This window comes from Tamandua tetradactyla, chromosome 1 (genome assembly GCF_023851605.1).
Source record: "Tamandua tetradactyla isolate mTamTet1 chromosome 1, mTamTet1.pri, whole genome shotgun sequence".
Taxonomy (NCBI): Eukaryota; Metazoa; Chordata; class Mammalia; order Pilosa; family Myrmecophagidae; genus Tamandua; species Tamandua tetradactyla.
Window position 1 is genome coordinate 201,043,811 of NC_135327.1, and position 288,358 is coordinate 201,332,168.

The window sequence follows — 288,358 nt, forward strand, 5'->3', positions numbered from 1 at the left end:
AGGGATTCTTTGAGATGTTTTTAATTTATAATTAAAAATATCTCCATGCTTACATGGAAGTATTAAGTGTTCAAGGAGCATGAAGTATATAACCTACTCTCAAATGTTCAGAAAATAGAGATGGATGGATGGGAGGGAGGAAGGAAGGGAGAGAGGAGGAAAGATAAAAAGAGAACGAGAGAGAGAAAAAGAAGAAAGGGAAAAAGAGAGAGAAAGAAAAGAGCCAGCAAATGTGGCAAAATGTTAAAAGTTGGTGGATCTGAGTGTCTGGGTGGGAATATTTGGATTTCTCTACATGGATTTTGTATTATTTTTGCAACAGTCCACTGAGTTTGAAATTATTTAAAAATAAAGTTTACTTTTTTTTTTTTAAATCTATTTTACCCTCATGCCTGACTGATCATTTGACTGGATATGGGATTCCAGGTGTGAAGAAATTTTCTCTCAGAATTCCCAATTCTACCTCCTTGTTTGTTCCAGTTTGTTCTTGAAAAATTATGGATCATGAGAATGTACCTCCCACATCTCCAAGGGTCCCAGCTGCTTCACTCTGAATCTGTCACCACACATGAGACCATCTTCCCCAGGCAGGATTGAGCATAAGGGGGATTATAAGGCAGGACTGTTCTTGGAAACAGAGAACTCATCGGTGACCCTGGTGAAACTTCCCTAGCCTGCACGAAAGACTGGGATGCTTTCACCAAACTTTACTTTTTTTCTTCACTCCATCACTTGGAGTTAGACAAGCATTGAAGTCTGGCGGCTTCTCCAGTATTTTCTGACTCCTTTCCATTTTGTCTTACTTGGGTGAATCCTTTATTATAATCCCTGCATTTGGGGGGGGGATGGGAGGGGGATGCATGGTCCAGGAATCGAACCCGGGTCTCCCATATGGAAGGCGAGCATTCTATCACTGAGTCATCCGTGCACCCAATCCCTACATTTTTAATCCTGTCTTCTCATCTGCTCCTCAGAGGAACCAGACTGATACAAAATCCAATAATATTTTAATTTCTATCCATTTATTTGATCTTGTTTTTTCTCTGGAAGCCTTTGGTATCTTCTCTTTATCACTAGCATCCTAAATTTTCATGTCAATATGCTTTGATGTTTTTTCTTGTTTATTGATCTGGGCATTCAAAGGGTTCTTTCCATTTGGGTCCTTCCATTTTGGGGAATATTCTTTAATTATTCATTTGATAATTCTCTCCTCATTCTCACTCCCCATCTGTCTTAGTTTGTCATGCTGCTATGACAAATGTTGTGTTGGTTTGGAGCTGTTAGTTACTCCATAAAAGGCCGTGTTGTTTTAACCCATCCCTGTGAGGGCAGACCTATCGTCAATGGGACCTTTTGGTTCAATTGACATGTGTCCCAGCCCATTCAGGGTGGGTCTTAATTCCTTTATTGGGGTCCTTTATGAGGATAAGAGAAAGAATCCCGACCCAGGATATATTAAGAAAGTACCCACAGAAGCTGAGAGAGAAAGCCACTGAAACCAGAAGTCAGGATAAAAGGACCAGCAGATGTCGCCACGTGCCTTCCCAGGTGACTGAGGAACCCTGGATGTCAGCAGCTTTTCCTCAGGGAAGGCATCTTCCTCTTGATGCCTGAATTTGGACATTTTCATGCCCTTAGCACTATAAATTTGTAAACTAATAAATCCCTATTTAAAAAGACAACCCATGGGCGGGCCATGGTGGCTCAGCAGGCAAGAAGGCTCACCTGCCATGCCAGAGGACCCGGGTTCGATTCCCGGTGCCTGCCCATGTTAAAAAAACAAACAAACAAAACAACCCATTTCTAGTACATTGCATCCTGGCAGCTTTAGCAAACCAAAACAAATACCACTAACTGGTTGGTTTAAACAACAGAATTGTATTGTCTTACAATTTTGAAAGCTACAAGCCCACTGTCAAGATATTGTGAGTCTGTGCTTTCTCCCAGAGTCTGTGCCTTTTGGTGGTGTCTTTCAGGCAATCCTCGAGACTCCTTGGGTTTTGATGTATCTTTCTTTTTTAAGTGGCAATCTCTCTCTCTCCTCAGCCTTCATCTAACTGACTGCATCTGAATTTCCTATGATTCTAGGGATTTCAACCATATTAAATTCAGTCCTACCCTGATTCAATTTGGTGTCACCAAAAAAATAGTTTTTGAAGGTCCTAATTATAAATGAGTTCATACCCACAGGACCAGGGGGTTAGGACTTGAATGCCTTTTGTGGAGGACATGATCCCACAGCTCTGAGTGCAAGCTGTTTAGTTTGTAAATGCTGCCAGAAATGCAATATACCAAAAATGGGTTGACTTTCATAAAGTTCTCAATTCTTTCTCTCCAGAACTCCCGTTAGTGGGAAGTTGGATTGCTAGAATGATCTTCTAGTTTTCTCTTATTTTTTCCACTTATTTCTAATGTGCTTTTACTTATATTTTCCAGAGAATATCTGCATCTTTATCTTCTAAACTGTTGACATTTTAAAAAATTCTGTTTCCATTATTTGTATAGCATCCTGTTCTTACTTCATGGTATAATATCTTCTGCTTCTTGTGTTAGCTCTGTTTCCTTTTCCCTCTGTTTGTTGTTATTTTGCATTGTATTATTTTCTTTTGATATTTACCTTCTGTGGAAGGACAGCCCTCAAACTTTAGGTGAACTTTGGCCATCTGTTCCTATTTAATACTGGGTCATCAAAGAGCAAACAAAAAGTTCTGAGTGCCTGGGTGGGGCTTTATTGACAAATGGCTTTACTGTAAACTATTAAGACAAACAAGCGTTTACTTGGAAGTACCACAAAATGTCAGAAGACTTTTTCATGGGCCCCACAGTTCTGCAGACTATAATTCTACAGTCTGCAGTCTGGGGTACATAAGCCTTTTTTTTTCTTCCTTTGAGATTTATTTATCGAACTTCAAATAAATGCAGTTTATTGTATTTGATGCTGAGGACTCAACAGTGGCTAGGATTTAATTCCTACATTTCAGGACCTCATGGTCCAGTGGAAGGAGCCCTTCCCTCCTTCCCTTCTGTGCTGGGGTACATAATGTAGTCTTGCTGCCAGTGTTGTAGAATATATTGGAAGGGTATTTTGGATATGGGAAGGGGAAATCTCATGGCTTAGTGTACAGTTTTTCACTTAACCATATGGTGTTCATACTGTATTTCATCACACCTACAGTGGGTCTGGTGTCCCTACATCTAGATCTATACTGGTTCAACATCTGCAGAAAGAAAATCTCTTGTCTTCTGTGGGGTAGAGGAGTGAATGGGGTCCAGGTGGGGTGGGGTTGGCGACCTCAGTTTCCTCGGGCGGTTATAACAAAGATCTACAAACTAAAATAAATTTCCAACAGAAATCGATTCTTTCACAGTTCTGGAAGCTAGAATCTAAAATTTATTATGCTGCCAGTAGGGCCATACTTCCTCTGAGGTCTGTAGGAAAAATCTGTTCCTGCTTCTGGCCATGGCCAGTGATCCTTAGTGTTCCTTGGTGTTTCTGGGCTTGTTATATAATTCAGTCTCTGCCTGTTTTTAATATGGTTGTCTTCTCTCTCTCTGTGTGTGTCTGTCTGAGTCACTTCTCCTGGTCTTACAAGGGCACCAGTCACATTGGATTCAGGGTCCTCCCTACTCTAGTCTCACCTCACCTTAACCAATTATATCTGCAATAACTAAGATCCAGATAAGGTCACATTCTAAGGTACTAGGGATTAAGTCTTCAGCATACCTTTTGGAAAGACACAATGCAACCGATAAAAAGACCCATGAGCCCATAACTCTCAATGCAAACTGTTTTAGTTTGTTAATGCTGCCAGAAATGCAATATACCAGCAATAGTTGGCTTTTATAAATGGAACTTATTCAATTTCAAGTTTATTGTTGTAAGCTATAAAATGTCCAAACTACAGCATTCAGAGAAAGATACCTTGACTTAGGAAAGGGCTGATGATGTTCAGGGTTTCTCTTTTGCTACGAAGCACATGGTGACATCTGCTAACTTTCTCACCTGGCTTCTTTCCTCAAACAGCTTCTTGGGGGGCATTTTCTTTCTGGAGCTCCAAAGGTCTCTCTCTGTGTCCCCTCTGAAGCTTTTGCCAAAATGGTTCCCTCTTAAAGGACTCCTGTAAGCGACCCCACCTTGAATGGGTGGAGACACATCTCCATGGAAACCAACTGATCAAAAGATCCCACCCACAATGGTGGGTCACATCTCCATGGTAACTATTTAATAAAAAAGATCCTACCCAACAATATTGAATCAGAATTAAAGAACATGGCCTTTGTGGGGTACACAACAGTTTCAAGCAGGCACACAAACTTTCAGTCGGTTCTTTTGATTCCAGCACCATTTATTATCCTTTCAGACTATCTGATGCCATTTCCCAGTTTGTGCTGCAAATTTACATCTCCCTCCATGTGGCTTGCCACTCTGCCATTCACTTTCAACCTGCCATCATTTTGTGGCCATCTCTCCACTCCTCTCCTCTCTTTCCTTATTTCTTTATCTTTATATGTTTATATCTCTAAAAAAAATTTTTCTGTGCAATTGTTTTTATGGAATTTTGACTAGGAGCGGAGATAAACCCTGTGTTCAACCCCCTGCATTTACCCAGAAGTTCTACACCTCTTTATCAGAATTAGGTTGATCCCCCAAGAATAGAATTGGTTTAATGTGGGGGAGAACAAAGTTCCTCAGCCAAAAAGAATACAGAAAGAGGAAGGGATACAAGATTAGAACGAACTAATTAGAAGGATGCTTTACAGTTTATCAAGATAGGAGTAGTAGCACTTCATTTTTGAAACACTGAATACAACACTCCAAATACCAAAAACACCTACTGTTTTAACATTTCTTAGTGGGCTACCTGCCATTATTGATAAGTTAGTAATATTTTAAAAATAAAAAGCATTTTGCAGTCATTTCCCAGATTCTACCTGGTAGAGTCTAATTCCGGTTACTGAGGGAAGCACCGCTTTTGACGTTCTGAATGCGTAAAGCCGAAATCACAGGGTTAGCAGGTGGTAAAACCAACCCCACCTGAAGTTCTATTCGGCCATCACCTCCATTGAAATTGAAATGTGCTTTAAAAACAAAGCAGCTCTCCATTAACTCCTTACTGGTCCTCAACCCTACTGAGATGCAATAACCAGTTATTTGTGTCAGAAGGCCCCAAAGTGAAGGGGCATTCAACAGAAAAATGTTAATGGGGTTGGGGAAAGACAAAGGACTGAAAAACATAAGATGCTCTAGAAAGAGGATGGGTCCCTGTGGGGAGGCAGTGAGAATCTCTGAAAAGCCTGGATCCTAATGCCTAGGGATGAAAAGGAAAGAGGGTATCCAAAGGAGAAATGGAAATGAAAAGATAAATATTGTCAAGTCACTGCTCCATTTTGAACTAGTTTTCACTATTGCAAAGAAGATGCATGTAGTTAGCACATACACATGAAATTTTCACCTAGTTTTTTTTTTTTTTTGCCAACACATAATGATGTCTGTAATAAAATAAGGTATCCTCATTCAAAGAGAAAACTGCACGTGTCATCAAAAGCTTAGGCACAGCCCTGAAGTTCTTTCTGTTTCAGGGCAATTAGCTCAGGGACAGTTATCTTTCAACTCCTACTGCGTTTATAATCTTCGCATAGGCACTTAATTAGTCCTCAATTATTTCAAATTTGGTAGTTTTGTCTACTTTGAATATTTTTCTCTATGAAGAGGAAATCTGCTACTTTCAACTACAGAAGCCCCATGTTGTCTAGCACTGGCAAACTAGCTAGGGGTGAAGTGGGTGACCAGTAGCTCCTTTCATTGTCAAGGAGCAGAGCCCAGCCTCTTCATTCTCCAGTGTGGTGGGAGGGCCAGCCACTTAAGCATCACCCAGGAGTTTGCTAGAAAGACAGAATCTCAGTCCCCTGCACCCTCCCCACTCCCTCCCCCCACATCCACTGAGTGAGAATCTGCACTGAAAGGACCCGCAGGAGATTCGGATGCATTTTTAGGTTTGGAATGTCCTGGTTTAGCCTAACTGGACTTGGAGTCAGACTGCTGCAAATAGATCTGAACTGCAGGAAAATCACCTCCCATGGATGGTTTTTGGCTTCCTTAAGTGGGAGAAGTGAAGGGCTTGGAATAGATGCTCTCTGAACTCACTTCCAGCTCTAATAGCCTCTAATTTGTGGAAGGAAACTCCCAATAAAACAAGGAGGGCCTGTCTATGTTTGTGCCTTTGCAGGCGCCCAGGCATTTAATAAGGTTGTAAGCCTTCCAATTTTCTTCTTTGATGGAATTTTAGGATAGGCAAAATAGTTCAGAGATCATGTGCTCCATATACTTTGATGTTTATCTATGAAAAAAAGGGAGACCCAAAGAAATCCTGTAGCTTCTGAGAGATCAGAGAAGTAGCCAGCACTAATATAAGACTTAGATTCCAAGACTCCTGGTTCTTGTCCCCAAGCTTTCCCACAGTACCACTGTTGCCCGAAAGCAAACATGAATGGTTTTCCCCCAAATAAATTAAGGCCACTGTTTTAGTTTGCTAAAGCTGCTGGACTGAAATATACTAGAAATGGAAGAGCTTATTTTTTCCTTTTTGCATGGGCAGGCACCAGGAATATGAACCTGGGTTTCCAGCATGGCAAGCGAGAACTCTGCCTGCTGAGCCACCATGGCCTACCCAGAAGAGCTTTTAAAAAGGGAATTTATTAAGTTGCAAGTTTACAGTTCTAAGGCCATAGAAATGTCCAAACTAGGCATCCAGAGAAAAATACCTTGACTGCAAAGGAAGGGCCAATGACATTTGGGGTTTCTCTCTCAGCTGGGAAGGCACATGGTGACATCTGCTAGCTTTCTGTACCGGCTTTTCCTTCAAAGGCCACCCCCAGGGGTGTTTTCCTACTGCATTTCCAAAGGTCTCTGTCTGTGTGGGCTCTGCTGACACTGAAGCTTTTCCCAAAATGTTTCCCTCTTAAAGGGTTCCAGTAAGCAACTCCACCTTGAATGGGTGGAGTCACATCTCCATGGAAACTACCTAATCAACAGGTACCACCACAATTAGGTGGATTACATCTCCATGGAAACAATCAAAAAGGTCCCACCCCACAATACTGAATGAGGATTAGAGAATATAGCTTTTCTGGGGTACACAACAGTTTCAAACTGGCACAGCCACTGTATGTCAGCTATAGTGAAGTTAAATAATGAAGGTTACTGGGAACCAACTTGAGATTTATACTAGTTTTCCTTTGGGAATGCCCATTTGAAACCAACTTACAACTAAACTTCATGAAACACCTTTTCATAACATGAACATTGATTGCATATTCATAGTCACCCACATTTACCTTTGAGATCACATCTCTTACATGTTTAACCACATATTTTTCTTTGTAGTTCTCCTTTAAAATTGACAGAGTCCTATTCTCTTTCCACCTTCCATGATCATTTAGTGATTAGTCAATTCCCTCGTGGAGGCTCAGATGTCTAAAGTTTATTTTTGTGTCATGATTGCATGTCCTCAGATGTGAGCAAGCTTTAATTTGTCAGGGAGGCCTTACCTCATTTGAATATTTTTTGTCTCTGTGCACACTGACAATTGAAAACACAGTTGACACTGAGATTGATTTAGAAAGCTGATACATTATTTTATACTAAAATTTCACTAAATTTACAATATATTCCACTGAAAAAGTTTGTTTGAAAATAATATTATTTATATAATCCTAATCCCAAACTCCTCCTAAAATATATATATTTCATGAACAACCTCAGAGGGGAAAAAGTACAAAATCCTAACATCTAGTGAAAAGAAGTGTTAATATTTCAAGACACAAATTATCCCAGAATGGTGGGAGACAATTCCCATAATTTGAAGGATTTGCAGCTTTATTGTTAATGCTAGATAAGACTGAAATATGAGAAGTTAAAAGCATGGCTACTCATTTTTATTTTGTCCGATTTTCTGCCCCCAACAAATTATCTTTTCTAGTTCAACCGCATATGTACTGACTTTATAATGGGGACTAGTGGAAATGTGTGCTTTCAGCCTACCTATGATTCTAAGCAATTAATTTCCCCTTTATGAGCCTTGGTTTTCTAGACTGATGATTGTGGCATGTGCCTTCTTTACCACATTATTAGAAGAGCTAATTAATAAAAACGTTTGCAGGCAGCTTTGTAAATTCAAAGAACGACATCACTAGTTCTCAAGGTGGGGTCTGGGAAGGAGTATTTGATCAGTTGTGGAGTCTGCAAAATACAGAAGCTTGGGCCTCCTTTCCCCTCCTAAAGGGAGGGCAGGCACAGGCTCTTCTGAGTAGAGAGGTCTTCTAAAATATTCAAACCCATTTCACATCAGGAAGTGTGGTCTTACAGATTGTTTCTCTGCTTTCAAATTACTGAATCCAATCCCATGGCATGCCCCCTGAATATGAAGTTACCTTTAAAAATACTAAATTGGTGGCATCAGGTTAAAATGACCATCTGAGATGCCCTCAAAAGGGAAAAATGATGACACACCCATGGTGACTAGCCTGATTTGCCTGGCTGGCAGGAGAGGTTGGTTAGGAATCTGTCATTTGTTTATACTAGCTTCCGGCTTCCTTTACCACACAAACAAGCCACACCCCTGAGAACTCTGCCCTCCCCACTTTAACTCATTCTTGCCTTGGGAGAAACAGTGAAGTAGGAAACTGCTGAGGCATTTGCAGCGATTAGCTCTGTTGAGTGTTTGGACCCCACAAGAGAAGATTCAAATCAGGATATCACATAATTCAATTACCCAGTTCTTCCCCCCATGCCCTGACTTCAAGAGAATAAAAACGACATCCCAAGGCTCGGTTCCTGAACCTCTCAGGTATGGTCACTGCTCTGCCTTGTTCTGGAGGCTGCTCTGCACCAAGCCCCAGTGCCGAGCTGAGGCTTCCCTCTGCCAGGCCAAAGGCACAGCTCCCAGCTTAGGAATCATTGCTTTCCCAGAAGCTTCCTCCAGCCCCCAAAACTGGACTCAGTGCTTTCCTGTGTGCTCCACATATGGCCCTGTGTACCCCATTGTTACTGTCAGAAAACGTGGTTTGGAATAGTCAGGCCCCCCTGGTCCCATGTCAAACAGAGAAACAAGCTTCATTATCTGGTGAGAAGGTGAGTTTATTGAAGATGCATCAATAAGGAACTGGAAGAAAAGCTCTCCAAGACTAGTTTGGAGTGGGAGGGGTAATTTGGACTTTTATAACCCCAAACAGACAAAGAAAAGGCAAAGGTCTAGAAGAAACAAGGGGAAAAAATTTTTAAAACTAAGTAAAAGTCACAGCATTCATTAAAATTGAGTAATGGTTGCTTACTTCATTTTGGTTGGTCAGCAAATCCTGTTCTCTGGTATCTTTCTTTGTTGACCAGTCAGGCCTTTGATCTTGTTCTTCAAGAGAAGCCAAGTGCTGATATTAGTTCATGGGATGCTTCATTCCTGCAAGCAGAGCAAGGGAGCGTTTCTGGGAACAGAGAGTAAGCTTTCTTTTTATTGAGATTAGACCAACAGCAAACTATTTCAACAAGGGCTTCATATACTTAAAACAACTCAAGGCTGCTTGAGTGAAGTGATTCTACCAAACAGGGTTTTCTGTTTGTTTGTTTTGCTGTTGAAGACTAATCCAGCTAAAGGATTCTATTGAGTATTTTTTATTTATCCAGCTATCACCAACACTGCAGTCACCACATGAGGATGTAATTGTCTGTTTCCTTGGCTCTGTCCTCCACTATACTAGCTCATGTCTCTTTACCTCTTGTCCTCAATGCTAAATCCAATACCCAGCACAGAATGAGGGACCAAATATATATTTATTGATGGGGGTCTCTCGAAACAATGCTGCATGGACCTAAGATTTTTAGAGAATATCTGGTGATTCAGTTTCCATTTAGAGGTCCTGCAATCCCCTGCCCTGCACAGGACCCACACATGAGTCCAATAGGGGCACAAGAGTCAATCCAAGTGACAGATGCCACTCTGCCTTCTCGACCACCCTTCTCTCCCAACACTCAGGCAGGGGCTGGCAACTTGGGCTGTACATCAGAATCACCTGCAAAGCCTAAAAAAACCCTTGAATCTCAGCAGGCAGAGTTCTCCCCTGCCATGCCGGAGACCCGGGTTCGATTCCTGGTGCCTGCCCATGTACAAAAAAATAAAAAGACACAAAAAAACCCAACCCTTGAATCTCAGGTTACACCCCAGACCAGCTCCATGACAGTAACTGGGCCTGGGCCCAGGCAGGAGATTTTTCAAAGCACCATGACCAGCCCCCACTCCGCCCCGGTGAATCCACTGTGCAGTCAGTTAAGAGACCCCCCTGCACCAAGCCTTCATCCCTGCGCCAGGTTCGTTATAGTCCCATTGCCATGGCTTCCTACTCCCAGGAACTGTCCTTGCCTTCAATCTTATGCAAATACCTGCTGGCAGGCCCACGCTTCGACTTTGCCACACAGACCCTAACATATCCTTCCTTTATGTTACACCATGAGACCCTTCCCCCAATACAAAGAATTATATCCCAATACAGAGATGGAAAAGAACCTATTCAAAAACAGAATGTAGCTTAATTTCAAGATGTCATAAGAGCAGGTTCCATAAAACAGTTTTTTGTTTTTCCTTGTACAGCTACAAGGAGACAAGGCATCATTCTGGTCTTCAGGGAAGTGTCTTAAAGGCAAAGGGCAGCAATAATGTCTCTGATTGCTGGCGTCTATGTGTGAGCCACGGTATGTGCACGTGGGAGCCAGGGTATGTGCACGTGGGAGCCAGGGTATGTGCACGTGGGAGCCAGGGTATGTGCCCAGGGGCCATGGTGGTGTTTCTCACCCCATGTATCTTTTCCTCTGTTTTTCTTTCCTTCCCTCTTAGGATTTTGAGTCTTTATGTTTGTTTCTGACTTGGCTCATTCTTCTTTTTTGTTTTGTTTTTTATTTTTTTCATTCTTCTTTGAGTCTCTCCTTTCTATATCTTTCTCTAAATTTCTGTTTGTCTCTTTCCCACTCCCTCTGCATTTTTTCCTTCATTTGTGCCCAAATATAATTGTACCTCTTTAATTATCCATACTCTCTCACTTAGACTGTCGGACAGCTTTGAATTTTGGGGTGAAACTTTATATTCTCTATTCTTAGTTTTAAAAGCATATGAGTTGAATGTATAACATATATTTAATGATTAAAAAAGCATATGTGGGAGATATTTCAGAGCCCATGCCCCACTCCACACCGCCCCACAGAAGTTTTGAACAATCAGCAGAAACATCTTTTTCAAAGTTCCAAAAAAAACAGTTAGAGGGGGACAGGCACTGAATCTTGAAAAAGTCTATGTAAAAAACAATAGGATCTCATGGCATGCTACTTGCCAGACCTCCCTCCCAGCCTCTACCGCCCCTCCCCCCTCCCCACCCCCAGCTAAGAACAGAGCTGGCCAGCACTCCCAGTATCCCTGGTACCCGAGGGAACAGGGTAATCCTTGTGCAAATACCAGCTTGTATGCCTGGCCCAGTCTGTCTGGTGGTGGCCTGAGGGGTTTACCATCCTAGAACTTGTCCCGCATGTAGAAGGCAGCTCACAGAGCTCTCCTGTTGTAGGAGAGGAGTCAAGTTGTGCCTGGGGCAAGCCATTGCTAGCTATAGGGTACAAAGTGAAGTGCCCGGAGTGTGAGAAAGCTCTTTCCTAGGAAAGAGAAGACATTTGTATCCACGTAAACTGGGGAATTCCTAGGATTGCACGTGCATGCTCACAAAGAATCAGGAAGACCACTATCCTTTGGCTTGGAGTTATTTTCTAAATTTATTGTATGGAGAGCACTCATAGATCAATCTACAAAGACTGAGAAAGGTATTTTCTTTCCTTCATTCTTCCTTCTTTCTCTATTTCTTCTTCTTTTTTGTTAGCTCCTGCCATTCCAGGAAAGATCCGTGAAAATAGTAACTGGATATAAGCTTAAGGAACAGATGCCTCAGAATCTAAATTTCAGCCGTAACACATTAAAATGTCCAGGTTTCAACAAAAGATTGCAAAACATGCAAAAACAGGAAATGATGGTTCAGGCAAAGGAGAAGACTAAAGAATTAGAAACCATCAATATGGAGGACTGGACCTGGGGCATTCCAAGCAAAGACTAAAAAAACCTGATCCTAAATATGTTCAAACAACTAAAGGAAAACTTAACAAAAACTTAAAGAAAATCAGGAAAATGATAGGGGGACACAAACAGAATATCAATAGAGGATTGGAAATGATAAGGAAACAAACAGAGCTGAAGACCACTGTAAAAGAAGTTAAAAATTTCCTAGAGGTGTTCAAGAGCAGATTGGAGCCGGCAGAAAAAAGAATCAGAGAACTCAAAGATAAGACTATTGAAATCAACCTAGTCTGAGAAGCAAAAAGAAGAAAGAATGAAGAAAAACGAACAGAGCTTGAGGAACCTGTGGGACATCATCAAGTGTACAAATATACATATTGTGGGAACACCAGAAAAAAAGAAGAGAGAAAGGGTCAGAGAGAACATTTAAAGAAATAATGGTTTAAAACTTCCTAACCTTAACAAAAGACATGAATATGCACATCTAAGACACTCAATAAACTCCGAACAAAATCAACTCACACTCTTTGAATCAATCAGATGCCAAAGATAATTCTGAAAGCCACAAGAGAGAAGCAATGTGTCATGTACAAGGAAGCCTCAATAAGATTAAATGCTGATTTATTATCGGAAACCAGAGAGGCAAGAAGGCAGTGGGATGACATATTTAAAGTGCTGAATGCAAAAATAGAAAAAAAAATTGCCAACCGAGAGTTCTATAACTGGCAAAACTGTCTTTCAAAAATGAGGGAGAGAAAGATATTCCCAAATAAAAGCTGAGGGAGTTTCTCCCCCCTCGATCAGCCCTATAGGAAATGCTAAAAGAAGTTCTGCAGGTTGAAAGGAAAGGACAATGGATAGTAGATGGAAGCCACATGAGAAGTAAAGATCTCCTGTAAAGGTAGTAACAGTGGTAAATATAAATGTGAGCACTATGGTATTTTGATTTGTAGCTCCACTTTTTACTTCCTACAAAATCTAAAAGGCAAATGCATAAAACATAATGATGAATCAGTGGTTTGGGAATCATAATGTATAAACATGTAATTTGTGACAAAACTACCTAAAGGTGGGGCGGGGGACGGAAGGGTATAGGAACATAGTGTGTACACGGTTGAAGTTGAGTTAGTACCAAAGTAAACAAGATCATTATAGATTTATGAGGTTAAATGGAAGCCACATGGTAGCTACAAAGAAAATACTGGAGAATATGCAAGCTCGTGGAAGCAGAAATTAGAATGCGGGTTGCTAGGAATGGGGGCTGGGATTGGGGAGTTAATGCACAATAGTTATAGGGATCCTGTTTGGAATGATAGGAAAATTTTGGTAATGGAAGGTGGTGAGGGGATGGTGTATTGTGAATATGAGTAATACGGTGGAGCGGTGTACTTGGGAGTGCTTGAGTTCGGAAAGTTTACATTGTATATATGTTTCCACAGTTAAAAAAAGAAGTAGAAGAAGAGAAACTAAAGAGACAATGACAATTAAATGTAATACATGATCCTGGATGGGATTTAACAAGGAAGGAGAAAAACTCAAAGGGACATTATTGGGGCATGTGAAAAACTTGGAATATACTGTAAGCTTTAGATCAATATGTTACATTTCTTGAACTTGATAACTTCACTTAAGATGGTTGTATAAGTAAATATCTTTGTTCGTAGGAAACGTAAATGACAGCAATAACTGTTTGAGGAACACAATGTATATAGCCTACACTTAAGTGTTCAGGAAATAGATTGATAAAAAGATAGATAAATGGATAGATTGAGTGATATAGCAAACATGCCAATATGTTAAAATTGGTGAATCCAGGTATATGGGGGACTAGAGGTATGTTGGAGTTCTCTGTAGAGGGTTTGAATTATTTTTGTAAATGCCCTATAAGTTTATTTTATGGCCTATAAGTTTGAAAATATGTTAAACTAAAAAGTAAAAAAAAAAAAAATACATGGAAAATGTTTTGTGTTTTGCTTTTTAAAATCAAATTGCATCCGGGATGAGGAGGGATTGGTAGAAGGGACAACAAAGGGGCTTGAGAAAACTCTCAGGGGAGATGGATATGTTCATTATATAGATTGTAGTGATAGATTCAGGGAAGTATACATATGTCAACCGTCATCAGACTGTACACTTTAAATATGTACGGTTTGCTGTATGCCCGTTAAGCTGTAGAAACAAACCAAATGGTGTTTTGTGGGAGCTTCTCAGACACACTGTAGAGGATAGAGCTTTGGTAAAATGTTCAGACTCATTTCACATCAGGAAGTGTGGACACACTCAGGGTTGTTTCACAACCTTCAAAACACTGACTCCAAGCACGTGGTGTGTTCTCTGAACAAGTCTTCTTAAAGCAAACAGAGTGACGTCAAGTTAAAATTACCATCAGGGATGGCCTCAAAAGGGAAACGAACTAACACAACCAGCAGGAACGGGACAGATCACAGTGCCCCAGTCTGATCTGCCTGACTGGTAAGAAACACCCGTGGTGTCCGCTTCAGATGTCCTTTACTGCAGGTCCACGCCACACCCTTCTCAGCTGGGTACACGTCCCTCTCTCCCCTCTCTTCCCCCTGGCCCCACACTCTTCCCTAGTCACTGACACAATCAAAGCCTACTTTCTTGATCATAAGGAAGGAGGAATCCCTGGATCAAACTGTACTTGGACTCAAAAGAGCTTATGATCTAGGAGAGACAGTAAATTACCACACATAAATGGAATACATTAAAATGATGTTTACAAAAGTCAGTGAACAAAAAGGTAAGCAAGAATTCAGGTTTGGAAGAAAAAAATGAATTCAGGCTTGGAGATTTGAAAACCAGTTTTCAGATTCTAAAACATTCATTCAATGAACTGAGGAACACCAGGAAAATCCCTAGAAGGTTTTTCTCATGGGTTTCCCACATCCAGTATCACCGTGAAACTAACAGTTCCTTTGTTTTGCTATGTTTTCATCCAATTTTGAAAATAGTTTATAGCTGCATGATGAAAGGAATACTTGCCAGAGTAATTTTTTCATAATTCTGCTCTTTTGTGTAACTAGATCAATAAACTAACTGGTTTGCTAGTAAAATGTCTGCATTTTGTGTCTGAGAAAGCCTCAAAATACAATGTAGACACAAAACTGTTCTAAAATTATTCAAATGCATTTTACATCTAGAAATATGTGTGTATTCATTTACCTTCTAATGCCCGAAATGAAGACCCCTGAAGTGATCACAGCTTCTCTTTTTGTATAAGATGTCAGCGTCTCCTCTCCAGAAGGTGGGAAAATTTTTCTTGCTGCACAAAGCTGCCAAGATTTCTGAGATCTAAACTCTTAGGATCTCTCCTTAATTGCAAAACCATCCCTTAAAGCCTACCTGCATTCATCTTAGTCTCTCAATCCCCACCCAGCTAGATTTTATCGTGCAACTATCATGCCACGCTCACAGAAACAGAGTATCTAACTTGTGGGCTTCTTCAGAACTTCGACTGTGAACCTATTGATGATCATCAGCCTTGAGCTGTTATAACTTTGTGTCAGTGCTGAACTTGACTGAGGGTCAGGGCCTCATGAGGACTCTTCCTGTATTGACACACAAACATTACAACCCTGAGGTTGATGAAGTAATAGTATTGATTCTGTGGTTCCCAAATATCATTTGTGTTTTGTTTTATTTTATCTTAAACACCCATTTTATGGACTGAGAGCTCATAATGAGAACAGTAGCCTTAGCCTAAATAAACTATTAAGTTGAGAACTTGGGTGTCCAAATAGGCATATCTTTCTAAATTGCAAATCATTAGCTGGTTCACCGACTTTAGCTGTGACAAGCATATTGCATTGTCTAAATGGCCTAGATGGGTTTGTTCGGCTCCCCTAGACCAGCCCTAATACTCTCACAGCAGGAAATTTATTAGAAGAAAAAACAATCATTCTTACTGGAGAGGAAAAGAAATATGCGCATCTTTCACCAAATAGCAAAAGTGACATCTTACAAGTCACCTTTCAGTTAGAAATTGACTTGCAGTGTCTTCTTTTACTCTACTTTCTAAGCTTTTAACCCACATGAAGCTTTTGTGTGAGAACATATCTTCTAATATTTCAAGCTAGTTTTAACATACTGGTGGTTGAGTACTGGAAAACATGAATGATATTAGGAAAAATATCAACTTACTTATTTTAGATGAGTAAAAGAACTGATTTTTTTTTATTAATTAAAGAAAAAAAGAAATTAACCCAACATTTAGAAATCATTCCATTCTACATATGCAATCAGTAATTCTTAACATCATCACATAGATGCATGATCATCATTTCTTAGTACATTTGCATCGATTTAGGAAAAGAACTAGCAAAACAACAGAAAAAGATATAGAATGTTAATATAGAAAAAAATAAAAATAATAATAATAGTAAAAAAAAGGAAAAAGAAAAAAAAGACACAAACAAACAGACAAACAAACAAAAAAAACCTATAGCTCAGATGCAGCTTCATTCAGTGTTTTAACATGATTACTTTACAATTAGGTATTATTGTGCTGTCCATTTTTGAGTTTTTGTATCTAGTTCTGTTGCACAGTCTGTAACCCTTCAGCTTCAATTACCCATTGTCTTACCCTGTTTCTAACTCCTGCTGGTCTCTGTTACCAATGACATATTCCAAGTTTATTCTCGAATGTCGGTTCACATCAGTGGGACCATACAGTATTTGTCAGAACTGATATTTTAAAGAAACATAAAAGCACATTTTCCAAAACTGAAAAAATTATTTAAAATGCAATCAGTAGAGTTTTAATTTTAAATTATCCACCATATAAATTTGGAGTTTTGAAAATCTTGTTTTCCTAAAGCTCAATGTGGCTACGCAAGGTTCCGATCTCCACCTACTCTCCCACCCTTGTTTTCCTTTTGAATAAATGAAGACAAAGAGAAATAGTAACAACATTAAATGCGGTTGTCTTTCTTAGAGTTCAATTTACTGTTTCTAAAGCACTTACTATTGCTATTCAAGACCCTTCTATGTAACATCAGTAAGATCTCTAGATCCTTCTGATGATGAGAAAGATTGTTGCAATGTTTAGAAACAAGATTAGAGAATCAAATTGTGGATCTGGCTTGTTTGGGAGCATTTATTTAATTGCTAATCCAATTTTAAAAACATCTAACAGCTTATATTTATAAGTTGCATTGTATATTATCCAGAAATATGAAAAAGGCTTACATCCTCAAACATAATTTCAGCCTATATTAAAAAATGTGTCCTTTCTCACTGAGCAGTTCAAATGTAGTTCTGAGGACCACCAGCAGGTGTCATCACCAAGGTAGAAATAGAACAATCACCAAGCGAGAAATCAAACTGGTTTTTAGGTGCACGCGGTGATATTTGTCTGGGCACCTAAGAAAGGAAAATTATGTTCTCTCTTCATTGCTTTCTTTGTAAACATATTTGACAATGCATCTTTTATTAACATGTTTACATTCTCTGAGACAATTCTTCTGTGCACCCTCAACCTACTTCAGCATCAATCATGGATAAAAAAAGATAAGATCCTATGAAAAGAATATTTACGTCTTAATATTTATGTCTTAATTGTCTTGAAAACTTGGCACAGTAATTGAAGAATTCAAAGGTCAAAAAATTTACTTTTTTATTCTTCGAGAAATCAAGATGCAAACAACGCAAAGATTGATAGAAATACATTTTCCTTGTCTCTTCCACACAACATGCCAAATAGGTAAAGATGTCAAGCTGACAGAGCTTTGTGATGTCTTCTCTCTAAAGGTGAGTATGCTTTAGTATATTCACTAATGAAGATACTGCCTTATAGGTAAAAGGATAGCAAACATTAGGGAAAAATTTCCAACTTAAGTAGTAAACAAGTATAAATAAAAACCTAAACTGAGATGTCACAGTTCACCAAATTATGACAAATTAGTCCAAACTTTCTGGATGGGAATTTAGACTGTGATGCAGGAGTTTCAAAAATATTTGTTGTCTTTTGACTCACTAGTAAGTCCCTAGGGAATCTAATCCCCGAAGTTTCACTCCTGGATATTTATCCAAGAAAAATGAAAGCTTATATTCTCACAAAATAACCTGTATGCAAATGTTTATAGTGCTTTATTCTTTTTTTATTGGACTTTTTAAATTGTGAAATATATATACAAAAAAAGCAATAAATTTCCAGGTACATTTTAACAAGTAGTTATAGAACAGATTTTAAAATTTGGAATGGGTTACAGTTCCACGATTTTAAGTTTTTATTTCTAGCTGCTCTGAGGTAGTGGAGGCTAAAAGAAATATCAGTATAATGATTTAGCACTCATGCTTATTTGTTAGACCCGACCTTCTCTGTTTAACTTCACTATCACCTTTGAGCTTTCTCCCACTCTTTAGTGGTATTGGGCTATGCCCATTCTAACTTTTTCATGTTGGAAGAGGCTGTTGATAATATGGGATAGTGGGGTGGAACTAGTTGATGTTCTAAAAAGACTGGCCCCTCTGCATTTCAGGACTTACTTGGTCCAGGGACCCAACTGGAGGTTGTAGGTTTTAGAAAGTTACCCTAGTGCACGGAACCTTTGTAGAATTGTATATAGTGCCCCAAGTTTTCTTTAGGATTGGCAGGAATGGTTTTGATTGGGGTTAGGCAAGTTATGATAAGTGGCATTGACTATAGTGCTTTATTCTTTACCATCACAAACTGGAAACGACCCAAATGACTATCAGCTGGTGAATGGATAAACAAACTATGGTTCATCCTCACAGTGGGAAACTGTTCAGCAACAGAAAGGAACAAACTACTGACACGCTCTCAGCAACATGGATGAGTTTCAAATGCATTATGTTAAGTCAAAGAAGCTAGGCTTTAAAGACTACGTGTAGTGTGATCCCATTTATATGAATCATCTAGGGAAAGGCTAAATATAGGGACATTAAACAGAGCTGTGGTTCTCAAGGGCTGGGGTTAGGAGAGAGATTAACAACAAAGAAACAGACAAGAATTGTGGGGAGTTTGAGAACCATTCTATATCTTGAATGAGGTAGTAGCTACACAGCTCTATGCATTTATCAGAACTCAGAGAACTGTATGCTAAGATGGATGAATTTTACTATGCAATTTAATTAATAAAATTTCATAATTGCTCATCTTTAATTTTTAAATACGAATATTTTATTTTACATTTGTATCTAGTGGTTGCTCTTTAAAGCACTGTTGCATCTGTTAAATCCTCTGATCTTTACACTGTTCCAATGAAATAGACTGGACAGCCTCATGATTCTCCTTTGAAATGTTAAAAAAACTAGTGATGTGACATGGCTGAAGTCACATAACTTAATACCACCTTTCTTCTCCTTATTATTGGCACCAATCTGGCTATTTCACCTCCAGAAAAGATAAGTTGCCTGTTCCACTTTCTTTACTGACAGACAGCAGAGCTGTGCCTGAAGCAATGTGTGAATTTTTGGAAACAAGATCAAGGCCACTAATTAATTTCATTCAATAGGCTCTGCAGAGGATTCGAGTCAAGGTTTTGGTTTGCTAAAGCTGCTGGAATGCAATATATCCGAAAAGAAATGGCGTTTATAAAGAGAATTTATTAAGTTACAAGTTCACAGTTGTAAGACCATGAAATTTTCCAAACTAAGGCATCCAGGGAAAGATACTTGACTCAAGAGGGGGCCGATGTCTGTCACATGGGAAGGCTCGTGGCTGGCAGCTGCTGGTCTTTTTTCCTGGTTCCATCGCTTCCACCTTCTGATGCCAGGAGTTTCCTCTCTAAGCATCTGCGGGCCTTAACTTAGTTCCTTTGGGACACAGTGCTGGGCTCTGGCCTGCTTAGCATCTCGTGGGAAGGTGCATGGTGATGTCTGCTGGGCTCTGCATCTCCAGACGTTCATGTCTAGGTGTCAGCACTCCAAGCATTTTCCAAATGTCTGCATCTCTGTTGACTCTGAGCTTTCTCCAAAGTATTTCCTCTTTTAAAGGACTCCAAAAACTAATCCAGACCCACCCTAAATGGGCAGAGTCACATCTCCTAATCAAAAGGCCACACCCACAATTGAGTGGGGGGGGCAATTTCTATGGAAACAATCTAATGAAAGGTTTCACCTCACAATATTAAATCAGGATTAAAGGACATGGCTTTTCTCAGGTACACACCACTTTCAAATCAGCACAAGTCATTAAGTTTCAAAACCCCATTTTTTAAATATTCATCACCATGATCATTTTTCAGAACATTTGCATCACTCCAGAAAAAGAAATAAAAAGAAAGAAGAAAAACTCATATATACCATACCCCTTTCCCCTCCCTCTCATTGACCACTAGTATTTCCATCTACCCAATTTATTTTAACCTTTGATACCCTATTTTTTTCTATACCCCTTACCATTGCCTTTCATTGATCAGTAGTATTTTAATCTACTCAATTTGTTCCCCTATTATTTATTTATTTATTTTATTTATTTATTTTGGGGTACATGGTCTGGGAATTGAACCTGGCTCTCCCACATGGAAGGCAGGCATTCTAACCACTAAACTACCCGTACACCCTATTTATTTATTTTTAATCCATACTTTTTACTCATCTGTCCATACCGTAGATAAAAGTAGCATCAGACACAAGGTTATCACAATCACACAGTCACATTGAGAAAGTTATATCATTATGCAATCATCTTCAAGAAACATGGCTACTGGAACACAGTTCTACAGTTTCAGGCACTTCCCTCTAGCTACTCTAATACACCATAAACTAAAAAGGGGTTATCTATATAATGCTTAAGAATAACCTCCAGGATAACCTGTTGACTCTGTTTTGAAATCTCTCAGCCACTGACACTTATTTTTGTCTCATTTCTCTGTTCCCCCTTTTGGTCAAGAAAGTTTTCTCAATCCCTTCAGGCTGAGTCCCAGCTCTATTCTAGGATTTCTGTCCCACCTTGCCAGGGAGGTTTACGCCCCTGGGAGTCATGTCCCATGTAGAGGGGGGAGGGCAGTAAGTTTGCTTGCCATGTTGGCTTAGAAAGAGAGGCCACATCTGAGTAACAAAATAGGTTCTCTGGGGGTGACTCTTAAACCTAATTTTAATTAGACTTAGCTCATCCTTTGCAGTGATAAGAAAACCCAATTTTTTCTTACTTTTTTTAATTGCTAAAATAACATACAATATATGTTATGTTATACAATTAAAACGTTAAAACAACAACATACAAATGCAACCATTTTTAACATACAAACATTTCATACATGCTGTACTATCAATGGCTCACAATATTATCACGTAGTTGTGTATTAATCACCATGACTATCTTTAAGAACATTTGTGTCACTCCAGAAGAAGAAATAAAAAAAAGAAAAAACTCATATGTACTATACCCCTTACCCCATCTATCCAATTTATTTTAACCTTTGCTCCCTTATTATTTGTTTATTTTTTAATATTTGTATTATAAACAACAGACATACCAACATTCTTGACATGCAAATATTCTTGACATACAACATTCTTGACATGTTACAATCAATGGCTCACAATATCATCACGTAGTTTATTCATCACCATGAAAATTTTTTTTTAACATTTGCATCTCTCCAGCAAAAGAAAGAAAAAATTCATACATGCCATATCCCCCAACACTCCCTTTCATTGACCACTAGTATTTCAATCTACTCAATTTATTTTAACCTTTGTTCCCCCTATTATTTGTTTATTTTTTGTCCATATTTTTTACTCATCTCTCAATAAGGTAGATAAAAGGAGCATCAGACACAAAGTTTTCACAATCACACAGTCACACTGCGAAAGCTATATCATTATACAATCATCTTCAAGAAACATGGCTACTGGAACACAGCTGTACATTTTCAGGAACTCCCCTATACCCACTCTAAAAGGGGATATCTTTATAATGCGTAAGAATAATGTTCTGGATAACCTCTCAACTCTGCTTGAAATCTCTCAGCCACTGACACTTTATTTTGTCTCATTTCTCTCTTCTCCCTTTTGGTTGAGAAGGTTTTCTCAATCTCTTCATGCTGAGTCCCAGCTCATTCTAGGATTTCTGTCCCACATTGCCAGGGAGGTTTACACCTCTGGGAGTCATGTCCCACGTAGAGATGGGGAGGGCAGTGAGTTTTCTTGCTGTGTTAGCTAAGAGAGAGAGATAGGCCACATTTGAGCAACAGAACAGGTTCTCTGGGGGTGACTGTTAGGCCTAATTTTTTTTTTAACTTTGTAATAAATAAACATTTTTTGGTTTAGTCTCACACATAAGGTGATATTTTAAAATATTAATTACCATCTATTTTCAGCACACAGCAGTAATGACATTCTTTTGTTCTTCCTCATGCAAAAACATTTTTAAAATTTGTACATTTAGTCACTATCATTATACACTCTAGGCATTCCTAGATTATACCATCTCAATCTTTAACGTCTATCTTTCTTTCTGATTTCATTTCTGTCCCCAGCCCTCCTCCCTCTATCATTCTCACATGCAGCTTCATTCAGTGTTTTAACATAATTGTATTACAGTTAGGTAGTATTGTGCTGTCCATTTCTGAGTTTTTGTATTCAGTCCTGTTGCACAGTCTGTATCCCTTCAGCTCCAATTACCCAATATCTTACCCTATTTCTACCTCCTGATGGCCTCTGTTACCAATGAAATATTCCAAAGTTTATTCACTAATGTCAGTTCATATCAGTGAGACCATACAGTATTTGTCCTTTTGTTTTTGGCTAGTCTCACTCAGCATAATGTTCTTGAGGTCCATCCATGTTGTTACATACTTCATAAGTTTATTCTACCTTAAAGCTGCATAATATTCCATCGTATGTATATACCACAGTTTGTTTAGCCACTCGTCTGTTGATGGACATTTTGGTTGTTTCCATCTCTTTGCACTTGTAAATAATGCTGCTATAAACATTGGTGTGCAAATGTCCGTTTGTGTCTTTGCCCTTAAGTCCTCTGAGTAGATACCTAGCAATGGTATTGCTGGGTCAAATGGCAATTCTATATTCAGCTTTTTGAGGAACCTCCAAACTGCCTTCCATAGCGGTTGCACCATCTGACATTTCCAACAACAGTGAATAAGTGTGCCTCTTTCTCCACACCCTCTCCAGCACTTGTCATTTTCTGTTTTGTTGATAATGGCCATTCTGATGGGTGTGAGATGATATCTCATTGTGGTTTTGATTTGCATTTCTTTAATGGCCAGGGACATTGAGCATCTCTTCATGTGCCTTTTGGCCATTTGTTCTGAGAAGTGTCTGTTCAAGTCTTTTTCCCATTTTGTAATTGGATTGACTGTCTTTTTGCTGTTGAGTTGAACAATCTCTTTATAAATTCTGTATACTAGACCTTTATCTGATATGTCATTTCCAAATATTGTCTCCCATTGTGTAGGCTGTCTTTTTACTTTCTTGAAAAAGTTCTTTGATCACAAAAGTGTTTAATTTTGAGGAGTTCCCATTTCTTTCTTTCTTTCTTCAGTGCTCTTGCTTTGGGTGTAAGGTCTATAAAACCACCACCAATGATAAGATTTATAAGATATTTTCCTACATTTTCCTCTAACTGTTTTATGGTCTTAGACCTAATGTTTAGATCTTTGATCTGTTTTAAGTTAACCTTGGGGTGTGAGATTTGGGTCCTCTTTCATTCTTTTGCATATGGATATCCAGTTCTCTAGGCACCATTTATTGAAGAGACTGTTCTGTCCCAGGTGAGTTGGCTTGACTGCCTTATCAAAGATCAAATGTCCATAGATGAGAGGGTCTATATCTGAACATGCTATTAGATCCCATTGGTCAATATATCTATCTCTATGCCAGTACCATGCTGTTTTGACCACTGTGGCTTCATAATATGCCTTAGGGTCAGGCAGCGTGAGGCCTCCAGCTTCGTTTTTTTTTTCTCAAGATACTTTTAGCAATTCGGGGCACCCTGCCCTTCCAGATAAATTTGCTTATTCGTTTTTCTATTTCTGAAAAGTAGGTTGTTGGGATTTTGATTGGTATTGCGTTGAATCTGTAAATCAATTTAGGTAGAATTGACATCTTAACTATATTTAGTCTTCCAATCCATGAACACGGGTATGTCCTTCCATCTATTTAGGTCTTCTGTGATTCCTTTTAACAGTTTCTTGTAGTTTTCTTTGTATAGGTCTTTTGTCTCTTTAGTTAAATTTATTCCTAAGTATTTTATTCTTTTAGTTGCAATTGTAAATGGAATTTGTTTCTTGATTTCCCCCTCAGATTGTTCATTACTAGTGTATAGAAACACTACAGATTTTTGAATGTTGATCTTGTAACCTGCCACTTCGCTGTACTCGTTTATTAGTTCTAGTAGTTTTGCTGTGGATTTTTCAGGGTTTTCGACATATAATATCACATCATCTGCAAACAGTGAGAGTTTTACTTCTTCCTTTCCAATTTTGATGCCTTACATTTCTTTTTCTTGCCTAATTGCGCTGGCTAGAACTTCCAACACAATGTTGAATAACAGTGGTGATAGTGGACATCCTTGTCTTGTTTGTGATCTTAGGGGGAAAGTTTTTAGTTTTTCCCCATTGAGGATGATATTAGCTGTGGGTTTTTCATATATTCCCTCTATCATTTTAAGGAAGTTCCCTTGTATTCCTATCCTTTGAAGTGTTTTCAACAGGAAAGGATGTTGAATCTTGTCAAATGCCTTCTCTGCATCAATTGAGATGATCATGTGATTTTTCTGCTTTGATTTGTTGATATGGTGTATTACATTAATTGATTTTCTTAGGTTGGACCATCCTTGCATACCTGGGATGAATCCTACTTGGTCATGATGTATAATTCTTTTAATGTGTTGCTGGATTTGATAGAATTTTGTTGAGGATTTTTGCATCTATATTCATTCAAGAGATTGGTCTGTGGTTTTCTGTTTTTGTAATATCTTTGTCTGGTTTTGGTATGAGGGTGATGTTGGCTTCATAGAATGAATTAGGTAGCTTTCCCTCCTCTTCAATTTTTTTGAAGAATTTGAGCAGGATTTGTACTAATTCTTTCTGGAATGTTTGGTAGAATTCACATGTGAAGCCATCTGGTCCTGGACTTTTCTGGGGGGGGGGGAAGCTTTTTAATGACTGATTCAATTTCTTTACTTGTGATTGGTTTATTGAGGTCATCTATTTCTTCTGGAGTCAAAGTTGGTTGTTCACGCCTTTCTAGGAAGTTGTCCATTTCATCTACATTGTGTATTTATTAGCATAAAATTGTTCATAGTATCCTGTTATTATCTCCTTTTCTTCTGTGGTGTCAGTGGTTATGTCTCCTCTTCTATTTCTGATCTTATTTATTTATTTGCATCCTCTCTCTTCCTCTTTTTGTCAATCTTGCTAAGGGCCCATCAATCTTATTGATTTTCTCATAGAACCAGCTTCTGGTTTTATTGATTTTCTTGATTGTTTTCATGTTCTCAATTTCATTTATTTATGCTCTAATCTTTGTTATTTCTTTCCTTTTGCTTGCTTTGGGGTTAGTTTGCTGTTCTTTCTCCAGTTCTTCCAAGTGGACAGTTAATTCCTGAATTTTTGCCCTTTCTTTTTTTTTTGATATAGGCATTTAGGGCAATAAATTTCCCTCTTAGCACTGCCTTTGCTGTGTCCCATAAGTTTTGATATGTTGTGTTTTCATTTTCATTTGACTCGAGATATTTACTGATTTCTCTTGTAATTTCTTCCTTGACCCACTGGTTGTTTAAGAGTGTGTTTTTGAGACTCCACATATTTGTGAATTTTCTGGCACTCTGCCTGTTATTGATTTCCAACTTCATTCCTTTATGATATGAGAAAGTGTTTTGTATGATTTCAATCTTTTTAAATTTGTTAAGACTTGCTTTGTGACCCAGCATATGGTCTATCTTTGAGAATGATCCATGAGCACTTGAGAAAAAGGTGTACCCTGCTGTTGTGGGATTTAATGTCCTATAAATGTCTGTTAAGTCTAGCTCCTTTATAGTAATATTCAGATTCTGTATTTCTTTATTGATCCTCTGTCTAGATGTTCTGTCCATTGATGAGAGTGGAGAATTGAAGTCTCCAACTATTATGGTATTTGTGTCCATTTCCCTTTTCAGTGTTTGCAGTGTATTCCTCACGTATTTTGGGGCATTCTGGTTTGGTGCGTAAATATTTATGATTGTTATGTCTTCTTGTTTAATTGTTCCTTTTATTAGTATATAGTGTCCTTCTTTGTCTTTTTTAACTGTTTGACATTTGAAGTCTAACTTGTTGGATATTAGTATAGCCACTCCTGCTATTTTCTGGTTGTTATTTGCATGAAATATCTTTTCCCAACCTTTCACTTTCAACCTATGTTTATCCTTGGGTCAAAGATGCTTTTCCTGTAGACAGCATATAGATGTGTCCTGTTTTTTAGTCCATTCTGCCAGTCTATGTCTTTTGCTTAGGGAGTTTAATCCATTAACATTTAGTGTTATTACTGTCTGTGCAGTACTTTCTTCTACCATTTTGCCTTTTGGATTTTTTTTTTAATTTTAAAATATTAATTACCATTTATTTTCAGCACCTTGCAGTAATGACATTCCTTTGTTCTTCCTCATGCAAAAATATTTTTTTAATTTGTACACTTAGTCACTATCATTATACATTCTAGGCATTCCTAGATTATACCCTCTCAATCTTTATCATCTATCTTTCTTTGTGATTTCATTTATGCCCCCAGCCCTCCTCCCTCTATCATTCTCACATTCAGCTTCATTCAGTGTTTTAACATAATTGTATTACAGTTAGGTAGCATTGTGCTGTCCATTTCTGGGTTTTTATATTCAGTCCTGTTGTACAGTCTGTATTCCTTCAGCTCCAATTACCCAATATCTTACCCTATTTAAATCTCTTGATGGTCTCTGTTACCAACAAAATATTCCAAGTTTATTCACTAATGTCAGTTCATATCAGTGAGACCATACAGTATTTGGCCTTTTGTTTATGGCTAATCTCACTCAGCATAATGTCCTTAAGGTCCATCCATGTTGTTACATACTTCATAACTTTATTCTGTCTCACAACTGCATAATATTCCATCGTATGTATATGCCACAGTTTGTTTAACCACTCATCTGTTGATGGACATTTTGGCCGTTTCCATCTCTTGGTAATTGTAAGTAATGCTGCTATAAACATTGGTGTGCAAATGTCTGTTTGTGTCCTTGCTCTCATGTCCTTTGAGCAGAGACAGCATATAGATGGGTCCTGTTTTTAATCCATTCCGCCAGTCTATGTCTTTTGATTGGGGAGTTTAATCCATTAACATTTAGTGTTATTACTGCAGATATGTCCAATTTAATTTTCCTTCTGTTTACCTTTACTGATAGTCTTCATTTCTATACTCTTCTCCATACCTCTCTCTCCTGTCTTTTTGTATTAGTCTCTAGTGCTCCCGTTAGTATTTCTTACAGAGCTGGTCTCTTGGTCACAAATTCTCCTAATTATTTTTTTTCTGAAAATATTTTAATTTCTCCCTCATTTTTGAACAACAGTTTGGCTGGATATAGAATTCTCGGTTGGCAGTTTTTCTCTTTTAGTAATTTAAATATATCATCCCACTGTCTTCTCACCTTCATGGTTTCTGCTGAAAAATCTACACACAGTCTTATTGGGCTTCCCTTGTATGTGATGGATTACTTTTCTCTTGCTGCTTTCAAGAGTCTCTCTTTCTCTTTGACATCTGACATTCTGATTGGTAAGTGTTTTGGAGTATGTCTGTTTGGATCTATTCTGTTTGGGGTATGCTGCACTTCTTGGATCTGTAATTTTAAGTCTTTCCTAAGAGTTGGGAAATCTTCAGTGATAATTTTCTCCATTAGTTTTTCTCCTCCTTTTCCCTTCTCTTCTCCTTCTGGAACACCCACAACATGTATATTCATGTACTTCATGTTGTCATTCAATTTCCCTGAGTCCCTTCTCATATTTTTCCATTTTTCCCCTATATTTTCTTTTTTTTTTTTACTATTATTATTACTTTTATTTCTTTTCTCTATATTAACATTCTATATCTTTTTCTGTTGTGTTGCTAGTTCTTCTAAACCGATGCAAATGTACTAAGAAACGATGATCATGCATCTATGTGATGATGTTAAGAATTACTATATTTTCTTTTGCTTGTTGGATTTCAGATGCTCCATCTTCCAGTTCACTAACCCTTTCTTCTGCCTCTTGAAATCTGACATTGTAGGTTTCCACTGTTTGTTTGTTTTTTTCATCTCTTCTACTGTGTCTTTCATTCCCATAAGTTTGTGGTTTGTTTTTTCAGACTTTCTTTTTCTTCTTTTTGTTCATCCCTTGCTTTCTTTATATCCTCCCTTGATTCACTGATTTGATTTTTGATGAGGTTTTCCATGTCTGTTCAAACATTCTGAATTAAGTGTTTCAACTCCTGCATCTCATTTGAATTGTTGGTTTGTTCCTTTGACTGGGCCATATCTTCAATTTTCCTGTATGATTCGTTATTTTTTTGCTGGTATCTAAGCATTTAATTACCTTAATTAGTTTATTGTGGAGATTGTTTTCACTTTTTTAACCTAAGATTTTCTTGCTGGATGGCTTTGTTCTCTATCTATTCTTTGACATTCAGTTCAGCTTATCCTGGACCTCTAGCTTAGGTTTTGTTTAACAGAGCAGAATTTTTCAGTTCTTGTTTTCTTGTTTCTTGCCCTGCCTGCATGGTGCCCCCCACCCTGCCCTGCCTTAGGAGGGTCTACTTAGGTATTATAGACCCCAGCCAGATTTTCCCAGCCCAAACTGGCCTTCTATCAGGAGGAAAGAGTCACCTGCATCAGGTTTCCCTGAGGGTGAGACACAGTATATTGAAAAGCTTTCCTATGAAGCCTCTGGGCTCTCTGTTTTTCCTATCCTGCCTAGTATGTGGTACTTGTCTGCCTGCAGGTCCCACCAGCATAAGGTGATGCGGTACCTTTAACTTCAGCAGACTGTCCCTGCTGGGGGCATGGTGGAAACAGAGGGGAGATTGTAGTGTGGTTTTAATTGTGTCACTTTTCCAGACCCTGGGGTTTGAACTACTTGAGGGAGGGATTCCACCTGAACTGCCTCCCACCCCTCTCCCAGGGAAGGTAAAGGCTCCAGACAAACACTCAAACAAGCTTAATTCTGCCTATGCCTGGGGCAGTTGGAGCAAGAGAAGCCTTGCAGCATGAGAAGCCTTGTAGCTGTATCCAAAGTGCAGTCAAGCCATAGAAACGCAGCCACCAAAACGAAAGAGAAAAATCCTTTTCAGAGCAGGACCTCCATTTCTCGAGTTTGCCAATCAAGAGCTTAAGTCGGTACATTGCTCTGTGTATCTCCAGGTCCTAAGTGCCCCCTCCTTTCCTTCATGGCCCAGACCTTTTCAAATCCAAAGAAACCTCTGTGTTTTTTTTTCTTTTTCCATTAGCCCTGCCTCCTCTGTGCCAGGGCAAAAACCAGTGACCTCTGCTTTTACTCGAGGTTCAGCTGAGCTGCGGACCTATTTTCAGTAGTCAGAATTTGTGAGTTAATTCCATAATTGAGTTTGTTGTGCTCAGCCCCTGCTGCTGATAAAGTCCCTTTCCTTTCCCCTCTGGGAAGCAGCCTGTGGGGGAGCAGTGCTGGCCACCATGGCTTGGGGAATTCATGGTTCTGGGTGGGCTCACAGCCAGTCCAGCTGGTCCAGACTGGGGTACGCTGTGTGTTCGGTTGCTCACATGGCCCCAGCAGTTGTTCTTTACTGTTCCTAGCTATTTATTAGTTGCTCTGGAGGATGAACTAAATCCCACACCTTGCTCAGCTGCCATCTTGGCCCTCTCTCTAGCATAGATTTTGTTTAACAGATCAGAATTTTTCAGTTCTTGTTTTCTTATTTCTTGCCCTGCCTATATGGAGCCTATTATTTTCTCAGGAGGGTCTACTTATATATTATGGAACCCTTAATATACCCTTCCCAGACTGGACTGACCTCATCTCAGGAGGAAAGAGTCACCTGTATTAATTTTCCCTGAAGGTGAGACCCAGCAGGTTGACAGATTTTCCTATGAAGCCTATAGACTCTGTGCTTTTCCTGTCCCGCCCAGTATGTGACACTTGTCTACCTGCTGTTCCCCACCAGTACAACATGATGTGGTGCCTTTAATTTCAGCAGATTCTCCCTGCTGGGGTGTGGTTGAGACAGAGGAGAGGTTGTAGGTTGGCTTTAATTGCTTCAGTTTTCCAGTCCCTGGGGTCAGAATTCCTTGAGGGAGGGATTCCACCTGAGCTGGGCCTCACCCCTCTTCTGGGACAGCACAGCCTCCAGGGAATTAATTCCTTTCGCCTGACCAGCCTCTTTGTCTCTCAGACAAACTCGACACCTTTCTGAGAATACCCTTTTGTACAGTTGTGAGTAGAACCAAGTTAATGTTTCATATGCTTAAATAAATGAATAAAATAAGTGTGGGAGAATAACCCAAATGGAATACAAACAGAAAAAAAAAAAAAAAAGAACCTAATAAGATAACCACATTGAAGAGGATTGGCAAGAAAATAACTAATCTAAGTTACTCTGGAATCCATGAGTCCACACTGACATACATACATAGAAAATGGGAAATCAATTCAATTCCGCTGTTCACTATATTTATCTTTATACCAGTACCATGCTGACTTAACCACTTCAGCTTTGTATTATGCTTTCAAGTTGGAAAGCGTGAATCCTCCAACGTCATTCTTCTTTTTCAAGATGTTTTGGTTATTGGGGGCCCCTTACTTATGATCAGAGAAAGTGCCCTGTATAATTTCAACCTTTTGAAATTTATTGAGACCTATTTTGGGACCTAACAAGTGTTCTCTCTTGGGGAATGGTCCATGAGCTCTTAAGATAATATATGTTGTGCTGTTTGGGAGTATGATGTTCTCTATATTTCTGTTGGGTCTAGTTTATGAATCATATTATTCAGGTTCTCTGTTTCATTATTATGATTATTATTAATGAGACGTCTATTTCTCCTTCCAGCTTTGCCAATTTTGCCTCATGTATTTTGGGGCACTCTGGCTAGGTGCGTAGAAATTTATGATTGTTATTTCTTCCTGGTAGATTTCCCCTTTTATTAATATATAATATCCTCCTTTGTCTTGCAAAAGTTTTTCATTTAAAGCTTATTTTGGGAGGCATTAATACACTATCTTAGCTTTTTTGTTACTGTATACATGGAGTATCTTTTTCCAACATTCCACTTTCAAAATGTTTGTGTCCTTGGTTTTAACATGAGTGTCTTGTAGATAGCATATAGATGGATCATACTTTTTTATCCATTTTACTTTTTATTGGGGGATGTTCTAGTTTGCTAGCTGCCAAATGCAACACACCGGAGACTGATTGGCTTTCAATAAAAGGGGATTTATTTAGCTAATGTATGGTTCTTCAGAGTAAAGGCAGCTAACTTTCAACTGAGGTTCTTTCTTATGTGGGAAGGCACAGGGCAATCTCTGCTGGCCTTCTCTCCAGGCCTCTGGTTCCAACGACTTTCCTGGGGTGATTGCTTTCTTCATCTCCAAGGGCCTGGACTGAGCTGCAAGTGCTGAGATGAGATATGCTGAGCTGCTTGGGCTGTGCTACATTGAACACTCTCATTTATGCACCAGCCAATTAAATCAAACATCATTGATTGCAGCAGGCACTTCTCTTAGCTGACTGCAGATGTAACCAGGAACAGGCGAGGTACACATGCCATTGGCTCATGTCCACAGAAATAGAACTAGACACATTCACCTAGCCATATTGACACCTGAACCTAACTACCATAGGGGATTTAATAATTTATATTCAATGATATCACCGTATAGGCAATACTTCGGCTATTTTATCCTTTGGTTTTTGTGTCATATCTTATTTTTCTTATTGTTTCTCTTTTTACCCTTTTTAGTAGTTACCCTTTTTGATAGTCTTCATTTCTACACTCTCCTGCAAACTTCTCTCTCCTGCCTTTTCCTTGTAGCCTGCTGAACTCCCTTTGGTATTTCTTGTATGTCAGATCTCTTGTTGATGAGATTCAGTTTTTGTTTATCCATGAATATTTTAAGCTCTCCCTCATTTTTGAAGGCCAGTTTTTCCAGATAAAGAATTCTTGACTGGCAGATTTTCTCTTTCAGGATCTTAAATATGTCATACCACTGCCTTCGCACCTTCGTGGTTTCTGATGAGAAATCAGCATTTCATTTTATTGAGTTTCCTTTGTATGTGACAAATTTCATTTCTCTTGCTCCTTTCAGGATTCTCTCCTCATTGTGTTTGACATTCTGATTAATATGTATCTCAGAATGGATTTAATAGGATTTATTCTGTTTGGAGTATGTTGCAATTCTGAACATGCATATTTATGTTCTTCATAAGAGTTGGGAAACTTTCAGCCATTATTTGCTCAAATGTTCTTTCCGCCTTTTTTTTTCCCTTCTCTTTTCCTTCTGGGCACACCCATGACACATATGTTTGTGTACTTTGTGCTGTCATTCAAATCTGTGAGACCATGCTCAATTTTTCCTGTTCTTTTCTTTATCTTTTCTTCTTTCTGAAAGATTTCAATTGTCCTGTTTTCTAGCTTACTTATTTTTTTTCTGCCTGTTCCAATCTGCTACTGTATGCCTCTAGTATGTTTTAATCTCTTCTATTTTGTCTTTCTTTCCCCTCATTTCCTATGTTTGTTTTAATATTTTCCAATTCTTCTTTGTGCTCACACAGTGTCTTCTTAATATTCTTTCTCTCTATAGCCATATTTTCCTTCATCTCCTTGAATTGATTTAGGAGATTTGTTTGAACATCTTTGATTAGATCTTACAAATTCTGTGTCTCCTATGAAAAGTTTAAATTTGTTCCTTTGACTGGGCCATATCTTCTTATATCTTAATTCGGTTAGTAATTTTTTTGCTTGTGTTCAGGCATCTCATTACCTTGATGAATTCAGTTTGGAGGTCAGTTTCTCTCCCTTGCCTCGGGTTTTCTTGTAGATTGGCTTTGTGTTAAGGCTCTTCTTTGACACTTGGTTCAATTTTTTCTAGACCTGTAAAATAGCTCATGTTTAATTGATCATATGTTTTTTTCAGCTCTTATTCATCTGATTATTGCCCTGGATATACAGTACAGTTTTGGGTATTATACTATTTGTGCAACTATTTTACCCCCAGGAGAAATCTTTCTTTCCGCTGTTCCTTCTCTGGGAGTATTGTTCTATTCTTTATAGGTTTTTTTTTTTTTTAACACTCCTTTCATTGTTTCTAGCTGCTTTTTGCTGGGAGGGTAAATTCTGGGAGGAGAGTCACCCCAGAGAGGACCATCTCAAGTCAGTATTTCCCGGTCAAAACAGGGCCATGGTCCATGAATGGGGTGTAGATTGGTTCCAAAATGTCCTGGGGAGAAGACCCAGAAGGATGCCAGACTTCTCTTAGACAGCTCCTTAAATCTGTGCTTTTTGGGCCTGCCCAGTAGATCATGCTCTTCAGCAAACTCTTCCCCACAGTCCTTTCTTGGTACTGTGTCTTTAATTCTCAACAGACACTGTCCCTGTCAGTGGCATGGTTGAGACAGAGGCTATCAGCTTCTTTTGTCTCAGGCAGGGGTGGGTTGAAACTGTAGCTGAGAGCCAGGGTCGAGAGATCCGAATTCAGTAATCAAAAACCACAATTGGTGCTTGGCAGTGCCTCCCACCCCACCCTCCATCCCACCCTCCATTCTTGGGGAAGAGCTGCTCTTCAGCAAACTGTTCCCCACAGACCCAAGAAGGCACTGTGTCTTTAAATCATCCCCACTTCCACCCCTATTGGGTGGAACAGATGCTGCTGGCTGCTTTTGTTCTGGGCTGGTTGAAACTGTAGCTACCCTCAGAGCCAGGATCTAGGGATCTGAGTTCATTACATAAAACCTGCAACCAACAGTTGGCTCTTGGGAAAGAATATTTTATGTCCAGCCGGGGCCAAGGTCGCCTATAGGGAGAGTGGCGGATGGGTACCAGCCTCTGCAGCATGGAGAGTTCTACTCACTCATAGATCTTCACCACAGTTTATCAGTGTTCTGCTCTTCCCTGGATAGGGTAGTAGTCTTCTGGTCTCTGGAACCCCCAAATAGTTGTTTCAGACAGTTTCTGGCTGTTTAGACGCTGCTATGGAGCTGCCTGGATCTCCCTATTCTGCCATCTAACCCCTTTATAATCCCATGTGATTCTTAAGCATCTTAAATTGAGAACTATATGGTTATTTATGATAATTTCATCATTCAAATAATCAAGCAAGTATATACAGTACCTAAACATGGAGAAAAGTGCTGAGAAGGAAAGGCATAAGAAAATATGAAAGCAAAGCATACAAAATAGATATTGCATCAGATTTAGGGAAGGGAAGGCTTGGGGAAAGTTTCCCTGAGGAAGTAATATTTGAAATGGGATCTGAAGAGTAAGCTGTTAACTAGATGCTGGCAGGGGCAAGAGTGTCTCAAGCAGGGGGAATCATTTGTGCAAAATTTGTAAAGCGGAAGAGAATATGGAGGTTTCAAGGAACTGATGTAGACTGAATTTACCAAGATTGCAACACAGCCCTGACTGCTCGATTTCTGACCTCCAGGGATTTAAACTAAGAACCTGGTATGTTCATCAGGCCTGGCCACCTCTGGCAGGTTTTGAACTCTTAGCTTTGTCTTTTCATCACTGTGAAAGTGTAGAAATTCCATTACGGTATCAGAGATTTTTAGTGTAGGTTTTGGCCTCCTATCCTGCATAACTTCAAAATTCAGCAAATGCATTTTAGCTTGCGTTTTTATTAGGAATAGTTGCATGAATTTATCAATGTCTATTAAGTATACTATAAGAGGGAATATATGGCCTCTCAATATATTGGCCACACACTTGAGATGCTCTAAGTCTTTAATTTTGTCATTCCAGTTCCATGAGACTGTCAAAAGCTCTAATAGTTGCTCTGTCCCTGCTAGGATTAGCCCTTTTCAAATACAAGCCCAGATTCTCAACTACTTGCCCAAGCCCAGAATCAGCAAATGCTCCCAAGGTAAAAGCAATTCACATTTACAGCTCACTCTTTGCAGTTCTCCTCTCTCTGAAATTTTAGCCTCTCCAATCCTTATTATTTCTGCAGCTTTCTGAAGCTTTTAAAGAGAATTTTCAACTGAATTGTATGCACTCATTAAAATTGTCTCATGAGGAGGGTTTAAAAATAATACAGGGAATACTATAATGTTAAATGAAAAATACACAAAATAACTTTTATTCTTAAATGCAGTTAATTAAAAATCAATAGCAGTAAAAATTCTCCCCCCCCACAAAAAAGTCCTCTTTTAATTCCATATCATTCTTCTTTCTTTATAGTGAAACATAAAAAAACAAAAAAACAAACAAAAAAACCGAACTGGAACTTGCTACTTCCCACCACTCCTCAACTCCCTACAATCTGGTCAGCATTGGCTTCATCTCCCTATAAGGAGCAAAAAAGTAGGAGGTAGAGCAGGGCATCTCTCATGCTAGCTTGGGAGTTTGCAGAGACTGAATACAGAGTGCTGAGAAGTCTAGGGATCAAGCCCAAGAATGATCAAAAGACCCTCAGGTGGCTAAATCTGAAGCGGGTCAGCCAAATACAGATGGCATTGAGTTCAAAACCCATATAAACGAAATCGAGGGGCAAAGCCAAATATGAGGCAGGAGTGAGTCTGTAACTAAGTAGTTACCAAATGAAGACTGCAAGAGAGGCAGTTACAAAACATAAACTGGGATTAATACTGGAAGTAATATGTGGACAACCAAAACTATTTTTCTTTAGTCACTAAGGTTGTGCGTAAGGGCATGGCCCAAATTCTTCATCAACATTCCATGTGAACTATTATTGCAGAGGACACAAATCATACGCTAGTAGCCAAATCTACAGAACACTTTCCAGTGGGTGCTTTTACTTCTCTGCAATTGTAAATACTTTGGATCATTTCTTCCTTCTTAAACCTCTCATCTCCCTTGGTTTTTCCAATGCCACCCTCCCCTGCCTTTTTTTTTTTCCTAATGCCCGGTCACCTTTATCCATTCTCTCCAACTTTGGAGTCCCTTGGGCTTCCATCTGCAGCTCTCTACTCTTCTCACACTGTACACTCACAAGATGACCCCATTCAAATCCACAGCCTCCATTGCCTAACACAAGGTCCTGAAGATATTCTCCTTAAGTTTCTTCTAAGAGTTTTATAGTTTTAGTTCTTCTGTTTAGATCATTGGTCCATTTTGAAATAAGTTTTATATGTGATATGAGGTAGGGGTTCACTTTCATTCTTCTGCATGTGGCTATCCAGTTGAAGAGACTATTTATTGAAAAGACTATTCTTTCCCCGTTGAGTGGACCTAGCATCCTTGTCAAAAATCAATTGATCACTCACACCCCTCCACCACCACCATGTGAGACATAACTCCCAGAGGTGTCAATCTCCCTGGCAACATGGGACAGAACTCCTAGGATGACCCGGTACCTGGCATCATGGGACTGAGAAAGCCTTCTTGACCAAAAGGGGAAAGAGAGGATGAGACAAAATACAGTTTCATTGGTTGAGTGACTTCAAACAGAGTCAAGGGGTTATCTTGGAGGTTATTCTTATGCATTATATAGATATCTCTTTTTAGTGTATGGTATATTAGAGTGGCTGGACGGAAGTACCTGAAACTGTTAAACTGTGTTCCACTTGCTTTGATTCTTGAAGAAGACTGTTTAACTATACAGCTTTTACAATGTGACTTTGTGATTGTGAAAACCTTTGTCTGACGCTCCTTTTATCCAGGGTATGGACAGATGAGTGAAAGACACGGATAAAAAAATAAATAAATAATAGAGGGGGATAAAGGGCAAAAAATTGGATAGCTTGAAATACTGGTGGTCAAAGAGAGGGAGAGGTATGGGGTATGGGATGTAGTTTTTTCTCTTTCCTTTTTTAGTTCTTTTTCTAGAGTGATGCAAATGTTCTAAAAATGATTATGGTGATGAATACACATCTACATCATCATATTGTGAGCCACTGATTGTACACTATGCATGGACTGTATGTTTGTGAAGATTTCTCAATAAAAATATTTTTTATAACTCAGAAATGGACAGCAGAATACTACCTAACTGTAATACAATTATGTTAAAACACTGAATGAAGTTGCATGTAGGAATGATAGAGGGAGGAGGGCTGGGGATATAAATGAAATCAGAAAGAAAGATAGATGTTAAAGATTGAGATGGTATAATCTAGGAATGCCTAGAGTGTATAATAGTGAAATGTACAAGGTACAATTTTAAAAATGTTTTTGCATGAGGAAGAACAAAGGAATGTCATTATTGCAGGGTGCTGAAAACAGATGGTAATTAATATTTTAAAATGTCACCTTATGTGTGAGACTAAAGCAAAAAATGTTTATTTGGTACAAAATTTATATTTTGACTAGTGCATTTCCTAATATAACTTATGTAGATAGTTTGATTGAACTCCATAAGCACTTGGAATCTCAGGTAGGACATGAGATTTTGCTGGTTTATCCAGAGTGATGCCCTGATGAGTCCCAGAGCTATTTGATCAGTGAGTGGAAAAGTATCTGCAAAACCCCCTTCGGGGAATGGTGAGAATGGGGAGAAATTCAACTTCCCCAAGTTGAATTCTTGATATTCTCACAAGCAGGGTAGACAACCAAAGCTATAGGCTGAGCCCCCAGTCTTGGGGTTTGCTCATATGAAACTTAACCCCACAAAGGATAGGTCAAGTCTACTTAAAATTTAGGCCTAAGAGTCACCCCCAAGACAGCCTCTTTTGTTGCTCAGATGTGGCCTCTCTCTCCAGCCAACACAATGAGCAGTCTCACCAACCTACCCCTCTCTACATGGGACATGACTCCCAGGGATGTGGGCCTTCCTGGCAATGTGGGACAGAGATCTTGGAATGAGCTGAGACTCAGCATCAAGGAATTGAGAAAAACCCTAGAATGAGCTGAGATTTAGCATCAAAGGATTGAGAAAACCTTCTCAACCAAAAGGGGGAAGAGGGAAATGAGACAAAGTGTCAATGGCTGAGAGATTCCAAACAGAGTCGAGAGGTTATCCTGGAGGTTATTCTTATGCATCAAGTAGATATCATCTTGTTATTCAAGTTGTAATGGAGAGGCTGGAGGGAACTGCCTGAAAATGTAGAGCTGTATTCCAGTAGCCGTGTTTCTTGAGGATGATTGAATAATGATACAGCTGTCACAGTATGACAGTGTGATTGTGAAAACCTTGTGTCTGATGCTCCTTTTATCTACCTTGTCAACAAAGGAGTAGAACATATGGAATAAAAATAAATAATAGGGGGAACAAATGCTAAAATAAATTTAGTTTGAAATGCTAGTGATCAATGAAAGCAAGGGGTAAGGGATATGGTAGGTATAATCTTTTTTTTTTTTCTTTCTTGTGTTTGTTTCATTTCTTTTTTTATTGTCTTTATTTCTTTTTCTGAATTAATGCAAATGTTCTAAGAAATGATGAATCTGCAACTAAGTGATGATATTGTGAATTACTGATTATGTATGTTGATGTTTTATTTTGTTTCCTAATTTTTTAATTAATAAATAAATTTAAAAAATATTTTTTATAAAAAGAATAATACTTTGAACACCACTTTATTAATAAAACACTAAAAATATCCTATGTGCACCCCTTCTTGGGCACATTTACTTTATAAACTTCCGTTGTTCAAAATTTGGTGACTTTGTGCATTTATTTGTACATTTGCTTGTATATATTTTTCCTAATGTAGTACAATCTAATGTATTTAAATATTTAAAAACTTTATAAATCGTGTCAATACAGTATATATGAACATATAGCTTGCTTGTTAGATTCATTATCATGTTTGTGACTTCATCTATGGTAATATATGTGTGTTCACTTCCTTTCACTGCTGTTCAGCACTATTGTATGTAGATACCACGTTTGTGAATCTATTCTACTCTTGATGGGCATTTAGTCTGTTCCTTGTTTTATCCTTTTGTAAATAATGCTGTTATGAATAATCTAGTGCATTTGTGAGCTTCTCTAGAATATACAACTAGATGTGAGAAAAAAATCAATTGACCATAAATGCGTGGATTTATTTCTGAACTCTCAATCCTTTTCTATTGGTCTATAGATCTGTCCTGTGCCAGTACTACACTGATTTGACTACTGTAGCTTTGTGATAAGTTTTGAAATTGGGAAGTGTGAGTCTTCCAACTTTGTTCTTTTTCAAGATGGTCTTGGCTACTTAGGGCCCCATTTCCTTCCTTATGAATTTGAAATTAGCTTTTCTATTTCTGCAATGAAGGCTGTGAGAACTTTGTTTGGGATTGTGTCGTATCTATAAACCACTTTTGGCAGTGATGACACCTTAACAATATTAAGTCCTCCAATCCATGAACATTGAATGTGTTTCCATTTATATAGATCTTCTTTAATTTATTTCAGCAATGCTTTGTAGTTTTCCATGTCTAAATCCTTTACATCATTGGCTAAATTTATTCCTAGATATTTTATGCTTTTAGTTGCTATTGAAATAGCTTTATTTTTACTAAACTCAAGACTAGGATATACAATAGCTTGTGAGACATATGGACATAACCATTTGGCAATTTACAGGAATTGAATTTATCCTCTTCCCTCACCATCATTGCTTTCCCTTTTGTATTTCCTCTCTGACTCAAACTCCTTTTTCTCACTTACCTATGACATCCTACTTTCTTGGTTACTATGCTATGTTGATTCTCTCCCAAATCTTCCTCCTTTTACTTGTTACTGCTGCCAAATACCTTTGTTTACTGGATAACTACATAGCTTCAGAACCATTTCGTTTTTATTTGTAGCAAGCAACAGAATGCCCTACTTTCCAATTACTTTTTATTTAGAAGGAGGTTTCATAGAGTTTTAGTTTAAAAAGTAAGGTGAGACAAGTGTACAATCTTCCTGCAAACTTAAACCAATCTAAAAATTTTTCTTAGCCAGTATTAATTCAATAAAATATCTCTTTTAATTAGCTACATCTCAAATTAGCTAAAAATAATCAGTACCCTGCTGATAAATCAAGAGTGTGATGAGTTATCTCCAATCTGTTCTCATATTTAACTAAAAAATAACTTCTAATGTTGTTCTTTGATTTTCAGTTGTTAAAATTTCGGACTAATAAATCTGAAGCTTTTTAATATTTACAATGACAAATGTTTTAAACTAAAACTACTCAATAGAAAATAAAATACGGTGACAAGAAGAAATTTACTGATTCCAGAGGATTTTACTACTATACAGATATACAACAAGAGCCTGACTTGTTTTATTATTATGTAATCTTTCAGCTATACAATAAATTTTAGAGACTAATATAACAATATGAGCACATGTCTTTATATTATTCTTTACCTGAAAGTTAACTTTTATACATGCTTTTAATCTTTATTTAAATGGTATCGTTTTGCAAGTATCCTTTTTCAACTCATTTTGTTGTTCAAGGCCATTTTTGAGATTTCCCATGCTGATATGCACAGTTCTAGTTCATCATTTTCACTTTGTGAGATCACAATCTATTTATCCATTTTTATGGACATTTAGATATTTTGTGGTTTTTAAAAAATTTTGTTTCTATTTGGGTTTTTTAAATTTGTTTTTTTGCATAACAATGATATACTGGTTCACACCTCTTTGCACAAGTGAAAATATTTCACTAGAGTATGTACCTAGGAGTGAAATTGTTCAGTAGAAGAGAATATTCCTATTCAACTTCATTAGATATTGACAAAGTACTCTCCAAAATGGTTGTTCTAATTTATGTTTCCATCGGTATCTACATCCTCACCAGCATTTGGTATTATCCAACTTTTAAATGTCTGCCAACCCCGTGGATGTGAAATGGTATTTCTTTGTTTTAATTTGTATGTTCCTTATTGAAGGTGAGGTTTAGCAGCTTCTCATATTATCGTTAGCCATTGAGGCAGGATAGAATAGGGCATTAAGGCTGTGGTCCCTGGTTCCTATTCAGCTCTGAAGGAGGTAATTCACAGCTGCAAACTTCAGGATACAAAAATTTCCCCCAAAGGCCTGGAACCTCCCAACATCATAATGACAAATGCATGAGGCCATAAAGATTGTTAAACAACTGCCCCCCCCCCCACAAAATTTTGACTATGTGATGGAGCTCTGTAAGCACTGCCACAAAGAAGAAACCTGTGTGCAAAGGTCAAGATGGAGAATTTCTGCTGCAAAACCTCCCTATAAAACAGGCTAACCCGCTCCACTCCAGGCATGGCTCTATCTTGAGCACGTCTGTGTTAATTTCTTTAATGTGTACTATCTCTCTCTCTTTTATAAATTTCACTGCTTACTACTACTGCTATCTCATCCCTGAATTCTTTCTGATGACAAGACCCCAAACCTGGAACCGGCTCAGCTGATTCTCGTGTCAGTAGGGTTCTGGTTACACCACTTCCTCATCTGTAATTCGCATGTTTGTATCCTTTCCTCCAGTTTTCAATCGAATTGAATTTTTGTTGGTTTCTTTGTTTCTTTTTGGGGGGAAGCGCATAGACTGGGAATTGAACCCGGGTCTCCCGCATGGCAGGCAAGAATTCTACCACTGAACTACCCTTGTACCCCCTGAAAAACAGATAGCCTTTTATCTGCCACATAAATTTCTTCTAAGAGTTTGCCTTTCACATTCCAGTTTGTTCATTTTTCTGTATGAGGTGGAGTATGAGTCCAATTTAAATTTTGTCCACACAGATAATCAGTTCTGCAGCACAATGTATTGAATGATCCACCAATAAGCAATGCCTGATCAATCAAATTAAATTATTAAGTTGATCCAAAAATGTGACTTCAACTGGAATTGCATTGAAACTATAGATCACTTTGGGAAAAAACTGAAATCTTTATAATATTTTCCTATCCATTTATTTTGATCTTGTTAAGGACTGTTATCTGTTTTGTTTCACTTCAATAAATTTTTAAAATATTCTTTGTTTTACTCTTTTTTGGTTTTGTTTTGTTCTTTTGTTCCTAACTTTTAAAAATGGCTGCTTAGCTTATTATTTTGCAGTCTTCTTCTTTTCTAATACAAATATTTGAGGCTGTACATTACCCTTTAAGTGTTGCTTTTGGTGCATCAGGCATATTTTGATATTTAGTATTTTTGAAATTGTCTAATTGTATATTATATAATTTTCATTATGATTTGTTTCTTAGACATGGCTTATTAGAGATGTTTATTTCCAAATATATGAATGCATTTCAATGTTTTTTTTTCCCCCATCAATTTCCAATTTAAGGGCACTATAGCCAGGGAATATATTCTAAAGGATACTAATACTTTGAAACTTTGTTTATGGCCCAGCATCTGATTAATTTTGAAAATCTATGTGTTTGAAAAGAATGCATAGTCTGCAGCTGTTGGGTACACCATCATATACATTAGTTAGATAAATCTTATCGGTGTCATTCAAATCTATGATAACCTCATTGATTTTTTTTGTCTGCTTGATCTAAAAATCACTTGAGTGATTATTAAAATCTGCCTCTATTTTATGGCGAATTTGTGAATTTGTCCTTGTTCATCAAAGTTAAAGTAATATCTTTAATAAACTAATTTTAAGGAGAATGCTTTTATGTCTCTAGTTAAAAATATTTAAGGATTAGATTTCCCAAACAAGTTCTTGTATGTTCCAAATTTGCTAACAATTATTAACAATTTCTGAGTTGAATTTTAGAGATTTTTAAAAATATTTTTTACAGTTTTCATAAGGCTTTAATACTTTATCCAATTAATGTGCAGAATCACATTTATAGATTTTCTAATGTTAAACCACCTTTACATTCCTGGAAAAAATCCAATTCATCATGATGTATTATTGTATATTATGTAATCTATGTTGTACATTATATATGTTTATATATTGCTTAATATTTTGTTTAGAATTTTTGCATCTAAGTTTATGAGTGATATTTGCTTCTAATATCTCTTTCTTCTTCAAGACTCTTGAAAGTGTGTAAAATTGAATCTTTTTACTGGATATTTAGTATTATTCACTTGTAAAGCTTTTTAGGACTGGTGCTTTCTTAGTGGAAATATTTCTAAATATTGATTTAAAGTCATTAAGTTTTTAAGATTTATTTAAACTTTCTATTTTTTTCTTGAGGCAGTTTAAGTTGTATTTTTCTAGGAATTTCTATCTCTCCAATTTTCAAATTCATTGGCCTAACTTTTTGTATTCACTTTTTCCTTTAAGTTCGTGCTGTATCTGTGGTTAAAGTACTGCAGCTAAAATACCTTTTTCACCACTAATTTTTTTTTTGTATACTGTATGGTGGGGTCACATTTCATTCTTTCCATGTGAATATCCCATTATTGTAGCATCATTTGTTGAAATTTTTTGTTTTGTTTTTGTTGGTTTCTTTGTTTGTTTGGGAAGTGCATGGGCTGGGAATCGAACCTGGGTCTTCTGCATGCGAGATAATTCTACTACTGAACTACCCTCGCACCCCCTATTTTCAGTACTAATTTTGCATGTATATTCTTCTTTTCTCTTGATGAATCTCAGCAGTCTATTATTAGTCTTTCAAAGAACGAGCTTAGACCTTTGTTGATTCTCCCTATTGTTCTGCTTTTTTTCCCATTAATTTTTCTTTTATCCTTATTAATTTCCAAATATATGGGGATTTATTTTATCCTTTGCTGTTGCTTTTAATTTTATTTCATTATGAGTAAAGAATCTGGTCTTCATCATACATATTCTTTGAAATACAATACTTTATGTCTTGATATATGGTAAATTTTTCAGATGTGCTTGTAAATAATGAGTATTCTCTAATTGTTGGGTGATGTCTCTCTATATATCCAATAAATCTAATTTTAATACATTATTCAAATCTTCCATCTTTACTCTTTTTTATTTTTGCCGGGCCTATCAATTACAAAGAGAGGTGATTTGAAGTTTCTCACTATGGTGGAAATTTGTTAGTTTCTCTGTGTAATTCTATCAATTTTTACATTATAAATTTCCAAGACTATTTATTTAGGTGAAAAAATAGGAATTATTACAACTTCTGCTGACCTGTATTTTTTAATCATAGTATTCCAATTTACTTCAGCTATATTTTGGTTGCTGTTTGCCTTATGTTGCAGTTTAGGGTCCATGAGAGGCAGACATTGAGACAGAAATTAGCAAATAGGGAGTTTATCTGGGAGTGTCTCCAGGATCAATAACTGGGGAGAAGGAAAAGGAATTGCAGAGCAAGTTGCTATAAAGTATATCTCAAACACAACAGGGACTTTCAGCAAATGACCACTTTTATTATTTTCAAAGCACAAAGGGTCCAAAAGAGCAGGGGAAGAGAGCCCATCATTGTTGGTCCCCCAAGGAGGACAACTTCTTGGTCAGGGTCAGCAGCTCCACACACCACACTTTGCGTCAGAGATGTGGGATACTTGTGCTACCTGAGTCATTGGAACTTTATACTCCCCAGAGGGGAGGGGATCACTGCCAATGAGCAAAATGCATTCACCCAGCACCCCTGTGCCCTGGCAAGCAGCTGTAGCTGGTAAAGATTTAACATCTCCCCCAGGGTGACCCTTGAGAATTAGAAACATACCCAAACCTACACATAAACAGCCAAGAGGGGGAAAGGAGCGGGATAGGCATGGCCTAGGAGATGACCAATGAGTGTTGCTTTGACTTTCCAGCAGAAATATTATCAGGAGAGAGGGATGAGTTTGGTTGCAATGAAGTCTCAACAAAGACCTCAGATGATCCTATACAGAGCTCTTAAGCTGAGATGGCCTTTCAGAGATGTACCAAGTTGGAGCAAGGAGAGCAGATTGTTATACTCTCACAATGACTAGTCATTGAATGCAGGTTGCCCAGAAAGAGAGAATGACTTAAAGGGAAGTGGTTATCTTCAGCTGAAGCCAATACCCAGAGAGAACTGACAGCTGAACGTTGTCAGGGCAGCAATCTCAGCACTGGCAGAAAAAGTCCTTCAAGTCTGAAGGAGCATCTGGACAATGTGTTAAGGCTTTTGCTATAACATGTATAGCATTTTTTTTCCTTTGCTTCCACTCATCTGAGTCCTTATGCTTTAGATGAGTCCATTATAAATAGCATGTAAATGGAGTTTTGAAAAATCCAATCTGACAAACTCTGTCTTTTTACTGGAAGTAAAAGTTTGTGGTTTTTCTATTCTGTTTAAAAAATTATTTTCCAATTCAAGTGTTTCACTGTTTTTTTCCCTTGTATTTTCTTTCAGATTGTTACGGTATACATTTTAACATGTAGTGTATGATACATTTCAGGCTGATTTTTGTGTATGGTATGAGGTAAAGGCAGTGGTTTATTTTTTCCAAATGGATATCCAGTTGTTCCATACCATCTATAGAAAGACTTTTCCTTCTCCATTGATTAACCATTACACCTTTGTTAAAAATTGATTGGACATCTATATGTAAGTTTATTCATGGAATTCATACTTTTTACCACTGATGTATATGTCTGTCCTTGTCATTTCCAATTGTGTTGATTACATAACTTTATAATCATTGTTGAAATCTGTTGTATAAGTTCCCCAACTTTGTTCTTCTTTCTAAAAATTGTTTCGGTTATTTCAAGTTCTTTGCATTTCCAGAAATTTTAGAATCAGCCAGTTAATTTCTTCACAAAAGCCTGCTGAGAGCTTAATTGGGACCCCATTGACTAATGTTTATTGATAATTGATTATTTATTAATGGAGAGAAATGACACTGTTTGGGGTTGGTAAAGATGCTGGAATGCAATATACTAGAAATAGGTTGGCTTTTTCAAAAGGGATGTATTAGGTTACAAATCTACAGTTCTAAGGCTATAAAAATGTCCAAACTAAGACCCCAACAAGAGGATAACTTCACTGAAGAAAGGCCAATAGCATCCGGGGTTCCTCTGTCACATGGGAAACCACATGGCAACATCTGTCGGTCCTTCTCTCCTGGCTTGATTTCAAAATGGCTCTCTCAGCTCCTATAGGTCCTTCTGGCTTCTCCTGGTGTGTTTTCTTTCTGTCTTGGCTTGTCTCAGTTCTCTCTCATAAAGGGCTCTAGGTAGGGATTAAGATCCACCTTGAATTGGCTGGGTAACATCTTCAAGGAAACAATCTAATCAAAAGGTCCCATCCACTACAGGTCTGCTCCCACATGGTTGAATGAAAAGAACATGGCTTCCTCAGGGGTACATAATGGTTTCAAACCAGCACAGGTACAACTGAATGTTCCATTGACTCTCTCCATTTCATTAGTTCTCTTTTAATTTTCTGGAAGAAATTGAGATTTATGGTAAATGAGCCTTGAATATATTTTATTAAATTTATCTTTAAGTATTTCATGTTTTTAGATATATTCTAAATAACATTTTAAAATTTTGTTTTTCTATTTTTTTGCTAGTAGATAGTTATACAATTGATTTTTGAAAATAACCTTTTATCCAATGAACCTTGATAAATTCACTTCATTAGTTCTCATAGATTTCTCTATCGAAGATTCCTTAGGATTTTCTGCATACACAATATTGTTATATGTGAACACAAACATCTTTACTTATTACTTTCTTCACTGCATGTTTTCTCTTTCTTTTTCTTGCCTTATGGTGTTGGCTGAAACCTCAAACAGAATGGTGAATAAAAGCGGTGAGAGCAATATCCTTGTTTTTTTGCCTTTCTTCAGTGGAATGTATTCTGTTTCCACAATTAAGTCTGAAATTGACTGTAAGTTTTTATTAGGTTGAAGAAGTTTCCTTCCATTCCTGGCTTTCTGAGAGGTTTTTTTTTTAACATGATTACAGGCATACCTCAGAGATACTGAGGATTTGGTCCCTGACTACTGCAATAAAGCAAAATATCACAATAAAGGGAGTCACATGAATTTCTTGCTTTCCCAGTGCATATAAAAGATATGTTTACACTATTTTGTAGTCTATTGTTTTAGTTTGTTAAAGCTGCCAGAATGCCATATACCAGACACAGAATGGGTTGTAAAAAGTTGCAAGTTTACAGTTTAAGGCCATGAAAGTGTCTAAACTAAGGCATCCATGGATTTTAAGTCTTTGCTCCAAAATCCTAAGGGTCTGCATTGTGATTCTCCTATAGGGGCCTGCCAAAGGCTCCAGACAGAAACCCTGTTTGCCACTGATACTTCCAGCACCACTGAATTTGTTGGATCTTTTGGCTTAAGTGGCAGAGCGGCTTGCATAGCAACCTGGATATGTTACAGAACCTCCTCTTGTTCTGGTCTCCACTAATAACTAGCAGCTTTTCTGGTCACATGGTAAATGGGCCAGAGTAGCACACCCAAATGAGGAATATGCAGTTTCCAAAATCCAAAGTATGGTGCTTCTTTTTTGGTTATAGGAGGGGCCAGATGCAACAACTTATCCTTCACCTTAGAAGGGATATCTCAACAAGCCCACACCACTGGACATGTAAAAATTTTACTGAGGTAGAAAGCCCCTGTATTTTTGTTGGATTCATCTCCCATGCCCTGACATGCAAATGCCTTACATGTCTAGCATTGTTGCTGCTTTTTGCTTACTAGGTCCAACCAGCAGGATATCATCAATGTAATGGACCAGTGTGACGTCTTGTGGGAGATAGAAATGATCAAGGTCCCTGAGGACAAGATTGTGACATAGGGCTGGAGAGTTGATATACCCCTGAGGCAAGACAGGAAGGTCTTGCCAGCTGAATGTCAACTGTTTCTGGTGGTTCTTAAGACAACTGTTGAGAAAAAAAACATTTGCCTGCTCAATAGCTACATACCAGGTACCAGGTGATGTGTTGATTTGCTCAAGCAGTAATACTACATCTGGAAGAGCAGCTACAGTTGGAGTCACCACCTGGTTAAGTTTATGATAATCCATTGTTATCATCCCAGTCCCATCTGTTTTCTGCATAGGCCAAATAGGAGAGTTGAATGGGGATGTGGTGGGAATCACCACCCCTGCATCCTTCAAGTCCTTAAGAGTGGCACTAATATCTGCAATCCCTCCAGGAATAGCGTTTTGCTTCTGAGACACTGTTTTGTTATGTAGGGGCAGTTCTAGTGGCTTCTACTTGGCCTTTTCTACCATAACAGCCATCACTCCATGGGTCAGAGAACCAGTGTGGGGATTCTGCCAGTTGCTGAGTACGTTGATTTCAATTATGCATTCTGGAACTGGGGAAATGACCACAGAATGGGCTTGGGGACCCACTATACCCACTGTGAGACAGACCTGAGCTAAAACTCCATCGATTACCTGACTTCCATAAGCTCCTACTCTGACTAGTGGACCAGAGTGACATTTTGGGTCTCCTGGAATTGTGTTACTTTCTAAGTCAGCGTCCAATAATCCCTGAAATATCTGATCATTTCCTTTTCCCCAGTGCACAGTCACTCTGGTAAAAGGCCATAGGTCTCCTTGGGTAAGGCAAGGAGGAAAGTTAACAGTGCAAATTTTGGGCAGTGTTAAAAGGGTCCTTCTCTAAGGGTATCTGGCTCTCACCTCATTCAAGGGGATCTGGGTGTATAAACTGTCTCATGTCTGGAAATTGATTAAGGAACCGTGACTCTCTGTTTTTCTAATTCGAGTTAGACTTCTGTTCACTTGACCTAGAATTCCTCTGTTTATACATAAATTCAAACAAGAATTTAGTAGACTGCCCATCTATTTTACTTCTAGTGACTCCGTGATCTAGTAGGCACTGCCACAAGTCTCTGCAAGTCAGATTATTTTGACTACTGCTTTGAGTCAGCTGTCCATTATGGTGGCCATGCCCACCTTGTCTCTGGTGATTAACTGTCACCACATGGCTTCTGCCAACTCGGGATCCAGTCGTCCCCATTGTGTTTAAGGATTCCAGCTCAGTGACAGCAGTTCCCACAGTAATATCTGACCTACAAAGCAGGGTAACTACAGAGCTCTTTAGGGATGATAGAGCTAGTCTCCTGAATTTATTTCTCAAAGTTCTGTTGAAAGATGTGTCCTCTGGACCTTTCTGTGGTGTGTGAGCAGGTCTTCCATGATGTATCCATTCTAACATTACAATCTCTCCAAGCCTAACGTAGATGGATCCCCTCATCCACATTATACCAAGGCAGTTCTGGCATTTCAACCTCAGATAATGTCAGACACTTTTTGGTCCCATCCAAACAAACTGTTAATGCTCTTTCTAAGCACTTTAACTAAAATATTGAATGTAGAATCTCTGCTTAGTGGACCCATGTCAATAAATTCAGCTTGATTCAACATTATATTCCTTCCACCATTATCCCATACCCTTAGTACCCATTCTCACACATATTCCCCTAATTTCTGCCTATATAGATTGGAAAACTCATGCAGTTCTTTTGGAGGATAGTATACCTCATCATAAATCACACATTGTATCTCCCCTTTTGGAACCTGTTGGGACTTTAGTCTAGTTATGTATCTTGAAGGAAAAGGGTGGTGTGGGTCATGAAAAGAAACAGAAGTGCCTTTCAAGCCAATTACCTCAGGGCATTCCATTGCAGTTTCATCTGCTAAAACAGATTAGTCTCTCCAAACAGAGGAGTGAGGGCTGTTTCCCCAGGGGGAAAAGGCAGGACTTACAGGGTTAGAAGGCAGTGGCAGTGAAGGGTTAATCTCATTAGGTGGAGGTTGGATGGCAGACTCCTCTGGGAAGACAGGAGACCAGGAAGCTGTTTCCTTGAGGCAGGCTAGAGATCAAGAAGCTCTTTACTCAGGGTAGACCATTACAAGTCTATCTAGCAAAGGCTCAGCAGATTCCAGGGTTTCCGTCTCCCCATTGCTGTCGTTATCAAGCATATATCACCATCCCACATTTCACAATCCTATTCTTTTCCAATCAAAGCTCTTACTTTAACAGCAGACACCCTGCGAGGTTGAGATTTTAGTTTACCTTGTAAATCTGCTACTTGCACAATTAGGCTCTGTGTCTGGCTTTCAGAGATCTCAAGTCTGCAACACAGGAAATTAGATTTTCTTTCAGGACACACACGGAAATGTTTACATTACTCATATGGCACTTATGGTGCAAATTTGAAGTCTTCAGCTCATCCCTTTCTCTCACCACTGTTTCCAGCACATCTGACAACATTAGCTAACGTTGTTATACTTAATTCCACAAAACCCCATAAAGGTGTCAAAAACACTCTCACCCAAAACTTTGCCTCATATAATCATACAGTTAGCAGAATCTAACGGTGATAGTTTACTTATTTATTTTTTGCATGGTGAGGCACCAGGAATCAAACCCAGGTCTCAGGCATGGCAGGTGAGAACTCTGCCTGCTGAGCCACCATGGCCCACCTTAATGGTGATATTCTGAGTATCTCTCTTGCCAAGTCACCCCATGGACTGTCAGTGCAGTCTTGATAATTGGAAACAGAGTCATTAAGTCTAGTCAGAGTAGAAACCAATTGTAAAAACCCATTTTAAGATTTCTTTAGGGTTAACAGGAATGATTTTGTTTGGGGTTTGGCAAACTGTGGCAATCAACAATATCTACCTGAAGTTTCCATAAGGCTAGCCTCCACAACAACCTTGTGACAGTATTTAAACTCTCTTAGCCATTGATACCTTAATTTGCTATGTTCTTTTCCCCTTTTGGTCAAGGAGTCATTCTTTTTTTTTTCTAATTAAAATTTTTTTTTAAACATAACATACAAACATGAACATTTTTACCATATGATAATTCCTTTCTTGGTATATAATCAATAACTCACAATATCATCACATAGTTGCATACTCATCACCACGATCACCTCTCAGAACATCTACATCAGTCCAGAAAAAGAAATAAAAAGAAAAAAGAAAAAAATTTGTACATACCATACCTCCTCCCCCCCTCACCGATCACTAGCATTTCAATCTCCTAATTTTATTTGAACATTTGTTCCCCTATTACTTATTTATTTTTAATCCATATATTTTACTCATCTGTCAATAAGGTAGATAAAAAGAGTATCAGACACAGGGTTTTCACAATCACACAGTCACACTGAAAGCTATATCATCACACAATCATCTAAAGAAACATGACTACTGGAACACAGCTCTACATTTTCAGGCAGTTCCCTTCAGCCTCTCTACTGCACCTTAACTAAAAAGGTGATATCTATATAATGCATAATAACAACCTCCAGTATAACCTCTCGACTCTGTTTGGAATCTCTCAGCCATTGACACTTTATTTTGTCTCATTTCACTCTTCCCCCTTTTGTTTGAGAAGGTTTTCTCAGTCCCTTGATGCTGAGTCCCAGCTCATTCTAGGATTTCTGTCCCACGTTGCCAGGAAGGTCCACATCCTTGGAAATCATGTCCCACATAGATTGGGGGATGGCAGTGAGTTTGTTTGTCATGTTGGCTGGGAGAAAGAGGCCACATCTGAGCCACAAAAGAGGTTCTCTGGACGTGACTCTTAGGCCTAATTTTAAGTAGGCTTGCCTATCCTTTGCAGGGTTACGTTTCAAATGAACAAACCCCAAGATTGAGGGCTCGGCCTATTGCTTTGGTTGTCCCCACTGCTTGTGAGAATATCAGGAATTCTACACTTGGGGAAGTTGAATTTCCCCCATTCTCCCAAGGGTACTTTGCAAATACTTTGTTATTCACTGTTCAAATCACTCTGGGATTTATTGGGGCATCACTCTGGAGAAACCTACAAAATCTCACGCCCTACTCAAGGTTCCATGTATTTATGGTGTTTTATTAAGCTTTCCACATAAGTTATATTAGGAAATTCACTAGTCAAAATATAAATTTTGTACCAAATAAACATTTTTTGCTTTCGTCTCACACATAAGTTAGTTTTACAATATTAATTACCATCTATTTTCAACACCCTGCAGTATTGACATTCCTTTGTTCTTCCTCACACAAAAACATTTTTAAATTTGTACACTTAGTCACTATTATATACTCTAGGCATTCCTAGATTATACCATCTCAGTCTTTATCATCTATCTATCTTTCTGATTTCATTTGTGCCCCCAGCCCTCCTCCCTCTATTATTCTCACATTCAGTGTTCTAACATTGTATTACAGTTAGGTAGTATTGTGCTATTCATTTCTGAATTTTTACAATCAGTTCTGTTGCACAATCTGTAACCCTTCAGCTCCAATTACCCAATATCTACTCTACTTCTATCTTCTGATGGTGTCTGTTCTTAACTGAAATTCTCCAACTTCAGTTACTGATGTTAGTTCACATCAGTGAGAACATACAGTATTTGTCCTTTTGTTTCTGGCTAATCTCACTCAGCATAATGTCCTTAAGGTCTATCCATGTTGTTACATACTTCACAACTTCACAGGTGTCTTAGAGCTGCATAATATTCCATCGTATGTGTATACCACAGCTTGTTTAGCCACTCTTCTGTTGATGGACATTTTGGCTGTTTCCATCTCTTGGCAATTGTAAATAATGCTGCTATAAACATTGGTGTACAAATGTCCATTTGTGTCTTTGCCCTCATGTCTTCTGAACAGATACCTAGCAATGGTATTGTTGGGTCATATGGCAATTCTATACTTAGTTCCTGAGGAACTGCCAAACTGCCTTCCACAGCGGTTGTACCATTTGACATTACCACCAACAGTGGATAAGTGTGCCTCTTTCTCCACATCCTCTCCAGCACTTGTCGTTTTCTGTTTTATTGATAATGGCCATCCTGGTTCTCACCTATCATTAATTTTCAAATTCTCTCAACTGTGTCTAACCTGCTGTTTAATTTTTCCTTTGAGTTTTTTTTTTTTTACTTTTTAATTGTATAACATATATAAAAAGCAATGAAAGAAAAAAGCAAGTTTTCAAAGCACTCTTCAACAAGTAATTATAGGACAGATCTCACAGGTTGTCATGGGCTATCATACCATCATCTCAGAGTTTTCCTTCTAGCTGCTCCAGAACATTGGAGGCTAGTACGTGCAAATATTTTTTTATCATCACAATCGACTCCCCCCCCCTTTTTATGGAGCAGAACAACAAATATACAAAAAAGCAATACATTTCCAAGCACGGTCTAACAACTAGTTGTAGAACAGATTTCAGAATTTGGTAAGGGTTACAATTGCACAGCTTTAGGTTTTTACTTCTAGCTTTTTTTTTTTTTACGTCTAGGTTTTTACTTCTAAGATATTGGAGACTAAAAGAAATATCAATATAACGATTCAGCAATCATACTCATTTGTTAAGCCCTACCTTCTCTGTCTAACTCCACCATCACCTTTGATCTTTCTATCTTATTCTTTAGGGGTATTTTGGCTATGGCCATTCTAACTTTTTCATATTAGAAGGGGCTGTTAATAATATGGGGTAGGGAGGTGAAACTAGCTGATGTTCTGGAGAGGCTGATTTCTCTAGGTCTCAGGACTTAATCTGGTCTGGAGACCCATCTGGAAGTTGTAGGCTTCTGGAAAGTTACCCTAGTGCATGGACTCTTTGTAGTATCTTACTTATTGTGCTAGGTGTTCTTTAGCAGGTATGGTTTTGGTTGGGGTTTGGCAAGTTATGATAGGTAGCAATGTCCAACTGAAGCTTGCATAATTCCTTTGAGTTTTTTTTTCAACAATTACATTTTAAAACAATGTTCCATTTGTCTTTTTTCTTGTCTTTACTAAGTTAAAAAATGAAACAACAAAAAATTGTCAAAAAGTTTAAAAGAAGAGTTTTTTTAAAAAACACTTCCTGAATCATTTGAGTGTAAGTTGCTGACCTGATGCCCCATCATCCCCAAATACTTTAGTGTGCTTTTCCTACAAACAAGGTGTGACATTTAGGGCCTGGTGTTAACTTGGTCAAGTGATTATGCCCAATTGTCTGGTCAGGCACTGGCCTGACCATTGCTGAAAGAATATTTCGTGGCTGGAAGGCTGGTGTATTAAATCATCAATCAATTGATTGCATCTGTGGCTCATTATATCTGCGATCAACTAAAGCATGCTTCCTACAATGAGATATCCCAATCAGCTGAAGGCTTTTAAGGAAGAAGAGAGACTCTGTCATTGCTTCTTCAGCCAATGATCCTCTCCTGTGGAGTTCGTCCAGACCCTTCATTGGAGCAGCCAGCTTCACAGACTGCTCTACAGATTTTGGACATTTCCATTCCCCCAGTTGCGTGACATGCCTTTATAAATCTCATATTTACATATCTGTCCTGTTGGTTCTATTTCTCTAGAGAACCCTAACACACAAGGATGTTCTTTAACATCTTCCTAATCACAAAAATGAAACTAACCTTGATTCATTAATCTCACCTAATCTTCAGACCTCTACACATTTCACCAATCGTCCCAATAATATTCTTTACTGCAAAAGGATCCAGTTCAGAAACATGCATGGCCTTTAGTAGTCATGACTCTTTTTCAGTCTGAAACACTTCCTTGGTCTTACCTTCACTTGCATAACGTTGAAATTTTTTAACATTACAGGACAATTATTTTGTAATGTGCCCCTTAGTTTACTTGTCCTATTTTCTTCATGATTAGATTCATATTAGGCAAGTTTGACATGAAGATGCTATAGATTCCTACTGCATCCTATCAGGGTGGCATATAATTTTGATTCGTTCCATTACTGAAAATGTTTACTATGGTCACTTAAGTTGGAGTCTTCTACACTTTTTCACTGTAAATTATGCTTTCCCACTTTGTAATTAATAAGTATTTTATGGGAGGTACTTTTAAGCTATTTTGATATCTTCTTTTCATAAAAATTTCACTTTATTAATTTATTAACATTAGTATATTTTCATGGTTTCCTCTTTTATTCAATGAGCTATAATTCATTACTATTGTTATTTAGTTTAATGCTCACCTAGACTCTGATTTGACCACTAGAAGCCCATGACATTTGGCTTGTGTCCTTTTGACATAATTCATCATAACAGCAGTTCTTTGCTTTTTACAGAACAAGTTGTTCCAGGCTCATCTTGTATTTTCCATGCTTCAGACCTGTAATTGGCTATTTTCATAAGGAATGCTGGTTCCTTTTGGCAAATGGTTTTTAGAAACCTGGTTCTAGGTGCTGAGTGTGCTCAGCACTATTGGCTTGTTGGTCTTCCAGACCCATTCAGTGGACAGTGCGAACGAAAAGGTGCACGCACACACATACACACACACACACATACACAAATGTAGATATATACACATACAGGTATGCACATGTATATATTTGCACCTACACTTAGTTTTATAGTATATTTACTAAAAATGATAAGATCACTCTGATTATTCTATTGTGATAAAATACCACAGGGTTCATTCTAGTTTTATTTTGTCTTTTTTTCCTTCATGGATATAATTTTCTTCTCTGACAGTAAGAAACTTAGCTCCCAATATTCTTTTTTTAAATTAAAAAAAAATTTTTAAACATAACAATATACAAACACGAACATTCTTACCATATGATCATTTCATCCTTAGTATATACTCACAATATCATCACATAGTTGCATATTCATCGCCACGACCACCTCTCAGAACATCTGCATCAATCCAGAAAAAGAAATAAAAAGAAAAAAGAAAAAAATTTGTACATACCATAACTCCTCCTCCTCCCCCTCACCGATCACCAGCATTTCAATTTCCTAACTTTATTTGAACACTTGTTCCCCCTATTATTTATTTATTTATTTATTTATTTTTTTTTAAAGGAAGGAAAGACAGAGAAGGAAGGAAGGATGGAAGGAAGAAAGGGAAACATTTTTAAACATTTTCTTGTTTTATTATATTTTGTTTGTTTGTTTTTTACATGGGCTGGGGCCGGGAATCGAACCGGGGTCCTCCGGCACGGCAGGCAAGCACTCTTGCCCGCTGAGCCACCGCGGCCCGCCCTATTTATTTATTTTTAATCCATATGTTTTACTCATCTGTCCATACTGTAGATAAAAGGAGTATCAGACACAGGGTTTTCACAATCACACAGTCACATTGCAAAAGCTATATCATTATACAATCATCTTCAAGAAACATGGCTACTGGAACACAGCTCTACATTTTCAGGCAGTTCCCTCCAGCCTCTCCACTACACCTTAACTAAAAAGGTGATACTTATATAATGTGTAAGAATAACCTCCAGGATAACCTCTTGGCTCTGCTTGGAATCTCTCAGCCATTGACACTTTATTTTGTCTCATTTCCTTCTCTCCCCTTTAGGTTGAGAAGGTTTTCTCAATCCTTTGATGCTGAGTCCCAGCTCATTCTAGGATTTCGGTCCCACGTTGCCAAGAAGGTCCACACCCCTGGGAGTCATGTCCCAAGTAGAGAGGGGGAAGGGAGTGAGTTTGCTTGTCATGTTGCCAGAGAGAGAGAAGCCACATCTGAGCAGCAAAAGAGATTCTCTGGGGGTGACCATTAGGCCTCATATTAAGTAGGCTTAGCCTAACCTTTGTGACTCCCAATATTCTTAATACATTTATGTTTTTGATCAATTTCCCTGTTCATATCAAATATCCTTTCTCTGCTGCCACTCCTTCTTTCATGCAGACGCCCTTATTACCCTGTGTGAGCTCTGAGTTCCCATGCTCTGCCTCCCACCTATGCAGAAATCCATTCACACTGCTTGAGCTCTGACATCCTAGACCACCCATCCACAGCTTCTCCCATTTCAACCACTAGAGCTCTGAATCCCCAGGTTGGGCCCACGGCTTAGGTTGATGTTTTAGCAACAGGATCACAAGTTCTAGTATTAGTCACAGGTTGTTACAGGTTACTGTTCTAGTAATAGTCACAGGTTGTGACGCTCCATGTTGAGCTGCTCCCATGTGTAGATGCCTTCCTTACTCAGTCTAGGCTTCAACTCCCCACCTGAGCCTGCCAGTCCGCTTATTCTTCATCCAGTTGAGCTCAGACATCTCATGTTGGACAGCCATATTATAGGGCTCAGACTGTTAAGATATTTGGGCTCTGATTTGGTTTATCATAGCTCTTTTGACCACCTCTACCCACCATTTGTTCTAAATTAAGAAGGAAAGGGTAAGAGGAAAAGAGAAAAGGAAGAACTGCTCAGTCACTATGGATAGTCTCTTCTTGATTTCTCATTTTCTTCTTTTATTTCCTCAAATATTTCATTTTTTTCCTGATGATTCTAGCATACAGGTTTTTTCTTTGGGTGGGGTATCAAGGTATTGCTTGTATTTTTATGACCCTTACTTATGGTGATTTCTCTCCTTGAGTGTTTTATGGTCTGTGATTGCTAATTCATATTTGTCACTTTGCCAGTTTGAATCTGTGATGGACCCCAGAAAAGCCATATCCTTTAATCCTCATTCAATATTGCTGGCTGGGAGCATTTTGACTGTTCCCATGGAGATGTGACCCACTCAATTGTGGTGGTAACTTTTGATCAGATAGCTTCCATGGAGTTGTGATTCTGTCCATTAATCCTTCAGAAGGGGAGACATGTTGGAGAGAGTCCCTTTTTAGAGCCACGAGAAAGCCACAGCAGAACACTGCAGAACCACAAAGCAGAGTGTACACCAGCCAGTGACTTTTGGAGATGAAGAAGGAAAACACCTCCTGGGGAGCTTCATGAAGCAAGAGACCTTGAGTATACCACGTGTGTTCCACTAGAGAGACCCTGAACTTCGTCGGCCATCTTGAATCAAGGTATCTTTCTCTGGATGCCTTAGATTGGACATTTCTGTGGATTTGCTTTAATTGGGACATTTTCATGGCCTTAGAACTGTAAACTTGTAACTTATTAAATTCCCCTTTTTAAAAAAGCCATTCCATATCTGATGTATTGCATTCTGGCAGCTAGCAAACTAGAAGTCACCTTAAACTGAAAAACTTGTAAGCATAATTTGAGGAAAGTCCTTCTAGGTTTTCTGGCATAATTTAAGACTCATTTCAGAGTGTCTCAAGCTTCAATACAGGTCCAAGGATTTGTTTCCTAATATCAGGGTTAACATGAGTACCTTCCCTCACGGACACACTGCCTTTCTTGCATGCTATTATTACTCAGTGCTCAGGTATTGGCTTAGGTTTTTTTTCCTTGACTCTTTGGAGATTTCTTTTAATTCCTAAAACCCAGCAATACAATAAAACGAATGTTTCCTGTAGAATCTGGTTTGTACTTGGAGGATCCCTAGAATTTCCAGTCTATTATATTGCCAGAAGAGGAAGTCTTCAATATTCATTTTAATCTAAAAATAGAATTTAATCTTTTAAGATTTTAAGAAAGATATATACGCAATGTGGTGCTCACTAGGAGGTGTCCTTAGGTTTAACTAGACATATACACTTACATATTAGCATACTTGGCAGGAGGTTTGCCTAAAGGATACAGGAGAGGAAACACACAGTGCTAACAGGGCAGCATCAGGTGTTCCCAACAACAGTCTGTACAGGCAAGCAAGAGTTATGCTCTTCGGCCCCCTAAACGCAACTCAGTTGCAAGAATATGTGGGTGTGGAAGCATCCTTGGATTAGAAACTCTGACCCTTGGGTTTCAATATTTGTTACGACCGTTTCATAAGTACATCTTTTGGGTCTCCACAAGTAACACATTCAGTTAAAAGAGTCACCACACTTAAGGAACCCTAAAGGTATGGCTTCCAGGTGTTTAAAGATAATTTGGTCCTTTGAAGCCAGAAGCAAAGTACCAACCCAAGATCATTTTTACCCAAATAGTGTTGCTTTGTAACACAGTCAACTTACCATTTTTATCAGGATTCTAAGGCATCAATTAATAAAGTTAATCCAAAATAAAATTTGTCTTGGGAGAAGCAACAGGGGTTTGCTTAACCTTATTATAATTTATCAACAAATGTTCAAATACTGGGTAACCATGCTCAAAAGTTTTTCCTATGGGTGTTTGATTAAAAAGAAAGTGTAGAGGCTCTGGTCTTACAGATGTTCATTTTGGGGGACTAATATCACAGAATTGGTTGGCTTTAAACAAAATCAGAATTTGTTGTCTCAGTTTTGGAGGCAAGAATTCAGAAATCAAGCTATTGGCAGGATCAGCTCTCTGTGGAGTCTGTGCTGTTCTCAATCTCTGCCTCCATCAGATGGCAATCTGTCTTTTGTTTTCTCATCTGGCTTCTACTTACTAACTGCATCCATATTTCTTCTTCTTACAAAGACTTCAGTCACATTCGATTTAGGTCCAAATGGATTCAATTCAGTTTCTTCCAACAGTATCTTCGAAGATCCTATTTACATATGAGTCCACTCCTACAGGACTGGGGATTAGGAGTCTATGGGGGCATAATCCAATCAATGATAGATAGTTTAGGACTGTCTTTCCTCATGTATAATATGGCCACAAATAATCTAATTATGTAAGATTGTTTCACTTTTGTGAATTTCTTTATTTTTAAATTATCCTTCACCACAGAAACCATCTTGAAAAACATCCTCTGAGATAGGCATTCCATTCAAATTTTCTCCATTTCAAAAAAATTAATAAAGAAATTAGGGGTTGAAGTTATTTAAATTTGGCTGTGTTAATGTGCTTTCTGATGGAGAGTTATTCAATGAGGTTCAATAACAAAAGATTGCTTTCAAGGTTCTTTGCAGTCATTTCCCATGGATGAATCAAAAGAAATTTTTGTTTTTTAATCACTTCTCGTTTTTATTATTTTCTTTAGATGAGTGTATTATTAATCCTGCAAGTGCATTTTTTAACCATTTTATTAAGAAAAATTTGGAACATTTAACAGTTGAAAGAATTTTACAGTAAACATTCTTTTGGCCACCAAGATTCTACCATCAATGTTTTATTATGCTTGTTTCATCTCATCTCAATCCCTTTAAACATCTACTAATCCCTCTCCTGCATGAACTATTGCAACTGCCTACTGTATTCATACCTTCAGTTTCATACCTCTTCATGATCATCCTCTACAGGTTGTTAGAATCATCTTTCTAAAACATAAATTACATTCAATGCTACCTCTAGCTTCAGAAAAGTGTTCAACAGTTCTTAATGCATTCTCCTTGCATACCTTTCCAGCTTTATAGCTTATGGAGCACTTTTCTCATCTTAAACTCTAATGGCCACATACACTGCTTGCAGTTCTCAAATCTTATCAAGACATTTGATAACTCTGAGTCTTTGCTCAGGCCTCTTCCTAAAACGACCCTTTCCTTTCTCCATAATCCTCAGTTATTGTATTAAAAAACTCAGTCTGTGTCTTGTGTGTATTAAAAGCCTAATTATAGTTACACACACAGAGATCAACAGCTGACAACTCAAGAGAAGTTCTTTGGGACACCATCTCCAAAACAGTCATTTCCATCACTTTGTCTTATCATCAGTACCCTTTCCTTTGCTTCAACTATTAATTCCTCCTTTTCTAACCTTTCCTTCTCCTCAAAAACAAAAAATGAAGGCAGACTCGTCTGTCTTGTTCACATTTTATCCCCAGTAACTAAAAAGCGCAGGAACAGTCAATGCTCATTAAATGTACTGTAGAATTAACTAAGGAACTCGTTTAATATATAGGCTTCCGACTGATACCTACTAAATCTCTGTGGAACGGTAAGGTATTCTGCAGTATTAATATGTCTTAACTACGATGTGAATCATTCACCCATCCCAGTTTGAGGAAACAGGTCCTTAAGAACTATTAGCTCCCTTCCCTCCTTTTCATTACACCTATTCGACGTCCACGACCATAGTTATTTCCACATCAACCTTCCCATCCTACAATTCAAAGGCAGAAACTATATGTGACGTAGTCCACTGCAAACCCCAAGGTCTACACGACCCCACTTTCAAGGGAAGAAAGGCCAGCCGTAAAGCGCAGCACCAACTGCTGCAAAGCGGCTTACGACACAACCTGTGAATGAGACTACGGCCAGCAACCGTCCCCCTCTGCCTTTCTTTAAACATTTGATTTTTCAGGTGCTGAGCGAAAGGGGGCCGATAATGAACACCAATTTTTTCGCCTATATTTTTCTTTCCACGTTCATCCTTCCTCACTTGGAAGAGGACTCAAGAGCCTGCGGCCTTGGGTGGGGTGTAAAAGACCATCACAAAGATCACAAGCCTTGGATCTCACCGGTTTCCCCGCCCCTTGTGGCCGCGTATCACATTTTAGCGCGCGCGCTCCCCACCAGCCTCCAGACCTCCATAATCCCAGGGTGCATTGCGGCGGGGGCGGGAGCCAAATCAGCGGCCATGTTGAGATAGTTTGTTGTTTTTTTTCCTGCGGAGGAGAAGGGGTCGGTGTGGACAACGGGCCGCCCGGCCTCTCCCCTCTCCTCCCCCTCTCCCCACCCAGCCCTCGCCCACAATCCCCTTCCTTCCTCTGTTCTCTTCCACCCTTCTCTGGTCTCTCGACCAGGCCCGTCTGCCCTCCAGCTGGTTTGGTGGGGCGAGGTTGAAGGCCAACCCCAGCAAGAGCCATGGCGGCTGCCCTGGGTGCAGGCGGAGGAACTGGAGCTGGAGGTACGTGAAATCGCCCCGGCCGGGAAAGAAAGGCCAGGAATTGCCGAGGGGCAGGGGTGCTGGAGGAGGGCCTTTCCGACTCAAAGAAGGAGGCCTCTGTCCCCGACAAAGGTTCATTGTACCTCGCTCATTCAATTCTCTTTCCCCACGTCCACTCTATTGTCACTCTTCTCGCTTTTCCTCCTCTCTGGTGCGCAAATTGTAGTCGTGAACTTCTGTGTTTTCTCTCCTTTCGAGTCTGCATAAGGTGTTAGGGCCATTTAAAGTGTTGGCGGGCATTAAGAGATGTAACTGGCCCTATATTTTAGGAAGATGAGAGCGCCCCCACTCTTAAAGTGTCATTTAAGGATAGCGGGGATAATCGCTACAGATTGGGTGATTAAGATTGTTGGGTCAGCGTGACAGTTTCAGACTGATTTCAGCCCCAGTACAAAACACAATTAAAAGGTTTACCCTTGTGAAGGAATTTATAACAGTATGGCATTCTGGGAAGAAAGAAGTCTTAAAAAAATAAGTCGGCTAATTCGTCTATTTGTATAACTCACTGTCTAATAAAAATCTGCCAGTGTTTCCTTGTCAGTATTTAACAAAAGAGAGAAGAAGGTTTAGATACAGAGCCAGTTACTTTGGGTAGTTTCTCTTGTTTTGCAGGCATAAATGATTTTGATACAGCGTATATCTCAAACATTTCAGGTAAAATCACTTTCTGATAAAATACAATTTTGTTGACTGAGTTTTTTTTTTAATATGGAAAAACAGTTGATACTCGAAAGTGACATTTTCATAACTGTTCTGAAAACTTTGATAAAGGAGACCTTTAGATAGTAAAGTATGCGCAACGAAAGCATTTGAGGATATTAGTTTAAGTTTTGAAACATTTAAAAATTATTCTAGTGTGTACTCCAGTTGTATTTTTTAGTAATGCTTGTACATACGGGTATGTTGCAATAATCCTAATTAGGAATTTTGGTTCAAATATCGAAACGTTTGTATGGCAAAATGAAAAATAAAACTACGGAGAATAAATGAAGGAGTGGTGCTTTTGGCAGTATGATTTGGATTATGCCATTTTTCTTCCTTTTTAGTTGAAACATGATTTTCTGCATGTTTGGTATGAGATTTTGAAAATATATGGTTTAACTTACTTGAATACTTTCTGGGCATTAAAATGATGTGTTTTAGAGCACTGGTTCTCAAAGTTTATCTTGGGACCCTTGGTTCAAAACTATTTTCATTGGTGATACTCAGATATTTTTTGCATTTTCACCTTCCTTTAGTAGTGTACTGTGGAGTTTTCCAGAGTTATACATGTGAAAACATCACTGCACTGATGGCTAATAGAATGTGTGCTGTGTACTTTAAAAAATAAAACTTATTTTTATAACATGGTAAATATCAATAAATATAATCTGTATCAACAAAAACTTTTTTGGGGCCAAAAGTTTGAGAATTGCTGTTTAGAAAACTAGGTAGGCTTTATCTTTGAAGTGTTGGAGTTTTCCCTTCAATTTTGTCAGTGGTTTCCCATGGCTCTTGGACTAAAACCAAACTCCCTTCCAGTGAGTTCTGTATCACTTGTTCTTACCTGTGTCATCAACATGTGTGTTCTCCTTGCTGCTCTACATGGACAGCTCCTTCACTCTAGCCAGGACTGACTCCTCATCTGTCAGATCTTAGGCTTCTCAGGGAGATCTTTTTTGAGTATTCATTCTATCTGAAATACGTCCATCTTCTACTTAATTTGCACCCCTCTGTTTTAATCTCTAGCACACTTGTTTTCTGCAAAGTATTTCCCTGATTTAAAAACTTTTTTCTTATTATTCACTTGTTTTTCCCCTGCCTGCCCAGTACCCTGTAAGCCCCATATAGACAAGAATGTGGCATGCCTGTTTTACCATGTATTCCCTATGACTGGCACATAGTATGTACTCAAGAAATGTTTGATGAATAAATAAATTGAAGAATGAAATGTTTTCTTTAGGAATCTGAAAGAAAATCTAGAATTGCATCTGAAACTGTTATAGTGTAATATGGCTTTTATATTTACTTACGTAGTTGTCTTTAATGGTGTTCTTCGTTTTTTCATATGTCTTTGAGTTACTGTCTAGTTTTCTTTCATTTCAGCATGAAGGACTCCCTTTAGCATTTCTTGTAGGACAACTCTGCTAGCGATAAACTCCTTTAGTGACAAAGCCTCTCAGGTTTTGTTTACCTAGAAATATCATATTTAGAAAGTAGCTAGGTATGATATATAGTAGCTATATCTAAATAGCTAGATATAGAATTCTTGTTTGACAGTTTATTTCTTTCAGCACTTGAAATATGTCATCCCTTTGCTTCTGGTCGTCATGGTTTCTAATGAGAAATTAGTTATTAATCTTATTGAGGATCCCTTATACATTAGAAGTCATTTCTCTCTTGGTTGTTTCAAACTTCTCTTTATGTTTCAACAATTTGATTATAATGTTTCTTTAAAAAAATATTTTTATTGAGAAATATCCACACACATAAGTCCAGCCATATTATACAATCAGTGGTTCACAGTATCTTCGCATAGTTGTGTGTTCTTCACTATGATCATTGTTAGAATATTTGTATCGCTCCAGGAAAAGAAATAAAAAGAAGAGAAAAAGAAAACTCTTACATTCCGTACCTGTTAATCCCTCCCTTTCATTGACCACCAGTATTTCAGTCTACCCAATTTTTACCCTTTATCTCCCCCTATTATTCATTTTTTATCCATATATATATTTTTTACTCATCTGTTTGTACACAGTCACACTGTAAAAGCTATATAGTTTTACAGTCATCTTCAAGAATCAAGGCTGCTTTAACACAGTTCAACAGTTTCAGGTACTTCCCTCTAGCCACTCCAATACACCATAAACTTAAAAGGGATATCTGTATAATGTGTAAGAATAACCTGCAGGATAACCTTTCAACTCTGATACCTCTCAACCACTGAAACTTTATTTTGTCTCATTTCTCTCTTCCCTCTTTTGGTCAAGTAGGCTTTCTCAATCTCTTGATGCTGGGTCCTGGCTTATCCTGGGCTTTCTGTCCCACTTTGCCAGGGAGATTTACACCCCTGGGAGTTATGTCCCAGGTAGAAGGGATGGCAGTGAGTTCACCTGCTAAGAGAGAGGCCACATCTGAGCAACAAAAGAGATACTCTGGGAGTAACTCTTAGGCCTAATTTTAAATAGGCTTAGCTTATCCTTTGCAGGAAAAAATTTCTTAGGGGCAAATCTCAAAGTCGAGGGCTCAGCCTATTGATTTGGTTGTCCCCACTGCTTGCAAGGATAACAGATACTCTCCAAATAGAGAAGCTGAATATTTCCTTCTTTCTCCCCATTCCCCCAAGGGGACTTTACAAATACTTCTTTATTCACTGCCCAAATCACTCTGGGATTTATCAGGGCATCATACTAACCTGGACAGACAAACAAATCTCATGCCCTATTCAAGATTCCATGTACTTACGGTGTTCAGTTAAACTGATCATACAAGTTAAATTAGGAAATGCACTACCAAAAATATAAATTTTGCACCAAATAAACATCTCTCCCTTTAGTCTCACACAGAAGTTGAATGAGCTGGAGCTTTTAAAAAGATCTTTCTGTATTCTGAAGGCGAACAGAAGGGACATGATTGCATAGAATGAATGTAAGAATAGAAACAGGCTTACACAAAAGCAGTGTCTTAGCTTGTGTTTTGGGGATGTTCACGTTCCATATTTCAGGGGGAAAGAGTACTGTTTTGCTGTTTTTGCTTCATTAGCTTGTGTCTTCTGCTTAATGTACCTTTTTTTGCTTCATTAGCTTGTGTCTTCTGCTTAATAATGTACCTTTGTCCAAACACAGGGTTACAGCCATTCTTATTTTCTTTTAGGAATTGCTGGCTATTTTCTACTTCCATTTGCTACTATAGCTATATATAACTTTATTACTTTAAAATCATTTTCCTGTTTTCTTGGTGTCAGGAGATTAGGTGGTTTAAATTACAGAAAACTGGCCTCAGCTTCTTGCCTTTATAGCAACAAACTTAACCTTCTTTCCCGCTTATCTTCATTTTTTGCACCTAAACTCAGAGTTCCAGTTCTCTTTGCCTTTTAAGGGACCTCATTCTCAATAGTTATTCCCACTTTCCTTCACCCTCATGTTTGATTAGCCTTTTAACACATACATGTACAGATGATCAGCTTGCTCCCAAGTTAAGAAATTCCCTTTCTAGCGTATTATTGTCTTTCAAGCAGCCATTTTCTATCTCCATACATTCATTGCCAAAGCTTCTTGACAGAGTAGTCTATACCTGTAAGTTGTAATACGCTCCTCTCACTTTTATTCATCTTTTTTCAGGGAAGAATAATTTGATAAAATAAATTATAAAGAAAAAACACATGTACCTCGTAACTGAGCTAGCACTTGTTAATATTTTTTTTTCACATTTGTATCAGATTTTGTTTTTGGAAATGAGGGCACAGATAAAGTCCCTACTGTATTTTGCCCCAGTCTAATACCCCTCTTTCCTTCTCCACAGTCACACAGTACAGAAATTTGATGTATGTCTAATCCATGTTTCTCTTACATATTAATGTAACATGATATTAAATTGATAAATATACCTCCATGTATATATTCATAGCTAATAAATAGTATTTGTCTTTAAAAAATTTTTTTTTCTTTATTAGAGAAGTTGAAGGTTTACAGAGCAGTCATGCATAAAATACAGGATTCCCATATACCACCCCGTCAACCAACACCTTGCATGGTGTGGAACATTTGATGATAGCACATTTTTTAAATTATAATATTATTATAGTCCATGGTTTAACTTAGGGTTAATTGTGTAGTGTAGTTCCATGGATTTTTTTGGGGGGTATGATATATACATTTCACTCTTTTTCCATGTGATTATCCCGTTATTGCGGTACCATTTCTTGAATTTTTTTTTTGGCAGGAGGCAGGGGGTGGGGGTTGGGAAGTGCTTGGGTCTGGAATCGAACCCGGGTAGTTCATATTTTTGTATTTGTCTTTTGTACAGCAGACTTGAGCCTATGCATACGTTATTTTCTGGGTTTAGCAGTATATTTTTGGCTTAGATTTCTGGAAATGAGGCTAAGCGCACATGTATTTTATCATGCATTTTTTTAAATGAATCTTTTTTACTAACATTCTATATCCACCAAGCAAAATCTCCCTTTCCCCCAGTTCCCCCAAGTAGAACTGCTGATCTACTTTTTGTAGATGAGATTTGCTATTCCTAGGTATCTCATATAGGTTACATTATAAAATATTTATCTTTATGTGATTTACTTATTACAACCCAGTGTAAGGTTTTGAAGGTTCATCCATGTTGCAGCATTTCTCAGAACTATATTCCTTCTTATGGCTGAATAATTGTCCATTATGTGTATATGCTACATTTTGTTCGTTCACTTGTTGATAAACACTTGGGTTGTACCCACCTTTTGTCTTATGTGAATAATTCTGTGAACATTGGTGTACAAGTATCTGTTTGTTAGAGACCTTGTTTTGCCTTTTTTTTTGTTATATACCTAGGTGTTGAATTGCTAGGTCATGTGGTAATTGTATATTCAACTTTTTGAGGAATGACTGTATTGCTTTCCACAGTGGCTGCACTATTTCCATTCCCACTGACAAGGTACTTGTCATTTCATTAAAAGAAGACAACCAGATGTTTGTGTCTTGGTGGAAGAGTTCTATTTGTCTGCATCCCATTCAACATTTATTTTACATTTTAAAATAGTAGCCAGACTAGTAGGTCTTTCATTTTGATTGGCATTTCCCTATTGGCTAATGATGCTGAGCATCCTTTTATATGCTTATTGGGCCTTTGTATATCTTCTTTGGAAAAATGTTCTTTGTCCATTTTTAATTGGCTTATCTTTTTGTTGCTTTGAAAGAGTTCTTCATATACACTGGCTATTAAGCCCTTGACAAATATTCTGTACGCTTTTTAAAATTTTCTTAATACACTCCTTTGTTATGTGAAAATTTCAAATTTTGATGAAATCTAACTTATCTTATTTCTTTTGTTCATGTTGCTTCTGATGTCTTACCTATGAATCCACTATCAAATTCCAGGTCATGGAGATTTGGCCTTATGTTATCTTATAAGAGTTTTAGGATAGTAGCTTATATATAAGTATTTGAGTTAATTTTTGCATGTGATTTGAGGTGGGGGTCCAACTTCATTCTTTTGTATGGTGATGTCCAATTGTTCCAGAATGTTAAGAGAAGGGACTACTCTTTCCCTATTGAATGGTTTTCATACCTCTGCTGAAAATCAGTTGACCACAAGTGTATGGATTATTTCTAAATTTTTCAGTTCTAGTCCATTGGTCTATTTGTCTGTCCTTACGCCGGTACCACACAGTTTTGATTATTGTAGCTTTTGAAATCAAGACACATAAGTCTTTGTTCTTTTTCAAAATTGTTTTGTTTATTTCAGGCTTCTTGCAGTTCCATGTGGATTTGAGGATCAGCTGTTCCATTTGCACCATAAATCTTCTTGTAGGGCCTATTGCATCATAAATCTTTTTGTAGGGTTTGTATCATTTTGCACTCTCCTCGCTAGTATATGAGAGTGGTTATCTCTTACACTCTTGTCAACAAAGAATACTGCCAGTATTTTTGATCTTTGTCAAAAGTGAGAAATGGAATAATAGTATCTGTTTAAACATTTTTTATCATGGAAAGATTTTCGACTTACACAAAAGTAGACAAAGTTGCATAATTAATGCATATATGTATCCATGAACCTGCTATAGTAAGTAATAATCACGGCCAATCTTTTTTTTTTTTTTAACTTTTTTTTATTAATAAATTAACAAACAAAACATTTAGATAGATATCATTCCATTCTACATATACAATCAGTAATTCTTAATATCACATAGTTGCATATTCATCATTTCTTAGTACATTTGCATCGATTTAGAAAAAGAAATAAAAAGACAGCAGAAAAAGAAATAAAACAATAATAGAGAAAAAAAGACTATGTATACCATACCCCTTACCCCTCGCTTTCATTTACCACTAGCATTTCAAACTGAATTTATTTTAACATTTGTTCCCCCTATTATTTATTTTTATTCCGTATGTTCTACTCTTCTGTTGATAAAGTAGCTAAAAGGAGCATCAGACATAAGGTTTTCACATTCACAGAGTCTCATTGTGAAAGCTATATCATTGTTCAGTCATCATCAAGAAACATGGCTACTGGAACACAGCACTACATTTTCAGGCAATTCCCTCCAGCCTCTCCACTACATCTTGAACAAGGTGATATCTACTTGATGCATAAGAATAACCTCCAGGATAACCTCTGGACTCTGTTTGAAATCTCTCAGCCATTGACACTTTGTCTCATTTTACTCTTCCCTCTTTTGGTTGAGAAGTTTTTCTCAGTCCCTTAATGCTGAGTCTCAGCTCATTCCAGGATCTTTGTCCCATGTTGCCAGGAAGGTCCACACCCCTGGGGGTCATGTCCCACGCAGAGAGGGGGAGGGTGGTGAGACTGCTCGTCATGTTGGCTGGAGAGAGGGGCCACATCTGAGCAACAAAAGAGGCTCTCTTGGGGGAATCACGGCCAATCTTATTTCATCTATCCTCCACCTTCAGGAAGATCTCAGGCTTATAATTTTATTTGTAAATATTTTAAAATAAGTCCTCTCTAAATGATGAGGATTTAAAAATCATAATGCACTTATTACATTTAAGTGAGTTCCCATTAGGCTTGTGTCATAAAAATCTTAAAATACACTTTATTTGAATTTGAATCCAAATAAGAACTGCACATAGTTAATGATTAGGTATGTTTTTCAAGTTTCTTTTAATCTATAGTTTCCTTCTCCATCTGTTTCTCTCTTTTTCTTTGTAATTTTGTTTATTGTTTGTCCTGTAGAGTTTCTGATAGTCTACATTTGGCTAATTGCAATCACTCTGTATGAAATATATCTTCTGTTTTTACTGTAAATTGTCAGATGGATCTAGAGACTTGATCAGATTTTGGTTTTCACTTTTGTTAAAATTTTTTTCTTCATTAGCTATTTTAGGTGATATATTCTCCCATCAAGACATGAATGTCTGGTTGCCTTTTTTTAGTGAAGTTAGCAGCCATTGATGATTAATGGGATGCTTGTAGTTTTTGATGATCAAAATCTGAAACATCATTAGGATTTGTAAATAGTGATGTTTTAATTTATCATTCTTCAGTTAATGGCTGGAATATTTCTGTTAGAATAATTTTTTCTATTATATGGTTAACTATTTGTACAGTCTGTATAGGAAAGACATAAAAATTGCTTGATTCTTTTCCCACTTTCCCAGTTTTTAAAATAATGAGTTGGTTCCTTTGAATATGTCATCTCACCACTTTTCTGCCCTCCATTGTTTCTGATAGTATGTCAGTTAATTATATTGTTCCTTTGTAGGTGATCAGTTGTTTTTCTCTTGGTGCTTGCAAGATGTTTTGCTTTGGTGTTGCTTTTTTTAAATACAGTTTTATTGAGATATATTCACGCACCATACAATCCAAGTTCACAGTATCATCACTTAGTTGTGCATTCATTACCGGGATCATTTTTAGCTTTGGTTTATTTTTTTATTTATTTTTATTGATATATATTATATATTCGCATACCATGTAATCATCCACAGTGTACAGTCAGTGGTTCACAATATCATCATATAGCTGTACATTTGTCATCACAATCGACTTTTTATCTTTTCTGTGAAAAATAGCATGGGTACAAAAAAGGCAGTATATTTCAAAGCACTGCTCAACAATTTGTTGTAGACAAGAGTTCCAAGTTTGGTATGGGCTACAATTCCACAATCTTAGGTTTTTACTTCTATCTGCTCTAAGATACTGGAAACTAAAAGAAATATCAATATAATGATCCAGCAATCATACTCATTTGTTAAACCGTACCTTCTCTGTATAACTCCACCATCACCTTTGATCTTTCTCTCTCACTTTTTAGGGGTATTTGGGCTATGCCTGTTATAATTTTTCTTGTTGGAAGGGGCTGTTGGTAATATGGGACAGGGTGATGAAACTGGTTGATGTTCTGGAGAGGCTGGCTTCTCTGCATTTCAGGATTTATCTGGTCTGGAGACCCATCTGGAGGTTGTAGGTTCTGGAAAGTTACCCTAGTGCATGGAACCTTTGTACAGTCTATATAATAACACCCTCATGTTCTTTAGGATTGGCAGGTGTGCTGGTTTGAAAGGATTGTGTACCCTAGAAAAGCATGTTTTTAATTCTGATCCAGTCTTGTGGGAGCAATCTTTATTTTAATCCCTACTCGGCAGTGTAGCTGGGAATTTATCTCCAGGATGATGGGTGTTAACCTTTGGTTAGATGGTGATGTGACTCCATCCCTTCCAGGTAGGTCTTGATTAGTTTATGGGAATCTTTAAGAAGAGGAAACATTTTTTGGAAAGAACAGTTTAGAGCCACGACAGTGCCACGAGAGCCCATGCATCCTGAGACCTTTGGAGATGAAGAATGAAAACGTCCCTGGGGGAGCTTCATGAAACAAGAAGTCTGAAAAGAAAGCTAGCAGATGTTGCCATGTTCACCACGTGCCTTTCCAGTCCCTGAACTTCATTGACCTTTTTTGAATGAAGGTAACCTCTTATTGGTGCCTTAATTTGGACATTATAAAATATTTGCTTTAATTGGGACATTTTCTTGGCCTTAGGACTGTAAATTTGCAGCTTAATAAATTCCCCCTTTTAAAAAGTCATTCCATATCTGGTATATTGCATTCTGGCAGCTAGCCCAGCAGCTGAAATAGTTTTGATTGGGGTTTGGTAACCTATGATGGGTAGCAGTATCTATTTGAAGCTTGCATTAGGTGACCTCCGGAGTAAAGATGGTATTTTTGGGTGGGGTGAGGGTGGGGTGCATGGTCTGGGAATCGAACCCAGGTCTCTCACATGGCAGGTGAGCATTCTCCCACTGAACCACCCATGCACCCTTTTGCTTTGGTTTTTTGATTGATGTCACAAAGTGTGAATCTGTTTTTTTTGTTATATGGAGTTTTTTTTTTTTTTTTCAAATTTTGGAAGTTTTTGGCCTCTATTCCTTCAAATATTTTTTCTATTACCTTCTGTCCGTCTTCCGAGACTCTCATATGCATATGTTGTTTTGCCTTGTGGTATATGACAGGTCTCTCAGGACCTTTTTTCTTTGTTCTTTTTTTTCCCCTTATTCTTTAGATTGGATTATTTCTGATGGTTTTTCTTGAGGGTTGCTGATTGTTTCTCTTGTCATCTCAAATGTGCTGTTGAGTTCCTATGTGAATATTTTTAGTTTTTATTATACTTTTTGGTTTTAAAAAAATGGTTGCTTTATTGATGTTACCTATTTGATGAGTTGTTATACTTCCCTTTAATCCTTTCTTCTTTTTTACCTTTTTTATTATATCGTATACATATATACAAAGCAAAGAAATAAAAGAGCAATAGTTTTCAGAACATTCTTCAAGAAGTGGTTACAGGACAGATCCAAGAGTTTTTCATGGGTTACCATATGATCCTCTCTTATTTTCCTTCTAGCTGCTCCAGAATATAGGAGGCTAGAGGGCTTATATATTTTCTTATTGCAATAGACTTTTTCCTTTCTTTTTTTGTCAAAATAACATATACACAAAAGTATAAATTTCAAAGCACAACACCACAATTAGTTGTAGAAGATATTTCAGAGTTTTGACATTGGTTACAATTTCACAATTTTAGATTTTTACTTCTAGCTGCTCTAGGATACTGGAGCCTTAAAAGAGATACCAATTTAATGATTTAGCGTTCATGTTCATTTGTTAAATCCTGTCTTCTCTGTATAACTCCACCATCACCTTTGATCTTTCCATACCTCTCTTTAAGGTTGTTTGGGCTATGACAATTCTAAATTTTTGATACTGCAAGGGTCTGTCACTAATATGGGGTAGGGAGATGGAACTATCTGATGTTCTGGAGAGGCTGGGCTAGGTTTCAGGACCTTTTATTTCTTTAATTGGTTGGTTGGACATATTTATAATAGTTGCTTTGAAGTCTTTATTAAATGTGACATCTGGGTCTTCAGAGGTAGTTTCTATTGACTGCTTGTTTTCCTTATATATGTTTCTCAGTTTTCTGTGTCATTGCATATCTTGTATTTTTTGTGAAAAATATAGACATATTGTTGCAACTCTGGATTGTTATGCAGACTCTTGATGGCAGTTCTACTGTTTTTTATTTGTTTAGTGACTTATCTGGACTGATTCTGTATAGTCTGTCTTCACAGTGTGTAATTGCTTATCAGTTTTTTAAAAAGTTAAAATTTTTTTTTATTTAAAAAAAATTTTACGCCTGACTTCTTATGGGTAAGCTTACTCCAGTATGTCAGCATGGTTTAGTGGGCATTGATTGCTCAGAGATTGTATTTACGTGCTTTTAGCCAATAAGGATTTCACTTTTTGCCCGTGAAGTTGTGTGTAGTAGGTTGGGGAATACATTCACGTGTCAGGCAGTTTACATGTCTACCTCAGCTTTTACTTTCTGGTAGGACTTCTGTGTCTCGGTCTCTTCCACATGTGTGAAAGGCCACATGTTCAGTTGGAAACGTGTGGATAGCTGCAACCTTCTCCAATCTCCTGAGAGTGCACAGAGATTTCCAGACTGTTAGAAATATATAGGAGTATATCAAAGTCTACGGTGACTGTCTCTTTTCCCAGATTTCCCTGTTAAATCATTAGTTTGACGTTCTGTTACTGATCCCAACAAGGTTCATAACCTCATGGCCTCAGGTTTGATGTGACTTTGTCTTTTGGTTTGCCATCAAGGTTACTACCGATTCCTGCAGTGTCATGGCATATGTATTTTTCATGTTTTGCTTCAAATCATGTTAGTTCCTTTTTTTTTAATTAAAAAATTTTTTTTAAATACCAAAAAACAACGAACGCAAGCATTCCTAACTTTTGATCATTCTGTTCTACATATATTATCAATAATTCACAGTATCATCACATAGTTGCATATTGATCATCATGATCATTTCTTGAAACATTTGCATCTATTCAGAAAAAGAAACGAAAACAGAAAAAAATTCATATATACTATACCCCCCTACACTTCCCCCTCATCGATCACCAGCATTTCAGTGTAAATTTATTTTAACATTTGTTCCCCCTATTATTCATCTTTATTCCATGTGTTTTACTTGTCTGTTGATAAGGTAGATAAAAGGAGCATCAGACACAAGATTTTCACAATCACGCAGTCACATTGTGAAAGCTCTATCATTATACAATCATCTTCAAGAAACATGGCTACTGGAGCACAGCTCTCCATTTTCAGGCAGTTCCCTCCAACCTCTCCACTACATCTTGACTGACAAGGTGATGTCTATTTAATGCGTAAGAATAACCTCCAAGATAACCTCTCAACTCTGTTTGGAATCTCTCAGCCATTAACACTTTATTTTGTCTCATTTCACTCTTCCCCCTTTTGGTCGAGAAGTTTTTCTCAATTCCCTGATGCTGAGTCTCAGCTCATTCTAGGGGTTTTCTCAGTCCCTTGATGCTTAGTCTCAGCTCATTCCAGGATTTCTGTCCAACATTGCCAGGAAGGTCCATACCCCTGGGAGTCATGTCCCACACAGACAGGAGGAAGGTTGTGAGTTTGCTTGTTGTGTTGGCTGGAGAGAGGCCACTTCTGAGCAACAAAAGAGATTCTCCTGGGGGTGACTCTTAGGCCTAATTTTAAGTAAGCTTGACCTATCTTTTGTGGGGTTAAGTTTCATGTGAACAAACCCCAAGATTGGGGGTTCAGCCTATAGCTTTGGTTGTCCACACTGCTGGTAAGAATATCAGGAATTCAGCTTGGGCAAGTTGAATTTTCCCCTTTTCTCACCTTTCCCTGAAGGGTACTTTGCAAATACTTTTTTATTCACTGTTCAAATAACTCTAGGATTTATTAGGGCATCACTCTGGACAAACCAACAAAATCTCATGTCCTACTCAAGGTTCCATGTATTTATGGTGTTCAATTAAGCTGTTTACATAGGTTATATTATGAAATGCACTAGTCAAAATATGAATTTTGTACCAAGTAAACGTTTTTAGTTTTAGTCTCACACATAAGGTAAAATTTTAAAATATTAATTACCATCTATTTTCAGCACCCTGCAGTAATGACGTTCCTTTGTTCTTCCTCATGCAAAAACGTTTTTTAAATTTGTACCTTTAGTCACTATCATTATACACTCTAGGCATTCCTGGATTATACCATCTCAGTCTTTATCATCTATCTTTCTTTCTGATTTCATTTGTGTCCCCAGCCCTCCTCCCTCTGTCATTCAGGTTAGCTCCTTTAGGTAACCCCCCCCCCCACACACACACACATACACACCCATGTAACCACTGTTTCAAAGGAGCCTACTTAGGCTAGGAGTAGCTTCAACTAAAAGTGCCATAGACTCTTTTATTACCTGTTTTTAGAAGGGTTTTGAATGTGTCTCAGTTTCTTTCATCTTTGTTTGATTTTCTGTAGTCCTTAAATGGTTGTTTTTGACAACTCTTTTCAGTTGTGTTATTGATTTTTGAGGAGGGAATTTGCTGAGCCCTGAACTCTGACATTCCCTTTTTGGCTATTTTTGTTTTTGTGTGTGTGTGAACTTTTACATCAACTCCTAACGTCATCGAAAAGCTCGTTGATATTTTTATTGGACTTGCTTTAAAGTTATACATTTACTTATGGAAAACTGATGTCTTTAAAAACAGAGAATGTCTTCCCATTTGTTCACGTCTAATCTTGTGTCTTTCAGAAGATTTTTAATGCTTGCCTCATATAGGTATTATACGTTCTTACATTTATTCATAGGTAAAATTTTTGTCACTGTAAGTGGGCCTATCTTTATCTTTTTATTGTTTATGCATAAGATGGCCATTAATTTTATATATTCATTTTATACCCTAGACATCCTACTGAATTCTTTTATAGTTTGAGATTCTTTAGGTTGATTTTCTAGGATTTTTCAGGGTATCATCTATAACTAGAATTGTTTTTCTTTGCCAGTTCTTAGGCCTGTAATTAATTTCTCTGGTCTAATTGAATTGGTCCATACTTTTAGTAAAATGGAATACAGCAGTGGGTATCTTTGCCTTTTATTTTAATCTTTGTGGAAATGTCTCTGTCATCAGTGGAAATAATTATGATTTTTTTCTTTAGATCTAGTAATATGGTCTTATGATACTAATGGATTTTCTAATTTTGAGCCATTCTTGCATTTTTGGATAAATCACACTTGGTCATAGTATATTATTTTTTAATAGTTTAGTGTCTGACAGCATTTGGTAATTTGCCTAGACATTCAGAAAGGATATATGTCTGTATTTTTTGAACTGTCTTTATTAGGTTTGGAAATTGACATTAAGCTTGCTTCATGAAAATAATTAGACATTTTCATTAATGTTCAGTTTTCTGGAACAACTTACATAGCCTTGGCAATATCTGGTTTTTGAAAGTTTCGGGAAATTCCCTTGTGAATTTACTAGGCTTGGTACTTTTATGTGGAGTAATTCTATAACAATATTCTCTGCAACTTCTATTGAAATTGGTTGTTTTAGGTTTTCTGTCTCTAATGCTGTCAGTTCAGGTCTGTATGAAAAAGTTTGCTGACGCCTGTCGTAGAGCCATGGACTTTCATTTTAAGGCAGTTTTCTGTGCATTTTTAAAACTTGCAAGTAATTTACTTTTGTTTTCTTGGTAGGTATATTGGTTTCCTAGGGCTGCAGTAACAAATCACTTCAAATTTGATGGCTTAAAACAATCAAAATTTATTCTCACACAGTTCAGGATGCCAGAAGTCAGAAACCAGTGTGTTGGCAGGGTTGGTTCCTTCTGGAGGCTCTGACAGAGAATCCTTTCCAATCCACTTTCCTCATTTCTAATGATGACCCCTAATCCTTGGTGTTACTTGGTTTATAGCTGTATTACTCCAGTCTCTGCCTTTGGTCACATGGCCTTCATACCTTATGTGTCTGTTTCTGTCTCCTCTTAGATGCTAATTCTAAACTAGTAAAAATTCATCTCAGCTAATTATATCTGCAAAGATCCTGTTTCCAATAAAGCCACATTCTGAGGTTCTGAGTAGACTTGAATTTTGCGGGGACTCTAACCAAGTCAGACTTCATTTTAATATCGCAAAGATGCGATTTAAAACCAAAACCATTAACGTCTGCTTATCCCCCTAAACAAACCCAAGCATCAGTGTCCTCCTAATACTGATTTTCTTTTTTCTTCCTTGTTATGTTTACCTAGTTGATGTGTCTAGAGCTTTTAACGTAATAGTTTTTGGTTAATCCACTGTCTTTATTCTCCCTTCCAGTTTACTATGATGTTAATCGGGCTTCCCCCCCTCCCATTGCTTCATCTGTAGCTATTTTTTTTTGCTCTTATCATTGTTTGTCTTTGATCAGTTCAGTTATAGCTTCTTGTTGCTGCTAGATTAATCTTTCTAAGCTGTAATGTTTCATATTAAGTTTAGTGTAGATTTCCAGTGTTGATTCTTCTGTACTGACCCCAGATTTACCTTTCAGGCTTTTTCTTTCTCATTACTCTTCTCTGTGAATGCTGTTTCAACTAAATTATTTGTTGGGAGGCCATAGTACTTTTCAGCCTCTGGGCTTTACTTTCTCTGTAATATCTATCTATCTGCTTGTCAAAAATTTAGCCATTGCTTAAAGTGTATCTCAGTTATAACCTATTCTGTAAAACTGAACCTGGATACTCCAACCCTTTATCATCTTATATTTTTTTGCTTTGAAATTACCTTCAAAATATCTCCTGATTTGAAATCATATGAATTTGTTATTTCATTAATGTCACCTTAGTTGCTTTTTCTGTGGATAAAATCACATAATAAGGAACTTAATGCTTCTTTAGAAACATCATGTACTGTTTTGTGTTAATAGTTTTGCACAAATGTGTGCATACATAAAGATTGGGAATGATGTTCGCCTAAATGCAATTTCTGAGCAGAGAAATTGGGGATGATTTTAGTATTTTCTTTGTACTTTTTGGTATTGGAAATATATTTTATAATGTATGTATATATTAGTTTAGTAAGGACAGTACAGTTATTCTATTAAAGGAAATAGATTTTATTAGAAAAATAAGAAATAGAAGAGTACAATGAGGGTGGGCCATGATGGCTCAGCAGGCAGAGTTGTCGCCTACGTTGCTGGAGACCTGGGTTCGATTCCCGGTGCCTGCCCATATAAAAAAAAAAACCCAAAAGACAATGAGTACATAATTAGTCACATACCTAAAGATAACCACTGTTATGGGTTGGATTGTATCCCTCAAAAAGATATGTTGAAATCTTGATTTTGGTTCCTGAGAATGTGGTCTCTTTTGGAAATAGGTTTATTGTGGGTGGAATTGGTTAAATGAACATGAGGTTGTACTGTAATAGCGTGGACCCTTAATCCTGTATAACTGGTGTCTTTACAAGAAGAGAAGATTCGTAGATATAGGAGGGGGACGGCGGAGGCAGAAATTGAAGTGCTGTAACTGCAAGCCAAGGAATGCCAAGGATTGCTTGGAAACTATTGGAAGCTTGGAAGAGGGAAAGAAGGATTCTTCTGTCTTACATATTTCAGAGGGTGCATGGCCCTACAGATACCTTGATTTTGGACTTTTAGCTTCCAGAACTGTGAGATGATACAATTCTTTAGTTTTATGCAACTCAGTGTGTGGTACTTTTTTTTTTTGATGTGGGCAGACAGCGGCAATTGAACCCGGGTCTCATGCAAGGCGAGTGAGAATTCTCCCACTGAGGCACTGTCCCACCACCTTCTGGTACTTTTTTAGAGCAGCTTTAGGAAACTGACAATCACCAGTAGTAATTTGGCTTATATCCTTCCAGACACATGTGTACATGTATACTTTACATATAAAATGATCATATATTGCATGCTGTTGTGAAATTTTTTCTTTCACATTTTGTTTTTCTAGACATTTTTTCCATCTTAAGTGTTTATACTTAAGTACGTTAAAATTTTTATTACTGCTTAGTATATAATTGTGAAAATGTACTGGAATTTTCCCTCCCTATTCTATCTTCCTTTATTGTAAGTTTAATTTTTGCTTTTCCTTATTAAGAAAATATTACTTGATGAACAGCATCTTTGTACATATTATCTTTGTTCTCTGAATGATGGACAGTAGTTCTTAAAGTTTTGGGAGTCCTCATACTATTTCAGAGGGTCTGTGAGGTCCAAATTGTTTTTATAATAAACCAAGACTTTTATTTGATTTTTTGGTAAGGGTGTGTATATCATCTTGTGTTTTAGTATGAATCAAGGTAGTGATCACAAACTGTTAGAAGTCAGGCCAGGCAGTAAAATAATGCTAATTTTGTTTAGGAATGTCCTTGTTTAAGCAAAAGAAATGATTAAGTTTATGAAATTTTGATTCTGGAATTGAGGTGTTTTAATATTCTTTGTGACAAAATGACATGTATTGAATAGGACATTTGTTTCTTACTCAAGTACAGCAGTTGTTTTGAGGTAAAGCACTTGTCATTGAGTTGTGAGGTGAATTAGTTGCTTTTTGTTCACGTACCATTCTTACTCAGGACAACTGATAAACTGGTTGTTCAGAGTTTACTGCTTGGCAAATATTTTCTTGAAGTGAGCTTGTTACTTTAAGGAAAATAACTGACAGTATTTGTTGTAAATGATAAAATTCAAGCTTTCAAGCAAAAAACAGAATTTTGGAAAACTTGTATTTGCTGCTATAGCTTGACAACTTCCTGATACTTGGGAAGACTTTTCTGATAAGAGTAGTGTTAATATTAGCAAATATAATTTTTTTTGGTATTGAATGATGAACTGGGTTAACATTTGGATAGATGTACATAACTCAGTGAACTCTATTTTCAAAATGACCAGTGAGTGATGTTTGAAAATCACACATGGTGAGATCATTAACAGTGTAAGACACATCAGTCGGTTTTAACATTAAGTATGAAATGTTGATAAGGTTTCAGATTGTGCATTGCAACTAACTTTTAAGAAACTGCCACCTGTTTATTGGTGTCATATCAAAGAATATCTAAAATTGTCTCATAAGGCTCTTAAAGTACTCCTTCCTTTTCCAACTACATGTCTGTGTGAAGCTGAATTTCCTTTATAGTCTTCAGTCAAAACAGTATTTTTTATGCAGAGATAGGAAGCATAGTAGATATTAGAAGAGATGGGGAAGTATTTGTAAAAATAAAAATGAGTAAAATAAAATATTTTAAACAAAACCCAATGTATTGCAAGGGATAAATGCAAAAGCAGATGCAAGAGCCTGTCTGTCGGTTGGGCCATGGTGGCTCAGCAGGCAAGAATGCTTGCCTGCCATGCCAGAGGACCCGGGTTCAATTCCCAGTGCCTGCCCATGTAAAAGAAAAAAAAAAAAAAAAAAGAGCCTGTCTGTTTTATACAAAGTCATACATTAAAGAGTTTTGCAAAACTTAAAATGGTGGTGTGTTAGTTTGCAAGGTGCCGGAATGTGATAATACTAGAATTGGAATGGCTTTTAAAAAAGGGAATTTTTAAAAACTTTTTAAATTGTGAAATATAGCATATATACAAAACCCAATAAATTTCAAAGTACATTGTGATAAATAGTTATAGGACAGAGTTTAGTTTGGTGTGGGTTCCTGTTCCCCAGTTTTATGTTTTTCCTTCTACCTGCTCAAAGACCCTGGAGACTAAAAGAAATATCAATAAATGATTCAGCACTTATACTCATTTGTTGAATTCTATCTTCTTCTCCTTCTCCCAATCTTTAGGGTTATTTGGCTCTGCCCATTCTAACTTTGTGTGTGTGTGAAAAATAACATATATACAAAAAAAGCAATAAATTTTTTTTTGTGTGTGTGTGTGAAAATAACATATATACAAAAAAGCAATATGTTTCAAAGCACATTGCCAACAGTTAGATATAGAACAGATTTCCGAGTTTGGTATGGGTTACAATTCCACAATTTTAGGTTTTTACTTCTAGCTGCTCTAAGATACTAAAGACTAAAGGAAATATTGGTGTAATGATTTAGCAATCCTACTCATTTGTTAAACCCTTCCTTCTCTACAAACTCCACCATCACCTTTGATATTTCTGTCATTCTCTAAGGGCATTTGGGCTATGCCCTTTTAAATTTTTTCATGTTGGAAGTGGCTGTTGATAATATGGGATGGGAAATGGAACTAGTTGATGTTCTCAGAGGCTGGCCCCTCTGCATTTCAGTACTTATATGGTCCCAGGACCCATCTGGAGATTGTAGGTTTCTGGAAAGTTACCCTAGCACATGGAACCTTTGTAAATTTTGTATGATGCCCTGAGTATTCTTTAGGGTTGTCAGGAATGGTTTTGATTGGAGTTTGGCAAGTTATGATAGTAGCAATGTCTAACTAATGTATGAAGCTTGCATACGAGTGACCTCCAGAGTAGCTTCTTGACTCTATTTGAGCTCTCTGAGCCACTGATACCTTATTTGTTACACTTCTTCCCCCTCCTTTTTGTCAGGATGGTATTGTTGATCCCAGGGTGCCAGAGCCTTCACTTCTGGATGTCATCACCTACATAGGTGGGGAGGCCATGGTTTCATTTGCAAAATTGGGCTTAGAGAGAGAGGCCACATCTGAGCAACAAATAGAAAGGGGAATTTAATAAGTTAGAAGTTTACAGTTCTAAGGAAGTGAGTGTTCTAAGTAAGGCATCAGCAAGAAAGGCCGATGGGTCAGGAACACCTGTGTCAGCTGGGAAGTCACATGGCTGACATCTGCTGGTCCCTTGCTCCTGGGCTTCCTTGCTTTCAGCCTTTGTTCCTGTGGGGGTTCGTTGCTTTGCTTCTCCAGAGCTGGCTTTCATCTCTTGGGTTCTCTTGGCTCTCACAGGTTCTGGCTTACTTAACATCTCATGACAGCATCTGTTGGGCTCCAAGCATCTCCAAACATCCACGTCTCTGTTCTCTGTCTGTCAGCTCTGTTGTGAAGTTTCTGTCTGTTCTGTCCTTTCTGGCTCTTTCCAAAATGTTTTCTCTTTTAAAACGATTCCAGTAAACCGGGCCACGGTGGCTCAGCAGGCAGGAATGCTTGCCTGCGATGCCAGAGGACCCGGGTTTGATTCCCGGTGCCTGCCCATGTAAAAAAAAAAACAGATTCCAGTAAACTATCAAGATGCACCTGGAATGGGTGGGGCCACATCAAAGGGTTACACCCACGGTTAGGTGTGCCACCATCTCCATGGAGATAATCAAGTCAGAAGTTCCACACTGCAGTGTTGTATCCAGATTAAGAGAAAGGGCTGCCCTCACAAGATTGGATTAGGTTTAGAACATGGTTTTTCTGGGGTACATAATCTTTTCAAATCAGCACAGGTAGTTTTCTTTGGAAAATATAGTTTTTTTTTCCATTAAAAAATGTTACATTACAAAGTGATGGGCTTATTATTAGCTTGTTTTATGTGAATTAATGAATAAAATATTTTTAATTGTGTTGGTCTTAATTTCTACTATGGTAACTATAGTAAATATTGACAGATTAACCTATGTTAATTTAATAACATGAGTTTTATCTTGACCATCCTCTTTAAAATTTTAACTGATTGGAAATAGTACCACCTTCCTTTTCCCATCTTTTTACCCTTCTATCTCTCTCTCTTTTTTTCTGGTAATGACCTTAAGTTATTTTTTGTGGTTATTGTTTTCCTCTTCCTGTTGGAATGTGAACTGTACTAGAGTAGAGGTTTTTGTTATTTTGTACTCTAATATATGCCAAATGTCTGAAACATTGCCTGGCACATATTAGGTGTTCAAGAAATAATTGTCAAATGAATAAGTGAATGAATACAGGATACCACTTACATGACCTCAGTTCTTTTCATGATTTCTGTTTAACTTGGACTCCATAACTTTGGAATGATTTTATAGCCAGTTTCTTTGGTTGTTTTTACGGTGGAGAACTATTTATTATTTTTACGTAATCCTGGACTCTTTTTGGCTTTTATAGATTACCTCAGGAATATGAAGGAAGTGCTTTGTCACAAGGCACATAGGACAGTTAGGTTTTCTTCTGGAGTATCTGACCTGATTGATAGTAATAGACTGTAGCAGGGATATCAAACCTAGGTTTTCAATGGAATTGTTAGGGATATTTCAAAGACAAAAAACAGAGCCCACTGAAACAGAATCAGGTTAGGGCCAAGGCATGTACAATTTTACACACGTTTCCTAGGTTGATTGCTGTTAGCTAGCCAGGCATAAGGATTTTCTGGCCTCCACAGTATTAGCAGTATCTCATTGATTAGTAGCAGTATCTGCCAGAGGTGATCATTTCACTATGAACTGATGTGAAAAAAGCCATGAGCAAAACTTTTTGCTTTTAAGTATTTGCATTATGTTCAAGTTTTGTTAGGGAATGCTTCCTCCTCTCATGAAATACATAATCCAGGTGGGGAAGAAAAACAACACAAAAACCGTTTTTAAAAAAGGTGTGAATTATGTGGTACTGACTAAAAAATTCAGTAGAAGAAGAAAGAACAGTGTTAAATAGCTGAATTCTTTTTTTTTTAAAATCAGATCATAATCTGACTGCTTGTAAAAATAGTCTACATCTTTTGTTTGACCTACAGATTTGCTTTTTAAACATGAAAAAACTTATACTTAAAAATTAGAAAAAAAAAAATAGAAGTGGCAGAAACGGTTATCCTTACCGTGTTCCTGATGGGGAAAAGCATTCAGGATTTCACCTTTAAGTGTGATGTCAGGTGTAGAATTTTGTAGATGGCCTTTAACATAGCTAATGAAATTCCCTTCTATTCTTTGTTAAGAGTTTTAATGAGGAATGAATATTGGATTTTATCCAGGGCTTTTCTATTTTATGGAAATGGCATACAGGTTGAATTACATTGATTGTTTTAAAAACATTGATTGATTTTTGAATATTAAACCAACTGTGTCTTTCTTTACCCATGTGGTCATGGTGTATTTTACCTGAATATACTCTTGGATTCTAGTTAGGAATTTTTACACCTGTGTTCATAACTGATACTGACCTAGTTTTTCTTCCTTGTAGTATCTCTGTCTGGGTTATACTGATCTCATAGGATGAGTTTGAAAGCTTTCCCTCCTCTTCTGTTTTCTGAAATGTATTATAAAGTTGGTGTTATGTTTTTCCTTAACATAATTCAGTAGAATTCACCACTGAAGCCATCTGGGTCTGGAGTTTTCTTTATAGAAAGGTTTGTAGTTATAATTTCAGTTTCTTTAGAAGATATTGGGTTTTTCAAGGTATTTATTCCTACTTGAGTGCACTTTATAGTTTGTGTCCTTCAAAGACTGTCCATTTTCATCTAAGTTGTTCATGTTATTACTGTTACCTTTCAATATCTGTGTAATATGTAGTGATGTCAAATCTCTCATTCCTAACATAGGTAATATGTTTCTTTTCTCTTTATTCCCTTGCAATATGGTTAGATATTTTATCTGCTGAGTCAACCAGCTTTTTGGTTTGATTTTTCTTTGTTTTTTGTCTCATTATTGAGCACTTGGATGTTTATTATTTTTGTTCTTTTACTTACTTTGAATGTAATTTGAGTTTCTCTTTCTCATTTCTTAAAGTAGAAGCTGAAGTTACTGATTTGAGACCTTTCTTCTAATATAAACTTTTAGTGTTAAAAGTTTCTCCCCAAATGCTGCCTTAATAGAATCTCATAAATTCTGTTTTGTGTATTTTCAGTTTCATTTAATTCAAAATACCTTCTAGGTACCTTTTGATTTCCCCTTTGATCTATGTGGGTTATTTATAAGTGTGTTATTTAGTTTCCAAATATTTGGTGGGTATTTTCTAGAGATTCTTCTTTTATGCCTTATTTAATTCCATTGTCATCAGAGAACATACTTTGTATGGCTTGATTCCTTTAAATTTATTGAGACTTGTTTTATAGCCCAGTATATGGTCTGTCTTGTTAAATGTTCTTTGTAGACTTCAGAAGGATATGTATCATGCTGTTGTTGGGTAGTGTTTTATAGTTATCCCTCAGGTCAAGTTATTGTTATTGTTGTTCAGGTGGCCGTGGTAAGCGGAATGCTGGCTCCTTACAGTTGTGTATATCATAATTTCCAGAACCTTTGTCTGTGTTATGTTACATGGCAAAGAGAATTTAAAGTCATAAATCTGAAATTTACGTTATTAATCCACTGATTTTAAAATAGGTAGATTATCCTGGAGTACTTGGTGGGCCTAGCGTAATCACAGTGGTCCTTGAAAATGGAAGGGAGAGGCTTAAGGGGAGGACAGAGTGGTGTGATATGAGAAGAAGTCAGCTCGCTATAGCTGACTTTAAAGATGGAACAAGGGTCAGTGAGCCAAGGAAGCCAATGTCCTCTAGAAGCTAGAAAAGGCCAGGACATAGATAGTCCTCTAGAGCTGCCAGAAGGGAACCTAGCGCTGTTGACACCTTGGTTATAGCCCAACGAGACCTGTGTAAGTCTCCCAATATGCAGAACTACAAAGGAATACATTCTTGCTGTTTTAAGCTGCTTAATTTGTGATAATGTGTTACTTCAACAAAAGGAAAGTAATGCAGTATCTTAAATTTTTATTGATTTTTGATGTACTTTTTCTACCAGCTATTGAGAAAGTGTTACCGAAATCTCCTGTGAATTTGGTTGTCTGTCATACTTCTCCTTGCAGTTTATAAGGTTTGCTTTATGTATTTTGAAGTTCTCATTAAGATATTTAAATTTTAGGATGCTGTTTTTTTTATTAATTGACTTCTTTATCATCAGAAACTGAGCTTTGTTGCTGATATTTTTTGGCTCTGAAACCTACTTTGATATCAGCATAATTTTTTTTCCTTTAAAGTTTTTTTATTAGGAAATATAACATGTAAGAAAAAGGAGAAAAAAGCAATAATTTTCAAAGCACACTTCAACAGGTATTACAGAACAGAGTCACAGTTTGTTATGGGTTCCTATTCCACTACTTCAGATTTTCCCTTCTAGCTACTCCAAAGCGCTGGAGGCTAGAAGGAATCTTAATATAGTGATGCATCAGTCATACTCATTTGTTAAGTCCTACTTTCTCTGTTACAATTCCTCCTTTTGCTCTGATCCCTCTCCCAATCTATAGGAGTCTTTAGGTCATGTCTGTTCTGACTTTTCATGTTGAGAAGGTGCTGTCGACATTAAAAGATAGAGGGGCGTAATAATTGATAATCATGGACAACCTGCTCCCTCTGTGTTTCAGGATTTATCTGGACTAGGAGCCCTCTGGAATTATAGGTTCCAGGAAAGCAAACTTATAAAACTTTTTATAGAGTCTCAGTTCAAGCCATAGGCATTCTATTTGTAGGAGTTAACAAGAGTGATGATGGTTGGGGTTTAGCAAACCATGGCAATTAACACTATCTAACTGAAGCTTGCATAAGAGTAGCCTCCAAATAGTTTCTAGACTATTTGGTCTCTCTTTGCCACTGATGCCTTATTTCATTACACTTCTTTTTCCCTTTTAGGTTAGGAATGTGTGTCAGCTCTACAGTGCTAGGGTCAAACTCATCCCTGGTAGCCATGCCCCACTTTGCCAGGGAGACCTTCACCCTGAACGTCATATCCCACGTAGGGGAGAGCATAGTGATTTTCCTTGCAGAGTTGGGCTTAGAGAGAGGCCGTGTTTGAACAACAAAAGAAAAGATTTCCTGGAAGCAACTGTTAGGCGTTGTTGTAGGTAGTTGTTCTAGTTTGCTAGCTGCCGGAATGCAATATACCATAAACAGAATGACTTAAAAATAGGAATTTAATGAGTTGCTTCTTAATAGTTCTAAGGCCGAGAAAATGTCCCAGTTAAAACAAGTCTGTAGAAACGTCCAATTTAAGGCATCCGGGGAAAGATACCTTGATTCAAGAAGGCCGACGATGTTCAACGTTTCTCTCTCAGCTGGTAGGGCACATGGCGAACATGGCGGCTTCTGCTGGCTTTCTCGTGGCTCCTCAAAAAGGTACTCTCTCCAAAATGTTTCCTCTTTTAAAGGATTCCAGCAGGCAACTCCGCTTTCAGTGGGTGGTGACATCTCCATGGGAATCATCTAATCAAAAGTTATCACCCACAGTTGGGTGGGTCTCATCTTCATGGAAACAATCAAAATGTTCCCATGTAGCAATACTGAATGAGGATCAAAGGGCGTGGCTTTTCTGGGGTCCACCACAGATTCAGACCAGCTACTCCACTACAGAAGTAAGTTTCATATGAGCAAGCCTCATGATCAGGGGCTTGATCTGTTTTCTTGGGAGTTCCCAATGGTTGAGAAGGGTACCCAGGGTTTCCCAGATGGGAAAGTTTTATAGTTCCTGACTGTGTTCACCATGTGCCCTTCCACTTGAGAGAGAAACCCTGAACTTCATTGGCCTTCTTGAACCAAGGTGTCTTTCCCTGAATGCCTTCAATTGGACATTTCTGTAGGTTTGTTTTAATTGGGACATTTTCTCAGCCTCAGAACTGTTAAACTAGCAATTTATTAAATTTGCCTTTTTCTTTTTCAAACATGGGCAGGTGCCAGGAATCGAACCCGGGACGTCTGGCGTGGCAGGCGAGAACTCTGCCTGCTGAGCCACGGTGGCCCACCCAGGTGGTAAATTTACTTTTTAAAAGCCATTCTGTTTCTGGTATGTTGCTTCTGGCAGCTAGCAAACTAGAACAGTTCCATATATATATTTTTCCCTTTGGACCCTCAGGGAAGGGTCAATTTGCAAGTATTTTGTTGATAATCTTTTCCTCTGTTTCATTAGTGAGATTGGTCAATAGTTTTCTTTTTTCGTAGCATCTTTATACAATTTTGGTTTTAGAGTGATGTTAGCCTCATAAAATGAGTTAGGTGACTTTCCTTTTTCCTCAGTTTTTTGGGAAGAGTTTGAGTAGAATTAATGTTAGTTTTTTTTTTTTGGGGGGGGGATGTTTGAAAAATTTCCCTTGTGTAGCCATCTGTCCCTAGGCTTTTCTTTGTTGGAAGATTTTTGGTGACTGACTGAATCTCCTTACTTGTAATTGGTTTGTTGAGATATTCTGTTTCTTCTCAAGTCAGTCTAGGTAGTTCGTGTGTTTCTAAGAATTTGTCCATTTAACCTAAGGTGTCTAGTTTTTTGGTATATAGTTGTTTATAATATTCTCTCATGACTTTAAAAATTTCTTCAGGATTCATGGTAATGACCCCCTCTCTCATTTATCATTTTGTTTATTTTTGTCCTCTTTTTTTCCTTGTCAGTCTGGCTAGGGGTCCATCAATTTTATTGATTTTATCAAAGAACTAACTTTTGGTTTTGTTGATTCTTTCTCTTTTTTTTTATTTGTGCTTTAATCTTTATTATCTCTCTTTTATTTGTTTTGGGGTTAGTTTGCTGTTCTTTCTCTAATTCATCCATGTGAGTAGTTAATGCTTGATTTTTTTTCTCTTTCTTGTTTTTGAATATAGGCTTTTAGGGCAGTAAAATCCCCTCTCAGTACTGCCTTTGCCATGTCCTGATATGTTGTATTCTCATTATCATTTGTCTCCAGATATTTGCCTATTTCTCTAGCAATTTCATCTTTGACCCTTTGATTATTTAAGAGTGTGTTGTTTAATCTCCATATATTTGTTCAAGCTGTGGTTCTTTGATGATTATTAATTTCCAACTCCATTTTGTTATGGTCAGAGAAAGTGCTTTGGATATTTTTAATCTTATTAAATTTATAAAGATTGTTTTGTGTACCAGCATATGATCTCTCCTGGGGAACATTCCATGTGCACTAGAGAAGAATGTGTATTCTGGTGTTTGGGGTATAATGATCTATATGTGTCTGTTAGGTCTAATTCATTTGTCACATTGTTTAAGTTCTCTTTTTCCTTGTTGATCTCTGGTATTCTTTCAGGGTGTTCTAGTTTAATTTGTTCTGTCTTGTAGCTTACTTATGCTTCTCCTTCTATGAATCTGCTGTTGGGTATCTCTAGTATATTTCCAATTTGATCTACTCTATCTTTCATCTCTGTGAGATCTGCCATTTTTCTATTTGATCTTTCAAATTCTTTATGCTTTTCTGGTATCTTCATGATATCCTTTATTTCTTTGTAAATATCCTTGTGTAGTTGTTGTATATTTTGTGTCTCCTCCGGTGTTTTGATTTGGTCAGGGCTGGGCCATTTCTGTCTAGATCTTCATGTACTTTGTGATTTTCTCTTGTGTTTGAGGCATTTGATTATCATACTAACATTATTTTCCAAGTTGACTTCCTTCAGTTGTCTAAAGTTTTTTGTTTACTTGGCTTTATGTTGAAGATTCCCTTATGCCCTTTGTCAGTAAACCAAACCAAAGCCAGGATCTCATGTAGGGGGTACAATTTTACTTGAGGGTATATTAAAAGCTAGGCAGGGGTGAATGGGTAGTTCAATGACACAGTGCCCCCCCTGCCATGCAGGAGACCCAGGCTTAATTCCTGGCCCATGTACCCCAAAATAATAATAAAATAAATATGAGAAAAAACACGCTTCAACAATAGTAGTCCCCAAAGTCTGAAGGAGATACCCCAAGACACAGTTGGAACAAACTCAGACTGGTGCCCACAGGAGGGTGGAGAAATAAAAAAATAAGGAAATAAAAAAGTCAAATTTTAAAAATCAGTGATATATAAATATATAAATTCTATACAAGTGAAAACGAAAAATAAAATGCTACTCCTCCTACTAAGATACATTGAAAAATATATTTTAAAAATATCCTTAGGCCGGTAGGGAGTTTGCCAGACTGCACTTAACCGTTTATTTCCAGCATGTGGTCCTCCTGCGGTACCTCTTCCCCTCAGGCCAGCCCCTCCCTGACTGCAGCTGGCTGGGAAGGTGGCATACATGGCAGGGGAGCTGTTCCCACCCTATGGCAGCAGGACGGCAGCAGTCCTGGCATGTGGAGTGGAGGAGCTAACCACAGGGCCTGGGTGAGCATCCTGTTTACAGTACCCGGTGGATTTGCTGCTCACCATGCCTGACCGTACAGCTACCTGCAGTGTCTGGCCAGGCAACTGCTTCCAGCATCCAGGGCTGTGGCTGTTTGTGACGGACAGCCAGGCACCCCTCTGAGCTCCTCATGGGTGCTGCTGGCCATTGAGCCGCTTGAGGAGGTTTCCCCATGCAGCAGCTGGGGCCGGCTGGATCAGAGGTTTGGTCAGTTCCCTTCGATCTGTACTTAGCTATGTGCCATCTGCTCCAGGTGGAGGTCACAGCCTATAGACATACCTTGCCTTCCTTGTCCTGATTCCCCCACCTCTCTCCTCTCCAAGAAACAATGAAGACCATTTTCAATCACTCACCCCCACACCAATCCTGGTCATTCCCTCCCATTCCCTCTCTTGTCCTACAGAGCTGGGGAGAATTCAGTCCACCCCACTCTGCCATCTTCCCAGATGTCCTATTGTAGCTTTCTTTTGGGTAGTGTTATGACAGTATATATTTTTTGCCATATTTCTACTCTTAACTTACTTGTCTTTGTATTTAAAGTGCATTTCTTGCAGGCAGCATATAGTTGTCTTCCCCCCCCCCCAATATTTTCTTACATTTTGCCCTTTTTTGGAGGTGATAGTGGTGGTGGTTCATGGTCCAGGAATAGAACCTGGGTCTCCCATGTGGAAGGTGAACATTCTACCTCTGAATCACATTGTACCCTCAATTTTGTCTTTGAAATGGCATGTTTATATCATTTACAATAATGTGTTCTTTGATGTAGATATGTCTGAGTCTATCATGTTATTTGTTTTCTTTTTGTGCTTTGTTCTCTTTTTTCCCTTTGCCTTTTTGTTGTTGTTGTTGTTTTGGTATTAATTGAACATTACAATTTTTTAAAAATTTTATATCCCTTGTTGGCTGATTTTGTTCTTTTCTTATTTGGTTATTTTATGGCTTACAGTGTATCTATTTTACCTTATCAAGAACCAGGTTATAGTAGAGTTCATTTCTCTCCTCATGGCTTTTATGTTGGATGCCACACATTTTACTTTTTTATGTTATAAACCTGACAGTACATTTGCATTACTTTTGTTCATACAGTTATATCTTAAAGATATTTAAATAATAAAATGTTTCATATTTTTACCCATGTAGTCACCCTTTTTTGTGTTTTTTGTTCTTTTGTGTAGGTTCAGATTTCTTTATGGTACCATTTTCTTTCTGCTTAAAGGATTTCCTTGAACATTTCTTATTGTGCAGGTCTGTTGCTAATGAATTCTTTCAGCTTTTATATGTCTGAAAATATCTTTATTTTACCTTTGATTTTGAAAGGTAGTTTTGCTGAGTTTAATTTTCTGGGTTGTTTTCTTTCAGCATTTTAAAGTTGTACTCCAGTATCTTCTTGTTTGCATTCATCTCAGTGAGTAATCTGATGTTATCTTTATCTTTGTTCTTCTATATGTTAAGTGGGTTTTTTCCCTGGCTGTTTTTGTGATTTTATCTGTATCACTGGTTTTGAGCAATATGATATCAGGTGTCTTGGTGAAATTTTCTTCATGTGTATTTTGCTTGGGATATGTTGATTTCTTGGTGAGTTTATAGTTTTCATCATGTTTGGAAACCTTTTCACTATTATTTCTCCAAATATTTGTTCTCAGTCTTGCCCCCTTCAGGGGTCTCCAGTTACCTGTGTGTTGGAGTGGTTGAAATTGTCTGAGCTTACTGATGCTCTTTTCATCTCTTTGGATTCATTTTTCTCCATTTTTTTTTTTGGATGGTTTATTAGTTTCCTGAGACTGTTAAATGACAAAAAAAAAAAAGGTGGTTTAATAAAATAGACATTTATTCTCTTAGAGTTCTGGAAACTAGAAATCTAAACTCAATGTTGCTGGGCAGAAATCGAGATATTGGGAGGGCCACACTCCCTCTGGAGGGGTGAGGCAAGAATCCATTCCTTGACACTTTCAGCTGCTATTGGCTATCAGTAGGCATACCTTCTTTTGTGGCTGCATCATTCCAGTCTCTCCCTCTGTGTTAACATCACCTTCTTCTCTGCGTCTGTATCAGATCTCTTTCTGCTTCCCTCTTACAAGGATTTGTGTGATTGTATTTAAGGTGCACCTGGATAATCTCTCCACTTGAAGATCCTTAATTTAATCACATCTACAAAGACTTTATGATTAAAGTTAACATTCATAGTTCGAGGGTTTAGGATACGGCTGTCTTTGGGGAGGGAGGCTGCCACTCATACTTACTGTTGATATGTCTTCAAATTAATTATTCTTTTCTTCTGCATTGTCAAGTTAGCTGTTAATCCCACCAATTGTATTTTTCATCTCAGACATGGTTTTCATCACTAAAAGTTTAAATTTAGGTCTTTTAAAAACTATCTTTTATATCTCCCTTTAATGTTGGGAACATATTTATATATAGATATAATTTTTTATTTTCCTCTTTTGATTTTAATGTGTCAGTTCTAGATTGATCTTTAACTTCCTTTTATGGGCCATGTTTTCTGGCTTCTTTGCATGCCTGGTATCCTTTGAGGTTGTAAAATTGACCTTTTTGGGTGTTGGGTATTTTATATTCCTGCAAATAGTCTTGAGTTGTTTCCCTGGAATGATACAGTTACTTGGAAACAATTTAGTCATTGTTTTGTTAGTGAGTCCAGAGTAGTGTTCTTCATTACTTTCCACCACTGAGGAAATAATCTTCCAGACTATATAACTGTGAAAGTACATTGAATTATGAGTTTTCCAGTTCATCTGGTGAAAATAGGCACTGTTCTTGGCCTGTGTATGTGTGTGCCAGTCGCTATTCCTTCTAACACTTTTGTGTGATTCTTTCCCCACCCTTTGGGAGTTTTCTCACTGAGACAGACAGGATTCTGTCTCTGCAGCTCTCTTGGTACTCTGTCCTATTTTCCAGCCGCTTTGGTCTTCCCAGGATCTCAGCTCTATTTCCTCAACTCAAGGTATCTGCTGGGCTCATCTGAATTGCCCCTTCCTGAGATACAGCTGAGAAACTGTGTTCGGGAAGTAATCTAGAGTAATCATGGGGCTCATTTGTTTTCATCGCTCATGTTTCACTGTCTTTAGTTATATGATGTCTAACAATTAAAACTGTTGCTTCATGTATACTGCAATTTTTTTTTCGTTCAAGAGTGAGAGTAAATCTAGTCCAGTTATTCCGTGTTGTCCAGAAGTACTTGTCCATTAGTTATTTTTTATTAGATTTTCTTTGTCCTAATATATTGTGAACTCTATATAAATATTTTGTGCAAAATGGTGATTGGCTGTCTGTTAATATTAGTTCAAGCCAAGAATTAAATGAGCCTGTTAATTTGAACCACCTCTTGAGAATAGGACTAATTTAATTAAAATGATGTGGAAAAGACTTCCACTATGTTGTCATCTTTAACATGATCATAATAAAAACAAGCTGTCACAATTTGAGTTTATCATACTATTTACTGCTTGTTTAATACTCTCCCATGCCGTATGAGAATAGAGCTAGCTCTGTCTTGCTTATTGTTGTCTCTGTACCCAGTACTGCACCTGGTCTGTTTTAAGTGCGTATATTAGGCCAGTCATTTTAACTTTACACCATTTTGTCTTTACTTTTTATAATGACTTCATGCAACAGAAAAACAGGAGACTCAGGTAAAGAGATTTGGTTAATAAGTGGCATAGCTGAGATTTGAACTCATCAGACTGGACCTAGAGTATGTTTTCTAGAATGCATAGAATATGTATTCTATGCATAATTTTCAGCTTTGTTGAGCCAGGTTAAGAGTACTCATCCCCCAGCTCTCTTTTTTTAACAGCTTTATTCTGGGACTACCATGCAGTTCACCCATTTGAGGTGCACAATTCAGTGGTTGTTCTAGTTTGCTAGCTGCCGGAATGTGATACCAGAAACAGAATGGCTTTTAAAGGGGAATTTATTAAGTTGCAAATTTACAGTTCTAAGCCGGTGATGTCCAAATTAAAGCAAGGCTATAGAAATGTCTAATCTAAGGTACCAACAAGGGGTTACCTTCGCTCAAGAAAGGCTAATGAAGCTCAGGTTTTCTCTCTCAACTGGAAAGGCACATGGCGAACATGATGGCATCTTATTTTCTCTCCAGGCTTCTTGTTTCATGAAGCTCCTCCAGGGGCATTTTCCTTCTTCATCTCTGAAGATCTTTGGCTGCATGAGCTCTTGTGGTTCTCATGGCTCTGTGTATTTTCCACAGTGGTTCTTTATTAAAGAATTCCAGTAAACTAATCAAGACCCACCTGGGATGGGTGGAGCCACATCTACCTCTAAGCAAAGGATAATACCCACAGTTAGGCGTGTTGTCTCTGTGACAATGATCTAACCAAGTTTCCAGTCTACGGTGCTAAATGGGGATTAAAAGAAAGGGCTGCCTCCATGAAATGGATCAGGATTAGGACTTGGCTTTTCTAGGGTACATAATCCTCCCAAACCAGCAAAGTGGTGTTTAATATGTACATAGATATTAAGAAGTCATCACCACAGTCAATTTTAGAACCTTCTAATCACTGTTAATGCTGTTATATTATGATTTTATGAGAAATGGAACAGCTTTTTTTTTTGAAGGGGATGTTGAACTTTTATTGGTTTTAAGGAGAAAAGAACACACTTCCCAATAAGTTTAGCCATTCACATTTTATATACAATCATTAAATGTGCTCATAACAATTGTGCTACATCAGGTTCTACAAATTGTGCTACCAAGATTCTGGTTGTCAAAGCCTCGTCAAAACAGGTCAAGGTCTTGAACTATTAAGAAATGAAGATTGGGGCTGGCCACAATGGCTCAGCAGGCAAGAATGCTCGCCTGCCATGCCAGAGGACCCGGGTTCGATTCCCAGTGCCTGCCTATGTAAAAAAAAAAAAAAAAAGAAATGAAGATTGTATTTAAAAATATATTTCATTGGAAATGAAAGAGTTTTTTTTTTAATTTAAGAAGACAAACAATACACTTAGAACCACCAAAAATGAATATATTAGCTTAACCATAGGCATAATTTAAATAAGATATCCATATAATCATTGTAAAGCATGTATTTGCACAGTATGCTTCATAAAACAATTTACAATGAAGGCAACAAGCAAAAAAATCTACAAATTCAGATAGCAAAGTTCTTAAATTTTAAGTGTTATATGCAGTAACTTAGATACCATTTGATCAGCTGTCAAAACTGAGTGTTCTCAAAATATCAAATAGAAAGTTGTTACAAATATCTGCATTGGTATTGTAATGACCTGTATTACTAAATATTTTCCTGATTTCAGGAAACTATGAAGAAACAAATATTTTTACAATTAACATATGGAAATCTTAACCACCTAAAATGGGTATCGTAAGTTAGCTTATCCATAGGCATAAGAAAATCTGATCATGGTAAACCTGTTTGTACAAAATGTTTCACAAACCAATTTGAAATTAAAGCAAGGAAGGAAAAAATGTACAGATACAGATATCAGAATTACTTGAATTCTAAATGTTAAACACTGTCTTAAATACCATTTGACTATCAAAACTGCTTTCTGAAGATATCAAGTAAAAAGTTATTACAGATATCAGCTTTGCTATAGTAGTGAGCTGTGTTACTGAATATTTTCAAATTTTTGATTTCAGGAATTTATTTTATCTAATATTACCATAATTGCCTATAGTTTTTTTTTAACCATTAAAAAAAAATACATAAACATATATATGCACAAAGAAAAGAAAGAAAAAAAAGCAATAATTTTCAAACCACACTTCAACAAGCATCTACAGAACACTTCCTAGAGTTTGTCATGGGCTACCATGTCCTCGTCTCAGATTTTTCCTTCTAGCTGCTCGAAAACACTGGCGGCTTTATCAGAGTCATAATAACATAATCATATAATATCTGTCCTTTTGTGTCTGACTTATTTCGCTAGTATTATGGATTCATATGTTGCTGTCATATGTTTCGGGACATCATTTTGTCTAAATGCTGCATAATATTGTATGTATATACCACATTTTACCTGCTTGTCTTGATGGGCACCTTGATTGTTTCCATGCCTTGGAAATTGTGAATAGTGCCACTGTGAACATCAGTGTGCAAATGTGTATTCATGTCACCGCCCTCAACTCTTCTGGGTATATACCAAGTATTGGTATTGCCAGCCCATAGAGCAACTCAATATTTAATTTTCTGAGGAATCGCCAAACTGATATCCACAGCGGCTAACCATTTTGCATTCCCACCAATAGTAAATGTTCTAGTTTCTCCACATCTTCGCCAACATTTATAGTTTCCTGTTTGTTTAGTAGCAGCCATTCTTGAGGTGATATCTCACTGTCATCTTAATCTGCATTTCCCTTATAGCCATTGAAGATAAGCAGCTCTTCATTGCCTTTTAGCCATCTGTATTTGCTCTTCAGAAAAGTGCCCATATTATAATTGAGTTGTTTGTTCCTTTATTGGTGAGCTGTATAATTTCTTTATAAACACAGGATATCAAGCCTTTATCTAATGTGTGTTTTCCAAATATTTTCTCCTATTGAGTAGGCTGCCTCTTCACCTTTTTAACAAAGTCCTTTGAAGCACAAAAGCTTTTGATCTTAAGGATTTGTTTTATCTTTTTTGTTCACAGCTTGTGCTTTAGGTATAACAGTTAAGCTTCCTCCTATTATTAGATCTTGGAGATATTTCCCTACATTTTTTTCAAGAAATTTATGGTACTGGCTCTTACATTGAGGCCTTTGATCCATTTGAATTAATTTTTGTATAGGGAAATATTTAGGGGTCCTCTTTAATTCTTTTGGCTATTGAAATCCAGTTCTCCCTTGCCCATTTATTGAAAAGACTATTTTGTCCCAATTCAATGATTGGGGACCTTAGTGAAGCTCAGGTGTCCATAAATTTGATGCAATCTCTGCACTCTTGATTCTATTCCGGTCAGTCCTTCTGTCTTTGTGCCAGTACCATGCTGTTTTAACCACTGTGGCTTTAGATTAAGCTTTAAAGTCAGGAAGTGATAGATCTCCCAGTTCACACTTCTTTTTTAGGATATCTTTAGCTTTTCGAGGTCTCTTTCCCTTCTGTATAAATTTGATAACCAATTTTTCCAAGTCTTCAAAGTAGGGTTTTGGGATTTTTATTGGTATTGCATTGAATATGTAGATCAGTTGCAGTAGAATTGACATCTTGACGATATTCAGTGTTCCTATCCATGAACATGGAATATCTTTCTATTTAGGTCAGTTTTTATTTCTTTTAGCAAGTTTTTGTAATTTTCTGTCCTTGATATCCCTGGTTAGGCTTATTCCTGGATACCTAATTCTTGTTGATATTCCTGAACAGAATTTTTTCCTTAGTTGTCACCTCAGATAGGTCATTGCTTGTGTATAAAAATATTACTGATTTTTGTACATTAATCTTGTATCCTGCCACTTTGCTCGATTTGTTTATTAGCTCAAGTAGTTTTGCTGTAGATTTCTCAGGGTTTTCTCAGAATAGGATCATGTCACCTGTAAATAATAAAAGTTTTGCTTCTTCCTTTCCTATTTGGATGCCTTTTATTTATTTCTCCTGTGTAATTGCTCCAGCTAGTACTTCTAATAGAGTGTTGAATAATAGTGGTGACAGTGGGCATCCTTGTCTTGTCCCTGTTCTCAAGGGGAATGCTTTCAATTTCTCACCATTAAATATGCTGGCTATGGGTTTTTCATATATGCCTTTTGTGATATTGAGAAAGTTTCCTTCGATACCTAACTTTTGAAGTGTTTTTATCAGGAAAGGATGCTAGATTTTGTCGAATGCTTTTTCAGCGTCAATCTGTAGGATCATGTGATTTTTCCCTTTCAATTTCTTAATGGGCTGTATTATGTTGATTGATTTTCTCATGTTGGACCACCCTTGGCATTCCCGGTATGAATCCCTCTGGATCATGATGTGTAGTTCTTTTAATGTGGCATTGGACACGATTTGCTAGTATTTTTGTTAAGAATTTTCACATCTGTGTTCACTTAGGAGATTGGTCTGTAGTTTTCTTTTATTATATCATCTTTGTCTGATTTTGGTATTAGAGTGATGTTAGCTTCACACAGTGAGTTAGTTAGCATTTTTTTTTTTTTCCAATTTTTTGGAAGAGTTTGAGCAGGATTGATGTTAGTTCTTTTTGAAAAGTTTGATGAAATTCTCCTGTGAGACCATTGGGTACTGAGCTTTTTTTTTGTGGGAAGAATTTTGATGACCAATTGAATCTCTTTATTTGTAATTGGTTTGTTGATATCTTCTCAAGTCAGTATAAGAAATTCATCTGTTTCTAGGAATTTGTCCATTTCATCTAAGTTGTCTAGTTTGTTGGCATATAGTTGTTCATAATATTCTGTTATGGTTTTTAAAATTTCTTCATGATCTATGGTACCTCCCCTCTCATTTCTGATTTTGTTAATTTGTGTCCTCTGTCTTTTCTTTGTTAGTCTAAGCTGGGAGACTATCAATTTTATTAATTTTCTCAACCAACTTTTAATTTTGTTGACTCTTTCTATTTTATTGTTCTCCAGTATGTTTATTTCTGCTTTAGTCTTTGTTAATTCTCTTTTATTTGCTTTGGGGTTAGTTTGCTGTTCTTTCTCTAAATTTTCTAGGTGGACAGTTAAATCCTCAAGTTTTGCTCATTCTTGTTTTTTAATATAGGCATTTAGGGCAATACATTTCCCTCTCAGCACTGCCTTTGCCACATGCCATAAGTGTTGATATGTTGTATAATCATTATCATTTGTCTCCAGGTATTTACTGTTTCTTTAGCCATTTCTTTCTTGACCAACTGATTATTTAAAGTGTGTGTTGTGCAATTTCCATGTATTTGTGAAAGCTCTGGTTCTTTGGTGATTATTAATTTCCACCTTTATTCTCTTGTGATCAGAGAAAGTGCTTTGAATAATTTCACTCTTATTAAATTTATGGAGACTCAGTTTATGTCTAAATATATGATCTGTCCTAGAAGAACGTTTCATGTGCACTAGCAAAGAAGGTGCATCCTAGTGTTTTGTGATATAATGATCTATATATGTCTATTAGATCTAATTCATTTATTTTATTCTTTAGGTTTACTATTTCCTTGTTGTTCTAGTTTGCTAGCTGCCAGAATGCAATGTGCCAGAAATGGAATGGCTTTTTTAAAAAGGGGAATTTAATAAGTTGCTGGTTTACAGTTCTGAGGCCAAGAAAATGTCCCAATTAAAGCAAATGTATAGAAATGTTCAATCTGAGGCATCCAGGGAGAGATACCTTGATTTAAGAAGGCTGGTGAAGTTCAGGGTTTCTCTTTCAAGTGGAAAGGCACACAGCGAACATGGTCAGGGTTTCTCTCTCGGTTGGAAGGGCACATGGTGAACATGGCATCATCTGCTAGCTTCCTCTCTAGCTCCCTGGGAGGTGTTTCCCTTCTTCATGTCCAAAAGTTGCTGGCCAGTGGGTTCTGCTTCTTGTGGCTATGTTGTTCCACTCTCTCAGAATCTTCTTTCTCCAAAATGTTTCCTCTTTTTACAGAGTTTGAGTAAAGTAATTAAGACCCACCTAGAATGGGTGGAGACACTTCTTCACCTTATTCAGCTTAACAACCACTCTTGATTGAGTCACAGCTCCAGGGAGATGATCTAGTTAAAGTTTCAAATATGCAGTACCAAATAGGGATTAGAAGAAACGGCTGCCTTTACAAAATGGTATTAGGATTAAAACATGGTTTTTCTAGAGTACTTACATCCTTTCAAACTGGCACACTTGTTGATCCTCTGTGTGGTTGTTTTATGTGTAGCGGAGAGTGGTGCATTGAAGTCTCCCACTAATTACTGTTGCTATATCTATAGCTCCCTTCAGTTTTTCCATTATGTGCCTCATGTACTTTGGAGCTCCTTGGTTGGGAGCATACACGTTTATGATTGTTATTTCTTCCTGGTATATTGTCCCTTTTATCAATATGTTGTGCCCTTCTTTGTCTCTTATGACATTTTTATATTTAAAGCCTGTTTTCTCTGCTATTAGCGTAGCTACTCCTGCTTTCTTTTGGTTACAGCTTGTATGGAAGATCTTTTTCCATCTTTTCACTTTCAATTTAACTGTGACCTTGAGTAGAAGATGCATCTGTTGTAACCAGCATATTGTGGATTATGTTTTTTCAGTCCATTCTGTCAGTCTTTTAATTGGTGAGTTTAGTCCATTAACATTCAAAGTAATTACTGTAAAAGCAGTTCTTGGATCTACCATCTTGTCCTTTAGTTTTTGTCAGCTCTGTATATTATTTTCTTTATCTCTCTCTTTTCCTTTAAATTACCTTTACTCATATTCTTCGGTTCTGTGCCCTCCTCCAGACCGCTCTCTCCTATCTTTTTTTTTTTATCAGCTGACAGGGCTCCCTTTAGTATTTCTTGTACAACTAGTCCCTTGTTGACTAGTTCTCTCAATCTTTGTCTTTGAAGATTTTAATCTCTTCCCTCAATTTTGAAGGATAACTTGGCTGGATAATGAATTCTTGGTTGAAAGCCTTTCTCATTCAGGATCTTAAAAATATCTTATCACTGCCTTCTTGCTTCCATAGTGCCTGTTGAATAGTCTGAAGTCAGTCTTACATATTTTCCCTTGTATGTTGTAGATTGCTTTTCTCATGCTGCTTTCAGGACTTTCTGTTCCTCTTCAACATCTGATAGTCTGACTGGTATGCATCTTGGAGTGGGCCTGTTCAGATTTATTCTATTTGAAGTTTGATGGGCCTCTTTAATTTGCATATTTGTATATTTTATAAGGGCTAGGAAGTTTTCTCCAGTTATATCTGCAACTAACTTTCCCAACCCTTTACTTTTCTTCTGGGACAACATTAATTCTTACATTTGTGTGCCTCTCGTCCATCATTTCCCTAAGATACAGTTGCATTTTTTCCACCTTTCTTGCCATTTGTTCTTTTGTGTGCTCTTGTTCTGTTGTTCTGTCTTCTAGCTCAGTTATTTTCCTTCTGCTGCTTCGAATCTATCATGTGTCTCTAGTATATTTTCTATTTGGTCTACTGGATTTTTCATTTCTGTGAGCGCTGCCATTTTTGTATTTAACCTCCTGGATTCTTTTTTATGCTCTTCTAGTTTTCTCCTGATATCCTTTATTTCTTTAGAAATATCCTTGGGTAGTTGTTCCATATTCTGTGTCTCCTCTGGAATTTTGATTTGATTGTTTGGGTCATTTCTGCTTGGAACTTTGTGTGCTTTGTGATTTTCCATTGTGCTCAAGACATTTGATTATCTTCACATGGTTATTTTGCAAGTTGGGTTTCCTTCACTTTTCTAAAGTTTTGTATTTACTTAGATTTTGCTGAATGTTTCCTTTTCCACTTTGTCAGTTATTCTCAAATCAAGGTCTGGATCTCATGTAGGGGATACAGTTCAACTTAAGAGTCTACTATAGGCTAGGCTGGGGTGCACAGGTACTCCAGTGACAGAATAGCTGACTACCATGCAGAAGACCCAGGCTTGACTCCTAGCCTGTGTACGTGCACACACACACACACACACACTTTCTCTCTCTCTCTCTCTCACACGCACACAAGAACGAGAAAAAAAAAGGAAAGAAAAGAGGAAAAAAGAGATAATAATAATAAAGTAAAATAACAACATATGAAACAGAAAATTAAGAACCATAACAAAATACACCTCAGCAGTAGTAGGTACCAAAATCCAAAGAAGACATCTCAGAATATAATGGAAGTGAATTCAGGCTGGTGCCCAACAGAGGGAGAGAAAATTTAAGAGGAAAATAATAATAATAATAATAATAATAATAATAAAATAAATGAAATGGAAAAATAAAGAATATGTGAAATGAAAATAGAAAACAAGTAAAATATACTATGAAATATCTATAAAAACTTAAAAGAATAATGAAAAGCCCAATTACTAATAAAAATGTACAGGAAGAATATATTTTAAAAGGGGGGAATAAACAAAAGAATATTAAGAAGAAAAAAAATACAATAACAAAAAATAGATATAAAGATCTAGGCAGATGGGGAGTTAGCTTGCCTGAATGTAATTACTCCTTCTGTTAGCAGCTGGTGACCATGAGGTTTCTCCTCCCTCCAACTCTCTCCCCTCCCTGTCTGGTGCTTGCACTTACTGCATCTGGCCTGCAGATGGTGGTGCACTCTAGTCTTCTCCTTCAGCCCTGCCCCTCCAGTTGGGAGCAACTTGAGGTCAGCGTGCTCAGCTGGGATCCTGCCTCAGCCGTTTTGCTGCTTGGCTGGGGTAGCTGGTAGTCTCTGCCGGACAACTGGGAGCCAACCAGCATATAGGATTGGCTATTCTTGGACCTGACCGGGTAATCACTCCCCCTGCCCCAAGGCCCACCCCGCCATGGACGATCACTGGCCTCCGGGCTCCCTGCAGCCACTTCCACGTGGGGCGGTTTCCCCTATTCACATCTGTGCAGGCTGGAGCAGAGGAGGGTCAGTTCCCTCCTATTACACCTCCCTGGTGCACCATAGCCCCCAATGGGGATTCCAGTCACCTGACCCATTCACTCTCCCCCAATCTTCCTCCAAGAACTGCCTAAAAACGCTTCTAGACATTCACACTCCAGGACCTGCAGCCCTGGGCAGTTTCTCCCCAGGGAGTTTCTCCTGTCTTGTTTCGTGGAGCAGGAGTGAACTCACACAACTCCGGTCTTCCGTCTTCCCAGATGTCTGGGATGACTTTTAAAATGGAAATTTATTACATTGCAAATTTACAGTTCTAAGGCTGTAAAAATGTCCAAATTAAGACACCACCAAGAGACTATCTTCACTGAAGAAAGGCTGATGCTGTCTGTAAGAGCTCTGTCAGCTGGGAAGTTATGTGGCTGGCGTCTGCTGGGGTCTTTGGGTTCTGGACACCTTTCAGCTGGGAAGACATATGACGACATCTGCTAATTTTCTCTCCTCTCTCCAGGGAGGAAGGCCTCCCTGGGGGCGCCTTGTGCATCTCCAAAGGTCTCTGGCTGTGTGGGCTCTGTCAGCACTAAAAGCTTTTTCGAAAATGGTTCCCTCTTAAAGGGCCCCAGTAAGCAACCCCACCTTGAAACAGTGTAGAGACACATCTCCATTGAAACCTTCTGTTCTGGTTTGCTAGCTGCCAGAATGCAGTATACCGGAAACGGAATGGCCTTTAAAAAGGGAAATTTGAGTTGCTAGTTTATAGTTCTAAGGTTGAGGAAATGTCCCAATTAAAACAAGTCTATAGAAATGCCCAATCAAAGGCATTCAGGAAAGGATACCTTGGTTCAAGAAGGCCAGTGAAGTTCAGGGTTTCTCTCTCAAGTGAGAAGGCACATGGTGAACACAGTCATGGTTTCTCTCTCGGCTGGAAGGGCGCATGGCGAGCATAATGTCATGTGCTAGCTTTCTCTTTTTGCTTCCTGTTTCATGAAGCTCCCTGGGAGGCATTTTCCTTCTTCATCTCCAAAAGTCGCTGGCTTGTGGGATTTCTGTTTCTCATGGCTATGTCATTCTCTGCTCTCTCTGAATCTCCAGTTTTCTCCAAAATGTTTCCTTTTTTACAGGATTCCAGTAAACCAATCAAGACCCACCCAAATGGATAGAGACATGCTTCCCCTAATCCATCTTAACAACCACTCTTGATTGGGTTACATCTTCAGGGAGATGATCTAATTACAGTATTGACTAGGGATTATTCTGCCTTTACAAAATGGGGATTTGATTAAAACATGACTTTTCAAGGGAACATACATCCTTTCAAACCACCACACCATCCAATCAAAAGTTACCACCCACAATTGGGTAGGTCACATCTCCATAAAAACAGTCTTAAAGATCCCACCCAGCAATATTGAATGAGAATTAAAGAGGATGGCTTTTTTGGGGGGGCGGGAGGGAGGTATATGACAGCTTCCAACTAGCAAGGTGAGTTTCTTGTACACACCATATAGATGGATTTTTTCATATCCATTCTGCCTATTTATGTGTTCTGATTGGGGGGAGGTTAATCTATTAACATTCATTGTTATTGCTGAAAGGCAGTACTTACCTTAACCATTTTATCCGTTGTTTTTTATATGTGATATCTTATTTTTGTCTCTCTTGTTCTCTCTCTCTCTCTGTTTTTGATGCATTGTCCAGGAATCGAACCTGGGTTCTGGCATGGAAGGTGAAAATTCTACCACTGAACCACCCGTACACCCTTTTGTCTCTCTTTTTACCCTTTTGGTTACCCTTACTGATAATCTTCATTTGTACATTGTCCTTCAAGTCTCTCTATTGCCTTTTCCTTTCTGCCTGCAGCACTGCCTTTAGTATTTCTTGTAGGGCAGGTCACTTGTTAATGAACTGTTTTGTTCTCTGTCTGTGAATGTTTTAAACTTTCCTTCTTTTTTCTTTTTGACATGGGCAGGCTCCAGGAATTGAACCTGGGTGTCTGGCATGGCAGGCGAGAATTCTGCCACTGAGCCACTGTTTCCCACTCTGTCCCTCATTTTTGAAGGCCAGTTTTGCTGGATAAAGAATTCTTTGCTGGCAGTTTTTTCTTTTAGTACTTAAATATATCATACCATTGCCTTCTCATCTCCATGGTTTCTGATGAAAAGTTGAGACTTAGTCTTATTAGTCATCCCTTGTATGTGAAGAATCACTTTTCTCTTGCTGCTTTCACAGTTTTCTCTTTATCTGTGGCACTTGATATCCTGATTATTATGTGTCTTGGAGTCGGTATATTCTGATTTATTCTATTTGGAACACATTGCATTTCTTGGACATGTATGTTTATGTCTTTCACAAGAGTTGGGAATTTTTTGGCCATTTCTTCAAATATTATTTATGCCCTTTTTCTTTTTCTGGGACACCCATGACATGCATGTTTGTGTGCTTCATGCTGTCATTCAGTTCCCTCAGATCATATTCAATGTTTTCAGTTCTTCTGTCTGTAAGGTTTTGGGTGTTCTGTCTTCTAGTTCACTGATTCTTTCTGCAGCCTGTTCACATCTGCTGATGCATGCCTTTAGTGTACTCTTAATCCCTTTTATAATGCCTTTCCTTCCATAAGTTATTTTCTTTGCATGCTTTCAAATTCTTCTCACACAGTATTTTAATATCCTGTATCTCTTTAGCCATATTTTGCTTCATCTCGGATTTGTTTGGACATCTTTGTTTAACATGTTTGTTGAACATCTTAGGGTCATATCTTCATGTTTTTTAATGTGGCTTGTAATGTTTTGCTAATGTGTAAGCATCAGATTATCTTAATGTGTTGACTCTGATGATTGGTTTCTATCTCTTGCCTAGGGTTTTATTCTTGATTGGCTTCGTGTTAAGGTTATTCTTTGACACTTGTTGTAACCTGTTCTAGGTGTTTCGAATTGCCTTGTTTAATTGAATAAAACAGGGCCAGGAACTAACGAATAGGGTGCAGATCACTTGGTCCTGGGAAGAGGGACTAGAAAGATTTCAAAAGCTTTTTTTTCCCTTACCTTCCTAAAGCTTCAGACTCCTGGCCTTCCCAGAAGGTGACCCTCTCTGGCAATCCTTTCTCTGCAGCCCTAAGAAAGATGTGTGTTTTTTCAGCCTCTGCTGTGCATTGTTGAAACCATAGCTGAGGGAATCCCTGTTCCGGGCAGTCAAACAGAATAGTTGTATATGTAACTTTTACATTTTAAGATGTTATATTAAGAATCCTTAAAAGATACAAGTAATTTTTTATTTGATTTTTTGGGTATATATACGTTTTAATTTAGTAAGCATAATTTAAATGAAATCTTCTTTACAGATGATGACTTCGATCAGTTTGATAAACCTGGTGCAGAACGGTCCTGGAGAAGAAGAGCGGCAGATGAGGACTGGGACAGGTATATATACCATTTTAAAAAATTCTGTGATAGTTTACACTGATTTATATTATTCTACAACCTGGCTGTGCTGAGGGGTCCACTGAACACATTGTGTTGATTACCTGATTTACTGTTGTTTTAGTGGGCATATCCCTGCTAGGCAAGGGAGAGCTATCCAAGTAGCAGGCTTCCTAATTGGCTTCAATTCCAGGCCTTATTATGCCTGGGGTGCCAGTAGAGCAAAGATCTTCCTTTTTTTTTTTTTTTTTTAATTAATTAAAAAAAGAATTAACAAAACAATTAGAAATCATTCCATTCTACATGTACAATCAGTAATTCTTAATAACATCACATAGTTGCATATTCATCATTTCTTAGTACATTTGCATCGATTTAGAAAAAGAAATAAAAAGACAACAGAATAAGAATTAAAACAATAATAGAAAGAAAAAAAACAAAAAACCTATACCTCACATGCAGCTTCATTCAGTGTTTTAACATAATTGCATTACAATTGGGTAGTATTGTGCTGACAATTTCTGAGTTTTTATATCCAGTCCCGTTGTACAGTCTGTATCCCTTCAGCTCCAATTACCCCTTCTCTCTCTCTTTTTTTTTTTTTTAATTAACGGAAAAAAAGAAATTAACCCAACATTTAGAAATCATACCATTCTACATATGCAATCAGTAATTCTTAACATCATCACATAGATGCGTGATCATCGTTTCTTAGTACATTTGCATCGGTTTAGAGGAACTAGCAACACAACAGAAAAAGATATAAAATGTTAATATAGAGAAAAAAAATAAAAGTAGTAATAATAGTAAAAAAAAAAACAAAACAAAAAAAACCCTATATCTCAGATGCAGCTTCATTCAGTGTTTTAACATGATTACTTTACAATTAGGTATTATTGTGCTGTCCATTTTTGAGTTTTTGTATCTAGTCCTGTTGCACAGTCTGTATCCCTTCAGCTTCAATTACCCATTATCTTACCCTGTTTCTAACTCCTGCTGGACTCTGTTACCAATGACATATTCCAAGTTTATTCTCGAATGTCCGTTCACATCAGTGGGACCATACAGTATTTGCCCTTTAGTTTTTGGCTGGACTCACTCAGCATAACATTCTCTAGGTCCATCCATGTTATTACATGCTTCATAAGTTTATCTTGTCTTAAAGCCGCATAATATTCCATCGTATGTATATACCACAGTTTGTTTAGCCATTCTTCTGTTGATGGACATTTCGGCTGTTTCCATCTCTTTGCAATTGTAAATAACGCTGCTATAAACATTGGTGTGCAAATGTCCATTTGTGTCTTTGCCCTTAAGTCCTTTGAGTAGATACCTAGCAATGGTATTGCTGGGTTGTATGGCAATTCTATATTCAGCTTTTTGAGGAACCGCCAAACTGCCTTCCACAGTGGTTGCACCATTTGATCTTCCTACCAACAGTGGATAAGAGTGCCTCTTTCTCCGCATCCTCTCCAGCACTTGTCATTTTCTGTTTTGTTGTTAATGGCCATTCTGGTGGGTGTGAGATGATATCTCATTGTGGTTTTGATTTGCATTTCTCTAATGGCCAGGGACATTGAGCATCTCTTCATGTGCCTCTTGGCCATCCGTATTTCCTCTTCTGGTAGGTGTCTGTTCAAGTGGTTTTCCCATTTTGTAATTGGGTTGGCTGTCTTTTTGTTGTTGAGTTGAACAATCTCTTTATAAATTCTGGATACTAGACCTTTATCTGATATGTCATTTCCAAATATTGTCTCCCATTGTGTAGGCTGTCTTTCTACTTTCTTGATGAGGTTCTTTGATGCACAAAAGTGTTTAATTTTGAGGAGCTCCCATTTCTTTCTTTCTTTCTTCAGTGCTCTTGCTTTAGGTGTAAGGTCCATAAAACCGCCTCCAATGATAAGATTCATAAGATATCTCCCTACATTTTTCTCTGTTTTATGGTCTTAGACCTAATGTTTAGATCTTTGATCCATTTTGAGTTAACTTTAGACCTAATGTTTAGATCTTCGATCCATTTTGAGTTAACTTTTGTATAGGGTGTGAGATACGGGTCCTCTTTCATTCTTTTGTATAGTAATATCCAGTTCTCTAGGCACCATTTATTGAAGAGACTGTTCTGTCCCAGGTGAGTTGGCTTGACTGCCTTATCAAAAGATCAAATGTCCATAGATGAGAGGGTCTATATCTGAGCACTCTATTCGATTCCATTGGTCGATATATCTATCTTTATGCCAGTACCATGCTGTTTTGACCACTGTGGCTTCATAATATGCCTTAAAGTCAGGCAGCGTGAGACCTCCAGCTTCGTTTTTTTTCCTCAAGATACTTTCAGCAATTCGGCGCACCCTGCCCCTCCAGATAAATATGCTTATTGGTTTTTCTAATTCTGAAAAGTAAGTTGTAGGGATTTTGATTGGTATTGCGTTGAATCTGTAAATCGATTTAGGTAGAATTGATATCTTAACTATATTTAGTCTTCCAATCCATGAACATGGTATGCCCTTCCATCTATTTAGGTCTTCTGTGATTTCTTATAACAGTTTCTTGTAGTTTTCTTTGTATAGGTCTTTTGTCTCTTTAGTTAAATTTATTCCTAAGTATTTTATTCTTTTAGTTGCAGTTGTAAATGGAATTCGTTTCTTGATTTCCCCCTCAGCTTGTTCATTGTTAGTGTATAGAAACACTGCAGATTTTCGAATGTTGATCTTGTAACCTGCTACTTTGCTGTACTCGTTTATTAGCTCTGGTAGTTTTGCTGTGGATTTTTCAGGGTTTTCGACGTATAGTATCATATCATCTGCAAACAGTGAGAGTTTTACTTCTTCCTTTCCAATTTTGATGCCTTGTATTTCTTTTTCTTGCCTAATTGCGCTGGCTAGAACTTCCAACATGATGTTGAATAACAGTGGTGATAGTGGACATCCAGCTTCATTTTTCTCTCTAAATGAATCCTGATCTCTCAATAAAGTTAATACTTTAACTTTATTGTATACTGTAGCAGTACTGAATTTCATAGTCGTAGAACTCCAACTCATAGTCTTAGGTATTACAGAGGTACTCAAAGTTTCAGGGATATACCAGCTTATATGCAGTGTCTCAGAGTCTAGAAAAATACAACTTTGAACTAATTATGGCTGCTAAAAGAGCTTACAATCTAGGCTCCAATTTCTTGTAAGTATTTTCTTAAAGAAACCATTGTTTAAGTATAATTGTTCTTTCGTTTCTGGCTTACTTTGCACAACGCATTGTCCCCAAGGTTCATTGAGTTTGTTGTGTGTTTTATGACATCTTTCCTTTTTGTAGCTGCACAATAGTTCATTGTAAATATCTCTCTCTATATATCAAAATCTGTCTGTCTATTTATCTATCTCTATCAATCTGTCTATCTATCTAATCACAGTTCATCTTTTGGTTTCTCAGTCATTGTACTGTTAGTTCCATCCATTGATCATCATGGATAATGTCCTAAATAAACAACCTATGTCTTTTAGTGTCCTCATTTGGTTGTACCATTAGCAGCACTCTCAATTATAAGCAATTTTCTTTGGTCCGTATTGACAAAGAACCGATAAACACAGCCTCTCCCAATATTCAGTCAAAACTTCCCTTAATCTCTTGCCCTTCTCCCCAGTTATTTACCCCTGGTATTCCTGTGGTATTGTTGATATCTTCCTGCTACCTGTAAACCATAGTATGCTATTTTAGTTTCCCCCCATATTCCTCTATTATTGATTCTTTGTGCAAGATCAAATCTTTGAAGTAGTTCATGCGAGAAACTTATTTATAATTGTAGGGTTAATTGGTAGGATACATTACTCTATACATTCCATTTCAGTCATATTCACCTTCAATATGGTAGTATTACTTATAACCCCACTAATTTGCTACCATCACTGTATCTGTTCTCTCACATTTATATTCTACCACATCAGGTAACCTGTGTCTAGCTTCTGTGTACCTCTGGGTCACCTATATTTTGTAGTGTAAACCTCTGAGATTATCTTTACCAGAGTCATATTAGTTAAATTATATAATATCTATCCTTTTGTATCTGACTTATTTCACTCAACATTATGTCCTCATGTTGTCATATGCTTTGGGATCTCATTTCATCTTACTGCTGCATAATCCCCATTTTATTTATTCACTCGTTTTTTGATGGGCACTTGGATTGCTTCTATGTTTTGGCACTTGTAAATAGTGCTGCTGTGAATATTGATGCAAATGTCTCTTTGTGTCACTGCTTTCAGTTTTCTTGGTATATACTGAATATTGGTCTTGCTGAGTCATAGGGCAACTCAATATGTAGTTTTCTGAGGAATCACCGAACGGTTTTCCACAGTGGCTGTACCATTATACATTCCTACCAACAGTGAATGAGTGTTCCAATTTCTCTTGTCTTCTTTTCTACATTTGTAGTTTTCTGTTTGTTGAATAGCAGCCATTCTTATAGGTGGAAGGTGATCAATCTCATTGTTGTCTTGATTTGCTTTTCCCTTATAGCTAATGAAGATGAATATCTTTATGTGCTTGTTTGCCATTTGCATCTGCTCTTCTGAAACGTGTCTATTCATAACTTTTACCCATTCTATGATTGGGTTGTTTGTTCTTTTGTTAAGTTGTGTCATATCTTCATGTTATCAAACCTTTATCTGATGTGTGGTTTCCAAATATTTTCTCCCATTCAGTTGGCTGCCTCTTTTCACCTTTTTGATAACAACCTTTGAGGCACAGAGGCTCTTGATCTTAAGCAATTCCCGTTTATCTGTTTTTTCTTTCGTTGCTTATGCTTTGGGTGTAAAGTTTAGCAATATTTTAAAAAAAATTTTAAAAATGTTTTATTTGGAAATAATTTTTAAATTTAGAGAAATTTGCAGAAATAGCGCAAAAGAATTACCATATACCCTTCTTTAAGACTCACTGGTTGCTTTTTTTCATTTTCATGATATTAACCTGTCTTATATTTAAATATACATTAAAAAATACAAAACAAAACTTGTTTCTGCTGAATCATTTTATATTAAGTAGCAGGCATCATACCACTTCCATCATGCTACTTCTTCAGTGTGTAATTCCTTTGAACAAGGACAGGGATTTACATAACCACTGTAATTATCAAAATCAGGAAATTTAACAAATAAGCAATTCTGCTATTTAATCTATAGTGTGTATTCAGATATTTTCAAGCCTCCCTTTTCTCTCACCATGATGTTGTCTTTCCTTAGTGTACCACTTCAGGAGGTACACAATGTTGATTAAGGTGATATCTGGTTTTTGTCCATAAAAAGTCCTTCCCTCCCCTGAGGTTTAAGACATTCTGTATATTCCTGTGATTGTTTTTAAAGTTTTTTTTTTTATATTTAGAAATAGAATATACCTGAAATTGATAAACTTATTGTTCTGGTTTGCTAGCTGCTAGAATGCAATATACCAGAAAAGGAATGGCTTTTAACAAGGGGAGTTTAATGAGTTGCTAGTTTACAGATCTAAGGCCGAGAAAATGTCCCAATTAAAACAAGTCTATAGAAATGTCCAATCAAAGGCATCCGGGGAAAGATACCTTGGTTCAAGAAGGCCGATGAAGTTCAGGGTCTCTCTCTCAAGTGAGACGGCACATGGTGAACACAGTCAGGGCTTCTCTCTCGGCTGGAAGGGTGCATGGCAAATACAGCATCATCTGCTAGCTTTCTCTCCTGGCTTCCTATTTCATGAAGCTCCCCGGGAGGCACTTTCCTTCTTCATCTCCAAAGGTTGCTGGCTCGTGGACTCTGCATCATGGTGCTGCAGCATTCTCTGCTCTCTCTGAGTCTCTCATTCTCCAAAATGTTTCCTCTTTTATAGGACTTCAGAAACTAATCAAGACCCACTCAGATGGGTGGAGACATATCATCCCCTAATCCAGTTTAACAACCGTTCTTAACTAAATCTCATCAACCAGGGAGATGATCCCATCACAGTCCCAAATACATAGCATTGAATAGAGACTATTCTACCTTTAAGAAATGGGATCCATATTAAAACATGGCTTTTCTTAGGGGGCATACTTCCTTTCAAACCAGCACACTTATTTTTTGAGAATTTCATGCATGTATGCAGATGTAAGGAGTAGTTTATTGAACTCAGCCCAGCTTCAGTAGTTATTGGTATATAGCCAAACTTGCTTTATCTGTATTCTCTGCATACTACTCAAATCACAGATATAATCTCATCTGTATTTCAGAATATATCGCTCTAAAAAATAAAGGACTTACAAATATAGCCATGATACATTTGTCTGAAGTGAACTCATTAATATTAACTGTTTTGTTAATATTCACATTTCCTTGTCTTCCATATATATGTATGAGTATACTAAACACACACATACAAACACATGCACACAGTTTAGACACTTCCTGTGTACTTTTTGCAGTTTGAATTGGGATCCAAATAAAATCTATTTATTACAACTGATTGCTATATCTTTATGTGTTGTTTAATTTGTAGACTCATCTTTTTTTCATTCCTTTCAATTTTTCTTGGTTTGTCTAGCATATAGCAGAATTTCTGTATTTGCTGATTACATCCCCTTACGTATTTAAAATGTGGTTCTTTATTCCTTTTACTTTCTATATATTAATAGTTTGATATAGAGGTTGATCTTGATCAAGCTCAGGTTTGAATTTGAGGAGGAATAGGGAACATGACTCTATCTTTGTTGGTGCTTTGTACTGCCATTCTGTGGCTAGAAATTGTCTCATCAACTTCTCTGTAATGTTATCAGCCAACTATTAGAGGAGAAACATGGTGATATTCTAACTCTGCCATTCTTTCTTTGTGATACTTCTATTAACTACCGGGTTCCTCTGAGGTCCCAATTATACAGGAAAGATAGGATAAATTCTTGATTTTTTCTTTTATTTACCAGTTTTCACAATAATAAGTTGGTTCCATAGTATCTGCCATGGGTGAGTTTTGTATTTGAATCATTTTGAACTCATGGATTTAAATATGGGTTGTGTTTTATCCCACTGTGGTTATAATCCTTATAGATGGTCACATTGCCCCAATACTTGCTCAGTGAGAATTTATTCAGGTTGGCTTCTAAGTCCTTTTGACTTTACTTTAGGTGTCTTTTTGTAGCGTTCTTGCTTTCTGGTATGATTATTCTACCAGAAAGCAAGAAAGCTAAAAAAGACATGCGGTTATGAGACAGGGTTCTAGTTTTTTTCCCTTTTTCCACAGTTTGAATGTCCGTATCATTTATTTAAACATTCTTCCTTTTTTTCACTGATCTTCAAGTTCATGTTTGCATTAATGAAGATTCTGTTTCGTATAATTTTTGCAGTAGTCACAATAAAAAAATTAAAATTTAAGGAGAATTAATCAGAAATTGTTATGACAAGGTCTTGCTGCGATGTTCTACTAACAGTCATTGTTGAATCAACACTGAAAATTTCCCCATTTTTCTAAGATGTCCATGTATCTACGCAGGAAGAGAGACAGCATACTCAAAAGGTTTTAATTGAAAATAAATTAGTGAGGTGTCTGTTTACAGAGAAGTGTTAAAGAAATTAATAAAAATTGGTGAAGCATCCAGGAAATAGCCACAGTGAGAAGCCATTCCCATTCCTGGGCCTAAAAGGGGAAGAAGTAATGTTATTAGAGCTCAGTGGGATCTTTACTAGTGGAAGAAGGGGGGCTGACAGGAACTGTAGCAGTAGAGGAGTGAAATCACTGACATAGTTACAGTGGAAGTGGTACAGAAGTGAGTTAGTCTCTCTCCTCCTACTTTTGGACATTCCATCAGTGCTCCCCATTAGCTGAACACAGTCTGTGTCCCACATCATCTAGGGCTCAGAGCAGGGTAGATAATGAATTTGACAGGAGGATAATGAATTTGACTGGGGTAAGGCAGCAAATGGAGAATATACTTAGTCAAGTGCAGTTGCAGTTTACCGCTGATTTTTGAAGTGCTGCAGCCAGTTGGCTGACAACAAAATAGTTTTTCTTGAAAAAGCCTCTCACAGTACTTCTGTTTGTAAGTTAAAAATATACTTGCATTCAGAGAGCTGATTGTCTTTTATCTTTTTTATGAGAAATTTCTGCCAAAAAGATAATTCTGTTTTAAATAGTGATTGCTTAGGGAGTTCTGCAATTGAGTGCAGGAAATGACTTCAGAACACTGCTCATTTTGTTTACAAGTGCTTTGAATAGTTACCATTGTCAGTGAGCATTAGTACTACTTTATCTTTTTGAAAGTACTTGAGTTGAGTTCAGCCAATCATTTCCATTACTATATTGTTGTTTTTGGCAATGCTTGGTGTAAACTTGGTAGTTTTATGTATTTTATAAATTTCTTCTCATCTGTTCTTCTTTTGTGAGATCCAACTTTGTGATTGACAATAAGAGAATTATGTTCAGATTATGTGGGGTGTGTGCATCATTGTCCTTAGTATTTGGACTCTGAAGCCATCCTGTTTGGATTCATCTATTGGTTTCACCCCTTCCTATCTGGGTGACCTTGAGCATATTATTTAACATCTTAGTTCCTTAGTTTTCACATTTAAAAAATGGGGGATAATGTAAATACCCACCTCTTAGAGTTGTTATTTCAATTTAAAAGGTAATACTTAATAAGACACTTAGAATGGTTCCTCACATTTTGTGTATGTATTAGCTAGGGTTCTCCAGAGAAACAGAATCAGTTAGAGATATCTATAAATATAAAATTTGTATGTGTCTCACATAATTGTAGGGAAGTAGAGTCCAAAGTCTGTAGGGCAAGTTGCATGTTGGCAGTCCAATGAAGGTCCTCAATGAACTCTTAGAAGAGGCTGGCTGAAGCAGAAAGAAGAATGATTATCTCTTCTTAATTCTCCTTAAAAATCTTCTAGTGATTTGATTGTCACTTATTGCAGAAGACACTCCCCTTAGCTGATTGCAAATCAACTGTGAATGCAGCCAGTGTGGTCATGATTTAAATCCGTGAAATGTCCTCATAGCAACAGACAGGCCAATGCTTGCTTGCCTGATCGGACAACCGGGCACCAACACCTGGCCAAGTTGACACATGACCCTGACCGTGACAGTCCATCCCTTGTAAACGAGGCACCTATACACATGACCTTAAACCATACTTAATCTCTAAATAGAAACCAATAACAGACACATTTTTTCCTCACCCAACAAATACTCAGCTGTCAGGTGTACAACTGGAAACACATTTTCTCTCCAGAGAAAAAACAGAAAACATAATCTTTCCAGAATAGCGTGCAAGCCCTTGGGTAATATTCACTCTTAAACTTGATGTCTTACAACTGAAGTGGTATAACATGTTAAGAACAGCTTGTGTCATATGATAAAGGGGCTAAAATAAAGAGGAAAACAAATATTTTTGATTTATGTATAAATACATAGATACTAATTGCAAAGCAAGGGAGAAATATTCATACCATTACAGACCTTGTTTCTGTAACTGATCATGTGATCATAGTTCATATTTATCACTACCTTCTTCTACGATCCATTCCATGTTACCTTTACCCTTAGTAAGCACTTAAGTTGGCTGTGGTTCTTTGCCTGGTGGGGTGACCCGAGCCTTCATTCCTGAAGTTTCAGAGCTATTGGAAGTCCCGCCTGGATTGAGTTGGTTGTTGCAGTTTTCCATTGATTTTAATCACAGGGCGTGGTAGTACCTTGAGATGCCCTTGGGGATCTCCTGTATTCTAGGAAAATTCTTATTTACTTCCATTGTGTGGTTGCAGTCCTTTTTCCCACTGATAGAGTAAATCAGCCTAGCCAGTAAAGTAATCCCCATCTTGCCTTTTTGATCCAGGGGCATGAGTAGCCCAAAGTGACCAAGTGGCAGTCTTAGATTCCAGTTCATTGGATTCATTGTTGTTTCTCCTTGTGGAAGCACTCCCCATTCTGAAACTATTACCTGTAGACCAACAGTGCTCAAGCTCATAGGAACAGGAAGCAAACATTTTCCTTGTGGATCACTAGGGGTAATAGTGAGTGGTACCACTCATTTCCACTCCTTGATTCCTGGACCCATAGATCTTGGCTGTGGGTGAAACAGCACCACACAGTGGATGCTGATTCAGAGCATACATGGCCTTCTGGAGAACATCACCCCTGCCCTGCAAGGTATTGCCACCTTGTTGGCACTGTAATTGAGTTTTCAAAAGCCATTCCAGGGCAGGCCACGGTAGCTCAGCAGCAAGGACGCTTGCCTGCCATACCAGAGGACCCGGGTTTGATTCCCGGTGCCTGCCCACGTAAAAAAAAAAAAAAAGGCCATTCTATCAATCCAACTGCCTCTGCATGATGGGGAATATGGTAAAACCAGACCAGAGTACTCATTGAGCATGTGCCCATTTCTGCACTTCGTTTGCTATGAAGTGGGTTCCTTGATCAGAAGCCATGCTGTGTGGAATACTATGATGATGGATAAGGCATTCTGTAAGCCCACGGATGGTAGTTTTGGCAGAAGCATTGCATGCAGGGAAAGCAAACCCATATCCAGAGTATGTGTCTCTTCCAGTTAGAGCATATCACTGCCCCTTCCATGATGAAAGTGGTCCAGTATAATCAACCTGCCACCATATAGCTGACTGATCACCTCGGTGAATGGTGCCATATAGGAGGCTGAGTGTGGGTGTCTGCTACTGGCCAATTAGGCACTCAGCAGTGGCTTTTGCCAAGTCAGCCTTGGTAAGGGGAAGTCCATGCATAACCTCCATCCCTACCACCATGCCCGCTTTGTTCATGAGCCCATTAGGCAATGCCAGGAGTTGCTGGGAAAAGAGACTGACTGGTATCCACAGAATGAGTCATCTTATCCACTTGATTATTAAAACCTTCCTCTGCTGAAGTCACCCTCTGGTCCACAGTCAAGTGGGACACAAATATCTTCATTTATTTTTAACCCTGTCAGAAAGGTCTGTCCCCATACCTCTTCCCCAGACCTCTTTGTCACCAGTTTTCCAATCAAGTCCCTGACCATCCAGCCAAACCATAGCAACACCCATGAGTCAATATACAAATGCACCTCTGGCCATTTCTCCTTCCAAGCAAAATGAACAACCAGGTGCATGGCTCAACGTTCTCTCCACTGGGGGATTCCCCCTCATTACTGTCCTTTAGGGACATCCCAGATAGGGGTTGTAGTGTGGCAGCTGTCTCCTTTTGGGTGCTACTTGCATATCGGGCAGAACCATCTGTAAACCAGGCCGGAGTTTTCTCTTCCTCAGTCAGTTCACTGTGAGGATTTCCCCAAGAGGCCATAGTCCTGGTCTGGGAAAGGGAAGGTAAGGTAGCAGGAGTGCATTTGGGCACTTCTTCATGTAACTTACTTGCGTCTTCAGGACCTGCTCTGGCCCTATGTCGTATATACCATTTCCATTTTATGATGGAGAGCTGCTGCGTATACCTAACTTTATAGTTTGGTGGGTCAAACGACACCCAGCTCATGATAAGTAACTCAGGTCTCATGGTAACTTGGTGGCCCATGGTCAAGTGTTCAGTTGCTACTAAGGCCCAGTAGCAGGCTAAAAGCTGTTTCTCAAAAGGAGAGTAGTTATCTGCAGCAAATAGTAAGGCTTTGTTCCAAAATCCTAAGAGTCTGTCTTGTGATTCTGCTGTAGGAACTGCCAAAGGCTCCAGCACTGTATTTGACACTGACACTTCCAGCACCATTAGATTTGCTAGATCATATGGTCCAAGTGGCAGAGCAGCTTGTACAGCAGCCTGGACCTGTCATAGAGCCTCCTCTTGGTCAGGTCCCCACTCAAAATTAGCTGCTTTTGTGGTCACTCGATAAATGGACCAGAGTAGCATACTCAAATGAGGAGTATGTTGTCCCCAAAATCCAAAGAGACCAACTAGGCATTGTGCCTCCTCTTTGGTCATAGTAGGGGCCAGATGCAGCAACTTATCCTTTTCCTTAGAGGGGATATCTTGACATTCCCTACACCACTGGACTCTTGGAAATTTCACTGAGGTGGAAGTTCCCTGTATTTTTGTTGGATTTATCTCCCATTCTCTGACATGCAAATGCCTTACCAATAAGTCTAGAGTAGTTGCTGCTTCTTGCTCACTAGGTCCAGTCAACTTGATACCGTTAATAAATGGACCACTGTGATGTCTTGTGGGAGGGCGAAACGAAGGTCCTTTTGGACAAGATTATGACATAGGACTGAAGAGTTCATATACCCCTGAGTTAGGACAGTGAAAGTATATTGCTGACCTTGCCTGGTGAAAGCAAACTGTCTTTGGTGGTCCTTACAGCTATTGAAAAAAAAGCATTTGCCAGATCAATAGCTGCATACCAGGTACCAGGGGGTGTGTTTATTTGCTCAAGCAATGACACCACATCCGGAACTGCAGCTGCAAGTAGAGTTACCACCTGGTTGAGCTTATGATAGCTACTGTTATCCTCCAAGACCCATCTGTTTTCTGCACAGGCCAAATAGGAGAGTTGAATGGGGATGTGGTGGGAATCACCACCCCTGCATCCTTCAGTTCCTTAAGAGTAGCACTAATTGCTACAGTCCCTCTAGGAATCCGGTATAGCTTCTGATTTTTCTGTTTTGATAGGTAGGGGCAGTTCTAGTGGCTTCTGCTTGGCCTTTCCTACCATAAATAGCCCTCATTCCACAAGTCAGAAAGCCAGTGTGGGGATTCTGCCAGTTGGTCAGTATGCCTATTCTAAGTATGCATTCTGAAACTGTGTAAGTAACTATAGAATGGGTCTGGGGACCCACTGAATCCACTGTAGACATATTTGAGCTAAAATTCCACCCATCATCTGACCGCCATAAGCCCCCTGCTCTGACTGGTGGACCAGAGTGACATTTTGGGTCCGCTGGAAATAATGTCGCTTCTGAAGCAGTGTCTAATCCCCGAAATAACTGATCATTTTCTCTCCCCCAGTGCACTATTACCATGGTAAAAGATTATAGCTCTCCTTGGGAAAGGCTTAGAGGGAGATTAACAGTATAAATTTGTGAAGGTGTAATGGTCCTTCCCCAAAAGGACCTGGCTTCTCCCTTGTTTAAGGGCCTTTTGGTCTGTAAACTAACTGTCTCAATTATGGAAATTGATTAAGGGCCCATGACTCCCCTTTTTTGGTAATTCAAGTTAGACTTCTGTTCACTTGATGTAGAATTCTTCTGCTTATACAGTTCAAACAAGAATTTGGTAGCCTGCCCATCTATTGTACTCCTAGGTACCCTGTGATCTTCTAGGCAATGCCACAAGTTTCTGAGAGTCAGATTATCGATAATCTGCTTTGAGTCTGCTGTCCATTATGATAGCTATGTCTACCTTGTCTTTGGTGATTAAATGCTGCCACCTGGCTTCTGCCAACTCAGGATCCGATCATCTGCATTGTATTTAAGGATTCCAGCTCAATGACAGCAGTTCCCACAGTAATGTCTGAGCTACCGAGAAGGTGGACTGTAGAGTTCTTCAGGGATGATGGAGTTAGTCTTACAAATTTATTTCTCACCGTTGTGTTAAAAAATACATCCTCTGGACAGATTGGGGACTTCCGGGCCGAGATGGCGGCTTAACAATGTGCACATTTTAGTTCGTCCTCCAGAACAACTACTAAATAACCAGACACAATACAGAACAGCTCCTGGGGCCACGTCAGTGACCGGACACACAGCGTACCCCAATCTGGACCAGCTGGACTGGCTGTGAGCCCCCCCCCCCCCAGAACTGTCAGTTCTCCAAGCTGCAGCAGCTGGCACCCCTCCCCCACAGGCTGCTTCCCAGAAGGGAAAGGAAAGAGACTTTGCCAGCAGCAGGGGCTGAGCCCAACCAAACGCCAATCGTGGAATTAATTAACAAATTCTGACTACTAAAAATAGGCCCCCAGCTCAGGTGAACCTGGTCAAAGCGGAGTTTGCTCATTTTTGCCCCGGCGCCAAGGGGGCAAGGCTGACGGAAAAAGAAAAAAAAAAGAAGGAAACAGAGGTTTTTGTGGCTGTGTTTCTACAAAGGCTTAACTGCCTTTGGATATGGCGGCAGGACTCCTCAGGCTGCAACTGCCCCAGGTATAGGCAGAAACAAGCTCGTTTGAGGGCTTGTCTGGAGCCTGTGCCTTCACCAGGGGAGGGGTGAAGCCTAACCCAGGTGGAATCCCTCTGTCAAGGAATTCAGACACCAGGACTTGGTAATTTGAAGCCATTAAAATCAACTTACAACCTCTCCTGTGTCTCCACCACGCCCCCAGCCAAAGTTAAAGCTACCACATCATCTTATGCTGGTGGGACCTGCAGGCAGACAAGGACCACATTACTGGGCAGGATAAGAAAAACAGAGTCCAGAGACTTCACAAGAAAGTCTTTCAACCTGCTGGATCTCACCCTCAGGGAAAACCGATGCAGGTTACTCTTTCCTCCTGATAGGAGGCCAATTTGGTTTGGGAAAATCTGACTGTGGTCTATAATACCTAAGTAGACTCTCCTAAGCGTGGGGGAAAAAGGCACCATACAAGCAGGACAAGAAACAAGAAAACAAGAACTGAAAAATTCTCTTCTGTTAAGCAAAAGTTAAGCTAGAGGTCCAGATAAAGCTGAATTGTATGTCAAAGAACAGATCGACAACAGATTCATCCAGCAAGGAAACCCTAGGTAAAAGAAGTGCAAGCAATCTCCCGAATAAACTCATTAAGGTAATTAAATGTCTAGACACCAGCAAAAAATAACAAATCACACTAGGAAAATTGAAGATATGGCCCAGTCAAAGGAACAAACCAACAATTCAAAAGAGATACAGGAGCTGAAACATTTAATTCAGAATATACAAACAGACACGGAAAACCTCATCAAAAACCAAATCAGTAAATTGAGGGAGGATATAAAGAAGGCAAGGAGTGAACAAAAAGAAGAAATCGAAAGTCTGAAAAAACAAATCACAGAACTTGTGGGAATGAAACGCACGGTAGAAGAGATGAAAAAACAATGGAAACCTACAATGGTAGATTTCGAGAGTCAATATAGGATTTCTGAACTGGAAGATGAAACATCTGAAATCCGGCAAGGAAAAGGAAATATAGGGAAAAAAATGGAAGAATGTGAGCAGGGACACATATTGTCTGAAAGACAATATGAAGTGCATGAATATATGTGTTGTGGGTGCCCCAGAAGGAGAAGAGAAGGGAAAAGGAGGAGAAAAATTAATGGAGGAAATTATCACTGAAAATTTCCCAACTCTTATGAAAGACTTAAAATTAAAGATCCAAGAAGTACAGCGTACCCCAAAGAGAATAGATCCAAATAGACGTACTCCAAGACATTTACTAATCAGAATGTCAGAGGTCAAAGAGAAAGAGAGAATCTTGAAAGCAGCAAGCGAAAAGCAAACCATCACATACAAGGGAAGCCCAATAAGACTATGTGTAGATCTCTCAGCAGAAACCATGGAGTCGAGAACACAGTGGGATGATACATTTAAATCATTAAAAGAGAACAACTGCCAACCAAGATTTCTATATCCAGCAAACTTGTCCTTCAAAAATGAGGGAGAAATTAAAACATTTTCAGACAAAAAAATCACAGAGAATTTGTGACCAAGAGACCAGCTCTGCAAGAAATACTAAAAGGAGCACTAGGGACAGATATGAAAGAACAGAAGAGAGAGATGTGGAGAAGAGTGTAGAAATGAAGACAATGAGTAAAGGTAAAAAAGAAGGGAAATTAGATATGACATGTAAAATCCAGAAGGCAAAATAGTAAAAGAAAGTACTACCCATACAATAATAGTACTAAATGTTAATGGATTTGTAAGAATTCGAGAGTTTTGCCACGCAAAGGAGGACTCCAAGAGACGTTTTCTCATGCAACGCGCAAGGGGTTTATTTTCCACACGTGTGGGGCTCACTGAACACGCAGGAACAGAGAGCCCCGAGCCTGAGTTTGGAAAAGCTTTAAGGGGTAAGATGAGGGGAGTGGGGGTCGAGCATGGGTCACAGGTGCTGTTTTGCAAAAAGCAGATAACAAACAGTTTTATAACAAGCATTTCTTTGAGCATGAGTCATGGGAGTTGCTCTCTGCATGAAACAGATAGCCGCAGTTTTACAACAAGTAATTTAGGCGCAAGGAGTCATGGGGGTGGCGAGAAACAGATAACCGCCCTGGGAAAGTCCTGGATTGTTTATCTTCAGCCTGATGGGGCCCATAATTCTTTTCTTTATAATTCTTAATTCACACTAAATGCATAGCCGTGAATATAAAATGACACAAATGCTTTTGCTGGATATTTCAGAAGCTAAAATATATGTAAATAGCTAAATTAAGCAGGAAAAATTAGCTACTGTTAAGCTTTATAAAATTCCCTTTTACAGATTAAACTCCCCAATCAAAAGACATAGACTGGCAGAATGGATTAAAAAACAAGACCCATCTATATGCTGTCTCTACTCAAAGGACATGAGACCAAGGACACAAACGGACATTTGCAGACCAATATTTATAGCTGCATTATTTGCAATTACCAAGAGATGAAAACAGCCAAAATGTCCATCAACAGACGGGTGGCTAAACAAACTGTGGCAGATACATACAATGGAATATTATGCAACTGTAAGAATAAAGTTATGAAGTATATAACAACATGTATGGACCTTAAGGACATTATGCTGAGTGTGATTAGCCAAAAACAAAAGGACAAATACCGTGTGGTCTCACTGATATGAACTGACATTAGTGAATAAACTTGGAATATTTCACTGGTAACAGAGACCCATCAGTAGATAGAAATAGGGTAAGATATTGGGTAACTGGAACTGAAGGGATACAGACTGTGCAACAGGACTGAATATAAAAACTCAGAAATGGACAGTACAACACTACCTAACTAATACAATTATGTTAAAACACTGAATGAAGCTGAATGTGAGAATGATAGAGGGAGGAGGGCTGGGGGCATAAATGAAATCACAAAGAAAGATAGATGATAAAGATTCAGATGGTATAATCTAGGAATGCCTAGAATGTATAATGATAATGACTAAATGTACAAATTTAAAAAATGTTTTTGCATGAGGAAGAACAAAGGAATGTCATTATTGCAGGGTACTGAAAATAGATGGTAATTTATATTTTAAAATTTCAACTTATGTGTGAGACTAAAGTAAGAAATGTTTATTTGATACAGAATTTGTAGTTTGACTCTGCATCTCCTAATATAACTTACGTAGATAGTTGGTTGAACAACATAAGTACATGGAACCTTGGGTGGGACATGAGATATTGTTGGTTTGTCCAGAGTGATGCCCTGATGAATCCCAGAGTGATTTGATCAGTGGGTGGAAGAGTATTTTCAAAGTCCCCTTCAGGGAATGGTGAGAACAGGGGAAAATTTAACCTCCCCAAGTTGAATTATTAATATTTTTGCAAGCAGTACAGACAACCAAAGCCACAAGCTGAGCCCCCAGTCTTGGGACTTGTTCACATGAAACTTAACCCCACAAAGGATAGGTCAAGCCTACTTAAAATTAGGCCTAAGAGTCACCCCCAAGAGAACCTCTTTTGTTGCTCAGATGTGGCCTCTGTCTCCAGCCAATGCAACAAGCAAACTCACCACTCTCCCCATGTCTACGTGGGACATGTCTCCCAGGGGTGTGGAACTTCCTGGCAACATGGGACAGAAATCCTAGAATCAACTGAGACTCAGCGTCAAGGGATTGAGAAAAACTCTAGAATGAGTTGAGACCCAGCATCAAGGGATTGAGAAAACCTTCTCAATCAAAGGGGGAAGAGTAAAATGAGACAAAGTGTCAATGGCTGTGAGATTCTTACACATTAAGTAGATATCACCTTGTTATCCAAAATGTAATGGAGAGGTTGGAGGAAACTGCCCAAAAATGTAGAGCTGTGTTCCAGTAGCCATGTTTCTTGATTATGACTGTATAATGATAATAGCTTTCGCAGTGTGACTGTGTGATTGTGAAAACCTTGTGTCTGATGCTACTTTTATCTACCTTATCAACAGACGAGTAGAACATATGGAATAAAAATAAGTAATGGGGGAACAAATGTTAAAATAAATTTAATTTGAAATGCTGATGATCAGTGAAAGGGATGGGTAAGGGGTATGGTATGTAAAATTTTTTTTCTGTTTTTGTCTTCTTTTTCTGTTGTCTTTTTATTTCTTTTTGTGGATTGATGCAAATGTTCTAAGAAATTATTGTGATTATGAATATGCAACTATGTGATGATATTGTGAATTACTGATTATATATATAGAACGGAATGAACATATAGTAAGGATGTTTCCGTTTCTTATATTCTCAAAATATTAAAAAAATTTATAATTAAAAAAATTATATAAAAAAAAAGTACATCCTCTGGACCTCCCTGGACTTTATGATTAGGCTTTCTATGATAAATCTGCTCTGACTTTCTGGACCTCCCTGGACTTTATGATTAGGCTTTCTATGATAAATCTGCTCTGACTTTCCAGTCTCTCTAAGCTGTTGGATCCCTTCATCTGCATTATACCAGGGCAGATCTGGCATTTCAGCCTCAGGTAATCTTGGCCACCTTTTGATCCATGATTCAGCCAACTGTCCAAACAAACTGTTAATGCCTTTTCTAACCTCTTGAGCTACTCTGCTTAGTGGGCCCATCCAGCCTCATCCAGCTTTATATTCTTCCCACCCTTATACATACCCTTAAAATTCATACCCATACATATTCCCCTGATTTCTGTCTATATAAATTGGAAAAGTCATGCAGTTCTTTTAGTACTAAGGGAAGGTCTTAAAGTCTTGGTAAGCTTTCTATTTTAATTGTGAAAAAGCCTGTGCCTGATTGCTTCAAAATATAAACATGTTGGGGAAAAAATTGCAAATGATTGATTTGACTTCCATGCTGTAAAAACTATTCCAGTAGTAACTGTGATTGAATTTATGTCCTTATCATTAGTGTTTTTTTTTCCTTCAATTTTTGCCAGTTCGATGAGTATCAAATGATCTCTGTGGTTTCTGGTTTTTTTTCTTAATTAATGATGTTGAACATATTTTCCTCTTTCATCATAGATTTTTAGAGGTAGGAGAAAGCTTAGATGTTACTTATTATAGTTATTTCTTTTACTGATTGATTATTGAAAAGGTCCAGTTGAGGTCTTAGCAAAACCAAGATTGTAAGTATAGTGAGCCACCTCTTATAGCAAAGCTTCCCCATATTTAAATAACTAAAATTTTCCTATGTACTTGAAAATGTATTTTCATTATTAACAGAGAAAATGAAAAGTATAGCAACCTTATCATGAAAGTATCTAAGACCTAAAGTCCGTGGTAAATTTCCCAATGACTTACAAACTTTGCAGTGTAGTTGTTAGTATGACAAAGAAAATGTCTAGTAGGAATAATTGACATACCTCTTTTTATCCCTAGTGAACTTGAAGATGATTTACTTGGAGAAGATTTGCTATCTGGCAAAAAGGTAAGAAATATAGGTCTTCCTGAGACTAACTGATAGTAATTTAGTTGTACTTAAAGGAAGATAATGTCACTTATCCATGGGGTGTGATTTTGGAAAGTTGGGTATGTATGAAAATTTTGTGAATTGAAGTATTTTTTAAGTTTATGAAGAGATGACTGATTAAAGTAATCTATTAGTAAATTATCTGATAACTTACAACTCTTTTTAAGCAAATATTTTAGTTTCTACTGTGTCCCGTGTTCTCTAGCAGATAGTGGGTTTATGACAGCAGTAACATAAGATTATCCCTTGCCCTAAAGGACCTTAACATTTGAAGGTTAATGATTTTGCATAGTGGTTTTGGAATTCACTTTTTGAAGTTATTCAAAGATATGCCTATATATAAACTTACTTAGATATATATAACATTTAAATTAATAAGATTAAAGCACTAAAACCTAAGGAAGATTTTTATAAGTGTCTTTGAGCAGGTAAAAACTTATGAGCATGTATCTCTTAATTTGTGTATGTCAGTGTATTTAACATATGTGTGTATATAAAAGTGTGTGTACGTATATTTGTGCCATAACCACCTCTATCAATATATTTTGAATATTATAAAACATAATGTTAAGAATAGGAATGAGGGGGTGCAAGGGTAGTTCAGTGGTAGAATTCTTGCTTGCCATGTAGCAGACCCGGGTCCCATTCCTGGCCCATACACATCCCAAACAAACAAACAAAAAACCAAACAAACAAAAATTCTGCCAGTAGTGCTGCAGTAGAGGGCTAACTCACATGGAAAAAGAATGAAATGTGACCCTTGCAGTATAGCTTATCAAAAAAAAAGTAGAAATGAAAAGCAAGAGAAATATTAAATTCCTGTTTTTTTAAATATAGTTTAAAAATACTTGTTATTCTCATTCTCACTAAATATCAAAACATTTCTATATGTTAAGTTTTTATAAGTCTTAGAATGTGATGGCTTTTTACTATATGGCTGTGATACTCAGTCAAGCTAATTATACTTTTAGGTCAAGATTCCTCAGTAATATAGTGTAATAACAGAACCACGAGGAGATTTATAAAAATGTCTAACATAGCTGTGGATATATAAGAGTACAAAATCTGTAGGGCAGTTCTGCAATTTTAGGTTTTTACTTGTAGCTGCTCTAAGATGCTGGAGACTACAAAAGATATCAATTTAGCGATTCAGCAATCGTATTCATTTGTTAAATCCTATCTTCTCTGTATAACCTTTGAAGGAATGTCAGTATTGCAGGGTTGTTGAAAATAGATGGTCATTTCTATTTTAAAACTTCAATTTCCATGTATGACTAAAGCAAGAAATGTTTATTTGATGCAAAATTTATATTTTGACTTGTGCATTTCCTGATTTAACTTACGTGGACAGTTTAATTGAACATCATAAATACATGGAACCTTGAATAGTAGGGCATGAGGTTTTGCTGGTTTGTGCAGGTTAGTGTAATGCCCCAATAAATCCCAGGGTAATTTGAACAATGAATAAAGAATTTTTCTTTTGAGTATTTTTATTGTAAACAACAAAGAAACATAAAGCATTCTTGACATGGTTACAATCAATGACTCACAATATCATCACATAGTTGTGTATTCATCACCATGATTACACATGGTGTAATCTTTATTATAAAAGAAAGAAAAAAGAAAAACCTCATACATTCCATACCACTTATCCCTCTCTCTCATTGACTACTAGTATTTCAATCTACTCAATTTATTTTAACCTTTGTTCACCTGTTATTTGTTTATTTCTTATCCATATTTTTTGCTCATCTGTCCATGCTGTAGATTAAGGGAGCATCAGACACAAGGTTTTCACAAGCACACAGTCACATTGCGAAAGCTGTATCATTATACAGTCATCTTCAAGAAACATAAATACTGGAACACAGCTCTACAGTTTCAGGAGCTTCCCTCTAGCCAATCTAAAACACCTTAAATAAATAGAGGACATCTATACAATGGGTAAGAATAACCTCCAGGATAACCTCTCGACTCTGTTTGAAATCTCTCAACCACTGACACTTTGTTTTGTCTCATTTCTTTCTTCCTGTTTTGGTCAGGAAGGTTATATCAATCCCTAAATGCGGAGTCCCAGCTCATTCTAAGATTTCTGTCCCATGTTGTCAGGGAAGTTTCCACTCCTGGGAGTCATTACCCACATTGGGCAGGGTGTGGGGGGGTGGTGAGTTTGCTTGCTGTGTTGGCTAAGAGAGAGAGAGGCTACATCTGAGCAACAAAAGAGGCTCTCTGGAGGTGGTTCTTAGGCCTAGTTTTCAGTAGGCTTAGCCAGTCCTCTACAGGGATAAGTTTCATAGAAACAAACCCCAAGATTGAAGGCTTGGCCTGTTGATTTGGTTGTCCCCACTGCTTGTGAGACCAGGAATTCTCCAAATGGGGAAGTTGAATTTTTTTCCCCCTTTCTTCTCATTTCCCCAAGGGGACTTTGTGAATACTTCTTTATTTACTATTCAAATTACTCTGGGATTTATCGAGACATCACACCTGGAGAAATCAACAAAATCTAATTCCCTATTTGAGGTTCCACGTACTTATGGTTTTCAATTAAACTGTCCATATAAGTTAAATTGGAAAATGCACTAGTCAAAATATAAATTTTGTACCAAACTCTGAAATATGTTCTACAACAAATTGTGGTGCTGTGCTTTGAAATTTATTGCTTTTTTGGTATATATGTTAGTTTTCACAAAAAAGAAATAAAAAGTCGATTGTGATAATAAAAAAAATATTTATGTCTTCTAGCCTCCTATATGCTGAAGCATCTAGAAAAATTTGAAAGGGTTGTATGGTATCCCATGACAAACTCTGGGATCTGTCCTGTAACTGCTTTTTCAAGAATGCTTTGTTAACTATTGCTTTTTTCTTTCTTTGCTTTGTATATATGTTATGTTATACAATAAAAAAGTTTAAAAAAAACAAGTCTGTAGGGTAGGCCACGAGCTGGCAGCTCCAGTGAAGGTCCTCAGTGAACTCCCCAGGAGAGGCTGGTTTGCTGAAGCAGAGAGAGTGATACTCTCATTTGAGTTCTCCTTAAAAACCTTTGGCTGATTAGACTAATCAGCTGTAGATGCCACCAATGTGCTGATGATTTAAATTCAGGAAATAACCTCATAGCAACAGATAGGCTGGTGCTTGCTTGACCAGGCTGGCCAAATTGATACACAAACCTAACTATTACAGTAGTTGATGAAAATTTTGTACTGGAAGTACAAAAGTAGTTTCAATCCAGCATAAGAAGCAAAAACTTTTGTAATGGGAAGGAATTGAAATTAAAAAAAAAAAACAAAACACCAAGAAACTCTTTAGATGGATTCAACAGCAGATTTGAACAGGCAGAAGTGTCAATGAAGTTGGAGCCAAGACCATTTAAGTTATCCAGTATAAGGAGCAGAAAGAAAAATAATGAATAAAAATAAATAGATCCTGAAGGATCTGTGGGATACCATCAAGCATGTGATCATATGCATCATTGGAGTCCTAGATGGACAAGAAAAAGTAGCCAAAAAAAAAAAACATTTGAAGAAATGATGGCTGAAAACTTCCCAAATCTGATGAAAGACATAAATATACACATCTTAGAAACTCAGTGAAATCTAAGCAGGATAGACCCTTAGAGAACTGCAAGACATATAGCAAAGTTTCAAAATCCAAAGACTGAAAAGATTTTGAAAGAAGCTAGAGAGAAAGAACATGTTACAAATGAGTGATTCCCAATAAAATAAACAGTAGTTTTCTCATCAGAAATCTTGGAGACCAAAAAATGGGTGATGGCATGTTTAAAGTGCTTAAAGGAAAAAAGAAACTGTCAACCACGAGTTCTGTATCTTGTAATATTATCCTTCAAAAATGAGGGAGAAATCAAGACATTTACAGATAAACAAAAGCTGAAGACGTTCATTACAAGAAGATTATTTGCCATATAAAAAATGCTAAAGCGGGTCCTTAAACTGGAATAAAAGAACACTAGACGTTAACTTTATACCATAAGAAGAAATAAAGAACATTGTAAAGGTAACTACATTGATAAATAAAAAATCCTGTATTGCATTTTTTGTTTGTAGCTGTTCTCTGTATATGACTTAACAGCCAAATGTGTACAGTAACATTAAAAAATCTATGTTAATGGGCATGCACTGTATAAAGATGTAATCTGAGGGAAAAACTAAAGGGTGAGGGACAGAGATATATAGGAGTAGGGAGTTTGTATATTGCTCTGAATAGATTGGTACTAGATAGATGAGGTTGCTATAGTTTAAGATGTTAATTGTAGTTACAAAGCTAAGCACTAAGAAAATAAAAAATTTAGAGAAAGGGAAAGAAATGAATCAAAATGGTTCTTCAAAAAAGCAACTAAAAGCAAAAACAGGCAGTAATAGAGTAATTTAGAAACGAAAACAACAAACAGAATAACTAATTGGCAGAAGTAAGTCCTTTCTCTGTTATTACCATAAATGTCAGTTGATTAAATTCTCTTATAAGACGTCATAGATTGGCAGACTGGATGAAAAAGCACGATCCACTTATATGCTTCACTTTAAGTACAAAGACACAAGGAGTAAAAGAGTGGAAAAAGATATCTCTAGGGCAGGCCACAGTGGCTCAGCAGGCAGAGTTCTCACCTGCCATGCTGGAGACCTGGGTTTGATTCCCATTGCCTGCCCATGGGAAAAAAAAAAAAAGGAGAAGCAGAAAAAGAAAAGATATCCCTAGCAAACAGTAATCAAAAGAGAGTTGGAGATGATATATTATTGACAGACAATGTGGAGCAAGTTGCTACAATGGTACGCGTGGGAACACAGGTTCAGGGTGCAATAGAAACTTTCAGCAAATTTTGTCTTTATTACTTGCACTGGATAAACAGCCCAGAAGGGCAAATAATCTCTTTATCACTTACGTAGCACACAGAGTCCATAAAGTAGATGTAGAAGTCCCCTCATGGCTGGTCTCCTGAGATGGCCAAAACTGTCCTGGGTTGGGGTTGGTTCTGTGCACCCTACTTCTAGTTGGAGAAGAGAGACAGATCTATACTGTTTGATAGTAGATTTTATTCACCTTGAGGGGAAGGGGCTCTGCCACCAAGAATTTCTGTTCTGATAAACATTTAGGCTGCTTTTAACGCTGGCTGGGCTTTTTCATTAGACTTAATATCTCCCTCAGATTGTGGAATGACACCCAGTAGAACAGGAGGGGACTTGTGCAGGGGTAGTAGAAGTCTGGAGGATGGCTGCCTAGTATGTGTTTGTGACTTCCCCAGAGAAGGAGGTAGGGTAGGTGAGGTCTGTAGTGGCCGCGTATCTGTGATTTCCCTAGAGTTTAAGTCAAAAAAGATTATAGGAGGTGTCAGCCACCACATTTTGCTTGCACACCTGTTCTTGCAAAATCGTGAATAAATTCTTTTCTTCTTCACAATCGGGTGAGTGTTTATTCTCTTTCAGGTATGGCTTTCTTTTTAACAATTTTGGTGGCTTGTCCAGGATTTGAGGCTTCAGAGGAGGACCCCTGGGGAGGGCGAAGGAATGGCACGTCTTGGACTCTGCCATTGGAGGCTCACTTCCGACAGCCAGAAGGACCTGAAACTGGACGCTTGGATCCACATATTGTGAATGAGTAAAGGGAGAAGAGAAAATCTGCCTTACAGTGACCAGGCAACTCTGTGCACAGACCAAAGCATCAGGTTTGCTGGCCCATACCCTGCCCGTTGAATTTGCTGTCAGCCAACACCAACCTGGCTGTTGGGTTCTCATCAAATCATGGAGAGAGTCCAAACTCTAACCGCCCTGGGAAGGACCATGTCAAGTTCTGTGGACAACTGGGATGGCCGTCTGAATGGTAGAGAAAGGCTGGGCTCACTACACCTGAATGAAAAGACCAGTACCTGAGCTGGATGATATGTACCCATCAGCACAGTCTGATTCCTGGGAAGTAACTCCAACTTTGGACCCTTTAAAAGTTACTTTAAAGAGAAAATAGCTGGGAAGGAAAAAGTAAAGTAGGGGGTTTGAATTCTGTATTTTCATCTAATAAGTGACCCTGGTCAGAAAGTCTTACCAAGGAAGGTAGACGAGGGGTTTAAAGCTCAATTTAAAAATGAAAATATTTGTACTAGCTGTAATGTTCCAAATTCAGGATGTTATGAGCCCTGTCAGATTGGTGGTGAATGTAACTGAAGGTTTAGGGTTCCAAATTGTGCAGTTTGATGCTTGCCAAATAATAAATTGTGGAGACTTGGAGAATCAGTGGGAATAAAACAGGGAAAACAAGAACCTGTGTCCAGAACCAGGAGGGGGTGTTACAGTTGAGTCTCTCTTTGCCCCTCCTAGGATGGATGATGTGTGGTAGACTACCCAGTTTCAAGGGTAGACCATAAACATGGGATTAATTTCACAGACCTGGAAGCTGTTAAATGATAAACTTTTATGAAGGAAACACCCCACCAAATTGCAAAAATCTTCAGTATAACCCGGTAGTGATAACGATCAAGAAAGCAGACAATCATCCAGCAAGGGGCAGCAACAGAGATGCAGTAGTAGTTGATAGAATATATGGAATGGGGTCAGGTCTTGTTGGAAAAGACTTTCTAGGAAGTTTCAGGATACAAGTCCTTTCCCCGATACCAACAACACCCTCTCCAGTTAACTCTTCAATACTGCCAAAGTATTCCCAGCTGGAAGCCAGTTTCCCTATTCAGAATAATCCCAAAATTGTCAGGGTGGTCAAGTTAAAAAAATTGTTTTTGAAGCAAGCCATAGAAATAGAGGCAGGGTATGGAGATTCAAATGCCTGGGTAGAATGGGTTAAATATACAGTCCAGAGTCTAAACAAAAGCAACTGTTATACAACAGACTGACCCACTGCCTTTATCTCTGTACCCGTTTCCTATCGGTATAGAGAAACATGAAGGGAGTTCAAATGTATGGTACTCCTTTTTCAGAATACGACTCCTGGTGAAAATTGTAGTATGTTGTCCTCTCTTTTTCCTTCGAGTCAGGGGCAGAAAACTCAGGGCCATACTGGCTTCATGCCTCGGTCCAGGTAACTACACTGCCTGTCTCTCTAGATGGGGAGAAGGGCTCCAGAACCTTGGGACCATGGCTTCATGTACCCAAGTGTGGGATGTGACTGAGGATAGTACTGGCAATTTCTACAGTTTTAACCATACCCTAAGCAGACCTTTGGTGGTAATGTTCAAATGGCATCCTCTGACAGGTATTACCTAAGAAATGGAGAGGGACTTGTACTCTGGTTCATTTGGCCATTCCATTTACCCTGGCATTGGAAAAGGAGAAGGAAGTTCTAACCCAAGGAAAAAGAAAGAAAAGAAGTTTACTTGGTTCCTTCAACGATTGAATTTATTTAGATAGTATAGGGGTGCCATGGGAAATCCTGGAAGAGTTTAAGGAATCAAGTAGCTACAGGATTTGAGTCATTCTTATTCTGGTTGGTTACCATCAACAAAAATAATGATTGGATTAATTGTATATATTATAATCAGCAAAGATTTATCCATTACACCAAGGATACAGTTAAGGGAATAGAAGAACAGCTGGATGCTGCTAGCCGAATGACATAGGAAAATAGGATAATCCTAGATATGATGCTAGCTTTAAAAGAAGGTGTTTGTGTTATGGTCGGGATTAGTTGTACATTTATCCCCAATAATACAACCCCAAATAGAACCATCTTCACGAAGTTTACGAGGCATAACAGCCTTATCTAAAGAATTGGTGGAAAATTCAGGCATTACTAACCCCCTCACAGGATGGTTAGAAAGCTGGTTTGGGAAGCGAAAAGGGGTGGGTGGCACTGTCCATGCTAACTTCTCTAATCATCGTAGCTGCGGTACTCAGCACTTGGGTGTTGCATTATCCCATGTGCCCAAGGGTTAGTTCAGAGACTTTGAGGCTGCCTTAACCAAGCAAATGTCTGTTGAGTATAGGCAAACCAATTTGTACCCCCTTAAAGAGGAAGAACCCTATGATGAAGACTGAAAAAACTATCAAGTTTTTTGGAAAAAAAACAAACAAACTGAAAATGTGAAAACTAAAGGAGTTCAAAACGAAAGAGGGGAAATTTGTAAGAATAAAATTAAGATTAGTTTTTACACAAGATGGCAGAGAATGAGAGAAATGGAACTCACTAAGCAAAGGGCTGCAAGACAGCTCAGACTGGTCTTGCAGGCAAGGGAAGGAGAGGCCCTCTGACGTAAGCCTAGAGATGGCACCGGATTCTTATAAAGGCAAAAACAAGTTTGAATAAGTAAGGGCCAGGGTCACTGAAACGTGAAGTATAATAAAAAATGGGAACCTTCGGCAGGAAATTTAAATTAGGCTATCTGGATAAGCTTTAACCTCTGGAATATCCAGTCAGCGAAGAAACAGGAGGGACCTGCGTGCTAAGCTTAGGGTGTAAAATCTTGTGGCATTCTGTCGCTTGGCTTGCAAGCCACCACATTTCGGTTGCGAGCTCAGTCTTGCAAGATCATGAATAAATTCTTTTCTTCTCCATGCGCATGCATGCACGTACACACATAAACACACACAATGATTATAGGAGATAGGAGACGATATTATATTTTGGTTAAAGTTTCAGTCCAGCAATAAGATGCAGTGATTATAAACATATGCATTTTACAAGAGACCCAAAATATATGAAGCAAAAATGGACAGAATTGAAGGTAGAAATAGACAATAAGACACAATTGAAATAAGATAATTTCAGCAGTTGATAGAACATCTAGAAAGATCAGTAAGGAAATAGAGGACTTGAACAATACTGGTAGCCAGTTAGACATATGGCCATAAAGAACGGTCTGCCTAACTACGACAGAATACACATTCTTCTCAAGTGCATATGGGTCATTTTCTAGGATAGATAATATGTTAGGCCTCAAATAAAATCTTCATAAATTTAAAAATACTAAAATCATATGAAATATCTACTTAGACCACAATGGACTAAAGCTAGAAATCAAAACATAAGGAAAACAGGAAAGTTTACAAGTATGTGGAAATTAAACAATACACTCTTAAACAATCAGTAAGTCAAAGAAAACAGCACAAGGGAAATTATGAAATATCTTGAGATGAATGAAGATGAAAACACATTTTCAATATTCTCAAACTTATGGGACACAGTAAATGTTCTCAGAGTGAAATTTATAGCTCTAAGTGGCTACATTAAAAAAAGAAAATTCTTACCTGCCATGCCAGAGACCTGAGTTCGATTCCCAAAGATCACATTAAAAAAACAGGGTACTGTGAATAATTAAATGCTAACAAATTTGAAAACCTGGATGAAATGAACAAATTCCTTGAAACTCATTCTGTTTCGTTTTCATACAGATCTATTTTCCCTTTTTCACATACCTGGCTGATGATGTGATCTTATTTTATTTTTATCTTATTAATGCCAATGATTAGATGTAGTCCCTTGGGATTACTTCCTTATGAAATAAGACGACTTATGTTTTTTTTCTAAAATACCTAAGGAATAATGTTGGACAAGTTTGAGAACCTTTTTTCAATTATTTTTAAATTTTTTATTGACATATGTTATATATTCACCATCGTGCAGTCATCCAGAGTGTACAGTCAGAGGTTCACAATATCATCGTATAGCTGTACTTTATCATCACAGTCAATTTTTCTTTTTTTGTGTGAAAAATAACATATATACAAAAAATCCATATATTTCAAAACACCTTGCAGAAATTAGTTGTAGAAGAGATTTCAGAGTTTGGTGTGGGTTACAGTTCCACGGTTTTCTGTTTTTATTTCTAGCTGCTTTAAGCTACCAGAGACTAAAAGAAATATCAATGTAATGATTAGCAGTCATACTCATTTGTTAAACCCTACCTTCTCTGTATAATTCCATCATCTCCTTTGATTTTTCTCCCATTCTTTAGTGTATTTCTAACTTTTTCATGTTGAAAGGGGCTGTTGATATATGGGATAGTGGAATGGAACTATTTGTTGTTCTGGAGAGGCTGGCCCCTCTTCATTTCAGGACTTATCTGGTCCAGGGACCCATCTGGAGTTTGTAGGAGAAGCCTGTTTTTATAAGTTGTAAAATGCTAGAAAAGAGCTGTTTATATATGCTTGTTTCATCTTTAAGTATATTTCTGTCTGTGGCTCTAATTGTCCTTAAGAGGGAGATGTGTTAATTTATGTTACAGTTTATACATATAATCATTTTATTGGGGGGATCTAAGTGTGTGTTAAGGTTTTTTTTTTCCTTCCTTAAGTCTAAGATATATATATTTAACCTAACAAAATCTGGAATTCAGTACATTTGAGAGCAGTTGATATGAGTATACAGCACTACCCAAGAATAGGAGTGAGGAATTGAGCTAGTAATACTTATTGGTATATGTAATTTGTATTGGAAAAGCCAAAGTTTTATCACAGTCTCTTTTTTTTTAAACTTTGAGATATATTATATGTTCATTTACCATATAATCATCCAAAGTGAACTATCAGTGGTTCACTTTCATCACAGTATCATCATATAGCTGTGCACTCATCATCACAACTGATGTTTGAACATTTTCATTACTCTAAAAAGTAAAAATAAAAGTAAAAAAGAACATCCCAAATATCCCACACCCTATTGTTTATTTTTTTGCCTTTTTTTCTTACTTATCTATCCATACACTGGATAAAAGGAGTGTCAGTCACAATTTCACAGATACATGAACACACCTTAAAAGCTGTATAATTGTTCAGTCATCTTCAAGAATCAAGCATATTGGATTATAGTTCAACAGTTTGAGATACTTCCCTCTGGTTATTCCAGTACACCAAAAACTGAAAAAGGTGTATCTATACACTACATAAGAATAACCTCCAAAATGACCCCTTGACTTTATTTGCCATCTCTTAGCCACTGAAACTTTATTTTGTTTCATTTCTCCTCCCCCTTTTGGTCAAGAAGACTTTCTCACTCCCACTTTGCCAGGGCCAAGCTCATCGCTGGGAATCATGTCCCATGTTGCCAGAGGAATTTACACTCCTGGGAGTCATGTCCCATGTAGGGGGGAGGACAGTGAATTCACTTTTTGAATTAGATTGGAGAGAGAGGCCACATCTAAACAATAAAAGAGGGTTTCTAGGGGTGACTCTTAGGCATAATCATAAGTACTTGGCTTCTCCTCTGCAGGAATAAATTTCATAAGGGCAAGTCCCAAGATTGAGGGCCTGTCTCATCAAATTGGCAGTCTCAATGCTTGCAGGAATATCAGGTCTTCCCCAAGTGGGAAAGTTTAATATTTTCACCTTTCCTGCAGTCTATCAAGGGGACTTTGTAAATACTTTTTAATCTTCAGCCCAGATTACTCTGGGATGTATCAGGACATGACACCGACCTGAGCAAACCAACAAGATCTCACTCCCTGTTTTTCAAGGTTACATATAGTTACTATGTTCAGATAAACTGACCATGCAAGTTAAATTAGATAGTGTGCTACCAAAAATATTAATTTTGCACCAAAATAACGTCTTTTCCTTTGGTCTCACAGAAGTTGAAATTTTTAAATTAGAGATATATGTGAATGAAGCTGATCTGGGTAGGATTGAGGTAAATCAGACTAAAGGGTAAAGAATGATATTGATTGTATTTTATGTTAGTTTCTTACCATTTCAATTTGTAATCCAATTGTCTAAAATCTTTTTATTTCTAAAATTGTACTTTTTTTGTTTAAAGTCTCTAGATTTTGGATGTTGTCTAATGGTTTTACATTTAGTCAAATCTTAAGTATATAATTTTTTTTGCATGTGTGTGATAAAAAAATTGTTTTGAGGACTTTATCAAAGAACTCTTCCTTTTTTCCTTTTGTATTAGAATTAGAATAAATATGATCATTACACTTGCTGTTTTTATACTTACTTGCTTATAGCACCTAAAAATTTAATCTAGGGCAATTAGATAGTATACCATTATATGGATTCTCTTGATTTTCAACTGGTAATATCAAACTTAGAAAATTTTCCTGGTAGCAAAAGCTTTAATAATCCAATCAGTATAATTTTTTTTTTGTAGCAAGTCTTTATGGAAGTGATATGCAGTAATTAATTTTTTATTTTAATTAGAATCAGTCGGACTTGTCAGATGAAGAGCTAAATGACGATCTTTTACAGAGTGATAATGAAGATGAGGAAAATTTCAGGTACTCAGTATTAATTTATTTAAAATGTGCTTTAAAATGATAACAGTTTGTAATTTGTACTTAATATGGGATAAATTGAACAATGTGGTATTATATCTTTATACAGTTGCATTTTGAACATGCATGGGTAAAGTGTCTGATGTCGAAGCCATACATATTTGTTGTATAAATAGGTCAGCATTTAAAATCAGTGTAGGTCTTGTATTTAATGAGCTCTTTGAGATATGTTGAGTACAAGTTATGAAAGCTTGGTACAGTTGATGTGCTGTTCTTTTAAAGAACTGGTTTGGTTGGTTTGAGGGCAGTGACCTTGGACTCTTTTTTTGGGGGGAGGGGGGCGGTGTATGGTCCGGGAATCGAAGCCAGGTCTCGTGCATGTAAGGTGAACATTTCAGCACTGAACCACCTGTGTACCCATTGGACTGTTTTGATGGTTGCAGTTTGATTTTGCTACTTTTGTTTTCATTTCACGTTTTTATTTATATGTACCTATTTACTGAATTACCATTTTGGAAATTCCTTTGGGGTGTACATTAACTCTAGTTGACTTTTTTTTTTTTTTTTAAACAATGGGAATTTATTGGCTCATGGTTTTGAGGTTAGGAGAAGTATAAAACCAAGTTGTCATAAAAGTGACGCTTTCTCCCAGAAGACAGGCTTTGGGGCTGGCTCCTGGCAATCCTTGCCCTTCCTTTCACACAGCAATGCACACAGCTTCTTCGTCCTTCTCTTCCAGTTTCATTGACTTTCAGCTTCAGCCTGCTCCCAGTGGCTTTCTCTTTCTCTGGTAGTTGACTATTTTTGAATATAATGAGTAATTTTCTGTTATTGACATAGTTAAATATAAGTAAAGGAGGGAGATATTCAATGTATTCTGGTAGGTGGAATAATTTTTTTCAATTTTATGGGGAAACATTTATTGGGAAAATATTACACACTTCTTGATTACCAGTGTAATTAACAAATATATGCCATTTATTATTGAGTCATAAATTTGTAATAAGTTTTCTAACTAAAGTGATTTTTACAGGTAAAAATGTAGTTTTAAATTGATATAGTCTTCAGTTAACTAAATTTTCAAATTCTCTTCTTTGATATATTGAGTGAATTAAGTTGCCCTTGAAATATATCTTTGGAAATTTTTAGCCACAAAATGTTTTTAAGTCAAAGTGGAGTATTCAGTTCTTGTTAGGAGTAGATACTTAATATGTGTGGTGTTAGATTTATCTGCAAAAGCTTGCATTTCAAATGCTGTCTATTATTTTACTATTTGGCATTTAACTGTTGTGATTTGATGAGTAGAATATGAATTTTTTGCCATTTTTAAACTTCTTTATTATTTCACTTAGATTATGAACTAAGTTTTGTAGCTTTTTGACTAGTATTAATTTTATTCTTTTGAAAATTAAAAATATTTTTCACACATTATTTTGTAAATTTTTTTCTAGTTAGAGAGGTTACAGGTTTACAGAAAAAATCGTGCATAAAATACGAGTTCCCATGCACCATCCCATTATTAACATCTTACATTAGTGTGGTACATTTGTTATAATTCATGAAAGAATTCTGTGATTGTGCTAAAATTGTAGTCCATCGTTTACAGTAAGGTTCTCTGTTTTCAAAAAGTTTTATTCTAGTCATTCATATATATATATATATATAAAACAAAAAATGTCCCTGTTTAACCTCATTCAAATGTATAATTATATCATTGTAATATGCGAATTGCATTCATAGTATTGTGCTACCATCACCAACATCCATTATTGAAACATGAATAATCCAGCTAGAAACTGTACAATTTAAGCATTAACTCACTATTCCCTACTACCACTCCAGCCTCTGGTAACCTATTTCATACAAATTTTTTATATTTTGATTCTTCTAGACAGGAGTTTATAATTTGAATCATATGTTTATGAAAGAAAACAAATTATTAAAATTCCCACTATGATTTTCTGTTTATAGAATAATATGCCTGTTTTTACTTTGAAATTGTAGGAAACATTTGACATCCTTTTCATTTTGAAAATTAAAATGAAATATAGTCTGCCCTTTTGCCTGTCAGATGTCTTTAAGCATTTGGCTTATTTGATTCTCTTGGTCAAATACTCTGCAGCTAATGATAAGTGGTGGTGCTATATACATTATGATGGTATGGCATTGACTTAATATAGCATGTTAGTAAGGTTTGTTTTCAGTTGTTGATGGTGTAAATGTGTAGTGATCAGTTAACTGAAATAACTTTACAACAGTTGTGGTTTAACAGTAGCAACTATTCTATTTTTAATGTTCCATCTAATTGGGTGCCTTTCTTTGTATTCCTCTAGTTCTCAGGGTGTCACAATTAGTCTTAATACCACATCTGGCATGGTAACATCATTTGAACTGTCTGACAACACTAATGACCAATCTGGAGAACAGGAATCTGAATATGAACAAGGAGAGGATGAAATAGTTTATCACAAATCTGATGGAACTGAATTGTATACTCAAGAGTACACAGAAGGACAGTATGAAGGCCAGGATGCTGAGTTGACAGAAGACCAAATAGAATATGTGGAAGAGCCAGAGGAGGAACAACTTTACAATGATGAAGTATTAGACATCGAAATCAATGAACCTTTAGATGAATTTACAGTGAGTCCTTTTTCCTTTGTTTGGTCAAAGATAACATTGCTACATGTCCGTGGGTTTTTGACTGATTTGAAATCTATTTACCTCCCTAGGGAGGGAGTGAAATTAGACCTTATTATCACTGTCTGCCAGTTTCTTTATCTGAGCTATGACAAAGTTTGTGTTGACAGCTTGTTTGGCCAGAGGTAATGCTCCTTTGTCATTCTGGAAGGCTGCAGAGAATCATGACCTTGAGGATTGCACCCCTAAGGAAGAAAATGGCTTTGTGTGATGGAGATACACTGTCAATTGTTAGAAGTACTTAATGCAGAAGCTTTTATCCAAGCTTTAGACGAGATCTGATAAAGTCCTTCTAAGGTGAAAAGATTATTGACCTGCTAAAGACATCTTTAAGGTGCTAATATTCCAGAGTGATTGATGTCTGTTCATTCATCCTTTTTGTAACTGAGAACTGTTTCAACCTGAATAAAGAGATTGGAGGTTAGGCTAGAAACTGTCACACATAATATGTTATCTATAACCGGGAAGCTAAGATTGTACTGATTCTTATTTCAGAAAGATGATTTTGATAGATAATTTTTTAGAAGTTGAAATGTTAGAAAAGAAAAGTATACTAGTGAAAATTTGCTCATCTCTCTTAATGATACCTCATCAAAAGAGATTTCTTTTTATAATAAATATTCAATGGAATTTGTGAGGGAAGGAAGCGATCTTTTAGTAGTTGCAATAGAAACTTGAACCATAGGGTTTCATTGAAGTGTGTGTAACGCAGTAGGTGCTGCTGAGATGGGGATAGAAGGCTGAAGAGTTAGGGGCCTTAAAAAGCCCAGTCTCAATTGGAGTAGAGCCAGTTTTATATGTTTTATATCTTCATTTCAGTGTCAGAGAATAAGCTTTCATTTCAGAAAAAGTGTGACTACTGCTGAATTCTGATCATTGCTGTAATAGGAGTAGTTTTGAAAGGATGAATTGTTTAAGGGGAGCTTAGTCTAGTTCCAGTTGTGATTATTTTCAGGTGTCTCAATAGGTATTTTTAAGATTTTACTTTTTATGAATGCTTGATTTTCAGTTAATAGAATAATGAAAAAAAGATGTTTAAAGTGTAGTTTTGGTAAATAGAATCATGAGGACTTGTTATTTAGGTCACCCTGTAATGGTTTGTCTTTTTTTTTTTGTAATAAGTCTTTTTCTAGTGTGGATTGTTCAGTGTCTTCTGACTTATTGTTGTATTTTGTATGTTTTTTAAAGTGGGGACACTAATTTAAAATGTTATTTTAAATTAAACCAAGATCTTTAAAAAATATTCCTGATTATTTCCTGGTTACAGTATTTTATTATTTCTGTTACTCATCAGTAAAATAAGGTGATTGGGTACTTATCTCTGGGGTCCTTTCAATGTATAAATTAAAAAGTTTAACTAATCTTTATAATGACTTCTAAGTATTGGGAACACAATATTGATAAGACGTAAAATTTGAAACACAGTCCCTGCCCTCAGCGAACTTAGAGACAAATCAAAAAAGTGCTTTTTAGAGTAGGTATGCTCTGTCAAATAGGACTTATCTACTGCTTTTGCATTCTTGCAAAATTTCTTATGAAAAGAATTTTTAGTAATTTAGTTTTCTTCTGTTACATTCCATTGTTCAATTTGAGGTGTTATATTTAGACCCCTGATTGTAATGAAATTCAGCTTAATTATCCAACATCATGTTGTCTGAGATTCAGATATATATAAAAAAAGTGCCATTGTAATATGCTATATTACTTTTCATATTAAAATGAACAATTTTTCTTTTCAAAATTAAAAATTCCTTAAAGTAAATGTACTTAAAAATATTGTGGCCTGATGTTTCCAGAGAATTGTAAACTTTAAAGTTGAGAAATAAAGTGTCTTTTTATAAGCAATTCTTGCTCACCTGTTACATCTAGCTTTGAGGTCCTGTCATTCTCTTTTTTCCTATTTCTTTAATATTATTGATTTCTTCATATAAAGTTATCTGAATGGTAGCATCTGAAAATACAGAAATTGTAAAATATTCTCCTGGCTCTGCAGTGAAAGGCTCTAATTGTCTTCTTAGGCCATTACTGATGAACAAATTATTCATTATTGTACTAATGAACGCATTAGTATATTGTATCCCTGTTTGTATCCGCCTGGTACTTTAGTTTATTAAATGGTTTGTTTATCTGGGGTTCTTTGACCTAGTTTGGATTTGTTAACTCGTACTCTAAAAATCAGAACTGAATTTTGTGAAATCCTGATCACCATTCCTTTCTGTTAGAGCTCACCATAAAATATACATGGAGGGATTTTTGTACAAGACTGAGAATAGAATCATAAACTTTAGAATTTTACGATTAGAAGGCACATTAATTTTTTACATGAAGAAACAGAAATCCGAGATATTAAAAGAGCTGGTAGTACAAGTTTGGCTCTTTGCTTTTATACCAAAATGCAAGAAGATCCTTAAGTTTGGTGAATTGAGTGAATTGTAATTTTGTTTCAAAAGTTTTGCTTTTTTATTGGTGAGGAATGTGTTGCTTATTATTCAACAAAATATTTGAACATTTTATTTGTTGGGCAATTTCAATTTGTACTTTGTAAATGCTATCAGTTTATCTAGGGCCTTTGAAATTAATAGAGATTGAGATTTCATAAAACACTGTCCTGTAAAAACAGTTTCATGTTGATAATTTTTGTAAAGGATACCAGATACTTATTTTTCAGTGAAAATCCAGTAGTATAGACTACACTCCATTGTATGTTGGTGGAAATTTTTGATTAACATTGTATGGATTTATTTGAAATCAGCAGTTCTTGTACCAGTGAATCATGGGTAGTGATAGTAGCTTTTTAAAATAGGAAGCTGACAATTTTTCTGGAAAGTAAAATGCAGTGTGTTCAGATAGTCTTGAGAGGCAGTTGTAGGGACTATGGTGGTTTGTCCCTTTAAATATAGCTGTTTTTCATTGGGGGTTGTAGTTGACGCTGTTGTGTACTCTATAGTAGATTGTTCAGGTTCCTTAGGTTGTTTACTCTTTGTTGCTTGTCTTAATACCATTTTACTATGCATTTTAGAAAGAGGCCAGGGATACTGGGAAGATCATCTCCACTGAGTGGGAAAGGGAGACTAGAAAAAAATTAAAGAAACTAGATCTTGTTACTTATTGGTAATTTCAGTAGAAGCCCTGCTTTCTTTTCCACTTGTAGTAGTCTCCAGCCAGCCTACCTGCTGGTAAACATTTTATATAAAACTTGGAACCAGCTCTCTTTGAAGAGAGCCGTGATTGAGAGGAAATAATGCTACACAAGATTTAAAAACAACAAAAACCATGTTGAATTGTCTTTACTTGTTTTATATTGCCGTAATATTTGTGTTAGATGTAATTTCAACCCTCTCATTGCACCTGAGTTCCTTTATGAAGGCACACACACACTTTCTTTTTAAGATTACTCTTTTTCCTTAGTATTGATTTTAAGAAGGGCTATTTAACAGGGCACTTGAAATCTGAAGCACAACCCCCTTAGCAATTGGGTTAGCGTGATGAGCTTTGGTTCTCATTATATACTTAGAGGAGGTTATAGTCTGTTTGTGTGCTTAGTACTTAGGTTAATTTTCATAGTAATATTTGCTAAAATGATTAAACATGAGTCATAAGGATGAAAAGTGCTATTAAAAAACCCCAAAAGATGTATGAGGAAAAACTTATTTTCTCTTTAATGGCTGTTAGGATGAAGAATACTTGCAGGCTTATGGTGGGCAACAAGGGATGCAAGAGCAGGAAGACTATGTTGCTGAAGATGAATTAGATGAGATTACTGATTCCCAGGTTGCTCCTGAAACTGAAGAGGTATTTGTTCATCTTTTAAATAGAGTAAAAAAGTTGCTGTTTTTTTTCCTTCAGATTTAAAATGAGCATCTATTTAGCATTAGTGAAAAGTTGATGCATCTCTGCTTTATGTTATGAGTGTAGTAAAAATCTTAGTTTTCTAGAATCTTTGGGGAGTGAGTTCTGAATAGCTGTGTTTTCCAGATAGTTCTTTGCCCTTTGAGTGTTAGAATGTTTTAAATGTTTTATGGGGGTGGGGTAGAGATCTTCTGAAAATGTAGTATATAAATTACTGCTTTGAAAGGAGTTCTATAATTATTTAAAACATTTTTCTGTTGATTTAGGCTTATCTTTGAAAACATTAGTTAATTTTGATCATTATTCAGAAAGTATGCAAGGTTCCCAGTATTTAGGGCACTTTCTTTGGTGTTGAAGAAACAAGGATGGATCAAGCTTGTTTCCTGACCTCGAAGAACTTGAAGTCTCGTTTACATAGGGGAGTCAAGACATGTAAATTCTTATGATGTAAAAAAAGAAAAAGTAAAAGCTTCCAAGAGATTCAGATAAAGTGCTTTAGGAATTCACAGATGGAGCATATCTCTGAGTTGGGTATGTGTGCCATGAAATGAGTTGGTGAAAGGGGGTCAGGAGTTGTTGAGGCTTTAACAGGAAGAGGTAACCTCTGAATTAGGTTTTGAAAAATGAATCTCCTGTAAACCTAATAGAGGTGGTGTGAGGCATAACAACAGTAAATAGATTTTGCTCTCTAATCTTAGAACTTGTCCTGTGAGCCAAGCATGTAAAAGTACAGAATCATTCTACAGCCTTTTTAAAAAACAAATTTTCTCTTTTATATTCTTTAATACTTTTTCCCTCTTTTAAAAAGATATCGTGAAAACTGATTTTTCACTGGATTAGCTCACTTCAGAAACTCGGTGTACAAAACATTTTGTTTACCTTTCTTTTCCCTAGTACAATACTAGGACAGAGTATGTTAACACTAATGCTGTGTTAACAGAAGCACTTTCCTTGGACTCATCTTTTCTCTCCCTCAAAAAGCTCAACTTGATTTTTCTTTTTGTTCTTTCTCTCTATTATTTCTGGTATTTGAAATAATTTGAAACTTAGAGAAAAGATGAAAGAATAGTATAAATAAGTCTGCCACTCAGATTCTCCAGTGTAGGTGTTTTACCAGATTTGCTGTATCATCCCCCCTCAACACACACACACACACCCCTTTTTTCTGAACCATTTGTGATAGACATGATTCCTATTACTTCTGAATATTTTAGCGTGTATTTCCTATAAAGATATCTTTCTACGTAACTGTTGTATAGCTATCAAAATTGCGTAATTATCATTGATAAAACATTATCTAATCCATAGACCTTGTTCAAATTGTCATTTATCCTATAAATATCCTCTATAGCAAAAGGATCCAATGTCACTAGTTTACTTCAGTCAAAAATATATCCCCATTTTTCCTTGGATTTCATGACCTTGACATTTTTTTATGGGCCAGATATTTTATAGAATATTTCTCCCTTTGGGTTTGGCATTTCTTCAGGATTAAATTCAGGTTATGCATTTTTGGCAAGTGTATTTCTCATTTCATCCTGTTATGTGACACCAGATGTATGTGTGTATGTGTGTGTGTGTATTTGTCCCATTACTAGTACTGTTAACTTTGATCACTTGGTTAAGGTAGTGTTCATGAGATTTAGATTTCTCTCTGTTCAAGTTGTTCTTTTTCCCTTTTAAATTAATAGTAATTTTTGAAGGGAGACACTTTGGGACTTTGTATGTATTCTGTTACTTTTCATATTTTTATCTATCAGTTTTAGCGTTTATTCATTGATGATTCTTGTTTGAATTATTATTGTGGTGGTTGCCAAATGGTCTTCTATGTTTACTAATTGTACTGAAGGATAAGCTTTTTTCCTTCCCTCCCATCCATCCATCCCTCCCTCCCTCCCTCCCTCACTCACCCCCTCATCCATTTGTCCATGGATTCCTGTTTTATTTGTGGGTTATAATTTGACATTATCATTATTCATTTATTTATTTTTTAATTAAAACATTATTTTCAAATAGTTGCTAATGTATAGGGCTTTTATAATTAAGGAAGTGATACAGAATGAATAACAAGAGGCTATTATTGTCTCTTCTACTCTTGGGATTAGGCTTTTCTAATCCAATTATAAATGAAGAAAGTGATCTGATCACACACAAATGCCCTAAAACACTATAAGCAAAGTTCAGACAAATGACAAATTAGGGGAAATATTTATATTTGAGTCTAAGAATTAATATATTCTGTATAAAAAGTTACTAAATTCAGTGTATATTCAGTATATAAGAACTAATGTATTTAGTGTGTAATATTTTCACTATATACAGATGTGCACTCGGAAAAAAAATGGGTAAATAATATTAAATAATTAAGAAAAGTATATGACCGATAAACGTATGAAATAAATAAGAATTAGATAGGGCTATAACATCTTCTTTGGGAGCAAAGGGCAGGTGTTCTTATTGCCTATTACAAAAGATTTGGGTTCCCCAATCCTAGGATTCCTCATTCCTCTCCTATTGCACAACTTCCTGTGCGTGCAGTTATTATCTGGTTTACTTCATAGTGCCCAGTGGGAATTAGGGCTCAGGAAACTGGCCACAAAATGTGGATATTCTGGCTGCTGCTATTGGTTACAAGCAATGAATTGTCCCATGTCTCTAAACAAGAGATTTAATGTCTTCTGACAGTTGCCATGTAACTGTTGCAGGCTAACTTGTTGGCTTGCAAAAAACACCTTTCATTGTCCTTGGCAGTTTGTAAAGCACTTGTCCTTGACTCAGTAATTCTTCTTTGAAGAATCTATCCAAAAGTATTAATCTGTTGTTCAAAAATATATTGATCAGGTATTTGTTTGCAGGATTAAAAGTAAATGGGGGTGGGCCACAGTGGCTCATCAGTCCGCCTGCCATGCCAGAGACCTGGGTTTGATTCCCGGTGCCTGCCCCTGTAAAAAATAAATAAATAAATGAAACTAATGTACATTTTTTTAGAGGGTTAAATAAATTATGTTGTAACCACACAGTGGAATATAATGTACCAAGTGATACCTTAGCTCTCTTTGACATGGATATATCAAGTGAAAAAAATAATAAAAATCCTCCCCCATATGCTTACATTTCTAAATGTGTCTCTGTGTGAATATAAATCTTTTCCTCAAAAAAAAGTCCTGGATAAATTAAAATGAAAATAGCAGTAGTAATTATCTCTAGGTAGTGGATTATTTTATGTTTTGTATTAGAATGTTTTCTGATTTAAAAAAGAATTGCTATGAGCAAAATTACTTTTCTGAGTTAAAGCAGTAAGCTCACTTTTCTTTGAAAATATGAGGAAATGGAGAATATAGAGTCATTAAAATTTTGTCCTTTTCAGTTTGGAAGCCAAAGATCTACAGTTCGCATTAACTTCTGAGATTTCTAGTTGCTGTTAACTCTCACTTATGGTGTTTTTGATATGAAGTTTTGTTTTTGTACAGAAGAAAGTAAAATTTTATCCAGATTAAATATCTTTTTTATGCCATCTGTTGGGTGGGTATACATATATAATTAATATTTTCTTTGAGCGTGTGGCTTGTCTTTTCTAAAATGTATACTTTCATGAGCAGAAATTTTTAATTTTGATGAAGACCAAGTAATTTTGTGATGTAAGAAACCTTTATCTACCCTTTGCCAAACTGTTTTTCAGTTTAGGACTATTATGTATCTCAGTTTCTGTGTGTGAATGTGCATGTTATGAGATTCATTCTTTCCATGTTTAGCTGTTGTTCCACTACTGTTTGTTTAAAGACTTTCCCCTGTTGAAATTGCCTTAACATTTGGGTTGAGAATCAGTTGACCATATAAATTTGGATCTTTTTCTGGAATCTCCTCTGTTCTGTGGATCTGTTTTTATATCCTTATGCCAGTGGTATTCTGTTTTGTTTACTGTAGTATGAAATTGGGTGCTATAATCTTCCACGTTTGTTCTTCAATTTCGAGATTGTTTTGGCTATTCTAGGCACTCTTCATTTGCATATAATTTTGGGAATTAACTTGAGAATAATTACTAAAAATCTGGTTCAGATTTTGATGGAGATTACATTATTGTCTTTATATCAAATAGAGAAGTAATAATATCTTAATTACCTTGTCTCTTAATAAAAATAGTTTCTTTCTTTCCAGAATGTATCCGTTTATTTATTTCTCTTGCCTTATGGTACTAGCTAGTTCCTCCAGTATTGTGTTCAGTATTTCACCATTAAATATGAAAGTCAATGATTATCAGATTGAAAAAGTCCTTTTCTAGTTCTAGTTTAATGAGATTATTTTTAATTGTAAGTGGGTATTGAGTATTGTTACTGCTTTTTCTGCATTATTGAGATAATTATTAGGTTTTTTAGATGAAAGTGAATTGAATTGACAAGTACTCTAGACTGTATTTCACCAGTTTTTCCATTGATGTCCTGTTTCTGTGCCAAGATCCAGTCCAGGGTACCACATTATGTTTAGTTGTCGTGTCTTCTCAGACACTTGTGTTCTTTGACAGTTTCTTAGTCTTTCTTGGTGACCATGACAATTTTAAGAATTACTGGTCAGTCATACTATAGAATGCTTCCAGTCTGGATTTGTGTGGTATTTGTCACACAATTAGACTGTGCTTATGATTTTTCTGAAAGAATGTTACAGAGGTAAATTGTCCTGTTTGTCTAAATAAACCACTGATTGCTTGATAATCATGTGACATCCTGGTGGTATTAACTTCCATCATTTGGGTAAGATAGTGTTTGCCAGGTTTCTTCACTTCATTTTTCTCCTTCCTTGCTCTTATCTTTGGAAACAAGTCAATAACCTATTGTCTTCCCTCAGATGTAGGATATGGTACTAAGCTCTAACTCCTGGAAGGTGAGGAGAATCTATATATATTATTTGGAATAATTCTTGGAATTATTCTGTATATAAGATAAGTTAAATAGATTTTTGAATGTTAACCTTATGTTTCTGGAAAAACCCCATTTGGTTATAATGTGTTACCCTTTTTAAATATTGCTGAATTGTATTTGCTATTACCGTTTTTAAATATTGCTGAATTGTATTTGCTGTTACTTTCTTAAAGAGTTTGGCATCTATATTCATGAAGGATATTGATAAGTAATTTTCTTTTCTTGTAAATTTTCACTGTTTGTAGAATTAGATACTTTGATTTGAATTTGATAGTATATAAAGAAAATTATTCTCTTTCAATTATTTCTTCTAAATGTATGCATTTAAAACTTTGGGGTGGGGGACTCTTGAGTGAGGGCATGGGGTAGGTTGGTCCAGGGTGCTCTTTCCCTACAGAATCTTGGAACAGCTAGCAAAACTAGCAGAGTCATCTTCCTTAAAACTCCCCCAAGTGTTAACAGGTTATAGTAACTGGCAAGGGCCGAGTAAAGAAAATGCAACTTTAAAAATGGTAGGAGAATAAAACCAATAAACCTTTAGCAAAACTGACAAGGGTAAAAAGAGAGAAGATGTAAATAACTAATATCAGAAAAGAAAGAGAGGGAGGGTATTACTATTGATTCCACAGAAATAAAAGGGATTGTGAGAGTATTCTGTGAACACCTGTATATCAGCAAATTAGATAACCTAGAGGAAATGGGAAAATTTCCATCCAAAGCAGTTTATAGATTCAGTGCAGTCCCAATCAAAATGCCCACAACCTTTGCAGAAATGGAAAAGTTGACCATATTATTTTTATGGAAGGGTAAGGGACCTCAGATAGGCAAACCCTTCTTGAAAGAGAAGATTGAAGTTAGAGGATTCACATTTCCTGATTTTAAAACTTAACTACAAAAAAAAAAACCCAAAAAACAAATTTACTAGAAAGTTAGAGCAATCAAAACAACATGGTCATAGTGAAAACAGACATGCAGACCAGTGAAATCAAATTCAGAGTTCAGAAATAAACCCTCACATCTATGGCCAATTGATTTTTGACAAAGGTGTGAAGTCCTTTCAATAGGGAAAGAATAGTCTTTGAACAATTGAGGGTGATCCCTACTGCACACCAGAACTTAATGAATCTAAGACGTAAATCTGAGAACCAAAACTATATATCTAAAAAAACCTATATATATATATATAAAGAACTCAAAATGGATTAAAGACATAAATCTAAGAACCAAAGCTATGTAACTCTTAGAAGAAAACAGAGGGAAGCATCTTTAGGGTCTGTGTTAGGCAATAATTTCACCAAGGGCAATGGAAGAAAAAAATAGTTAAAATGAAACTTCCTCAGAATTAAAAACTTTTGTGCATCATAGGACTTCATCATGAAGTAAAAAGTAAAAGAATGGGGAAATATTTAAAAAGCATTTTTCTTATAAGGGTTTAATATCCAGAATATGCAAAGAAATGTTGTAACTCAGCCACAAAAAGACAACCCAATTAAAAACTTTGCAAAAGACTTGAGTAGATATTTCTTGAAAGAAGGTATATGATCAACAAGCACATGAAAAGATGCTTGACATCATTAGCCATTAGAGAAGTGTAAATCGAAACCACAAGATCATTTCACGCTCACTGGAATGGCTACTGTTAAAAAATAAATAAGTGTTTGAAGAGGATGTGGAGAAATAAGAACACTAATTCATTGTTAGTGGGAATGTAAAGTGGTACAGCCACTATGAAAAACAATTTGGTGGTTCCTCAGAAAGTTAGCCATAGAATTACCATGTGACACGGCAATCCCACATATCCAAAAGAATGGGAAGCGCAGACTCCCAATTAATATTTATGCACAGATGTTTCTTGCAACATTATTCACAATTGCCAAAACACAGACACAACACAGGTGTCCCTCTACAGATTAATGGATAAATAAATAAAATGTGGTTTGTACATACAAATGGATTATTATTCAGCTATAAAAAAGAATGAAGTTTTGATACATTCACAGTATGGTTGAACCTTGAAGGCATCTTGTTGAGTGAAACAAGCCAAATACAAAAGGACAAATGTTGTATCACTGATATAGAATAATTAGAATAAACAGATGTGTAGAATCAGAAATGAGAATATAGTTACTAGGGCCTGGGATAGGGGTAGAGAATGGGGAATTAATGCTTAATTGGTACAGAATACCTGTTTGAGGCGTTGGAAAAGTTTGTTAATGGATGGTGGTGGTAGCAGCATAACATTGCTAATGTAATTGACTACCATTGATGTATAAATTTGAATATAGTTAAAAGAAAGAGTTTTGGTTGTATATGTTACTAGAATGCAAATTGAAAAACAACAACAACAACAAAAAACCCAGCATAGGACTGTATAATAGAATCACTAATCCTGATGTAAACTTTGAACTATAGTTAATAATATAATTATAATACAATTCTTTCATCAGTTATAACAGTTACTGCACTAAAGGAGAGTGTTAATAAGGGGAAGGTATATGGAAACTGTATTTTCTGCATGATTTTTCTGTAAATCCATAACTTCTCTAATAAAAAATTTATTTAAAAAAACTTCAGGGAGCTTTTTTAGTAAGCTGTTTTCTATAGTTTTTATTTTCTTTCTGTTTTAGAGAAATATCCAGTGTTTCTGTTCAGATTTTGAGATAAAGTATTGAATTTTATTTCAACACATAAGATCATGGGTTTATTTCAGAATTACCTGGAAAACTTTTAAAAAAATGCAGGTCTGGGTCTTTCTTTCCCTTAGAATTTCTGATTTTTGTCTATATGGTATATTCTAGATAAACGTTTTTCAAGAACTCTCACGGTGATTCTCATATATACACTCTGTTAAGAGTTAGGAAATCTTTCATGTTTTCAAAATAGATCAGTAGCTAAAAATGAAACCTTTGAAAATTTTCAGCAATATTTATGCTGAAATTAATGATTTACATACATATTTAAATCCCCACATAATATAATCTTATAATTTATTTGTAAATGGAATGCTATGATATATTTGTTAAAAAGTACACGGAAGGTCAATATCTTGGCAGATAGGTTAGTTAATTCCATAAACCATATCACCAAGTAAGATGAGTTTTTTTGAGCCCAGCGTTTGGTATAAAAGATAGTAGTATGATGATACTGTGAGCCATTGATTGTATACTTTGGATGGATTATGTGGTGCATTAATATATCAATAAAATTGGATTAAGAAATAAAAATTAAAGTACATTTGAAAAAAAGATAGTAGCTGTAGCTAAAGAAATTAATCTAATTTAGTTAACGTTGTCAAATGGTCAACAATTGAGGGGAGTGATGTTAGCCAAGCTTCTGCTTCTGATCATGGCTTGCATAGTCCTTGATATATTTTAAGACTTAACTGGGTACCAGGACTTGGGCCAGAAATTTGCGTTCTAGAACAGTTCCATCGCTCAATAAAACTACCTCATTCCATCTTTTTGTAGTCACACCCTCCCTAAATTCCTGACCATTGGCATGTACTATAGTTTTATTTTGTCTAAATTTTTGTATGATTGGAATCATTATTCTATGTTACATTTTGAGATTAATTTCTTTCACTCATCATAATGCCTTTGAGATTGATCCAAGTTGTGTGTATGAATAACTTATTCCATTTCATTTGCTAAGTAGTATTCTATTATATGAAAGTACCACTGTTTGTTTATCCATTCACTCTTTGTAGGACATTTGGATATTTCCAATTTTGGTGATTCTCAATAAAGCTGTAAGCTTTTTTCTCCATGTTGAAACTTAAGTTTTTATTTGTTAAGGGTAAATATGTTGGTTGGGTCACAGACTATAGTTTTTTTAATTGATGGTGGGCCTAATATTTGTCCTCTTCTGTTTTATTACATAGAAATTTGGTTGTAAAATGAATTATATTAAACTTGTTTGGAAAGGCTTTGTTTAGAAATTCTTTGAACTATAATTGTTAATAATTTAATTAAAATGACTATTGTAGTAGCATCTACTTGAAAGTGTGGTCTTTAGACTAGCAACAGTTGGCTTCACCTGGAAGGTTGTTAGAAATGCAGAATCTCAGGCCCCACCCTGAATCTGAGGATTCCTGGGTGACTGGTATAAACATTAAAGTTTGAAAAGCGCTGCCCTAGAGTGTTATGGAAGTTAGGAAAGTGTACTTTCTAACTGAATTTACTTTCAATTGATTTGAACTTGTGCAGCTTGTACTTCCCTGGGTATGTCTTCGATGTTGAGTATTCATATTGTAGACATTTAATAATACTGAAATTTATGGTACAAAGTCAAGAAAAAATTGTAATATTTTAGTAATTTAAAATTGTACAGTATACCAGATATTAGATTATTGGAGGCCAATATTGCAAACATTAGTCTTAAAATTTTAGCTTAAATATTTCATCCTTTTATTTTTCAGGTATTTGACCTCCTGAAGATATATTTCTCTTACAGGGTTTCCAATAAGGAATATACGCCTTTGTAGTTGATCTTTATACCTAAAAAGTGTTCAGGAAAGGAAGAATACAAAATGCTTAGATTGTTGGTTTATTTCAGGTTTTTCATTTTAAGTTTTTTCTTGTGCATTTTCTAATGAAGTACTTTGTTTTTGTTTTTATTAAGAGCATTGAATATTTTAAAATTATGAATAATGAGAATAGATGGGCAAATTCTGTTTTCTCTAGAATTTTACCAACATATTTAAATGTACCTACACTCAGTAGGCATCTGTTTTACTATCTAGTAGATAATTACAGCATAATCTGAACTGAAAAGTAATTGGTGTTAAAAGGAACATGAGTAATAGTGCCCTGTGAGAATTGCTGATGAAAAAATTACTTTATGTTTGCGGACAGGTTATGGAAAATTTTGTGGATAATATTGATAGAACAAAATTTTAGATACAAACTTATTAGCATGAAGAAATGAGTGCAGTGAAAATAGTTTTGCTGTTTCATTAGTCTAGGCAGTGGCAGTGAAACTCAGCTTTACATAGTGGGAATGAGGTAGAAAAACGAGAGTGATGAAGGAAAGGAAAAGATTTTGGAGGTTGGAAAAAATTTTGACTGCTTGGATGGATAGTGAAGGAGTACATGGGCTCAGGAAATACTTCACATTTTGAGCCTGTATAACTGGAAGGAATATGAGGTTATTTAATATAAATTACAAGGTGGATTATATGCTGATAAACTCACATAACTCTAGTATTAGCTTAATAACATTGAATTTTACCGTAATTTGGATTAGACTGATGGCTGTTTTTTACCCTTACATTTCTTTGTTCTTTGGCAAGTGTAAGTAGCAGCAGCAATGTGTACTACTTTGTATATTAGCTGCAAGCAGGAATTTGAACTTTTTCTAGCATAAAGTTTTAATGTTTGAGGTTATTTTTTCCTAGGGTCAATTCTGTGTTTTATATGGCCTTACAATAGGATTTTTTCTCGTATGTTTGCATCTTAAATATAAACAATTTAAGAAAATATGTTAGCATCCTTCAATATTTAATCCAAAAGAATATGAATTCACTCTCCCTCTTTTCTTGTTTTATATGTCTGCTTATAATGTAGGGAGGTATGGAAACTTTGGAACTCCAGAAGGACATAAAGGAAGAATCAGATGAAGAAGATGATGATGATGAAGAATCTGGAAGGTTACGTTTCAAAACCGAAAGAAAAGAAGGAACAATTATTAGGCTTTCAGATGTAACTAGAGAGAGAAGAAACATCCCGGAAACTTTGGGTAACTTTTTTCTTTTTTTTTTGTCTGTTTCCCATCCTTATTCACTCCATTTCAGCTTCTTCCATAGCATCATTATGATTCATTAAATAGGTAAACAGAGTTGACTTTAGAGACTAGCATGGATGTCATTTATACGTAGAGTAGATGACCTGTGTGTAGTCAGTGCTGAGTTGCGGTGTAAAATTTGATGAATATAGTTTGGATTTAAAATGTTTGAATAAAGTAGTTTAGACTGTTAATTTTTATTTTATTTTATTTTATTTTTAATTTTCTTAAATACCAAAAAACACCAAGCAAACGCAAATGTTCCTATTTTGATCATTCGGTTCTACATATATAATCAGTAATTCACAATATCATCACACAGTTGCATATCCATCATCATTATCATTTCTTGGAACATTTTCATCTATTCAGAAAAAGAAATAAAATGAAAACAAAAAAAAATTATACATACCATACCCCTTACCCCTCCCTTTCATTGATCACTGCATTTCAGACTAAATTTATTTTAACATTTGTTCCCCCTATTTCTTTTTCTTCCATATGTTCTACTTGTCTGTTGACAAGGTAGATAAAATGAGCATCAGACTCAAGGTTTTCACAATCACATAGTCAAATTGTGAATGCTATATCATTATACAATCATCTTCCAGAAACATGGCTACTGGAACACAGCTCTACATTTTCAGGCAGTCTGCCCAATTTCTCCATTACATCTTGAATAATACGGTGATACCTACTTAATGCGTTAAGAATAACCTCCAGGATAGCCTCTCAAGTCTGTTTGGAATCTCTCAGTCGTTGATACTTTGTCTCATTTCACTCCTCTCCTTTTTGGTGGAGAAAGTTTTCTTAATCCCTTGATGCTCTGTCTCAGCTCATTCTAGGGTTTTTCTCAATCCCTTGATGCTGAGTCTCAGTTCATTCTAGGATTTCTGTCCCATGTTGCCAGGAAGGTCCACACCCCTGGGAGTCATGTCCCACATAGACAGGGGGAGGGTGGTGAGTTTACTTGTTGTGTTGGCTAGAGAGAGAGGCCACATCTGAGCAACAAAAGAGGCTCTCTTGGGGGTGACTCTAAGCCCTAAATTTTAAGTAGGCTTGACCTATCCTTTGTGGGGTTAAGTTTCATATGAACAAACCCCAAGACTGGGGGCTCAGCCTATAGCTATAGTTGTCTACCAGGGTTTGTCCAGAGTGATGCCTCGATGAATCCCAGAGTGATTTGATCAGTGAGTAAAAAAATATTTGCCAAGTCCCCTTTGGGGAATGGTGACAATGGGGAAAATTCTACTTCCCCGTTTAATTCTTGATATTCTCACAAGCAGTATGGACAACCTTTACCATGGTCATAAAAGTGGAATCTTACAGTATATATTCTTTTATGTTTGGCTTATTCACTCAGCATTATGTTCTTATGGCTCATCCAGCTAGTCATATGGTTCAGGATGCCATTTTGTTTTACTGATGCGTAATATCTCACTGAATGTATATACCACATTTTGTTAATCCATTCATCTGCTGATGGGCACTTGGGTTGTGAGTAATGCTGCTGTAAACATTGGTGTGCAAAAGTCCGTTTGTGTCTTTGCCCTTATGTCCTGTGAGTAGATACCTAGCAATGGTATTGCTGGGTCATATGGCAAGTCTATATTTAGCTTTTTGAGGAACCGCCAAACTGCCTTCCACAGCAGTTGTACCATTTGACATTCCCACTAACAGTGAATAAGTGTACCTCTTTCTCCACATCCTCTCCAGCACTTGTCATTTTTTGTTTTATTGAGAATGACCATTCTGGTGGATGTGAGATGATATCTCATTGTGGTTTTGATTTGTATTTCTCTAATAGCCAGGGAAGTTGAGCATCTCTTCATGTACCTTTTGACCATTTGTATTTGCTCTTCTGAGAAATGTCTGTTCAAGTCTTTTGCCCATTTTGTAATTGGGTTGTCTCTTTTTGTTGTAGAATTGAACAATCTCTTTATAAATTCTGGATACTAGACCTTTATCTGATATATCGTTTCCAAATATTGTTTCCCATTGTATAGGCTGTCTTTTTACTTTCTTTACGAAGTTCTTGATGTGCAAAAGTGTTTAATTTTGAGGAGTTCCCATTTATTTATTTTTCTTCAGTGCTCTTGCTTTGGGTGTAAGGTCTAGAAAACTGCCTCCTAGTATAAGATTTATAAGATATTTCCCTATATTTTTTTCTGACAGTTTTATGATCTTAGATCTAATGTTTAGGTCTTTGATCCATTTTGAGTTCATTTTTGTATAGGGTGTGAGATATGGGTCCTTTTTCATTCTTTGGCATATGGATATCCAGTTCTCTAGGTACCATTTATTGAAGAGACTGTTCTGTCCCAGGTGAGTTGGTTTGACTGCCTTATCAAAGATCAGTTGTCCATAGATGAGAGGGTATATATCTGAACACTCTATTTTATTCCTTTGGTCAGTATATCTATCTTTATGCCAGTACCATACTGTTTTGACCACTGTGGCATAATAGGCCTTAAAGTCAGATAGCGTGAGACCTCTAACTTCATTTTTTTTCCTCAGGATACTTTTAGCTGTTTGGGGTACCCTGCCCTTCCATATAAATTTGGTTATTGGTTTTTCTGTTTCTGAAAAGTAAATTTTGGGTATTTTAATTGGTATTGCATTGAATCTGTATATCAGTTTAGGTAGAATTGACATCGTAACTCTATTTAGTCTTCCAGTCCATGAACACAGTATGCCCTTCCATCTATTTAGGTCTTCTGTGATTTCTTTTAACAATTTCTTGTAGTTTTCTTTGTGTAGGTCTTTTGTCTCTTTAGTTAAATTTATTCCTAAATATTTTATTCTTTTGGTTGCAAGTGTAAATGAAATTCTTTTCTTGATTTCCCCCTCAGATTGTTCATTACTAGTGTATAGAAACACTACAGGTATTTGAGTGTTGATTTTATAACCTGCCACTTTGCTGTACTCATTTATTAGCTCTAGTAGTTTTGCTGTGGATTTTTTGGGGTTTTCAACATATGGTATGTCATCTGCAAACAGTGAGAGTTTTACTTCTTCCTTTCCAATTTTGATGCCTTATATTTCTTTGTCTTGTCTCATTGCTCTGGTTAGAACTTCCAACACAATGTTGAATAACAGTGGTGATGGTGAATATCCTTGTCTTGTTCCTGATCTTAGGGGTAAAGTTTACAGTTTTTCCCCATTGAGGATGATGTTAGCTGTGGGTTTTTCATATATTCCCTTTATCATTTTGAGGAAGTTCCCTTCTATTCCTATCTTTTGAAATGTTTTCAATAGGAAAGAATGTTGAATTTTGTCAACCACCTTTTCTGCATCAATTGAGATGATCATGTGGTTTTTCTGCTTTGATTTGTTAATATGGTGTATTACATTAATTGATTTTCTTATGTTGAACCATCTTTGCCTACGTGGGATGAATCCTACTTGGTCATGATGCATAATTCTTTTAATGTGTTGCTGGATTCGATTTGCTAGAATTTTGTTGAGGATTTTTGTATCTATATTAATTGGAGAGATTGGTCTGTAGTTTTCTCTTTTTGTAGTATCTTTGTCTGGCTTTGGTATGAGTTGATGTCGGCTTTGTACAATGAGGTAGCTTTCTGTCCTCTTCAGTTTTTTTGAAGAGTTTGAGAAGGATTGGTACTAATTCTCTTTTGAATGTTTGGTAGAATTCACGTGTAAAGCCATCTGGCCCTGGGCTTTTCTTTTTGGGGAGCTTCTTAATGACCGATTCAATTTCTGTACTTGTGATTGGTTTATTGAGGTCGTCTATTTCTTCTCTAGTCAAAGTTGATTGGTCATGCCTTTCTAGAAAGTTGTCCATTTCATCTACATTGTTGTATTCATTAACATAAAGTTGTTCATAGTATCCTCTCATTACTTCCTGTATTTCTGTGGGGTCAGTGGTTACATCTCCTCTTCCATTTCTGATCTTATTTGTTTGCATCCTCTCTCTTCTTCTTTTTGTCAGTCTTGCTAAGGGTCCATCTATCTTACTGATTTTCTCATAAAACCAGCTTCTGGTTTTGTTTAGACTGTTAATTTTTAAAAAAATATTTTTATTGAGAAATATCCACCCACATACAGTCCAACAATATTATACAATCAGTGGTTCACAATATCATCATATAGTTGTGTATTCTTTACCATTATCATTTTTAGAGCATTTGCATCACTCAAAAAAAAAAGAAATATAAAGATTAAACTCATACATCCTATACCACGTACCCCTCCCTCTCATTGAGCCACAATATTTCAGACTACCAAATTTTTACCCTTTATCTTATTATGTATTATGTTTTAATCCTTATTATTATTATTTTTTTACTCATCTATCCATATCCTGGATAAGACAAACATCAGACACAAGGTTTTCACAATCATAGTAAAAGATAGATACATAAACTGTAATTTTTAAAGTAACATTTATTTTGGAGTTTGGTATAGAACTGTTCTTGTATAGCATGAGAGGGGTGATAGCTACAGAATCACTTTACCCTTCTCAAGACACCTTAGGTGGCCAGTTAGTTATGTACCAGACTGGCATTGTTTTGTACCTGCTAATGTCATCATAATCACAATTTTTTGTTTTCCTTTTTCTATCTGCCATTCTTCTCAGTGTTTAATAAGACTAGGTGACTTTTACATATATAACTAATTCACCATCATTTTGAGCAAACCCTGCTTTTAATGACACATAGCAGGGTATTGCTGGTAAACAGAGATATCTTTTGATAGTGGCCCTTTCCTCTTCTATACTGTTTTGTTCAGTGTTCTTTGTAAAAACAAAGTATTGGTTCTCAAATTGAGCAAGCAGAGTCACCTGGAGGGCTTCTTAAAACACAGATTCCTGAACTTTACTCCCAGCTTTTCTGATACAGTAAGTCTAGGGTATGGTGCAAGAAATTTGCATTTTTAAATTCCCAGCAGATGCTGTTGCTGCTATTATGGAAGCATAGTTTAAGACTACTGGGATATTTTAATATACTCCAAGGAAGAGGGTGTAAGTGTGGAAGGAGTAGAAAGGGTTGAAATCTTTCATGTCTAGATTAAACCCAAGAAACAAACCTTTAGTTGCTGCCTTCGTTACTTCTTTTAGAGATGTTTTCAATCTGAATCTATTTTTAATTTCTCAAAGAATCATGAGCATATTTGTATCCTTAAGTAGCAGGTAGGAATTTGACACTGGAACACTAAGCTCCTGAGGGCTACAAGTTAAATAAATAATCTTATCTTACCATGTTACTTAAATAAACAATATTTATTTAGAGATTATTCTAGAATCACTGACCTTCCAAGGTCCTCAAAGTTCTCCCCTTATTTTAGAGGGAACCTGTGCCCTTTTCACTGTCCCTCTCCAATTTCCGTTTTCTTTGCCTTTTGACCCAAGATTTCTCTAGACTTTTCTTAAGTTATGGTATAAAATTACTAGTTGGTCTGAAAAGGGATTACATAAATTTCTAAGTAAAATGGTCTGAAGTTGGCTTTGGGTAAAAGGAACTGTCTTAAAACAGGAGTTCAGGAAAAAAATATATATATATACATACACCTCCAAAGGTGAAATTGCTAACATTGTAGAGGGGGTTTACTTGAGCAGAAACATCTTCAGTCCCTTGGTTGGGAAAAGATGAACAAGGAAAATGTCATTGCCTCTGGCTGACTGGTGGGCAGAGATATAGGTAAGGTGGTTTCCTTCTATCGGGGAAGATAGTGTAATGAGAACAGGAGTAGGTGAATAATCAGTTTTCTGCTTCCTTGTCTTGGGTCTCATTATCTGGACTTTGGCTTTGATTACATACATTAGGGAATGTGATATTTAAAACTATAGAAAGCATGTTAGATAGATACCATGAATATCTACAAGTTTCAAGAATCTTAAATCATTTGACTGTAAAAATGACTAAGAGAGCCTTTCCCAGTTACAGCCAACGTCCCTGTAAGACCACTATGAATTTTACAATTAACTTTTCATCTAATTTCCCTGACCCATGGTGGTTGTCTCCAGTACCCATCCTTCCTATCCTCAGGTATGGTAATCGCGTCTCTATTTATTTTATTTCAACTCCAGCATGACGATGTATTTGTTTTGAAATATTAACCAGCTTTCCTGTATTCATAATTTTTTTTTCATTTCTGCATTTCTTTTCAGTACCTCATTTTTTCTTTTTGAAGTCATTTGTACTTCCTTTATTGAAGAACTTGTATCTTACCTTTTTGTTTTTTCTTTGAAGGTATCTAGCAGCTTTATAGTCAGGTAGTTCTGAGAAAAGAGGCTGGGAGGGGTTGGTAGTAGGAAAGTTGGACTCTATCTAATATGCAGGAAAGAGGGCCCAGTGTTCTTAGAGGCAGAGTGGCCATAAACATAAATAATTCCATTATTTGAAACATACAAAATAAAAAGCCTTCAGTACATTTGTGTAAATTATGATTAGGTAATAATAGGCAAATAAAGTAGTGCTTAAAAGTGTCTTTCTTTGCTCTAGTATTTGTGAGGTCTAACTTAAGAAAGCTTACAATTTGGAAACTTGATTTTTTCAGTAAATAAAAGTTGTAATTATTCCCAATACAAAAAGCCCTTTTCTCTCTAGCAAAAGGTTGGTTCCTTCAAATAGTGAGTTCTCTTACTCCTTAAATGCCTCCTCACTAATGAAAGATTAATTTTACATATAGGTAAAATATTTGAGAAGGTGCTACAGTGTTCTGTAACTGGGAATTTGCATAAATTTTTACCTAGCTGTTTATTTGTATGCTCTTAGTGATAGGAATCTACTTTGAGGTTCTGTATTTGATTGTATGAAGTTGTTTGCCTTTTCTTTGTAATGGAATTGAAATATTTTACCAGAATATATGTCATCTTATATGATAGATATTTTGTAACGCTAGATGTCTTTTAACATTTTGAGTACAAATAGAAACAAGTTTTTTGTGGAATCATTGATTAGTATTGAGGGCACTCCATTCTTTTTTTTTTAAAGAAGAATCAAGTAATGCTCTGGCGTCCCATGTTTCTGACCCTAAATGTTTATTTGTGGAATAGTGAGCTCTTTTTAAAATCTAGGAGGGAGTTTTGATCACTTTAAGTATTTTATTCATATTCAGACATATGGTATCATCTTTAAATATGAAGAACACAAATTCATACATATGACAATTTTGGCAGTTAAGGAACTTAACAGATAATTGCTGATTTGTAGTTTGAATTCAGATTGGATTAAATCTTGGGCTTTCATCTAGGCTAAAATCATAAATGCTTAGCTTTTTTCTCAACCATGCTTCTGAGATTAAACCCAGTAGAAAATACTTGAATGACTGTTCTCTCAAGTCTCCCAAGGATGGTACAAAGCTAGATATGTAGGAGATAAGTTAATTCATTACATACAATGGATATAATTCCATTGAGAAGGATGGCTAAAAAATACATTTATAAGGGAATGATATATTTTGAATGAAAATGTGTCAATAACCATTTCTAAAAATTGGATGTCTTGACCAGTTTTACTAAAGTATCAGTGTAAGAATGTCAGAGCTGCTAGCTATTTTACCCTATGATGTGGACCTCAAATTCTCTTTGAAAGCCGTATAAATAATAAAATGGAATATTTATTATTTTAGTTGGGCCCTTTTCATTTATTACATATGAGTAGGCTTCCAGGTTTTGTGTTTTTCTGTGTTCCATTAGTGCATGGTTCATGTTAAGTTTTTTTATTGCTTTAGCCTAAAGAACCCTCTTATCCTACCCACATTATGTTCTATTGAAATTATATTCTTAGTTAATTTCATTTAGAACAAAGAATCTTTAGAAAATATGTTTTCATCTTGTAATAAACAGTTGAAGATAAGCAGTGGCCGTACTAATATATAGTCCTAAGTTTATACTATGGTACTTATATTTAAAGGTTTTAAAAAAAGTTTTTGATTCCATTATCCTATAAAATTAAAAATATTGTTTATTTTTATTATGCCTAACAAATTGTGTTGAATTAATATTTGTTATATGTTAATCAAACTATTACAAAAGTATTTGCATGCAAATATGCCTTCTTAAGAACTCTTTAGAAGGGTACAATACAGTTTAAAACTTTGTTACGTTAAGCTATATCTTTTTACTTCAGAGTTTGGATATGGTTCAGAAAACACTTAAAGTGAAATTAACATTTCAGTTGAAGTTACAAATGTAATTTCCATCCTGTCATATTTTGGTGACCTTTTATGACGGCTTGTCTCAATTGGAAGAAAGCGTTTTTACTTGCTGATTAAAGATGTCATTTGAAACCATTGTATTGTTGGGGATAGTGAAATTAATCTTGACACTTAGAACCACTAGAAAAATAATTGCTGATTCACTGCATAAAATGTGTATGTGAACCAATCATGTCAAGATTAGAATAAAAGTCTGTGCTTGTTAAAAAGGGATTACATTTTTTTATGAATGGGGTTTGGATTCATTTGAAGGGGTAATACCATTGAAACAATTTCAAGAAAATGAAATGTGGCTTGGGATTTTGGAAGAGTTTGGAGATGATTATGGAATCAAAGATATGAGATAGGCTCTGATAATATTTAAAATTTACCCTTCACTGTGGAAAAAGGTTTAAGAATGCTTCTCATTACTATTTAATGAAATCTTTATAAAGTATGCATTTATTAAGGTGGGATTATCACAGTTTAAATATTTTAAAATAAAGAGACTGTCCCTAGACCAGATAAGTCCTGAAATGCAGAGGGTCCAGTCTTTCCAGAACATAACTAGTTCCATCCCCCTATCCCATATAATCGACAGCCCCTTGCAACCTGAAGAAGTTAGAATGGACATAGCCCAAATACCCCTAAAGGATGGGAGAAAGATCAAATGTGATGGTGGAATTATATTGAGAAGGTCAGATTTAACAAATGAGTATGATTGCTGAGTCATTATACTGATGTTTCTTTTAGTTTCCAGTACCTTAGAGCAGCTAGAAATAAAAATCTAAAATTGTAAAATTGTAAACCTTACCAAACTCAGAAATCTGTTCTACAACTAATTGTGATGTATTTTGAAATTTTTTGCTTTTATTTTGTATATATATTATTTTTCACAAAAAAAAAGAGGAAAAAAAAAAGAGAAGGAAGAGGTTAACAGAAGATAGGATTTAACAATTGAGTACAACCGCTGAATCATTGATATTTCTTTTGGTCTCCAATGTCTTGGATCAGCTAGAAGAAAAAAACAAAAAATTATCGAACTGTAACCCATACAGTTAAAAAACAAAGTTTAAAACAAACTTTAAAATCTGTTGTACAACTGCTTGTTAAAATGTACTTAGAAATGCATTGCTTTTTTGATATCTATATTATATTTCACAATTTAAAAAAATTAAAAAAAAAGGAACTGTATTTGGATGAATTGTTTTTTCCTTAGGAACTTAAAATAATATACCAACTAAATTGCATGTTTTTTAGGGTCAGAGACTGTTTTTTGTACTCCTAAAGTATTGGACAGAGTGGTGAGCAGCTACTAGATACTCAACAAATCTTGAGTTAGTGAGTTTTTCTTACTTTGTGACTTTGCTCTCAATTGATATGGCTTCCATAAAAAGACTGCACATATTAAAGAGTCTTTCTCCTCCAAGTTAAGGTTTTTATAAATCTGAAAAATTTGAGATGACAGTAGTATTGAATGAATTTTCCATTCTTTGTGAAATTATTTGATTTCAAAATAAATTCATTAATAATATTGTTTTTAAATCAAACAACCGGGAGTTTAATTTTTTTTTTTGAGTCTCTCTATCATTGTGCATTAATAATAATTATTTTACTGGCTTCAATAAGAAGATTGTATTGGTGTAGGGACTGGTGTAGCCAGTTTCTGACTGATGTCATCTTCTAGTTGTTAAAGAGAAAATGATAGCAAAATACTTAACAGATTAAAAGCAGTGGTTAAATATAACTTCAGCCCCTTCATTTTAGCTCCCCTCAGCACATTTCAGTGGTCTCAAATGAAAATCTTTTAAAAATGTATGGGAGATATTTATTATTTTGTTACTAGGAAGAAGCCTTTCTTCGTTGAACAGGTATCACTAATGGGTAATGGAAAATGAGTATCACAAATTTTATCATATTTGCTACTGCTATTTTGCTATCTATTGAGGGTGAAGCATTTGCTCTTCCAGAGTTTCAGTATCATATATGTGTTTCTGTTTTCTCCCTATAAATCTGGTTTAGGCCGTTGAAGGTATCTAACTCATATCTGTCTTTTCAAATAGAACTGTCAGCAGAAGCCAAAGCTGCGTTGCTTGAATTTGAAGAAAGAGAGCGGCAACATAAACAGGGACGCTATGGTTCAAGGAGGGGAGGAAGGAGAGGAGGTTCTTTAATGTGTCGTGGAATGGGAGATCAGAGAAGAGAGAATAGTGAGAGAGGAAGAATAAAAGATCACAGACCTGCTCTACTTCCTACACAGCCTCCTGTAGTGGTAATTTTTACAATTTTATTGTGATAGCCTAAAACTTTAGAACAACTGACACTGTGCTTTTGTAGGTATTGTATTTTGCTTTTATCTCTTCTCAGTCTGAAATTAAAGTTCAGTAATAGGAATGATGTTCCATAATAGGATTTTGTATGTAGTCTTAGAAATTGTCTTTCCATTAATCTGTTAGTAAGAAATACTTCTGTAGCACAGTTACCTTTTAAAGAAAGACTTAATGAGAGACCTGATGTGCCATGGTTCTCTATTATAGGAACCACAGAGGAACCTTCACTTTTTCTTTTGCCTGTCTAGGATACTTCTCTTAAGTATACTGATACTTAAAATACTGAATTGTATTAGATATATAATGTAGACAGTGGTTGTTCATTTTGTAAAAGAAATGTTTTTGCTTTGTACTGTTTATCACAGATTTTCCTTAAATAATTTCTCAGAGGGATTGCCACATCCTATCCATAGAAACTTTCCTATGAATTTTTTTTAATAATCTAGGAATAAAACATATACTTGTAATTTCAACTTTATTTGAATTTCTTTTGCATTTCAAACATGGGAAGGACATCTCAGAAACAAATACAGAGGAATTGTAGTGAATTTTTTGTTCATTTAGTTAGCTTTAGGATTTGATGGCACCTTTCTTCCCTCCTTCCTTCCTCCCTCCCTCCCTCCTGCCATGTGTTGAATAGCCAGTTTGGTTATTGCCCTGCTCACGTCAAGAGCATCTTTGATACTCGTCATTTCCCACCTCAGAACTGTTCTCTTTGACTCCTCACCTCCCAAATTGTGGAAGGAACATTCTTTATTCATCTTTGTTTCTTCCCATCTTTTCTTCAATTGGTCCCTTGCTACTTGGAATTTATCAGTTCTTATCCTGTTTGACCACTCTCTGGGACTTTAGACATTACCAATTATATTTTTGGGGGTATATGAGATTTTACTGTTTTGTCTTCTAAGACTGTCCCTTTTTTTTCTCCTTTGACCTTTTTCTTTTTAGTTGCCTTGTGTCTCAAGGTTTTGTTCTTAGTCCTCCTTGTAGTCAGTGTTCTCACTTGGCAGTATTATCCTTACTATCATCTACCATTTCTATGTGAATCTTATTCTCTGACCTCTTTTAAATTTTTCCGTATTTTCGTGTGGATGTTTCATAGGTTCTAAACATTCATTTGCTTAAAAAAAAAATCTTTTCTTTAAAATTCCTGTATGTTCTTGAGTTAATGATGAAGCATTGTGTCATTTTCAGTTCAACCTAAACTTGACTTGAGTCAGTATCAGTGTCCTATCTCTGGGGACACAGCAGTGAATAAGTTAGACGATCCTTGGTCTAGTGGAGCTTATAAGGAATTACATATTGATAATTTAGAGAAGAAATATGCAGGATTATGGGAGAATGTATAGCAGTGGATTTAAGCCTAGTACTGGAGTCTCTGGAAAAATCGTTCCTGAGCAAGGAACAGTTTAGTTAAGGCTATATGCAGTTTGGTTTCAAAGATTCTATTCATTGTACCTCTGACATGTCTCGTTCTTATTACTTTTTTTTAGATCTTATTTCTTTAGATCAATTGCCCATAGTCTATTAAATGGTCTTGGTCTTTCTTCTTTTGCCTTCTTTACCCGTAATTCATCTTAAGTACTGTTAGTAATAATTTTCCTAAAATACGTTTCCCTCTAAAGGGATCATAAGTGATTCCTCATTATATACTGTATTATGGCATAATTATGAAATCATTTTCTTGAAATTCAAAAGCCTTCCATAATTTGGTATCAACCCATGGAAAGCAGCTTGTTATATTAGATGGCTGAATTAGTAATATTTTATTGCCTTTTACTGCTGAGTTACAATGGGAGCAGAATTGACTAGTGATTAAAAGCACAACTTCTGTAATCAGATGGTCTGAATTCAAATTCCAGCTTTTCTACTTACCAGTGAGCTGACCTGGGTAAATGATGTGTAATACCCACCTCATAAGATTATTGGGAGGACTAAATTGGTTAATTTATATACTGACCTTTAAATAGGTACTTAAAACATGGAAAGGACTCTCAGTACATATTTGCTTTTGTTTTGGTATTAATTTCCTCCTTTCTGGTGACTTTATTAAACAGAATAACCTCAAGATCTTTGACCACTTTGAGTATATAATTCTCGTACCCTTACCTTCCTTCAAAGCTCTTTTTACATGGCTGTGGTTATTCTGGTCTCCTTTTAGCTTACCAAGCAAGTGGGATATTTTCTGTGCTTCTTTCAGGTTTTTCTGCATGGCATATCTCTTTTCTTTCTTCATAGCCTCATCCATATACTACTACCTACTCAAAAAAAGCGTTTCCTCATCTCCTAGTGCAATTAATCTCTTCCCCACTTATCTCTTTCTAATAGTCTATACTTCTCTAATGCCTCATTTTGTAACAGGATTACTCATGAATGTTACTTGCCTTTTTTACTAGATTATGAGTAGGAACAGGAGTAGGGATAGATGTGTAAGGGAGGGCTGAGAGCAGCTTGTTTTCTTAACCAGCGCAGTACATTGCTGGTTGTGGATAGTCTTGTTTATTGACCCAATTTCCCCCCCTTCCCTTGCCCCATGATTCATGCCAGGTTTTTTGGGACTGACGTTTTTTTCCTCCTTGCCTTGAGTTTGACTCACATTGTGAGATAGTAGCCCTCTTTTGAACAAATGGAATTTATATTGCTATTTATATCAAATTGTAAATGAATTTATTTCTTAAATTATAACTTTTGAATTTTGATTCATGTAAATCTGTAATGCATCATTATTCTTTTACTTTTCTTCTAAATGTTGATTTCTTTGAATTTTTCCCTTTTTGTGGTTTGTAGAATCATTCTCCAAGATTAATTCCTCCTCCACAGCCACAGCCTCCACCTCCTCCACCACCTCCTCCACCTCAGCAGCAGCCAATTAGAAGTTTGTTCCAGCAGCAACAACTACAGCCTCTGCTTCCCCTACAACACCCTCATCACCCCTCTCCTCCTCAAGGAATGCATATGCCACCGCAAATAGAAACCCCGAGAATAATGATGACCCCTCCTCCAGTGACTCCACAGCAGCCCAAGAACATCCATATAAATCCACATTTCAAAGGAACTGTAGTAACTCCTGTTCAAGGTAAGTGTTTTCTTTTACTGTTTTAAAGTAATGCTTTACATTACTGAGTATCAGAAGGGTATTTATCAATTTATTTCACTGAAGCCAACATTGGGGCAAATTATTTTTCACATTCAAGTTTGTAAGGTTGAGTTGTTTTTTGTGATTCCTTCCCCCACTTAGAACATTTAAGCTTGATAGATCAAGGTTTTGTTTAAAAATTTAAATCACTTGTTTTATAATTTAATGGAAAATACTGAAAAACCACATTAAATTTAAACATAGTCTAGATAATTGTTGAAATGTGTTATACTTCATAAATTTCTTGGGTGAAAATGTTTATAGTAATGTGTTAATTTTTAGGTTCCATGCAGTGTGCTCCAATTTTATTCCGTTGTTGAATTAGTTATTAGAAGGGAGAAATCCATTTTTTAATTATTAGTTATAATTGAGTAACTCTTGATTCTGTTATTGGAAAGACATGTTCTTAGAGCTAGAAGACTATTTTTTAGCAATTCACATGAAATATATCTTTGAGTATCTGTTTAACAAATATTTATTGAGATACTACTTTGTCCCTAGCAGTTGAGATATATTGGTTAACGAAATAGACAAAACTTCCTCCAGTCATTGACCTAGCATTCTAGCAGAGAGAGACAATCAATAAGGAATAAGTACAATAAATAACGATTTTGTGTGATATGTTAAAAGATGAAAATGCAATAAATAAAGAGCAGAATAAAGGGGATGAGAGACAGATTGCAGTTTTAAATACGGTGGTTAGGGTAGGCTCATTGAGAAAGTAAAATTTCAAGGAGGTAGGGGAGTTAATAATTGTGATTATTTGGAATAGATCATTCCAGGCAGAGGAATCAGCAAGTAAAAAAGGTCTTTCTTAAAGTGGGACCAGACATGTGTGTGCAAACAACCAAAAAGGTTTAAGGAGAGAAGTTTTAAAATCATCCTTTAAGGGAGTAGAAGAGTGGATCTACTTGGGAAACACAGTGTGATTACTTGATAATGTTAAAGCCCATGAATTTAAAGTAAGACCAGTTAGCATGATTGTATGTTTTTCCCTAACTATGTCTGTATGTCTCAGGTGTGGAATAGAGAATGGGATTTACTAGGGGTGTGGATTTGACAAAACAACAGAACATAGGGCAGTGCTTATAAAGATAACCATAGAATTTAAGGTATATATATATTAAGGGAGAAGAGAATATCAGTGGAGGGTATAAGACGGTGAAAAAGAAGTAATTGGAGATTTTTATAGTCTGAAGAATGTTCAAATCAGGGCTACAGAAAAAGGTATGAGAGGAATATTTTGACCAGTAGATGAACCAGCAACTTGGTGGTAGGTAGTGGGCGATATAGTCTGATGCCTTAAGATTGAAAGTTCGGGGTCTGGAAACAGCAGTGAGGATCAAAAAGGACCCCCTACCCTATTGCCGGACTCTGTTGTAAGAGGGCTGTAGCAGAACACATCTACCACTTAGGAGGGCTACCACTTAACCATTGTCCTTAGGGGAGAGCAAGATTTCTATTAGAGCAAGAAGGTGAAAGGACTAAAAGATATCATGGATTTTGCTGATGGTGAACTTGGAATTCCAAAGGGTACAGTGGAGAAATTTCAGAAATTGGATAGAGGTATAAGATAGAGTTTGAATTCTGATGGATAGCTAGTTACCTGGAGACTGGCCTTCCTAGGGATTTTCTGAGATGAGGGATTTGAGACTAGGAGGAGGAGATGTTGAGGATAAAAGTGTAGGACAGGTCAGAGAGAAGATAGAGAGGTATGGAGATAGGGGCTGGTTGAGGGGGGGCAGGCAGAATTAGGTCAGGCACTGACAGGGCTGAGAATAGGCAACAGATAAAGAGAGAAGGACAGGAATGAAAGGGACAAAGCAGGAGTCTGTGGTGGAGCATAAGGGGGTGGGACGGGGGCGAGTGGGTAGTAAGAGAGAATGATAACCTACACCGAGCAGGTATGGCTCTGGGACCTTTCGCTCCACTTACATTTATCAAAGCAGATCAACTTTTTAACTGTTTTATACAAAGAAATCCAGTAGTATCAGCATTTCTAGTTAGTTAATGGAAAAGCTTGTTGAAATGAAGTTACTAATAAAAATACTAGTCTAAGGAATATATGTATAATTTTTAACCTAAAACACATAAATAATAAGCATTTGCTGTCCAGTGTTTTGAGAATGATCCAAAGTATTTTCTTTGAGTCACGGTCTTTTTTTTTTCTTTAAAAAATATTTTTATTGACACATCTTCATACACATTCAGTCCGTACATGGTACAATCAGTGGTCCGCAGCAACATCACATTGTGTATTTATCACCATGATCATTTTTACAATTATATCACTCCAGAAAAAGAAACAAAAAAAAGAAAAGAAAACTCATGTATCCCATACTCCTTACCCTTCCCTCTCATTGACCACTACTATTTCAATCTACCCAATTTATTTTATCCCTTATCCCTCCTATTATTATGTATTCATTATCCATATTTTTTTACTCATCTCTCCATACCCTGGATAAAAGGAGTCTCAGACACAAGGTTTTCACAATAATAGTCACATTGTAAAGGCTATATTAATTGTTATACAGTCGTCTTCAAGAATCAAGGCTACTGGAACACAGCTCAACAGTTTCAGGCACTTCGCTCCAGCCACTCCAATATGTGATAAGCTAAAAAGAGATATCTGTATAATGCATAAGAATAACCTCCAGGACAACCTCCCTACTCTGTTTGAAATCTCTCAGCCACCGAAACTTTAATTTGTCTCATTTCTCTCTTCCGCCTTTTCATTAAGAAGGCTTTCTTATTTCCATGATGTCAGGTCCCTGCTCTTCCCAGGACTTCTGTCTCACATAGGGGGGCAGTGAATTCACCTGCTGAGTTGGCTTAAAGATAGAGGCCACTTCTGAGCAAAAAAAAAAAAAAAAAAAAAAAAAGAGCTTCTCTAGGGTGACTCTTAGGCATAGTTATAAGTAGGCTTAGCCTATCCTTTGCAGGAATAGTTTCATAGGTCTTCTAGTTTGCTAGCTGCCGGAATGCAATATACCAGAAACAGAATGGCTTTTTAAAAGGGAAATTTAATAAGTTGCTAGTTTAGAGTTCTAAGGCTGAGAAAATGTCCCAATTAAAACAAGTCTATGGAATGTCCAATCTAAGGCATCCAGGCAGAGATAACTTGGTTCAAGAAGGCCAATGAAGTTGAGGGTTTCTCTCTCAAGTGGAAGGGCACGTGGTGAACACAGTCAGGGTTCCTCTCTGATCTGGAAAGACATGTGGCGAACATGGTGTCATCTGCTAGCTTTCTCTCCTGGCTTCCTTTCATGAAGCACTCGTGGAGGCATTTTACTTCTTCATCTCCAAAGGTTGCTGGCTGATGGACTCTGCTTCTTATGAACAGGTTGTTCTGCTCTGCTCTGTCTGAATCTCCCATTCTCCAAAATGTTTCCTCTTTTATGGGACTTCAGAAACTAATCAAGACCCACCCAAATGGGTGGAGACACGCCTCTACCTAACCCAGCTAAACAGCCACTCTTGATTAAATCACATCTCCAGGGCGATGATCTGATTACAGTTTCAAACATACAACACTGAATAGGGATTAGAAGAAACGCTGCCCTTACAAAATGGGAGTAGGGTTAAAACATGGCTTTTTTAGGGTACGTACATCATTTCAACCCGGCACAATAGGGATCAACCCCAATATCAAGGACTCATCCTATCGATTTGGCCATCTCGACTGCTTGCAAGAATATCAGAAATTCTCCAGTGGGGAAGTTGAATATTTCCTCTTTTCTCCCATTCCCAAAGGGGGCTTTGCAAGTACTTCTTTATTTACTGCCCATATTACTCTGGGATTTATTGGGGTATCATGCTAACCTGGACAAACCAACAATATCTCATGCCCTATTCAAACATTTACTTATGGTGTTCTAAACTGACCATATAAGTTAGATTAGGAAATGTGCTACCTGAAATATAAATATTTCACCCAATAAACATCTCTCCCTTTAGACTCACAGAGAAGTTGAGGTTGTAAAATACGGATGATATGGTCCTTTACCCTGTGTTCTGATCTACCTTAGTCCTATCTAGATTAGCTTCATTCGTATCTCTACTCAATATCTGATCACTTTCTCAACTTTTTAAACAGTTCCTCTGTGGGGTACTGCTGACATTCGTAGCTTCAAAGCTCTAACACCTGTGTCTCAGGAGTCACATAACTACCCAAAGTTTCTGGGAACAACCATGTTTTATACAAACAGCTCAGTATCTCAGAATTTAGAATTAACAGTTAAGCTCCGCAATATATGTAACTACTATAAGAGCTTACAATCTAGGATCCTTTACATAGGCCCCAACCTAATAACCCATGCTCTCGACTTTTGTTCACCGAGTTTTTTTTATTATAGTTAGTCCATGTGGTAGTTAAATTCAGTTGTCATCTTGGTCAGGTGAAGGCACCTAGTTCTGTTGCTGTGGACATGAGCCAATGGTACATGAACCTCATCTGTTGCTGATTACATCTGCAGTTGACTAGGAGGTGTGTCTGCTGCAGTGAATGATGTTTGACTTATTTGGCTGGTGAGAGACTCAAAGTAGCACAGCCAAAGCAGCTCAGCATACCTCATCTTAGCACTCACAGTTCAGCCCAGGCCTTTGGAGGTGCAGAAAGAAAACACCCCGGGGAAAGTTGTTGGAACCCAGAGGCCTGGACAGAAGGCCAGCAGTGATCACCCTGAGCCTTCCCACGTAAGAAAGAACCTCAGATGAAAGTTAGATCAAAGAAAGAAAGAACCTTTCCTCTGAAGAACTAATGAAATAAATTCCCTTTTATTAAAAGCCAATCCATTTCTGGTGTGTTGCATTCTGGCAGCTAACAAACTAGAACAGTCCATATGATTGAAATATAATAATATTTGTCTTTTTTGTTCCTAACATTTCATTAAACATATAGTCTTAAAGGTTCAGTCACCTAGTTGCATGCCTCACAACTTCATTCCTTCTTGTGGCCACTCAGTAGTCCATTGTATATATACACCATAGTTTCCCCTTCAATTCCTGATACCCTTAGGCCATCTCCATTCATTGTGAATCAGGAGTATTCCGCCATAAACACCAGTGTGCAAATGTCCATTCATTTCCCCACACTCATTTCCTCCATGTATATGCTGATCAGCCAGGTTTTCAGGATAATATGGCAAGCCCCACCCTCTAGCCACCTGTGAAACCACCACACTGTGCTTCGCTGGGGCTGTACCTCTCATTTTCCCTACGAACAGTGAATAGATACATCTCTTTCTCTGCATTTTCTCTAGCACTTGTTTTTCTGTGTTCACTTTAAACAGTTTTATGTACACATCATACAATCCAACCTAAGTGTATAGACATGCCTTTGCCACCATACTCTATCTGAAGACATTTCTTTTTTTTCCACAAAGAACCTGTACCCCTTTCCCATCCACCCTGCCTGTTGACATTCAGTTTTGGCATAATGCCTTTGTTACATTCATTAGAAGCATATTACAGTGCTACTGTTGACTGTAGACCCTAATTTGTATTGATTGTAGTTTTTCCCATATACCATTTATTTTCAGTACCCTGCACTATTGACATTCATTTGTTTTCCCTCATTCAAAAACATTTTTTATTTTGTACATTTAATCACCATCATTGTCCACTCTAGGCATTCCTAAATTATACTGTCTCAGGTTTCACCCTCTATCTTTCCTTCTGATTTCATATATGCCACTAGCCCTCCTCCCTCTATCAAACTCAAATTCAGTGAAGTACAGCTTCATTCAATGTACTTATATTATTGTGCTACAATCAGGTGGTATTGTGCTATCCATTTTTGAATTTTACAGTCAATCCTATTGAACAGTCTGTATTCCTTCAGCACCAATTGCCTAGTCTATATCTCCTGATAACCTGTGTTCTTATCTTTACTACTCCAAGTTCACTCATTAATGTTAGTTCATATTAGTGAGACCATATAGTATTTGTCCTTTTGTTTCTGATTAATTTCACTTAGCATAATGTCCTGAAGGTCCGTTCACATTGTTACATGCTTCATAACTTTTTTCTGTCTTACAGCTGCACAATATTTCATCATATGTATATACCACAGTTTGTTTCGCCATTCACCCATTGATGGACATTTGGGCTGTATTGATATACTGTATTACATTAATTGATTTTCATATGTTGAACCATCCTTGCATACCTGGAATAAATCCCATTTGGTCATGGTGTATAATTCTCTTAATATGCTGCTGGATTCAGTTTACAAGTATTTTGTTGAGGATTTTTATATCTGTATTCATTAGAGAGATTGGTCTGTAATTTTCTTTTCTCATAGTATCTTTGTCTAGCTTTGCTACTTTGTTTATGTTGGCTTCATAGAATGAGTTAGGTAGCTTTTCTTCCTCTTCAGTTTTTTTGAAGAGTTTGAGCAGCATTGGTAGTAATTCTTTCTTGAATATTTGGTGGAATTCATGTGTGAAGCCATCTGGTCCTGGACTTTTCTCTTTTGGGAGCTTCTTTTTTTTTTTTTTTTTTAACATGGGCAGGCACCGGAAATCGAACCCGGGCCCTCTGGCATGGCAGGCAAGTATTCTTGCCTGCTGAGCCACCATGGCCTGCCCTCTTTTGGTAGCTTCTCGATGACTGATTCAATCTGTTTACTTGTGATTGCTTTGTTGAGGTCATCTATTTCTTCTTGAGTCCATGTTGGTTGTTCTTGCCTTGCTAGGAAGTTGTCTGTTTCATCTGCGTTGTCTAGTTTATTAGCGTATAGATGCTCATAATATCCTCTCATTACTGCCTTTATTTCTGCAGGGTCAGTGGTTATGTCTCCTCTTCCATTTCTGATTTTATTTGCATCCTCTCTCCTTTTGTTTTTGGTCAGCCTAGCTATGGGTCCATTGGCTTTATTGATTTTCTCAAGGAACCAACTTCTGCTTTTGTTGATTTTCTCAATTGTTTTCATATTCTCAATTTCTACTATTTCTGCTCTAATCTTCATTATTCTCTCCTTTTGCTTGCTTTGGGGCTAGTCTGCTGTTCTTTCTCTGGTTCTTCCAAGTGAACAGTTACTTCCTCAGTTTTTGCTCTTTCTTGTTTTTTAATATAGGTATTTAAGAAATATATATCACTTTTGACACTGCCTTTGCTGCATCTCATAAATTTTGATCTGTTGTGTTTTCATTTTCATTTGCCTTGAGATAGTTACTGATTTCTCGTATAATTTCTCCCTTGACGCACTGATTGTTTAAGAGTGTATTGGTTAGCCTCTATTTATTTGTGAATTTTCTGGCCTTTTGACTGTTACTGATTTCCAACTTCATTCCATTATGATCTGAGTAAGTGTTTATATGATTTTAATCTTTTTAAATTTGAGACTTGATTTGTGACCCAGCATATGGTCTGTCCTTGAGAATGATCCATGAGCACTCTAGAAAAATGTGTACCCTGCTGTTGTGGGGGTATCATGTTCTGTAAATGTCTGTTAAGTCTAGTTCATTTATTATATTATTCAAGTTCTCTGTTTCTTTATTGATCCCCTTTCTAGATGTTCTGTCCATTGATGAGAGTGGGGAATTGAAATCTCCATCTATTATAGGAGAGGTGTCTGTTTCTCCCTTTAGTGTTGTTTGTGTTTGCCTCATGTACTTTAGAGTGCTCTGGCTCAGTTCCTAAATATTTATGATTGCTTTGTCTTGTTTGAGTTGTTCCTTTTATTAATACAAGTATCCTTCTTTGTCTCTTTTACTTGTTTTACATTTGAAATCTAATTTGTTGGATATTATTATAGCTACTGCTGCTGCTTTCTGATTGTTTGCGTGAAATATCATTTCCCAACTTTTCATTTTCAACTAATTTTTGTCTTTGGGTCTAAAATGATTCTTTTGTAGGTAGCACATATATGGGTCCTGTTTTTTAATCCATTCTGCCAGTCTCTGTCTTTTGATTGAGTGTTTAATCCAGTAACATTTAGTGTTACTTTAAAGGCAGTACTTTCTTCTACCATTTTGCCTTTTGGATTTTATATGGCATATCTAATTTTTTTTTCTGTTTACCTTTAGTGATAGTCTTCATTTCTACACTCTTCTCCACACCTGCTCCCCTGCCCTTTCCATTCTTCCCTTAGTCCTCCCTTTCATGTCTCCTCGAGAGCTGGTCTCTTGGTCACAAATTCTCTCAGATTGTGTGAAAGCATTTTAATCTCCCCATCATTTTTGAGGGACAGTTTTGCTTCAGTCAGGAATTGAAGGGCAAATTCTTAGTTGGCAGTTTTTCTCTTTTAGAGTCTTAGGTATATCATACCACTGTCTTTTTCCTTCCATGGTTTCTCCCGAGAAATCCAGATAGTCTTATTGGGCTTCCCTTATATGTGATGGATTACTTTTCTCTGACTGCTTTCAGAATTCTCTCTTTGTCGCTGACATCTGACAATCTGATTAGTAAGTGTCTTGGAGTATGTTTGTTTGGATCTACTCTGTTTGGGTTCTGCTGTCATACTTCAATCTATAATTTTATGTCTTCCACAAGAGATGGGAAATTTTTTTTTTTTTCCAAAAGTTATATCATTATACAATCATCTTCAAGAGACATGGCTATTGGAACACAGCTGTACAGTTTCAGGCACTTCCCTCTAGGCTAATACACTTTAAACTAAAAAGGGGATATCTATATAATGCATAAAAATAACCTCCAGGATAACCTCTTGACTCTGTTAGAAATCTCTCAGCCACTGACACTTTATTTTGTCTCATTTCTCTCATCCCCCTTTTGGTCGAGAATGTTTTCTCAATCCCTTGATGCTGAGTCCCAGCTCATTCTATGATTTCTGTCCCGTGTCTGATTTTCCATGACACCCCTGGGAGTCATGTCCCATGCAGATGGGGAGAGTGGTGAGTTTGCTTGTTGTGTTGGTTGGAGAGAGAGGCCAACCAACACAATGCTCACATCTGAGCAACGAAAGAGGTTCTCTGGGGGGTGACTCTTAAGCCTAATTTTAAGTAGGGTTAGTCTGTCCGTTGCGGGGATAAGTTTCATATGAACAAACCCCAGGATTGAGGGCTTGGCCTATCGATTGGCTGTCCCCACTGCTTGCAAGAATATCAGGATGGGGAATTTTAAGTGATTATTTCCTTCGTTCATCTTTCTCCTCCTTTTCTTTTCTCTTCTCCTTTTGGGACACCCACAGCTTGTATATTAATGTGCTTCATGTTGTCATTCAGTTCCCTGAGACCCTGGTCATATTTTTCTATTCTTTTCCCTATATTTTCTTTTTTGTGTCAGATATCAGATGTCCAGTCCTCTAGTTCACTACTCCTTTCTTCTGCCTCTTCATAGTTTCCTTTTTATATTTTCATCTCTTCTATTGTGCCTTTCATTCCCATAAGTTTTGTGATTTCTTTTTTTCAAACTTTCAATTTTCTTCTTTTGGTTCACCCAGTTTCTTCTTTATATCGTCCTCAACTCATTGATTTGATTTTTGATGAGATTTTCCATGTCTGTTCAAACATCCTGACTTAGTTACTTCAACTCTTGTATCTCATTTGAATTGTTGGTTTGTTCTTTGGGGCATATCTTTGATTTTCCTAGTATGACTCTCTATTTTTTTGCTGGTTTCTAAGCATTTGATTTCCCTAATTAGTTTATTCTGGAGGTTTTCATTCTTTTACGTAGGATTTTTCTTGGTGAATACCTTTGTTCTCTAATATTCGGTTCAACATATTTTAGACCTTTAGCATGGATTCTTTTTCACTGATCAGAATTCTTTAATTCTTGTTTTTCTGTTTCTTGCCCTGCCTATATGGAGCCTTTTTTTTTTGAAGAAGGTCTCCTCAGATATTATAGACCCCAGTCAAATTTTTCCAGACTGAATTGGCCTCCTCTCAGGTGTAAAGAGTCACTAGCATCAGTTTTATCTGGGTATGAGACCCAGCAGGTTGTCAGTCTTTTCTCTGAACCCTCTAGACTCTGCTTTTCTATCCTTCCCAGTATGTGGTGCTTGTCTACCTGTGGTTTCCTACCACTATAAAGTGATGTGGTGCATTTAATTTCAGCAGACTCTCCCTGCTGGGGACGTTTTAGAGACAGAGGTGAAGTTGTAGGTTGGCATTAATTGCTTCTGTTTTCCGGTCCCTAGGGCCTGAATTCCTTGAAGGAGGGATTCCAGTTGAGCTGGGTCCCCACCCTCTTGCCTTTGGGGAAGATATGCCCTTGAAGGAATTAACCTCTTTCAGTTGACTAGTTATGTTGTCTTTCAAACAAACTTAATTCCACCCTTGCCTGGGGCAGTGCTAGAATCTGAGAGTGCTTGGAGTAAAAAAAAAAAAATCAAAAAAGCCTTTTCAGAGCTGGACCCCTGCTCCTCTGGTTTGTCAATCAAGAGTTTGAGTTGATACGTGGCTCTTTGTTTGTACAAAGCTCTATGTACTCCCATTTTCTTGGGGTCCAGTTCTTTTGCAGTATTTTGTGCTTTCCAACTCAAATAGTCTATTATTTGTCTTTTTTTCTCCCCCATCAGCTCTGCCCCCTCTCTGCAAGGCCAAAAATTCCTGGTTCCTTTAGTGTTTATTCCAGGTTTATCTGTACTGGTGGCTTGTTTTTAGTAGTCAGAATTTGTTACTTAATTCCCCAGTTGAAACTTGTTGAGCTAAGCACTTGCTGCTAGCAAAGTCTGTTTCCTTTCCCCTTGAGAAACCAGTCTGCACATGGGGGAGAGTTGCCAGTCTTGGGCTTGGGGGACTTTAAAGTTCCATGTGGGATCTCCGCTGTTCCACCTATTCTAGACTGGTGTACGCTGCGTGTCTGGTCACTTATGTTCTCCCGGCAGGTGTTCTGTACCGTTCCTGGCTATATACTAGCTCTAGAGGATGAACTAAATTCCACACCTCACTCTGCTGCCATCTTACCCAGCCTCTCTCTCCTGCCATTGTTTTTTACCCAGTTTATCTAAAAATAGAAAAAAGGGCTGATACTTTAAGGCAGTTGTCAGCTAATCAGATTGTTTCTGTGCAAGAAATCCACAAATTGTAACCATATTTCTTCCCCAAGATCTTTCTGGATTCTTTGCTTCCATTTTCCCCAGTTAAAGAGGTTTAAAATTTTCACACTTTAATTATGTAAGAATTATTGGTTATGAATTGATATTTAAATTCCAAATTTAAAAGCAAGTGATACCCCCCTGTGGACAGGACTCCCAGGCATGTCAATCTCCCTGGCAACATGGGACCTGACTCTTGGGGATGAGCCAGGAATGGCATCATGAGAATGAGGAAGGCTTCTTGATCAAAATGGGGAAGAGAGAAATGAGACATAATTAAATCTCAGTGTCTGGGGAATTTCAAACAGAGTCGAGAGGTTGTCCTGCAGGTTATTATGCATTATATAGATAGCCCTTTTTAGTTTATGGGGTATTGGAGTGGCTGGAGGGAAGTACCTGAGACTGTTGAACTGTGTTCCAGTAGCCTTGATTTTGATTCTTGAAGAAAAATGTATAATAGCTTTTACAGTGTGATTGAATGATTGTGAAAACCTTGCGTCTGATGCTGCTTTTATCCAGGATATGGACAGATGAGTAACAACAACAAAAAAAGAGTATGAAAATAAATAAATAAATAGGGGGAGATACAAGGGTAAAAATAGGATAAATTGAAATACCGTGTGTGGCCGTGAGAGGAAGGAGAAAGGGATATGGGATGTATGAGTTCTTTTTTCTTCTTTTTATTTCTTTTCTTTTTTTTTTTTTTGGATTGATACAATGCTCTAAAAATGATCATGTTGAAGAAACACAACTGTGTGATGATATTGGGAGCTACTGATTGTATAATATAGTTCCACTCTGTAGAAATTTCTCAATAAAATATTTTTTTAAAAAAGCAAGTGATACATATGCTAGAATTTTTGAAGATCTGGGTATTCTTTATTTGATAGATAGCATTTAATTTTTAAAATGATGTTTTTATGTTGTATAACATGTACTTTTATTTCTTCCTCACTTTCATTATAGCCTTTTATGAGATCAGGGATATTCTAATAGTTTTTTCTTCTGCTTATTAATCTGGTATTTTACTTCAGATACTCAGTTGGTATACCGTAATACCTTTTAACTTAGTTGTATAAAATGGGGGTAGGTGGTAGATCCTGTTTTATATGAGATCTTGCAAACTGACCCACTCTCATTTTGAAATCTGGATTTATTAGATTAATCTCTCAAGGGAGAAATAAACTGCCATTTTTACATTTTACAGAAGTAAGTTTCTTTCATTTACACTTTGAAAAATACTTACATTGGCACATTCATACTTTCAGTTTAAATTGAACCTGTGGAGTATAATGTTAAGGGCTTAATGTATGGAATTCCTCTAGTAATCTTAGTAAATGGAGAAATAGTTTAACCTAGTGCTCCATTTTTTTTTTTTTTTTTTTTTTTGAAAGGAAAGACAAAGAGAAGGAAGGAAGGAAGGATGGAAGGAAGGAAGGGAGGAAGAAAGGGAAACATCTTTAAACATTTTCTTGTTTTTATTATATTTTGTTTGTTTGTTTGTTTTTTACATGGGCTGGGGCCGGGAATCGAACCGAGGTCCTCCGGCATGGCAGGCAAGCACTCTTGCCCGCTGAGCCACTGCGGCCCGCCCTCCATTTTTTTTTTTAATGTAATTTTGTTTGACTCTTTAAGGTGTATTGGCTCTGCATTTCTCTTTTACCAGAAATTTCTTCCATTAAAAAGATGCCATATAGGATGGGCCACGGTGGCTCAGTAGGCAGAGCTCTTGCCTGCTATGCCGGTGACCTGGATTTGATTCCTGGTGCCTGCACATGCGAAAAACAAAAAGATGCTGTGTTATAAATGCCATCCGACTATCCGATAGCTTATTAATAGAATCTGGAAGAACATTTTAATGAAAAAGTTAGCATGCAATCAGTTTTCTGAATGAAAATTCTTTTTTCTGAATGAAAATCAGCATAGCAAATAAGTTTTAAAGAGCTTAAACGCATCTTATTTTGCCCCAGTGTATGAAACTAAAATATGGCTTCCCTAATATAAAATGTCTATTTTGAAATTATTTGATTGCTTGATTTTGTAGATTGAAAGGGGTTTTCGTCGTTTAAATTCAAAAACAAACTAAGAGTTTTGTCATAGAGGATTGTTCAGTTTCTTTGTAATTGTATGAAAGCATTTTCTCCAATATTAAGGGAGTATTTTCCTTATTTTCTGCCTGCTTCACTTCTCACCCCCTTCTCTTTAGTGATGTAGAGTATTTAGATTTAAATTTATATTTTATCAGGGTAGGAAAATACAATATGATTGGGGTTTGAGAATCGATCATTTGGATGCTGATATGTAAAACACTGTATATTTTATTTTATAGGGATATTATTTTTGTTTTGTTGGTAAATACTTAAATTCTAAATGGTGTTCCTATTGAAATTTAAACTTCTGTTTGTGTTATTGTATGCTGAAAATAAATTTGTTTCTTTTCCCCTTATTCAGTTGTTAAAAATATAAGCACTTAGCTTACATGTAACCTTAATACATTATATGCATATTCTACATTGTATGTATTTTATTTCTTTTTCCTATAGGTATCAACGTTAAGTGTAATTATCTTTGTAATGATTGGTGATTTTCTTTTAGTGCCCTTGCTACCAGTTCCAAGCCAGCCAAGACCTGCTGTAGGACCCCAGAGATTCCCAGTGAGTAGCAGCTGTTCCTTCTGCTCTGATATGGATAAGCATACATTTACAAAGAAATATTAATATAGCAAATACAAGTGGTTCCAGCTAAATATAATTTTAAGGATTTGTAAATATTGACAGTAATCTCTGCAGTTGAAAATGTTTGTTAGAAGCTTAAGGTCAATGGATTTTTGAGAGTGGAATTAATTTTGTTTAACTGTAAAATTGTTGAATCAGAATCAGCAGTGGAATGCCTTTTGTCTCAAATAATATGAATTTTGATTTTATTATTGCCTTATGTTAAGTGTGAAAGGTCATTGCTTTATTAGAGGGTGTGTGTGCATGCATGTGTTCTTTTGTGCATGTTTAGATATGTGTATGAAATCCAAGGGAATAAAAATGAGGTCTTTACTGGTTTTTCACAAAATCTCAGAAGTACTGTTGAACAATGTGTTTTATATTTTCAAAAAAAATGCTTTCTTTTTAAAACATCTTTTTTACAAAAGTGCGTTCTCACAGGTATTCTTATACTCTCTCAAAAACACACGTTTTCTAGTATATTCCATAATTTCATCCATTTTTATAACGTTTTAATCTGAAGAAAAATTCCATTATATAGTTTTGTTTGTTTAAATAAAATGTTCTATTTTAATTTTTGATTAGATTTGTGCTTATTCTTTGGTTTTATTAAGTCAGTGAGAATATCTTTTTAAAAACAATATGGAAAAAAAATGGACCAGATCATAACATTTTAAAATCTCTTGTATAAAAAAACAAAGGTAATTTTGCTTAACCTAAGTAATCTAAGTTTTCAGGAAATAACCTATATTCCCTATTTGATTTCTTCATTTTTCATACTTCAGTCAGTACCATTTTTATGTATCCTATTTAACAAAGAGGTTTTAATAAAAGATCTAGATATATAATCAAATGATTATTCAAAAATAAAATTAATATAGACTTTATGATTCAGAATATTTAACAAAACTTTACTTGTGTTATTACTTAGGAATTATGATATGGTTTCTAAAACTGATTCTTATTGATTTCATACCCTTATGTTTAGCTGTTTTTTTCTTTAAGAAACTTATGTTTTTAAAATGTTATTAAAAGGAAGTTTGATATTTGTTGAGTACTGATCCTTATTCAAAGCACTTTTCCAAATAGCAGCAGTAATGCATGTATTATTTTAGTCAGTAAGTACATTTCTTTTGGCAAAGTAGTTTATCTGTTACCTGTTGAAAAGCACTGAGGTTTTATGTACTGTTTACTGCTTCTCAGAATTGTAACATCTGTGTTAAAGTCATTATTGAACTTACTTTCATGTTTTATTTGCACCATAGGGATAAAATTTGAAGTGGAAGAAGCAGTTATAGTGTAAGGAATAAAAACAAAGCACTATTGTATGTAATATTTTATAAAAATGTATTTGCTAATATAAAATCAGAATACTAACTTTGAATTTTCATCTACTTATTTTTTCAATTTTACAAATATAATTGTATCTGATAAAAGAAGAAGGCTTCACAGTACCTTGAGGATATTACCAAGGGGTTAATAGAAGAAATTTTTTGTGAAAAATTGAACTTATTTTTAAATTGTATAGTATTCTGAGGATTCTAAGTATTTTGTTGAATTGCTATTAGAAAAGTGTCTGCAAAGATCAAGTTTTGTTGAGTCCTAGATGTTAGGTCTTAAGATTGTGAACTTACGGTTTTAAAACTGCAGTGCTCTACCCTCTTCTGTAGTCACTTTTCCTTAGAATGATCAAATATAGAATCTATTAAAAAATATATATTTGGAGGTGTTGTTTTTAAAACAGATTTGAATATCAAAATGATAAACTTGTCAAAAGAAAAGGCAGTATTCACTGAAACATTTTGCAATTTAGGTTTATGTTTAAAAGTTACATTCATGTATTTAATTTTCATTACAGATACTGCCAACTCTTAATTATTTCGTCAAACTCAAAATTTATTCCCAGAGACCATTTTATTTTTTCAAGTCAGAGATAAAAATCTTTTTTGCATATTTCTATATTGCATTTTTATATATTTCTAAATAAAATGTCAATTGATGGCATATCAGAATATTTTTCATAGTCCTTTTAGTATCTCAAGATTAGTCTTTTACAAATGTAAAATACATCTCAATTATTTGAATACTAGAAGCTGTAACAGGGGTTAGCATAAATCCTTAGGACTTAAGAGATGCTATGTGAGCGACTTATAACTTCCCACATTCCAGCACCTGGTTTTCAGTCACCTGCCTACCCGTAGACAGTACACTTGAAGTATTTTCTTTAATTACCAGGACCTTTGAATTTAATTTTACAAAACACCTCTAATTTTCTTTTTTGTATATATTTTTGGTAGGCATATGAGGTCAGGGGAGGCTGCTTTATCTTTTCTTGCAAGTAAGCTTCTCTTTGAGCTTTTTTTTTTTTTTCGGTTCCAATTGTTTTGTTTTATAGTTCCCGTCTAATTACTTTCTCTTTCCAGAAAGGTTTGAACCGATGGTTTCGGGCCTTAAAGTTTTAAAATACTTTCCCTATCCATAAATATATCTTCCAGTCATGTATTTGTCCTCAGAAAGATTTTGTTTTTAAAGTTTGCCTTTTTAAAAAAGTAACCCTAAAATGTTGATTGTTGGAATATTTTAGTGTTGCTTTGAGGTTTTGCTAACCTAAAATTTTCTGTTGCAATGCAATTACTGTTTTTAATCATACCAGTAAATTCAGAGTAACTCATATTTGAAAGATTCTTGACCTCTAGGGTATTTTAAGGCCTATTCAGTCCTTTTGTTTTTCATTGATGTGTTAGGTTAATTCTTCTATTGCTAGGCTGCTAGTTAAATACCAAGTAGTCTGACTGCTGACTAATTTGTGATCTTTGTTTAACTTAGAAATAAAAATCATACATTTAAAAAAAAGAGACTATTTTTAAGTTTAAATTAGTCGGTTACTTAGGTGGACCCAGTAGATGAAACTATTTGCTCTAGTTGTAGGAAATCACAGGTAGTTTTGAATGCATTCTGTTTTTATTTAACAGTGGACATGGTATCAGGTGGTAGTGATTGACGTTTCTTGGATGGGTTTTATATGGCATTTCATGCAAATCATGTTTGATGAGGCTGCTGCATCAAATTATATTTCTTTCTGATTATAGCCCTTGCAGATGTGAATCCAGACTTTATTCATCTAGGAAAAAAAATGTCTTTTGAACCCTTAGTGTTTTTACAACTTGCTTGCAATGCCTTGTAATTATTAGTACCAAAGATAGGGAAGGAATGATGAGCATTTTCTCTTATCAGATCTATAAGTAGTAGAGACAAATGTGGTGTGAGATCCTTCCAGCTGTCAAATACAGTCAGGCTTGCAAGGAGAGAATGCAGTTTAAAATGCAGGTGACATAATACCCAACAACCTCCATTTGCTAGTGGGTTTCTGATTAATCATGATTACCATACATTATCATACTATCAAATTTAATCATATCAGTGAATTCCCATCTGCAGCAATAACAAGAACAGCTAAATACTATGGTATAGCTATTAAATAAAGTGACGTAGGAAATGCAGTAACCCTTTAACTTTACTTACAGTAACCCTTTAACTTTACTTACTGTTCTATTAGCATACATTGCATGCATTCTGTAGAGAATATGGGTGGGTTAAGTCCAACCAGTAACTCAGAAGACCAGGAAATACAGGATTTCCTCCTGCTGCCCCTTTGTAGTCAGTCCCTCTTCCCATCCTTAGCCCCTGTGAACTGCTGATTTGTCTTTTATTCCTATAATTTGTCATATAAAATGTTGTCAAACTGCATGTTACATTTTGAGTCTGGCTGCTTACAATTAACATAATACATTCAAGATTCATCCATTTCTTGGAACTTTTCAGTAGTTTATCCATTTTTTATTGCTAAGGCAATATCCCGTTTTGTGAATTTACCACAGTTCGCTTGTCCATTCACCAGTTGAAAGACACTTGGTTTGTCTCCAGTCTTTGGCTATTATAAATAAAGTTGTAACACTTCTATAAAGTTTTTTGTGTGAACTTAAATTTTCAGTTAGTACTTAGGGTTGGGATTGTGGGCCATAATTTAAATATACTAACTTAGAATTAAAAATAGTTTAAAATAAGAATTAAAAAAAAACTGTTTACTTGCAGTTGATATAGATGATACTCTGCATTGCTTTTTTAATTGGTACTTTTTTGAGTGAGGAAATAGTCTTTCTAGAGGACATATTGTTGATCACTGGTGAATGTGAAAATTATTTAGTGATTACTGTATTCCATATTTTGCTGTGAGCTGTATGTTAGGCCTTATGCAATAGATACTATTATTTTCTCCATTTTACAGATTGAGAAACGAAATCTTGGAAAGATTAAGTTGCTTAAGTACGCATAATGGGGTGCAGGACATAGTAAAACCAAGGCAGTCTGAGTCTTAAGACTATTCTGTTAATGATTGTGTTGTACTTTATCTTCAAGTATTAAAATACAGTTCAATATAACTGAGTAAAAATAACTGACTCTGGTAAGTGGAATCAAATATTTATTCACGACTGTCACTAAATGTTAAAGTGGGAAAGTTGACTCTGTTAGAGTGATTCATTAGATGTGATTGTTGGGGAGAAAGGTGGGAGGGTTGAAGGTACAGAAATAAGGGGGTTTTTATTTTATGAAATAAACATAAACAGACTTTAGTAGGTTCATCAGTAATAGTATTTTGTACTAAAAAAAAGATTTTCAGCTTGTAGTAAATGTTCTAGATTTACTGCTTGAACCAGTAACATTCTCTTAATGTTTTAACACTCATATATGATGTACCCCCCCTCCACTTCCCACCCTCCACCCACCGATGTAATATGAAACCTAGCACTTGGTACTGGTAATATGCTTCTTCAAAATCTTTAGAATGCATCTGTAGACATGAAGGTGCCTTCTAGGAAAATCGCTGTAGGTATTAAAACAATGTGTAACCTGCAAAGAAAAAAATAAATTCTATAGACAATGCAAAAATAAGAGGATTAACATATTGTGGTAGAGGGCTGTAATTTTAATTTTGTCAGAGGTCAGTAGTGATCTTCATTCTTTGCATTTAACCTATTTAATCAGAATTAACTGAGTACCATTCTTGTCAACTGGTTTCTTAGATAGTTCTTTGCATTTTAAGTGAGATTAATAAATGAAAACATATTGTAGAGGAAGATTGTAATTTATTGAAAGATTCATGAAGTTTCAATGACACTCTTAAGATATTTAATTAGTCTTATTAAAATATACCAACTGACCCTTTTAGGGAAGCTGATAAGTCACATAATAGCTCTTAGAGCCTTTCTATTCTTTGCTTTATACGATTAACTATGTGCTAAGCAATTTATGCAAGTTTCCACCTTTTTTTTTGTACTGAAGTTATCAGTTCTTTCTGAATAGGATTAACATAGATAACATCATGTAATTAACAAGAGATAGAAAAAATGAAAGTAGAATTTGTATGAGAATTATTCTCATATAATTTCTTACCTTGGATTTTAAAAAGGGATATAAAGAAAAGTAAAATAGAGCAATTACTTGAAAGGATTAAAGTAGTCTTTTCTCTCAAAAGGTGGAATTACATCATCACTAAAAGTTTTATTAAGTGAAATATAAAAACCTACTAACAGTCTTAAAATAACCCTGCAGTTGATAAAGGGGATTGATAATTACCCTTTATACTCTTGAAATAATGGAAGTTAATAAGTGAATGATCACATCAGGAAAACCCCTTATACGGTGACTTATCAAACTTTAGAACTAAAATTTTATGGAATTATTTGAAGACTAATTTGTTTCAGCAGACTTTTCAGGAGAAGTGGTGTGCTGTAGTAGAAAAGGCACTTTATAAACAAGAGTCTGAAAATGTTGGTTCTTATCCTGGAAATTATTACTTATTAACGTTTTAACTTTGGGTATTCACTGTTTTTTAAAGGCTGCTTTCGGTTTATGTCATATGCAGTGCAAGATGAAAGGTAACAGATGTCAGGGAAGCTTACGTGGGCTTGAAGAGTAGAGTGGGGTTCCTTTGACTTCCTTTTTGCTTTTTTAATGTGAAAAGCACCCAGCTACTTCTGCTTACTGCATCCTGCGTACTCTATGGAGCAAGCTTTGCCTTCAGGAAAGGGGCTCAGTGCTGGCTGTGCCAGGCTGGCCACAAGGCTGGCCACCAGGTTGCCTGCCAGGTTGCTTCCTTACCAGGTCATAGTCGATTAGGCCACTGGAGGCCTGGGAAGATTCCCAGGTCTCTGGGAATGCCAGCACAGTGGTCATGAATGGGGAGGTACAGACAGGGGAGGCTGGACTTCCTGAAGAAGAAGTTTAACTACTTCCCGGCCAGCTTTGGGAATACCAGCGTGGTGGGATGGTTTTCCCAGAATAGCTGGCACCTTCACAAGAGCTGTTAACTGAAAATGGAACCCACGTAATGTCAGTGGTAGTCATAGGTGAGTATGAGTGAGCCAATTGAAGGAAATGGCTGCCATGCTTTTGCTGTGGGCTGATGGAAACCTCAACAACGTCTTATAGGCCTCAGTGCATAGTCATTGGGCGATAAGCTGGGCCTCTTAGCCCAGTTGCACAGGTTACAGCAAGAGACCAGGCCTCTGCAGAGAACCCACATCTCTGCAGAGAGCCCATGTGCATGGTATGCATGCACAGACGTGGGTAATGTGTTCTGTAAACCTTAATTGCCTCATCCCTTAAAGTAAATGTTATTTTCTCTACCTGTGTCTTGAGGCAGTACTTATGTCAGGTAAAATATTGTGGTTCGTTTGTGTCAGTCAAGACGTGAATTAGGCTGCATAGAAAACTCAGTGCAGTGACTTAAATAATCAAGTGCTTTATTCTTTTGCATAAACATGAGGAAGTTCTGGACTGATCCGGCAGGTCTTTGATATTATTTGGGATCCATATCTTCTTATATCTAATCATCACTTGCATGCCCATAGATTCCAGGCTGAAAGAAGGAAAGGGGCAGGGAGTAAAAGGTACATGCCAACTAAGGCAGCTTCCTGTCTTAGTTTCCTAAGGCTGTCATAACAAAGTACCACAAACTGGATGATTAAAACAACAGAAATTTATTGTGTTACAGTTTGGAGGCTGGAAGTCCAAAATCAAGGAGGGAGCATGGTCACGCTTCCTTTGAATTCTGTAGGGAAGACTCTGTTCCATGCCTCTCTCCTAGCTTCTGGCAGTGGCTTTCTAGCAATCCGTGGTGTTTTCTACCTTTGTCATTACGTGATGGACTTCTCTCTCTGTGTCTGTCTATCTCTACTCTCCCCTTCTTATAAGGACACCTATCATATTGGATTAAAGACCAGTCACACTCCAGTATGACCTCATTTTACTTGCTTGATGCCATCTGTAATGACCTTTTTTCCAAGTACACTTACATTCTGAGGTACTGGGGATTAGAACATCAAAATGATTTTTTTGGAGGACAAAATTCAATCCTAAAACAACCTCAGTTAGTTTTCCTAGAGGTCCTCCCCAACAACTTCTAATTGCATCCTGTTGGCTAGAATTTAGTCTCATGAACACTCAACCCAGAAAGTTGGAATATATATTCTTTTAACTGGGCATAACATCCTGAATAAAATCAGGACTCTAGTATTTAGGAAGAAGTGAGAATTTATACTAGGTAAGCATTTAGCAATCTTTTATGTATCTAAAACTTGTTATCGGAATTTAAGTTGTATAATCAGAAAAAAAGAAAATAATGACATTTGTCACTATTTGTTATTATTTTAAACATTTGTGTTTAAAATAAAATAGAAAATAATTAGGAATTAGTGACACTATGAACATAATGATACCTCTTATTTGTTAATTCACCCTTCTTTTGCAAAAAGGCATTGTTGTTAATAGTAAGTAGCTTTTAGGTTCTTAAAGCTTAAAAGGTTCAACACATTCAAAGTCCAAAAGTTATCTTATCCATTGAAGCATACAGAGTAGTGATGGGGCTGCGTATCTTCCCCCAGTGATTTCTCTCCTTTGTACAGCATTTTCTAACATCTCAAAGGAAGTAACCTTTTTCACCCAAATGTTTATTTCATGTATAAGTTATTAAATTTCTTTTTAGTAGTATCTTTCATTATCTGCTCCTTATGTTCTAATCCTGTTCTCAGTTGGCCTATATGCAGGTGTTTGCCATCTTGAAAAATATACCATCATGACTCCTTTCTAATTGGATTTGATTTATTTACTGTTAAAGTTCTCTCTTTTCCATTGTTGTCTTCCCTATTCTGTGAAGGTCAGTAGAATATTTCATCTTCTTTTGCTTCTGTGGATTACATGCTATAGTCTTACCTTTTGTGCACAGTGTCCTTCAACTGGATGCCTCAGATTAGACCATGCCTTTGTCATTTACAGTTTCAAAGTATTCACTCAAAACAAAATTCTTACTCTTAACAAGCTTACTCTTAAACTTCCAAAGACAGAAATGATCTTATTTACTCAACTTGATTTAGCTGTTTCTTTCTAAACCAGATACCATCTGTGGTCTTCCCTCCTTTATTAAGCTCTCATAGGTCAGTCGTATAAGAATTCCTAATTCCTTCTGTCCATTCAGACCAGGCATAAGATTTCCATGGTTGTCAAACTTTTGACTTGATTTAGTATTTATAGGTTTTCTTGATTCTAAAACACATAATCATGTACATGAATGATTATAAAACATTGAGACAGATAAGGGAATGAAAGAAGTCCTCATTTCTCACCCTTCATAACAAATAATATATTACATAGTAGTTAAATGCACATACTGTAGAGTTAGATGACCTGGTTTTGAATCCAGGCTCTGCTATTTTCTTACCTTGTTTTACTATGTGCAAGTTATTTAAAGTATTAAAATTTTTATTGAACAGGACATCTACTTCATAGGGTTGTTATAAGGATTAAATGAGAAATCAGAAAAGCTCTTTGTAATGTGCCTTTGCCTCATAGGAGACTACCAATAAATGTTAGGTAGAAATACCAATAGTATGACATGTGCCTTAGGTTGGTAGAAGCAGAGTTTGAGATTGGATTTGGGTGCACCTTGTTTATGTAAGGGTGTGAGGAAAACAGTATGTAGAAGGAATGGAGCAAAGATGGGAAGGTTTCTGGAACATGTCATATATCATGGAGTTGTCCTGCCATGAAGCAGAGGCCTGTGAAACAAATTTTTATAACCCCATGAGTCAGTCCTTGCCTGTCAGCCAAAGTCAGTTCCCTTAAAATCATAGGACAGTATTTACAGCAGCTGGTGCATGCAGGCACCAATCCATAATGGGGATCTGAGTATGGAACCAAAGGGTCTACCACAGGAGTATTAGAGGAGACTATCTTAACAGACAGCCCCAAAATTTCAGTGTCTTAGCGCAGTAAAGTTTGTTTCTTACTCAAATTGCCATCTAATGGAATAGCCAGTTTCCTTGTATGTTATACATTGTGGCTGTATCCTCCTCTAGTCCTCAGTGGTCTCCATTCACTGTCAGAAGAATATTGTTCATGGGAGTTGTCTTTTTTTTCTTTTTTAATTGGCCAGTTCTGGAATTGGCACACATTGCTTCTGCTCATATTGCATTGCCAGAACTTAGCCATGTGACCATGTTGCACTACAACTGAGACTGAGAGATGTAGCCTAGCTGGTGCTCAGGAAGAACTCAGCAAGATAATGAGTGCTAGCTGTTTCTGCACTTGGTTGTTTGATGGTTGTGGAGGGTAGTGGTGATGAAGGTGATTAGATTTTGTATAAAGCCAAATAGAATTATAAATATGGGAATATATTAACCTCCATGGTCCTGCGACATTAACAACATAAGTGCTTTCATTTTTTTCCTATTGATGTCCATCCTTTGACATAAAGCTATATTCTAGAACTTGGGCAAATTTGGAAAATCTTTGTGTCTGTTTATCTAATACTGTTAATGAGTAGGAAGTTTGTCATCATGCAAACTCCTCCTGATATACTTTACTTTTCCTTGAGCAATTTCTGGCTTAAGGAGTGAAGCACTAATTTGTTGATCTGTATTTGCTTTTAGACTTTGACTCTGAAAAACATCTCGGAATTGTTTGTGTGGGTGAAATAATTATTACTAAGCACCATTTTTCATTTTACTCAAATCTTCCTGTGTGTTTTCTTTGATGCCATGTATCTGTCTTACAGCTGTATTATTCTTAAATTAGATAAAGAACAGAAAAAGGAAAATTAGCCTGCATTATATATCTTTAATAGCAATGTTGGAAGTAGATGTTGTAAACTATTCACCTAATTGTCATTCCTCCAAGAGCAAGTGTATTGTTTTAAAAATTGGGGAGATGGTTTAAGGGTGAAGAAGAGTATTTATGTTAATTTCACTTTTCCTCTCCAAAGATGTTACTTAATTAAAATAGAAATTAAAATTATTTCTATCATACAGGTGAGTTTGAATTTGGTTCTGTTGTTCTTCTGTAAATTATAACCTCGGACTTTGAGCTCTCTCTCCAGACCCGCAGTCATCCCAGATCTTTACTTCTGTTTGGTCCTAGTGCAATGTGTATGTTTTAGATCTACTCAGTTAAAGAGCTTCAGGGAATTCATCACCAAGGTATAGCTCAGTATATTTAAACTTTCTTTTTTCCTTCCTTCATTCATCTATTCATTAAATATTAGGGTGCTTAATTGGTAGCCTGTTTTTTAACTTGCTACTAGATTTAGAGTGTAGGGCTGGGATTGTCTTTATTAGATAATTGGTAGTTCATTCATCCATTAAATAGTTTTTGACTGTGCCTGTGTGTCACTCTGCTAGTACTGAAAATACATTGGTGAATAACACAGACATGGTCTCAACCCTTATAGATCTAACAGTTGAGTGGCAGAGAGAAGTGGGGTTGGGTTTGAGAGATATTTAGGGGTTAAGATTAATAAGACTTGATTGTACCTCATACATGAGGGCAGAGAGATATCACCTGATTGTGACACCCTGTTTATGGTTTGAACTCAATTAAGAGTCCAAGAAGGGTATCTGTGCAGATTTGTCTTTTTTCTTCTAAGAAAAAAAAGGTAAGTTGCCAGAAGCCATATACTGATCATATTTTAAGAATAGACTTCCATCTACAAAAATGTTATGTAAAAATTGTGATAATGACAAATGTGATGAGCTTTTGTTATATGCTGGATACTGTTCTAAGGACTTTGTACCGTTTTTAAATCCTTTTTACCACATCTCAAGATAGGTACTATTATTATCTCTGTTTTACAGTTGAGAAAACCAAGGCACAGAGAAATTAAATCACTTGCTCAAGGTTGCAGCTAATAAATGATAGGGCTGAAACACACAGGGTTGGGATAGAACCCAATCAGTTTGGCTCTAAAGTCCACATTTTTAGCTACCATATTATATAATCCCTTTAGAATAGATTCTAAGTATTGTTTTCCCAAACTGAGTATCTAAAGATCTTCTGGAAGTTAAAGTTCTGATTAAATATTACTGATGAATTGTAAAGATTTTATTTTCTACTGAATGTGGAAAAACTGTCATTCCTTATAATTTGGGAGAAAGAATTTGGGGGGCTTTGTTATATATTGCTAACAGTTGAATGCCAGTGTGTTTGCATTCAGACTGCATATGGATAATTAGTAAAAATGAAAGAGGTTTGGGGAAGAGATGAAAATCACATTAGCAAAATTCCAAAGGGGACAAGATTTATGATCCCACTGTATTTTCAGTTTAATACAAAAAAATGTCTTTAGAAGCTATGAATATTTAAAATAATCTCCCAGGAAATCTGATAAGTGCTTAGAGACCCAAGAAGTAATGTACCTAGTTTTCAGGCAGCTTGAAATTTTTATTGAAAACTACCCACACCAGTCCCTTTTTTAGTTCATTCTTATGATTCAGTAACTACTTCCTTTTAGAAAAGGATGAAGGGGGTTAAGGAAAGAAAATTTATCCCTGATCTCAACTTATAGCAAAGTCAAAAATCAAAACTTTGCAGACCTACTTACGATGGACTTAGAAACCACTCTACTTTTCCAGCTGTATTTTGCCTTATCTATAACGAGAAAACCTATCTTTTATAAGACTTAAAATTAACTATCTTCTGGAAGGAGGAAAAGAAGGTTTATAAAGAACCCTTGTTGTGACATCTACTTGACCAGTACTGCTCAGAGCTTTAATAATGTAGGACCAGACTTGTAGCATGGAAATGCAATCATGAAATTTATAAATAATTGCCGATTTTATAAGAAACCAAAGTATGTTCCAGTTCTCTGTGAATCTAGCAGTAAAGTGAGCCCAGTAAGAAAAGCAGTAGTAAATATCAGGGTTTTACATATTAAATAATGAAGAAAGCCCTATTTCTTAGTAAATACAGAAAAGTCAGAATTCTCTTTCATCTAGTTCTAATACGCTAGAAAGGAATGCGCTGGGCTGAAATAGGAGAGAAGTGTGATATGTTGATTGTAATATTACATAGTAATTCTGTTGTATCTGAGTAAATTAAGCTTTGTTGAAATTGGAAAGCAGTTGTAAAATAGACAAAAAGTTTTCACATTGAGAAATATAAAGATGTCTGTAGTTAATAATACACCAAAATTATTTAAGGGTTAAATGGAAATAACTCCAAAAACTCTTTCCCATTCCTCTGAAAGAATCTTTTACCCTTTACTTTTCTTTCTTTCTGACGCCTTCTCCTTAATATCCATGTTTTTTTGGTCAACTCTTTAACATAGTGGTGATTGATACAGCTAATGAATTATGAGCCCTGACTTATTATGCTAATTGTAGTTAAGGTTGAAACCTCACCAAATCAGTAGCATAAGATTTTCAACCTGTGTTAAAATTCAGCAGACTGTTCCTTTTTTTTAGTGAAAAGTTTGACCAAATGCAATAGTTGATAGAATGAATATTTATACATTTATTAACAATTCGACTGCTGCTAAACTTAGCAGACACATTAATCATGCTAGAAATTTTTATTTAGATATAGGTGAATGAAAACAGAGAATGGAAATGAAATTTCACTGAGGACACAGGACGTTCAAACAGAGGAAACGGCTTATACATTGGTTCATTAGATAATCCCTGTTACCCTCTGGTTGAAGGAAGCAACCTTCTGTGATGAAAATGTTTAGAGAGGGTAGGTAAATCAATAAGGGACTAGAAGATGGGAAACGATTTTAAGTCGTTAAGAGGAACAGAAGGTACTGACTAGAGTCAGGTGAAAAACTTTTCCAAGTGGTATTCATCGACCAGTTAAATTTAAATATTAACTTTTAGTCATTCCATTTCATTCTAATGGGATTTTTTATCCAACAGTACTTTGTAGCCTGGTATAGGGATAGAGAAGGTGGGCATTTGGATCACCTAAATCCCATGTGCTGGGTGGATGGCTTGAAACAGTACGATGGCAAGGAAGTGGGGCAGCCCGTGAGAGAGTGAAGTAGGCATAGGACAAAAGGAAGTTTCTATAAAAGAGAATTATAAGAGAAGCCATTTTCCATAGAGATTTCACATTTCAGCTGAGACAGAAACATAGAGTAGCATTTTTAAAAAAAATAGGTGGAATGAGGAAATTTGTTAAGTGATGTGATGTGATAAAGTTTCTAGGCTTCACAATTAGATAGTTGGGTGCATACTACCATTTTCATACCTAAATTGGGAGAAAATGTGGTTTTTTAAATCCCCAACTTTAATAATTTGTAAAATTTGTTTCGTGGGTTGAAACTTCCCATACTGTATTTTCATTATGTCCTGAATAATATAAACCTTTCTGTGAGTTTTATCTTGTTTTTTCTTGAGTATTGAAATTTCTGATGTGGTTGAATATGATTTAAAAATACTGAAATATGATGTGGCCTTGGGCAAATTGTCTTAGTAAATTTCTATTTTCTTAACTGTGAAATGGGACTCATAATATCAACTTTCACTGCCATGTGTATTAATGAGTTAATAGGGGTAAAGGGCTTAGTACAGGGCCGTGTACATAGTGAGTGAACAGTAAATGTTAGAAATCATTTTTGCTGTAATGAGGAACTCCTTGACTCTCTGATTCTTTGTCTCCACCAGTGAATCCAATATTCCCCCCGGTCTCCATTGGTTTTTACTTTGAGGTAAATACTTGTAAAGCATTGATTCGTGACTAGTTTATTTGTTAGATTCCCAGGATTATTTATTAAGAGTATATGAGAATCACTACAGTAGTTTGTCCCTACATGGTTGGGTGTGTGTCAGGGGTATTCAGTCAAATACAAAAAGACTGAAAATCTTGGTAAGTAGAAAGAAATATTTCCCATTCTGAATGCTCATGCCTTTTTTCTTGTCACCCAGCACCTGTTTTGGTTCAAAGACTTGCATAACCACATTCCAACCTGGGGTCTGTTCTCAGGTCTCCCTACCTGGGTTCAAGTAGTATTAAGTCCAGCCACATAAGCAAGAAAATTGACATTTAATTTAATAATGTCTTTTTTAGCATCTGCTGAGTACCAGACCCCAGAGACAGAGACATTTCATACATTATTCTCATTGTCTCCCTGTGTTGACCCCAGTCCTGATGCCACCACAATGCAGCATGGCAAACCTACCATTAAATTAACTTCTTCTTTGATTCGAAGAATATAGAATAAAAACTTCAGAGTTTGCATGAATTCTAAAGGTAATCTATCTAGTCCAGTTCACTTTTAGGTCATTACTTTTCTGCCCCAGTCATAATCTTCTGACTGAAGCCTTCTATAGTTGAGAGACTTTTTATGTAACTTTTCGAAGATACCATTCCATTGCTGGATGCTAGACTCTTGAGTTTTATAAATGTCCTCCTTGTATTGAATTGAAATTTGTACACACAGACCCTCTCCACCAAACATATCTAGGCAGTCCTATTTTAGTCATTTGTTTTAGTCACCAGAACAAACCTACTCATAAATAACCTATGCAAATATTTGAAAAGAGCTATCATCTACTATCATACTTTAAAGGTTGGAAATATTTTTTCATATGTTTTCAGGTAGGCATTTTTAATACTAATTTTCCTATTTATAGGCTAAAGCTGTTGATAAAAAAATACATATTTTACATGTTTAGAAGTTTTTAAATTTCAGTAGTTTCTTTTAAAGCTTTTTATAATTATTAGCCTCTTTTAGCTGTGGGATTGTCCCTTTTCTGTGTCTCAGTATTGTAGTTTTGGCCTATGGGTTTTGTGTTTCCCAGTGTAAATTATTTTAATGAATCTTACTGATTTTTTCTCTATTTATTTGTTTGAAACTATTCCCTTATGTTCATCTACCCCCAAAAAAGTGGTCAAGTACACATTAAAAACATGTTTAATGAAACAAACTGCTTAATTGAAAAAGGATTTTTACTTAGAATATTACTTGCCAGCTTCAAATTGTATATAGTGGAGGCAGTGTCACTTTCAAACCTCTCAGCAAAGCAGGTGTGGAATTTTTTGTTTTCTTTTCTTTGCCCTTCCGTGAAACATAATTTAAACATTTGTTTTTAAATAACATCAGAGCCTTGCTTGCTAATTTAGTGTCATCCAGAAAGTTGTGAAAATTATTTTATGACATGTCTTGAAATGCTTTTTATATGTCAGAATAAAGTTGATAGGTGAAGCTAAAGGTGGAACACTAATGCTATACTCTAATAAATAGAATGTTCATGATTTTTGGAGAAATATAGTATTATTTGGGGAGGGGGGACACACTCATTCTCCCTCTCTCTCACATAGCACACACACATATATTTCATTGACTTCAACCAAAAATAGTATTTTTACAAGTAAAAAAGTAGGCAACTCCATTGAAACTACTAATACATATTTAATAAGTAACAATGTACAGCCTGTGTTATTAGAAATAAGCTTTCTAGCATATTATGACCAAAGTAAAATTATTAAGGAATGTCCATATCAAAGTGTTTATACAAATAAAGACTCAAATATAATAAAATGGGTACATTCATTAGGGATAAAAAGCTTTCTAGGTATGAGTGTTTATAATTTGTGTTCTCACATATTAAACTTTCTTAAATTACTAATATTTATTGCTTTGGTTCTATCTTAATTGATCCATTTTATCTAGATTAAGAAGTAATACTTTCAAATGTTGAGAAAGTGACTGTTTCCTTGGTTTCACCTAAAATAAAGTTTATAAGAATTGAAGCTTTGGAGCTTTCTGTTCCACCTGTTTCAATATCTTTGCTTTTTTAAACGTATAGGTCTTTAAACAAATTTTTTAGTATCATATCCTCTGCATTCTTACAGGTTTGTGGTTTTTATACTAGTGTTCATTTTACATTATTCTTATGATGCCTACATACAGTAATGGATCTCAACATGGGAAGGACAGACTTTTAAAGGAAAAAAGGAAAGGAAATGTAGTTGTAAAAGCATTTTCAATATTATAAAGTAATGTACTATTTGCGGGGGGAAGCTAATTATATTAACAATAAAATTACAGAAAGTAAATTAGAAGTTTAATAAGAAAGGAATATGTTTTAAATGTTGAAATACTGGCTCAGTTTCAGAGAATATGGGGATTATAATGAAAATTATTTTGATGATATGTAACAAATTATTTATTTTGGGGGTAGTAAAGAAAATTGTGAGGCTCTTAAGAAATGCTGTTTCTTGTATAAATGTGGGTGGTATTAAAAAGCTCCATGAGTATTTGTAGAGCCATCTGAAAAATGAAATGATTTTAGTTTGTCTCTATAGAGTTCTGCTAGAACATGCAGTTATTGAAATTTCCTAAACTATGAGTTTTTAAAAATCTTTATCCAGAGGAGTGTGACTGTAATGTTTCTTTTGTAGTAATTGGGTTTCTTAAACATTTCACATTTTGTCAGAAATTGCCGATTTTTGTTATGGTACAAATTGAATTTCTTTTTTTTCTTTTGAAGTAAAGCAGTTTCATTGTTGTAGCTTATGGTTGTGTTAAATAGGTAGAAAGCATGGTTTGAGAAGATAAATGTCAGAAACGTCTAACGTAGACATTTAGGCTTTTGGATTAGTGGGAAAGAAGGTCAGTAATTGCATGAGTTTCAGTAAGCTTAAAAATAATATTCTTGTGGTGCTGTAGGACTGTTAAAATGTCGAATTAATTTCTACATACTGCTTTTTTTTTTCTTTGCTATTATGGCAGAAATCTATTTTGTTTATGAACTTTATATAGAATATGGAAGAAAGTTGATATTTTCTTGACATTTTCAAAGGAAAACTTGGAACCATGTATACCTTTCTGAAAATTACAGATTATTTTTATGCCTTTCCACCCTGTTTTCTCATTTTGTAGGGCCCTCCAGAATTTCCACAACATACGCCTGGACCTGTTCCCAACAATTTTAGCCAGCCCCCTCGACTTCCTCTTCAGGACCAGTGGAGAGCCCCACCCCCTCCTCAGGAACGAGACCCTTTTTTCTTAGGAGGTAAGGAAAGAATGTTATAGAGTAACATAACAAAAGTGTATTAGGTGATGTGCCTAAGCACATTTTTTTAAAAAACTGAACTTAATTCCTTATTAAGAGGATTTTTTTTTTTTTTTTAAAGAGGATTTTAAGTAGGTCAAAATTTTTGTACTACAGCTATCCTGTCTTTCTGTCATTTCACATGCTGTATTTGGACATCTTTAGTGTCTGAAATGTGAATATCTCATGCAAGGGAGGAAAGGATTTATAGAAAATGACTGTTGAAACAATGTAGAAATAAAAGGAAAAACCTAGAATTCTGACTTATTTTCAAACATTCATGCCCTGTCAACACTTACAATTTTGGGCCATACTAAGACAATAAATAAAATTAGTTTTCTAAGAAATGCTTATTTTTATAGCCAGAAGATAACATTGCTTGTACCATCATTTAGTTTCAGGTGAACCAAGATTCCCAAGTCATCTTTTTCTGGAACAGCGAAGCCCCCCTCCACCACCACCTCCCCCCACTCTTCTTAACAGTAGTCATCCTGTTCCTACTCAGAGTCCTTTACCATTTACCCAACCTGGGCCAGCATTTAGTCAACAAGGACAGCAGCCAGTATTTCCAAGAGAAAGGCCTGTAAGGCCAAACCTTCAACCTCCAGGTCCTGTGGGAATTCTTCACTTCAGCCAGCCAGGATCAGCAAATACACGGCCTTTTATTCCTCCTAGACAGCCCTTCTTGCCTGGCCCAGCACAGCCGTTTCTACCAACCCATGCACAGCCTAATCTGCAGGTATGCGTCATGAGTAAAACTTCAGAAAAAATTTTTTGAAGTCTACGTATTTAGCTTTATGTGTTTCATTAAAGTGAAGTTTCAAATTTTTATTTTAGCCTAGTCATTTATGGAGATGATTTTAAGATTAAGGGCATTAAATCTTTAATGTACTGTTTATTAAAGACAACATTCTTGGCAGTACTTCTTTATCTCCTTAATAGTAGGAGAAATGAAAAAGTTTTTGCCATTTTTGTGGAAATGAAGGTCATTACTGAGATTATTTAAATGATGTATTATTGCTAATAAAATCAGGATTTTTTTTTGATAATACATTTGCTCGTTATTGCAGGGTTTCTTAAAACATGTATGCCAACAGAAACAAAGTGCTTTGTCAAATTATGTTCCTGAAATAACAGTTTAAAGATTCTTTGTGTGAAGGGGGAAAAGAAAGTGTCACTGCTCATTCTTGTTTGAAGGACTTGAGTGCCCTCTGCTGATGGAATTCTGTTTCATGGGTTGACTTGAGTATTTGTGATATCTTTCTTACCTGGTGTATTTCTTCTTGTATTTTAAGTTTACTGTTAAAACATGTAATGATGGTATGTTGAGTCAACTATTTAGAAATACTTAAGGTGTTAAGGTAGAACAAAATTTTTTTAATTTTTCTTTTAAAAAATAATACATCTCCCTTGCAGAAATATTAAAATATAGACAACTGTAGAAGAAGGCCAGTTTGTAATCCCATCACCCATCCTTGAGATTAAGGAAGTGATTGAATTGGAATATAACTAGTAAATTTATTTATAAATTATTGTTTCTCTTTCTTTTAAAACTGAAGGGGCCATTGCATCCTCCATTGCCACCTCCTCATCAGCCTCAGCCTCAGCCGCAACAGCAACAACCTCAGCATCAGCAGCAGCAGCCCCAACATCAACCACAGCATCATCAGCACCAGCCCCAGCACCAACCCCCGCTTCAGCCCCAACACCAACCACCACATCAACCTCCACATCAACCTCCTCCCCAACATCAGCCTCCTCACCAGCCGCAGCATCAGCCACAGCACCAGCCTCCACATCAGCCCCAGCAGCATCAGCATCAGCATCACCACCACCTTTCTGTTCCTCCTCCACCTCTGATGCCCATGTCTCAGCCACAGTTTAGGCCTCATATGCAGACTGCTCAACCTCAACCAAATAACAGTAGAATGCAGTGCCCCCAGCGCCAGGGTCTAAGACATGTAAGTATCAAACAATGTTTTAATGTTGTCTTTGGATACCTGTTTAAATTATAGATCTTAAAGACCTTAATTTGTGAGTTAGGATATTTTCTGATTCTGGTTAAATTAATAGAATGTGTAGTACATCTTTCTGAAGTGAATGCATGTTTTAAAAAACACTTAGAAAACAGATTTCTTAAATATAGAAATTAACAATTGATCCCTTTTGTGCCTTGAAAATTATATTATTTACTTCAGCATCAAGCGTTCTTATGTAGAGATATTTCTGTAGTTATAGATGGTATTGATTAGTAGACAGCTTTAGAAAATATTTTTGAATGATAGTCACTCTACCTTTGCCAGTGTGTTATTTTTTGACATTATCTCTTTGGGCTTTGAATAAATAAGTAAATGAATTCAGGAAAAATATACTGAATATCTTCTGTAGCCGGGCAATACTAGTCCTGGGAATACAGCACTGAGCAAAAGAGATAAATTCTCTGCCTTCATGGAGCTTATATTTAATTGTAGGAGAATGATAATGTGTTTATTTGTGAGGTATCTTTAATACCATTGGCACATGTGAAGCTTGTTAGGCATTGAAAGAAATTGGAAAATACATGTTGTTCTAAAACTAAAAGGCAAGAGTGATGGTTTTTGCCTCAGCCTTCATTAAATCACAAACTATGTGAAAGTAGCTTTTGTAATGTGGTTTTCCAGGGAAACGAAATAGTATGGCTAATTCTAGGCTGGGAGTTGGGATAGTTGGGTTTTCCTTTTAATACCGTTCTTTAGCTTCAAGCGTGTCACTCAACCACTTTGAATCTCAATTTTTCTTATACTTGTCTCTTTCTTTCTTAAGTAACATTGAGACTAAAAAATGATACAGGAATTGCTAAAGGATTCTAAGGTTCAAGATGAAAATGCTTTAATACCTAAGTTTTTTTGTTAGAATCATATCGTGATGTTAGAATATTACCATGAGCCTTATGCCCTAAGATATTTCACCTAGTTCTTTCCCATAGCTGTATATTAGCTATCTGTAGACTCTTCTAGAGGTTCATTCTCACTCTTAAGAATTCTTAGGATAAATACAACTAAGAATTCCTCTGTAATAAAACTTGTTGATACCTTTCTCCACCAGGGAGTAGCTTTTCTTGGGACGTTATGACTTATTCTTGATTTTTTTCTTGTTTCACCTTAACCTTAGTTAACTAAGTAAAAACTGTTTAATACGTTTAATCCAGTAACTTCTTTGTGGCAGCCAACATCCATTTTTGTTTTACCATTGCTGTTAAAAATGATAGTCTGTACAATAAATGGACTCCATCTTTTGAAGCACCAGTAGAAAATTACACTGGTGTAAGGAGAGCATATCTTAGGTAAGGATAATAATACCTTATATTCCTTCTTTCAGGTTTCCACTTTTAATCAGAATTTTTCTTCTTTTGATAGAATACAGCTTCACAGAATGTAACCAAACGGCCAATTCAGCAAATGCAGCCAACTGCTCCAAGAAATAGCAATTTGCGTGAATTACCTATAGCACCATCTCATGTTATGGAAATGAGTAACAACCGTTGCTCCTCCACACCTGCAGCTCAAGTAAAGCCTATTATAAGCACATCACCACCCACGAGATCAGTAATAGGTTCCAGGAATGCACAGGGAAAGACTGAAGTGAAAGTGAAGCCTGTTAGTCCTGTGGTTCAACCTAAAGAAGAAGCAAAGACAGAACCAGAGGTAGGATATTTTAAAAAATATATTACATCTCAAATAAGAAGCTTTATAATCAACTTGTACTTCTGTCTTAGTTAACTCTTATCCAGGGAGTTACTTGAAAAATCGTCCCACTTTTTTTTTTGACTAATCTTGGCTTGAGTCCTTTTAACCTAACACCCGTGATATGTAAAGTACAGCACACATATTCTCATTGTTTTACAGTATTAGATTTTACCTATATAGTTGTACAATTATCATTATATGATATAGAATATATATATATTAGGCATTAACAGACTTTTTCTGTAAAGGGCCAGATAGTAAATATTTTGGGGTTTGTAGTCCAGACTGTCTCTGTTCAATTACACGACTCTACCATTTTTGCACATAAGCAAGTATAGACAATTCTTAAGTGAATGGGCGTGGTTGTGTTCAGTAAAACTTTTTTACAAAACCAGGCAGTGGGCTAGATTTAGCCCAGGTCCTGTAATTTGCTGACCCCTGATATTATGTTTCTGTAACTTTTTCTTATTTTACACTATAAACTACTAGAAGATAAGAGCACCTTTATTTTTGATCTATAAATAAGATTTTGGGGGGGGAATTATTTTAAATTATGATCATATATATTTGTTGCTAATTTTTAAATAGGTGAAAATGTTATAAGTATAAATAATAAATCCATCTAAGTAATTTACATGGTTTTTCAGTCGAAATCTTATTAACGCCTTGACTTAGTTCTGACCACTTCATTATTTTTTGCTTCTTTCTGGGTGACTCAGTGTTAGTACAGTTTTGATCATGAGGTATTTAATTAGCTCTTGTTAAGTATCAATACAATCTATGCCTGGGATAAACCCCTTGAGACCTTTGGTCTCCTATGAAAGAAATGTGTGTAATTTGTCTAATGCTACTATGCAGTAGAGATTTTATATCTGGACTCTTCCCTTGAAATACATGTATAAAGGTTAGAGAGTAACTGTAAAATTTAGGCAGACAAATTAAGTAGTCTAGTATAGCATAGGTTAAAGAATACAGCCTTTGGAATGATCTGCCACTTGCTAGTAATGTGACCTTGGGCAAGTTACTTCACCTTCAATAAGCCTCAGTTTTCTTGTCTGTTAAGTGAAAATTAAGCAAGACGGGCAGGCCACCGTGGCTCAGCAGGCAAGAATACTCGCCTGCCATGCCAGAGGACCAGGGTTCGATTCCCGGTGCCTGCCCATGTTAAAAAAAAATGAAAATTAAGCAAGACGTATGTGCCTGTATGGTAAGATATCAGTTCGTGGACATTATTAATATATCAGTAAAACTTATAGAATATAATCAATTAGTATATTAACCTAATGTATATTAATATAATAAAACAATAATGACTTGAAAAGTTCCCTAGATTAGAATTTAGACCAAGTCATGTTTTCTTACTTTTATGAAAACAATTAACACTAGTTTTAACTTTAATCCGTTAAATTATTTATTATTATTATTTTGGTTAAAATTTCTTCTAATCAGGTATTATAGCAGAAGTAATGATGTGTTCTAAATCATAAATATAAAGTCAAACTACTGACTTACCACTTAATTAGATCATATTAGAAGAAGGGTGACTTTTTAGTGTCAAAATTATTACATGAAAAAATTAATCTAGATTCACAGGCTGGATTGGGGAGTTGATAAAAATAATTCTTTGCTCTAAAACTTCTATTGTACTTTAATTTATATAGCTAGCTCCTTACTTTTCATATAAACTGATTTGGTTCATAAAGATTAAGTCATACACATTATCCTTTTATCATAACAGCAGCCAATAGAATATGAGAAAGGTATTCTTTTATGCATACCACTATCCATGTTTGCTATTTAGCCGTGCTTGCTATCTGTTCTTTCATAAGAGTTGATTTGGATAGGCTTCTAAATAGTTCTTCCTTCGAGTTACTTAGAGATAGTTTAGGGTTGAAATGGAACTTATAGGTAGCCATAGTGTGGAAAGTCATTCAAGTGTGAAAACATGAGTGATCATAACTAAATGAATTCCTTAATTGTTTTTAATTTTCTGTAAATTTAGAATGGGACTAGGAGTAGAATTTTTTTTTTAAAGCCATCTATTTGTTTTGTTTAGGTAAATATAGTTTATTTTTTTACGTTCATCTAATTGATAGTGATATAATAAAGGACCAGTTATTAGGATGGAAACCTTTCTAAAGTATTTCTCTGTATTCTAGACATATTTTAATTTTATTCTTGATTGCTTGGGAAAAATCCTAATGAATATTAATTATTCCTGTATTTTAAAATAGTGGGTCCTTAGAGCTGTTAATATGCTTACAGCGGTTTGCTCTTCACTAGGTGGCCCTGGATGACTTTGCTTTTTGAACTGCTAAATTCACTTCTTAGTGTTTTTCTACCTTGATGGCACTTCTTTCTTTATATCCCTACCTGTGCAACAGCCCCTGCTCCACCTACAAAATTGTTATTTCAAATCTGTCCTAGGCTTTGAAATTAAGCAATTAAGTTCTTAAGAGTTGTTTACAAAGTGATAATATTATAAGCCCTGAGTGAGGGCCTAGCTCTATCCTGTAAGTAAAATGTAAGGACGCCAGAAACATCAGTTGACTCTTGAGCTCCATTTTTATCTGAGTTCTAATTCTTAAGGCTTATTCAGGATAGATAAAATTATTCAGTAGGTGAATTCAGGGAAATTAAATACTCTTCTATTCTTTTGGAAGAATCTGTAGATGATAACTATGATGTTTTTAAAGAAAATTATTAATAATTTTAAAAATCTTTAACTTTTTATAAACTTCCTCATTGGATTCTTTTAATGAAAGTTACTGGACTTTTTCAAAGCTTATATGATAGGCTTTTGGAATGGTTTGGAGTTAGAATATTAAAGGCATTCCTTACATACCATTAATATTCTAATACTGCAATTGGTAACATTTTGATTCTGAGGAGAGTGCGTGAGTTCAAGGTCAGAGAGATTGACTTGTGCTGTTCATTATAACCAATTATTCTGTGACAAATGAGTTTGAGATCAGCCTGAAAATTCTGTTAGAAAAATCAATAGTTCTAATCAGGGGCTTTCAGGTCATTTACCACCCTACCTTTTGTTAGTTTGTCAGAAAAGAGCAAGATAAAACCTGTGTGGCAGCGCGTGTCTTAGTATTGTTGCCATTTCCATTTGAAACATATTTTTGATATCTTAAATGAATACTTTAATTGGTTTCAAACTTGTAAATGAGTAGAAATTTACATTATTTCATTTTTAATATTCTGATAAGATTTTCCAAATTAACTTTAGCTGTGCAATTTTCCCCCCTCCCCAGAGGAAGGAGTTACACTTAAAGTTGTTGAAGAGATTTTGAATGGCTTCTCTGAAATACTGAATTTAAAGGTTTTTGAAAAATATATTTCCTTAGTTTGTGAAATAGATTGGAATGTTTACCTTACTTTGTACTTCAAGTGTATATTTTCTATTCTAGTTTCCTGACGAAGATGAAGAAACAAGGTTATATCGTTTAAAGATAGAAGAGCAGAAACGCTTAAGAGAAGAGATCCTGAAACAAAAGGAGTTACGACGGCAGCAGCAGGCTGGTGCTAGAAAGAAGGAATTACTTGAAAGACTTGCGCAGCAGCAGCAGCAGCAGCAGCAGCAGCAGCAACAACAGCAGCTTTATACCCCGCAACCCCCAGTAGAGCAAGAAGAACAGACATCGTCACCATCACCTACAAATGGTAACCCACTGTTACCCTTTCCAGGTGCACAGATCAGACAAAATGTGAAAAACAGACTTCTTGTTAAAAATCAAGATATTGCTGTTTCGAATGTTCAGTCCAAAACATCAAATTTTGTTCCTTCTGGTGCTAATATGCAGTATCAAGGGCAGCAGATGAAACCGCTGAAACATTTGAGACAGGCCAGAACAGTGCCTCCAACTCAGACTCAGCCATCTCACAAAGTACTACAAGTAAAACCTGTTGACATGGAGGAATTGCCACCCTCAACCCAGACTGCTAGAGTGGCAACAATACCAGGCCGGCCCCAGGAAATAAAGCCTGGAGTGAAAAGGACTGTCATGCAACGGGCAAACAGTGGTAGTGGAGATGGGCCACACATCAGCTCCAAAGTGAGGGTGATTAAGTTGTCAGGCGGGGTAAGTTTACAAGTTTTATGAGTGCTTTTTCACTTTGTGTTTCATTTAGAATATATTAATTCCTGAAGAATGTTACTGAAAAAAGAGAATTAAAAATTGCCGCTCTTACAATCATGTGAACCAACTCCTCTTTACTTGAAGTTGATGTAAGAATTGTCGTTTAAATGCTTCTTCCAAATGGGACCTCTATTTTTTCAGTTTTCTCTTTTAAAGGAGTTTTAATGAAAAACCAGAGTGACAATTCTTAAATATCTAAATTAAAGGGTCCTCCATTTTAGCTTCATTTTGTAAGTAATTTGTGATAGAATCATCATTTGTCTTAAAAATAAAATTTCCTTTACCATAAAACAAATAGTTTGTTGTATATAGTTTTAGATTCAGTAAGCAACTGCATGGGGGGAGAGGAAATAGGGGAGTGGGCATGTGTGTGAGTTTTTGTATCTGCTTTTAAGCAGCATCAAATGGTGGTCTGTTACCTACTATCTCTGGGACCCTAAACAGATAATTTTATTTCTCTGAACCTTAATTTCCAGTCTGTAAATGGGTTAATAAGGTTGCTATGAGAAATAAATAAATGAAAGTTTCTAGTACATACGAGGTACTTCATTAATGTCCATTTTCTTCTGAGTATGTTCTTAAAATCCCTTCTAGAAATACATTTAGATTTTATGATGAATAATTGCTGATTAGCACATGCTAATTGTTTTATCGATGTTCTCGTCTTATCTTCACAACATCCTTATAAGGTAAATATTATTTAATTTGTGAGTGAATTGAATCTCAAAGGGTTACATTACTAGGCCAAGGTCACAGAGCTAGTAAGTGTCAGTGCTAGGTTCTAACCCCAGTTTAGTTCTGAATCCTCTGTACATTATCATTATTTAATTAGTTATTTTTTCTGTTGTTTTTTTTTCATAATGTTATTTATTTCTTATTTAGGGATTATAATCTACTATTTTCCTGTATGTATAGCAGGCAGTTTTGATTCAGAAAACTCTTGTTTAGTGAGTGCTTTTAGAATCAGGGTGATAATTAGATTTCTTTTTGCTTTCCAGTTGTTTGGAGTAGTGGCTGAATGGAACAACATGTTGAAAAGGCCTTAGAGGTGCAAAAAAGCACCATGATTAGTTAGTAGCATTAGCTCTGGTGCAGTAGAGAGGAATGGTTGTTTTCTTTTTCCCTGTTCTAAAGCTGTATAGAGTGGTCTCATAACCAATGGCTACTAGCCTAGTAAAGTCATTACTTGTTCATACTTGATAAATATAACTATAACTTGCTTATGTGCTGTGAACATATCCTTGAATATTTCTATGTACATCAAGTCAAATTTTATAGTTAAAACATTGGGGGAACAAGGGGACTTTAAGGAGACTTTTTGTTATGAGGTTTGATTGAAGCAAATCAATCTCTGTATGTATGAATTTTAGTTTTTTTTCCTCTCATATTTTATTGTCTGGATTTGTTAGATGAGCTTACAAAAGGAAGAAATTTTTGCTGCTTATATGAAGTGTTAAATATTAGCAAATAGTGCTTCTAAAATTTCATGAGCATCCGTGAATATTATTTATATAAATAGTCTACTTTAAAAATTGTATTTGATGGAATGGTTCTCTTTTTTATTACTTAAGACATATTCTCCAATTATTCATTTTTCAGAAAGCTATTTTTAAATATTTAAACAAATCAAAAGCAACTTTGTTAAATCCCAATTGTGTTCTATTTTTAACCAATACACAGTCAAAAAAAACTTAACAAGTAGTCACAGAACAAATATTAAAAATATGAAATGTTGAGGTAGCCTGATTATCACCCCCAGCTGTCTTTTGCAGAAAAAAAAATGTGTACTTGGTGTAAACTTACTATGTTTATTTTCAGCCATTTTTTGTGATTAAACACAAGAGGAAGGCTGTACCTTGGGATGTTCTTTAATTAGCCCTGGGCCTTCAACTTCTTCTAGTTTAGGATAAATAGCATAATCTTTGAAGTATTTACATGTTGGTTTCCATTTTGTATCTTTGTAATCTTGTATGCTTGACTTGAATGAACCTCAGTTTCCTCATCTAAATGAAGATAAAGTCTCCTTACAGGATTAATTTAAAAATTAAATGTTGTAGGGGGTGCAAAGGTAGTTCAGTGGTAGAATTCTCCCTTGCCATGCCGGAGACCCGGGTTTGAGTCCTGGTCCCTGTACTTCCCAAAAAGCAAACAAAGTTCAACAAATGACGCTGCAATAATAGAATACTCACATGGAAAAATAATGGAATGTGACCTCGCCATACAGCATACAAAAAAAAAAGAGAATTAAATGTTGTAATACATGTAAAGTGTTTAGCACAGTGCCTGAATACATGATAGTGGCTCAATAGATATTACTACCCTTACCTTTTAAAAGATTCAAGGAAGAATAAAAGTATTTATTTAGAGCCACAGTTTATTGTGTTCTTTAGGAAATTGAGAGCAAATTCAGGGTTCAACTGTTTTATTTTAATCAACAAAATGAAAATTTTAAGAATTTGGCAGCAAATTAAGTCAACATTACTCTATTTTACTGGCCACACAGAGAAATGGGTGAAGTACAAAATGCCCCAGCAGGAATGCCAGCTGTCCAGTTTTAATACTCTGGTATTTTATTTTTAAAAGGCTGTCAAAATGTTGCACTCATAGGGTCCCATTTATTTGTGTGATCTTATTTTGGGGGGGGTTAGACTGCATTTGTAGATTTTTAAAGGAAGACTTAAGGTGTACGTCTACAGATAGTTCTTCTTTCCTATCCACTTGAAAGTTATTCCCAGAGTTTTCAGAGGTGGTAGGAGGGGTGATAATGCACCTATCTGATCTTTTTTTGCGGGTGCAGAGGGAAGGGGAAGAAGCGAGGAAGATTACATTCTAATGTGATTTCATTTTAAAAGAAGTTGCAAGAATTGTACAAGAACTATACCCTTTACCAGATTGTCCAGTTTACATTTATTCTTTCTCTTTTGTCTTTTTGCAAACACACTCAATTACTTTTTCTCAAACTATTTGAGATTAGGTTGGAGAAACGGTTATGTATTATCTCAGAACAAAAAAAAATTGTTTTACAAAGCACAGTAAAATTATATTAAAAATTAGGAAATGTAACTTTAATACAGTACTATTATCTAATCCACACTACATCTTCAGATTTCAGCAGTTGTCCCTATGATGTCTTTATAGCCCTTTTTACCCCAACTTGGATATATTGCAGCATCATGCTTAAAATTTAGTTATCTGTTTAATCTCCTTTAATGTAGAGCAATTCCTCAGTCTGTAGATTTTTGCCTTTGGCATTTTTGAGGAGTAGAGGCCAATTATTTTGTAGAATGCCTTTTAATTTGGGTGTGTCATATGTTTTCTCATGATTAGCTCCAGGTTATGCATTTTGGGCAGGAATATCACTGTGTGGATATTGTGTCCTTCTGATTGCATCATATCAGGAGGCAGTTGATATCAGCTATCCCAATATGGATGAGAGGTTACCTTTGATAGCTTGGGTAAGATGGTATTTGCCACATCTCTCTGTAATAGTTACAATTTTACCCTTTGTAATTAATATGTAATTTGTGGGTAGATATTTTGAGACTATGTAAATACTATTTCTCATCAGATTTTTGCCATTTTTAGCAAGCACTGTTTTTGAATGCTTACGTTCCTTCTATATTTATTAGTTGGCATACTACTACTGTGATAGCTTTCTCTTCTCTTTCACTTAGATTTATTCATTTTTTTATATCGGTATGGGTTTATGAATTGTTATTTTATTCATTGAACTATTAGTATTTATTTTGTTGTTAGAATTGTCCCATATTGGCCAGGGAGAGCCACTTAAAGCTGACATCTCTGTCCTTTTGATACGACTTTCTCATTCTTTAAACACTTTCTGACTTTTTGGTGCAAGAAGATGTTCTTCACTCTTTGTCATTTCTCTGCCTCAGCTCTGAAGTCAGTCTTGTCTCCAGGACTGACTTTTTTTAATAGAAATTCAGGTGCTGGTTTTATTCACTGCTTGTTGGATGTCATTGCTTCTAAGCCCTTTGAATACACAGCCAAGCCTTAAAACAAGTGAGTTCCAAAGAAAGTAAAATGAATCCTAAAGAGACTGCTTAAATTGGTTGAATTTTATGTATAACACATTTCTTAGAATAGATAACTGAAGGAATAAAAAATGCTTTTTGCTTTATTAATTTCAAAATTTTAATTATTATAGTTGTAGCATAGTTCCCAGGGCCATTGAAGAGTTTTAACAGAGATAAGATGTGGTAATATTTACCTTTTTTTTTTTTTTTAGGTTTTAACTTAAAAAAAAAAAAGCGTTGATGCACAGAATGGCATAGGGCACAACCCCAGAAAGTTGAATTTAGAGACAAACAAAAACACCCATCCTTATACTCCTAAAGTTACCTATCACCCTTTGGAATATGCTAGTTTGAGAAATAGCCTAAATTCCAAAGCATGAAAAATGCAAGGTTATAATTCCCTTACTCCTTCCTGTTCTCCAGATGAACCATGTTGTTTCATGCCTCTCTCACTTGTAAACTTTTAGTTATTATTTAAGATTTAGCACAAGTGTCTGTTCTTCTGGGATGTCTTCCTTCCATACACATAATTGTTCCTTTGTATCTTATCTGTGCCATGTACATTCTGTACCTCACCTTACTGTATTGGGAGTATTCATTCACAGATCTTTTTCCTAGTTACTGTCAGTTACTTGAGGGTAGGCTTGCTCTTACCTTAATTTTTGTCCCCAGGATTTAGGACAACTTCAAGTATATTATAGATATTTAAATATTTGTTAAAATAATTAGTTCTTTCTCTTTAAAAAGATAGACAAGATTTACAGTTTCGTTTATTGAATTAGAAAAGGGAAGAATTATATAGTGGACCTAAATGGTTTTTTTTCTCCTAAATACTTCTGAATGTGAAAGTGGCAGTTGTGTATTAAGACACTTAGATGATACCAGTAAGCACAATGTGGGGGCAAAAACAAAAATAACATTAATTCTTTAATAGGTGTAGCCTTCTTCTCAAGCAAAAATTATTGTACTCTCCCAAATGCCTTCTTTATTCAGTTTACAAAACTGTATCATATTATATGTCTTGTTCCTTTTTGAATTTTGTTGAGTTACGAATACACACGATAAATCTGTAGTGATGATTGTTAATGGTGAACCAAGGCAAACAAAGAACTCTCTAATCTTATGAATGTTATTCATGTGAACCCAGCCTCAGCTTCCTCGTTCCAGGGGGTGCGAGAATACAGCTGTTCTTGACTGTTATTGACTCAGTTGATTTTTGGTAGAAGTTAACCTTGTACCATAGTTGTTGATAGTGCTTAGGAGTAGATAAGTAGGTGAGTTGAGACGGACCTTAAAGGGGTCAGGTATGACTTAAATAGAAATGAGTCAAAATAAGTTTCAGAACCTGAATTTGTAGAACAGAATATTGTAAAGGACAGAAATGTGGATGGACTTGTAATAGAGAAGATACTTCAGAAAGACCAGGTGAATTGGCTGTAAGAAAAATTGCTTTTGACATAGAAGTGGATGGGAGCCAGGAGATATACACAACCCGCTATTTGGTTTAGGTCGAGGAAGAAAAGGAGAATGAAGGGGTGTGGCAGGATTGCTCAACCGTAGGTACCTAGTGGGAGGGTATGCCAGTATGTTTTACCTTGCTTTTCCCTGCCAGTTCATTTCTTATAGCTGAGAAAGGCAGAGTTAACTAATTGGCATTAGGTCTCGTTTGTATCCTGTTCCTTTCCTTGTTAGGGGTGCTAATGAGCAGTAAAATGGCCAAAGGCAAATAGCAGAAGAGAGGAAGAAAAATGGGGCATGAATAATCCAGATTAGTCACTTATTGAATAAGATTTATACTCTAAAATCGTCCTTCTGCAGAAAAACTATTGTACTGAATTTTCTTTTTAAAAAAAGAACTTTGAAATGCTTTAGTGAGCAAAATTGGTAACTTCCAAAGAAATTATTCTTTGAGCATTCTTAAATCTGTGGCCTCTAAATTTGGGCAAGATAGATGAGTTTATCAGGGGTAATCTGTTTTAACAAATAAGAAGTTATACTCATTAATATATTACTTTTTATAGGGGTATGAGATCAAGGAGTAAAATGGTTAAATCAGAATTAATTCACCTATGTTTAAGAATCAGGATTTGCTACCTTAGGGTTCTCCCTAACAGAAAGGAAGTGTGCTTTCTCTAATGTCTTGGGTACTTCTGTCTCCTGCCTTTCAACAACCAACTAAGAACTCACTACCTTCTTTATAGAAGTTGCCCAGCTCTACAAAGTAGGTAATATTGAGCTGCTTATCAGCAGGTTGGGGGGAAGCTTGCTACTTTCCAGAGCCTTTCTTCCGCCCTCATGTGACTGGCTCTTGTTGAAAGAACCAAGCTCTTTTGTAAACTGTAGTGTAGTGGAGCCTCTCAAGTCCAAAAGTTCTAGCTGTCTCACTTTTTGTCAACCTTGCCTTTTCAGACTGGTAGATCTGTGCTATAGAAATGAGAGGATCCTGGCATATCAGGAGCCTAAAGGTTTGGGTTTGTGCCTCCAAAAGCCAATTAATTTTGGCTTTTACAGGTTTTCCTAAACCTAACTGATTTCAGAAAGATAGATCGTTAAGGGAGAAACCACTGGAATAACTTTATCATGTTATCACCATATTATATAAAATCAAATAAATGACTTTATTTCATGAAGCTCAGAGACTAGGTAGTTATAAAGTTTTTCTGCCCTGGCCTGTTTAACCTTATGGATTTTGTTTTAATTCATTCTGTATGGACTCATTACTAGAATTGTATAGAAAGCACTTCAGATTTAAGTTGTTTACATGTTTTGAATGCTTGCCATTGTATAAGAGTAATTTTTTGCGGGAAGAAATGACACTGCAGTTGTGAAATGTTCTTACTGCATACCATATTGCAACAAATTAAGTAGGTAATTAGCCTAGAAACCTGGAAAAAAAACATTAGCCTGTTTATTTTCTTTTTACCTTCTCTCCCTTAATACATTAGTCTTCAAAGGAAAAATAAAGGTGCCCTAAATGTATTTGTATTTAGAAACATCGTATAGCATGCATATCATTTAGTGTCCAGATTTTGAATTAGCTGTATAAAGATTACAGGGATAGACCTAGCATTGTTGTAGTTAATAGAAACCTGTTCAGTGAGAGGTCTGTGGATGGTAAGATCAGTAACAGTAGCATTGCTAGTGACAGTGAAGTATGGCCTTATCGAAAGGAGAATTCATAAGAGGCTGCCCTGGGACACTACACCACTGTCCTTCTGTGTATCCTCACAATGTTATCTGTCCTCTCAGTACGGAGTATCAAATGTCTGTCATGAGTATAGAAATTAATTTAATGTCACCTGAAGACATGCAATTAATCTTTTAGAGGTTTTCATAATACCTTTACAGAAAGAGTTGCCAGTTTGGCGGATTTGGATTTTGGGGTTTAGAAGAAGATAAGGAAAATTAATTTTTCATCAGGGTTAATACAAGCTAGCAGGGCCACAAAGGCTGAGAAAAATGGTTGGGGAATTTGTCAAGTGTTGTCACTCTAGAATAATGCTGCTTAACGTCTGATAGGTATAATCAAGAGTTGAGATTTCTATAGAGAGGGATTAATCAATTTGCTCACTAGTGAATGCAAGTCAGTGATATCATTTCTTCATGGGGTTTAAGAATGAAATAAGATTTGATCTATCAATTGTAAGAAGCCTGATGGTATCAATAGGCACTTTTATCTATATATTTAAACCATTTGTTATAAATAAATTTGTCCTGCTAATGTTAGTGGCAATAACCTCATTTGTTTGTAATGATGAAGCTGATAAAAAGTGTTCCCAAAGCTTACTAAATTCAGACAGTGCCTCATATTTAAAACAAAACAAAAAACTACTCTAAAATGACATTTTAATAGTATTCATTAAAAGATTACCATGGGGGGGGGGATAACACATTTCCAGTTTTGGCTAATGTAGGCCAAACTTCTTTTCTTCCCATCTGTTTTAGAGGAAGAGGGAGATATTTAAAATCTCATCCAAACACACTGCCTTGTAAAGAGTGAAAATGTGTTCTCTACCACTGAGAAATTCACTTTCAAAGTAAATTTGAAAAAGAATAATTGACCTTCACATCAGAAAAACAACTTTTAATTTTTCTTGGAAAGTGAAATAACTTGTTACTTAAATTTAAGCCTTGAGTGCTTAGCAAAAGCACAGCCTTATAGTAGTAATCCTTTATTTAATTAAAATGTGTGGTCTCTTTATTTGAATGATAGTTAATACTTTTGTCTCAGTTCTTGCTGAAAATCGTCATTAAATGTGTTACTATAAATTCTTCCCTTAGGAGTTAAAATGGAGTAATAATCTTTGGACCAAGGAGTCAAGAATTTCTAGCACTTACAGTATGATCAAAGGCCACAGTTTTTTTTCATTTATAAAATAAAGATATTAGCACTTACCTTGTTGAGAGGATGAAAACAATGTACAGAACCTAGTATATTTCTTGCCCTATTGTTGACATTCAGCAAATATTAGCTCCCAATATCCTCTCATAATTGGAATATGTAGAATGTTATCAGAACTCTTGATGATTAAGATCCTGAGTGCCTTGGCAAATTCATTTATAAAGATTTATTATCTTGTTAACCACAAAAGGTCTAAAAAAATTTCTTGAGTATGATAATCACCAGAACTTGCCCAGGGCTTTACCCCTACTTTTTATTTTTATTTTTATTTTTTTGGGTGCGTGGTCCGGAAATCGAACCCGGGTCTCCCACATGAAAGGCAGGCATTCTAACCACTAAACTACCTGTGCACCCTACCCCTACTTTTTAATAAGCAGTTGATAGAAACAGTTTTTCCTAAAAGTTGAGCAGTCATCATCATCTCTGTCTGAAGCATCTCCCTTTTTGAGTTCATTCATTGATTTAACAAATATTTATTGTATGCCTACATATGCCAGACTCTGTTCTGTGTGGAGGTTACAGTCTAGTAAACAAATAATATAGTTACAAGCAATGGTAAATACTGGAAAGACAAATAAAACTGAGGGGTAAGAGAGTAACCTTTTGACAGGGAAGTGAATGAGCAAACCTTGCAGATTTCTGGTGGAGGAGCTTTTCAAGCTGAGAAAATGAAGAAAAGAAAAAGACCGTATTCCTGGATTGAGTTTGGTGTGTTGGAGTAGTAGCAAGAAGATAGCTGGAACAAAACGAATGAGGGAAAGCAGTCAGAGATGACGTTTGAATCTATGGAAGATGTTTAATAGACTTTTTTCCTGTCTTTACAAGTTATCATAGTCATAAATGAGGCTGTACACTATGACATCAGGTCACTTTCTTTATATAACAAGATCTAATAATATGCATAGATAAATTTGAGGTTATTTCATTATAGATGAGGAAAAGAGAAGGTTTTTATAGTACCGGGATATCTGGACTTTAAGTAGAGATGACGTATCCTTAAAAAATTAAGCTATTCTTGAAATGAAAACTAAAGTTAGAACTGTGTTTTTCTGGGTTCTTAACTGACATTAATACTGATTGTTATTATTAGTCTCTTACCCAAAGTAACAGTGAAGAAAATTTTTGTTATTTGGGTTGTTTATTGATAAGTGTTTATATTTACAGTTCCCAGTTTAAAAATCATTGGATTAGTGTCTTTACTTCTTAGAGTCTATTTGGATTTTCTGTTCTTGACTCAGTTTTGCTACCATGCATCTTCTGTGTAATTTGTCCATTTTATGTAAATCTTCTAATTGGTTGTAGTAGTCCTCTTAGTTTCTGTTGAGTCAGTTGTGATAATTCCTCTTGTATTCTTGATTTTGACAATTTGTTTTCTCTTCATTTTTGTTTTTTTGAGGGTGGGGGAATCTAATTAAATAATTACATTGTTGCTCTCAAAAAAAAAAAAAACCCCAAACAACTTGTTCTCTATTATTTTTCTGTTTACCATGTCACTGTCTGTCTTAGTTTCCCAGCTGCTAAAACAAATACACAAATACTGCACAGTGGGTTGGCTTAAACAATGGGAATGTATTGGGCTCCTGGTTTCTGAGGCTTGGAGAAATCCGAAGTCAAGGTCTCAGCAAAGCAGTATTTCTCCTTGAAGACTGCAGCGTTCTAAGGCTACCAGTGTTCTTGGGTTTCTGTAAGGCTTCCTATAATAGGCTCAAAATCCATCCTTGTTCACTTGCCCTCACCTTAACTAAAAATAACGTCTTAAAAGTTCGTATCTATAGTGGATTCACACCCCAAGAATGGGTTAAGATTAAGAACATGTTCACACTGCTGTGCTACCTTTCACTGTGATCATTGTTCTTGTCTTTCTACTTACTTTGGGTTTGCTTTCCTGTTCTTTTTGTAGTTTCTTGAGATAAGAGCTTAAATTATTGTTTTTAGATCTTTATTCCTTTCTAATATTAACATTTGAAGCTGTTCCCTAAATTTTGATATGTCGTATTTTCATTTTTATTCAATTAAAAATATTTTTTGGTTTAGTTTTTTAGGTTTTATTTTATTTTTTAACCTGGTTTCCTAGGGGTCAAATCTCTGGCTGCATAGCTCTGTGGTTAGCCATTTCCACAGTCTCTCTGTGGAAAGAGATTGTACTCAAATACTTCATACCTATAGGATGTCCATCTTCATCTAGTGTATCTGTGTATTGGTTGGAAAGCACCTTGATTTCTGCCAGTTCTCAAATCTGTCCTGGCTGTTTACTTTCGCACCAGGCTGCCTTGGGTCTCCCACTGTGTGTACAACATATCTGGCCCTTCTGTGGTTCCTTCCTTCCTAGAATTTCCTCATTAAGTTTCTGACTGATCTACTACTTGTTCCAAACAGGATTGTGACCACAGGCTAACAGATCTGTGGGATTTTCCTTTCTCTTTCCAGCTGAGTTTGCTGCATTTACTGACAATGCTGCTGTAAGTTTTCAGGCTTCTGAGCCAAATCTAGTCTACTGCTTCTGGGCTTTCGTATCCAACCTGTGCTGATAAAACTGCTGTGTCTGCTGATGGGAGTAGCCCCAGACAAGAGGGCCACAGACTATTTCTTCTCCCAGAGTTTATGAATAAATGCTTTTCAATTTGTTGTTTCACTTTGCCCATTTCCCAGAGATCCAAAGTCATTGTTTTTGGCAATTTTGTCTAGTTTTATACTTGTTTTAAGGAGATGATTTGCTGACCTCATCATACCACCATAGTCAGAAGTCCTGCCCCACTAAACATTTTTAATCTCATGTGTTCTTGGGTTCCTATTACTTTGTTCAGCCTTTGCAAATATCTTTTCTTTTCCAATCCCTATTCTTTCACTTTGTGGAGCTCTTTATTCCATTAAACTGTCTGTGAAAAATAAATTTGGGAGGGAAAGATAAATTTGGGAGCCTATAGTATATAGGCTTCTGAGGTCGTTTACGAAATTGTTGGAAATACTGGTATAGCTGAGCAGCCTATGTGCAGGAGATTTACTATCTAATAACTGCATATATTCCTATTTATATGAAGAGTAGAACATTGTTAATAAAAATATTAATCTTAGTTTCCAAGTTCAAGTGTCCATTTGTATTGATTACATAATTTAGCAGAACAAGATCTGATATTTTTGCTTTCTACTTTTTTTTTCCTACCTTCAGCTACACTTGGAGAGATGCTACTTAATTCTGAAGGTAGCTTGATAGGTAGCCATGCAGAAATATTTGATGGTATCGTGAACATCATCAGTGCAGCTTGAATGTATATTTGTTTCCCAGTTGATTAACAAGTTTGAAGGTCAGGAAGTAAGGGGATATTAGTAAAAAAAAAAAAAAAAAAAAGTTTGTTTTCTGATATTTCTAAAATTCCTAAAGTCCTTAATAGAATAAATGCTTTTCTTTGCTGAAGTCCAGTTACTTTATAGTTGGTAGTGGCACTTGTGACACTCCAGCAGGAGGAGAGGAATTTTTAGACAGTGATATTGGGATGCTCTTCAACTCATAGGAACATTGTATTAAACAGTATAGAGTGTTCAGTTTTATTGTACCCACTGAGGAAGAAGGGCACTGTTACATGCTTTAAAATTTAAGACCACATTTCATAATTCACTCTGGATGACTAGTCCGTAGCCTTTCAGTTATAAAGGAAACCAGTGAAACATGTCATGGTGATTACCCAGTAATTAAGCTTGAATAGGAATGTAGAGTTTAAAGCCACTACTTACAAAAATGGTCAGATATTAACAAAAATGTTCTTGAAAATGAAAATTTCAGTGTATGTTGAATATGAAGCTTTAAAAAAAATCAAGCAGTATTTCACTTGATTAAACAATTTATTTTCATTATAGACCTCTTAAATGCACTTATAGGACATCTTAGTATTTTTAAAGTTCAAAAATATGTTAAACTCTGAATACTGTTGAATGGGTAGTTTCCTTACTGGCTGTAATGAAACAACAAATTTGGCCTTATTTTCTTGAAAACAGTTTTGTTTCAATAAAATGCTAACCAAGGTCAACTCCCCCATCTGTGGGAGACTTATGTTTGATTGAGCAGATACTAAACTGCATGATACCTTGTTGATTTCAGCAGGGAGGAGAGAGTGATGGCTTTTTTCACCCAGAGGGCCAGCCCCAGCGGCTTCCTCAGCCTCCAGAAGTAAGACAGCAGCCTGCTCGGAAGGTCACATTGACAAAGGGAACACTTCAGCAGCAACAGCATCCACCAATGGCCGCCCACATGCACTCAGCTATTCCTCTAGGTATCAAAAACATCCAAGGAATTCACCCGGCAAAAAAGGTACTATTATTTAGTCTATACCACTGGAAATATGAAGGGCACATTCCTAGTCATTTAGATGTCCTATTAGTTAAGAAAATTTGGTATTTCAGTGGTCTCTCTGATATGTGGTGTCTACCACCTAGTTTGTCCCCACGCTATCCCCCCTCCCAAAAGAACATAGTTTTTTTTTTAATTCTGGTTTTGAAAATATCTTAATATTTTCACAAAAGAGCTTTTCTTCTTAGGACTTTTTTGCAACTGTAGTAAATCACTCATACCAAGAGCTTGGTTTTGGGAGATTGTGAACTGTCTACACAACCAGAATTTGTACTTGACTCCTAGTGACCATAAGAGCACATGTGTAAAACAACCAGCTCAGTGATGTTTTCTTTCCATTATTCATTAAGTTCACCATGTATTTCATAAATGTAAAGCCAGGTGTTTTTTCACTGATTTCCTAATTATTATCCCCAGTTTGCAGATAGGAAACCAAGGATTTTGGAGGTTAAGTAACTTGCCTAGGAAAGTGGCAGAGCCACAGTTCCTAGGTTTTAAATCCTTTCCTAGACCTTTAGAATGGGAGTTATTGATGATTCAAGAGAATTTCAAGTCTCTTGATAGAACTTGATTGATTCAAGTTATTGATGATTGAAGTACTATTGGAAGACACTTAGCACTATACAAAATTCACCAGAGCCCTACTGAAATTGGCTTGTAATATATATAGTGGGAGAAATTCAGGCCTGGGAGCCTGCTAGAACTGGATTCGAATCCTTAACTGTGTAACTTTTTTATTTTTGCATGGGCAGACACCAGGAATCAAACCTGGGTCTCTGGCATGACAGGGGAGAACTCTGCCTCCTGAACCACTGTGACCCTAACAGTGTAGCGGTTAAACAGCAAGTTTCTTAAGACTTGTGATCCTGTTTCTTCATCTATAAAATGATGATAACATATAAAATGTTGTGTAATACAATTGATTAGCACCAAAATATATTCACATTCTTTGTTCTCTTTCCTTTCCCTCTACCTAGAATTTGCTGGGTATTGTTGTCTCTTACATATCAAAACATTTTCTCATAGTGGATGGAAAGCTATAGAAAATCCTATAGCTCATGGTATATTTCAATTGATAATAAGTCACTTACTCATTTTTTTTATTAATTAAAAAAGATTAACTAACAAAACATTTAGAAATCATTCCATTCTACATACACAATCAGTACACTTACTCATTTTTATATCATAATAGTTTTGAAAATTAGCCAAAGCTTAAAATCAAAATTCCTGTTTTTTTTCCCAGGTCATTATGCATGGAAGAGGCAGAGGAATAGCAGGTCAGATGGGTCGAGGACGCCTAATGCCAAATAAACAGAATTTACGAGTGGTGGAGTGCAAACCTCAGCCCTGTATCGTGTCAGTTGAAGGGCTTTCTTCATCCACTACTGATGTCCAACTGAAAAACCTGCTGATGTCAGTAGGACCCATCCAGGTAGGTCACTTGGGTCACTTTACTATGTCTATGCCAGTTTGTCATACCCCCAAACTAAATTACTTCTTGATTTAAAATGCTGTGTTCTTTGTGTTGGTACTTCATGTTAAAATAGTATACTTGAAAACACAGATAAATATTTTATGTACTTGCATACTTGATATCAGAAGTGTTGCCTTAGATTATTTTGAAATTTTCAGATGGTCAGTTATAAACTTTAATAAATAAATGCTCTAACTGAACAAATTATTCTTTGAAATCCTCACAGTAACATGCACACATGTAAATTTTTGTTCTGTCAGATCACTTATTTTATTTGTACCGATTTAACATTTTAAAGTGTTCAGCCTTCTTGTCCTTAATTTATTGAGATTTCCTAATGGTGAGGATTAGATATGCCACAAATAGTAGTTATTATTTAGGCTTAATTACTGCTACCTTGGTTTCTTGATTCCTAGAGAGATAGTTTTATGTTTTGTTTTTATTTGTGTGTAATAAGGAAAAGTTAACCCCCAAAACTTGGCTTCTGTTTTTTATAGAATAGATTTCCCAGTGGTGTGGTAAGGAACAGTTTTTCATTTATCATAGGGATAAAGCTTATTATAATCAAAGATAGATTGTTTAAAGACAATTCATGATAATACAGATGAATTTTCAGGGCCAGAATTGACACTAGAGAATATTAGATGCATTAAAATGTGGTTACTCTGAGGCTCTCAAAACAATTTTGTTTAAGGGATCTGGGTCAAATAACAGTTTAGCAGTGAATCCAGATTTTTGAAAAAACATAATCCTGTCTAGTTATGAACTACAGACCTGTGTTCTTTGTTGAGGAGCTCATTTTTATAATACAATTTGAGCTCATTCATTTCTGATACTTCCATTGTCTTCTGAATTTTCTGCTGTACCCTATGGGTGCAAAATGCGATGTGACTGTTGTTTACCATTTGTGACCTGCTAGTTTTATGGGCTTTGGTTTTTAGTAGTAATCTTGATAACTATGTACTGTATAAGAGCATTATGCAGTTAATTGCTGCTTGCTTCTAATATGCATTGAGTTTCAGTGGCTATGTTGTGAAATATAGCTTCGAGCCATTGCTATCCTCCAAACCTTGGTCCTATCTGATGAATTTTGAATCTTGTATTTTTGGGTTATGAATCACTTGACTAGCCTTTTCATTCTTCTGTTTGCCAGTTTGGGCTAATTAAAAGCCTAGCAAAAATAGTGTTGGAGTAGTTTAACGACTTGTTTTAATTAGAGAGAAAAAGATGTAAAAATGAGTGTGAAAGTTTCTTAGGTTGCATCATTTACCCTTAAAATAAGTTGAAGTCCCATATGCCACTATTTAAATCCCTAAGGAATGAATAATTTAGCATTTATTCAAGAGATTCTTATTTCTACTCTGTTGAACAAAGAAGAGTGCTTGCATTTCTTGCCAGTCCCAGGCTTATGGGACTGAGTAGGAGTTTGAGTTTTGATTTAGAGTTTATAGACTTTAAAGTACTGCATTCACAAAATGCTGTTTCTTAATTTAAAAACAAACAAACGAACTGATATTACTATGGATAATTAAAGAAATGACATTAATACTGATAAATGTAATTTTTAAAGATATTTTTCCAACAAGGCTTCATTATTGTTTTAATATAAAAATACCTCAAAGGGGTAAATGTGGTGAAATGAATGAAAACAAGAGTACAACCTATCAAAACTTATACAATGCAGTGAAAGCAGTGCTGAGAGGGAAATTTATAGCTATAAATGCTTACATTATAAAAAAGAAGAAAGAGTTCAAATCAGAGACCTAACTGCTTCCCTGGTGGAGTTAGAAAGAAGACAACAAACTTATTCCAAAGAAAGCATAAGAAAAGAAATAACAGAAATTAGAGCAGAAATGAAATAGAGAATTGAAAAAACGAGCATTAACAAAATCAAAAGTTGGTTCTTTGAGAAGATCATTAAATTAACAAACCTGTACTAAATTGGTAAAGAAAATGAGAGAGGGGGGACATTACTACTGACCCCACAGAAATGAAAAAGATCATAAGAGGATAGTATGAACAACTGTCTGCTGACAAATTAGACAACCTAGATGAAATCGACAAATTCCTAGAAACACAAAAACAACCTTAAAAGACCGATTACATGTAAAGAGATTGAATCAGTCATCAAAAACTTTCCAACGAAGAACAGTCCAGGAACAGATGGCTTCACAGGTGAATTCTACCAAACATTCCAAGAAGAATTAATACCAATCTTGCACACATTCTCCCCCAAAATTGAAGAGCAGAGAATGCTTAACTCATTCTAATATCAAAGCTAGATAAAGATACTACAAGAAAAGAAAATTGCAGACCACTTTCTTTAATGAATATAGATATAAAAATCCTCAAGAAATTACTTGCAAATTGAATCCAACAGCACAATTAAAAAAATTACTCACCATGATCAAGTGGGATTTATCTCAGGAATGGGAAGGGTGGGTCAATATAAGAAAATCAATTAATGTAATACATCACATTAACAGAATGAAGAGAGAAAAAATGCTTGATGATCACATGATGATGAAAAAACATTTAATGCAGTAAAGGCATTTGACAAAATCCAGAATTCTTTCTTGATAAAACACTGAGAAAACTAGGAACTGGAGGAAATGTCCTGAACGTGATAAAGGGTATATATGAAAAAACCACAACTAATATCATACTTAATGGTGAAAAACTGATGCAACAATCCCACTACTCGGTATATTCCCAGAAGAACTGAAAGCAGGGACTTGAGTGGACATTTGTATACCGATGTGTTCATGGCAGCATTATTCAGTTGCCAAGCTTTCCGTCTGAAACAAGAAAAGTATGCCCACTGTCACCACTATTATTCAACATTGTACTGGAAAGTTCTAGTTAGAGCAGCAGGTAGGAAAGAAAAAGAAATGAAAGTTGTCCAGACTGGAAAGGAAGAAGTAAAATTTTCACTATTTGCACATGATGTGATTTCATATATTGAAAATCCCAAAAAATTTACCACAAAGCTGCTAAAGCTAATAAGCAATTTCAGCAAAAATGGTGGATAAGACCAAGGTTCAAAAATCAGTAGTGTTTCTATATACTAGAAATGAGCAATCTGAGGAGGAAATTTTTTTTTAAAAATCCATTTACAGTACTAACTAAAAAAACCAAATATCTAGGGATGAATTTAACCAAGGATGTAAATACTATTCCTGGAAAACTGAAAAACTTTGCTAATAGAAATCAGAGTAGCTCTAAATAAATGGATGATGTCAAACTTTGTTAAGGGATTTGTAGATTCAACACAATCCCAATCAAAATTCCGACAGCTTTCTTTGCAGAAGTGAAAAGAACAGTCATCAAATAAGGGTTTACTATCCAGAATATATTTTTAAAAACTCCTTCTGCTCAACAATAAAAAGACAAACAGAACCTAATTTAAAAAGGGGCAAAAGACTTGAATAGACATTTCTCAAATTAGAATATAGAAATGGCTAAGAAGTGCATGGAAAGATCCTCAACATCATTAGCTATTAGGGAAATGTAAATCAAAGCTATGTGTTACCATTTCATACCTACTATAATGGCCACTATTAAAAAACAACAGAAAACAAGTGTTGGAGAGAATTTGGAGAAATAGCAACACTCATTCCCTGCTGGTGGAACTGTAAAATGGTGCAGCTGCTGAGGACGAGTTTGGTGATTCCTTAGGAAGCGTAGTATAAAATTGCTATGTGATCCAACAATCTCACTGCTAGGTATATACCCAGAAGAACTGAAAGCAGGGACTTGAGTAGACATCTGCACACTGATGTTCATAGCTGCATTATTCACAGTTGCCAAAAGATGAAGTCAAACCAAGTGTCCATTAACCAATGAATGGATAAACAAAATATGGTATACACATATGATGGAATATTATTCAGCTGTAAGGAGGAATAGCTACTATTAAAAAACAGAAAATTACAAGTGTTGGAGAGGATATAGAGAAATTGGAACACTCATTTGTTGTTGGTGGCAATGTAGAATGGTGCAGCTGCTGTGGAAGACAGTCTGGCTGTTTCTTAGAAATTTAAGTATAGAATTATCGTATAACCCAGCAATCCCACTTTTAGACATATACCCCCCAAAATTGGAAGCCGAAAGTTGAACAGGTATTTGCACACCCATGTTCGTAGTGGCATTATTCACAATTGTGAAAAGATGGAAGCAACTCAAATGTCCATCAACTGATAAATGGATAAATAAAATGTGATACATGCAACGGGATACTATTTCAGCCATAAAAAGGATTGAAGTACTGATATGTGCGACAACATGGAGGAACCAGGAAGACATCGTGTTAAGTGAAATAAGTCAGACACAAAGGGACAAATAATGTATGATTTTACTGCTACGAAATAATTAGAATAAGCAAATTCATAGACTCTGAATCTGGAATATAGGTTACCAGGGGCCTGATTCAGGGTAGAAAATGAGTTAACATTTGAGTTGTAAATTGTTTCTAATTGAGTTGATTGTAAAGTTTTGGTAATGGATAGTGGTGATATTAGCACAACATTGTGCATGTAATTAACAGCACTAAATTGTATATGTGAATGTTGTAAAAGGGGGAAATTTTTGGTTGTATATATTTTACTAAAATAAAAATCTTAAAAAAAAAAAAGCATTGGGCTGTAACACAGTGAACCACATCGTAACGATGGACTACAGTTAATAGTACAGTTACAAAAATGTTTTTCATTAATTGTAACAAATATCACTAAAGGAAGGTATTAATAATAGTGTGGTATATGGGAACTGTTCATTTTTTTTTTATTTTATGCATATAGTTTTTTGTAAAACTACAACTTCTCTAAAAAGAAAAAAAAAAGATAAAGAAGAAAATACTTTAAAGGGACCATTCCAAGTGACCCAAGTCATCCTGCCTTCGTAGTTAGCCAGGAAAAAATGTTTGCAAAGTAGTTCAGATCTCTGTGTCTTTTGGGTTATGGCACTACCTAGCGTTCACTTAGTATAATAGCAAGTTGTGTTAAATAGATTAGGAAGTACTCCTATTCTTTTGGGTCACTTAATCATAGGCATTCCTAATAACGTAGGTTAACTGTATTTTTTTAACCTGTGGAATCTGAGACCTTTACTCTTTGTAGCAGTAGAGTGTAATGTGGTAGCACTGTTACTTTCAGATTATTAATGTTTTTCACTTTAATTAAACTCATAAACTCATCAGATGGTTCATTTTAAAGATATGTAATAATTTACAGAGTAAGGAAAAATAGCAAGATCTTATAGACATGCCATAACCAGAAGATATAAATAACATAAGTATAGTAGTATATTTCAAAATTTCAGATGAGAAAGATTTTATTATGAGAATGATAAAACTAGGTGATACTTGCTCGTTACCATTAATACTAAACAAATCGAAAAGAAGATTCTGCCTAGCATCTTGAGACAGAAAGAAAGGGATGTAGGAGTAATGGGATGCCTTGCCTTGTTCTCAGGCAAAGAATTAAGCTTATGAAAAACCTGGTTATACTTGCATGTAGCTAAATTTTTGTCAGAACATACAGACTAAGAGTCACATAAGAAAAATATCCCAGGCTGCTCTTAAGTAACATCTGCATAAGTTTCTTAATAGCCTCCTCAGGAGAATAGCTATAACCTCCAGCTCATCCTTAACGTTTAAAATCACATGAACTTTTAGGATTAGGTTCATTATAATTTCTGAGACCTTTTTGCTTGTCTTTCTTTATTTCCTGAATTTTGCCTAAAGTTGTGTTAAAAGATAGCATGTTTTATTCTATAATAAAGTTAACTCTGCGCTGTAGAAAGAAAAACAAGTTTTCTTACAAGAGTATAGAGCTTGTAATTCACCCAGTGAGTATATATATCTGTTTTCCAGTTTTGATAGTCACTAAAATAAAATGGACAGCATTGAGTAGTAGCAGTAATAATAATAATAGATATTTAGATTATGCCAATGTGTTGATTATTCACTTTTTACATATTAACTTATTTTATTTCTCTCAACAGTTCTATGCAATAGTTACTAAACTGAGACACAGAATAAAATAGCTTGCCATGGACATGGCAAGTGAGTGAGTGAGTTCTGGTTGCTCATTTTTTGCTGCTGCATTAGCCCTCCAGAATGAAGTTAATTATAACAGTTTGAGCTTTCCTTTTTTGGCCTGAACAGGCTCTGGGAGTTGAACCTGGGTCTCCGGCATGGCAGGGAAGAATTCTACCACTGAGTCACTCTTGCCCACCCAACCGTATGGGCTTTGAGATGAGACTTTGGTTTAAATTATGATTTTCCCACTCATTGGTATAGAATTTTGGACAAAGTACTTAGACATTTATGAGCCTAAATATTCTCTGTCCACAATATTGAGCTAACTACCTAGCTCATATATTGTGAAGATTAAATGAGATAATATGTTGTGATAGCCATTAGCATAGTACCTCACACATAGCAAACAGTTAGTAAATGTTAATTTTATTTCCCCTATAAATTAGATCCTGATCATCCAACCTAAGAATCTCTAAGCTGACATGTCTAATAGCAGGTAGATGATGCTCTAAAGAGCCCCTGCCCAGAGGGCTGTTTACCATGGTACAGTACAAACCTTATTTCTGAAATGTCCCCTCCTAGGACTTCAGTGACGAGGGAATTCTTAAAATGATCAGTTAGTGACAATCAGGAGTTGTCTGCTCTTAAAAAATGTCACCCACCACTTACGTATTTTCATTAAAACTCCTGATAACAGTAGATCAGTAACTTTCTTCTAAGACCTAGGTTCCTATTCTGAGGTGCATGTACCCTATTCCAAGGTGCATATACCCTTAAGGAACTTATTTATAAAGCTGCGTTAAACTTATAAGCCCTAGTTTTTTCTCAGTCTATACCAATTAAAAATTTAAGACTTGTTATTATGGATGCTATGAAATGTCCCATTGAGCAGGTCAATTCTTAAAAGTTTAATTGCAGATGTGGAATTTGGCCTGTATTAGAAAAAAAAAATTATTCTAAAAAGAAAATGTTTGTTTTGAATTAATATAGATCAAAGAGGAATGTGGTTTATATAATAGATAAAATTGGTCCTGACAATCTTTTGAGACCAAATTGACTTTGATTCAGCTTTTTAAAATTCTGGTATACGTCTATCTATATTTTTAAATGCTTACAAGATAATAATAATGATTTTTAATGTGAATTGATAATATAGAGAGATTTGATATGTTATCAAAACAGCAAAATTTATTATAGAATTACTATTGAGGAGTGCTTTTGTGAAGAAAAATATGAAAAGTTAAAAATCTAAATTGGAATTAAATAACTCTGGCATTAATCAATCTTGAGTATATTTTCCCAACATCTAGATTTGAAATCCTAAAAAAAGAACCTAGTAAAGTAAGTTTTCAGGATATTTTACCATTCTGGCAATGTATAGGCCATTGTTGGTCATACTCAGTAACAGGTATTAAAAAGGAGAGAGAGGCTAATTGAAATGAACCATGAGTCATACATTTCAGGTTGGCCAGGAAGTTTCACTAGAGCTGCTAAAGAATAGCATTATGTGTGTGATTTGAGTTACTTCTCTGTGTGGTTTTCCCCACTTTGGTTGTAGTGGTCGTAGTGAGTGATGAAGATGATATTAGCAAGGGTTGTGGATTATCTCTGCAGGGATGACTCCATGTAGTCAAAAGTTGACTATGCAGTAAGCTAAAGAAAATGTTGTGTAGAGTTTAATTTAGTAGAGGGGTTTGGAAACGTAATTTAAATATATTTTATAGCTTAGTTTTCTCTCTTTTTTCCTGGAGAAGGTGTGAGAGCTCAAAGAACTTGGTCAGAATTTGAAATTTTATGAAACTACTCCTTTTCTGTAACTGAAAGGTGTTTGAGAATATTGATATTTGAAGTAATTTGATGTTTCTTATTTTAATGTTTTTAAAGAACTGGTATGGGAAAGGGTAGATGTCTGAGAAGGTGAAAGGGGGACGTAGAATGAGGCAGCCCCAGTCATCTCAGCCTGTCCTGTTGAAGTTACATTAAAGGTAGAAACTATATTCAGGGTCTCATTTAAAAAATCCTTTTGGAGTAGAATTTTGTTCTATATTATTGTCATTCTTGAAGTAGCAAAACTTTGAAAAAATAACTTCTGACCTTGTAATATATCGTATCAGATTAGCTTTTTATTCGGCTTTTAATTTTTTCTACTGTTAAATTGCACATTATCTGTATACAGATGGTCCCATAATTACAAAATCTTATGCTTCCAAGCAATTATCTGTCTGTCTATCTGTATATCTTTCTATTTATGTTTAGAGAAGTTGTGGTTTTACAGAGCAACCATGCATAAAATACGGGATTCCCATATACCACCCCATTACTAACACTTGTATTAGTGTGGCACATTTATTATAGTCAATGATAGCAAAATTTTATAATTGTACTGTTAACTATGGTTCATGGTTTAACTTACAGGGCTTGTGTATGTAGTTCCATCAATTTTTAAAATTTTTTATTCTGTTACCATATGTATAATCTAACATTTCCCCCTTTTAATCATATTCAGAAATATTTTGTTTTTGATCCCTGTTTTCTACTGTCATTTCCTCCCTTCCTTTCCTATTTGATGTCTTCATTTTGCTCTACTATAATTCTTACCTCAGTAAAACTCTCTGCTTTGGTTGCCTTTTCCAGAGCTGTCATGCTTGATCCTTTCCTTGAACTTCCTGTCTTTGGTCCACAGTGGGGACAGGGTCATTTAGTTGTTAGAGAGGAGGCTGATTTTTCCTTAAGGTCTGAAATAGGAAGAAAAGGTTAGACTAGGTTATTTCACCACTTCTGAGTTACTGTGAATTATGAAAACATTGTTCAGTAAAATGGTATAATGGAAAATATACCGTATATATATTTATTTAAATAATATTTATTAGCACTATGTCATATATTTAAATGGCTAAATATTGCTTCAAAATTGGCTTTGATGTACCATAAAACATTAGGCAAATGAATCAGTACATTTCTTTCAAGGATCATTTAACTAAGGAGCTGAAGTGGTTTGGGAGAAAAGAACCAAGTAGGTGATGGGTAACAGTTTAGCGGCAAGTAAAATATATAGCCTCAGTGAGCTAAATCAATATGCATAGTGTTTCCAGATGTAAATATACCAAGTACCCTGAAATACTGTTGTAGTACAACGTCAACTTTGCATGGTTTATCTCAGTGTACAAAGTTCTTGTGAAACAGTTCTTTTCTCTAGGTTTCTAAAACCATTGAAATAAGCATAAAATTGATATTCATGGTTATACACAGAAGTAGCTTATAGTTCAGACTTTTGCCTTCCAGCGAAGTTTTTTCTCAGAGAGCTCTGTTTCTAAATATCAACCTATTTTAATCTTGCCATGATAAAATAAAAATCCTTTTGACCAACTGGGCATTTGAATTCTCCCATAGCCTCTTTCTGCTTCTCAGGGTTTAAATAAAACTCTTCCTAGTTCATGGGAATGAAAGATAGCTATTTACCTACTAGCTATTCTTTCTTTTTCTTTTTTTTTTAATAGTTCCTGTATTTATTGAACATTTACTAGGTGGTGGTAGTAACTCAGTTCTCATATACAAAATTACATTAAATCCTATCAGTAAAATTATTGAGTGAATAATTCAGTTTTATCGCTCTATAGGCTTTTTAAAAAAAAATTTGTTTTGACAAATCTTCACACACATACAGTCCATACATGGTGTACAATAAGTAGCTCACAGTATCATCACATAGTTATATATTCATCACCATGATCATTTTTTATAATAATTGCATCACTCCAGAAAAAGAAACAAAAAGAAAAAGCTCATACATACTCCTTAACCCTCTTCACTGACTACAAGTATTTCCATCTACCCAATTTATTTTGCCCCTCATCCCCCCTATTATTTATTTATTGTTTTAATCCATATTTTTTAACTCATCAGTCCATACCCTGGATAAAAGGAGCATCAGACACAGTTTTCACAATCACACAGTGACATTGTAAAAGTTATATTTTATACAGTCGTCTTCAAGAATCAAAGCTACTGGAACACAGCTCATGTATGAAAGTGTATAACTGAATTGTAGAAGTACATATTTTCAAAATGGAAGCTAGTGATCATAAACCTTAGATTTTAATGTGCAGAGTTTTTCTTTTGCTCCTCATAGAGAAATCACTAATATTTGTCATTTTGATAGGTCAGAAATGGTTGATTATTGACAGTTTTTATGATTCAATCTTAATATCTTGAAAATAGGGTTTATTTTTTTGAAAGAAGGCACAAAAGTGTAAAAAAGAGGGAAGTAGTTATGAAGCAAAATTTTAAGAAAATGCCATTGTTAATTGTGCTGATTATTTGAAAAATGTCATTCTTCTAATTTAAGAATTCTATTGGATGCTTATTCTCTCTTGATACCTCCTAAATCAAATTGAGATATATGACATTTAGATTATAAATTGAGTAATCTTCTTATATCATATGTTTACCATTAGCAGCCTCATGCCTTCATTTTACGTTGTGAAATCACCCTAAGGAAATAAAATCACCATCAGAAATTGTAGAATTTTTTTTCTTGAAAGAAAAGCATAGTGTTTCAAAATCATAGTGAATTTCAACTGTGCACTGTAAAGTGTTCAGAATTGTTTGTGATGCTGTGAGAAATTTGTTCATTACTAATTGAGCAATTTTTATATTTTCATATAAGATAAATTTACTATTTTTTTCATTCTGGCTATAAGATTTACCACAAGTTATTTGAAGCTATTGTAATTATCACTTAAGTGGGAACTTCAAAACCCTAGCGGAGTATCGCCATATTGTCAGAAGAAAGAACAGAAAGAATACCAAAAGCAGTATTAAACACCAGAAAAGTGGATTGAGCAGTGGAAGTCCTACCTAGTTGCTATAGTTGTAGTTACAAGCCATTTGAAGCTGGCTCTTTATTAAACCGAGAAATGACTGTTATCCCACATTCTTCTCTGCCCTCATCTGGTGACAAAAGAGAATGACATTTCTCTTTGAATATTTCTCTTAATTTCAATAATTGAAAATCATTTGAAAACAGAATTTAAGAACAGAAGCAAGCAGAAAGACATGGCTGGCAGCCTGGTAGAGAAAACAGGACTCTGTCATAATACAAATAGAATTTCAAAGGGCAGAAAAGCCATATCACTGAGAATAAATCTAAGATAGAGAAATTAATTAATTAAAAACCAAGCTATTGAGATTTATTTTCCTATTAATGCTAGTTAAATATCAAGAAAATCTTCTGTTTCCGTTTTTTCAATATCAGAAAGAAGACAATCTGATACTTATTAAGCTTGTGTCAGAAAAAAAAGAGACGACAAAGCCCATTGCTTCTGAGTATGCTGCTTCAGTTGCCTGAATTGCTGGGACTGTCTTGATACATTCTTGAAAGGATTTGGCTACTCTTTCTAGTGGTGGTCAATTTACAGACCTTATCAGTATTAATTTGGAGACTTAAAACTTTTTATTTCTGTGTTATGACATTGTTATAGAAGCATTCAAAGTCCATTTTATACATGGGCAGCTTTTTGGAAAGTGTTTTAATACTTTTTAGGGCTCTCCTATCATGGTCACTAATAGAATTTTTTATGGTTATTAAAACAGGGAGTACTTGTTTTATGTGCAGTATAATGTTTTGAACATTTTTTTCTAAGAGGTAGATATTTTTAGCTATGGGCTTCCATTGTAGATCTTTGACTTATGCTTCAAAGTTAAGCAAGACATATTTCAGTACTTTTAAAGGACCATGATTACCACTAGTTATTTTTTTTTCTAACTGTGTTATATTTAATACAGAGACCAAGACACATCATCCCCCCTATTTTGCCCCTCATCCCCCCTATTTATTTATTGTTTTAATCCATATTTTTTAACTGATCAGTCCATACCCTGGATAAAAGGAGCATCAGACACAAAGTTTTCACAATCACACAGTGACATTGTAAAAGTTATATTTTATACAGTCATCTTCAAGAATCAAAGCTACTGGAACACAGCTCATGTATGAAAGTGTATAACTGAATTGTAGAAGTACATATTTTCAAAATGGAAGGTAGTGATCATAAACCTTAGATTTTGATGCGCAGAGTTTCTTTTGTGCATGAAACTGATCATGAAAATGCTGTGTCTTATGCAATTCCTTAAGATGTATGTCATGTTATCAGCCCAGGTTCTTCCCCCAAAAAAAGTGTGCTGAGAGCATGCCTGATTATGCCTACTTTTTTTTAATTAATTAATTATTTTTTTTTTATTAACGGAAAGAAAAAAAAAGAAATTAACACAACATTTAGAAATCATACCATTCTACATATGCACTCAGTAATTCTTAACATCATCACATAGATGCATGATCATCGTTTCTTAGTACATTTGTATCGGTTTAGAGGAACTAGCAACACAACAGAAAAAGATATAAAATGTTAATATAGAGAAAAGAAATAAAAGTAGTAATAATAGTAAAAAAAACAAACAAACAAAAAAAACAAAAAAAAAAACCCTATAGCTCAGATGCAGCTTCATTCAGTGTTTTTTTTTTTTTAAAGGAAAGACAGAGAGAAGGAAGGAAGGATAGAAGGAAGGAAGGAAGGAAGAAAGGGAAACATTTTTAAACATTTTCTTGTTTTATTGTATTCTGTTTCTCCGTTTTTGTTACATGGGCTGGGGCCGGGAATCGAACCGAGGTCCTCCGGCATAGCAGGCAAGCACTTTGCCCGCTGAGCCACCGCGGCCCGCCCTCATTCAGTGTTTTAACATGATTACTTTACAATTAGGTATTATTGTGCTGTCCATTTTTGAGTTTTTGTATCTAGTCCTGTTGCACAGTCTGTATCCCTTCAGCTTCAATTTCCCATTGTCTTACCCTGTTTCTAACTCCTGCTGGACCCTGTTACCAATGACATATTTCAAGTTTATTCTCGAATGTCCGTTCACATCAGTGGGACCATACAGTATTTGTCCTTTAGTTTTTGGCTGGACTCACTCAGCATAATATTCTCTAGGTCCATCCATGTTATTACATGCTTCATAAGTTTATCTTGTCTTAAAGCTGCATAATATTCCATCGTATGTATATACCACAGTTTGTTTAGCCATTCTTCTGTTGATGGACATTTTAGCTGTTTCCATCTCTTTGCAATTGATTGATTATGCCTACTTTTAATTGCAGAGTCATGTGAGCCTTGAATATTGCTTCAGGTACAACTGTTCCAAATCTTGCTGTGTAACCAAAATGCTTTGATGAGTATCAAGCTCTGAAGATTAGGACTGACTAATGGGTCAGAAAATATTACCTGATAGATCTCTACATTCTCTTGCCTGTTCCTCTACTTTGCATAGACTTCTGGTTCCAGAGTTCAGTCAAAACAATAGTAAATTAAAGCTTCAGATAAACAAAAAGCAATTCCCCTTCTTCCTCACAGAATATATGAAGACCCTAATGTAAATAATCTTTCTCAAATGCTTTCTTTTTAAATGAACTTTCCTATTTATTAATTGATCATTTATTTTGGTAGCTCTCTATAACCTCAGTTTAGTTTTCACTGCAAAGAGTGTACTCTTGGTATGGTTGTTTTACTATAAAGGATGGCAGCTCTCTCAGGATTCCTGAAGATTTAATATGAGATGCTTCGGTATCACTTAATATCAAATTCTCTTAAATCCGAAATGTTAACAGATTATGCTGATTACAGCCAAAAGTGCTGCTGCCCCTCACTGTGACCCAGTTAAGTGTATGAAAATCCAAATTTACCCAGAACGGTAAATTAAGAAATGATTATTCATTCTAGAAAGTTCATGGATAGTGGGATTTCCTTATGACAGAGCAGTTTTCTCTGATGTGATAGATACTGTTTTATAAAAAGATTGTTTAGGGACCTCCATTATAAATCACCTGACAGGAAGGTATGAGAAAAGAAAGTGACTCCCTCTCAAGAATTAATTGCCACTGAGTCTTAATAGAGAAGGTTTAGAGAGAAGATTGAATAGTTTGCTTTTGGCTAGATTTTGGAAATTCTTAAGAACCAAGTGAGAGGATATAAGCATGTGTTGATCAGGAGAATGGAAGCAGTGTTTGGATAGATTATCTTGACAGCTATGAAAAATTGCTGGGAAGAAAAACTGGAGATAGAAAGGGAAGCACTTTAAATTGTTTTGGTCATTCAGGTGTCAGCCTAGAGTAGAACTCTGTATTTAAAATTTTTATTTGTTTTTTATTTTTGTTTGATAAAACGCTATTAAAGCTAATAATGTGTATTTGTGTGTGTGTGTGTGTGTATATATATATATATATACATATATATTTACCATGTTCAATGTGATATTAAAATGTTTCTTTGTTTCCTCTTCCAGAGTTTACAGATGCTTCCCCAGCAACGGAAAGCCATAGCTAAATTTAAGGAACCAGCACACGCATTAGCGTTTCAGCAGAAATTCCACAGGTAACTGGATCCTGAAGGGGAACCTCTGTAGTTGTGGTGATTTAGGAGTGTGAGGCAGAGCGTCTATACTGTGATCTTTCTATCAGAGTAATATATTGCTTTGAATATGTGTGTATATATGCCCACCTGTTATTTTAGAAATACACCAGTAATGCATAAAGAGAGCAGACAGCAAATCTGTTCATAAAACAAAGCATGCTTTCGTAATGCGGATCACTATCCCCTTTATAATGTATTTATACTTTTTTTTATATTATACTTTATAATGTATATATACATCTTACCTGTAAACCTGGATTTTTAAAATACTAGATTTTCATTAATTAGAATACCTTTTGTTTTCTCTTACCTTGGTGAATTTATTGCTGATGTGCAGAATTAACTTAATGTTGTTGTTGTTTTTTAATTTCCATAGGCATATGATAGATTTGTCCCACATAAATGTGGCCCTGATTGTTGAGTGATTTCCAATAGGAGAATCTGACCTTATGCTATACAGATACTGTGGAATTTCTTCAAAGAAGCTACCGGAGCAGAATCCTCAAGATCTTAGGTCTTTCCAGTCAGCAGTCTTGCATAACTGTTGTCCGGAGCTACAGACAGCAACAGGATTGAGTAAAGAAGAGCTGAACTTACAGGACATAACAAACTGGAGTTTGGTGTTAGAGTTCTTCAGATTCTGTTGTAACCACAAAGAACTACAGTTTTTCATTTTCTTTTGTTTTCAAAGTGCTTACAATGCATGTAGACATTGTTCTTCAAGATCTTACTGAATGATTGAGCACAGTGACTTAGATTCAGGAAAGAACATTAACGTCACAAATTCTAAGTATTTTTCACAGCAAAGAATATTTGATAATGGTTGCACTTATCTTCAGTGCAGGCTAGAAAGCAGTTTTCTTGACCAAGTTTAACTTGAGTTGTCTTCTCAGAAAGACCTCAAAACGTTCTTGTAAAAAATGTAGATTAAAATTTGGGTGATTATTAATTGGCATTTGCATATCCTGGAAAGCCAGGGTATAAGAAGGTGTGGTTGGGAGTAGTGCCCATTGAAGTGGCAGATTCTGCTTCTTGTAAATATTTCAAAGGCGCCAAGTGTCTGTTCCTAGTTCCAGGGTGAAACTACCCACCTCTTTTTACCATTATTCCCAAATAAGGCAAAAATACTGGATAGGCACCATTGCAGTTCTCTTCTGGCCTCTTATTTTGCAGCTTTTTAATATGATTCCCTTTGGGTAGAGTTGCATATCACAGCTCCAGTGTGAGATTGAGGAACATCTTGAGAGTTTAATATACCTATTTGATTATTTTCTCTTTTTTAAATAGAGCCGAAGGTGGTATATTTATATCACTGGCTTTGTGGTATATAACATTCTTTGGGAACCTAGATATCATTGTTTTGATTTTTTTTTTTTTAAAGGCCTTTTGAGAGGGGACTGTACTGTCCTTCAGTGGACCTAATGGCAAAGTGATTTTTGCTCTGGCTTGTAATTCTTCATGAAAAAACGGATGTGAGGTAATGGCGATCTTTCAGGGATAATATAACCCCGAAATAAAATGTATGTGTGTATCATCATGAAACTGCTTTTAGTAATTCTTGAGGTTCCTTTAAAAGGTGAGATACTTATTCTCCATAAAGCAACCTTTAGTCAAATTCATTCTAAGCAAACATTGAAAAAAGTGCCTTATTGTATTTCTGCTCATGAAAGAGTTTCACTATTTTGGATATGTTCTAATGTGGACCTGAACTATTTGAGCAATTAGTGTAGTAGGGCATACTCAGATGACTTTATAGTTATATTTTATACTTAAGATTTCATGTCAAGTTTGTTGACATTATTAAATAGAATTAAGGGAAATGGAAGCCTATTATCACTAATGTATCTAGTTACCCGGTAAGGGCCAGAATATGAACATTGAAACACTCTTTGAAGCAAATGTATTCCTTCATGTCTGTCAGCCTTCTAATAGTACTTAAAGGAGACCAAGTTCATGTGAACTTTTATCATCTCGTTTTTTCACAATTGAAATTTTATATTACCCTTCAATTAAGTTACCAAACAGATAGTAAGAACTGGAGAAGAGTATTCCCTACCCTTATGAGACTTTCTGTAGCATTGATTCTAAAATAACATCATGTGCTTAAGAATAAGACTGGAAAATGAAGGTGGTTGTTTTTAATGGCTGCACTTCAGAAGATTTAGGTTCCGGAAAATTATAGACATTCTTAGGAATATTAGAACTTTGAAAGTGAATTTCTTGCAAACTATGTTGGCTCCATCTGGCAGTGACTAGCTACCTTTGTTCCAGAAAGTCCCTAACATTTGGAAGACTGTTGTCCACCCAGGCTTGTAGATGCCTCCAGTACAGTCAGTGCTGTGTGACCTTCACCTGCTTGACACAGGTTGTCACTGCCTGCCTATTTTTAAGACTATATACATATATGTTTAAAAATGTAGTTTATTTGGTTCAGTCCACAGAGAGCTGCATTAAAATGAGTTTGGTAGCCTGTGAGCCGTAATTAGGAGAGATCAAAACCACTTAGTATCCGTGTACAGCAGTGAGAAGACTTATAGATATTGAACTTATGTTCTTAATAGGGAGGACTTACTGATGCAATAAAATCAGCTTAATAAACTTGTGCCATTTTCTGAAATAGTCTGAGAGTGCTGTTGCTTTGAAACCAATAATCTGAGTGCTGTCTCTGAAAAGTAGGCATTTAAGTGTTTGTTTTTTTTCCTAGTTAGTGATGATAACACTAAATACTGTTTGGGCACCATTGTTCAACACAGATTTCATGGCTACTTTAAGGTCTGCTTTTGGTGTTATCTGAGTATGATATGGTGCCATGGGAGCATGTATGTGTCTGTAACTGCCTACACACATACATCTATATCTGTATACATCTCCTATCTATAATGTTCTTGAAAAGATGAAGTAGAACTGGGTCTTCAGTAAAGCTCTGGCTATGGCTAAATGGAGTCCGGTCTCTCTTAATATACAAACAACCATTGTAAATGGACTCTGCTAATATGAGACAACCCTAGTAATAAAGGTTTAGTTTTCTTGAAGGAAACTACTGAAAAGGAAAGAAGCAGAATTAGAAAGTAATGTTATTTCCATTTTTGGTACACTTCTAGCAGTTAAATCAGACCACCTTAAACTGAACCCTCTTGGAAGATCTGTTGCAACCATTATCTTTGTTCTTTATTTATCATGCATTTAAAATGAAATGCAAAAGCATTTAACATACTTTGTAAATATGGACCTTTTAAAATTAAAATGTTATTGAAATGCTTTCAACTCAGCAACATCTTAGCTATTTGTTAGTTCTTTTGTGTTGTCTTATCAAAGTTTAATGGATATAGTTCCATAATTGTTGATGTGTTTGTGTGTATATTCGATTTTTATAAAGATGGTAGTAAGTCAATACATTTATCCTGATCTGTGTATTATTTGTTCACAAATTCGAGAGGCTTAATGCCAGTAAATATCAGTGTTATCTCATAAGGTAAATACAATAGGTGATTATGTGGAGCCAAGTTATTTTTCTCTTTTCTTTTTGCGTTATCTTGTTTTAAGTTTGTGCTGTAATATAAGCTCACTTAGCTATTTATCTGAACATAACCTTGCGATATCATTGGTCTGGCCACATTTGTTAAATTCCTATACCGATAATCTTTTAGAGGAAAAAATCTCATCTCTTTTTTTTTCCCCACCCCTCCCCCACCCCCCGAAAGAAATTTTCAGGGTTCCCCACCTCCACTCCTTTCTGGACAGATAGCATCATAAGTATACCTGTACTTGCCTCATTCTGTAGAAGAGTTTATGGAATGGGTGGGAGCAGGGTGTTTCATTACAATTATTTTTAATTTTGGTAGTTCATATCATGACTTGTAAAGATCCTGGATAAATAATTGTTTAAATTTGGTTCTTTAGCTTTTCTTAATTGTGACAGAGCTTAGATCCTTTACACAGGGATCTTTTTTAAAACAGTATTTGCTAAATTATGAAAACAGAAGTCTTTGTTGCTTAAGGAGGCTGGGTAAGATATTTAGGTTGAAGGGAGAAGGAGGAATGGATAGAAGTTGGGAGAGGAGAGCCCCTTAATAAAATTTCTTCCAACACACTGACTCTTAAGAGGAGTCAAATTGGGAATATGCAGGGTGGAGCACATGGGAGGATTCAGTAAATGTTTCCTGAGGGAAGGAGAGGGCATTGATCTGTCCTGTTAAAAATCACAAATGACTAAATAGCTTGAATTTAGTGGGTTGTTAAACTCCTTTAATAAGATGAGGGTATGATTGGCATATGTGGGGGGTTAGAAAAAGAAAATCGTGATTCTTTCAGTAGTATTAGTTTTGAGAACTTGCCACTTATTTTTTCCTTTTGGCTTTTGATGTTTTGTTTTATTTTATTTCTTTGTTATATAATTGGGAAGGTAAGCTCAGTAAGATACTTGGTTGAAGATACAGTTAAATTTTAGTAGCATAATTGAACAAAAACAAGATTGGTATATTGTAATGACTATAATATTATTCTTGTACATTGTAGAGTGTTAGAAACCTCTTTAGTTTTCTAGTTGCTTTTCCTGTCCTGTATTCTCTCACTAGAGAGACAAAATGCAAAACAGTTTTCAAGAAATATATTCCCTAGTGCAGTGTCTGTAGTGCTCATAATGTCTTGACTTGGGGTTTAGTCATTTTTATATTGTCCTTCCCAGGAACCTACGTTTTATTTTCCCTTCTTTCCTACTCACAGGATTTGGTTCTCGGTTCACTTTGAGATCCAATTTTAATTTCCTTCATTGAGGGATAGCACCATCCTTCCCCTCCTTTTTTTTTTTTTTTTTTTGGAGTGGGTATAGCTATGAACAGAAGTGAGGATGGGAGAGATGGAAAACTTGAAAGTTGGTTCTTAAAAATATTTTTAAAGTGACATTAAAAGGAAAGTAACTCTATTAGAGGGAGAGGGCAGAAGAGAGAAAATGGAAACGAGACTCTTGAAGGAAACCATAAGAAGTTTAGATCAATTAGGGAAACAGCTTAGATAATTTATTGTATTTAATTAGCATTTCAGTAGACCTTTAACTATTTATAAAATTTGTAAATGAAATGTTATTTTGGACATTCTTAAATATGGACCCTCCAAAGGCATTTGGCCTTGATTTAATATTAAATCCTACGGATTTTACGTAAGGTTTTTTTTGCAACCTATTTAATTTTTATTATTTAAAATGCCTGACTTCTTAGGTACATAAGCCCATGGTTTTGTGTACTGGAACCAAAGCTAAACTCACTGATTCATATTGGATCCTCAGGTATACCATCTTCTGGTATCATATGGTTGGGAAGGATCATTGGTTTCACACTTTGTAACCTGCCTTTTGTAGAAAATGTTTTAAAAATCTTAACTTTCTCCTGTGCCATGTTTTGGTAGGAAATCGTTTAACTAGGATGGGCTGGTAGAATAGGTATTTTTAATGAGAAATTTCTTCAGTATTTGCTTTTTCCTTTTACTTCTAACCAACTAAAATATAAAAAGGTCTTCATGTTGGTATTTTGCTTTGCTTTGTTTTATTTTACTAATTTTTAAAGGTAACTAGAAAAATATAGGTCTTTTGAAAGGAAACATGTAGATTTTTTATTTTAATATGTTCCACAGATTGGACAAGCAGGTTTACTACTTTAATATATTCATAAGGTTGTTTAATATTTTAAAATTCTTGAGGAAGTAGACTTGACATTCTTTTAGCCTAATTTTCTTTAAATGACTTTGCATTTTTTAAGGGCACATGAATAGAACCTGATTTTTTTTTTAAGGACTTTTCAAATCTGTCACTGTGCAGCATTGTCTTCAAATACATAGCTTAGGTTTTTAAAACTATGTGCACACAAAACAGACTTTTATACCATTTACCAAAGAGCAAAGAATCATTAATTTTTATAATTTAGCTTTGCTTTCTCACAGGCATGGGATCCAGAATTGTTTTTTCCTCTATGAGGATTTTAACTCTTAGGCTTTAATTGCACTGTTTAATTTTCAGGTACAACAAAGAAAAAGCATGAAATCTGATATATTCATTTTTGAGCTGGTTCTGTCTTTGCTAGACTTCTCTGTTCTCTTCTTGCTACCATCATCATTTTATTAACTGCATCACATCCCAAGCCATCCTCCCATGCTTCTCCCTCTTGTTACTTTGCTTTACGTGCTGAAACTCATCTTTCATCTTTACCATCTTATCACTGACGGCTCTTTTACCCATTCTGCAATTCTTTTATTTCTTTTTACTTTCCTATCTCTGGATCTCGATCATACTCCCTCCCACCCACTGTCTTTTGGTGATGAACTTTCCCGTTTATTGGCAAGTGCTGCCCTCATTTTTCTCTGTTCAGTATTAATATTTCACATTCCACTCTGGGGGTGGGGGTGTGTGAATATTTTCACTGTATTTACAACTTATTTATATCTCAACCTTTGCTTTGACAGGTTTTTACTCACAATTTATTCCTCCAGGTTTTTGATTAGAGAGAATAACATTTCAATTCTGTTATTTTGCAGTTTTACTCTCTGTAGGAGTGTGTGGCGATCCCATAACAAAGATGCCAGTATCCTGCAGCATGCGGTTAGCGATGTAATTAATCACCCACTTTGTTTTTTATTCCCTCTACTTTTGCAGGACCTCTTTTGCATGAGTTCAGTGGTAGTAGTAGCGTGCCTTATTCTTCCACTTGGAAGTGATGGCCTATTTGACCATCTGTAATTACTCTTGCTGACTGTGATCCTTCCTAACCTTAATGAGTATGCACTGTACATGCTGTTTTTGGTCCATCTCGGGAATATGAAGCTGTGTTTTTTGGGTGTCCTTTAAGAGTTTAAAAATGAAGAGATGACTGAATTACTTTCCTCTGGGTTGATTTACTTCATATTTTCTACCAAACACACTTTATTTGTTTGTGAAAAAACGATGTTGCCATGTTTTACCCCATTTTTCACTCTGCATTAAACACTATGACAACTTTACCAGGAGCATATGTGACAAATAATAGTGATGTAGTTGAAAATAAAATGTGTTGTTGTGTTTATCTTCTGTATGACTCATACCAAAAAATCTGTTTGAACTGTATTGTAATTTGAAAGGCATGTCAATAAAATTTTACAGTTTCCACCTTTGTTCTGTGGCTTTGACTTTATATTGCCACTCAGATTCTGTTCATATCACATCTTACCTCTGTAGACAAGGGCAGCATTTCCTGCCCTCCTTAAGAGGGTTTGTGTTTTTTCCCAAAAGTGGTGATACTTGTCCTCAGGCCTTCTCAGACTCCACTCTTGTGTAGCCTCCTGCCCTGCTTAGCAGCCTAATTGTGCAGCTGTGAGAGAGCCAGCCCTGACTCAAGATGCATTCCAAAGCCTTGAGAGGTTTTCTAGAAATAGGTATTTAATTGGCCCATATGAAGGTCATAGTAGCCAGTAAGTGCATCTTTATCATCTTCCCATGGTTTAAAAACTTTGAACTGACCAAACAGACATCAAAGTATGTTTTGTTTTGTTGGGGGTGGAGGTTTATATTATCTTTTAATTTTTAAAAGCATAATTACAAGTAATATTTACAACTTTTAGAAAGAAATTTGTATTCTAACACTTTTTAAAGAAGGCTGAAAGTAATACAGTCAACCTTAACATCATTCTACCATGTCACCCTGTTACTTCCTTTGTTTCTGTTACATGCATGTGCCTTGTTCTTTAGTCATCACAGCATTTATGCTATTTATACATAGCATGTTATTTCCATTTAATGTTATCAGCATTTTCGTGATACTACTAATTGCTTATAAATCACGTTCCATTTTGAAAAGTATTTTTAAAATAAAGCACAACCACACCCTTCAAAGAAGCAATGTCAAAGGAAACATTAAGAGAAAACCCAGCATTCACACACCAGCTACTTTAACAGTTCTGTATTCCCTTCTAGACTACATCTTAATATTGATGTATGGGATTTGGGATTCAGGGAGACAGTAGATACTGGCTCCACCATGGACTCTGTTTTTGAATGCTTCACCTTTTATATCTGAAAAAAGGGGCATATCTTATGGAGATTAAATTAAGGGTATCTGTAACATTACTGCTGTGCCTGTGGAGTGGTAGGTGCTCAATAAATACTTCATTTTGTTTCTCATAAGTTTTATGGGAGATATGCAGGTCTACTTAATTGCAGTCCTTGTATCTGGCTTAGTTTGCCAGACTGCTATGACAAATACCACATGATGGGTTGGGTTAAACCACCAGCATTTATTAGCTCACAGCTTTAAAGGCTAGAAGTCCAAAATCAAGTTATTGGCAAGGTAATGCTTTTCTTCTTGAAGTCAAGCATTCTGGGGCTAGCTTGCTGCAATCCTTGGGGTTTCCTGGCTTATTTATCAGCCTTCCATCACATGGTATTCTCTCTCTCCTCGTGTTTGCTATTAAGATTTGTGCTGACTTCTAGCTTCTTCCTCTATGGATTTCTAGAACTTCTGGCTTCTATTTTCTTCTCTTTATAAGGTCTACAGTAATACAGATTAAGACCCACCCTGATTCAGCTAGGCATACCTTAACAACATCTTCAAAGGTCCAATTTACAATTTCACACCCACAGGGTCATGGATTAAGATTAAGTCTATGTCTTTTGTTGGGGTGCATAATTCAGCCAACCAGAGAATCCTTCATGGTATCATCAATGGCTGTGAGGAGGAGTTACTAGTACATAAAAGCAGTAGCCTTCCTGGGTCATCTCCATTGTCCATCCAGACCAATATCGAATATCTGACAGAACAAACAAGATGGGTGTTAGGGAAGAGCACAAGTGGGTTTGAAAACATCATCAATTTCTGTTTAAAGAAGAGACACGTGTGTTCCCAGCCTGTATTAATCTCTTAGGAATGGATTTCATCAGGTTGCTACTTGAATTGACCGTTATTCGCCAGAGCCATCAGTAAGCTGTCCAGGCAATAAACTGGAGGACTTGAGGCTCTTAGATTCTATCTTAATGCATTTCACCCCTGCATAATACATAGGTAGTTATAATGCCACAATATAAAAACGGAGTAGATGAATGCAGTGCTTTGCAAAAGCAAGATAGTTTGCCAGGAGATATAAACATCCTCCAGGCACCTCTTAGATCCACCAAAGATATCCACTGCTTTACTGACAAAAATCGTATTTACTTTTAAGGATACCCCATATTGTGTCACTGTTCCCTGTTTGTAAGGATGAGAAAGAAAATGCCTCACTTTGATTCTAGGTAAGGCAACATGAAAGCAAGAGAAAAGGCAGATTTGGGAGAAGTTGAAATTCAGAAGAAAGTGATTTGTACCAAAAGTGGATATGTCGATTATTTCACAAGTTTGATTTCATTGAACTGTAAACCTAAATAATCATCTGAAAACACCTAGTAGATTAAAGCTAAAACTATCTTTCTTCCATTTTAATCCATATTCCGTAAGTAAGTAATTATTTAAGGGCCTGTGCTTTGCATTTTGTAATGAAATCTCTATAGAAGATGAACAGAAATCATCTTGAGGTTTCAGGTAGAAAAGTTTTAATTTGGGAGACACTGTATGCATGGGAACTCCTTAAAAGGTTTCATGTCTTCATAGCTTTGACTTTGGAACCCAAGTACATTCACACAATGACTGCCTGAGGTAGTAGGTTTATAACCATTCCAGGTGTGACCCTCTTTACAGACACGGAGGTTTGGAGGTATTTGAAATGTTTGCTCTTCAGTCATTTCTGTTGAAATGCTGCATCTGAGTTGTGAAACTTCTCACTCATTGCAGTTTTTGCCCATCTCATCTGATAGGTTCTTTTCTTATTTAAAAACATATTTCCATATTTTGAAAGAGATGATTCTTAGTCAAGCCTAAAAGGAACAATAAGTAGTGGAAACATGCAATACTTAAAATGATGGTTCCAAGAAATAAAAGCACAGAAAATAATGTGTTGTACACCTTTAAGATATAGCTACCAGGTGTATTTAAAAAAAAAAAAAAAAGGACAAGTAAAGAAAAGAAATTGTGAGCACAGCAACTTTTAAGCTTTGTGCTCAAATATAAAGTTTCCTTGCTGAATTTTTGGGATTGCCTGAGACTGCAGTAAGTGGGCAGAGAGGTGTCTTGTAGTTTCTTTCTGTGGTCTGCATTAGACCCAAGTAAGAAAATAAAGTTCAGCAGGCCAAATCAATGGAGCCTGTGAACACAAGACAGTGACAACCAGTGGCTGTGAGTATTCCGTGACCACGCAACACAGTTCAGAACATGTCACACATACTCCAGTCTTCTAACAGCTTCTATGGGATAAGTAGATACTATACCCCATTTCACATGTGGGGAGACCAAGGCACAAAGAAGTAAAGGCATTTGTCCACATTTGCTAGTAAATAGCAAAGCTAGGATTTGAACTCAGCCAAACTGGTTCCAGAACTTCCCCTCTTAAGAGGAAACTGTTGAAGGGAACTGTTCAATATCCCAAAAGAACAACTTCCCTTTCTTTCATGGCATGTGCTCCACCCGATTGGATAGGCCAATCCCTATCCAACAACAAGGAATAGTAGTGTGAAATTTTCACAGTATGACTGTGAAAATAGAGCCCCAGGCATATTTTAAATGTTTAACTCCCTCTCACTTGCACATTTGTCTATATATGTCTGTTTACACGTAAAAAGGAAGCCATCCTTAGCTTTGTCTTCCACAGTGTAATGATGACTTGTGAATGGTCATCCATGAGAATCTGATCTGCCTCCTAGATGACTAGAGGTAGAATCAATTGATAAGGGGCTGAGGATTCTTTGAATAGACACTTGGCCATGCTGTATAATTCTAGTACTGTTATATATGCATGTTCTAGTTTGCTAACTGCCGGAATGCAACACACAAGAGATGGATTGGCTTTTAATAAAAGAGCATTTATTTTGTTAGTTCTTCAGAGGAAAGGCAGCTAACTTTCAACTGAGATTCTTTCTTACATGGGAAGGCACAGGATGGTCTCTGCTGGCCTTCTCTCCAGGCCTCTGGGTACCAATAACTTTCCCCGGGGTGATTTCTTTCTGCATCTCCAAAGGCCTTGGCTGAGCTGCGAGTGCTGAGATGAGGTATGCTGAGCTGCTTGGGCTGTGCTACGTTGAGCTCTCTCATTTAAGCAACAGCCAATTAAATAAAACATCATTCATTGCAGCAGGCATGCCTCCTAGCCCACTGCAGATGTAATGAGCAACAGATGAGTTTCATCTACCATTGGCTCATGTCCACAGCAACAGAACTAGGCACCTTCACCTAGCCAAGTTGACACCAGAATCTAACTACCACAATGCATTATCTCATTAATCCTCCAGAAGCCCACGAAGGAGATAGGTCCTATATTTTCTCTTTATTTTACCCACTGGCACCTAGGGATTAGAGAAATTCATTTGTAGCAGTGTCTGCACTTGAATCTGGGTCTGTACACTGCTGTCTTGGACATCAGTGTTTCTATTTCATTGTATTCTTAGGACATTGTGTAGACCCAAGTGCCCAGGCCTAGGGAAGCTCTGGCACTGTTATTAAGCCATAGCATAAACTTGGACAAATCATTTGACTTCTTTAAGATTCAAGTTCCAATTTTGAAAAAAAATAGGCTATAGTCCAAACACTTTTCAAGTAAGAGAAGCTGTGAATTGTTTTGTAGCTGTTGACACCTCATTCTCAACAAGAATAGTTAAAAGTTTATCAGAACTCTCCAAACTCTTGTCTTTCCACTACTTGTCTTTTCCTGCAAATATGTGATAAAGTGACCATGCAACCTTGAATTGAAGAAAAGGTGTGGACAAATAGTTCAGGTTTCGGCCATACTGAAACCTGTGCTGTGTGGCTATACCACAGTTTGCCACTGCTCTGAGCTTCAGAACCAGATAACTAAAGATTCCTCTTACGAGTATCACGCTGGGTCTTGACCACCAAAAATGACAAGGTCAGCAGGATATCCTGTTCGATCTGTTTGTCCTAATGCCCGCAAAGAAACCAGATGGAAATTTCTCTTATTCCAAGTAGCATCTAAAGTTGAGAAATAGAGACTTAAAACCTTTTTTTTTTTTGCCTTTTTAACTTTTTTATTGTATAATATAAAATATTTACAAAGCAAAGGAATAAAAAAGTAGTAGTTTTCAAAGCATTCTTCAATAAGTAGCTACAGGACAGATCCCAGAGTTTGTCATGGGCTATCATACAATTCTCTTACATTTTTCTTTCTAGCTGCTCCAGAATATAGGAGGCTAGAAGGCATAAATATTTTTTTATCATCACAATCAACTTTTTTCTTTTTTTGTAAATAATAACATATATAGAAAAAAGCAATAAATTTCAAACCACAGCACCACAATTAGTTGTAGAGCATATTTCAGACTTTGACGTGGGTTACAATTCTACAATTTTAGGTTTTTTGGTTTTTGTTTTTTAAATTCATTTTATTTATTAAGTGCACCAACATACAAACACAAACATTCTTACCATATGATCATTCCATTCTACATATATAATCAGTAATTCACAATATCATCACACAGTTGTATATTCATCATCATGATCATTTCTTAGAACATTTGCATCAATTCAGAAAAAGAAATAAAAAGAAAACAGAAAAAAATTCATACATACCATACCCCTTTCCCCTCCCTTTCATTGATCACTAGCATTTCAATCTACAAAATTTATTTTAACATTTCTTCCCCTATTATTTATTTATTTTGAAAACCTTCTGTCTGATGCTTCTTTTATCTACCTTATGGACAGATGAGTAAAACAAGTAAGACTTATAAGCTTTTAACACAGATTCAAAAGCAAGCCTGGATGTTTTCAATGTTAGAATCTAGAAATGCCTTGTCTCTAAAATTGAAAATGAAGAGAACTTTTTCTCTCCACTAAAGATAGAAACTTTCACATCTGAAGATATGCTACCATATTTTATACTACTCTTTTTTTTTTAAACATAACAACATACAAACATGAACATTCTTACCATATGATCATTCCATTCTTGGTATATAATCAATAACTCACAATATCATCACATAGTTGTATATTCATCATCATGATCATTTTTTAGAACATTTGCATCAATTCAGAAAAAGAAATAAAAAGAAAACAGAAAAAAATTCATACATACCATACCCCCTTACCCCGCCCTCTTATTGACTGCTAGTATTTCCATCTACCTAATATATTTTAGCTTGTTTCCCCTTTTTTTCTATACCCCTAACCACTCCCTTTCATTGATTACTAGCATTTTAATCTACTAAATTTATTTTAACATATGTTCTCCCTATAATTTATTTATTTTTAATCCATATGTTTTACTCATCTGTCCATAAAGTATCTAAAAGGAACATCGGACAGAAGGTTTTCACAATCACAGGGTCATATTGCAAAAGAATATCTTCAAGAAACATAGTTACTGGAACAAGCTTTACATTTTCAAGCACTTCCCTCCAACCTCTTCATTATACCATAACCAAAAAGGTGATATCTAGATAATGCATAAGAATAACCTCCAGGCTAACCTCTCCAACCTGTTTGAAATCTTTCAGCCATTGACATTTTATTTTGTCTCATTTCTCTCTTCCCAGAGTTTGGTTTTCTCAATCCCTTGCTACTGAGTCCCAGCTCATACTAGGACTTCTGTCCCACGTTGCCAGTAAGGTTTACACCCCTGGGAGTCATGTCCTATGTAGAGAGGGGGAGGGCAGTGAGTTTGCTTGCCGTGTTGCCTGAGAGAGAGATAGGTCACATCTGAGCAACAAAAGAGGTTCTCTGGGGATGACTCAGGCCTAATTCATACTACTCGTAAAGTGCAGAGATATCTTCCAGGTTGACTCAGGTACTACAGTTTCTTGTCTCCAGCCCATTTATGTTACTCAATATATACATTAGTATACTGGAAAGCAAAGTTCACTAGAGATTCAGAAAAGTTCTCCTTTCTTTCAGATTATCAGACCAGCAAATGCATGGGAGTCATTAATAAGCACCATTCAAGCAATTTAATCTGAAGTCACCTGAAATTCACTTTCCCACCCAGAGTCTTTGATTTAATCAAATAAAAAATATGTTTAGCAAAATTAATAAATTAAAGTTCTCCTTCTTAGAAAGAAATTAATAAAAGAGACAAATTACTAGCTAACTGAGAAAAAGGGAGAAAACACTGATAAACAGAAAATGCTAGGGGAAAATTGCTGTCAATAGAAAAGGACTTTGAAAACCCATAAAAAGACTGCTTTGCAGATCTCTGTGCAAATAAATATAAAAGCCTAAATGAAATGAATAATTTCCTAGGGAAAAACAGTTTACCCAAACTGATCCCAGTGGAGACATAAAGCTTAAATCAACCAATGCCATAGAAGAAATAGGGAACATTCTGAAAGAACAGGAACACAATAAAAGCACCAGGCAGAGATGGTTTCACATTTAGAGACCAGATATCACCCATGCTATGTAAGTGGTTTCAGAACATTTAAGATGAAAGAAAACTTCTATGTTCTTTTCATGAAGTAATAATCATTGATACATAAACCTGATAAAGGTAGTACAAAAGAGAAAATGATATACCAATAATACTCATAAATGCAAAAAGCCCTAAATAAGATATTGGCAAACAAAACACTACATTAAGAAAGATGGCATTTGAAAATAGTACACATGACCAAGTGAAGTTTATACCACAAATGCCAGGATGGTTCAATACTAGGAAATCTGTTGATATAATTACCTTCATTAATAGGTATAAGAAAAATCATATTATCTCCATAGCTGCTAAGGGAAAAAAAAAAAACCTTTGCCAAAATTCAATACCTATTTCTAATAAAAATTCTCAAGAAAATAGGAATAGTTAGTATTTCCTTAGATGATAAGATATGAATCTCCTTAATCCTAAAGCCAACATCTTACTTAATGAGGTAAGACTGGAGACATTTCCATTAAGGTCAGGAAAAAGCAAGGATGCCTACTGTTTTGACTGCTAATTAACATTGTATAGGAGATATTTACCAATGATAGTAGACAGAAGGAAGAAATTAGAGGCCTAAGAATTGGAAAAGAAGTAAAATGATCTTATTTGCATATGATTGATAAGATACCTGGAAAATCCTGGAAGTCAATATAACAAACAAACTATTTTTAAACAATAAAATAATTCAGCAAGATAGCAAAATATCAAATTAACATGAAAAAAATCTATAACTTTCACATAGACAAATAATAATAAGTTAAAAAATAGAAGGAAGAGAAAATTCCCATTTATAATAGGATTGAAAAAGATAAAATAGGGATAGTTGTAATAAGAAATTTTCAAAAAGAAAATTATAAAAATTCCAGAAAGACTTGAGATAAGCTTAATTACGTAGAAAGATGCCCCTTATTTTTAGTTAGGATGTCTCAACATCATCAAATGATCAGGTCTCATTAGGTGAATTCATAAATTTAATGTCATTCCAATAAAATTAAATGTTTTAAATTTTTTTATGAAGTTAGACAAATTTATAACAAAATTCATACGGAAAAATGAATATACAAGAAGAACTTAAAAAGACTCATTGAAAAGGAAGAATTAATAGGGAGGAGAGATATTAAAACAATGTGATAGCCTTATAGTTAAAATAGTATAGTACTGGTATACAAGTAGATAGACATACATTATACAATAGGCAGTCTAGAAATAAGTTCAACTATACATGGAAACCCAGTATATAATATCTTGAATCACTGGGGCAAAGATGGGCTTGTAATAAATGGTATTAGAACATTGTATAGCCATTTAGAAAAAGATAAAATTAGATCTATTCCTTACTCTACACATAAGAATAGACTGAATGGATTCAGAGATCTAAAGGTAAGAGATGCTAGGAGTCCAAAATCAAGGTGTCAACTAGGCAATGCTTTCTCCCAGACTATAGAATTCTGATGCTGGCTGCCAACAATCCTTTTGTCCTTGGGTTTCTGTCACATGGCAATATACATGGTGGCCTCTCCTGGCTTCTCTCTTCTCTTAAGGGTTCCATTAACTCTCAACTTCTAGGTGCTCCACCTGACTTTTTTTTAATACAGCCTTCAGTGATAGGATTAAGACCCATCCTAAGTCAGTAGGACCACACTGTAACTGAAGTAACTTCATCAAAAGGTCCTATTTACAATGGGTTCACTCACAGAAATGGATTAAGTTTAAGACCATGCTTTTCTAGGATACATAGTTTCAAACAACCACAATAACTATAATCAAGAACTTTAAAAATTTGAGAAAAAGGTCCAAAAGCCTAAAAGAAAAATGGCCAAAATGCACAGACAATTCATAAAATGAGAGGTAACATGGCCTTTAAGTATATGAAAAGATGACAAACTTCACTCATAATAAGATAAATGCATTTAGGCACCATTACCATCAGATTGGCAATAATTTAAAATGATGTTTTCTTGACAGAAACATCTGACAGAGGTTTAAAAAGATGGCAGCATAAGATGCTCCAGGATTCCATTCCCCAATAGAATCTTTGAATAAATAGAAAAAACTGGCAAAGTCATCTTCCTCACAACTCTGAAAAACACTTAAAGGGTTGCAGTAACTGGGTGAGGGCCAAAGCAAGAAAACACAGCTTTAAAAGCAGTAGGAGAAGCTTACTTTTACACTCAACTTTGCATTCACTGCAGGCTGACCTTCTTGATAGGAAAGCTAAACTCGGAAGGAAAGCACCAGTCAATGTGCTTTGTTGGTTTGTTTTTGTTAACTCCTGGTACTCAAGGAAATCTCTTTCATATTACTAGCAAACAGAGAATAGATAGCTGAGGGACTAAATTCCAGAGTTAACACTTTAAAATAGCAAACATACAATGTGCAACAAAAGATTACAAGACAAACAAAGAAACAGGAAACAATGGCCCATCTAAAAGAGCAAGATGAAAATCCAGAAATCAATCAACAAAGAAGGCCAGACTTAAAACATACTGGACAAGACTTTTTAAAAAATTATCCTTAATGTCCTTAAGGAGACAAAGGAAAACATAGAGAAAGAACTAAAGGATATTAGGAAATCAACAAATGAACAATATGAGAATACCAATCAACATACAGAAATTTTAAAAAGGAACCAAACAGAAATTCTGGAGTCAAAGCCCAAAATAACTGAAATGAAAAATTCCTTAGAAGATAAAAACAGCATATTGCAGCTGGCAGAAGAAAGAATCCATGAACTTGAAGACAAGACAATTGAAATGATTCATGTTGAGGAACAGAAAGAAAAAAGAATGAAAAAAAGTCATCAGACCCATGGGACACCACTAAGCTTACCAAAATACGCATTATGGGAGTTCCCAAAGGAGAAGAAAGATAGAAATTGGCAGAAGTTATATCCAAAGAAAAAAAATGGTAGAAAACTTCTCAAATTTAAAAAAGACATGTGTATGCACCATTTAAGAAATCCAACAAACTCTGAACAGGATAAACTTGGAAAGAATCATACCCAGACACAGAGTAGTAAAGTTGTCAAAATTGACTCTCAAGTCAAAAGTCAGAGGTTGGCCAAATGGATACAAAACCATGACCTAACTACATGATGTTTACAAGACTCTCACTTTAAATTCAAAGACACAGAGTGACATAAGCATGGCAATATAAGACAACCCCTAAAAAAACTTCCCCAGAGATTCAGGAATAAAAGGACTAATCCTACTTGCTTAGAACTCTGGAGGGTAGTAGAAACTGGAGAAGGGCTCCACAAATGCTAAATCAAAGAAAAAGAAAAATGTCAGATAGGAAATTTCATACCAGACCTGCCAGTCCTCTCCTTGCTCTCTCACTTGGTCCTGCACAGTTTGGAAGTTGCTCAGAGGCAGTGATCAGGATCTTTTCCACCTCCCATTGGGATTAAAGACTATAGAGCCACTCACAGCAACAAGTTGGAACCCCATTCATATCTAGGCACATGGACATTCACAGAAACCCAGGATGGAACACAGCAACTGAAAAGTGCTGCATACAAAAGGGCCCCTGGGGTCGGGGGGAATGGAGAAACCATGGTATAACTGCAGCTGGCCAGTGGTGCACTCAATTAATCCAGTTTCTGTGGGCTGGACAATTTAAGAGCAAAACAGATTATTCTAGAGTGACCCACGTTTCTGGATTGACCCATCTGGCTCTCCAGCTTGGGATACCCCAGTAGGGAAAAACTGGAAGCAGAAAAGCCTTATAGAGAGAAAAAGAGAGGGAGCTGAACTAAACTGCTGTAAGACAGGAGTCTCCAAAAAGTGAAAAGTGTATGGAAAATTGTGTGCTGAGTAAGGGAGAATATTTAAGAAACCATAGAAGCTGGGGAGAAAATTCTGCATAAAAACAAAGAGAGCTGATCAAAATTCCCTGAGAAGGAACAGAGGAAAGGAAGTTTTCTCCTAAAGGTGAAACAATTACACAAAAAGGTCTATCTTAAAAATACAACTGCATATCCAGGGCAAGAATCAGAAGAAGAAAAGCTAAGAAAATCTGATCAAACATGGGCTATTGAAAGGTCTAGAATAAGTGGACCAAGCATCAAAGAAGAGTCTTAGCACAAAGCCAATCAACAATAAAACATAGACAGGAAGGAGAAACTGACCTTTGACATTAACTCATCAAGATAACCAAATGCCTACACATCAGCAAAAGTTTATAAGCCACACTACGAAACAGGAAGATGTGGCTCAGTCAAGGGAAAAAATTAAAACCTTGGAGGAGATACAGAATTCTGAACAACTTATCAAAGATGTTTAAAAAAAAATCTCCTAAATCAATTCAAGGTGATGAAGAAAAAAATGCATAGAGAGAGATAATGGATATTAAGAAGACAATGTGGGAGCATAAAGAAGATTTTGAAAATATAAAAGAAAGATAACAGAAATTATGGCAATGAAGCTGCAATAGTAGAGATTAAAAATACACTAGAGGTATATGACAGCAGATTTGAATAGGCAGCAGAAAGAATCAATGAACTAGAAGACAGGGCAACTGAAATCATACAGTCAGAAGAACAGATAGAGAAAGGAATAGAAAAATCGAGCAGTGTTTCAGGGATGTGAGTGACAACAAAAAGTGCACAAACAAATACATTATGGGTATCCCAGAAGGAGAAGAGAAGGGAAAGGCATTAGAAAGAATATTTAAGGAAATAATGGCCAAAAATTTCCCATGTCTTATGAAAGGCATAAATATACATGTTCAAGAAGTGCAATGTGCTCCAGAATAAATACTTATAAGCATACTTTGAGACACATACTAATCTGAAAGCCAAATGCCAAAAATAAGAAAGAATTTGGAAAGCAGTAAGAGAAAAACAATTTATCACATACAAGGGATCCTCAATTAAACTAAGTCCTGACTTCTCATCAGAATAGATGATAATGTACATGCAAAATATAAAATAGTAAAGTCGGACAAAAATAACATAAAGGGGGAAACTGAGTGATATGGGAGAACATGCATGCTATTGAAGCTAAATTGGTTTCTTTTCAAATTAGTAAGTTGTAGATATATGTTGTGTAATATAAACCCCAGGGTAACCACAAAGAAAGTATTTTAAAATATGCAGAAAGAAAAATGAGAAAGGGACCAGGCAGATTCATCACAAAAGATCAACTATACAGAAAAGGGAGATACAATCAAGAAAAGAGAGACAATAGAGATATGACATACAAACACCAAATGACAAAAATGGTTAAATTTGCAGTAGTAACAATAAATGTTATGGATTAAACTTCCCAGGCAAAAGACACAGATTGACAGAATGGATAAAAATATCATGATCCAACCATATGTTGTCTACAAGAGAATCGCCTTCGACCCAAAGACACGAATAGGGTGAAAGGGAAAAGTTGGAAAGAGATATTCCACAGAAACAGTTAACCAAAACAGATATTAGTTGTACTAATATCGGACAAAACAGACTTGAAATGCAAAACTGTTATAAGAGACAAAGAAGGACACTACATATTAATAAAAGGGTCAATTCACCAAGAAGGAATAACAGTTATAAATATTTATGCACCTAATCACGGTATCTTAAATACATGAGGCAAACACTGGCAAAACTGAAAAAAGAGAGAGATAACTCTACAATAATAATAACAATTCAATACGCCACTCTCATCAATAGATAGAACATGTAGAAAGAGGATCAAAGAGGAAACAGAAAACTTGAATAATATAATAAATGAACTGGACGTAACAGAAATATACAGAACTCTGCACCCCCAAACAGCAGGTATAAATACTTCTCAAGTACAGAGAATGGACAAAAATAACATAAAGGGGGAAACTGAGATAGACATTGTGTTGGGTCACAAAACAAGTCTCAATAAATTCTAAAAGATCGAAATTATACAAAGTATCTTCTCTGATCATAATGGAATGAAGCTAGTAATCAATAAGAAGTAGAGAACTGGAAAATCCACAAATATATGGAAGTTAACACACTCTTTTTATTATTATTATTAATTAACAGAAAAAAAGAAATTAACCCAACATTTAGAAATCATATCATTCTACATATGCAATCAGTAATTCTTAACATCATCACATAGATGCATGATCATCGTTTCTTAGTACATTTGCATCGGTTTAGAAGAACTAGCAACACAACAGAAAAAGATACAGAATGTTAATATAGAGAAAAAAATAAAAGTAATAATAATAGTAAAACAACAACAACAACAACAACAAAAAACCTATAGCTCAGATGCAGCTTCATTCAGTGTTTTAACATGATTACTTTACAATTAGGTATTATTGTGCTGTCCATTTTTGAGTTTTTGTATCTAGTCCTGTTGCACAGTCTGTATCCCTTCAGCTCCAATTACCCATTATCTTACCCTGTTTCTAACTCCTGCTGGACTCTGTTACCAATGACATATTCCAAGTTTATTCTCGAATGTTGGTTCACATCAGTGGGACCATACAGTATTTGTCCTTTTGTTTTTGGCTAGACTCACTCAGTATAATGTTCTCTAGGTCCATCCATGTTATTACATGCTTCATAAGTTTATCCTGTCTTAAAGCTGCATAATATTCCATCGTATGTATATACCACAGTTTGTTTAGCCACTCTTCTGTTGATGGACATTTTGGCTGTTTCCATCTCTTTGCAATTGTAAATAACGCTGCTATAAACATTGGTGTGCAAATGTCCGTTTGTGTCTTTGCCCTTAAGTCCTTTGAATAGATACCCAGCAATGGTATTGCTGGGTCGTATGGCAGTTCTATATTCAGCTTTTTGAGGAACCGCCAAACTGCCTTCCACAGTGGTTGCACCATTTGACATTCCCACCAACAGTGGATAAGTGTGCCTCTTTCTCCACATCCTCTCCAGCACTTGTCATTTTCTGTTTTGTTGATAATGGCCATTCTGGTGGGTGTGAGATGATATCTCATTGTGGTTTTGATTTGCATTTCTCTAATGGCCAGGGACATTGGGCATCTCTTCATGTGCCTTTTGGCCATTTGTATTTCCTCTTCTGGTAGGTGTCTGTTCAAGTCTTTTTCCCATTTTGCAATTGGGTTGGCTGTCTTTTTGTTGTTGAGTTGAACAATCTCTTTATAAATTCTGGATACTAGACCTTTATCTGATATGTCATTTCCAAATATTGTCTCCCATTGTATAGGCTGTCTTTCTACTTTCTTGATGAAGTTCTTTGATGCACAAAAGTGTTTAATTTTGAGGCGCTCCCATTTATTTATTTCCTTCTTCAGTGCTCTTGCTTTAGGTTTAAGGTCCATAAAACCACCTCCAATTGTAAGTTTCATAAGATATCTCCCTACATTTTCCTCTAACTGTTTTATGGTCTTAGACCTAATGTTTAGATCTTTGATCCATTTTGAGTTAACTTTTGTATAGGGTGTGAGATATGGGTCTTCTTTCATTCTTTTGCATATGGATATCCAGTTCTCTAGGCACCATTTATTGAAGAGACTGTTCTGTCCCAGGTGAGTTGGCTTGACTGCCTTATCAAAGATCAAATGTCCATAGATGAGAGGGTCTATATCTGAGCACTCTATTCGATTCCATTGGTTGATATATCTATCTTTATGCCAATACCATGCTGTTTTGACCACTGTGGCTTCATAATATGCCTTAAAGTCAGGCAGCGTGAGACCTCCAGCTTCGTTTTTTTCCCTCAAGATGTTTTTAGCAATTCGGGGCACCCTGCCCTTCCAGATAAATTTGCTTATTGGTTTTTCTATTTCTGAAAAATAAGTTGTTGGGATTTTGATTGGTATTGCGTTGAATCTGTAAATCAATTTAGGTAGGATTGACATCTTAACTATATTTAGTCTTCCAATCCATGAACACGGTATGCCCTCCCATCTGTTTAGGTCTTCTGTGATTTCTTTTAACAGTTTTTTGTAGTTTTCTTTATATAGGTTTTTTGTCTCTTTAGTTAAATTTATTCCTAGGTATTTCATTCTTTTAGTTGCAATTGTAAATGGGATTCGTTTCTTGATTTCCCCCTCAGCTTGTTCATTACTAGTGTATAGAAATGCTACAGATTTTTGAATGTTGATCTTGTAACCTGCTACTTTGCTGTACTCATTTATTAGCTCTAGTAGTTTTGTTGTGGATTTTTCCGGGTTTTCGACGTATAGTATCATATCGTCTGCAAACAGTGATAGTTTTACTTCTTCCTTTCCAATTTTGATGTCTTGTATTTCTTTTTCTTGTCTAATTGCTCTGGCTAGAACCTCCAACACAATGTTGAATAATAGTGGTGATAGTGGAGATCCTTGCCTTGTTCCTGATCTTAGGGGGAAAGTTTTCAATTTTTCCCCATTGAGGATGATATTAGCTGTGGGTTTTTCATATATTCCCTCTATCATTTTAAGGAAGTTCCTTTGTATTCCTATCTTTTGAAGTGTTTTCAACAGGAAAGGATGTTGAATCTTGTCAAATGCCTTCTCTGCATCAATTGAGATGATCATGTGATTTTTCTGCTTTGATTTGTTGATATGGTGTATTACATTAATTGATTTTCTTATGTTGAACCATCCTTGCATACCTGGGATGAATCCTACTTGGTCATGATGTATAATTCTTTTAATGTGTTGTTGGATATGATTTGCTAGAATTTTATTGAGGATTTTTGCATCTATATTCATTAGACAGATTGGTCTGTAGTTTTCTTTTTTTGTAATATCTTTGCCTGGTTTTGGTATGAGGGTGATGTTGGCTTCATAGAATGAATTAGGTAGTTTTCCCTCCACTTCGATTTTTTTGAAGAGTTTGAGGAGAGTTGGTACAATTCTTTCTGGTATGTTTGATAGAATTCACGTGAAGCCATCTGGTCCTGGACTTTTCTTTTTAGGAAGCTTTTGAATGACTAATTCAATTTCTTTACTTGTGATTGGTTTGTTGAGGTCATCTATTTCTTCTTGAGTCAAAGTTGGTTGTTCATGTCTTTCCAGAAACCCGTCCATTTCATCTAAATTGTTGTATTTATTAGCGTAAAGTTGTTCATAGTATTCTGTTATTACCTCCTTTATTCCTGTGAGGTCAGTAGTTATGTCTCCTCTTCCATTTCTGATCTTATTTATTTGCATCCTCTCTCTTCTTCTTTTTGTCAATCTTGCTAAGGGCCCATCAATCTTATTGATTTTCTCATAGAACCAACTTCTGGTCTTATTGATTTTCTCTATTGTTTCAATTTCATTTATTTCTGCTCTAATCTTTGTTATTTCTTTCCTTTTGCTTGCTTTGGGATTAGTTTGCTGTTCTTTCTCCAGTTCTTCCAAGTGGACAGTTAATTCCTGCATTTTTGCCTTTTCTTCTTTTCTGATATAAGCATTTAGGGCAGTAAGTTTCCCTCTTAGCACTGCCTTTGCTGTGTCCCATAAGTTTTGATATGTTGTGTTTTCATTTTCATTCACCTCGAGGTATTTACTAATTTCTCTTGCAATTTCTTCTTTGACCCACTTGTTGTTTAAGAGTGTGTTGTTGAGCCTCCATGTATTTGTGAATTTTCTGGCACTCCGCCTATTATTGATTTCCAACTTCATTCCTTTATGATCCGAGAAAGTGTTGTGTATGATTTCAATCTTTTTAAATTTGTTAAGACTTGCTTTGTGACCCAGCATATGGTCTATCTTGAGAATGATCCATGAGCACTTGAGAAAAAGGTGTATCCTGCTGTTGTGGGATGTAATGTCCTATAAATGTCTGTTAAGTCTAGCTCATTTATAGTAATATTCAGATTCTCTATTTCTTTATTTATCCTCTGTCTAGATGTTCTGTCCATTGATGAGAGTGGTGAATTGAAGTCTCCAACTATTATGGTATATGTGTCTATTTCCCTTTTCAGTGTTTGCGGTGTATTCCTCACGTATTTTGGGGCATTCTGCTTCGGTGCATAAATATTTATGATTGTTATGTCTTCTTGTTTAATTGTTCCTTTTATTAGTATATAGTGTCCTTCTTTGTCTCTTTTAACTGTTTTACATTTGAAGTCTAATTTGTTGGATATTAGTATAGCCACTCCTGCTCTTTTCTGGTTGTTATTTGCATGAAATATCTTTTCCCAACCTTTCACTTTCAACCTATGTTTATCTTTGGGTCTAAGATGTGTTTCCTGTAGACAGCATATAGAAGGATCCTGTTTTTTAATCCATTCTGCCAGTCTATGTCTTTTTATTGGGGAATTCAGTCCATTAACATTTAGTGTTATTACTGTTTGGATAATATTTTCCTCTACCATTTTGCCTTTTGTATTATATATATCATATCTGACTTTCCTTCTTTCTACACTCTTCTCCATACTTCTCTCTTCTGTCTTTTCATATCTGACTCTAGTGCTCCCTTTAGTATTTCTTGCAGAGCTGGTCTCTTGGTCACAAATTCTCTCAGTGACTTTTTGTCTGAGAATGTTTTAATTTCTCCCTCATTTTTGAAGGACAATTTTGCTGGATATAGGAGTCTTGGTTGGCAGTTTTTCTCTTTTAGTAACTTAAATATATCATCCCACTGTCTTCTAGCTTCCATGGTTTCTGCTGAGAAATCTACACATAGTCTTATTGGGTTTCCCTTGTATGTGACGGATTGCTTCTCTCTCGCTGCTTTCAAGATCCTCTCTTTCTCTTTGACCTCTGACATTCTAACTAGTAAGTGTCTTGGAGAACGCCTATTTGGGTCTAATCTCTTTGGGGTGCGCTGCACTTCTTGGATCTGTAATTTTAGGTCTTTCATAAGAGTTGGGAAATTTTCAGTGATAATTTCTTCCATTAGTTTTTCTCCTCCTTTTCCCTTCTCTTCTCCTTCTGGGACACCCACAACACATATATTTGTGCAGTTCATATTGTCCTTGAGTTCCCTGATACCCTGTTCAAATTTTTCCATTCTTTTCCCGATAGTTTCTGTTTCTTTTTGGAATTCAGATGTTCCATCCTCCAAATCACTAATTCTATCTTCTGTCTCTTTAAATCTATCATTGTAGGTATCCATTGTTTTTTCCATCTTTTCTACTTTATCCTTCACTTCCATAAGTTCTGTGATTTGTTTTTTCAGTTTTTCTATTTCTTCTTTTTGTTCAGCCCATGTCTTCTTCATGTCCTCCCTGCATTTATTGATTTTGTTTTTGAAGAGGCTTTCCATTTCTGTTCGTATGTTCAGCATTAGTTGTTTCAGCTCCTGTATCTCATTTGAACTATTGGTTTGTTCCTTTGACTGGGCCATATTTTCAATTTTCTGAGCGTGATCCGTTATCTTCTGCTGGCATCTGGGCATTTAGTCAGATTTCCCTGGGTGTTGGACCCAACAGGTTGAAAGATTTTTCTGTGAAATCTCTGGGTTCTGTTTTTCTTATCCTGCCCAGTAGGTGGCGCTCGTGGCACACGTTTGTCTGCGGGTCCCACCAGTAAAAGGTGCTGTGGGTCCTTTAACTTTGGAAAACTCTCGCTGTGGGGGAGGTTGGCCAGCCGAAGCGGCTTGGAAGAGTGCCAGCCGGCCCGGGGGTCCAAATGCGGGGAGGGTCGCTGGCCACCGCAGCCCGGAGAGTGCCCGTCCGAATTTCCTAGTCAGCCCGGGGCGCCAAGCGTGGCGGGAGGGTGCCAGCCGCCGCGGCCCAGGAGAGTGCACCATTCCCAGCCGGACCGGGGAGTCACGTGTTTGGAAGGGACCCCCCCAGTCACCGTTCTCCGCGGCCTGGGGATTTCCGACCCAACTCTCTCAGTTGGTCCGGAGGGCCTCGCGTGGTGGGGGCGCCAGCCGCCGCGGCTTGAGGGGACCGCCTGCCCAATTCTGCCAGCTGGCCCGGGAAGGAGGAGGGGAGGGACTCCGGCCGCTTGCTGCCCCACCCGGGGAAGCTCGCGCCCCTCAGCGATCTCACCGGAGCGGGTTCTACTAGCCAGTCAGCCGTTCCAGTATGGGGTACACTGTCTTTTTGATCTCTGTTGTGGCTCCGGGAGCTGTTCTGTATCGCTTCTCCTCCCCTAGTAGCTGTTCTGGAGGAGGAAAGGTGAGGATGGCAAGGCTGTCGAGGATGGTGGCGGAGGAGCCGGTGAAGGCGGAAGAGGGCATGGTGGTGGTTGGAGAGCCGCTGGTCCAGATGGCTTCTCCCCTTCAAGATAATAGCAAACAAGTTTAAAACTGCACACAGGAACTATTCCAGCTGGCTTCTGGCTTCCTTTGATGTACTCCTGAACCCACCGTCGCTAATCTTAACACACTCTTAAGCAATCAGTGGGTGAAGGAAGAATTGCAAGGGAAATCAGTAAATATCTTGAAAGGAATGAATAGAAGAATGCAAAATATCAAAACTTATGAGATAAATCCCCAACAAAGCTTCTAGAGCTAATAAATGAATTTAGCAAAGTTGTGGTGAAAAAGAGCAATACATAAAAATCAGTAGTGTTTCTATACAATGGTAATGAACAATCTGAAGAGGAAATTAAGAAGAAAATTACATTTACAATAACAAATATAAGAATCAAATATCTAGGAATAAATTTAACCAAGTTTATAAAGAACTTGCACACAGAAAGCTACAAAACATTTCTAAAAGACATTTTAAAATACTTAAAAAAATGAAAGTACATTTTGTGTTAATGGATTGGAAGACTAAATGTTAAGATGTCAATTCTACCTATGATTTGCAGATTCAATACAATCCAATCTGTACTTGAAAGGATGTATGTCCCCTAGAAAAGCCATGTTTTAATCTAAATTCCATTTCATAAAGGCAGAATAATTCCTTGTTCAAAATTGTATGTTTGAAACTGTAATCAGATCATTTCCCTGGAGATGGGATTTAATCAAGAGTGGTTGTTAAGATGGATTAGGTGACGACATGTCTCCACCCATTTGGGTGGGTCTTGATTAGTTTCTGAAGTCCTATAAAAGAGGTAACATTTTGGAGAATGAGAGAGAGATTCAGAGAGAGCAGAGCAGAATGACATAGCCATAAGAAGCAGAGTCCGCCAGCCAGCGATCTTTGGAGATGAGGAAGGAAAGTGCCTTCCAGGGAGCTTCATGAAGTAGGAAGCCAGGAGAAGAAGCTAGCAGATGACGCTTTGTTTACCATGTGCCCTTCCAGATGAGAGAGAAGCTCTGACTGTGTTTGCCATGTGCGAGAGAAACCATGAACTTCATCAGCCTTCTTAAACCAAGGTATCCCTTTCCCTGGATGCCTTAGGTTGGACATTTCTACAGACTTGTTTTAATTGGGACATTTTCTCGGCCTTAGAACTGTAAACTAGTAACTTATTAAATTCCCCTTTTTAAAAGCCATTCTGTTTCTGGTATATTGCATTCCAGCAGCTAGCAGACTAGAACACAATCCAAAATGTAACAGCCTTCTTTGTAGGAATGGAAAAACCAATCAATGAATTTATTTGGAATGGTAAGGGGCTCCAAATAGACAAAACCATACTGAAAAGGAAGAAGAACAGAAACAAAAATGAGAAAGATGGAAGCAACCCAAGTATTCATCAAGAGACAAATGGATTAACAAAATGTAATATATACAAACTATGGAATATATTCAGTCACAAAAAAGGATGGATGTTCTGATACATGTTTATATGGATAAACTTTGAAGATACCACATTGAGTGAAATAAGCCAGACACAAAAGGAATATTGTGTGATTTCACTGATATGAAATAATTAGAATAAGCAAATTCATAAAGACAGAAACTACAATACAGATTTTCAGGGGGCAAGGTGGGGATAGAGAATGGGGAGTAAATGCTCAATTGGTACAGAGTTTCTGTTTGGGATGATGGAAACATTTTGGTAATTGTTCTAGTTTGCTAGCTGCCGGAATGCAACACACCAGAGGTGGATTGGCTTTTAATAAAAGGGGATTTATTTTGTTGGTTCTTCAGAGGAAAGGCAGCTAACTTTCCACTGAGGTTCTTTCTTACGTGGAAGGCACAGGATGGTCTCTGCTGGTCTTATCTCCAGGCCCCTGGGTTCCAACAACTTTCCCGGGGGTGACTTCTTTCTGCATCTCCAAAGGCCTGGGCTGAGCTGCAAGTGCTGAGATGAGGAATGCCAAGCTGCTTAGGCTGTGCAACATTGCGCTCTCTCATTTAAGCAGCAGCCAATTAAGTCAAACGTCACTCATTGCAGCAGACACGCCTCGTAGCCGACTGCAGATGTAATTAGCAACAGATGAGGTTCACGTACCATTGGCTTGTGTCCGCAGCAACAAAACTAGGCATGCTCACCTGGCCAAGTTGACAACTGAATCTAACTAACACAGTAATGGATGGTGGTGATAGGAGCAGGACATTGTGAATGTAATTAACACCACTGGATTATACATTTGGATATAGCTAACATGAGAAATTTTAGGTTGTATATATTTTATTAGAATCAAAATATAACACAGTGAACCCTAATGTAAACTATGGACTATAGCTAATAGTACAATTATAATAATATTCTTTCATCAATCAAAAGAAAGGCACCACACCGATGTAACGTGTTAATAATTGGTAGGGGGTATATGTGGGCACGCTATTTTCTGCATGATTTTTCTAAAAATCTTCTCTAATTAAAAAAAACTTAGCATTTATAATTAGGCTCTTCAGGAGTAAGGACTTGTTTTACTTAGGGTTCTCTAAAGAAACAGAATCAACAGGGAACACTCGCAAATATAAAATTTATAAAAGTGTCTCACGTGACCATGGGAATGCAGAGTCCAAAATCCGCAGGGCAGGCTGTGAAGCCGATTCTGATGGAGGGTCTGGATGAACCCCACAGGAGAAGCTTGCCAGCCAAAGCAGGAAGAGAGCCTGTCTCTTCTAAATCCTCCTTAAAAGGCTTCCAGTGATTAGACTGAGCATCACTCATTCCAGAAGACATGCCCCTTGGCTGATTACAAATGGAATCATCCGTGGATGCAGCTGACGTGATCATGATTTAATTCTATGAAATGTCCTCATCACAACAGACAGGCCAGCACTTGCCCAACCAGACAAACAGGTACCACCACTTGGCCAAGTTGACACATGAACCTGACCATGACAGGACTAGTTTATAACAATCAGTCAATTACGAAGGACTGAATTTACTCCTTCATTCATAAAAATCTCTCTTGAGCATTTCAAAAAAAGAAAGAAATCTTGACAATGCAACTAGGCTGGTGGGAATGCAAAATGATAAAACCCTTTCAACCAAGCAATCCCACTTGTAGAATTTACCTTAAACACACTGCTGTAGCAATAGAAAATACAAGTATACTGAAAGGTATTCATTGAGCATTATTTGTATTTGCAAACTATTGAAAACTACTCAAATGTCCAAACAGGAAATTGATCAGATAAGCTGTGGTGCATATATACAATGGAATACTACGCAAGTGTGGAAAAGAATGAGTTGTAAAAATGCATGAGGAAGATCTTTATACCCTGATAAGATCTGATTTCCAGGATATACTGTTAAGTGAAAATAAAGCAAACTGCACAGAATAAAATCTGTTCAATGTCATAGTGAGATAATGTATATAAAGTTTTCAGCATCATACTTGACATATCATTAGGACTCAATAAATGCTTATCATTATTTTATTATTTGAAAAGAATCTTTAGGGAATAATTTTTTTTGAAGGGAAGAATTGCATACTAACTGTAATAGTTATATTCTGGGCTTCCTTTTGGAGCAAGGCAAAATTGTGCTTGTTTGCTTGCTTGTTGTTTCCTTCTTTCCTTCCTTCAACAAATATATACTGAGCCATTCTTCTATTACCACTGTGTTCCATGCTAGGAATATAGTGCTACCCAAGACAAGTTAGGCCCTACCTTCATGGAGCTCAAAAATACTCAGTAATTCAGTTGTAGACAATAACACATTCCCCAGAGTAAGTCGGCATATAATGTTATCAACTTGGTGCAATCATTCAGCTTGACATATCATCCAGAATATGATAAAATAGAAAACACAAGAGGGAGACCAAAATGAATGCAAATAGGCAGGGATTTCCAAATGCAATCACCGTGGGTTTCCAAAAAATCAAGCCTGCCTTTCTCCCTACCCCCCACCCCCACGCGCTTTCCAAACAATCTCTTTAAGACCACGTTTTTCCACCTCGCCTGAACTTTATGAGGCACTTTCAAAACGCTGATGCCCTCCTTCCTCCTAGTGGGTTTTATTGCTTCAGGCATCAGTATTTTGTTTACATGCCCCAAGTAATAACCAGGGTTTGAAAAAATTGTTCCCGTCAAGGGGACCTGACACAGCAAAACCAGGGCTGGGGTCTGGTCTACAGGACAGAGGGAGGAGGCGAGGGGGGGGCGGGGGCAGGAAACCCGCTAACTCAATGCTCCGGTAGGACCCAAAACCGAATGAAATCGAGATTTTATTTGTGCCTAGTAATCTTACGGATAAAACTGTTTTAGGGAATGGACTCGTGAAATCCAAGGAAAGTGTAATGAGAAATCGGAAGACAGTGAAAGTTCCTAACTTGGGCCGGGGTGACAGACGCAAAGAAGACGGAAGCGTCCCCTGGAGCAGTGGCCCTGTGGGGAGGCGGTATGGGGAAGGGGTTTGAGGGACGCAGGGAGGGGGCAGAGCTGTCAGCGGGGTCCTTGGGGACTTAGAGGCCCCGGGCGCAGTGTCCATGGGACAGGCAGCCTTCAGGTGAGACCGGGCTGGAGAACCAGGTTTCTTCTTCCTTGATCACTGAGCCGGAAGCCATTTTCAGCTGCAAATGCCCGTGGGAACAAGAGATTAAGATCAGGCTCTGCTCTGAAAGCAGACTTGCAGACGGAAAAAGGCCGACGGCACCCCACACCCGCAGCAAGGGTGGGCTGGGCTGTGGGGTGAGTTGAGTGGAGAGGAGGGAGGAGGGCAGGGATCTTAGGGGCCTCCGTGCACCCGGACTTGGAAACCAGCTCCTCCTGCGGGCCGCGGTGGGGGTGCGGGGAGACACCCCTCCCCCAGGCTCACGCCCCCGCCCTCAGCCCCCTACTCCTCTCGTCCCGAGGCCTGCCGAGCTCGGCGAACAGCCATTAAAAAAATTAAGACGCCATTGAACTTGTCACCCGCCTCGGCCCTGGACTCCACGAGCTTTAATCAGGGGCCCCCAGACGAGGGCCCACTTCACCTCGGCGCGCAGTCGGGGCGCAATCACCGCAATCAAGCAGCCGCTCAATCACCCCGCGGCCCGCAGCTGCAGCGCCCGGGCGGCCCCACCGCCACCGCGGGCCCCTCCCCGGCCTCATCCATTTTTATGACTCTCGGGACTGACGAGAGGGAGGGCGGAGCGGGCCGGGCGTCGCCGTCGGAGCCGCCGCAGAGGCTAAAAGGCTATCAGGGTTGTAAATGAGGTTACCGGCGGCGCACCCCCAGCTGCTGATGGCGCGGTGATTGAGCCTAATTGGTGCCGAGTAATTGCCGCCACTCCACCGAGGCGGAGGGCGTCCTCGTCGGGTGAATGCGGCTGATGAAGGGCCGGGAGCCCCCCGGCCGCCTGCCCGGGAGGCGCGGGCCGCGCGCGGGTGCCGCGGGATGGGTGCCAAGGGCAAGGCTGGCCCCGGCCGGCGGCGACGCGGCCAGGCCCCCGCGTCGCCGGGATTTGCATGACAAACCATGTGTGGTGTGCGCGCGCGCGCGCTCTGCCCTTACGCTGCACCTGCAGCTGCGAGGGGGCTGCCTTCACCCCTCCCCTACGCCTAGGCGCTCCTTGGGGGTTGCCCCCTGCACCTCCCAACACTTCCCGGTAAGGATCTGGGGGACTTTCTGGTGACTGCGTAGCTATCCGTGGGGGAGATAGGGGAAATCGTTCCTCTCTGTGCACTTTGAGTGTCCAGGTCTTCCTGCGGTCGCCGTGAAGACGGGAGAAAAGAAAACATACACCTCGTGAAATCTCCTCGGCTGTAGAGCCTTTTGTGCGGTGCCGAGGACGTGCAAAACACTTTCATCCCCCAAATTGACTTGATCCTCATCTAAGAGCTCGGGCAGTTTGTGAGGCCGGGTGATGTCAGGCTTTCTTGAATGGGTCAGCCTGGGGTCAGGGCTGCTCACGCCTCTCTGGCGCTGCAAACTCTTGCACTCCTTTAAAGTACACGCCCCAGTACCAACACAATCCCTACATACTAAATTTCTTCTTCAAATGTAGCCTACTTTCTCGCTCAGACTGAAATCTGGCAGCTCCCTGAATATATTGCCACTTCTGCAGCCCTAGGGAATGGTGGTTGTTTTCCTTCCTCATTCTAAATACATCTGGGTCTGGAAGTGAGGTCGGTGCCTGCCTTGTTCCGAGTGACTGCTTTTACTTCCCTCCACCTTAAAACCCCCAGACTGAAGTGCTGGAAGTCAGACTACAACCACCCCAAAACCCCTCCTTTTCGCTGCCCTTTGCCTGTGTCAGCGCCCCTGACCTTTTTTTTCTCCCTATCATTGCTTTCGTCATTATTCTTAATAAATTTCCTTATCTGCAATATGCTTTCTAATATTGAAACTCTCTATTCCTTGACTTCCTCTTCTCCAAGGGCTGTCTTCACCATCCCACCTCAGCTACTTACTCTCCTGGTCTTACCCAGGACTTTGGCATTACCAAGAAATACAACCCGTTCTGTCTCTATTTCAAGCACATCCATAGTCTGACCAAACCTGTGATTCCAGCACATTCTCCTAGTGCCATGGTGCTAGCAATTCTTCACCTTCTACAGGATTCCCATTTCCCCATTCTACCATCTTTTACTGCTTCTCAACCCTTCTTGCCCCTATTTTCCTTCTCACCCAATTTAGATTTTATGGCTATTATTTAAACCAGCTACCACCATGCACCGTCAACTCCCTTGCCTTTTTCTTCTTGCATAGGTACTCATTTGTAAGACTTCAATTCTCCATTACTTTGTCCTTGTCTCCCAGCAGAGGACTATGACTGGAAAAAGCAGACAGCTATTCTGCCTGATCTACTTTAAGTTCAAGACATAACCTCCAGTGGACACAGGATTGCCTAGAAATCTACTCCATCTCTCTAGTAATTCACGGTTACTTTCACAGGGAACATTTCGTATTTACTCCTTTCCTTTCATACTGTCAACATTCCTTTTCCCTACTCCTCTTTCTCAAATGATTACCTTGCCTTTCATTTCATAACTAAAACAGAAGTACTCAGAAGAGAATGTCCACAATTCCCCACTGTGCCAGTTTGAATCTATGGTATACCCTAGAAAATCCACGTCCTTTAATCCTCATTCAATATTGCGGGGTGGGAGTCCTGATTATGTGTGGAGATGTGACCCACTCAATTGTGGGTGGTAATTTTGGATTAGATGGATTCCATGGAGATATGTCTCCATCCATTCAAGGTGGGGCTGCTTATTGGAGCCCTTTAAGAGGGAACCATTTTTGGAAAAAGCTTTAGAGCCACAAGAGCCATGAGAGCCCACACAGCCAGAGACCCTTGGAGATGAAGAAGGAAAATGCCCCTGGGAGAGCTTCCTGAAACAAGAAGCCTGGAGAGAAGGCTAGCAGATGTTGCCATGTTCACCATATGTCTTTCCAGTTGAAAGAGAAACCCTGAATGTCATCGGCCTTCTTGAACCAAGGTGTCTTTTTCTGGATGCCTTAGATTGGACATTTGTATAGCCTTGTTTTAATTTGGGCATTTTCATGGCATTAGAACATGTAACCTTGCAACTTAATAAATTCCCCTTTTTAAAAGCCTTTCTGTTTCAGATATAGCACATCCCAGCAGTTTGCAAACTAGAACATCCACCATCATCTCCCGACCCAACTCCATGTGTACCCCTATGCTCTGCCTGTCCTCTTGTTACGATAGATGCTCTTATCTAAAGGCTAACTTTCCACTTCTGTGCTACATCCGACCTCCTCTCGCCTATTGAAGACTTTGCACCTGCAAATATTTCTTCTTACTCCTGTTTTTTTCCCCTTCTGTACTGGACCACCCCTCATTGGCAAATAAACATGCAATAATATCTTCCAATTAAAAAATCTTCCCTTGACCTTGTAAGCTACTTTCAACTACTAACACATTATTCTTTTCCCATTCATTGCCCTTTTAAAAGTTATTTTCTCTTGAAACCCACACCAATCTGGCTTTTAACTTCAACATTTCCTCAAAACTTCTCTTGTTGAGAATGCAAATGGTTCCATATTGCCAAATTCAAAGATGAATTCCCAGGATTCTCAACCTATTAGCAAATTTAAAGCAGTTGACCATTCCCTCTTTAAAACACTTTCTTCCCAAGGTGTTTTTTTATCACTTGTTCTTTGTTTTCTTCTTACCTTGCCAGCTACTTCTTTTTGTTCTCTTTTGCTGGGTCCTTCGCATCTTCTTGTCTTCTAAAGGTGGGAGCCCTTTGGCCTCTTCTATTCTCAGTCCCTACCCATTCTCTATGTGATCTCAGTCATCGTAGGACTTGAACTCACAACTAAATACCAATGACTCCTCCAATTTAATCCTACTTTGAACTTTCCCCTGAATTCCAGACTCAAATAATCATTTCAACCTGGAGATTTAATAGACATCTCAAACTTAATAAGACTGAACTCTTGGTTTTTCATTCAAAACCAGCTCCTTCCACTCTCTTTCCCATCTCAATAAATGGCAATTCTTTTTTTAAGGATGCTCAGGTCCCACATTTTTTAGTCATTTTTGACTCTTCTTTTTCTCTATTCAGCAATTCCTATCTTCAAAATGCATCTAGAATCTCACCAGTTCTCCCATCTCCATGACTGTCATTTCAGTGGAAGCACCAGTATCACTCATCTGTATTGCTGAACCAGCCTCTTTACTGGTTTCCCCACTTCTACCCTTGCCTCCTACCATCTATTACCAAATATTATCCAGAAGAATCTATTAAAGTTTAAGTCAAATTATATAATTCCTTTAGTCAGAACTTTCCAATGGCTCCCCATCTTACTCAGATTAAAAAAAAGTCCCTATTACAGCCTTCAAGGCCTTAAGCAATCATTCCAATTTCATCTCATACAACCCTTGTTCAAGATTGCTATCTGCCAGAATGTGATACACCAGAAACAGAACAGTTTTTAAAAGAGGGAATTTATCAAGTTGCAAGCTTACAGTTCTAAGGCCATGAAAATGTCCCAATTAAAGCAAGGATATAGAAATGTACAATCTAAGGCATCAGGAAAACATAACTTGGCCAAGAAGGCCGATGATGTTTAGGGTTTCTCTCTCAACTGGAAAGGCACATGGTGAACACGGCAATGTCTGCTAGCTTTCTCTCCAGGGTTCTTGTTTCATGAAGCTCCCCAGGGGCATTTTCCTTCTTCATCTCCAAAGGTCTCTGGCCATGTGTGGGCTCCTGTGATTCTCGTGGCTCTGAGGCTCTCTCCAAAATGTTTCCTCTTTTAAAGGATTCCAGTAAAATACTGAAGACCCACCTGGAACGGGTCGAGTTACATGACTATCTAATCAAATGTAAGTCACATCTCTGTGGAGATAATCGAATCAAACTTCCAACCTGCCATGCTGGATAGAGATTAAAAGAAAAGGCTACCTCCACAAGGTGGGTCAGGATTCAAATATGGCTTTTCTAGGGTACATAATCCTTTCAAACTGGCACAACCCTCTTATATGTATTTACTCCAACATTTATTGCTTTTCTGTTGCTTGAACAAGCCAAATATGGCTTCTACTTGCTGTTCCTTTTTCCTAGAATGCTCTTATTCTAGATGTTTTCATGGTGTAGTCCATCACTTCTTTCAGGCCTCTGCTCAAAGGTCACCTCATCAGAAATCAAAGGATGTGTATGACCACTCTCACTAAATTATTCCCCGTCACCCCCACCACCCTTCTCTTGCTACCATCATGCTCTGTCCTCATATTCCATTTTATTCTTTTCTTGTTAGTTTTGAATCCTAGTTCCTGCTTCTTAGGATATCCAATAATTTTTTATTATATGCTGGTCATTTTGAAGGCATCATTTTTGAGAATTTGGATTTTATTGTCCTTCTTTAAGGAGTATTGATTTTTCTTCTGGAAGACAGTTAATTTAATCTAAGATCAGCCTGATCCTTTTGAGACTTTTTTTTATTGTGAAATATAACATATATACAAAAAATCAATAAATTTCCAAGTACATTTTAACAAGTAGTTATAGAACAGATTTTAAAGTTAAGTATGGGTTACAGTTCCATGAATTTTTTTCTTCTAGCTTCTCCAAGACAGTGGAGACCAATAGAAATATCAATAAAATGATTCAGCAGTCCTACTCATTTGTTAAATCCTGTCTTCTCTGTTATACTCCCCCTTCTCTTTAAATAGCGTATATACATAAAAGCAGTAAGTTTCAAAGTACACTGCAACAATTAGATGTTAAACAGATTTCAGAGTTTGGTATGAGTTATAATTCCACAATTTTAGGTTTTTATTTCTAGCTGCTCTAAGGTACTGGAGGCTAAAAGAAATATCAGTATAATGATTCAGCACTCATACTCATTTGTTAAACCCGACCTACTCTGTTTAACTCCACCCCACTTTTAATCTTTCTCCCACTCTTTAGGGGGATTTGGGCTATGCCCATTCTAACTTTTTCATGTCGGAAGGGGCTGTTGATGATATGGGATGGGGGTGGTATTAGTTGTTGTTCTTCTGGAATGGCTGGCCCCTCTGTATTTCAGGACTTTTCTGGTCCAGGGACCCATCTGGAGGTTGTAGGTTCTACCTTTGTAAAATCTTGTATAATGCCCTAGGTGTTCTTTAGGATTGGAAGGAATGGTTTTGGTCAAGGTTTGGCAAGTTATGATAGTAGCAATGTCTAACTGAAGCTTGCATAAGAATGACCTCCAGCATAGCCTCTTGACTCTATTTGAGCTCTCTCAACCACTGATACCTTATTTTTTACACTTCTTTTCCTCTTTTTTGTCAGGATGGCATTGTTGACCCCACAGTGCAAGGCCAGGCTCATTCCTGGGGACCATCTACACCTCCAGGGAGACTTTCATCCCTGGATGTTACGCCTTTGAGATTTGTTTTTAAGCTTTGTTTGGACAGGTCTAGCATAGCCCTTACTTCAGGGCTAAAAGAGACCTACTTCTAAAGCTTAAGATCTCAGTGGAATGCCCTGTATGTTTAGCAGAGTCTCTCCACAGTGGCTGATCAGAATGTCTACATCTTCCAGCATTGTGAAACCTCTGGAATCTCTATTTGGCTCATAGTTCCTCAGTAGCTGTTCTCTGCCAGACCTCATAAAATCATGCTGTGAACATATACAGCTTAGTAAATAGTAAAGACTTAAGGGAATTCTTTTGCCAATTTCTAGTTTCCTCTCTGTGTAGCTGCCTCCTTTCCAGTACCCTGTACCACAAATCCCAGCTGCCTTATCAATCCTGAACTCTGATCTCTGCCTCCTCAGCTCAACTTAGGCTACATTTCCTTACACCAAGATCTGAAAAGTTCTTCTAGGTAGAAAGCTTGGGTGATAGGGTGATAGTGGACCTAACCTTGAGGACCACAGTCCTGTGCTATCTGTTGTCCAGTGTTTGAAGAAGCTGCTTCATACGATTTGTTTTACTTTATGGTTGTTTACAGCAGGTGAGCTGGTTTGGAAATGGCTACTCTATCATGGTTGAAAGGAGAAGATCTATATCTTCTGTTATGTCTTATTTATTTCTGTCTGTCCCTTGTCTCCCCTCACTAGAAAATAAAGTCCATGATGGAAGGACATTTTTCATGTTGTTTTCTTTCCTGCTGTATCCATGGCATCCACTTATGTTTGCCAATTAAAAAGGTGCTCAACTAATATTTGTTGAATGGATGAACAAGTAAATGAATGATCATAACTTTGTCTGTGGTTCTTCCCACTCCCTTTCTGTTCTCCATATGATATTACAAGAGTTTCTTTTTGTGGAAAATTCCTTCAACCCTGATCCTACCCATGTGTGCAAAGACCGCAGATGAAATCCTTAATTCTATGTGAGAAGAAGCATGGTAGAGGGCCTCAGTGTCCCTGGTTTCACTTAGCTTACTGAGCAAGGCTAATTTTTGCAATCTGATAATAGTGGCCAAGTGTTGGGTGAGGAAATGCTTAGGTTCAAAGACAAAGTGTGACATTTGTAATGAGAGAAACCAGCTTCATGGGAACTCCTTTAAAATTCAGGTCATCATAGGTTCTGCAGAAGTCACCAGTGAGATGCAACTGCCTCAAAAGTGGCCCTAAAGAGAATGCCAGGGCTGAGGCCAGAGTGCTCCCGGGGCACTGAGCAGACAGCTGGGAGGAGGCCAGCTTTCAGTTCTAGGCCTGGGCTGTGTCTTCAGACACAAACAACTGCGTTTCACCTACAGGAAGACAAGCGTTGTAGGAAAGAGTATAAAAACCATGGTGAGGTGGAGTGTCCAGCTTGGGGGAATGTCCGGCTTGGGGAAAAAAAGGCTGAACAAGATACATGATAACCACTGGCTATAAAGACAAGGCTTACCCTGGCAGCACAAGCATTTTAGCAAGGGCTGTCAGTGCTTCAGTAGAAAGAAGGTGCTCCCTTGGAAGTCCACATATGGAAGTCAGTGGGGAAGCTTGGTGTATGAAAGGTTTTCAAGTCTCATCTTGAAATCAGTGATTTCCTGGACTGTCCACTCCATTCCTTTTCCTCCTTGATTTCTTGGTGACTCAGCTCAGTATGTCATTCTGGAAGTCCCAGACTTCAGTTATATATATATATATAAAATCAATATCCACACTGCCTTTATAAAATATGGCATTACCGTATTTGTTCTTTACAAAAATATTTATAAAACATCTCTTAAAAGTCTACAATGTATTGCGTTACATTGATTCTAAGATATATATTTATCACTTATCAGCAGCTCTGAAATGGGAACATATCTTACAATGAATGGCATCTTATAATCATCAGGAAGCACTCGTGACAGTTGCATGAATTTTGCTGTTATTCTTGGGGACATCTTTGGAGAACTGCAATGCCTTGACCTGTTAGTGGACAAACCATTTAAGGACCATTGAGGAAGGACAGGGGACTCAGTTGCTGTAAGAAAAAAATCCCCACTGGTACCTTCTGGTAGGTTCAGGAAAGTGCCAGTATCAAAACTTATAAAACGCATCTCATGTTCTTGGATAGAATGACTATACTTCTAATGTCAGTTCTTTATGATTTAATTTTTTTCTAGAGCAAAATGAATTTATTCTAAAGGTCACATTAAAAAATAAACAAGCAGAACATTAATGAAAATCTTGAAAAAGAAAAACAATGAGGAAAGGATAGCCAGTCAGAAAATAAAGCACCCTTTAAAGTTTATAGTTAAAACAGTGTGATACTGGTGCATTATGAGACAGACAAAACAGCAGAACAGAAGAGAAAGCCCATATAAATTTGATATATGATAAAGGTGGTGACTCAAATAACTGGGAAAAGCTTAATTTAAAAAATAAATGTTGTTGGAATAACTGGATAACCATTGCAAAAGGATAAAGTCCCAGATTAATACTTCATACCATGCACAAGGACAAATTCCAAATGAAACAAAGTTTTAAATTAAAAAAAACAACAGCAAACAAGGACCATCCATACAGGTACTAGAAGAACACAAGAACTAGGGAAAAAAACGTGGATAAATTCCTGTACATTAACTAGGAAGGTGGCAAGAGTTTCAATCTATGGTTTAAAAAGCGAGAAGCCATTAAAATGTTGATAAATTTGACATTAAAAAAATTTTAACAGAAAAAACACCATTTGAAAAGTAAACTCGCAAGTGAAAAGCTAGGAGAAAATATTTGCAACTTGAATTACAGAAAATATGCTGATCTCTCAAAGAAAGAGTTCATCAAATATGAACAGAAAAATACCATAAGTTATAGAAAAATGGGCAAAAGATACGGACAGACCATAAGCAGAATTGGAAAGGAATAGGGCCATAAATAAGTGAAAAGATGCTCTAGCTTACTCATAATCACTTATATCTCACTGAGGTAACATTTCTCACCTGTCTGATTGGCAAACAACCAGAAGCATGAAAACATCCTTTGGATGGGGCTATAAAGAAACAGGCACTCTCACATATTGCTGGTGGGGAAAGCAAAATACTGGAATTCTTTGGAGGGGAATTTGGCATTATCTAAAACATTATATATATGCATTTTCCTTAACCAAGTAATCTCACTTCTAGAAATCTCTCTGAAGGTATAGCTCCACCATTTCAAAATAACATGGGCACCAGGTTATTCATCCAGGCATTATTTGTAATAGCAAATACTTGGAAATAACCTCGGTGTCCAGCCACAAATGCTTTTTGAATACACTGTGAGGTATCCACACAATGGTAAAAGAATGAGGAAGAGCCTCAGGTACGGATGTGAGGTGATTTCCAGAATATATTAAGTGAAAAAAGAAATGTGCAAAACAGTATCTATAGTACACTACTTTTTAATACATGTAAGGGAAACTTTTTTTTTCTGTAAAAAGAAACACCAAAAGGGTAAAGCAGAAAGTCACAGGAATAGTTACCTTTAGGGAGATGGGGATAGAAGTGGCGGTTGAGAAACAGGATGGAAATCGGGATAGAAATGAACTTCTCTGAATACTTCTTTCCATGTAGTTTAACACGCTGGAACCATGGAAATGTTTTGCTTACTCAAAAAAATGAAATTGGATAAGGATAAAAGGAAGATAACCCTAAAATTGAACATAAGCTGAAACAAATGTATTTGTATCAAATTGTGAACATGGAAATAAAAATTATATCAGGTGATTTTTGAACACAGTACTGTGCAAATCCTTACTGAGACCATTTCTCAGGATAGAAAGAACTTTTAACATTCACCAAGCAATTTTACTGTTATTTTATGTATTGGCATTGACAGTTTGAAATGATCTGGTATGTATTACTATAATGAAATAGGTAAACAGGTTACTATTATTAGAAAATTAAGTTATCAGTGTAAACAAAAGGAGATACAAATATAAAATCAAGGAAGTTAAGAAGAGTCCTACAATATTAAATTTGAATTGCTCTGTCCATTGCAAGGGCCTAGAAACAATGATTACCTCGTAGCAATGACCATGCTTTATACCCAAGACCTTGATTTCCAGGTACCACTTCCCACCAAGGGACTAGGTCTTCCTGGAGAAATGTTAAGGAGAAAAACAAAGAGAAACACACACAAGGCAAGCCTATGATCTCTTACTGTGTCAGAAAACAAGGAAGTTTTCAGACTCATGTCACATGAACAAGTGAGCCAGGCTGAAGGGACCAATTTTAGCACCATTTGAACATCAAAATAATAATGACTATAACTAACTAAATAAAAGTACACAAATCCACGGTGATGTAGAATATACAAAAAATTTTTAAATCCTCTGATTTGTTCCCACTGGAGGTGATTATTATTCTAATTCCTCGCCCTGAAAAAACGATAAAGTAAAAGAAATGAAATAAGCATGTATCCATCGTTTTTAGAAAAAATTATAGTTCATTCACAGACGGTGATGAAAAGCACTTCTTTATGGAAGAATGCCAGTTAATAGTTATAGAAGGAATGACAGAGTTAGAAAATCACCATTTGAGAATAGCAAGTGGGAAAACTGACTCAGGCAAAGCCTAAGAATGGTAAACGATGGTTGGCCAGCACGACCTTCATGCAACACTCAAGGGTTAGCCACAGATAGCTTGCTAACTACAATGGAAACATGAACCTTCATGAAGAAGCGAGGCTGGGGTCACTGCCTCAATCAAACGATTGACATTACTGCTACCAACAATGGGGCTAGGTCATGTGGGAGATGTCACGTGTTTCAATATGAAAGTCATGGCATCGCCTATAAATGTTATTGCCAACACTGTATAAGCTGATTCTAACCCATTAGACCAACTTCCAGTTTACAGGAGTAAGTTCAACACCACCAAAGGAAACTGTCAGACAAATTCAACTGGCTTGTGTCATCAAAAAGAAAATGAAAAGAAGAAATGAGGTGGTGGGACTGCTCTATATTAAAATACTAAAAAGAACGAAATACAGACTGTGAACCTTGTTTGCGTTATTGTTTGTTGGGAGGGAATTTGGGGTCTAGACAAGATTTTTCTTGACACAGTTGGGGAAACCTGAGTATAGAAAGGATATTAGGTGATAATAGGGAAGAGTTGTTAATATTCGTTAGCTGGAATAATATTATTATGGCTATGTAAGAAATATCCTTATTGCAGTATTAAGAAGTAAATGGCCATGATTCTGCAACTTCAAATGTTTCAGCAAAATGTGTGTGTTTGTGTATAATATGTTAAATGATGATCAGTTTTGGTGGTGGGGTATATGGATATTCATTGTACTATTCCTTTGACTTCTCTGTTTGACTAAATGCATTTCAAAACCCATTTCATTGCACTATAACATACATACACAAACACTTCATAAAATTGATACCAGTGGCTTAATAAAATCCCAGTGATAATAGTGGATATTTTAAAAAAAGTAATGCTGCATCATGACACTCTTGATGACTCCTGGGACCACATAATGTGGGAAAACATGGATATCAATGTTTTTTGCCCCTGCCAAAACTCAGAATTGATAGGTGTTTCAAAACTCTGAATTCAAGAAATTTAAGGCTAAGTTAGCCAATTTGCTTTACTTATATTTTGCTTTATATGTATGCCCAGCAGTGATAGAAGACGACAACTGATGTCTACGTAAGTCTATAAACTCTTCAGTAAATATAAAATGAAAATTCTAAATGCATTGTGTCTTAATTTATTGGCAGTTTTTTTCTTCTTAATAGTACATAAAAGAATAGCATGTCTTAAAATCTACAACATGTTTGATTTGATAGAAAATGTAATAGCTATCACTAAATTGGATATTTGCAAGTGTTGGGACTATGTTAATGTGCATATTATTATTTATTCCTCACCACAAATCTATGAGTTATGAACTATTATTATACCCTTTTAGAGGTAGAGATTTTGAGATCTATAGAGGTTATATTAATTTCAAAAGGTCATGGTGCTAATGAGTGTTTGGAACTGGTGTTTGGACCCTAGTCCGCTTAATTCCAAAGGCTATCCCTGAATTTCTCTATTATATAAAGAAAGCAAAAATTACTGTAATGTTCTACTGACAGTTGCTCCAGATATTTTTATACATATATCAGGTTGAAGCATATGAGATTTCCATTTCTGTACATGAAAAATGGTTGAATATCAGCAATTTCATGATGTCATGTGATCAATAATACTTATCCAATAATGCATATACACAATTGGAATCTTACCAACTTGGTAGTGTTACAACCTGCTTTTTTTCACTCAGTAGTAGGTCATCTTTACATGTTAATAAATATAGTTCTAGCCTCTTGTTCTTAATTGCTGCAAAGTATTCCTTTGGATTTAATTAACCAGTTAATTAACCAAATCCATGTTGATGGATATTTAGATTATGTCCAGTTTGTAGATATAAATCACATTGCCATAAATATCCTTGACCAACTTTCAAGTAATTCTTGTTAGTGGGATGGCTGAATCAAGAGTTTGCATATTTTCTATTTTAATAAATGTTATCAAACTCTCCCAAATCCCGTCTTACCAAACTAACTTCCTACCAATGAGGCAAGAGTGTCCATTTCCCCACTTGCCTCCACTGTTTGTTAGAGGTGTAATTTTATCTGAGGCCTTGAACAAAGCTCAGCATACTTGCAGAATTTGGTATCAGAAGTAATCTATCGAGATAAGCCAGAGCCTCTTAGAATAATGGTTTTGGAAGCATCTTAGTGGCCACCTAACTGGGTCCCCCAGTGCCTCCTAGCTGCCTCAGGTGTATAGGGGAGTGTAGGGGGACAGCCTAAATCTGAGTGACAGGAAGGGCAAACGAGGATGGAAGGATATTGTCAGATTTCTCTACACTGGACTTGCACCAGGATGACGAAATGAGCGCCGACATCCTTGTAGCACACCTGGTATTGGGAACAGAGGACCTATCCACTTCAGAGCCTTTCCCTTCCCACGGTGAGATGCCCAGCACCTTGGCCAGCGCTCTGGACCAGCACTTTGGAGACCTGGGCTTAAAACCATCTCTGAGATCATTCTGGGCTGGCGCCCTTGTTTTGCAGACAGAAAACTAAAGCTCAGAGTTGAGAAGAAACATTAAGTAAGTGACTGCCCCTCAATTTCCCCAACGGGTCAAATGGACCTGGGAATCTCTAAGCTGTCTGTCAGTCTCCAGAGCAGATTCCTGTGGCTGCAGAAACACCTTCCTATTCTCAGTTCTCTAGTGTCTGTAATACATGCTGAGCTGTTAACTGTGGGCTGCCTCTAGCACAGCTGTCTTACTCTGTTATTTAACTGCTGCACTCTTTCGGAAATGTACACCATATATTCCCTAAACCTCTTGCGAGCAGGGACCAAGCTCTACACTGCTTTGCTAGCAGCCCAAATACAATGAATGCCATCATTTTAGTATGGAGGTTTCGTCAAGAAATGCGCGTTATCTGACAAGCTCCCTAATGTTATTCATAAACCAACTACTGCATTTTCTCTGTCATTTCTGAGCAGCCTGTCTGATTCAAGACTGGCTTTGTTGTTGTTACTGATCTGTGAATTTATTGATACGAAAAGTCTTACAAAGAGATGAAAGCAATCCACAGTGAATTCCAGGCCTTTGGTGGTTGCTGAAATTAAAACATTGTAACAGAATGACTGAAGACTCCAAGAAATCTGCTCCTACTTCCACAGATCCCTCCACATCTAACATCTTCCTGGTAAACCATTTTCTTCTGCTTTTCAGGGCCGCTGGTCTTCTTGTTTTGGGACCGTTCTTCTGCCAATCGTCTTCTGCCAATCTTATCTGGATCAGGTCTCTCCTGCTCACCCCCAAATAACGAACTTAGAAGCAGCCCCAGCTCTAGACAGCATGCTGGGTGGCTCCCTGCCACGTGCGTTCCTTAACTTATTCCTAAAGATTCCTTGGCCTCTGCCTTCCTCCGCTGGTTTTCCTGAGAAAAGACTCAAAGGAATGTCAGGAAGGTCCATCCTCACTGCAACCTGGCTTCAGAACATTCCACCAGGTGGTGCTCTAAAACAGGGGAAGGGCTGGGAAGAGGGCGCTGCCTTTATTTGAAGGCAAGAAATCAGAACTTGCCCCAAGCACGGTTATGTCCGCCGTGCCAGGCACCCTTGGGTCCCACCTTGAGGAATGGAGGAGTGGCTGTCCCACACCAGGCCACACCCTGGCCTGCTGCTCCTGCCCGGAAGGGAAGGCCTGGGAAATTCAACGAAATGCAACGTCAACACCTTCCCTTCCTCCCTGTTCCAGGAGGACTTAACTCGGATGGGAAGCTGATACACCGATTGGAATCTTTTAACTTTCAAAACAGGTGCCTGACTCTCGCTAAAAACAGTGCTCAAACACTTCTGCGTGCCATGTGCACAGGTAAACTCATTTCTAGACGTGGGGTGTTGAGAACAAAGATGCACCCTCCAAAAAGGCGGCCCGAGTGTCCGTTCCCAGTGGACCTCGGCAAGGCTGCCTGCCGCTGCCTAGCTACCTCCGCTAGACTTCGGGATTGTGGTCACTGTGACGAGTGAAAAGCGGTATCTTGCTGGGGGCCGGGGTTTGTCTTGAATATAAACCCCTTGCGTATTTCTAATTGGGTAATTTTGTGTTTTTGTGCATTGTTCTCTTTAGGAGGTTGTTTGTATATTTCTTATTGAGTTCTAAGAACTAACTCGACATTAAGGCACTTAATTTATCCCTCTGTTCTGTATTACAAATACTTCCCCCATGTATCCTCTGTCTTTTGACCTCATAAAAACAAAAACAAAAACAAAACAGGTGCCTGAGAAGAACGATTAATCCCTCTCCTTTCCCTTCTCATTTCTTCATGGGAGAAGATTCCCATGAAACGGAATGACTTCCGGGGCTCAGTGCGTTTCTGTTACAGAATTCTCCTTTACAGGGCAGAGGGACAGGACCAGTCCCCAACAAACTGGGAGACGGGCGAGGTGGAGGAGGTGGGAGAAGCCCAGCCCCAGCTGATGAGGCAGGCGCTAGAACAGACCCTGCCCGCATCCAGCGAGCCCTGAGCACCTGCTCTCGGCTGCAAGAGCGTCCTGCCTGCTTCTCCACCTCATCCCACGTATTACAGCCGTCTGTTTACTCACCTCTTTCTCCCACCAGTCAATGAGGACTTTGAGGGCAGAGCCTGGGTTTTATCATCCCCATATTCCAGCACCTACTACCCAGACATTTGTGGAATGAATGAATGAATTCCTGGGGAGAGTTCCTCCGTGATGACTGGAAGTGAGGAATGTGCTAGAATTTATGTAACTGCTGGGTCCTAGAGGAAGAGAGACAAGGAAGTCGGGAGGGGTGGTTGAAGGAAAAGTCTTTTTGATGCTCTTCGTAACTGCTGTCCCCATTAGCCAGGGAGGGGGGAAATGGCAAAGGCTGAGCCTGAAAAGAGCATTCCCTCAGCCGGCCTCCCTGGCTCACCTCTCCTCTCGACACCCCTACGCTCCCCGCAGACACTCAGGGAGCTCCCACCACGGGCATCCTCCAGTTGGCTTCTCTTCTCGCAGTCCCTCTGAGCATTCACATTTCTTACAAAAGAACAAAATAACTTAGTAAACATTTTTTTTAAAAAGGATGGGTGAGTTTTAGCACATTCCTAGGTTAATATAAAAAATATCTATTATGAACTCTATTAATCAAAACATTAAAATTGCCTAGATTTTCTCCTACGCCTGCCCTCCCACCTCCACCTTAACCTTGAGACACAATAGCAGGTTTACTTTATACCGTAGCAAGTATTCATAAATACGTTAATGCCTGATAGGGGTCAGTGCATTAATAGATTGTGCCTGTGTTGTCACATCTATTTCTAACCTAATAATGTATTTGCCTTTTCCCAGGAGGAACTTTTGGCACATCAGTAGATTAAAAAAATAATAATAAACAAACAAGCGGCATAGTGACAATTAGCTTTGAGGAGGAGATAGCAAAGGAAAGCCCGCTGTATCGCTCAGCCAGGCTTCTCCAAACACAATTGTCAGGCTCTGACAGCCAACTAATGAAGAAGGGCAATTACAGCAAAGTGGGCCGTCTGTAGCTGGACAATTCGCCGGCCACACGCCCTATCGGGCTTTCCCATGGAGAGATCGATTCTGATGAAATCCTATACATGCTTAAAAAATGGAAGAGAAAACAGCCCTCAGAGCAAAGTTTGGGTAGATGTTCACTTCTAGTCCTTCTCTTTTGTGAGGTGGGGCTCCTTTGGCAGCTTGTTCTGGCTCTGTAATTTGATATGGGGCCGAATCTTAACCAATGGAGTGATCAGAATTCACAGCAGCATGACCAGGAGTCGTATCTTTCCCAAGGCCCTCCAATTCCAATGAGGGTAGACAATGGAGAAACCAACCAAGCAACCAATATCCTTCCAGACGCTAAACAGACCCTCCTGTGCTGGATGTCATCTGACAACCAGCAAGCAGAACATCCTTTCCTCTGCTTCCTGGGGCTGGCTAATGTCTAAAATGCTGTTCAGTTAGCATCTTCATGGATGTTCCTGTCTCCAGATAATTGTTAGCTTATTTTCTTCGTAAGAAAAAATAATGATGACTGCTATAGCAATGTGTGCTGGTTTGAATCTGTGGTGGACCCCAGAAAAGCCATATCCTTTAATCCTCATTCAATATTGCTGGGTGGGAGCATTTTGATTGTTCCCATGGAGATGTGACCCACTCAATTGTGGCTGGTAACTTTTGATTAGATGATTTCCATGGAGGTGTGTCTCCACCCATCGAAGGTGGAGTTGCTTACTGGAATCCTTTAAAAGAGGAAACATTTTGAAGAGAGTCCCTTTTTTTGTAGAGCCACGAGAAAGCCAGCAGATGTTTGCCATGTACCCTTCCAGCTGAGAGAGAAACATGAACTTCATTGGCCTTCTTGAACCAAGGTATCTTTCCCTGGATGCCTTTGATTGGACATTTCTATAGACTTGTTGTAATTGGGACACTTTCTTGGCCTTATAACTGTAAACTAGCAACTTATTAAATTCCCCTTTTTAAAAGCCATTCAGTTTCTGGTCTATTGCATTCCGGCAGCCAGCATACTAGAACACAATGCACACCTCATATTTATAAACACCTTTTGGCTTTGCAAAATGCTTTCCTATTTGTACTTTTTACTTTGATAGCATCCCTTAAGAAAGAAAGGGACAATTTTTTTTTTCTTCCTTCAGGCTTACAAATCTAAATACCTCACATATTCCAAATGCTTACCTCCTGGGATGCACCGTCCTTTCCTCAGAGGGGTTGAGAGACAGGATGATATACCTGACCTTCAGATAGTTTATGCAATGTGTCTTCAACAACCCCTTCTCCTTTCTTCCTTCCCACCCAATTCAGTGATTCCTTGGTCTGAGTTCTGGCAACATCCCTGCATAAGCTGATGCAGGACGTCACCTCCTGCCTGTCCAAGCCTTAAGAAGAGAATTGGTGCTGTGAATCTGCAGAAGTCACAGGTCTGGACACACACATCACAGTTTGGGTTCTATGTGGGCTAGGCCTTTTCTTTACAGTTTTTACTATGCTTGGAAACCACAGTCCATTATGTGTTTAGAACCAGCTTTGAGATGCTCATATTGCATTAGTTTGTTTGTTTACTTATTTATTCGTACACTCAATTTGTTGAAAGCCTACCATCTCCTGGCCACAGTGAGGGGCACTGAGGATAGATAGTGAACGAAATAGTCCAACCCCTGCCCACATGGACCTACAATTCTAATGTCCAGGAGGTGCCCCGATTTCTTCAATGAAACAAGTCAGAGGATATTAGAGATGGACTGGACTTTGGTTAAGAGAGCATTAGTCCTTCATTCTACACAAGAGGACACTGAGGCCTGATGAGCTGAAATGGCTTGCTCAGGTTTTAAATAGTCTCATGGCAGATCTGAGACCAGAGTCCAGTTTTCCAGGTCTCCCTACCCTCAGCCCTATGATGATCTAGGACGATGGTCTACTTCCATGAAATTCCCTTGGGAGAATACGCATTTTTCCCACCAATAACACTATTTTAGAAACACCTCTTTTTTGGGAACTGGCTTTAAGCCATATACAAAAACAAATTTTATTATCTCCTTTTTTTTTTTTTTTTAAATCCACACTCCACAAAATACTCCTCTGAATGACTTCTGATCTTTTCAAAAAGTTTAAAATCACTCTCAAAAAAGATGAAGACTTATTATCATTTCAGATATCCCTTCAAAAATACACCATAGGCTCTGGAAGCATTATCAAAAGGAAAGGTCCCCAAATCTTTACCAGTCAGAATTGACTTTCTGCTCAATCAGATCTTGGAGGCTGTTCCAGAATTTACTAGTGACTAAATGTCACTAGTATGGGTTTAGAAGGGGGAAGAAAAAAACAAAAAACTTCTTAAATGTTTTCAAATTAGAAGATGTTATTTTTGCTTACAAAATAGTAATCCATTATGCAGATGTACCATAATTTATTTAAACAATTCCTTAGCCTTGGGCATTTAGGCTGCTGCCCAAATATTCACTATTACAGATACCACTGTTGAAAAAAAAAAAAAACAAACGCCCTCCATGCTAGTAGCTATATCATCATGCAAATCCATGATTATTTCCTTGGTATAAATTCTAACTAAGTAGAATTGCTGAGTCAGTAGACACATAAAATTTCGAGGCTTTCGATAGCTTTATGCCAAATTGTGAAAAAAGGTTAAATTAATTTCCACTCCCATCAACCTTCAGGAGTGACTCCTCCATTCCATGCCAACTCTAAATAGCATCACGTTAAAAAAAAAAAATTCTCCCCTCCTCTTCTTTTTCCCATCTTTCATTCTAAAAGAATGAAAGATGGGTGTCTGTTCAGTAGAATTTAGAAAGGCAGAAACAAAAAGAACACTTCACTTTGGGGAAAATGCCAGGCACAAAGATATGGAGGTTGAATGACCCTAGGGCAGAAGAGGGTATTGAAAAGAATGACAGTGTGGCTGCGGGTTTGCAGGGGACATTGCGGGTTTGCGGATCCCTTTTCCTTTCCACCTTCCAGTGCAGTGGGATAATGAAATGGACATAGACACTGAGCTCCAGAGCTGAGTGTTCAAATCCTGGATCCATCCCTTAGCTGGGCAACCTTGGAAAAATCCAAGATTTAAGTTTACTTTTTCACCTGTAAAATAAGGAGGCCGAAATCAGCCCAATAGGTAGGAAAACCTGGCTCAGATTTACTTTTGTGAGGAAAATGGAAACGGGAGGAAGAACGACTAGAAGGAAAGCTGGGAAATCACTCTCTAAGTATTCATGTAGTTTCTTTCAGTTAGATCCTAAGAAATTTCAAAGAAGACTATAAGAAGTCTTAAGATTTTTAGTAGCACCTAGAGTAAGATTAGGTTTGTAGCAGTTCTTAATAAGTGACAAAAAAGGGACAAAAAAATCTCACTTTTTCTGACACGCCTGCTGGAACATGAAGAGACATGTGGAACATCATTTTCTGAGCTCCTAAGCTCTGTTTGCAGTTAAGGGGTACCGGGACCAATTGTAGGAAACAGGAAAGTCCAACATTCCTCATCAGCAAGCCCCACTACCCTCTGCCTCCTGCCCCTTCCCCGTACCTGACCCCACCACATGCGCTCAGACAGGAGCCAGAGCCCTCTATTCCTCTCAAAGCCTGCTGTCAGAAAAGGATGTGATATTTAAGTACTGACTTAAATGTTTTATTCCCCTAGGGATATAACATTTATTTTCTACGCTAGCTCTCTTATTGGGGGAAAGAAAGGCAGCTTTATCTCTGTTCACTGAATTTAGGTATCCTTCAAATTAGGTGTGTTGGGGGAATGCTTATCAACTCAATATAAGGGTGACCCTAAAAATACTGCCCAATGAAGCTAGAGAACTCTGGTCTGAAATCTCTTCCATAAAGATTCGTCTCTCCCTTCTTCCATCTCCTCATCTTTTATCCTCTGTCCCACCCATCTCTCTCTCTCTCTCTCTCTCTCTCTCTCTCTCTCTCTCTCACACCCGTCCATACACCCACATACCCACACATACACACACACACACATCCTCATTTGCAGACATACTCATGCACACGCACATGAACTCATACACCGTCATTCAGGAAGAAGCAGCCACCTGGGAAATCTGCCCAAGACCCTGGCAGACTAGAGCCTCCCCCGGCTCTTCTGTGGGATTGCAGTGAAGGTGGGCAAGGCTGGACGCCAGAAGGCCAGTGTGGTGGGCTGAAGCTGCAAATGCCCCAGAAAAGCACGTTCTTAAGGTTAATCCATTCCTGTGGGTGAGGACCCATTGGATAGTCGAATCTTTTGATGAGGTTCCTTTAGTTAAGGTGCGGCCCACCTCAGTCAGGATGGGTCTTAATCCTCTTACCGGAGTCCTTTATAAGAGAGTGAAATACAGAAAAAGAGTGAGAAAGCCATGGGAGCAAGAAGCTGCAAGCAATGGAACCCAGAAGAGAAGGGAAAGACCGGCAGATGTTGTCGTCGGCTTTGCCACGTGGCAGAGGAGGCCAGGGGCGCTGGCAACCGGTCTTTGGGAAGAGACCATTGCCTGGATGATGCTGGGATTCAGACTCAAAACTGTGAGCAAGTGAATTAGTGTTGTTAAGCCAACCCGTTTCATGATGTCTGCTCTCAGCAGCCTAGCAAACTAAAGCAGCCAGTCAAGAGGAGCTGGTCCCATCGGCTGGGAAAGTCCTTGTAAAGGGTTTCCGAGTAGACACAACAACTGCTCAGCCGGCCAGGAGGGGACACAATGTGTTCAGGAGAACCACTGGCACAAGCCTGGTCCGGAGGGACAGGAGGCTGTCCCCGCGGGCACAAGGCCTGCCCCAGGCTTGGGTGAAGTTCCCTTTGGGAAGAAGCCATCGTATAGCTGCTCAAGAAAACAAACTCCTCTATCTCTCACCCCCAGCACATTCGCAGACAGAACAAAAGTATTTTTATACTCATTTCGCTGACCTAAAAAGGCTTTTTTTTTTTTGGATGAACACCTAGTCTTTAAGGACTTGCACCAGAGAGCTGCCTATAAATAGCCCGGCCCGCCCACTGGGGAAGTAGTTGTGGCCACGGCAGCGTGTCAGCTACAGCTACCAGAGGCTCCTGCCTCTGCAGGGGTCTAGGGAAGCTGCCAGGTTGGGGTGGGGTGGGGTGCAGCCGGGAAGCTGTACTGTGTTATTTTCAATTACAGGATTGGGCAGAGATGAGATGGGGAT

General features: G+C 36.9%; 1 protein-coding gene and 1 non-coding gene across 6 annotated transcripts; one reads left to right on the plus strand and one right to left on the minus strand.

Moving 5' to 3' along the window:
- The first annotated feature begins 60,937 nt into the window (after window positions 1–60,937).
- Window positions 60,938–239,199, plus strand: RBM33 (RNA binding motif protein 33). 5 transcript variants are annotated; one of them, XM_077151030.1, is made up of 19 exons: window positions 60,938–61,549; window positions 105,365–105,443; window positions 124,840–124,888; window positions 137,020–137,096; window positions 139,427–139,736; window positions 143,466–143,585; window positions 154,120–154,291; window positions 164,560–164,768; window positions 167,614–167,902; window positions 181,563–181,621; window positions 198,897–199,029; window positions 199,464–199,807; window positions 200,628–201,029; window positions 202,464–202,751; window positions 206,213–206,884; window positions 219,474–219,683; window positions 220,969–221,157; window positions 235,574–235,662; window positions 236,078–239,199. In XM_077151030.1, exons 1-19 carry the CDS (start codon window positions 61,507–61,509, stop codon window positions 236,124–236,126), a joined length of 3,783 nt encoding a protein of 1,260 aa, XP_077007145.1. In that variant the 5' UTR covers window positions 60,938–61,506; the 3' UTR covers window positions 236,127–239,199. The 5 variants fall into 5 exon arrangements, with proteins under 5 accessions (XP_077007145.1, XP_077007154.1, XP_077007165.1 ...); XM_077151039.1 differs by having other exon boundaries at window positions 219,477–219,683; XM_077151050.1 differs by having other exon boundaries at window positions 167,647–167,902.
- Window positions 71,487–71,557, minus strand: TRNAG-GCC (transfer RNA glycine (anticodon GCC)). Its single transcript has one exon. It is a non-coding gene; the product is annotated as a tRNA-Gly (tRNA).
- Window positions 239,200–288,358: the final 49,159 nt, after the last annotated feature.

What these genes read in the sequence shown, in the direction of transcription:
- RBM33 (XM_077151030.1), top strand. Translation starts at nt 61,507, where the DNA reads ATGGCGGCTGCCCTGGGTGCAGGCGGAGGAACTGGAGCTGGAG. An exon ending in AAGCAAAGACAGAACCAGAG is followed by an intron (nt 202,752 to 206,212) that starts GTAGGATATTTT and finishes TTTCTATTCTAG; the next exon opens with TTTCCTGACGAAGATGAAGA. An exon ending in GAATTCACCCGGCAAAAAAG is followed by an intron (nt 219,684 to 220,968) that starts GTACTATTATTT and finishes TTTTTTTCCCAG; the next exon opens with GTCATTATGCATGGAAGAGG.